Here is a 277578-nt window from a genome sequence, read left to right as displayed (position 1 = left end):
GGGTACAATACACCTTCCAGAATGGGGAGGATGGGGATGGGGATTTTACCATAGAGCCCACCTCTGGGATTATCCGTACTGTCCGCAGGCTAGACCGAGAGAATGTCCCAGTCTATGAGCTGACTGCCTATGCTGTGGACAGGGGGGTCCCCGCGCAAAGAACCCCTGTCAACATTCAAGTCACTGTTCAAGATGTGAATGACAATGCCCCTGTTTTCCCAGCTGAAGAGTTTGAGGTTTTGGTGAAGGAGAACAGCATTGTGGGCTCTGTGGTGGCCCAGATCACAGCCATTGACCCAGATGAGGGACCTAATGCCCAGGTCATGTATCAGATTGTGGAAGGCAACATCCCGGAGATCTTCCAGATGGACATATTTTCTGGGGAGCTCACTGCCTTGATTGACCTGGATTATGAGACAAAGCCCGAGTATGTAATTGTGGTCCAGGCCACGTCTGCCCCCCTGGTCAGCAGAGCCACAGTCCACATCAAGCTCATTGACCAGAATGACAACAGCCCCGTCCTCAAGAACTTCCAGATCCTCTTCAACAACTACATTTCCAATAGGTCCAACACCTTCCCTTCCGGGGTCATAGGGAAGATCCCGGCTTATGACCCAGATGTGTCCGACAAGCTCTTCTACACTTTTGAACGGGGCAATGAGCTGCACTTGTTGATTGTAAATCAGTCAAGTGGTGAGCTGAGGCTGAGCCGTAAGCTGGACAACAATCGTCCCCTGGTGGCCTCCATGCTGGTGACAGTCACAGGTAAGATATTTAAACTCTTTGGATGACTGTGATAGTGTAACATTTCCTAGAGACGTTCAGGTGGTTCCAGGCTGGAGACTCCAACATGTATCTTGTGGTGCTGAGTTTTCAGCATTTGGGCCATTATTTTACTTAAAATCTGAAAAAATAAAATAAAATAAAATAAAATGGGTGCTTATGATAATATCCATACGACTGGAACGTCTTGTAAAGCGTTTGAAATGTAAGGATGACAACGTTGTATAACAGCAAAGTGTTGTTATTTAGCTAGAGGATCGGTTAGTCGTAGCTTTAAGCATGAGGTGCTCTCTCTAGTAAATGCAAGGATCTGGGCTACACTGCATAGGACACTGGCTTGGGAAGCACGCTGCTTTTCCTGGTGGCTGAACCTGCTCCTGCTGGTTCCTAGAGGCTGCTGACCCAGGGGCTGAATCTCTGCTTTGCTTGGAGCCCCTTCTAGCTCAGGAAGTGAGCCATTCCCATCCTTGGGGGCCTGCGCATGCTCTTGCCACTGTGCTCTCAGCCTTTGCTGATTCAGGGAGTGGGGGATCAAGCTTGGGGCTTGAACTCAGCCCCTTAAAAAATCTTATTCAAATGTTTGCTGTTACCATTCCCCTTTTCGTTCTCCCTGCCCTTCCAAAAATAGTTCATGTTTTAAAATTCTGGTTTTGGAATATTAATACTACAAATATTTAGGGCTCCATTTTCAAAAGCAGCTTTTTGGAGCCCAGGTTATTGCATGCACAGAAATTGGGTGTAAAAGATCACACACACAGTTTGAGAAGAGAGGTTTAAAATGTATCCCCCTAAACTGTCAGTGTAGGTCCTTGTGTGCCATGCATCCCCTGTATTAAAGTGTGTATCCATACTAACCTCCTCTGTGACATAGAGAGTTACTATTATCCCCACTTTACAGATGTGGATCAGAGGCACAGATGGATTAAGTGACTTGCTTGAGGTCACACAGGAAACATGGCAGAGCCAAATTTGAATGTAGATCTTGTGAGTCCCAGTCCCTTGCCTTTACCACAAGACCATCCTTCCTGCCTTGTATAGGGTGTTTCTTGAAATACCAAATAACCTATGTGTGACTTGTAGAAGGAGGTGGGGGAGGTGTCCATTTGGAGGGTATCCGTGACACAGGCTAAGTTATTTAGCTGTGTCTAGGGAGGCATACATTATTCATGACTTTCCACAGATCCTCAGCTTCCATCTAACCCTTCCTCCCCCTTCCCCCACCCTACCAACTCGTTTAGTGAGTGAGCTCGGAAAATAAGGCCCTTGTTTCTTTCAAAAGATGCAGTATGGGCTTTAAATGTTGATATGTTCAGTCCAGCCCAGTGTACTCAGCTACAGCACCTCACTAGATTGAGGTTCTTTAGGGGTTAATTGTAACTGCAGGGCAGGGTAATATCATATTCAGACACACACATGCACAGGCTGATTACTAGAGATGGGGGGAGCCGTGCTGACCTTTCTTGCTTCTGCCAGAGTATGTTTATGCAGGCTCTGCCTCCTAATACACTTAACCCTGCACAAAGACAGGAGGAAATCACATTTCAAGGCCTTGCACTAAACTACCTTAGAACAACAAGGCTCTTGAAATTGCCATGTCATCATTTTCCAGTGGAAGTGAGGCTAGAAAAAGCTAAGCTCACCGTGGCGAGAAGGATAAGAAAGGAAGCCCAGTCTTGCAGGAGGGGAGCAGAATGGAAAACGTGCCTTTTGTTGGCTTCAGTGGGGTGTTTAGGTTTAGACCCTGCTTTGTAAGAATGTCACCTTCCTGTAGCCCTGGCATTTTTTATTATTCTATTATTTACTGAGCACCATCCATGCACTTTATAAACATATAGTGATGGAAGGCCCAAAGCTCACAGTCAGAATCAACACAAAATTACAGTGACATCTAAAGAAAGGGCTAGGGGCATTTTGCAGATTAAAATGAACTGAAATTAAAATTTGATTACACTGTTCATTTATATACAGTGCAGTCCTAAAGCCACTGCACCAAAATGAACTTCCTTCTGTAATACGAGTACATTCATTTCCGAAGATTCACAGCAATAAAAGCACGTTGGTAAGATACCCAGAGCTATTATCATATAACAGACCAAGAACATTCCCAGTGTGGGAAAAGCTTTCATTGCTCTATGTGGGTTTTTGGTCTCTTTGGTAAAATGCTAGAGGGCTACAGACTGGAAGGAAGGTTAGAATATAGCACTACATTGAAGAATAGATTACCACTAAACTGAATATATTAATATACAAAACAGAATATACCACTAAATTGAAGGCTAAGTGCCTATTCAGTCTCCATCTCTGTTTGGCTGCCAGCTGTATTTTTTATCTACTAGGACCCTGTCATTGGTAGGGTTAATATGGTGTGAGGGGGAAAGGAAGACTTTGATAGTACTAAAACAATATTATTGCACAGGGTCTGAAATAACAAAACCACTGATAGGCAGCAAAAACAATAGAATTCTTTGGCTCAGAGGAATAAAGTGTTTGAGTTGGAGTGGCAGGTCTCAAAGGAAAATGTACAGGAGTTTTCTGAAGGTGGGTGGTTCCACCTGGATCCTAGGGTGACCAGATGTCCCGATTTTATAGGGACAGTCCCGATTTTGGGGTCTTTTTCTTATATAGGCTCCTATTACCCCCCACCCCATGTCCCGATTTTTCACACTTGCTATCTGGTCACCCTACTGGATCCCCCTATAATCCCTCTGAAAGACCCCATGTCAGACCTACACTCTGTCCAAAGAAGGCTGGATGCAGCTCCCTATGGAGCCAATCATCATTAGCGTCCTCTATGCATAAAACCCACCCTGGGGTTATTGCATCGTCATTTTAAGCATCTGCTGCTGTTGAGCCAGGATACTAGATTAGATGAGCCATTGGTCTGACCTGGTATGGCAAGTCCTGTGGCAGGCATCATGCACGAGCCTTTTCCTAGGAAGTGACAAGTTCAAAGCCACCATGCACAATAGCTAACTATTCCATGGCAGCTAGCATTTTGCATGAGACTTTGTCTCATCAGTGCTTGAAATCTTTTACAGTGGGTATCAATGCACAAAACCTTCCACATCCTGGCAGGTGGTGAGAGTGGATGCCCAACTCGAATCAAAATGGGTTGTACTTCGGAGTCCTACTGCAACAGTTGCTGCCCCTCCCGGACAGCTCTGGTGACTAGTCTTTACCAAGTAGCCAGGAGCCTGAGAACTTGCAGTTGTCATCCGTGCCTTTGTTACTCCAGGCTGCACAACTGGAATATGTTCTATTCAGGGCTACCTCTGAAGTCCACCCTGAAACACCAGCTGATTCAGTATGCAGAGTCTGGGTAGCTTACAATGAGCACATAACATTGTTAATTCAGATCTCCGAATTAGACCCCTGTTTGCGTCTCAGTGCAATTCAAAGTGTTGGTGATGATCATTAAAGCTCAGAAAGGTCTGGGAACCAGTTATCTAAGGTGCCTCTTACCTTATACTTTACCATAGCATTTAAGATCAAGTGGGGTGCACTTGTTGTCAGGTCTTTAGTTTAAACACTCTGAGTCAAATCACTCTATTGAGGTCAATGAAGTTACGACAGGGCTGAATTTGCCCTCCATGTCTGTTGCCGAGTTTTTCTCTGGAGAGGCCCTGCTTTTGGAATTTGCTCCCCTTGCAGGTCCATTAGAGCCCAAGACTAGTAACTTTAGAGCATGGCGCAATATACACTTATTTAGGCTAGGTGTTAAGTAACAGTTTGGCGTTGTCCTTGGATGTTATGTTTTAATCTCCATATTTAAAGCTACCAAGGCAAGAGGCCCTGTAACTAATTTTGTGATAATAAACTATGTAAGTTAAATTTGACCAGATTCACAAGGTCTCACAAATCCCCCCAATTACATATACCAGAAACTTGAAAGAGCTGCTGATGCCTCCTGGAAAATAGAGAGGAACATTTACCTCAGAAACAGTTCTCTCTTAGTTTCTCTTTCCTTTCATGCCTTTCTCCTAAAGACATTTTTGTAAAAAATACCAAGATCTTTCCAACATAGACATCTCTCTTGCTCCTTATTCCCACATGTGAACATTGTGAATCTTTTTTTGTGATGGCATCATCATCTCTTAGACAACTGATTGTGATGCTACAAACAGGATTATGACATGAGACGGGGACAGGAACATCAGAGGCTGCTGAGCTCCTAAAAGACAGAGGTCCCAGAGGACATACAGAAAAGCTGGTGTTGAGGGAGAATTGTTTCTGAATAAAATGTTTTCTATGAGGCATTGATTTCTCTGTAGCTTTGGCTTATGGGGCCTGGTGATTGAAGTGTTAGGAAAAACAACAGTAAGAGTGTGTATTCTGCATCCCTCGCTGTTTCTGATTGGCTTGGCATTGGGCACCAGAAAAAGAGCTATCATTAGGGGGAAAGGGACTACTGAGATATTCAGGCTTGAGTATTAACCATAAACTGGGATATCCTGAATTGAATTTGTTCCCTGTACTTTGGAGATGGGCTCCAAGTGTGCAGAACTAGTCTCTGAGGGCTGCTTCCTCAGGCAGCATTTGTCATGAGCAGATGTAATTGTGTCATAATGTAGCATCTAGTAACGTTCACTCTGGGGTCAGAGGTTTGAACGTGATTGGTGGTTGGCTTTCTGCTAGGTCCATTGGCTTTCACTTACCCAGTATCTTTAGCAGTATAGTGCCTAGATATAGTGAGCTAGATTCTTGGCTGTTGTAAATTGACATAACTTCACTGAATTCAATGGAGCTGCATGAATGTATACCAGCTGAGAATCTGGCCCAGCATGACTGGCACCCTGTAAATACCTTAGCTGGAACAGCAGAGCATCCTTACCTGCATTCCCAACCCAAGTTCACTTTCCTGACGGTCTTTTACCCTAAGCCAGTGGCTCCCAAACTTGTTCTGCCACTTGTGCAGGGAAAGCCCCTGGTGGGCTGGGCCGGTTTGTTTACCTGCCGTGTCCACAGGTTCGGCCAATCGCGGCTCCCAATGGCCATGGTTCACTGCTCCAGGCCAATGGGAGCTGCTGGAAGCGGCGGCCAGTACGTCCCTCGGCCCACGTCGCTTCCCGCGACTCCCATTGGCCTGGGACGGCAAACCGCGGCCACTGGGAGCCGCGATCGGCCGAACCTGCAGACGTGACAGGTAAACAAATCGGCCTGGCCCGCCAGGGGCTTTCCTTGCACAAGCGGCGGAACAAGTTTGGGAACCACTGCCCTAAACCCATGTGTCTAATACGAATCAACAGCCAGGGTGTCCATAACAGCCTGGTGAATAAATAAGTGATTAGTTGCTGCATGTTTGGGGAGAAGAACTCAACCTGTAAAGGATAGTAGGAAAGAACCAGCAAAATAACATATTCTGCTATTCAGATGCATGTGTGACTCCCATTACTGATGATGGGAATTATGCAGGTTTATTGACAAGAGTTTAGACCCCAGCCTTGAGGTGGGGGATCCTGGGATTTGGATTAAACAATAAAGAACCCTGGAAAAACTGTATGTGACTGCAAAGGATACAGGGGGTCTGTGCTAAGAATGGCCATACTGTACCTTATACTCCCACCCCTCCTACTGCAGCTGTGGTGCCACTAACCTCAGCCCTGCTTCTGACATCTTGTACTGTGTCTTGGGACTGTAACTTTGATCTCTACAACCAGCTGAGCAGACTGGTTTTTGTCCTCTCTAAGTACTGGTTCAGTTGGTCAGCAAAGGTGTCGTAAAGGACAGGCAGGGAAATTAAAGAACCACTTTCCAAGCGGTTCCAAGCGCCATGTTAAGTAAATGCAGGAGCAAACTTCTCCCCCTATTCCCTGTGCCATGTCACAATGGAGTATTTTCCTGGGTGCACTGTTCAAACTGACTTGTCTAGTGTTCCATTGCTCATTGATTGGGTTTTTAATAAATGTGTAATTCCCCTCCACCCATCCTAAATCCTCACACTCCCTATGTTCCCATCACCATTAGCAATAATCATTTCCATTGGCTGGCAGTCTCAGCAAGGAGTCCAGCAAGGCAGTCCTGGGCATGTCAGTGGAGAGTAATTAGAAGCTCATGCTGCTACCAGCAATGCACAGGAGATAAAATGAGCTTGACTGCTGGCTGTGGCCAGGGATTGAAGGTTGTGTCCTCCTTGCTCTCAGAGAGCCTGGGGCCGGGGTGTAAAGACCATACTCGAAGGCCATTTATTTACCAAAATACAGGCACGCTTTTGTCCATGGCTTCCACCATGGATGGACCCAAACCTACTGTTATGGAGGTGTTCTCTGGCAGAGAGGGACACAAAGCCTCTGCAAAAGCTCTCACACACTAATGTTCTCTGCTCCAGGGCACTGAATAACAAAGCAAAGTGTCAGAGTAACAGCCACTGTGACGGGTTGGATCACAGAAACCCCCTTGGGAGCTGCCACCAGATGTGCAAAGACTACCCCTGCTCCTGTTTTCCCTGCCAGCTCAGGACTCCAGCACCCTGTCTTGCTGAGCCAGACACTCCCGTCTGGCTCCAGACACAGACCCAGGGTCTGAATCACTTGTCCCAAAGCTGCAAGTTTACCTGAAAACAGCTCGCAGTAGTGCGCTTGTCTTTAGCACTCAGATGCCCAACTCCCAATGGGGTCTAAACCCAGATAAATCCGTTTTACCCTGCATAAAGCTTATGCAGGGCAAACTCATAAATTGTTCGCCCTCTATAACACTGATAGAGAGATATGCACAGTTGTTTGCTCCCCCAGGTATTAATACATACTCTGAGTAAATTACTAAACAAAAAGTGATTTTATTAAATACAGACAGTAGGATTTAAGTGGTTCAAAGTAGTAACAGACAGAACAAAGTAAGTCACCAAGCAAAATAAAATAAAATGCGCAAATCTATGCCTAATCAAACTAAATACAGATAATCTCACCCTCAGAGATGTTTCAGTAAGTTTTTCTCAGACTGGACACCTTCCAGGCCTGGGCACAATTCTTTCCCCTGGTACAGCTCTTGTTGCAGCTCAGGTGGTAGCTAGGGGATTCTTCATGATGGCTTCTTATATGTTCCATTCTATATGCATCCGAAGAAGTGGGCTGTAGTCCACGAAAGCTTATGCTCTAATAAATTTGTTAGTCTCTAAGGTGCCACAAGTACTCCTGTTCTTCTTAAAGCAAAGTGTGTATGTGTGTGGGGGAGAAACAGAGGGAGCCTCAAGCCAGACAGCCCCATGGCTGTGAGAAATTAAGAGGCCCCCGTGTGACTGAAGAGGAGATAAAGATGTTAGGCTGCTTTAGCAAGTCTGGCCATGCTGCTCTGCTCCTTTCTTCCCTTTCCTCTTCAGAGGGTGTTTTACAGAATGTGGCTGCAATTTTACCTTCAGTTCTCAGGCCATTAACTCAAGAGCAGCCTCTGAGACCTCACAGCCTCTCTTCACTTGCAAAGTTAGCCTGGGATGGTCCATCATAATGCAGCATTGAGTACCTCATGGACTAGGTTGGTAAATGAATGGAAAAGAACCCTCCCTGAACCCCCTCCAATGAGATCTAATCATCTCAACCTGTCTGAAAGGAGAAAGAGAGGTGTACGTGTGTGACAGGGACAGGAGGTGGTGCAGCTTGGAAGAAGGATGGGAAGTGAGGAGCTGACAACTGATTCCTCTCAGGCCATCTAGATGGGTATCTCCTCCGGGAATAGATGGATGGAGTGGGTGGCTGAGCAGTTTTCCAGCTGTATAGCTGGATCTCCCTTGGGGAAGTGAGAGAGACAAGGTGGGTGAGGTAATATCTTTTATTGGACCAACTTCTGTTGGTGAGAGAGACAAGTGTTCCAGCTACACAGAGCTCCTCTTGGAAAGCTTGTCACTTTCACCGACAGAAGTTGGTCCAATTAAAAATATTACCTCTCCCTGCCTTGTCTCTCTTATCCTGGGACCAACCCGTCTACAACAACAGTGCAAACACCTGGGGCATTGAGGCACGCAGGCCTATCCAGGGCCCCTGTTCTATCAGGATAGGTGGGCTTATGCTGAGGGGGTGGAGCACTTGGAGCTGCTCCCTCAGTCTCTATAGCTATATACCTCTCCAGCTTTGTACGTGGTTATTGTAAACCTCAATTCATTGTAAAAGTAGCAAGCCCTCCTCCCTGCTGCTGAACCTGGGTGTGCCCTGAGGCTGGAAGCTCTCTTTCCCCCTCTCCTCGCTACCTTCCCTGTAGGCAAGTTTCCAGGACACCCCTCTTTGTAGGACATGAATATTCACCAATATCTGGCTCTCCAGCCATTCACCAGGGCCTGGATTTAATCAGAATGGCTGAGGAGTCTGTGATTAAATGGTTCCCCGGGGTGTTAGTGCCTCCAGTCGGCTTTGGGCTTTCTTTGTTTTTTTTGGAGGGTCATTCCCTGAACCATCTGCTTCCCCTTAATGTGGCAGGGACAGGGAGGCCAGGCAAAGGCCTGAGCTCCGCAAGGGCAGTGCTGTCAGTGGGATGCATTGTGTTGTGCAGACAGTGAATACTGAACAGCCCACATGGGGTCACTTGGACTCGCAGCCCCCTTGTGTAAAGCAGGGGCTGGGTGGTACGTTACAATGAACAGATCTTCATGCTGGTGCAAACGGGGGATGCATTGTCAAGGCCTGGTGGAGTCTCTATCGCAGCTTTGTGCTTCAGAAGCACCATCCATGGTCTGGATTCTGGTATCGCTTGTCGTCAGAGGTGAGATGAGTTTGCCAGTCTCAGCGTCATCCCTAGTCTGCAGCACTAATATGGCATAAGTCCATTTTGTGAGGACAGGGGGAAATAGAGGATCCTCCAGAAATTTGGTCTCAGGCACATTCCATTTGTGGGGAAGTGCCCCTCGGAATGACCCTCCCAGCACTTGGGTGAGAAGGGCTGATTCTACACAGTCAGCCCGGAGGGGGTGGGGGGGAGAGTGCACAGGGTTGGGATCCACACTGTCACATTATCGAGATCCCCTTCATCGGGTCTGAGTTCCCCTCAGGAGACATCAGGGCTGCTTCTTCATCTCCCAGGTCTCCAGAGACGAGGGACGTTCTGAGATGAGTCCAACACTGGCTGCCCCACTAGCTCAGTTATCGTATCTGTAGCACTGGAAACACGCAGGGCACTTCACACTGGGTCAGATATGCTAAGCCGAAAAGTAGGAGCAGCTGCTGGGCAGCCGCTGCAGCACGTGGGAAATTCCCTGTTTCATCACAGCTTCTGGGACCCACTGGGTCGATCAATCTGAGGTATTGATGAGCCGTTGACAGTCCTGCTGTCTAATGCTGGATAGACGCTTCATCCCTCCCCCCGGCACATCAGCCACAGGGAGAGAGCTCACCGCTCCCTGAGGACATGGGCATTATTTAAGAGGCAATGAAGGCTTGAGGGGGGTGCAGAGATGTGTGGGTATCAAGTGTAGAGGGACGGAAGGCAGCATACTTGGGGCTTGGGCAGAAGCTCCTTGTTTTTCCCTCCTTGTTCTCTTTCTGCCTGGCAGTGTTGATGCGGCTACAGTGACTTTTGTTGCCTCTCCCTTCCCATGTCTCTCTGCCTCCTACTCACCATAGCCTGAAGGCAGCAGTTCAGGGCTCAAATACAAGGCAGTGGGGATGAGGGGCATATCCCAAGTCTAGCCAGCAGCATCTGAATGGGGATGGAAAGCTTGTTTCCTTCATCCACAGGCTTCTCTAGACAGGTGCTAATTGTGCTTTCCAGTCTCAGGGCAGATGAGGCCAAAGCCAAGTACACACCCAGCCCCCTGCCTCCAGTCCAGCATGTCACCTTCTCACTGCTGCCAGGCATTCTCCTGTCCAACCCAGAACTCAGACCCATGTCAACTAAGCTCTAACAGCTATAAATCAGGCACGTGCCCCCTGCCTATTGATTGGCACTGAACACCCTGTGAGCATAGTGAAGGGAGCTCCTCTGTCTATGGGTGGGAGCCATCTGGGATGGAACCAACCAAACACACAGATTGTACTTGCAATTACTGGAAAAGAAAATGGGCAAGGAAAGAGGAGGCAGTGGGCTTGCAGTGCAGAGTCTCAAATCCCTTCCCTTCCTCCAGACGGGGCTGCAATGCAAGGTCTTAACAACCCCCTCACCTCCCGTGGACAAAGAGGCTGCCATGCTGGGATCCCAGCCCCTCCTGATTCTGACAAGGGTACTATAGGGGATTTCAAAATCAGTGCCAGAGCAACAACCTCCCTGAAAAGCTGATTGACGAAGCGGAGCAAAAAGGGCCGAAGGGCTGCTGTTTATTTGGAGACCTTCATACCTAGGACTTGTAAAAAATCCCATTTAACATTTCCCCTCTGCCTGGCACCATGCAGCCCCACGTGCCTGCGACAAAGTGCTAGGAACCTAGAACCCAGGGTACAGCTCCACTGCAAAATAACCCTGCAGCAGCAAGCCCTGGAGCCCAGGTCAACTGACTTAGGCTCGTGCTACAGGGCTAAAAACAGCAGCATAGACATTCCCAGTTGGGCGGGGACCCAGGCTCTGAGACCCTCCCCCTTGCCAGATTCCAGAGCCCAGGCTTTAGCATAAGCAGGAATGCCTACGTGAGCCTTAGAAGCCTGAGTTAGTTGCCCTGGGCTCTGAGACTCACGGCTGCAGGGTGTTTTTTGCAGTGTAGATGTCCCCTAAGGTACAGTACTAGCTACTTCCCTCAGGGAATGGATTTAATTGGGGGGGCTGGGTGCTCAATGACTTAATTAGGCAGCAGGCTGATGAGCTAATGAGAGCAATCAGCCTGTCAGCTGAGAACAGTTAAAGCACAGGCAGGAAGGGTAAGGGAATGCAGCAGGGTGTGATCTTTCCCTCGCTCTCTCCCCAGGGTGGACTGAGAGGAAGTGTACTTCCAATTGTATGTTGTTGCACAGGGCTGTAGTGGTGGAGGGGACCCAGGGAATAGCACTGGTATCTATAAACTCAAAAGCATGCAGCCTGTTTGTGGTGGTCCAAAGGATGGAGAAGGCAGCCTGTTAGAGTGCCTCACCACCCCATAAATGGCACCACCACCTCTGGGGTGGGGAGAAGCAGTCAACATCCAGCACCTGCAGGGAAGAGATATGGGGCAAATTTCAGTTCTTATGAAAGTTCCCAGGGATCTGTCTTGTCCACATAGGATGAATGGGAGCTCAGCTTTTAGGGTCTGGTATGAAAAGATTCACTCACTGTAGAGTGGGTGGTGCTCAGTTTGCCCCAAATGAGAGGAAGAGCTGGCATTTGGGTGTTTCATAGCCCTTGGCCATCCCTCTAACTTCTGAGGTCTGGATTTCCAAGCTAGACTGATGGTCCTGAGGACTGAAGGCCTCTCCCCTACAGACCAAAGCAGCAGTTGGGGAAGCTTCCCACCCACCACCTGCTGCCAACAGAGAGACTGAAGCAATCAAAACGGTGTTTATGCTCCATGGCCTAGCCAGTCCTTGATTTCTCTGATAGACGTGGGCTTTGTGACACAGGCTCCAAATTCATCTCACGCGGGGGCCACCAAACAGTTCTCCAATTCTGACAACTTCTTGTCACCGCATTCTTGTCTGGGATTCTAAGTACACCCAACAATCAGGAGGAGAGCACACATTCAAGACACCCAAATGGATGGCTCTTGGTTAGATCATGTTGCTTCTCTCCCTGAGACCTAAGCAGGTAAAAAGCATCCTATTGGTACTGGTTGGAGCCAGAGTTGTTTTCTGGCCTACGCCAGCCTGTGTTAACCTCTATTCATACTGTGTAGATGGCAATGGTTCCCTCCATTATCCCCACCGCCACCTCCTCTGCCTCTGAGTCGGACAGAGTCAGCAGTGGGGGCTTCACAAGGAGAACTCGGGTGAGATTTTCTGCCTCCCTTCCACATGAAACGTAAGGAGTTGGATTTAAAATGAAAAGCAAGCCCCCAAGCCATCCACCAGGAGATTAGCTCCTGGGTGATTGCTATGGTGCCTCTCCTTCCTGCCCCCCCTCTTTCTCAGCCCTGTTTGAATCTTATCTCCAGAGCTCCAGTGCCGGTGTTTGTGAGGGAGGCTTCCACCGGAATTTTCAGGGTTGCAGAAAAGCAGTCACCTTTTAGAGAGAGAAAAGGGAGAAATTTCAATCTTTTAAATCCTCCCAAGCGCTGAACTTCAAACGGGGCTGAGGAAATCAAAGGGCTGGCATCTCGGCACAGCAGCCCTGGAGAGAGTGAAACAATACAGCCAAGTTGCACAGGCAGCTCAGAGGCAGAGTGGTCCTGGTGGGGGCTGGAGGAGTGTTGCAGTGAAATGGGGAGCTTAGCACTTAAATACGTTGGCCCTTCATCTCCTGAGGCCAAGCTTCCAGTTAGAGCTCAGGAGGGTTTGCAGCTCCCAGTGCTGCCAACAAACCTACAACCTCAACCTCCGACGTGGCCATTTGTGACAGATTGTGCTGGGCTCTGTGATTTGGAGCCTTTAACAGGGATTAGACTGAGTCCCCCAAACTCATTTCACTTGTGAGCACAGTAAGATCTGAATGCAGCTGTCTGTTGGAGTGTCATCCCTCTTGCGCATCCCAGCAACAATGCCCACTGCTTGTATGTAATGCATTGAAGCCCAGGTTATGTCAGCGCCGCCGGAGATAGTGAATGCAATTATCTCCCATTCGGCAGGGCTGGCAGCACAGACATGGAGCAAGGGGCTGATAATATCCTTCTGCTGTGCTGTCCCTAGGATACAGGCTCTCCCTTTCACAACGCCATGACATGAACAATGTGGGGGAGACCAGAAGGACTTTTGGGTCCCCCCAGACCTTCCACTGAGAACACAATGATGCTTCTCTGCGCAGCAGCATGTGAAGGGTGGGACAGAGATTATTAATATGAGTTAAAAAGCTCTGTGCACTTACACTAGTAATTAAGGCAGCTCCCCCCCTTGGAAATGGTAGGAGCCATTCTGACTGTTGCGTGAGGGCCGCATCTCGCCTTTGGTGTGGTGTCCTGCTAATGGAGCGGTCACACTGGCTGAGGATCCGGAGGTGCTTTGTTATAGCAGAGAGGAGCAGGCAGCATGGGTTATAGATAGGCAGAGTAGCTGAGAACTCATCTTTCAGTTTTCAGCTGCAGGAAACAATATGAAAGGTGTATAAATAAAAGCACAAAGAGAGCGGAGATGTATGGGCCAGAGCGTAATGACTTGACTTCTTATTCTCCGGAAGCTCTTTTGCTGGAGAGAGCCATTCCATCACAATCACGTTGTCCTGGGGCTGCTGCTGTCACAGGCACTACTATTGTGGGCTAGGAAGGAGCCTGCAGGGAAAAGGTAGAGCCCCCTCACCTCCAGGCCCTGCCACCGCTCTAGGGGCAGTGACACAGCAGGAAGCTATGTGCAGAGAAACTGAGTCCTGTGTCTCTAGCAGGTTGGTTGTGCAGGAGAAAGTCTCGGCATCACAGCTGTGTGATTGTGTGTGGTGAGGGGAACTGAGGTTGTTGTACTGGCCCACAATCCTTCGGGGGGCACAAACTAATGATGCTGCAAACAGCAGCATCCCCTGGGAATCGGGCGTATCCTGGAAAAAGCAGGGCGGGTGGTGGCACCAGTCTGGGAAACAGGATGCTGTGAGTTCAGCTTGAATGCATCGGTGCACTGTAGAAGATAGGGCCGGGTGGCGCAGTGAGGCCTGGCAGCATTGGGTTGATGGGCAGGTCTAGGAGGCTGCTGTTTGTGTGAGCTCAGGCAGATCATCATGCCAGCAACACTGAAACCTCCAAGGAGAGGTCAGTCACTGATGCATAGGCTATGCCTTCTCAGCACAGCTGGGGGATTGATAAGGATGTCATTTCTTGGGGAGAGGGCATTCCAGCAGGACCACTCAAATACCTCCCATAGCCCTGAGTCCGTTTGCATCAGTTCTGGAATGGTTCTGTGTCCCCCTTTATCTGGGCTCTAGCATTTGCTAGGCACTGATATGCAAACACCCTCCACAAATGGTAACTCTGGGAAGAGGGACCTTCAGAGGAATGTCCTGAGAGACCTTCAGCTTCTCGAGTTCAGGGTCTTGGCCTGTGGGTGCCCATTGCTGATTTAACTCCTCTGAAGGGTCGAAAGGCACTATCAGAACATTTCCCCCCCCCCCCGTTGCTGTAGGGGCTCTCCAGGGCATGGAGGGGAGGTTAAGAAAAGGGACTGACAGTGCGTTGGCCTCCCCAGTGCTGCAGGGGCTCCCTGGTGGGACACCAAGGGGTGAGTGGGAGGAGGGGAGGCAGTTGCAGAAGGTGGGGTTCCAACCCAGACCATGTAAGTTATCCTAGTCACAGTGGCACAGCCCCATAAATCCACTCACATCTCTTTGCTTTTCCTGCCAAGATGAATGTTTCCTTTGAACCCTAAGCTATGTCATAAATCAGAGCGCCCCTCCCTTGTGTGTGCTGAGTCCCAAGCCGCAAGATATTCCTTGAACTTGGCACAAAAATGTTAACAATAGCGTGGATTAAAGACGCCCTGTGTTCCTGTGAAAGGGAATGTGCGAGGCCATTTCTGGGGGATCCATTTTCCTGTCAGACGCCAGGCCCAATCTTTCTGCAGCAGACAAGGGAAGAGTAATGCCCCTTCCAGGAAACCGATCAAGGCTCTTTCAAGTGGTGCTTTGCAGAGATGATCGCACTGGCTCAGGAAGGAGAGAGGGAGGAAATCGGAGGGAAGGACACTGGTTCTGTAGCCTGCAGGCCTTTTGTGTCTCTACAGAGGACCAGCTCCATCCATTTACCAGCACCGTTCCTGTGTTAGCACTTTTAAGGGGTATTGGGGTCCGAGTCAAGGTGGCCGAGCTTGGTCTCAGGTGCAAGTCACCTCCCCTGGCCCAGCAAGTTGCTGCTTTGGTATGAGTTGCTGCAGCCGTCCTAAACACTGAGGCTGGTGTGAATATTGGCTCACAATACTGGTGCCTGCCAGTCTTGTGGCTGAAGAAGGTTTGTTTTTAAATCTGGAGTTTCCCAGAATCTGTGTTGTGTGCGGTGCTGAAGCTGATACCTGCATGCAACTTGTCGCCGCCCATAGGAGAAGTTCACACAACAGCCACCCAGGGAGTAGACAAGTGAGGAATAGCACCTTGTACGTGTGAAGGATAAGTGCCAAATGACACCAGGGCAGCTGTCTAGTAAGTCTGAAGACGGATTGTTCCATTAGATGGTGAATTGAAAGTTTTCTTATGATTATTATAAAACATTCCTATAGCATTGTAAATTTCCTCACGCCCTCGCAGAGCATCAGCAGAGCACGTGCCCTGCCCTGAAGAGCATCCTGGCTAACGACGAGAAAAATGCACAAGGGGCAGGAAGGTGTGGGGATTTCTCATGAAGAGAAGAAGGGTCAGATTCATCCCCGGTGTAACTCAGCTGACGTCACTAATGAGTGGGGCCTGAAGGAAGCAGGGGTTGCAGGAAGAAGCGTCTTCCAGGAAAAGATTTGAAGGAGGAAAGGGAGGGGCCCCTTGGTGGCTGAGGGGTGTGAGTGAGCTGGCCTTGTGATCAAATGGGGCATTGGAATATTTCCTGACAAAGCCACTAATTTGCTGTCAGTATTAAAAAAATTAAATCACTGCGTAGCCATGTCTACACTAGGGAGCTTACAGGACACAGCTGTACCGATGCAGCGATGTCGCTGTAAGATCACTCATGTAGCTGCTCTGTGCCGACAGGAGAGAGCTGTCTCATCGACATCATTAAATCACCCCCCAACAAGCGGCGGTAGCTATGTCGGAGGGGAGAGCATTTCTGTCGGTGTCACTTATGTCACTCAGAGGGGTGTTTTTTTACACCCCTGAGCAATAGAAATTATACTGACAAAAGTGCTAGTGTAGACATAACAGAAACCTACTTTTCCCCTAGTTAGATCAGGGAAGGTTAAGAACAGGCCTACTAGGGACCAGCAGGCTTCATACAGGGTAGGGTAGTTAGCAGGATGGAAAACTATGGCCCAGCGCACTCCTGACGAATAAAGAACCCATGGCATTTTTGCAAGATTCAGGGTGTTAGTCTCATTGTCTTGGCAAAACCCCAACTGGGTAATTATAGTCTTCCATTCTATGGCTAAACCCTAACTTGGCTCTATCTACCTACCTTCCTACTCATCACTGCAGTATCTAAGTTCTAAGCACTTCCTGTGCTAAACTCTTGCGTAATGTTGCTGGGAAGTGCTGCTGCACTCCACCCAAAGCGAGATGCGTTTTAGTGGGAGGGAAAGTGGAGTGATGCGGAGTCTAAAGTCGGGGGAAGCTCTGTGTCGGCTGCCAGCAGCACCCTGGCCACCAGGGGGAAGGGGCCGCCAGCTCGGAATGCCCAGGGTGTGGAAAGTGATCCCTACACGAATTGAATTCTGTGAAATATTTGACGCTTTGAAATGCCCTGTAGAAACCAGTTAATAACAATGGTGTAGTAACAGTATTAGACCCAGGAGTCTGCCTTGTGGCCTTATGTTTTCCTATCTACACTGCCATGCGGGCAGGCCTCGGGGGCAGTCTCTCACTGCCAGGGAGACTCGACGCCATCCCTGCTGGCCTTTGAAGGGAGTCCCACACAGGACCGGCTCCAGAGTTTTTGCCGTCCAAAGCGGCGGGAAAAAAAAAAAGCCGCAATCGCAATTGCGATCGGCGGCACTCCAGCGGCAGCTCCACCGCGCCGCTTTCTTCTTCGGCGGGAATTCGGGGCAGGTGCTTCCCTCCGAGAGGAACCCGAATTGCCACAGAACAACCCGACGTGCCGCCCCTTCCCCTTGGCCGCCCCAAGCACCTGCTTGCTGGGCTGTTGCCTGGAGCCAGCCCTGGTCCCACACAGCCTATTGCCTTGATTGCACGTCGCTCCCTGAGATCTGTGCCTGGAGGAAGGGTCGCTCTCCACTCTCATTCCAGAGGGGGCAGGCTTGCTCCCTGAGCATTTGGTGAGCTGAGGACTCTGAATCTGAAGTCGTGGGGATGCTGAGTGTTAGCTGCTAGTAGCCTGGGCTCCAGAGGGAAGGGGCAGTCACCTCAGCATGCTCCAGGAATGTTCACGGAACAGGATCCCAGGGGCTGGAGTTTGTTTGCAAGGAAGATAAAGATAAAAGAGAATAAAACAATTCAAGTTGGGGGAGGAAGGAAGAGCAGAATGAGATGGGGAGCAGATGGGGAGGAGGAAGGAAGCAGTGAGACAGGCATAGAGCCTTTGAGACCCAGGAGAAGAGGGGAAGGGGATGGAGAGGAAAGGGGAGAAGACAGAGGGAAGGGGGGAGGGAAAAGCAGAAAGAATTAATTGACAGAATATACTAGTAGCCAAAACACATTGAAACCCTGTTATCTGCTCTTAGCTCCCGCCACCCCAGTGCTCACTTACTCCTCAGCCCCTCCCTCCCCCAGCTGGGCCCATGGCTAGCCAGCACTATTGCTTGCTCATTTTCATGAGCACCCAATTTGCTCCCAAGTGTGCAAAGACCCAAATCAAACAGAGTTTAGTGGCAGACTCTGCCCAGGTCCAGTGTGTGCTGAGCACAGCAGGCATGTGCTCTGGTGCACACCCTGTCATGCTGGTTATATATACAGGACTCATGTAGTGTGTGATTCCATGTATTAAGTGGTGGCACAGACTCATGCGCCAGAATCTCAGCTATCATTTTAAAAAAAATCTAGCCCTCATGGTAGCAAGGGAAGCCTTCCAAAAGTGACCTGAATGTAATCAATGCAGGAATGTCTGCCTGAGTCTGCAGAGTGCCTGAAACAATAACTCTGTAGTGGAACTGCCCTCTGACGCTCAGTGGAGAATTAAATCTCAAACATAATGATGACAGTTTAAATGGCACCATTGCTGACTATTTCACTGTCAATCATTTCAAAAGTAACATCCTTAGGCCACAACCCAAGCTGCCCTTTTCAACTGCCAGAGACACTCAGCTTCCCTCTGACAACTTCTGTGGTGGTTGTGGTGTGTTGTTAATACACCGGTCGGTGGCATGCTGAGAACTGTACATGCAGAGGTAGTGTAATGAACGGGATTCAATATCCAGTGAAATACCAGTGTGGGAAGGGCTGTACTAAATGGGTTATTCACACTGATACACTGAATAGTGGAGGGTATCAAAAATTGTTGCAGAGTCTTCTCTCTGGGTGCTGAAGTAGCCACAGAAATTAGGCCTGGCCATGGGGTTTAGGCCAAGCTTGAAGTGGGATCTGTGGAGCTCTGGTTACTCATGGATAGGGCCCTACCAAATTGATGGTCCATTTTGGTCCATGTCTTGATCATGGGGTTTTAAAAATCATAAATTTCATGATTTCAGCTATTTAAATCTGAAATTTCACGGTGTTGGAATTGTAGGGGTCCTGACCCAAAAAGGAGTTGAGGGTGGGGGGTTGCAGTACTGCTACCAGCAGCGGCGCTGCCTTGAGAGCTGGGCAGCTGGAGAATGTCAGCTGCTGGCCGGGACCCCAGCTCTGAAGGCAGAGCCACGACCAGCAGCAGCACAGAAATAAGGATGGCATGGTGTGGTATTGCCACCCTTACGTCTGCACTGCTGCCTTCAGAGCTCTGCCCTCAGTCAGCAGCCACCACTCTCCAACTGCCCAGCTCTGAAGGTAGCAGCGCAGACGTAAGGGTGGCAATACCACGACCCCCCTAAAATAACTTTGTGATCCCCCTGCGACTTCCTTTTGGGTCAGGACCCCCAATTTGAGAAATGCTGGTCTCCCCCCTTGAAATCTATATAGTATAGGGTAAAAGCACACAAAAGACCAGATTTCATGGGGAAGACCAGATTTCACGGTCCATGACACATTTTTCATGACCGTGAATTTGGTAGGGACCCTACTCAGAGTTCTATCCCACTCATGCCCTCATCTTCCAGTCAAACAGCTGCCGTGCTTTAATGTTTTCCTCATTTCTTTTGCAGACGGGATCCACAGCGTGACAGCCCAGTGCGTCCTGCGTGTCATCGTCATCACAGAGGACATGCTGGCCAACAGCATCACTGTGCGGCTGGAGAACATGTGGCAGGAACGCTTCCTCTCGCCGCTGCTCACCAGCTTCCTGGAGGGCGTGGCCACTGTGTTGGCCACACCCAAGGAGGATGTCTTCATCTTCAACATCCAGAACGACACGGATGTGGGGGGTTCGGTGCTGAACGTCAGCTTCTCAGCGCTGGCTCCCCGCGGCGGCCACTTCTTCAGCTCAGAGGAGCTTCAGGAGCAGCTGTACATGAAGCGCATGACTCTGACCTCCGTCTCCATGCTGGAGGTGCTGCCCTTCGATGACAACGTCTGCCTGCGGGAGCCATGCCAGAACTATATGAAGTGCATCTCTGTGCTCAAGTTCGACAGCTCGGCCCCCTTCATCGCCTCCCCGTCCACCCTCTTCCGGCCCATCCACCCCATCACAGGCCTGCGCTGCCGCTGCCCCCAGGGCTTCACCGGGGACTACTGTGAAACCGAGATCAACCTGTGCTACTCCAACCCCTGCCATAACGGGGGCATCTGCACCCGCAGGGAGGGTGGCTACACCTGCATCTGCCACCAGCACTTCACAGGTAAGGGCCTGATCCCTGCTGAGGGGGAGGGGCACATTGTGTTGTGAGCATGGCTCTGCCAGGCCTGGCCATCAGTGGGGAAGAGGGTCTCTGCTATCCCAGGATAAAGAAGAACAGGAGTACTTGTGGCACCTTAGAGACTAACAAATTTATTAGAGCATAAGCTTTCGTGGACTACAGCCCACTTCTTCGGATGCATCCGAAGAAGTGGGCTGTAGTCCACGAAAGCTTATGCTCTAATAAATTTGTTAGTCTCTAAGGTGCCACAAGTACTCCTGTTCTTCTTTTTGCGGATACAGACTAACACGGCTGCCAGGATAAAGAGACCTGCTTTCTGACGTGTCTTTGCCACACACCTTTCCAGCAGTAATAATCCTGGGTCTTCGCTCTGTAAAGGCGTCAGAACAGGGCGGGTTGGTTACGGCTTTTGTATCCGAAACGACCCATTGCAGCAGCGTGTCAGAGTCTCGTTGGGAACGGCTCACTAGAACCACAGGGGCAAACGCTGACTTGGTCTGCTTAACCCTTCATCCTTCCAGAATGGGGACCCTGTAGGTCTGTCAGACCCTGTCTGCCTGGATGGACAATAGAGTCTAGAGTATGGGAGACCTCCTCCCATACTGGGCAATGCGTGGCACTGGGCTGAGCAACTCTGTCTGCCAGGCTGCTACTCTCTCACCCCACAGAAGTCCCTGTGTTTCAATGGTGCTGTATGAAACAGGGTAAAGGAGAGTGGTATTAACATGGCCCTGAGCAGTCTCCTGGTTTCCTCCCATCCCCCTCGCTCCTGAGGAATCAGCTGCTAATGCTGCAGACTTAGTGGATTCTGCTGCTTTGAGTTTGTAAAAATGTCACCTGGCTTGTGTTTGCTGGTTTAACCAGGACGGGAGGCACTAGGTACAAAATGCCATGGCCCTATGCCTGGCACCAGGTCTGACAAGGGAATCAATGCCATGGGAGCTCCTGGCTCTATGGAGCAGTTTGTAACAAGGCTGAAACCCTTTGACTAAAGCAAAATGCCTAGTCCTAGCCCGGTATGTCGGGAAGTGGGGATTTTGGGGTTACCCCATGGAGAGGGGACTCTCTCCTTTTCACTCAATCGCTTTCTCAGAACAACAGTTTCCCAGGGGCTGGGGAATGTGCATGGGGTGGGGAAGAAAGAGGCAGTTGTTTCTGCTCATCCTCCCATTTGCTCATGGCTGCAATGCCACAGATGTTCCAGGCTGGCAGACATGACGCTCAGGTGCCTCCCACACATGGAATCCACCCTCAGCTCGGCAGTGGCTGGAGCTTTCCATCCTCCGCGGCCTCTTGTCCCTGACAAGTCAGAAAGTTTCATTTCACTCGGGGAAATCAGACTGCTCCTCTGAGCCATTGCTGCAGAGTGCACTGAGGGAGCAGTAGGGAGACTTGTGATGGAGGCTCCAGCCTCTGACGGTCACACAGATCTATCGCTCAGCTTCCGACGCGTCTCCCCAGCCAGTCAGTTTATCAGCATCTGGCAGAGCCACTCCGTGCATTTACGTCTCCTCCCCCAGCAGGTGGGAGGACAGGGAGGGAGCCACTCTTAGGAGGGGGAGTAAGGCTGGCTGGTGCATGGCATATTCAACCGGGGGAAATGCGGAGACCGAGCATCACTCCAGAACTGCCAGCACCCCCGCTGGTTGGGAAGGAATGGAGAGGTTGGGTCATGCCGTCCATCAGGGAAGGAGATTCTAATAAGGGTGTAGAGGCTGCTAGGCTGAACCGTGAATCTGTACCCCAGTCCCAGCCCCCGGGAGCATGAGGAACAGCTCGCACTGCAGAAGTGTGACCAGGACTGGGGAGCATTGGCAGAGCTGTGTGGGGCTGGGCTAGGCCTGGAAGAGTCGAGGTGCTGCAGGTCAGGAGTGAGGGGCATTGCAGAGCTGCATGGGGATACTAGGACTGCAATAGATGGGGGTGCTCTTGGTCAGGACTGAGGGACATGGGGAGAGATGCAAGGACTGGACTGGCAGAGGCATTGGCCTCCTAAACTAACCCTGTGCTTGCTGCATGGAGAAGTGGTAAGGAAGTGAGGATCTCATTTGCTGGCTCCCAGGTCTGTGGCTCCCCTCAGCTGGGAAGAATTGCTGTGGGGGATGGGGGGTAGCAGATGGCAGGGTTGTGAGCAGCTCCTGTGTTGGTGGTTACTGGTGAGATAAGCAAAGTCAATAGTAATTAACCCCCAGCATTTAAAGTGTGAACAGACATTAGCAGAGAGGTTAATGAGCTCATTTCCCTGTCACTTCCCACCATCTCCCCATCCCCCACAAGCAGCGGGGCAGGTAACAGGACCTAGTGCTGGGTAGTTCCCTGCTGGGCTCTGGAAGCCACAAGGAGACAAAATGGGAAGAGGCACCTTCCCACCCCAGGTTCTCTCTGTCTGTCTAAGTGCTTCAATAGCCCTCATCACCTCGTTTCCCAATCCCTATCTCCCTCTCTGTCGCCTGAGCCCAGCGCTGAGCATCATCCCCTGGGCTGATCAAAGCCTTGTCAGGGCTGACCGACATGGGCAAGCATAACTCAGCCAGCGTGTGGGGAGAGAGAGTGTCAGCCTGCTGGGAGGGCCTGGCAGGTAGCCTGGGCCAGCCAGCACCTGTGTGCACACAGGGTGCATTGCCCTGCCAATTCTAGACCAGATTGGGCCTTTGGATGTGAGCAGGGCCCTGTCAGTGCCCAGGACTCTCACCCTCCTACTCCTAGCTCTGTTCCTTCTCCCTCATGCACAGGGTTCTCATGGGCTGTCCATGGCCCATTCCTCTCTCCCTTTCCTCGCCAGGAGTGTGTCTCCAGCCTGGTTACACACTTTAATGGCCCCAATCACTTAGCAACAGCAGCCTCCAATGTGTCGTGGGGTAACAGCACAGAGGCCAGGCCTTACCTAGAGCAGGGCTGTGGAGATACTGGGGCCTGGCAGGCAGAGGGCTCCCAGCATGCTGATCCCCTTGGAGTACTGAGTTGGGGACTGTCCTGGATCGCTGTGCTGAGGGATGCTGAGGTGGCCCTGGGTTTCTGTGCTCACTAGAATCAGGCTGCTTGCCCCACAGCATGTCACCAATGTGATGTAGCCCCATCCCATTCGAGGGCTGTTTGATTTGGCCGATATCTGTCACCAGGGGAGGCCTGTGCGACGGGCCCAGGCTAATTCTAGGCTGAACATCAGCGCCCAGAAACAGATTCTGGGGACAGCCCTGGTTGTGCTCCTTCAACACAAAGAGGGTGGGCTGGTGTTGGGAGGGAAGTGAATAGCTGTTCCCTGAACATGAGACAGGTATGGGGCGATACTCCAAAAGCAGTTCTGGGTGGGTGTGGGGGACACTTGCTGTTGGGTGGGGGAAGGGCCAGTGTAGTAGATACCACAGGAGAGACAGACCAAGAGGGGAGAGCAGAGAGTCCAGGACTGCAAGCCCTGGGCTCTGAGGAGCTCTGGAGCCTGCGACCACTTGAGGAAGAGGGGAGGAGGGTGAGGAGTTCCCAGCCCTCCAGTTGGGATGAATAAAACATGGCTGCTGCTTCCTTCCTTCCTTCCAGCCCCCCTTCATCCCCCCCACAGTGCCGGCTCAGAGGAATACATTACTGATCCCATCAAAGGGAGGGAGGGTGCTTTCATTTCAGAGACAATGAAAAATGTCTCTGGTTCCCTTGGGTGCATGGCTGCCTGTTCCCAGATTTAAAGTGACAGGAACTCCCCCTTTGATAGCTGCAGGGATCAGCCTTGATCTGTGGTAGAAGGGAGACACAGGGCCGGGAAAGAGAGAACAGGAGGCTGATGCTGCAAACCTACAGCAGGCAGGGCAGGTGTGTGTGGGAATCCCCCGTCCTCGCAGCCACCGACAAGGGCTCCGGTTTGCAGATGGCAACTGTGGGGGCTTAGACCGCAGAGCCCAGGATGTGGGAATTCCCAAGGGTCATGTGGTATCCGGCTCCACCCCTCTGGAAAGGCTGGGAGATTCGTCCTGAGCCGAGGCACAGTGCAGGGACAGACGTTTCCAGATACCGTGTGGGGTCATTACAATCATAACCCAGCTGAAAGAGGTGGTGGCTAGCTTGGGGGCAGGCAACTAGAGACCTCCAGTGCTCCCCTTCCAAGGGGTGGGCGGACTCAGGTCATTGGGCCTGGCTATTCCAGGGGCTGGAGGAAAGAGAGACAGAGCCCTTCACCGGCTGGCCAGCTGTAGCTGTAATTGTGGCCATGGCCTATGTGAAATGGGTGTGGGGTGCCAGTCTGGTTCCTGCAGGATCACACGGGCTGGTGCTAGTCACCTCCTGTGGGAAAGCTCAGACCAGAGAGGCCCTGGAGAGTAAACTCCTCACCTCCTGGGGACAGAGTCCCTCCAGGGCAAGGCTGAGGCACATGGGCAGAGCGGCATGGGAGGGAAGCCTGCCCTACCACTCCCTGGCCTATGCCCACTCGGTGGGTAGATAAAGCTGGTGCTCTCCAACTTGGCACCCTGCACCAATAGAGTCACAGGCCCAGCTCCTTCCAGGGGGTTAGGGTCCCAACTCCCACTGATGTCAGTGAAGCCTAAATATCTTTGGGGGTCTGGGCCAACGACTTCAGAGACCTTCCCTGGAGCTGTCCTGGGGCAACACTCTGGGGATTACAGGGTGTTTTCCCTATGGAGAAAGGGAGCCTGTCAACCTTGGCCATCCCAGGGTCACTGAGAAAGAAGTTTCCTGTTGAAGAAAGGAGACCCAGCTTCCTCCATTAGCTATATTGTATAGCGTGCCGGTGAGATGCTCCGCCAGCAATGCTGCAGGGCACGGCCATGAGGGTTTCTTCTTAGTGGAACTGATTAAATGAGTGCATGTGAAACCGAGGGACTGGAGTGCTGAGTACTCAGGAAAGGGTGGGCAGGAGCGGCTGAAGCATCCCAGTACTGCTCGGCTGATACACTTCATCCCCTGCTAGTCCAGCCCTCGGCTCTCCCCACACAGCTCTGCTGATGCCCCATAGTACTGACCACAGATCCTGCCCCCTCGTGCAGCAGCCCCCTTCCAGCCTCCCTGGGGCAGAGACTTCCAGTTCCGCAGGAATTGGGAGCTGATTTTCGTATGCAGCGAGACTGAGAGAGTGGGACTCGTTGCATTGGTGACCTAAGCAAGCTTGCGAACTTCGTTCTGCAGGGCTATATGTGTAGTAAGAGCCTCAATAATTACGAGTTTGAAGGTGTTCTCGGCCATGCCATAAAGCCCTGTATGCGCTGGTAGCTAATGAGAGAGTATTGAAATAGACAGGGCTGCCCAGAGGATTCAGGGGGCCTGGGGCAAAACAATTTCGGGGGCCCCTTCCATAAAAAAAAGTTGCAATACTATAGAATACTATATTATCGTGGGGGCCCTGGTGGGGCCCGGGGCCTGGGGTAAATTGCCCCACTTGTCCCTCCCTCTCCCCCACGCTCTCCCCCCCAGGCAGCCCTGGAAATAGAGAGGGATTCGTCCCGTCTAACCCTGGAATTTTATGGTTCTCCATTCCCTCTCCGGAGCCACAGGCAGCAGAGAGAAACCCCAGTGGAACTGACATTTCCTGCCTCAGTGACCATGGCAAAGAGTTCAGCTTGTCTGAATGATGGCGCAAGTTTGAACTTAGGGCCCTGCTGAAGTTCCAGCCATGGTCTTGAGTGGCAGGCAGCGCCACCCAGTGGCCACGCAGGCAAATGACAACAGTGCATTCGCTGTTGTAGCTGTGTCCATCCCAGGATATTAGAGATAAGGTAGGTGAGGTAATTTCTTTTATTGGATTGACTTCTGTTGGTGAGAGAGACAAGTGTTTGAGCTTTGTGTAAGTGCAAAAGCTTGTCTCTTTCAGCAACAGAAGTTGGTCCAATAAAAGATATTACCACACCCACCTTGTTTTTCTAACAGCGTATGCACAACAGACCTCTACGTAACAGCACAGGAAGCAGAGATGGAAAAGACCCATTAGGTCTTGCAGCCGTTCTCCCCAAAGCCAACGTGGATTGCTGCCCCAAGCCAGTGGTCCAAGCCAAAGGAGATTCCCTCTAAAGACAGAGAGGAGTTCACTCTCCAGAGTTTATGCAATCTCTGGCCTTTCTACTGGGCCTGCTGTCAAAAAGTTCATCGGATGGCACTTACACTGGTGGTTTATAATGAATAGCCCAGTCCATTAGGCTACTGGACTAAAGCCAGGCCCTGTGTCCTGTTACCTGGTTTCCTGGCGGTGGATTGGGTTCCCTGTGGATAACCCAGGTTCTGTTACTCTGGGGCACTAACCCCATTCCATCTCCTTGCTAGTCCCTTCATGGGAGCAGTAATGTGTGCCCTTTACTCCTCACACCGCTGCCAAGGCAACAGATTGAAATAAGGAAATGGGATGGCTTCAGTTAGTGCCAGCAAAATCTGACTGTGTCGACTTGCGCCCCTGCTATTCCTGTCTTCCCTTGCAACTCCTCAGCCCTGGCCTGTGCTACCCCCTTCTGCTCCAGTTGTGGGCCCACACGCTGTGCAGCCAATGCAGCTCGGTCCACACCTGCAGCATCCCTGATACTCTAATTCTGGTCTCAGTAAAGCTCTACTCATGTACCGCAGCCCAGACCTGCAGCCTCCCCCTCATTACATCCTTGGGACTCCACCTAGCTCTGCCGATGTCCCTCACTTCTGACCTGCAACCTCCCTTTTATCCAGGCCCACTCCCCTCCGAGCAGAGACCCCTGGAAGTTTCTGGGTTGTGGACAAACCTCCTTTAAGGACTAGGCTGAGGACAGCAAACTCATTTCACTTATAGCTGTGAGCCCTGGAGGAGACAGCCACCATCAATGCTGCAACAGAGTGAAAAGCCAGAGAGGGCCGTTGTAGTGTCTTACTGGCCTTTACAAAGCATTTCCTTCTGCTTGGACCTCTTTGCTATGCAATATACTAACCTGTTAGTGCTTAGTGCCAGGATGTAGGACCCTGTTAGTTGGCAGCAGGGGCTTTGATGTGGGAATAGCTTTGGGAATCTCCATGCCGTAAGTGCCCATCTCACCCGGATCTCTAGTGGCTTCCAACTTGGGGGTAAGGTCAGAGCTGCTGGGTCCAACCATCAGCGAAGCCTGGCCAGGTGCCTGCAGGGATCAGGTCACATCCCTGCACTCGTGCTCCAAAGGGAAGTGCTTGCACTGAATGAACTCTGTGAAGTGAGGCACATGTGGGGCCCAGCTCGCTGTGTCACTATCCCTGAGACTCTCTGCGTTAGGGGGTTGCCTCTGGCTGCCCTCCCCACACCTGCAACTGGATCACTCTGCTGTGCTGCGTCGTGATGACTTGGGTCTGGGCTCGTCATAGGAGGAACCCTCTGACCTGTCTCAGCCAGGCCCCAAGTCTGTCCCATAAGAGGAAGACGGGAGGGTTTATGAGAGGCCCTCTGCAGTTGGGGATGAGGGGGTCAGATGCAAGCAGGCGCTGGGAGGCCCTGTCTGGAGATTCATCTCTCAGAGCTGCTGGGAGGTGGGTCGTTGGTGAGCAGTACACGTCCCACTCCAGGCTGTTCCCCTCTCCCAGCCTATGGGGTTACAACTGGCACTGGCAGCAGTATTAGCAGCCCAGAAGGCAGATGCATTTCAGCTCAGGGGCAGAAGGACTGAAACCTCAAAGCGACCCTCCTCCCCGCAACCTCTGTGATCCCATTGGGCTGGAGAGCCAGTGCTCCAAATTCCAGAGCTCGGGGAGGGTAGAGGCTCACCCCGTGGCGATTAGGAAGGGTGAGGGACAGCCTTGTGCAGCTGGGGAACAGCTGCCTGCAGGCTCTGCTGCCCACACCGTACTGACCTCGCTGTGGCACTGTTCTCTGGACTGTGCTGGATTCGGGGACTGGAGGCAGCAGGCAAGGCTGGGAAACATTTCTTCCTTAGGGATGAGGCTTCGGCTGACAGCTGAGCTCTGCGGCCAGGGTGACGAGCAAAGACCTGCCTTGTGCCTATGCTGGGATCTGAAGGGAGCTCTCTTAGCTCAGCGGGAATCCTCCTGCAGAGCTCAGCCTGTGCACCTTGCACCCACAGCTGTGCCCAGCTGCCTCGGGCCTAGCAATGGGAGACACTTAGCCTCAGGGTGATGGGGCTGGGCTCCACTGACATGGTGCCTCCTGGGACACGTGGGGACCTTTAGGTTTCACCCTGGTATGTGAATTATGCCCCTCCACTAAGGAGCGAGAACAGACAGAGCTGCAGGTCCGTCATACTCCCGCAGGGGGCAGTGTTACAGCCTATGGCGCAGGTAAATCCTGCCACCCAGAGTGCACTGGCCGTCCTTGGGCCATGTGTGTCCCGGAGCCACAGGCAGCGTCTCTCACACACACGGTCTCTCAGTGCAGCAGGGCAGGACTGGCTAGCACCAGGGACACTGGGGAGCAGGGAACTGGCACCAAGGCTGATGGGTCCGGTGCTCAGTGACTCACAGTCAGGGAGGATATTTGGCCAGCTCTCAGTCTCTTGCTAGGGGCACTCTTTACAGGGCCTGGGAAGGGCAAGGTGCCCCGGCCCACGCCCACCCTGGTGCTTGGGGAATGGAACTGGGGTGGCCGTGGGCTGCTGTCAGATGCTCATGCACCTATGGGGAAGGGAGACCCGTTCAGCTGGCCTCCAGCCTGGCTGGTTCCTGTCCAGGCAACTTGGGGGCAGTGACCTCTGTCCCTTACTGCTGGGAGCCCCCCAGTTCTGCTCCAGGTTGTGTCCTGAGCCCCTTGTTCCGTTCTCGTCCCCAACAGGTGACAACTGCGAGGTGGACAGCCGCTCGGGGCGCTGCCTCCCCGGCGTGTGCCGGAACGGCGGCACCTGCACCAACTCTGCGGATGGCGGCTTCCAATGCCAGTGCCCCTCCGGGGGCTTTGAGAAGCCCTACTGCGAAGTCTCCACACGCTCCTTCCCCCCCAAGTCCTTCGTCATGTTCCGGGGGCTGCGCCAGAGGTTCCACCTCACCCTCTCCCTCTCGTAAGTCCTGCTCTTCTTTCTACGTGGCGTACTTCCCCCAGGGGGGTGGCGTGGGTGCCCAGGGCCCTGCCAAAGCATCTGGAACCCACCCAACCAAGGACTCTCCCAGCCCAGGGCCCTGCTGAAGCACCACGGGGAGGGGAAGGGGAGTTCGTCAATTTATCCCGAGGCTCCAGTGAAGTGCCTAGGGCCCACCAACTATGGGCACACTCCTGGGCCCACCTGTCCAGTGAATTGCTGAAGTGTCCAGAGCCCTCCCCACTGGAATGCCTTGGTCCTGGCCAGCCCAGGGGCCTATGAAACATTCCCATTGCACTCTGTAAAGCCTCACTCCCGGGATTTGCAGGGAAAAGCTCTCTACAGATATTGCATTCAGCCCCTCTCCTTCCCCCCGCCTCTCAGCTCCTCTTTGGAGCCCTGCTGGTAGAGCTGCATGGGGTAAATACACCCTGGAAAGTATTGTCCCTGGGGATTCCTAGCTGGTTCCCGCTGAAAGGGGGTGAAACGGCTGGATCGGTTACTCCCTTGTGACTCTCTAAGGGGCACTGCTCCCTCTGCTCTCCCGTGAGCCATACCCAGGATCTGTGCTCTGCTCTCCATGTCAGGTTCGCCACCCTGGAGCGCAGCGGCCTCTTGCTCTACAATGGGCGCCTGAATGAGAAGCATGACTTCCTGGCCGTGGAAATCATTGATGGGCAGGTCCAGCTGAAATACTCCACAGGTGCGTGTGCCCGGATCCTGTGGGTATAGCAGCAACTTGCATACGGGCACGAGAGCTTCTCAGCGTGTGTGTGAGGGTGGAAGAGAGGGTGTGTGTGCACAGGGGTATGGCTATGAGAGAGGGAGTGCACACCTGTGTGTGTGTGTGTGGCATCCATCTGAGGTGGCAGGAGGTGTGAGCACAGAGATGTGTGTGTTTGCATAGGATTGTGTGTGTGTAGGAGTGTATGTTGGAGATGTGAGTGTGTATGCATGCAAAGGAGTGCATGTGTGTGTGTGCGTGTGTTATCGCCATCGAAGGCAGTGTGTGCGTGTGTGTGTGTGTTATCGCCATTGAAGGCAGTGTTTGTGTGTGTGTACGTGCGTGTGTTATCGCCATCGAAGGCAGTGTGCGTGTGTGTGCGTGTGTTATCGCCATCGAAGGCAGTGTGTGTGTGTGCGTGTGTTATCGCCATTGAAGGCAGTGTGTGTGTGTGTTATCGCCATCAAAGGCAGTGTGTGTGTGTGTGTGTGTGTGTGCGTGTGCACACATAGGTGTTTAGGGGGCTAAAGGTCGCTTACATTCCAATCAGATGAAATCTGAAAGGCCCATGAAAGCCCAGTTTTGCTGCTGTGCTCTCTAGATAAAGGGCTCGGCTCCATGAGGAGGAAATCGTGCTCTACTTTAAAATTGATGCCTAACATAGACAAAATAATCTACGGCCCAGAAGCCCTTATTTCTGAGCAGTGGTTTAAAGCCAGCTCAACACCCTGCATGCCAGGATACCCAACCCCGTTCCCTTTCATGGCTTTCAGCAGGCGCAGTAAAACACTTCCCAAGCAATTCAAGTTCAGCAAAACCAATCAGCTGCAAATCAGCTAATGCACAATTACCAAAGGAAACGGCTCTCACCTGTGTGGCTGTAATAATCTCTGGACGGTGAACTCAGCTGCTGGCAGGCCGCTCGCTCTCCCAGTGGTAATGCAAGTGCAGCAGCTCTAGTGCCACTTAGGTCTTAGTGGTAGAAAAATGCCAGGGGAGCTTGATAGGGTCAGGCTTGTGGGTCGGGGTTAGATGTATGATGGGCTGCGAGGGTCTGTCGTGAGCAGACAGGGGTCTGTACGAACAGGGGATGGGAGATCAGCTGGGCTGCTAGGCTCCTCTTTTGCCTCTGTTCTGGGTGACTGTGCTTCAGGTCTATTCAGGCACATCTTTTCTACCTGCTCATTTCCTGCAGGGGTCAGGGCAGGCATGTTGTCTGCCCCTTCCTGGGGTGTCATTATGTATCCTCTCAGGCACAGCTCCCCGATGCTGTTCGTCTGCTCACTAAATGGCTGAGTCCTTAGCTCTCTGGCTTAGCTGCCTGAGAGTGCAGAGCAAGCTCGTCCCTTCCTCATTTCGGTATCCAGCCAGCCTCTCACTGTAGAGCACGTCGTTAGGTAGCAGGGGCTTCCTTCCTCTCCTAAAAATAACAGAGAGCTCATCAGTAATGTCACTGCCTCCAAGTGACCTGTCTGTGCGTCAGCTCTTTTCATGAGGGCCGCTTAGTGGGAAGAAGGCCAACAGTGAGAACGTTGGGAAGAAGATCAATGTGAAGGTTGGTTTCTTTGCTTGGGGTCCTGCCAGAGAAATACCAAAGCAAACACATTTGTCCTTCATGTGAATCAAAGAACAACACTCAACTCGGTGACCAGGGAGGCAGTGGCCCAGCCTGTAATGCACTGATACATGCAGGGTGACATTTGTGTCTCTGATCCATCTTCTAGGAGGGGATGTTGAAAACATTCAGCCAACAATTTGGGGTTAGTGAATGTAATCTCTTTTGATGAACAGTTGGCGAAGGTTCAGAGAAGAGCCATGAGAATGATTAAAGGGTTGAAAACATGCATTCTAGAGAAAGATTAATCTCCTCGAGTCTATTTCGCTAAACAAAGAGAAGGTTAAGGGGTGATTTGATGATAGTCTAGCAGTACCTACGTGGAGAACAGAAATGTGATAACAGAGGGCTCTTCAATCTAGCAGACAAGGTATAATAAGCTCCGGTGGCTGGAAGCTGAAGCTAGACAAGTTCAGACTAGAAACAAGGCACAGTTTTTAACAGTGAGGGGAATTAATCATTGGAACAACTTACTAAGGGTTGAGGTGGATTCCCCATCACAGGAAATGTTTAAATCAAGATGGGATGTTTTTCTGGAAGATCTTCTCTACTTCAAGCACAGCTATTGGACATGAAGCAGGAATTAATTCAGGGAAGTCCTGTGACCTATGGTATGCAGGAGATCAAATTAGATGGATCCCTTCTGGCCTTAAAATCAATGACTCTCTGTTGTTCCTACAGGTGTGGGTGGGTGTGTACACTGGTGTGTTAGTGTGTGTCTCCATCAGTGTGTGTGTGTGTGTGTGTGTGTGTGTGTGTGTGAATGACATGGTGTGCGAGGAGGGTGTTTGGGTGCATGGGGGACTGTTTGCAGGGAATGAGTGTGGCCCTGTGGATGCATAACTCACACCCTCGTCGCTGCACTGCTCCCTCCTGCCTGACCATGTCTGTCTGTCTGACCGTGTGTAACAGCGTCGTGCTTTGCAGGTGAGTCGAGCACCCTGGTGACCCCGTACCTGCCGGGGGGTGTGAGTGATGGGCAGTGGCATACAGTGCAGCTCCGCTACTACAACAAGGTACGTGCCACCTTTTGTTTTCTCTCCCTGGGATTATCCTGTTTGTCCCACTGGCTGCAAGTCTGGAATTGGTGAGCTGCAATCACTGAGCGGGCTTCCCCTGCAGGCACATTTTGGGGGAGCTGAGCAGTGCTGAGGGGCTGGGGATGTCCAGGCTGGATGTCCGGGACAGGAGACCCTCAGTTTGTTAGGGAGGTCCCTGCTGTCCTGCCTTCCAAGCCCTGATTCAGCTTTCCAGTTCTGATTCTCCTAGCCAGGAGACCTGTCTTCTCGCTGTCGGAGAAAAACTGAGTTCTCACTCTTTTGTTTAGGTACAGCAAGTCAGAAGCTTTATTAACTCTTACAATTGTGCACAATTGTGCTTCCACATCGCCTTCTTTGTCCCACTGATAGGCCTCGTCACCAATGGGAGTTGGGTGTCATTTTTCTATCGTTGTGAAAGTAGAAGGGATGCAAGGCTAGGAGGCCACCCAGAGAGACCTGCAGATCTGAGGCACATTTGTGCCGTGCACATGGTGTGTCTCCTTGTGCTGAAGGAGCCAGCGCTGAGGGAAACCCCCTACTAACTCCTTGTTATTTTGGTTTCAGCCCAAGATTGGCTCCCTGGGGGTGGTGCAGGGGCCTTCCAAAGACAAGGTGGCCATCCTGATGGTGGACGAATGCGATGCATCGGTGGCACTGCAGTTCGGCAGTGAGATTGGCAACTACTCCTGTGCAGCAGAGGGCATGCAGTCCAGCTCCAAGAAGTGAGTGTCCTGAGGGCCTGCTGCTCACTGCAGGGGGGTGAGGGATTTAGGAACAGGGATAACCAGACTAAAAGGGAGCTCTGAGCTCCCCAAGTCCTGGCAGGAAGGAGCCTACACTGCTCCCACTCAGCGTATACTCCACTTGACCTGGGAAAGCTGGGGTGCCATGGAGCCAGAAGTTCCCCACAGTCCTGGTTGTCTCTGGTCTGTCCCACATCCTGCATGCCTGGCTGGCAGGACAGTGTCAAAGGCCTGGCATTAATGCATGATGATATTGCCACAGAGCCTGAGCATGGAGCTTCTGCCTCTTTCCCCTGGCTATGGGACCCAGGATGGGGCCTCAGTTATTGTTCCCATCCCCAGCAGGTTGTAACAGCCTGCTGCTGCGCTGAGGGGAACGGACCAGTGTAGTGCTCTGTGGGGCCTGGATCTCTGCACAAATGCCTCTTACAGGCCTCTTCTCACAGGTCCCTCGACCTCACAGGGCCCCTGCTCCTCGGAGGGGTCCCCAATCTGCCTGAGAACTTCCCAGTGGCCCACAGGGACTTTGTGGGGTGCATGAGAGACCTGTACATCGACAGCAAACGGATCGACCTGGCTACCTACATTGCAAACAATGGGACCTCTGCAGGTAACAGGAGTGTGTGGCACCTCTGCTCTGTACCAAGGCCCGGGGGCTGCATGTCCTCCCTGCTCCCCACTGTCTCCCCAAAATGGAGCTACCAAAAGTTGCTGGGCTGACAGCCCAGGACCCAGAATCCTCTGTCCATAGACAGGGCTGCCCAGGCTCTAATAACAACAGCACAGGTAGCAGTTAGCACCAGCTTCCTCACAGGAGCTTGACTCTTTCCAGGAAAAAGAGAGAAACTCGGTCTCCAGAGCCCATTCAGTCTAGGAGCGCAGGGCCTGCCAGTTGTGCTGGTGTTCTTTGCGAAGTAGATGCCTCTGCTCTGCACAAGGACCTGAACAGACAGCAGCTTATTTCACATCTCATTGGATAGTCCAGACCTGGGCCAGATTCCAGCCAGGATCCTAGCAGTGAAAGACTCCTTATCCACGAATAGCCCCTGTTCTCATCCCCAAATAGCGCTTCGCCATGCTGCACCATCCAGGAGCTTTACATCTGGTAGCACATATGGGGAATGCAAAGCCAGCCTGTCCCTCGGGGGGTGATTCCCTGGCAAAAGTCACTCTAGCTCTATGCTGCCTTTTCACACAATAAGGGGCCCTTGTTCCTGGGCAGGAAGGCAGAGCATGGTGGCTGTGTACTGACCAGGGCATAGAGATCTTAGCCACGGCTTCCACCTTTGGTCGCTCTGAGGAGCTGCTGAGATTTCTCCCCCATCTCAATGTTCAAGGTGCTGGGAGGGGAAGGTCAGTGCTGAGCCATTGCAAGTAACAGTCCCCTCCTCTGTTTCTGCCTTGGCCACGTGTCTGCAATATCCCCAGGATGCCACGCCAAGCACACCTTCTGCGATTCCAACCCCTGCAAGAACGGTGGCACCTGCTCAGTGGGCTGGGGAACCTTCTCCTGTGAGTGCCTTGTGGGCTTCGGGGGCAAGGACTGTAGGCATGGTGAGTGAGCCCTGTGGAGAGGCAGGCTGGGGGCGCGCCAGGGACATGTTGGTCTGAAACTGTCCCTGAACATTCTAGTGAGAAGGACCCAGTGGGCAGGGCCGTCTCCAGGCACCAGCTTAAAAATCAGGTGCTTGGGGCGGCCAAGGGAGAGGGGCGGCATGAGCGGCAATTCGGGGGCGGTAGGTCCCTCACTCCCTCTAGGAGCGAAGGATCTGCCCCTGAACTGCCGCCGCCGATCGCGGCTTTTTTTGTTGTTTGTTTGTTTGTTTTTTCTTTTGCTTGGGGCGGCAGAAATGCTGGAGCCGGCCCTGCCAGTGGGGCTGAAGGCCCTGCATGGTCTTATCCATGCAACAGTGGGATTCGCTCCCACAGGGGTTCCCCACCGGGGCCCTGCGGTGTGTGGTGTCACCAGCATTCATGCGTTATTTCCCAGAAGGGAAGTGGCCAGTTGCCCTGGCAACGGGTGCAGTAGAGATTGGAGAAATAAATACATAACTCCGCTGAGAGGCTGGCGCCTTCCGGGGATGGCAGTACATGGAGCTCCCTGCCCCTCTTTGGCAAGAGGCACAGCTGGGCTCTGGTCTGCTCAGACCCTGCAAAGACTGAGCTATCTAGTCTCCCTTGCCAAATGAAGTGTGAGTGAAGGCCCTGGGTGGGAATCAATGCTCCCCACATTGCTCCAAACCTCCACAGGCCTCATGCTCCTGCTTTCCCTTCCAGCCATGCACCATGCTCACTATTTCCATGGCAACAGCATCCTTTCCTGGGACTTCAAGAATGAGGTGAAAATCTCCATGCCCTGGTACGTGGGGCTGGCGTTCCGGACACGCAAGCCAGACGGGGCGCTGCTTCAGGCTCATGCCGGCCAGTACACCACCATCCTCTGCCAGGTACTGCCACTGCAGCCACAAATGCAGCGTGGGCAGCAGGGCCTTCCATGCTCTCCTCCCAGCTTTGAGAGGAAAGCCTGCTCATTGAATACAGAGGGAACCTGCCACTCGGTAGCTCCATGCACGGGGCCAGGAGCAGCTACTGCAGCTTGGGTTTGTCAGAGCCAGGTCCCTGTGACTTACCCTCCAGTCTAATGCAGCAGCAGGGCTGACACGCTATGTGCCACAGCAGATTCCTGGCTGGTGCAGAGCTGGGAAGTCTCTAAGGCGGGCTCCTGGCTGAGCTGGGGACCCATCCCCATGTTCAAAGCACAGGTGAGGAGTAGTGGGGAGGAAGGGGAGTAACCTGAGCTGGCTTGGGCCTTACTCACCACTTCTGTCACTGGCTCCCCTTCTCCTCAGCTGGACTCCGGCATGCTCTCCTTCGTGGTGAGTAGAGGCTCTGGGCACACCACCAAGCTCCTCCTGGACCAGGTGCACCTGAGCGACGGGAAGTGGCACGACCTCCAGCTGGAGCTGCGAGATGTTCGCAGTGGGCGCGACGTGCGCTATATCATCACTGTCAACCTGGACTTTGGGCTCTACCAGGTCTGTAGCCTCACATCCCCAGCCATTGGGATCACTCGGGGGGGCTGGGGAGCAGAGTGTGAGGGCTGGGGTCCTGGCTGTGAGATCTGTAATCTCTGATTCCGTCTGTCTGTCTGTGCATTGCTAATATGCCTCTCACTGGCCTTGGGGGTAGCTGGGCATGTACATCTCCATGGACCTGACTAGATCTCTGCACAGTAGGGTTGTGTGGAGCAGGAAGGGAGTCTGGTGACCTGCAGACCCAGGTTTGGGGTCTAGGGATGACTGTGTGAAGCTCCTGTTTATTGGCCTCTTTTTGCAGGACACAGTGGTTGTTGGAAATGAGCTGCATGGGCTGAAGGTGAAGCATCTTCACATTGGGGGGATCCCAGGGTCTGGCGAGGTGCAGAGTGGTCTGAAGGGCTGCATACAGGTGAGTGCTCAGTTCCAGCAGCCTCTCACACTGGGCGGTGTTCAGAGGTGGGAAATTAGAGTCCCCAGACCTAGCTGCAGAGGCTGCTCCCAGAGCCCGTTCCAGATGCGCACAGGATCCAGTCCAGGGCTCTCCACTCCCAGGGGCTGCACCCAGAGCCTCTGTGGACATATGCTTCAGACATGAGCACTCGGCGTGGGGGGCCCTGGAAGAATGGAAGGTGACCACTGGGAGCAGCAGGATGTGAGCAGCAGAGAAGGGGAATTGATGGGAACAGCCTGGCAATGTTTGCTGGGTGACTCTCCAGAGCCCTTGGCAGCTCGGTTCTAGGGCAGCACCTCTCAAATCTGACCGGAGCCTCCTGTAGCCATAAGGGTGGAACCAGGGTCCCTGCCTTAGAGCCAAGCTGGGTCACCCTGGCCAGGCTCCTGTCACAGAAGCCCGGAGCCCCATTCCTGAATGTACCTGGCTTTACCATGTATTTCTGACTTGGTTTTCAGGGGGTGCGCCTAGGTGACACGCCCTCTGGGATGGCGTTGCCCAAGCCCAACAGAGCTTTGAACGTGGAGGCAGGATGCAGCGTGCCCAACTCCTGTGACTCCAGCCCTTGCCCTGCCAATGGTATCTGCAGGGATGAGTGGCAGAGCTACTCCTGCGTGTGCCAGCCAGGTAGGGCCCATCCAACAGAGCGGCAGGCAGCTCTGGTTTCCTTTCACTCCCTGTTCCCCTTTTCTGTTCTCTCTCCATTCGTTACTTCTCCCCTTTGCCTGGCTTGTCTCTCCTCTCTCCTTCTGCCACCACTCCTCAGGGCTATTTCCACACACAGCAATGTTCCCTTGAGCCATAGCACTACGAGCAATGGGTCACTTGGTAGCTTGCTCACCTTTGGGAGGCTAGAATCCAGTCGCAGCCAGAGACTGGAAATCCCTTTAGAAAGCAGCAGGCAGAAGTTTGGTTGGTCTGGCTCAGAGAACATAATGCCCTGTGATCCACCTGAATAAACGCCATCCCTCTCTTGCCTCTACCCCAGCATGGCTGGACTTTCACAGTGTTTCCTTAGGTTCACTCCCTGTTTTGAAGGTCTGTGTCTGTCCCCTCAGGATACTACGGTGGGGACTGCATGGACGTGTGCCACCTGAACCCCTGCAAGAATAAGTCGGTGTGTCGACGGAAACCAGGCTCTCCCCTTGGCTACGTGTGTGAGTGCGGAGGAAACCACTTTGGGCAGTACTGCGAGCACAGGTGAGCTCAAGGGCAGCTCTGCCTCGGTGGCACTTGGCTCGCTTCCCAGCAACAGTCTCCAGGACCCTCGCAGGGATCCTTGTGTGCAGAGGATGTTGGTGTTTAAGTCAGGGTTTGGGATCGGCCACTGCTTGTTACTGTTCCGCTGAGGTCAGGCTCCTCCCTTTGTAGCATTACCGATGGCTAGTGGGGAAGCAGCCGTGAAGGAGGGTGGTGACACCAGGTGGAGAATAAGCTGCAACAGCAGATGTGCTCTAGCACTAGGTGATTGGTCCTGTTCTGTGTGTTCCCTCCACTGGCTCCCCTGGGAGGCAGCGCTCCCCCTCTGGCTGGTCACTAGAGTGCACTCATTGGTGCAAGTGCACTGACAGGTGGGCTGACTTCAATGGAGGGATGGGGGCTCCTCTGGGATCTCCCCTCCCTGTACCCCACTCTACTCCTCTTCAGAGACCCCATGTTGCTTTTTCTCTCCTTGTGGCTGAGGGAAAGTTGAATCCATCTCTCGTTGGCACCCATCAGTGGTGCTCTGAATATTGTCCAAGTGGGGCTGTTCAAATCCAATGCAAGTCCTTCCTTCCAACCCCAGCGGGGAAGCCTGCTGACTGCCAGGGGCAGGGGCTAAGCCTGGGAGCCAAATTCTGCTCCCAGTAGCTCATGAGCACTCACAAGGTGGCCGTGCTCCTGTGGGGGGGTGTCAGGACGTGGTGGGTGAGAGAAGGCTGTCAGGTGACTGTGGGTTTCTTTCCTCAGGGTGGATCAGCAATGTCCGAAGGGCTGGTGGGGGAACCCGACCTGTGGGCCCTGTAACTGCGACGTGAACAAGGGCTTCGACCCAGACTGTAATAAAACCAATGGGCAGTGCCACTGTAAGGTGAGGGGGCAGCTGTGCATGCATACCCCTCATCTCGCCCACCCTCGGGCACCCGAGCCATGGCCCTCATCCCATCTGCCTTTGTCAGTGGCCTCCTCCGGCCTGTAGTACTCTAGGCAACCACTATCTACCCTGTTCTTCGATGGCCCGCACCCCTCGCGCGCACCCAGCCTGCCAGCACCATTCGTAGTCCTGTGTCCCTGTCCCTGCAGGACTCCATTGCCGGCCAGCTGGGGCAGAGAGTGAATTCCCTGAGGGCCGTCCTTGCTCTCGTGTGGAAAGCTGCGCTTCAGTCCCCGTACCCTCCCCCCCGCTGCTGGGGAGCCTCACAGAGAGCAGAGGGGAGAGGGCAGCGGCAGGCCGGTGGGAAGTGGGGCGTACATGCGCACAGAACTGGGGAGACCTGTCTGTAAGCTGGGAGGAAGCTGGAAGAGTCACAGCATGTGCTGCTTTGCATAGGATGCTGCCACACCAACCTGGGGCTGGCCCTGATCCCCAAGCTGGGGATGTGCCCAGCCAGTGCAGTGTTAAGAAGCTGAAATTTAGGTGCCTGTCTTCCTAGCTGCTCTTGCTGTCTGGCTGGTCCCCCTCCCCTCCCCACTGTGTCCTTCCCCGTCTTACCAGGCCCCTCACTCTTCCCTGTGGCCCTTCCTTTGGCCACCCTGCTGCTCCCCCTCTCATGATTCATCTGTCTAACCGCCTGCCCTGCCCCTCTCTGGCAGGAGTTCCATTACCGCCCCAAAGGGAGTGACACCTGTCTGCCCTGTGACTGCTACCCCATTGGCTCCTCCTCGCGCTCATGTGACCAGGAAATGGGCCAGTGCCACTGCAGGCCCGGAGTGATAGGTCGACAGTGCAACAGTTGTGACAGCCCTTTTGCAGAGGTGACGCCAAGTGGCTGTGAGGGTGAGTTTGGAGACCGGTGTATGTTCTGCATGGGACAGCAACCTGCAGCCAGAGCAGCATGGCCTGACTCTGAGCTCAGGCACTAGAATCTTAGGGACGGTGTCGGCCAAAACTCCCCAGACATTCTCCTGGGGCACTGCCCTTGATCCCCTCCTGCGGGACACTCTCCTGGGACAAAACCCCTCCCCTCTGCTCCCACTTAACTCCAGCTCCTTCATTTCCATTTGCAGTGCTCTATGATGGCTGCCCTAAAACCCTGAGAGCTGGCGTCTGGTGGCCTCAGACCAAGTTTGGGCTCCCAGCTGAAGTGCCTTGTCCCAAAGGCTCCTTGGGTAAGTGATCCTCACGGGAAGGCTGCAGAAAGGGACATGTGGCTGGAGCCCTGGAGGGAACATCCTGCCATGTCCCTCAGCCTCTGAAAGATGGAACCCCCCCCCCCAGCCCACAACAAGGTTCTAACCCCCGTGATGGCCAGCTCCTGCTGCTAGCACTGCCCCGGGCAGTTAGGAGGAGCTGCTGTGATTGTCAGGTTTGGAGCTGTGGAGGCCTGTGTCTCTGAGCTTTGAAGTGCGGAGAATTGTTGTCTGAGGGGAAATGGACTGGAAAAGAGAGAGCAGGAGGAGCTGTGAGAGCAGAGGAGATCTGCACAGACCCTGTTCTAGTCAGAGAGGTGGGGCTGCAACCTCACAATGAGATCCAAGCTACCTGACTGGAGCTTTTCTGGGGGTCTTCTCAACACAGCCCGGAGTGCAGAGCACTTCTGTAAGCAGCCTAGACGTAGGCCCAGGAACATCACTCATACAAAAAACAGGAGGGGCCAAAAGTCCTGGGAACACCCCTTCCCTCTGGCCCCACCTATCAGTGCATCCACTGCTGACCGAGCAGATGCTGTGGGCACTGCACCCTGAGACACAGAGGAAGGTTCTGCACCCACAATGCACTGCTGCTCCCTCTTCCTCCTCGAGTTCAACCCTAGCTGCAGAGAGCCAGAGAGTCCCAGTCAGTTGTAACTGCCACCGTGGGGCGGAGGAAGAGAGCAGCAGCCCAGGCCATGGAGATGACATTCAGCACCTTGAAGCAAAGATGAATCAGTGCAGAGTGGGGATCTGATGTGGCCCTGTCAGCCATGCTCTGCCCCAGCTCCCGAGCGGGCTTCAAAGGTAGCCCCAGCTAGAGTGTGTTGTAGCGATCCAGCCGTGGCTGACTTTGGAGAGTGCCACATCAGAAAGGAAGGAGAGCAACCTCCAGGCCAGTGGGAGATGGGGATCACTGGCTTCTGGGAATCCAGGGCGGTTCTGAGCCTGGGAGCCACTGAGCCAAAAAGGGACAGTCCCAGCCCCTCCCCTCCTCCAGACATTTCCCCAGGGACGTGCGTTCTTCTCCCACTCCGGGTTTCAGCTCCTAACCATGTCGCTTCTCTTCCCCGTTTTTGCTCCCTCCTGATCAGGTTTGCGGGGTGCAGGTAAGGACCGGTGTTGTCCCGTTTCCCTCACTGTGTGTTGCAAGGTCTGCGCTGCGTGGCTTTCCATTTCCCTCTCCCTGCCTGAGACACCCGCAGACCCCATGCTTCCAGGGCTGCTGACCGTGTTACTAACGCTGCACCGCGCATTGGCTTCCTTATATCCATATCCGCCCTCGATTGCCTTTCCTATCCCCAAGCAAACTAACCTGCAGAGATTCAACTGCAGCCGGACTCCCTCCCACCCCTTTATGTCTTGCTGCCTTTACGCTGTATCGTTTGCTCTGGGTAGCCCAATAGGCTGTGGTGCTGGGATCTCTCAGTGCTCCTGTCCCTGGGAGATGTGTGCCAGTTTCCAGTCAGCCTTGGCCATGGGCTACTGAGGAGCTCACTTGTTTAGGCTTTGAGGGGGAAGGGCTAGTAACTAGAGGAAGAGGAGAGGAAGTGCTGTCTGCTCTGCTAGCACCTGCTGCTGGTTGGTTCGCAGGTGCTATGGGTGTCAAAGGCTAGTGGGCACTTCCCTTCAGACCAGAGGACAGGAGCTGCCATCTATCGGGGAAAGCAGATGAAGGGCCTTTAGAGAGTCCATGGAAAGAAGTGACAGTAGGAGGACCCCATTTGGACTGATCAAGGTGGGGGCCATGTGTGGCCAAGCAGAGGATCTTTTGGGAGGAGCTCTCTGTGCCTGGCAGGCCAGCTTATGGCCCTTGGGCCAGAGCAATGGGGAATCACTGCAACCCATGACCTAGCTTCATCATGTCCCATGTCCTAGAAGTAGAGTGGCCCCAACCCTACCTTTAAGGTTGCCAGGTGTTCAGTTTTGTGCCATTAGAAAGTTGGCAACCCTACCTATCTCACATGCCATGTTGTCCATTCACCCTTCTGGGTGGGAAGGGCCATTCTCTAGTTAGCACATCATGAAGGGAGCCTTGATAAAGGAGCCCAATGATTAAGAATGTTCTGCAGGATCCTATCCAAAATATGGCAACTCAGCGAGGCCACAGGGATTGTGACAGGGATTGAGGCTCATTCTTCTGATGAAGGAAGGGCAAGAAGCAGAGAATGGGGAGAGTGGGTCCCCCTTTGCTGGTTGCTTCCACCACTGAGCCCCTTCTGTCTCTGGCCTGGATAGCTGGGTTGATGCTACTGTTGGCAATATGGAGGAGGAGGAGGAGAAGCCTGTAGGGAAAGATAGCGATGATGATGATGAAGGGGCTGGAAGGCTGAATGTGGGAGCTTCTTTGGACCAGGAACTCCTGACCTCTCATCCTGGCTTCCCCACCAACCCGTCTGACCTTGGGCAAGTTGCTTCCCCGCTCTGAGCCTCAGTTTCCTCATCAGTAAAACTGAGATAATGCCATTGACCCAGCTGAGGGTGGGAGGTGCGTTAGTCAGAGTGTGTAGCCCCCTAAGTGCTGAGTTGTTATTTTGCTGGCGCTGCTTCCGTTCTGGACATTGACATGGGCAGTGCTGGTGCCACTCATGGCAACAGTGCATTGTGTGCTTCATATGACAGCTAACTCTATGGGGTGTGATACTGACTGGCATTAATGATGCACTTGCTGATGATGATGATCATTGTGCTGCTTTTGGGATGGATAACGTGGACCCTGCTGGGGGGCTGTTAATGGGGATACTGGTTGTGTGGGTGGTTTTTAAACAGAACTGGTTGATAGTACATATATTATTATTTATATTCCAGGAGCTCCGAGGCTTCAACCAGGATCAGGGCCCTACTGTGCTAGGCTCTGTACATACAGAGTGAGAAATGGTTGCTGCCCAAAGAGCTTATCATTTAAGGACTTGTCTACACAGAGAAAGCTACGAGGATAACTACACTGGCATAACTGTACTGCTGTAGCTATACAGGTGTAACTCCCTGTGTGGACACTCATTCCAGAATGTGTGTGACCACCCGGGGAGATATATGGGTCTAACTAAAACTGTATAATTACACCAGTGTAGTTATACCATACTGACTTCCTCGTGTCAAAAAGTTCTAAGTAGACAAAGGCTGTGAGAGAGAGATGCAGTGTCCCAGCAGGTATTTCAGTGAATGCAAGCACCAGGCCAGGTGGACTGTGATTTGTCAGTCATGTCTTTAATCAGCTGTGGGGGTCAGGTGAGCACTGGGGGAGGTACATACTTGTCTGTCAATATGCAAAGGTGCATAGAACTGAGCCCCAATAACCCCATGAATTACACTGCTTGTTATTTGCTATTCATTATTCCCCTCTCTAAAAGTCTCATCCAGTCAGCTACACCGTGTTACCAATCACATGCTACAAATAGGAAAAACAACCCACAGTCTGATCATGATTTTTCCCAGTTATTGGGTGAATTGTTACGGAAACTGGAACTGTTCACAGATGGACTTGCTAGTGACAACTCCCGGATGAATGTGAGTTGGGTAGTTCAGCTGGCCCCCTCAGCAATCCAGGGCTTTGGTGTTACTTCCCAGTGCTGTTCTGAGTGATACTGACAGCATGGTGGGTTAGCTTTGGGAACGGCACTGTCCTAACCAGCTGGGAAACTGTGTCCCGCATCTCTGAGTTTTGAATCTGCAACGCTCCCTTCTTTCAGGTGCAGCAATTCGCCACTGTGATGAAGAGAAAGGTTGGCTGGAGCCCGATCTCTTCAACTGCACATCGCCTGCCTTCAAGGAGCTCTCAACACTGGTAACTGTCCCCTTTACTCCTCTGCCAGGCTGCAGCTCACTGCGAGGGGGTAGCCCTTGGAAGCTACATTTTCAAAAGAGCTCGGTTCCCATTTAGGCCCCTAAATAAGGACTGGACTTACCACAGTGCTCAGCAGCTACCCTTGTGAGACTCATGGCTGGGCTTTCCACAATGCTCAGCACGCACTGTGCACCCAACATCGGAGCTCTTTCGAAAATCCGGTCCCAATTATGGGGGCTGAGCTCTCGAAAATCCGGCCCTAGAGGGGACCAGAACATGACCCTGCTTCCATCAGGAGCCCCTCTCAATACGTGGATCCTCCAGACCTGCCCTTCCTTGAAATAGGGATTCATTTTAGTTTCATTTGTCAGACTATCACAAGCACAAACTGCCCCGGATGGATAAGTGCATTTATCTACCCAGTATTCGAAGAGAAAGCAGCAATAATCCCAGAGGATCAAATGATTCAGCATCCTCCATTCCATTTCAACAGCAATAAACATTCATGCAGCCGCTCTCTCACCATCCCCAGCGTGTTCATTTTTAGGCCATGTCTACGTGACCACGTATGTCCCTCGGGGTGTGAAAAAACCACCCTCGAGTGACATAAATTACACTCAAGTATCAGAGGGGTAGCCGTGTTAGTCTGAATCTGTAAAAAGCAACAGAGGGTCCTGTGGCACCTTTGAGACTAACAGAAGTATTGGGAGCATAAGCTTTCGTGGGTAAGAACCTCACTTCTTCAGATGCAGTATATAAATTACACTGACAGAAGTGCCGATGTGGACAGCACTATGTCGGTGGGAGAGCTTCCCCTGCCAGCAGAGCTACTGTCGCTCATTGGAGGTGAATTAATTATGTCAACGGGAGTGCTCTCCCATCGGGCGACTACAAGGGACAGCTTCCAGCAGCAAAGCTGCAGCAATACAGCTGCGCCGCTGTAAGCTGTCTAGCGTAGACACAGCCTTAGTTATTGGCTGATCAGTAAGATGAAATGATGAATCTTTAGGTTCCTCTAACAATTTCGTTTCCAGGCATTGGGACAAGTCATTACTGCTGGACTGTTAATTTCAACGCTGAGCCTGTCTTTGAAATTCCTTTGCCCTGCTGGGGAGCTTCCGCTGAAGTTACTTTTTTGTTCACTGTTTTGTCACACAAATGGATAACAACAACAAATCAACCGCTGCTGTTTGCCTGGGGTTCAGCAATGCCGAGCGCCGAGCTCCGCTGCTGCAGAGCTAAGCAGCCTGTAGGTGTAGCAGGGGAGAGTTAAAGGGATGCTCTCAACTGTCAAAATCAAAATTCTCTCTGACTATTGTTTAGTCCACCTCAGTCATGACTAACACTGAAGATTCTTGTAATTAAATGAGATGGGAGAGAAAACATTGTATTAGCTGCTCTTTCCCCCCAGTTTGTTTACTTTGTGCATAGCCCTTTCCCTAGTATAGTCAGTTTCACCTGGTTGTTTGTGTGGATTGTCACACCACAGCAGAGAAGAAAGGAGTGTCTGTTTTAAAACAGGAAAATGCGATGGTAACACCACAGCAAATGCTGTCTGGGCCCCTGGGCAGACGTGGCACCTGAAACCACTTTGATTTGAAACTTCTTTTGGAAGTTGACTAGATTTCAGGCTGAAGGGGTGTCTCTATAACCCTCAGACCCGCTTGCATGGAGTTAAATGACACACACCTGTCATCAGGGGTTTCTTCTCTCCCACGGGAGCAGATTCCTGAGGCACAGTTTGCTGCTCACTCAAGCGACTGTTTGGTCCCAGCGTCTGCCGTTGGCCTTGTGACTGTCCCTAGAGATAATCCTTCCATTGACAGGCTTGCAGAGATGGCCAGCACAGTCCAAGGCAATCTGATCCCCAACCCAGCAGCTGGGTCTGTAGCGCATCGGCATTTCTCCTTGTTACTCCTGGTTTAAAGCTGGGGAGGGAGGGACCAGATTTTAGCTCCACATCGCACTGCTTCATCCCGTCTCCATTCTCTCTGTTGGCAGCTGGAGGGCCTGGAGCGGAACGAGACGGAGCTGAACACCATTGAGGCAAAGAAGCTGGCGCACCGGCTGCGCGCGGTGACGGACCAGATGGAGCGCTACTTCGGCAACGACGTTCACATCACCTACCGCCTGCTGTCCCACCTGATGGAGTTTGAGAGCAAGCAGCACGGCTTTGGCCTGACCGCCACCCAGGACGCCCACTTCAACGAGGTGAGCGCAGTTCCTGTTGGGAGGAGCCCTCCTCCTTACACTTCCCTGCTGAGCAAGGCAGAGCTCATCGGCGCTGCCCCTTGGTCAGCCACAGCACAGCTTCTCTGGGACGAAGGATGCTGCCTTCTCAGCCTCACCAGCCCCACCAGCCTGGGATTGTAGCTCTGAGCCGTGTGGAGCAGAGGTCCTTACCTTCAGGTAGGATGGCTGCAACCTTTGTCATGGCTTGTGAGCCATCAGGGGTGATGCCTGCCCCATCTCATTGCTACTGTGAGTAGCTAAAGGTTGTGAAGCCCACGGCAGGCAGGGGAGAGCCAAGGGGGTGCGACAGAGCAAGGGCCAGTGTGGATTAAGTGAGGGAACCCTTCCCACTACAGCGAAGGGTGAGAGCGTAGGATCGTCTCCCAGTGGTGCGACGCTCAGCTCCGAGAACACCCCGTCCCCCTTCTTTCCTGACTTCCTGCAGCAGGCAGGGAGGTCATGGAGAGAGGAGGCTTAGAAGATTTCAAAGAATGGCCTTTTACCTTCAAGCCCGCTGAAGACTCTCTCTCTGTCTGCAGAACCTGCTGAGGGCAGGCAGCTCGGTGCTGGCCCTAGAGAACCAGGAGCACTGGGACATGCTGCTGCAGAGCGAACACGGCAGCATGGGGCTGATGGAGCAGCTGAGAGAGTACACGGGCACACTCGCCAGCAACATGAAACTCACCTACCTAAATCCCGTTGGCGTGGTAACCCCCAACATCAGTGAGTAGGCAGCAGGCTGGAAGCATTGCCAGGAGGGCGATGGCGCAAGGCATGCAGCTCTGACACCACACCTCAGAGAGTTACAACGGGCACAAATGCTAATCTGAGGCCATGCTCCAGCTGTGATTGTCAGCTGAGGAGGGTGCAGCGGGTCAGCTGTTGGATGGGAGGTCCCCAGAAAAGGCTGGAGTGCTGCAGAAAGTGGTGGTCTTTCCTCTGAGTCAGCTGAGACTTGGGGTGCTGTGCTTCTGGAGGGGATCTAAAGCTGAACTCCCAGCCCCCATCCCTTCGGGTCATGAAAGCTCCCATTGCTCTTTGTGAGAGTCACGGTGTTACCCACTCTGTCCTGGCCAAATCGCAGTGGTAGCAATTCCATTCCAGTTTATTTCCCCAGCAGTGTCAGCTAAAGAAGTTATTCCTCGCTGCCCTGAACACTCCCCGAAGGGAGCCGCAAGCCAGTAGGTGGCTTTGGGATGGTGATTCTACCACAGTAAAGCTGCTGCCTCTCTGTTATTCCCAGTCTTCCATAAATCCTTTAGGAAAGGATCCACTGACCACAACCTTCTACAACTCCTCCTAAGTGCTAACCCTGCAGAAGGGGCCAGCATACCCTTGGCTACCTGCTGTTAACTCACTGAGGGTTTGCCATGGGGTTCTGATGACTAGAAGGCTGACTGGTTCCACTCTCCCCAAACTCCCATGTGGATTTGGGATGTGCATCCATAGGTGGTTCTCTCACATGGAGCTGGGTCTCTCACATGGTCCCATTAGGGAGCATATGTACAGGAGGGCACATGTGCCTTTTATAGTCCCCACATCAAGGCCCAGCAAACTCAGTGAGTGTATTGCTCCTGAAAGTGGGCACAGATAGAGCTAGCGAGTACAGACGGGAGCTGGACATCCTTCTCACTCCCCACAGCATTGCTCCCTCCCTCCGCTTTGCAACTACAGATGTGACTGGGCATTTACAAGTGACTGGGCTGAGCCCATCACACTACACTCCTGACCTCAGGCACATTTGAATGGGTTACTCCAAAGATAGAAGCAAACATGTTAACCCTGGCACGCTGAGCCCATCCCGTTGCAACACTGTCCAACCAGAGTAACGACCCTGCGGCCTGAGCTGTCCCAGGCCCCTGATTCCTCTGTCTCCTCCCCACACAGTGCTCAGCATTGACCGCATGGAGAACAACACCCATGTCCGGCGGCGCTACCCCCGCTACCACAGCAGCCTTTTCCAGGGGCAGGCCATGTGGGACCCACACACCCACGTGGTGCTCCCGCTCTCGGTGCTTACACCCCCTAAAGTGGAAGGTAAGTGACTGGCTTCCCTGAGCTCAAGAGAATGACCATGGTGTACTGGCTGCCTCCCCAGCAGGCTCTGTTGGGCCTCTCTTCATGCCCTGCACCGTATTCAGTACCATCTGCCCAAGGGACAAGCACTGCATGCAGGGTAGCGGGTGGGGGGACATGCAACTGCCAGAACCCCAGCCTGGGCAGTCTCCTGGGTCAGTCAGAGATTCCTCTGCCCCAGGACCTCAGAGACCAACTGTATGTCTTACCCAAAAGGCTCCTGGCATCTTTTTCGGGCCGAGAGGAGAGAGCCCCTCACTTCCTGGGCTGGGAGGGAGCATCCCATTGGTGCTGTGACCTCCGGGCCCGCAGGAGCTGGGAGCCTGCTGTGCCCTTGCAGGGAGTGTCTGGAATTGCTTCCTGGCGATCTCTGGGAATAGCACCGAGTGCTGGCCTCGGGAGGCCCTCTCTGGCCTTGGTGGGGAGGCTGCCATGATGCAGGGACCCTGCAGGCGGTATCCATGTCTTAGATGCCTCCCATAATGGCCATGGACCTCTCTGGGCTCCTCACTGCAGCCCCAGCAAAGATGAATGGGACTTTGCACAACTTCCTTCCCAAGAGACACTGCTGTGTCCCTTATGTAGTGCCCAGCACTGGTATGTGACTCATGAGCCATGGCCACGGAGATGGTCAGTGGCACCAGGCATTTCCTTCCCCCTGGCTCTATGCTCTGCCTCAGAACAAGACAAGACACCGTTGTTACAGGCCCCTTTTCTGACCCAAGCTCTGCCCACAGCAGCCCCCACGCCCATAAGCAGGGAAGGGAACAACACAGTGGAGAGCTCCTCCCCAAAGCTGACCCTCCCGGAGCCCGAGCCTGTCGTCACCATCCTCATCCTCATCATCTACCGCACCTTGGGGGGGCTGCTGCCAGCTCGCTACCAGGTGGATCGCCGCAGTCTCAGGTACTGGCCGCTACATGTTTGTCACCCTGCTGGGACATGCGCTCTCTACAGAGAAGGCGGCAAGCAACTGGGTACTGCCAGCCATGCAGGGTCTGGGGTGCAGGGCTTTTCAGCATTCCAGCCTGGCTCATCTGACTGCTGCCTGGTGGCCTGTGTGGAGGCTGGGGGCTCTGTTCAAAGCTGGTATCTGCAACACTGAAACCACTCTCACAACTGGTCCTGCTTGGCCCTGTGTTGGCAGCCTTCTAAAAGGCCAAGGCCTAGATGGACCACAGAGGATGAACTGCTCTCTCCCCATGGCCTAAGGCAGGGCTGAGGCTGGGTGGGCAGCGTGCAGCCTGTCTTGTGGAGGCGGATGTGTTTCAGGCTGTCAGTCCAGCCCTTGTCAGCCCCCTGGCATTCTCTGACAAGGGTCTGACCGGTTGGGCGGCTGATGGGCTCAGTGACGAGACCCTTGTCAACTCTTGCAGACTGCCCAAGAACCCCGTCATGAACTCCCCCATAGTGAGCGTGTCCGTGTTCAGCAACCACACCTTCGTCCAGGGCACTCTGGACACGCCCCTGGTGCTGGAGTTCCGCCTGCTGGAGACGGCCAACCGGAGCAAGCCCCTCTGTGTCCAGTGGAATCATTCCAGCCAGTAAGTGCCCAGCCTGTCTGCGCCACGCTCCAGGCCAAGATTCTCACTAGCCCCGGGGCCATTCCCTGCTACTGCTTTCAAGAGGTTTAGTAAAAGAAACTGGAGACATTAACTAGTTCCCTGACTCTCCTGAACTGACCTTGCTGCTGTGTGCTGGGGCGGAACTCTGTCACATAGCCCCCTTGCTAGGGAGAGGTGGGAGATCACCAGGGAGGGTGGAACTGGCCCACCAAGGTGCTGCCTTCTGGCACATTGCACTGTCCCTACTGCAGAGGGCAGAGGTCACCAACTTCAGGCAGCATTGAGTAGATGCTTCAACATCTGAACATGGAAACATCCTGTTACGTCCTGCCACCTTAGGAGGAGTAGAGAACTCTCCAGGCAGCCAAAGGACCTCTGATCAGGTTGATGCTCCTCACCTATGCACCCCCGGACCCCCAGGGCCTGACAGAAGATGTGATTTTTGAAGGCCTATTCCTTTGAGATTGCTCTGTGTTCTCTTGCGGCTGCAGGACTGACCCTTCCGGCTTCTGGACAGCAAGGGACTGTGATCTTGTGTTCAGAAACACCACGCATGTGCGCTGCCAGTGTTCCCAGTTTGGCACCTTTGGGGTGCTGATGGATAGCTCCCACCGAGAGGTAACCTTACCTCTGCAGAGGCGGGAGGAAGGGGAGGAAGGAGCGGGAAGGCTGGGGGGAGGGGAGGCCGGAAGCACCAGTGGTGAAAACCGGAACAAGAGGATGTATTTCCATGAGGTTATTCTGGGCACACCGTGGACAAGTAGCAGAACGGAGCAGCCCCTGATGTGGTGGGGACCATGATCTAAACGCACCAGAACGTTCAGGGTAGAACTCTGGGTTACACAGGTGCAGACAGTGCCCACTGCAGAAATGTAGCAGAAAATCCAAGGCTGCTTCTCCCATCTAATTCCCAGCCAGAGGGAGAGACCTTTGAAGCCGACACATGCTCATGCTTTCTTGCCTGATTCTGCCTTTTGTCTTTGGTTTCCATTTGCAGCAGCTGGAGGGTGACCTGGAGACCCTGGCCATTGTCACCTATTCCTTGGTTTCTCTTTCTCTCGTGGCCTTGCTGCTGACCTTCTCCTTCCTGACCTGTCTGAAAGGCCTCAAGTCCAACACCCGGGGCATCCACTCCAACATATCTGTCACCCTCTTCTTCTCCGAGCTGCTCTTCCTCTTGGGAATCAACCGCACTGAAAATCAGGTAAGGGGAGGAGGAAACAGTCCTGAGTGCAGCTGGGTGGGATGGCGTCATAGAATCATAGAATATCAGAGTTGAAAGGACCTCAGGAGGTCATCTAGTCCAACCCCCTACTCAAAGCAGGACCAATCCCCAACTAAATCATCCCAGCCAGGGCTTTGTCAAGCCTGACCTTAAAAACTTCTAAGGAAGGAGATTCCACCACCTCCCTAGGTAACCCATTCCAGTGCTTCACCACCCTCCTCGTGAAAAAGTTTTTCCTAATATCCAACCTAAACCTCCCCCACTGCAACTTGAGACCGTTACTCCTTGTTCTATCATCTGGTACCACTGAGAACAGTCTAGACCCATCCTCTTTGGAACCCCCTTTCAGGTAATTGAAAGCAGCTATCAAATCCCCCCTCATTCTTCTCTTCTGCAGCCTAAACAATCCCAGTTCCCTCAGCCTCTCCTCATAAGTCATGTGCTCCAGACCCCTAATCATTTTTGTTGCCCTCCGCTGGACTCTTTCCAATTTTTCCACATCCTTCTTGTAGTGTGGGGCCCAAAACTGGACACAGTATTCCAGACTGGACACAGTACTCCAGTCATCAGACTGGGAGAGACCTAGAGGGTAGGAAGGAGGCCCAGGAGAACAGAACTGTTGGGTGAATGCAGCAGGAGTGTAAATGCTTTGCTAGTTTAGTCTCCAGTGTTTCATATTTGACCTAGTTTGAATGGTGGCCCTATAAGTATTGTATAAAGCAACCTGAGCGCTGGAATCATCCTGCAGGATGCAACCTCCCAGGTTCATTGGGATGCATAGGGGAAGAGTGAGAGATTCCCCCAGGGAGGAATCTTCCCCCTAAATTCTCTTTTCGATGTAATCCAATCTTTTCTTTCTAGGTTTCATACCATGCTCCTCACCATGGAATCCCCGCCCCTTTTAGGGCCCTGGCACCAGCCATAGCGTTGGGTCGTGGTGCCAACTCTCAGACACAGGGCAGTTGGTTGCGACTTAGGACAGGCTGTTGCTAATCAGGAGAGGCCCATGTCTGATGGGATGATGAGCTCTCAGTCCTGGAGGCTGTAGTGTATCCAGCTCAGAAGTGAGGTGACTACTGGAGAGTCTCCTGTAGCACCAAGGGAACAGCTTCTGCATCTGAGCTAGGTCTTTGGTTCAAGGCCCAGAAGTGACAGAGTGTTCCCCACATCCCTGAAGAACAGAAGGCATCACTCAAACCACCTACCCAATGGATATCGACATGTGTGTCGGAGAGGGACATGAGCAGGGTTATGAGGCTGCTTGGTTCGGATGTGGGCTCTTTGGGGTGGGTCATTCCAGGGTTTATTACTGACTGTGGACCCAGACTTCTAGCCCCTTTCTAGGAGGTTGGGAATCAGCAGCTTAGGTCAGGGGCATGCAACAGAGGTACAGGACTCCCACAAGCCAGCTCCCTGCCGTGTGTCGAGCAGAATGGGGATGTCAGAAATGCTCTGGGAGTGACTCTGCTGCAGCAAGGGAGATTGCCAGGCAAGGGAGGGCCTTTCCCCTTCCCCAGCTGCAGGGGCTGTCCACTCTTTGAGTGGTGATTTGCTCCTTTCAGTTCCTCTGCACTGTGATTGCCATCCTGCTGCACTACTTCTTCCTCTCCACCTTCGCCTGGCTCTTCGTGCAGGGCCTCCACATCTATCGCATGCAGACCGAAGCCCGCAACATCAACTTCGGAGCCATGAGGTTCTATTATGCCATTGGCTGGGGGGTGTCTGCCATCATCACCGGTAGGTACCGCACGCTGGGCAAAGGTGCTTGGGAAGACAGGTCCCCGCTCTGAGGGAGGGAGGAAATGGATAAAGCTTGCTACAACATGGAAACTGCTTGGCCTTGGGTGATGCCAAAGGCATTGGCCTCAGAAACCCCCTTTGGTCAATGCCAGCTGCTGAAGGAACAGTGCATGGGCCTCAGAGCTTGTCTCCTTTCTGATTCCATGAGCATTGTCCAGCCTGAGTGTCTGGTGGGGGAACGGGTGTGGAGGGGATGTATGTGCATATCTGTGGGCATCCATATTTGCCACTGTGTGTGTGTTTGTGCTGTATGGGTCTAGCTAGGAGCAACACCGCCGACAGATTCTAGACCATGGAGATATAGTCAGTGAGCTACAATATGGTGCAGGAGTTATCTAGACACAAGGCAGTGATGAAGACACTATGCATTTATACCACTCCTAGTGTTTGACATGGTAGATACCACAGCAGAGGGTGCACTGTAGTTTTCTGCTGTGAAATGTCCGTGGGGCCTAGAGGCCAGGGTCTGACTCTTTCAGAAGAACCTACAAGGCTTCTCACCCTTTTTGGCCTGATGGCCATGAAGCTCCTGCCCTTCTAGGAGTCATAGCATGAGATGCAAATGTTCTTTGGCAATTCATCTCGATCCATTTCCCAAGGTTCATCACCACTGGGGGCATGTGTTCCTGGCAGCAAATGCCCTGCTGTGAGGCTCTGCTGAGGTGGACATCTCGAGGCATAGGACACAGACCTCACAAAGCAGGAGAGACAGCTTAGCCATTGCTAGATATTTCCATTGCTATGGCAACTTGGCCAGAGGCACTGGCAGGAACCGAGGGGAAGGAGGAGCACTGGACGGGGAGTAAGTAGACATGGGTTCTGTCCCTGGTTCTGCCCCAGCTCTCTGTTACGGCCTGGGGCAAGTCATTTCTCCTCTGTACCGCAGTCTTCCCCATCTGTAAATGAGGACAATGATACTGCTCTCCAAGGAGCGTTTTGAGGCTGCATTGACCAATGTTTGGTCTCTGCTTTGAGATCCTCTGGTGGAAGAGGCCATAGTGGAAGTGCAAAGTGACCCCACTGTCTCCTAGGTGGCTGTGTCATGGAATTGACCTTTCCCTTTTCTCCCCCCAGGACTGGCCGTTGGCTTGGACCCAGAGGGCTATGGGAACCCAGATTTCTGCTGGATTTCTATCCACGATAAGCTGGTCTGGAGCTTTGCAGGCCCCATTACTGTCGTCATTGTGGTAAACTCCTCTCGTGTTTATATTGTGTCCCGGCCCACCCCCCATGTCCTCTCCTTCTTTGTACTCCATGTGTCTGCTGCCCTTGCCTTCTGCTTACCTTCCCCTGGTTTATGATGCCTCTTCCTCTTCTCATTGCTTTCCCTCCTCCATTTATATTTCCTCTATCCCTTGAGCTTTGCTCCTTTCTCCTGTGCTCTCTTCCTCCCCCGGGGCTTCCTTTCTTGTCACACATCCCCAAGCCCAGGCAGCAGTATGTAGCCCAGAGAAGTGGGCCTTGTGTAGAGCAGACACAGGAGGAGGTGGATGAGCCCGGGTCTGCACAGAGTTCAGCTTCCCAGGTACAGGAGCTTGTGGAGGCACATGATCGAGACGGCAGGACTGGAGAGAGAGAGAGCCTCAGTGTAGAAGCAGCAGAGCAGCTTCTAACCACTCTCTGTGCTTTCAGATGAACGGGGTGATGTTCCTGCTGGTGGCCAAGATGTCATGTTCCCCAGGCCAGAAGGAGACCAAGAAGAAATCAGTTCTGTGAGTATTGATTGGCCAGGATCCCAGTGGAGAGTCTGCTGCTCTGATCCCTGGCACAAGTATCTGAACTTCTCTCCCTTCCCCACAAGCCATCCCCTTCTCCATCACTGTCAAAATCTGCCTGGCCTCCCTGTTGCCCGGATTCAGCCTTGAAGTTGCCTTCCACTTCTGCTTCTGTTGCCAATATCAGTCGCTTCTGTAACATCCGTCCTTTCCTCTTATCCCCACTCCCACAGGCTCTTCCTGTCAGGCCCCCACATCTCACCTTATTCCTCTCCAGTCTGTCCATCTGCCCTCTGCTGAAAGGTGCTTCCTCTCCCATTGCTTTGCCCATGTAAGTCCCCTGCTCAAACCCTATCACTGGCTCCCCTGCAGCTGCCATTTCCATTCCTGCTTCCTGTCCTTGTATCCAGGGCTCTGTTCCCGCCTCCATCTCAGTGCTTGTTTCTCTTTCTCCCACTCTTCCCAGCCCTTCTAAATGCCCCTTTTGCATCTTCTCCGCTCGTGCCTTCACTGCTTTCTTCCAAGCCGTCCTTTAAGGCTCCCCTGAGCCCAACTGGTCACCCTGGGGATACTGTGTCTGACTGTCTTGTCTGTCTCATCCAGAAGAGAAGTTCCTTGGGGCTGGGGCTGTGTCTTCCTACGTGCTTTGTCAGTACTCAGCTCGTAGTGATCTGTCCAGACTGGGTGTGGGCCCACGAGCTGGAGACGTGCTGCAGGGAGTGTATTGTCCCACTACGGTGCTGGCGCGTGGTGTGGGGAGTTGATGGCTCAGGACAGGAGTGTACTTCCCCTCTGTCTCTGTCTCTGAGTGATAGGCTGTAGATTAACAAGAGATTCTAACCTCTGCGTCCCTGTCTTTGTGTGTGTATCTGTCTGTCTCGCTCTCTCTCTCTCTCCAGCATGACGCTGCGAAGCTCCTTTGTTCTGCTTCTAGTTATTAGCACTACCTGGCTCTTTGGCCTCTTGGCTGTCAACAACAGTGTCCTGGCTTTCCACTACCTCCACACTGTCCTCTGCAGTCTCCAGGTAACTCTCCATCCAGCCTGCCTGTCAGGAGGCCAAGCAGGAGCTCTGCCCTTCCCCTCAGGGGAGCATCTCTCACTGGTGCCTTTGGACAAGGAACAGTGATGGGAAAATTTAAACAATGGAAAGGCAGGTTAAAGGGAAACCAGACAGAAAAGACAGACAAGAGGAGGGCAGGAAAGATGGGAAACAGTGAGCTGGGGTCTGGTGGCACCCACTCTGCAGCATTCCCCTGTGCTTCCTCCAGCTCCTCCATGCTACCCTCTCCAGCCCCCCTGTGCTCAGCTCCATGGCCCAGCCCGGTTCTGGAGCCTTCCTGGAGCTCCCTGCTCTCCAGCTCCCCCGTGCTCAGCTCTATGGCCCAGCCCGGCCCTGGAGCCTTCCTGGAGCTCCCTGCTCTCCAGCTCCCCTGTGCTCAGCTCTATGGCCCAGCCCGGCCCTGGAGCCTTCCTGGAGCTCCCTGCTCTCCAGCTCCCCTGTGCTCAGCTCTATGGCCCAGCCCGGCCCTGGAGCCTTCCTGGAGCTCCCTGCTCTCCAGCTCCCCTGTGCTCACCTCTATGGCCCAGCCCGGCCCTGGAGCTCCCCTGCTCTCCAGCTCCCACGTGCATTCCTCCCCAGCTCAGACCTGCCTTGCAGTACTACAGCAGCTCCCATGTTTTATTCTTTCCACTTCAAGCACTGCTGTACACTGAGCTTTTACTCAGCAAGCAGGTTTATCTTAGGAAAGCAACACAAAACAGATTCTTCCAAACATCTCAAATCCCCACCTGCTGATGGGCTCTGCCACTCACACACATCTGCATGCGCACACTCTGACTACACCTGCTGATGGGCTCTGCCACTCACACGCATGTGCATGCACACACACACACTGACACACCTTCTGATGGGCTCTGCCACTCACACGCATGTGCATGTGCACACACTGACTACACCTGCTGATGGGCTCTGCCACTCACCTGCATGTGCATGCACACACACACACACACTGATACACCTTCTGATGGGCTCTGCCACTCACACGCATGTGCATGCACACACACACTGACACACCTTCTGATGGGCTTGCTCTCTCTCGTGTGCACACACACACACTAGCTGTTCATTCCTCTCTGGTATGCATGGCACAGAGACAAGCTGAGGTTGGTGCACACTTCAAACACATGGCAGACACTAACCCCTCAGCGCCTCGAGCTTCCCCCTGGCCAGTCACCCTGTGGGTTTGGCTCTCAAGAGCTGTCCCACCGAGCCTCCCTTCGTTAAGAGCATTGCACAGACAGAGGTGTTCCCTTAGAGCAGCTGCCCTCCAGCAGTGACTGTGCCCTTCCGTTCGGTCACTCTCCTTCTCTGTTCATTGATCCGCCGGACATTCTGGCTTCCTTTAGCTAAAGCCCTGTGCTGGCCCTGGAGCTCCTGATTTCAGGCACCCTCCTGCTGCTCCGCTCACTCATGAGCTCACTGCTCCCTCTAGTGGTCATTGTCCATGTTTGCCTTCTAATTCTGTAGCCTAGCTCAGTGGTTTTCAACCTTATTTTATTTGTGGACCCCTAAAAAATGTCGAATGGAGGTGAGGACCCCTTTGGAAATCTCAGACCGTCTGTGAACCCCCAGGGGTCTGCAGACCACAGGTTGAAAACCACTGTTCTATGGTAATGACCACCTTTCATGGACCCCTTAGACATAGGCTAAAACCACTGCTGTAGAGGAACAGAGACCTGCTGCACCAAGAAGAGACTTCAGTTGTAAGCCCAAATGAGTTGGTTATGATGATTTAATGATGTCCATTCTGAGGCAGCCCTGCTCTGGGACAATAATGACCATCTTCAGAGGAGTTTTCTGCTGTCATAAAATGGAGCAGCAAAGAGTTGGGCCTGTGTTTGAAGTGGATGCACAAGGGCTGCTGGGAACTGCATGCAGGCGAAATCTAACAGTCACCAGCGCCCACTGTTGGAGCTACCCCTTCCCCCATCCTAAGCTTTCTCTGTATAGCCAGTTATCCCCCATCACCTCCAAAGCCAAGGCCTGCTAAGCTCCTCGCTGTCACTGTGACACTGGCACCGCTGTCAGGGCCTTCAGACTGCTCCCTAGTCACTGCACAGCACAGAATCAGAGCTGCCCAGACAACCCCAGGTTCAGTTTTCCTCTTCCACTTACCCCATCACCCTTGGGCAGCCACTCTCCTCTCTCCCCACCCATGCCACTGGGCCCAGGAGCTTGCAGCAAGCAGGCCCTCCTTGTAAGTCTCTGGTGGCCCAGAGAGCAGCTAGTCCAATCTTGTGAGACCAAGCTCCTAGCACTGAGTCATTGTGCTGGCTGGAGCCTATTCATGTTAGTAACTGTCTGTAGCCCAAAGCTCTGTCAGTCTCCAGCAATTCTACCCCAGAGCAGACACGCTGGTTCCTGGGGGAAGAAACTGGTTCAACCACTGCTGGGCCTCATGCATCAGGTGGGATAGCATGGCAGGCACTTGTTCCCCTCCCCTTCCCCCAGAGACCCACAATGAATTTGGCCAGCAGGAAGCACTCTCCAAGGGGCAGCCGCTTGTCCCTTCCTCTTCTAGAGGCTAATGGAGTCATGAGTCTGGTGAGCACAGAAATGCCTCCACTCTGTGGCCCTGCTGCCCTATCAGGGGTCTAGATGCAGCACTCTGCACTATGCTGGAGGCCCAGGTGCAGTGCCAGGCAGTGCAATTGAGGAGAGCTGTCTGACTCCATTAGCACACTCCCGAATGGTCACTGAAACACAAGTAGCTGGATGCAGTGCCAGGCAATGCGATCGAGGAGAGCTGACTGACTCTGTTAGCACACTCCCAAATGGCCGAAGCCAGCCTTCAGCATTGCCCCATTGCCAGGAAGAGTGGAAGTGTGGGCTCCCGGCTATGCTGCCCTCCCGACTCAGGATCACAGCCTTTCTTCCCCTCCCTCACAGGGCCTGGCCGTGTTGGTTCTGTTCTGCATCCTGAATGAAGAGGTGCAGGAGGCCTGGAAACTGGCCTGTCTTGGCAAGAAGAGTCAGGGCGAGGAGGCAGCTAGATCTGCGCAGGTGGGTGTAGAAGGGCACTGCCCCAGTGAGTGAGCCCAAAGACAAGAGCCTTCTCCGTCCCTGAGCCTGCACTCTGCCTGGGAGGGAATCCCTCCCTGGGCCCACCCCAGTGGCATAGCCAGGATCTAAGAGCAGGGGGAGCAAACATAAAAAAGGCGCCGCCCCCTTGGCTCCTCCTCTGGCCATGCCCCCCTTGGCTCCTCCTCCAGCTGCTCCGTGCCCCCCTCCTCCCCCAAGCTGACTCCTCCGGCTGTGTCACCCCCCGCCCCCACTGGCTGCCGGCCGCCATGCTGCGCCCCCCCTTGCTCCTTCGGCCACGGCTTCCAGCCGCCTTGCTGCGACCCCCACTCGCTCGGCCTCCTCCAGCCGCGCCTGCCACCCCGGCCCATTGGCTGCGGGCTGCGCTGCGGGCTGCCCTGCTGCGCCCCCCCCCCCCCTCGCTCCTCCGGCTGCGGCTGCTGGCCGCACTGCGGGCCGCCCTGTTACGCCCCCCCTCGCTCCTCTGGCCGCGCCACCCCCTTCCCATGGCTCCTCTGGCCGTGCTGCCCACCCTTGCTTGCAGGAGGTCAGTGCCAGTTCGGCAGGCGCGCCGCTTTTTGAAAACGTGCTGAGGGGAAACAGCTGCAACCTATGCTACTGGCCCACCGTCCCCACCGAGCATGCAGGTTAACTGGTCCTTGCTATCCTGCTCCAGGAGGTCAGTGGGAAAGACCACAGCCAGACAGCCACTCTGTGGCCAGGTCCTAGCCCCACAGCTCATGTCTGAATTCATGTACTGTCATGTCCCTGGGAGCCCTGTGCCCCAAGGGGAGGCTGGTGGAACCCTCGCCAGTGAATGAAGAGAACCCCTTCGCGGTGCTTGAGACTGGAAACTCCTGAACGGACACAGGCCACCCCCGCCCTTTACAGTGTTGGGCTGGGGCAGGGAGAGAATCTCGAGACCCAGCTGCTGCAGTCTTTCTAACAGATTCTCCATGTGTCTCTTCCTCGCCAGGGCCCCAACGCCTATAATAACACAGCCCTGTTTGAGGAGAGCGGCCTCATTCGCATCACCCTGGGGGCCTCCACCATCTCCTCAGTCAGCAGCGTGCGCTCAGCCCGCACCCATTCCAGCCAGAGGGGCTACCTCAGGTAGGAAGCAGCCAGAGTGGGAGGCATCTGGCTGGCCGCTGGCCCACACGGCCACAGCTGAGAAACTACAGACGTGGAGCGGGATGGGAGTGGGGCCCACCATGGAATGGGGAGGCCATTGCCTTCTTCTGGAGAATGCAGGTGTCACCTCCTGGCCCTTCTGGACAATTGCTACCTATGCCGCCTCTGCTATGACCTTCAATCCTGAGACTCCACGCACAGCTCTGCTCTCTTACATCACTCCTGACCCACTACAGCCCCCTGCTACTCCAGTCCTGAGCTCTCCACACCTCTGCCGGTGCCCCCACTCCTGCCCTGCAGCATTCCTTGCTGTTCCAGTCCCTTCCCCGCCCCGCCCCAGGGCTCTGCCCATGTGTTGACCTCTCTGCCAGGCACAGATATGATATGGGAGGTGAGAGGCGAGCACTCCGTTACTCCAGGACAGGGACAGATGCTGCCAGGTGAGGAATTGGGGTCTGAGCGTTTTTGCCGTGTGTGTTTCAGAGAGAACGTGATGGCGCGTCAGGGCTCAGCCCTGGATCACAGCCTGCTCGGTCACACCGGCCCCACGGACCTCGATGTGGCCATGTTTCACCGTGATGCAGGGGGAGGTAAGGCTGAGACCCAGCCCGCTAGCCCCTGGGACCTGCCTGTGGACGTGAGAAGGCTCAGTGCTGCCCTAGCAAGTGGCATTTCCCACATTAGTGAGCAGCCTTTGAGGTGATAGTTTCTTGCAGCACCTTTGCACACTGAGCACCTCCCACTCCCAGTAGCCTCACTCCGACTCCTGAGTACGCTCAGCCTGAGGGGAGGAGGGAGTGCCCAGGGTCACTGAACAGTGCCCCCCTTGGGCCAATTAGTTTCCCAGGGTGAAAACAACAGCACAGGCCCCTCAGGGGGCTGAGGCCCTGGCCTGGGCTGGGCAATGTCCAAACACAGGGTCTGTGTTTTGTGCCAGAGGAGTGCTAGACTGGGGGATATAACCCTGGGACGCTAGCAGGCAAAACCCAGAAACCAAGATTCCTTCCCTCCCTGCCCTGCTCAAAAGCCATCCGATTGCCCCCATCCCCACCACTTCCGCCCTGCATGTGCCCTGACAGACCAAGACTCTGACTCAGACAGTGACCTCTCCCTGGATGAGGAGCGCAGCCTTTCCATCCCGTCATCGGAAAGCGAGGAGAACGTACGCCTCCGGAGCCGGTTCCAGCGTCAGTTCAAACGGGCAGCGCACAGCGAGCGGCTCCTCACCAACCCCACCAGCACCACTCCCAAAGGCAAGTACCATGCGAGAGCCCTGTCACAGGCTGGGGGCCCGCCTGGGAGCCACCATGGCTGCCTGGGTCTAAGCAGTTTGGGAGGGAGGGAGCTTACGGGGACCAAGCTGAAGGTCTCCTCCCACAGGGTGTGTTTCTGATGTAGCTGCTGTCTGATGGGATGCAAGGCCTCCCAAAGGCAAAGCGCTGCTTGGGGGGTCCTGGGAGCAGTCCCTGTTGGCAGGGAGGGGTTAGTACCACCTGGAGATGTGGTGACTCCAGCAGAGGCAGGGAAATCGCCTCATCCCTCCCATCTGCTGGTTCTGCTCCTGAAAGCCCCACAGCACGTTACTGGTGGTCAAGCAGCCCTTGGGACTTTATCCCAGTGAGTGTCATGGCAGGCCCTGCTCTGTTCACAGCTGGGAACAACTCTGATTCCTCTCCCCTCACCCCACCCCCCCGATATGTTGCACTGTTCTTCTCCAGATGTGGATGGCAATGACCTGATGTCCTATTGGCCAGCGCTGGGCGAATGTGAGGTTCACCCCTGCTCTCTGCAGAAATGGGGGTCTGAGCGGAAGCTGGGCTTTGACATCAACAAGGATGCTGCCAACAACAACCAGCCAGATCTGGCCCTGACCAGCGGGGATGAGAACTCCCTCACCCAGACCCAGCGCCAGAGGAAAGGTAACTAGACTCAGAGGAGCCAGCCTAGTTCTCCCTGGGTGGGCACATATCCAGCTGCCAGCCGGCACAGTGTCCCACTGGCTGCACCCCCAGAGTCTCCCCATTCCCCTGCCTGGCATGCCCAGCATCTCCCTGACAGTGCTAGGCTGGCCATCCACCCATAGTCAGAAAGTGGGGCGAGAGCCTGACAGGCTCAGAGAGAGAGAACGTGTAAGGAATGGAGACAAGGGGGAAATTTCCCTTGGCTCAACTAGAGCTATAACTTCCCCTACGTGTTGCCGAGGGACAGAATGGGAAGTAGTCTTGGTAATGTCCCCTCTGCTGTTTTAAGCCAAGAGTGGCGCACTCTTACAGGCAAGCCATTCACAGGAGTGGCTTCTCCTCATGTCTAGTAAACTGGGACATGCATCCATTGTGGAGGTGAGGTAGTGCTGGGCCACGGGGTGTTGTGATTTTGAAAGCTTTGCAACATGCAAACAGAGGTGGCGGTTTCCTCCATCCTGGGGTGATCTTGGGGAGGGGCAGGGCTGCCCAAGCTGCCAAGCCAAGTTCTTTGTCCTTGCTTTCTTGCAGATAGTGAGGAGAGTTGTTTGCACTGTCACAGAAATTCTCTTCACTTTCTACTTTGTTTCTGTCTGCACAGGGATTTTGAAGAATCGCCTCCAGTACCCTCCAGCTCTGCAAGGCTTACCATCCGTTGGCAGAATGACCAACGAGCTTTCCTGGTACAAAACATCCACCCTGGGTCACAGGGCTGTTCCTGCTGCCTCTTATGGCAGAATCTACTCTGGTGCAGGTAGCCTCTCTCAGCCAGCGAGCCGGTATTCTTCCCGGGAGCAACTCGACATGCTGATGAGAAGGCAGATGTCCAGAGAACAGCTGAGCAGGAACGACGCGGGGGAATACTTGGAAGCTGTACGCAGCAGGCATGGGTCCAGGGAGGAACTGGACACCATTCTCAACAGGCCTGGATCAAGGGAGCAATTGGACACTATCCCTAGTAGGCATGGGTCTAGAGAAGACTTAGATACATTAGCTTCCAAGCCTGATAAGAAAGATCATGGGAATACACTACCGAGGAAGCAGGGTTCTAGAGACCATCTAGATACTTTACCCAGTCGATTTGGGTCAAGAGAACTACTAGACTGTGGGCCAGTCAGAGAGGTCTCTAGAGAGTGGCTCAATACTTTGCCTAACAGGCAAGTATCTAGAGATCGAATGGACACTTTACTAAGTCGAGACATTTCTCGAGAACAATTGGACCTGCTTTCAGGACGACAGCCTTCAAGGGACCAGCTAGCGTTAGCTAGACAAACTTCAAGAGAGCAGTTGGACTTTTTATCCAGAAGATCTAATTCCAGAGAGCATCTGGATACAGTGCCTAGTAGGCAGCCATCACGGGAAAATCTGGAGTTTCTTTCTAGAAGACAGCCATCCAGAGAAAATCTAGAACCACTTTCTAGAAGGCTTCCTTCTAGAGAAAATCTAGAACCTCTGTCTAGGAGACAGCCTTCTAGGGAAAATCTGGAAGCAATCCCTAGCCGACATCCTTCCACTGAGCAATTAGATATCCTTTCTTCTATCCTTGCTTCTTTTAATTCTTCTGTCCTGTCCTCTGTGCAATCCTCCAGTACTCCCTCTGGCCCACAGACCACAGCAACTCCTTCTGCTGTGCAGACTTCCTCAACGCCCTCTGTGCTGTGCCCGTCGCCACCTCTCTCTGCTACATCCCACAGTATCTCTGAGCTATCGCCAGATTCAGAGTAAGTATTTCTCCTTCTCCAGGGCAGCTTTCAGGTCAGTCCAGTCCATGCTGTGAGATAGCCAGAGGATAGTTTGTATCTTCTAGCCACTTAGTTTCCAAACAAACGAAAGAGCAACCGAGTATTACCACCTGGAGTATGGGATCTGAAAGCACAAAGCCTCCTGGTGAAACGGGATCAACCCCCATAGGATGAAACTAGGCCCTAAAAGTACTTACTGGTTGTGACGCTCTGTAGGACCCCGTCACACTGGTGCAATGGCTGGAAGTGCTAACATCGCTAAAGGGGCAGCTGTTCCACGGGGCACCCATGCTCCTCTGGGGCTCAGCATCCGTCCCGGCACACCTGCCGGGTACTGACGGAGGGGAAGTGGCTCTGAGCTATGCTTTTTAGAATGCATGGCAGGGTACAGGTCTGTCTGTTGCCTTCAGCTGTACATGGCACAAGCACTTGGGTGAATGGGTATGGACAAGGGAAAAGATCTGTATTCTGTTTCTTATATGTGCCTGGCCTGGTCATTGTTCTGGGAGCCACAGCCAGACCCTGCCCTCATCGTTAGCATTATTTATTGCACCAGGAGGTGAGCATGATGCTTTCCCAAGCCCCTGGCCAAGCAAGGAGAGCCCAGGGAGCGTCACTTGGGCCTGGGGAGTAAGGCCCAGAGGCTACATTTGTTAATTTTGTTTCCTTTTCCCCGAGAAGAATAACGAGAAGTGAAGGTCATTCCTGAGGGGCCCGAGCTGCGGCGAGAGCGAAGGAAGAAGCAGGGACGATCACCTGGCCAGACACTTTCAGCAGAGGTTTGGAGTCCCTGGGTGCCAGGCGCCTACAAGGAAAGAACTGATGATGGTGGTCAGAGGCCCAAATCCACCCCGCCCTCCCCACCCATTGGTTCTGGAGAACTTGTGGGGGGGAGAGGTAGGCAAACCATCTCTGGGAGGAAAGGGTCTCAGGTACCTCTGCACCAGAATGGAGCTGCACTGACCAATCGCCTGCTCAACAGGGCACCCCCAGAGGAGGGGAGAAGTACTACACCGTGAGCAAACCCAGGCTGGTGCCGCTGGTTACATATCAAAAGCAAACAGACCGAAATCTTCCTTTCTGAACCATTTCTACACTGTGTGTGTGTGTGTGTGTGTGTGTGTGAGAGAGAGAGAGAGAGAGAGAGAGGGTGGGGTGGGGGTGGCCGCAGGAGATGGGGCAGGGGAGGGTTTTATACATTTTGTATCTTTGTAATCAGAGAGAAGAGAATTTCTATGGTTATTTTTACGGAATGTTCTGTTCCCGTTGCTGTGATGCTGACAGTGTTTGTCTTGACAGCGACTCCCAGCTGTGACTAGAGGAGCTGCTGCTGGCCTTTCCACAGTGGGGCTGTGCCTGTGGAAGCCCAGATCCCAGTGAGCGGCTTTCTCCAGGCTTTCCTTTGTGTTGTGTCCTGACCTGCAGTAGTCCCTGCTCTTCCGGCCCCGGTGCCTCCACAGCCCTGCCAACACCCCTGTCATGCTGCTCCCAGGGCCAGTCCCACTCTCTCCCAGCATCCTTGATTTTCAAGTCCTGCATATACTGTAGCTCATCAATGCATTTCAGTTCTCAGGAGAAGTCTTCTATTGTCTGAGTGCTGAGCAGAGGCTGCCAGTTGTGCCCAGCTGGACCGAGGTTTTGTGCCGGGTAGAAGCCCATGTTTGTGTTAGAGCTGTGTTGTGCCATTGCTCGAAACAGGGGCAGAGTGGGAAACCTGCTGAGTTCATAGGGTTAGAACACAGGAAGGCAAAGCTGATCTGTGAGATCTCCTGCCGAGTGAAACAAGCCTCTGAGAAGCCTTCCAAAGCAGCCTACACTCTGGGCCTCTCCCCGAGTGTCCATCTCCAAAGGCCCGAGTCCCCAGCAGGCCCCTCTCAGCAGGGAGGACGGAGGAGAACACTGATTTTTTTAGCCACCATCACATGTGCAGTGTCCTCTTTTTTCCCTCGTATTAACTGGCGCAAACCCCCTCCCTCCTCACGTCCCCAGGAGCCTCAGAGTTAGAGGCTGGCTCAGGGAGAGAGGATAGACACCACTCTCCATAGGAGCTAGACCTGGGTGCTCTGCAGGGTAGTGGGGAGATTTCTCCTGTGCTGTCTCCAAGAGTGGGCAATTCCCCAAGCCCCAGGTTAGCACCAAGTGGCCCAAGGGGAGGAGCTCTGAGATGGTCCCAGCCAGCCAGGGAGCATGGCTGGAGGGCACTGGCCAGGGCACCATTGTTGCAATAGAGGAGCAGCCTCTTATCTCCATTTTACACGCCAGTCCCTAGCACATAGGAGCCAGCATCTCCCTTGGCCTGTGCTGCAGGCTGCGCTTCTGTCAGGCGCAGATTCCAGTAATTGGGTCGTAGTGAGCCTATACCCAGGCCGCTCCATGTGCATGTCCACACATGTGCACCCCTCTCCGCCGACCCAACGCTCCCCTGGCAGCAGTGACAGCTGCCCTGTCTGCTGCAAAGGCCCACAGCTCAGAATGGCCTGAATGTCGAGAGGGAGAGAGCAGCTGTTTTCAACACACTGTAGTTTGACATTTAAGCCACCCTGATGGCTAATCCTTCCTCCCCACATCAAAGGGGCTGGGGACTTTGATTATCCCAAGGAGTCCCTCATGAGCCCTGTCATTTTATATGCTGGATTTGTGCTTATTGAACCCGACATGAAAATGGAAGTAAAAGAAAGTTTGCCGACCCCCCCTCCCCCAGCCCTCTTTAACTGGTGTACTGCTGCTGTTTTCCCCAGAGGCACAGGCATTACCTCCCCCTGCCATGGGCGACAGCCTGTGCCTGGCTATACCCTCTCAACCACCAATGCAGTCCATTTTGATTGTCAAAAGCAACGTGTTTGCTAAAGTGAGTGTGGGGTGTTATCTGTGTCTCTCTCCAGGCTGCAGCCCTCAGTGGCCTCGTGTGTCTTGCTCTGGTTATCACCCACTTACAGAGTAATGACACCCTATTTACTGCCTTATTACCATAAAACACTAGCGTAATGTTGACTCAAATTATGTAATGTTTACACAAGGAAAGTTTTTCCAGTGATTGTGCAAACAGGATGGAAGGTGGTTTGCATCCTCTGAGATCTGGCCGCCCTGGCGCTGCCCATGCCACCACCAGCAGGAGCCTTGGAAATGTTAATGGTGATTAAAAACTGTATTCTCAAATACGCTCCACGGTTGGCAGCTAGTGCAAAGGGCCTCGTGACCTTCCAGCCTGCGGCGTGAGCAAAGTGTGCGCAGGTGGAGGAGAACCTCTGCCTTGGAAGCGATTGATCAAATCTGCCTCGCGGCCCGGGTCTGACGTGAGCAAGGCCCTTTAGGAGTGGAGGAAACTCCCCGCACCCGCCCAGGTTGTATTGCCCACCGCAGCATTGCAGCTCACGCATTCACTCTCCTCGACTGGCCGTGGAGACTAGGGCAGTGTGCTGCAGCCCCCCCAGAGATGGGCGGGTGGGCAAGAGGGTTACACATACCTACTTGTTTACAGAAATGAAGCTCTAACGTGCAGTGGAGCAGAAAGCACAGGCCACAATATTGGCCTTCTGTCTTGAAAGAGCAGGTTCTGACAACGCTGGGGAATGCAGACTCCCCATCTGTGCTGGTCACCCTGTGGCACCTTCTCAGCGCCATGTTCCTTTCAGGAAAGATCTTGTTTACACTGTTTTTTCAGGCTGTATATAACCAGGACCTAGAGCTCTGTTTGTTACACTGATTTCTACAACTGCATCTTTCTTCAAATGCTGTTTGTACCTTCCATCCTGTTGTGAGTCCATGGGGATCTGTGCTACTTCTTATCACCAAAAAGCTGGTTGGGTTGGCTTGTAATTAGGTTGTGAATGGAACGCGATTTTCGGTGGAATTGTTTTTCTGGAGGGGTTGGTTGGATGAATGGTTTGTTTACACTCAAGGAGCATTAGTTCAATGAGGGATGGCTGTGGGAGATCACAACTCTGTGTTCAGGAGAGGCAGGTGCCAATATAGCTCTGGGCTGGCGCTAGCTGATATGGGCGGGGCCGTTTGATTCTGAGACCACAGCCATTAACCCTTAGAACGCTGCTGCTTTCCAGCCTGCCACCCAAGTGAACGCTGGTGGAGAGCTATATCGGCACCCTCCGAAAGCTCCCCGGGAAACATCCATGCAGAGCTTTCCACGCTGGCTGCACTGCTGAGTGAACACAGCCCCCGTCTTCAGCCCTGTCCAACACTAGCCAGCTTGCGACTTTGGGGAGAAGGGCAAGATCCTGCTCAGGCCCGCAGGTGCCTCCCTCTGACTCTTTGTAGATGACAGGAATTCACACAACTGCCAAATGGAGAGCTAGTGACATGTGCCAAAAAAAAAAAAAGAGAGAGAGAGAGAGCAGCAACGATATTAGCCTTGTGCCAGGCCTTGCTGGCCTTTCCTGTGCCACTACAACCTGCTGCCTTGCAGCTCAGAATGTTCTGGGGTGGGGAGACCCCCTCCATCTTTGGAAGCTGTGCTTAGCTCGTGACTCTGCGGATTGTACTGCTGTGGCCTCGGCTGTGGAGCGCATCCTCTGGGGGGTTGGTTGTCTCCTCTCCTTTGCCCAGTTTGTTGGCAGGGAGTGGAGAGGCCCACGGGCTCCGTCCCTGGCCGTGTAAAATTGTACCATGAAAGCCCCAGATTTGAAAATAAAATTCTATAAAACAGTCCTAGGCTCCCTCCTGCGTCTCTCTCTGCTCCGGAGTTCAGTTCGTTCCGTCGCTATAGCCACCTACAGCACAGGAGCTCAGCGCGCTGCAGACTGTCCACAAACAGCACCGTTGTGACCAGCCTTATCCTGCGTGGAGGGCAGCAGCATACTGAACACTGGAGGGGGGAAGGGGAAAATTTAAGCAAGGATGCGGGTGGGAGAGCCCAGCTCTGGAGAAATGCCCCAGGCTCTTTAATAACAGTGCAGAGGAGATGGGCACATAGGGTTGAAGGTCTGACCCAAAAGACCCATGTACCATACAGTGCATGGACCTCAGCTAATCTCCCTGGGGAGCAGGGAGGGCTGAGCTGCCACTCTGACCAGCTGGCATAGAGTCTCAGCCCCACTTAAAAGGGCACCATGCAAAAGAAGGGCGGGTGGGAGCGAGAGAGCTTCTGAGTCTGCCTGTGAGTGGGAGGGGATGAGACAGATGGGGATGTACAGGCACTGGTGTGTGAAAAGGGGAAAACAGGGGGCACTGGGAGTAGGAGATGTTTGGAGTAATAGCTAAGAGCCCAGCAGTTAATTAGAAAGCTGACACTGCAGACTCCTACAGTGCTAGGGCCATATAAATACCTACAGTCCAGCGGGGCTCATCCAGACCCCACAGCCAAACACCCCAGCACGTAGCAGAGACAGACTCCAAGCCCAAGCTAAAGTTGGTAGGCAGAGGCAGCCCAGCCCCCTTGCGAGATGAATTCAACTGCAGGAGCAGGGCAGGCACTCCCCAAAACTCCCCCACCCAGCTCCCTAGTGCCAAGGCACACAGCCCATGAATCATTTTCTGGGAGCCTTAAGTCAGCAGAACTGTCCTTGGCTGAGCAGGGATCCTGCAGGCAGGACGTGTTCCCAGCAAGCTGGGGGACAATTCCCCCTTTCCACGGGGCACTCAAGCTGGGTGGGTGCATGAGATGTGGGACGATATGCTTTTATCCCTACAGCAAGCGCAAGCTCCTTGTAACGACCAGCCCCACACAGCCACGTGGGAGCTATGTGATTCCAGCATCGCCAGCCTGTAGCTGGAGAATAGCTTCTCCCTGCACAAGGACAGGTGGCCACAGAGACCCGGGGGAGTCTCCCATCAGTTTTCTCTTTTCTAGGTCTCCTCATTTGTTGTTCTAGTGCATGTGAAAGTGAGGGCCGAGAGCACTGGCCAGGCCAGGACAGCCTAGGCAGGCTCTGCACTGCACCTCAGCCCTGCTGTGCTTCCCCCAACCCCCATCCAGCTCAACCACTGCCCCAGGCTCCTCACCTGCAGCCCTCTGCTACTCCACTCCTAGGCCCTCCACGCAGCCCTGCCCAGGCCCCTTTAGCCTGACCTGCAGCACAGAGCCTCCGGCACTGCGAGGGTCTGCTCTGGGGTGAGGGGCCCATACCAGTAAGGGAGGCTTAGTGTGTGATTGTGGGCCAATTCCTGCACCTGGCTCTTTGTGCCACCACGTTCCCCCGGAACCAAGGGGTGTAAAATGCTCCTCTGAGCGGGCAGCATTTCGCACTCACAAGGCCCTGCTGTGAGCGACTCCAGCAGCCACTAGCCAGAGGAAGCCTCAAGAGTTGAACACATTTGTAGTGACGCGTGGGTACAAATAATATCAGATGGTTCAAAGCGGCGGCTTCTCAAAAACCAAGGGGTCAGCTCTGTGCCAGGCGAGCAGCACCGTTGCTAAGCCACAGTCCACTGATAGCAGGAGATCGATACGTGCTTACAAGCTTGAGATCATGCCTGAGCCCTGTCCGACAGCCCCTCCCTCTCCTGCCGGCACTCCTACACCAGAGCCTGTTCTCCAAGGGATAGGAGAAAGAGCGGGGCCAGGAGAAAGCCACGAAATTGAGCGCAAAGGTTACGGTAGACCGCCACTAGATTAGACACCTGCCTCTCCTTTATTACTGAAAAAAGGGCCTTTCCCGGAGCACCCTTTGCCGGGTTTGGCTAGCTGGGGTTTGAGTCTTCACTCCACACTGCGTTGCAGCGTCAGGAGTAACCCCAGTGAAGCCAGCAGTTACCCCAGGTACAATCTGTGTAGTAGGGAGGAGAATTAGGCCCACTGGGTCAATGTAAACAATTTCTAAGAGCTGTGATCTCTAAATTCCTTACTAAGTTATCTGGGTTCTGAGCTCCCCTCCCCCAAGGCCTCCTCATGTATTTCAGTCCAGCCCTGCAGCCCTCTGGTTAGGCCCTGGGAAGGGTGGCTGTCCCCTTTAAAAGAAGCAGGTCTAGTTCCCCTGTGCCAGAGCCGGTACTCCCAATTGGGCCAATAAAGATGGCAGGGTAGCACCTGGGCCTATCAAGGAGGCTCAGCAGGTGAGGTAGTTCCTGGGGGAAGGTTGAAGGCAGGTGATGAGTACAAGGGTTGGCTGTGATCTCCCGAAGCTGGGGAGCTAGGGTTAGAGAGGGTTGAAGGCAGTACAGGGTCTGCTGAGCCAGCACTGAAGAGGGGAGTAACAGAGCGGGAGGAAGGGGTTGCCGTGGTGAGCTAGCAGCCTGCTATGGGCCAGGGGGTGGGGCAGAGCTAGGCCAGGCCTACTTTCTGGCCTGCCTGGGGTGGGAGGTTAATGGAACAGGGGCAGTGCTGGATGCGCCCCGGTGAGGATGAACTCCCAGCTGAAAGAGCTAGGGTGGCTGTACTGGCAGGGCAGGAGGGGACAGAAGAGCAGCCCAGATGTGGAAGCTGCCTGAGTGTTGTCCATGCTTTGCTTGCTGACTTGATGACGGGGCCTCTTAAGGACTGCATGCCCTGGAAGTGAGACGTGGACTACGTTATGGAACTCCTGGATAGGGTGACCAGGTGTCTGGGTTTTTACCAGAACCCCCGGTCGAAAAGGGATCCCGGCATCTCCGGTCAGCGCTGCTGACTGAGCCGTTGACTGTCTGGTTGGCAGTGCTATGCAGTGGGGCTGGCAGGCTCCCTGCTAGCCTCCGCGCTGCATGGCTCCTGGGAAGCAGCCGGTATGTTTGTCCCCCATCCGGCTCCTACACCTAGGTCAAGGGTGAGGCACCTACAGCCCGTGGACCAGATCTGGCCCATGGTTTAATTTTATCTGGCCTGTGGGGCTGGAGCCGTGAGAGCCCCCGTTGCGGGGAGCAGAAGCCCTGACTCTTCCGCTCCCCCACTCCTCCCCAGTGGAGGCTGGAGCCACAAGTGCCAACTCACCCTGTTTTTTTTTTTCTGTGGGTCAATGGCCCGTGACAGGAAAAAGGTTTCCTCCCAGAGCCCGCACCCCCAGCCAGAGCTGTCACTTCCCCCCCATGCACCCCTGCCCCAGCCCAGAGCCCCCTCCCACACTCCAAACCCCTTGGACCCAGCCTGTTGCCCCCTCCTGCACCCCAAATCCCTCATCCCTGGCCCCACATCAGGGCCCTCACCCCCCCTACACATCCCAAATGCCTGCTCCAGCCTGGAGCCCCCTCCTGCACCCTGACTCGCTCATTTATGGCCCCACCCTGGAACCTGCACCCCCAGCCCAGAGCCTGTACCTCTTCCCTGGCCCCACCCCAGAGCCCTCACTCCTTCTCGCATCCCAACCCACTGCCTCAGCCTGGCGCTCCCTCCCACACTCTGAACTCTTCATTTCTGGCCCCACCCCAGAGCCTGCACCCCCAGTGGAAAATAAGCAAGTAAGTGAGGGGGGAGAGAGCGAGCGACAGAGGGAGGGGAGATGGTGTGAGTAGGGGTGGGGCCTCAGGGCAGGGGCGGGGCAAGAGTGTTCCATTTTGTGTGAGTGAAAAGTTAGCCACCCTACTCCTGGATGGATGATTTGCACTAGGGTTAGTAATACACTGGCCCGGAGGAGGGGGATTTGTGAGGCAAGGGAGCCTGGCATGGAGTCCTTAGGGACCCAAAAGAGGTGGGGTCGTAACAGCAGCATGAGGGCGCTCAGCTGGAAGGGGGCCCAGAAGGGCCAGGAGGGAATTGTTCACAGGCCCCTACATGCAGCTTTACTCGTGTCCCTGCCATGTGAGCTGCAGCCCCTGCTGCTTCAGTCCTGGGCCCCTACACAAAGCTCTGCCATTGCCCCTCAATCCTGGCCTGCGGCCCCCTACTAAGCCAGGCCTAAACTCCCCCCCAAGCTCTGCTGATGTGCCTCCATCTTGGCCTGCAGCCCTGCCCTACTGCAGTCCTTTGCTCCCCTTCTCTTGAAAACCTGGTCTGTGAAGAACCAGGGACCTTCTCCCTCTGAGCAGCTTCCTCCCACTGGGAGCCTCGTGCTGCCTCCAGCACTGTCACCCACTGGGATGCATCAACAGGTGACTTTTCTACTGCAGGTCAATCTTAGGCTGTGAGTGTGGGGTCCAGGTCGCTTGCTCCTGGATGCTGAGTGTGGCTAAAGGGATGCAGAGGACAAAGACTGATGCAGTATGAGGAGCATGTTCTTCCTCCTCTGGAGCCAGGATAGAGGCGTGAGAAACCAAGTGACCATCCTGGGAGCTGGCAGACGAAGACCACAGTGTCCATGTGGCAGAGGGGGCAGGGAGGAAGAGCTCTCTGGGAGAGGGTGAGGAAGGACCGCAGGGAGGAAGAGTTGGGGGTAAAGGCAAGGAGGAAGAATTGGGGGCACAGTGCTGAGGGAAACTCCTCTTACCAGTGGCTCCAGGCCATGTGTAACCTTAAGCCATTTGTGGGGAGGAAGGTGGGAGCCCAGTTGGCTGGAAGTTCAGTGATAGGAGACAGCGGGGAGATGGGGATAGTGATCAGGGAGGGGGTAGCAGTGGGGATACGAGACAGAATGAGGAAAGTGACACAGGGAGGGGCAATAAAAAGGCTGTAAAGGGCCCTGAGCTGCTACCTGTGGCAGGGCTTTTATAGCTTTATGGGGCTGGAATAGCTCTGGTACACACAGTCCCCGATAAGGGAAGGAATGAGCAGTGCTGCTCAGGGGGAGGAGCTGCAGCAACAGGGCATAGGGGCCATCCCAGCATGTCCAGACAGCCAGGTGGGACCCTCCTGGGGAAGGTGCTGCCAGAGACCAGCTGCCCTAGGGACACACCCACCTGGCATAGAGGCTGGTGGAGGGCAAATCTATAGCAGTGAGCACCTGGTTGGTTGGGACAGTCTGCACCAGCTGATGGGGCCTCTGGAAGACCAGGGGTTTTATGGCCTTTGGGTCATGCGTGTTTGAGAGAGGCCCATGGGCCCCGGACAGAGAGGGGTGGACTCTGCAGAGCGCAGGATGCTGGAACACACTGCCCCATCAGCCACACCCCGTGGACCAGCCGCTGATGGACCTGGGCTTTACACCTTGCTCGCCAGCATAATTCCTACTGGGTGTCATGTGCAAATGCTTCAGCTCCATCTTCCTGGCAAAGCATTGCTGGCCTGTCGCTGTGACTGCCCTGGGATGCCCATGGGATTGGGTACTTCGTGCATGGGGAGCACTCACAAACATGCTGGTATGAGTTAGCAGTAAATATTGTTATGATTGCGCTGCACAAAGCCCATGCGGAGAATGGGTCTGTAGAAGTCTCGGCCGAGGATCGGCCCTCAGCGGGGCTGTGGGATATCCCACCGCCTCGCTTTGGTCCGCCATCAGTCCTGGTCCGGCGGTAGTGTGAGACAGCAAACACACGGTTAGGGGCTCAGGCCCTTAAGCAGGGGCTGAGCCAATGAGTTTGTAGCAGCCCAGGCCCTAGGTCAGGGCAGCAATCAAATAGTCAGGAACCCAGGCCCTTAAGTAGGGGCTGAGTCAATGGGTTAGGGGTCCCAGCCTCTCTAGGCCAGGGAAAGGGGGAGTCTGCCACCCAAGGAGTGGGTGGCAGGGGGGACACAGTCCCTCCCACTCCACTGCTTCCCAGCCCGGGGCCCTAGGAGTGTTGGAAACTCGCTGCTGTCAGTGGGGATCCTGGCCTCAACACACTGACATAGGCTCTGGCAGTGTTGCAGCCAGACTGGGGTCGAGTGCCCCCAGGCTACTTCCACACTCCCCCTCGTAGGGTACCTGGGTCGTGCTAGTGTCCTCGGTGGTCTCCACCAGCATCGGTTCCTCCAGGTAGGTAGCAAAGGGTAGGTTTGGCTCCTCCTCGGGGTAGCTGGAAAGGGGCAGGCTTGGCCCCTCCTCGGGGTAGCTGGAAAGGGGCAGGCTTGGCCAGTCCTCCTCGGGGTACTGGGCAAGGGGTAGGCTCGGCTGGCCTGGTGAATCCTCAGGCCGGTCGTGGCCCGCTGCTGTCTCCCAAGCGGGAGCTCGGCCACAGACGTCTGTTCTCTCCGGCGGCTTGTTCTCCACTGAGTTCTGCAGGCGGGCTTTTATACTTCCGGGTCGGCGCTGTGACCTCTGAGGGGCGGGTGCCGGACCCAGTGGCTCTGCCCATGTTGGTGTTAGGGGAGGTTCGGCCCTCAGCAGAGCTGTGGGGTATCCCACCGCCTCGCTACACACACATCCCCTCAAGGCTGGCTCCCGTCCATCGGGGCGAGACCCGTCCAACTCTCCCAGGCGGGACAAGAAGTCCGTGTCCGTGTGGTCCTTACTGGCCCTATGGCGGATGGTATAAGCATAGGGCTGTAGTGCCAGGTACCACAGCGTTAGCCTCATATTATTGTTCTTCATTCGGGCCAACCACCGAAGCGTGGTGTGGTCGGTGACCAGTATGAAGGGGGCCCCTAGGATGTAATAATGCAGGGCGTCACCGGACCATTTTACTGCCAGGACCTCCTTCTCTATTACAGCATAGTGTCTTTCTCACGGGAATAATTTCCGGCTGAGATATATAACTGGGTGTTCCTCCCCATCCACCTCCTGAGAAAGGATCGCCCCAGTCCTACCTCCGAGGCGTCTGTCTGGAGGATGAACCCCCGGGTAAAATCAGGGCTGTACAGGACGGGTTCGCAGCAGAGACAGTCTTTGAGGGCCCGGAAGGCGTCGTCACACTCTGGGGTCCATTCCACCCATCTGGGACTGGTTTTGGTCAGAAGCTCCGTTAAAGGGGCTGCAATGGCGGCGAAATTGGGGATGAACCTCCAGTAATAGCCCGCAAGTCTGAGGAATTGGCGTACGTGGCGCTTCGTAGTGGGTGGTGGGCATGCTGCTAGAGCTTGAACCTTTCCCACAAGCAGTTTCACTTGTCCCCTTCCAATAGCGTAGCCAAGGTAGGTGGTCTCCTGCCACCCGATACGGCATTTCTTTGGGTTGGCAGTTAACCAGGACTACTGGGCTGCGCCACTCGCTTTATGACGGTTCAATGACACCCAGCTCTAGCATCGCTCGGACTTCCTCCTCGACAACCTACCACATACGATAGGGTAGGGGTCTAGTTGACTCTCGGATCACCACCCCCGGCTCCGTCTGAATGGTATGGTACACGAGGGTCATGTAGCCCGGCTGGGCGGTGAACGTCCCACGGAACGCCTGCAGGAGGCACCCGGTCTGTTTTTATTGTTCCACGGTTAAGAACTCTCCGAGCTGAGGTGTTGTGGCGTCTTCGGTCGGGGTAACCCGGCGCCCTAATTTGGGCTCTGGTGGACAGGGATTAATTAAGAGGCCTTCCCGTTCCCGCCAGGGTTTCAGGAGGTTGATGAGGTACCGCTGGACTTTTCTCTGGCGGTCTGGCTGGTTAATCTCATAGGTGACCGGCCCAATCTTCCGGATCACCTCATATGGCCCCTGCCACCGGGCCAGTAGTTTTGATTCACTGGAGGGTAAGAGAAGTAGAACCCGGTCACTGGGCTGGAACTCACGGACTCGGGCCTCTTGGTTATATGTTTGGGCCTGAGCTTCCTGCGTGGCCTTCAAATTCTCTCGAGCTAGAGTTCCGGCTTGTGCTAGACGTCCCTGAAGCTGGAGGACATACTGGAGAAGGCCCTGAGTGGGTGATGGGGCTTGCTCCCAGGTCTCTCTCATGAGATCCAGCAGTCCCCTCGGACGACGGCCATACAACAGCTCGAAGGGAGAGAATTTTGTGGAGGCCTGGGGTACTTCTTGGACAGCCAGGAACAACGGTGGTATCAACTGGTCCCATCGGCGCAGGTCCTCGGGGGAGAACTTGCGCAGCATGTCTTTCAGGATGCGGTTCAACCGCTCGACCAGGCCGTCGGTTTGCGGGTGGTACACAGAGGTGCGTAGCTGCTTAATCCCAAGGAGTCTGCAGACCTGCCGCAGCAACTGGGAGGTAAAGTTGGTACCCTGGTCGGTGAGGATCTCCTGGGGCAAGCCCACGCGGGAAAGACCTTGACGAGCTCGTCAGCAATGGTCCTGGCGGTGATAAATAAAAAATAAAATAAAATAAATAATGGAGATATCCCATCTCCTAGAACTGGAAGGGACCTTGAAAGGTCATCGAGTCCAGCCCCCTGCCTTCACTAGCAGGACCAAGTACTGATTTTGCCCCAGATCCCCCAAGTGGCCCCCTCAAGGATTGAACTCACAACCCTGGGTTTAGCAGGCCAATGCTCAAACCACTGAGCTATCCCTCCCCCCCATGCTCCGGAGCGGGATGGCTTCGGGGAAGTGAGTAGCGTAGTCCACCATGACCAGGATGTATAGAAACCCGGCCCAGCTCCTTGGGAGGGGTCCCACCAAATCCATGGCCACCCCCTCGAATGGGGTCTCCATAATGGGCATGGGGATTAGTGGGGCCAGGGCCGTCCGTGAGGGAGCGGCTAGCTGGCACTCCGGACAGGAGCTACAATAATTTCGCACCTCCTGGTGCACCCCAGGCCAGAAAAACCGGGACAGAATCCGGGCAAGGGTCTTTTCCTGACCCAAGTGCCCGGCCGCGGGGACGTCGTGGGCGAGCTTCATCACGGCTCGTCGGTGGCACCGAGGCACCATCAGTTGTCTCTGGACCTCCCCGTTGCGGGAATCTCGGTCCACCCGATAGAGGCGGTCGCGTTGTGCTCGAAATGGGGCCAGACCTTGGCCCGGGAGGGAACAATCAGAGCGTCGTCTACCGCCGCCAGCTGTTCATACGCCCGACTCAGGGTGGGATCCTCCCTCTGGTCTCGGCAGAAGTCCGTGCCGATCTTAGGGTCATCCGCCGACGTTAGTGGGGGGTCTTTAGGCACGCCTTCCTGGCTCCGTTGTCCCGCCTCTTCAGCCTCCTCTGCGGGGTCCTCACAGCAGTCCCCCTCCAATGCTGGGGTGATATCGGGGCTCTCCTGCGCATGGGAACCCAGGATGCATGGGAACTCTGGCCAGTCACGCCCCAAGATCATGGGGTAGGCGAGTCGCAGGGCCAGGCCAACCACCATGGTCCGCATGACTCCGTTGACTGTCAGTGGGACTCGGGCACTGGCGTAAGGTCGAACGTTGCCATGGATGCACTGCAATAGGATGTTCCCCAGCTGGGGGTCTTCAAGGAAGCCCAGGCTTTGGCGGACTAGGGTCTGTCCGCAGCCAGAGTCAACCAGGGCCTGCGTCTGGCAGTCTTTGACAACTACGGGCACGGTGACCTCGGCAGCCTGCGGCGGTCAGGCATGGTTTTCTCTGGTGCAAACGTGCCCAAAGCTACAGTCCATCTCAGTGCAGTCCCATTGGAGATGCCCATGCTTCCCACAGGAGAAACAGGGCCCGATTTCAGGTCGCCCGGGTCAGGCTGAGCCTCCCCCCGGCTCCTAGGGGACTCCGCGGGCCGCGGCCAGTTCCGGTCTCGGGCCCCGTGGGGGCGGGCCGAGGGGGACCCTCGGGAGGTCTATACCGGGGCTTCTGACTCCACGGGGGATTCCGTGGTTCGACTCGGGTGCTCGTCCGTCTTTTGGGGTTGGGGTGATCGAGCCCTGGAGGGTGGCCCAGCATAACTGGCCCGACCGGGGCTTCCGCCACAAGGAAGTACTCCATAAGTAGGATGGCAGCCGCTACCATTGGAGGCTGGTGTCGGAGGACCCAAGCCCTCCCCCATGACGGGAGGATGTGGATGAACTGTTCCAGTAGGATTTGCTCAGTGAGCTCTTCGGGGTTCCGCCTGTCGGGTTGTAGCCATCCCCGACACAGGTCTCTCAGCTCCTGGGCCACCAACCGGGGTCGGGTGCCCGGGGTGTAGGACAGACTCCAGAACCGCTGCCAGAAGGTTTCCGGGCTGATGTCTAAGGTGTCTAAAATCACCGCCTTTCCCCGGGTATAGTCTCTTGCATCCTCCTTGGATAACCCCCGGTACACCGTTTGCGCCGTTCCCGTCAAGTATGGTGCCAGGAGGGTGGCCTACTGGTCTGGCACCCAGCCGGCAACATGTGTGACCCTTTCGAAGGTCACCAGAAAGGCTTCAGGGTCATCCTGTGGTCCCATCTTGGTCAGTTGTACAGGCGGGGTGGGCTGGGGCCCCGTGGGCCGGGGCAGGGCTGTCGCCAGCTGCTGTAAACACTGTTGCTGGAACTCCAAATTTTGGACAGTCAGGTCCTGTATCAGCTGCTGCTGCTAGGCTCCCAGCTGCTGGACAAACTGCTGTTGCTGCTGGAGCTGGGCCGCCTGCTGAAACTCCTGGCTCTCCGTCAGGAGCGTGAAGAGCTGGTCAAATCCAAGTCTCCTGTGGGGGACCGCTCCCCCCCAGACCCTTTCTCACAGGGGTCAAGGGCTCGTGCCCACATCCTGGGCAAAGTTCCCACTTCTGGTACCATGTGTGCAGGTCTCGGCCAAGGTTCGGCCCTCAGCAGGGCTGTGGGGTATCCCAGCGCCTCGCTCTGGTCCACCGTCAGTCCTGGTCCGGCAGTAGTGTGGGACAGTAAACACACGGTTAGGGGCTCAGGCCCTTAAGCAGGGGCTGAGCCAGTAGTTCAGGAACCCAGGCCCTTAAGCAGGGGCTGAGTCAATGGGTTAGGGGTCCCAGCCTCTCTAGGCCAGGGAAAGGGGAAGTCTGCCACCCAGGGAGTGGGTGGCAGGGGGGACGCAGGCCCTCCCTCTCCATTGCGTCCCAGCCCGGGGCCCTAGCAGCGGCGGAAACTCGCTGCTGTCAGTGGGGATGCTGGCCGCAATACACTGACATAGGCTCTGGCAGTGCTGCAGCCAGACTGGGGTCGGTAGGGTGACCAGACGTCCCGATTTTATCGGGACTGCCCCGATATTTGCTTCTTTGTCCCGTGTCCCGACCAATGTTTGGTCAGGACACTGGACAAAAAAGAAATTTTGCCCTCCGCTCTGGCGCTTGCGCCCCCCTTCCCCCGCCCCGGCTCCGCCCCCTCCTTCCGCCATTGGCTCCCTCCCCAAATCCCCGCCCTGGCCCTGCCTCTTCCCCAACCACACAGCATTCCTCCTCCCTCCCAGGCTTGCAGCATGGTGGCGCAAGCCTGGAGGGAGGGGATGGCGGCGGTGCCTGGATCCTGGAGCTGGTGAGTCAGCTCCGGCACCCGGGCACCAGGCGGGCAAAGGGGGGCTGGCAAAGGAGGGAGACTGCGCCAGAGGGCTCCTGCCTGGCCCCCAGGCCGCTGCGCCAGAGGGCTCCTGCCTGGCCCCCAGGCTGCTGCACACGGGGGCCAGGGCCAGGAGAGCAGCCTGGAGGCTGCTCCAGGCCTGCAGCCCGCGGGGCAGTGCGGTGGGTCCGGGCGGGGACAATGCGGAGCGGGCAGGAGCCAGGTGGGTGGCGCAGGGTGCATGTGGCCGGGGCGGCAGGAAGCGCGTCCCGCCGGGAAGGAGCTGCAGCCGCGAGCGGGAGGGAGAGGCGCGGGGCTCCACGGCAGCAGTGGGGATTCGGCCCACGCCGCCCACGCAGCCCCTGCCCACTCCGCGCAGCCCCCGCCCGGACCCACCGCACGCCGCATATGCCCATGGTGGGCCGGGGGGCGGGAGGCTCCACGGGGAGGGCAGCGTGTGCGGCCGGGGCCTGCTAATGCCCCCGGCCCCTTTTAAATTCCCTTTTTTTTTTCTCCGCCCACCCCTGCTGTTTTTTTTTTTTTGCTTCCCCCCATCCCGATATTTTATACTGCTGATCTGGTCACCCTAAGGTTCGGCTGCCCCCGGGCTACTTCCACACTCCCCCTCGTAGGGTACCTGGGTCGTACTAGTGTCCTTGGTGATCTCCACCAGCATCAGTTCCGGGTAGGTAGCGAAGGGTAGGTTTGGCTCCTCCTCGGGATAGCTGGAAAGGGGCAGGCTCGGCCCCTCCTCGGGATAGACGGAAAGGGGCAGGCTTGGCCAGTCCTCTTCAGGATACCAGGTGAGGGGTAGGCTTGGCTGGCCTGGTGAGTCCTCAGGCCGGTCGCGGCCTGCTGCTGTCTCCCAAGCGGGAGCTCGGCCACAGACATCTGCTCTCTCCGGCGGCTTGTTCTCCACTGAGCTCTGCAGGCGAGCTTTTATACTTCCGGGTCGGCGCCGTGACCTCTGAGGGACGGGCGTCGGTCCCAGTGGCTCCGCCCACGTCGGTGTTAGGGGAGGTTCGGCCCTCAGTGGGGCTGTGGGGTATCCCACCGCCTCGCTACAGGGTCCCATTGTGCTGGGTACTGTACAAAGGTCTGTCTGTCTCCTAGCCCCCATTGCCAAGCAAGCATTAAAACTCCCTAGAGAAAATACACCCTACGTGTGCCTGACGCTTTCTCTGTGCACATACCCAGGAAGTGCACAAGCATCTGTGGCACTTTCACCTCCTGTGAACGTCCTTGCAAATCAACTCTTTACTGGTGCGAGTGTTCCCCTGAGAGTGACTGAAAGGGCCTTGCTGGCTTGATTTGACCAAATGCTCTTGGCCAGCTGTTAGAAACATTCAGCCGGCTCTACCCAAACACCACGCTGATGGGCACAGTGCAGTCAGAGATGCTGTGGGCGCTAGCATTGCTAGGCGGGTGGTATTCCTAAGCTCCTGGTGCTAAGGGACGCACTAGCTGATCACCAACAGCCAGTTTAGGAAATGCACCAACCTGATCCTGTGGCTGATACTTAAAAGACAAGTATCCCAAATGCTGCTCTAAGAGGGAGTGGGGCTGGAGAAAAAGCTGTAGGTTGCCCTGGGTGTCAGACAATAGACATTCTGGTAGGAGAGGTTTGGGCAAGCTGGAGAAAACAGTCCGTGGAGACTGAATGAGGAGGTGCCTGTCCTTTAGAGAAATGGCACTAAGACGAAAGCTAAAGCCTTGTTGCCATTCAGTACCTACGTGTAGAGGCCAAACAGAGGCAGAGCTACCATGTGCAGTGTGGTATTTCTGATAGTGCCTGGAGAGAGAGTGCGTGTTGTGACCATGAGCATCTCTCTTGGCAGAAGGAGATGGTCTCCAGCAGGTGCTCTGCCACCAGTGAAGGCAGGAGGAGTGCGGGAGAGGCTTCCTGGCCAGGACCAGTCTCTTGAAATGGCACACGCTCTGGATTGGAGGGGTTTTTTGGCCCTAGATGCTGCAGGATCTAGAACCCACCCTAGCTTGGGTGGCTACGTGGTAATGCTGCCCTCTAACAGAAATGGTGAGAGGAAGAAAGCAGGATAACCATGCAAGTGTCTGCACCCTGGGAACTGGTTACACTGGGTTTTCTAACCACAGGTTGTTTCACCTGAGGATGGTTCCTGCCGAGACTAGGCAACTCTAAGCCCCATCCATGAGCACTGGGGTCATTTCATTCAGTGCCCCATGTCCATTCACTTGCTGTGTCCTATCACGTGTAGGCTGCATGCCCTTGGGGGCAGGGACAGTTTGGGGACCTGTGTCTGTGAGTGGCCCAGCGCCTAATGGGAGCACAAAAAGCACTCGACTAATGCTGGGTGAGTCATGCAGATGGAGGGCCAGCTATGACTCAGCAATGCTAGACTGAAACCTTACCCACCCCAGGGAGCTGGAAGATGTGAAAGGTTGAGTTGAACTCAGGGAGCCTCACAGGGAACTTTGGAACAAGATAAGGGAACTCCTTGCTCTGAGCTCATGTGCTCAGTGAGTGCACATAAAATAGGCCACTGGGTACAGCTGTCCCTGTAGAACACTTTGGTAAGCACCCACCTTTGCCAGTGGGCATTGCCCTAGGAACTCAGTGGCCTATGGGAGCACCAAGGCTGTAGGCAAGGGCGTTATAGGACCATCCAAGGTTACTCCTGCTCAGCCAGAGATGTCTGTGGCATTGAGGATCTGGCACTCGGGACAAGACATGAGGGAGTGCTGGGAGATCGAGGGGTCTGGCAGTGAAAAAGCCTGAGAGATGCTTCTTGGTGGTGTGTTCGGGGGCAGTGCCCAGGAAAAGGCTGGATTGGGGCATTGGTAATGGGACAGGGCTGCCTGGGAGGAGTGCGTCTGGGGCAGGGTTTGAAGGAGCAGAGGGAAGGGCATGGCTGCAGGTTCGGGAAGGATCTACACCTGGGGGTAGCACAGGAAAAGGTGCAGAGCTGCTTGGGGATGTGACAGGGAGTGGAGCTGGCAGAGCGGGGGACGTGAGAGGAGGGAAGTCAGGGACATGCAGGATGAACTGGCTGGCAGCAGGGCCAAGGTCTGCAAGGTCGGGGAGCTGTTTGAAGCCGAACTGTTGCTGGTGCAGAGCGGAGCAGCATCCCCTCCAGTTAGGGGTGTTGGCTGTGACTTACAAAGCCCTGTCTGGTTTGAGATCTGGCTGGCTGAGAGATGGGAAGGGCTGGTGCCAGGGGACTCTTTGTGAGAGACCCTAGATTCCAACACACGCCCCAGCATGGTCTGCCAATGCCCAAGGCTCCTGCTGCCCCAGGCTCCCACCCACTGAGAGCAAGGTTCCCATGGCTCTGACTGGGGAACAGCCCTAGACTGAGGCTACTTGCCCCTGGGTAGGAAACATACATGTTGCCCCTGAGGGTGCCCTCTGCAGGCAGCTCCTGGCGCTGCTACTAGCCTCTGGTCCTCGCAATGTGGATGAAGAGTGCCCGCTCCACACCCCGGAGGAACAGTTCTCAGCCAGGGTCTCTGGAAGGGGCAATGGGCCATCCCCAGTGTCAGCGACTGGCAAGGACTGAAGGGATGGACAGGCCAGCGGGAACATTTCACCCTGAGGCCTCGTCCAGCCAGCCGGGAGTAAGGTGACCAGATAGCAAATGTGAAAATATCAAAACGCTTTTTTTCGGGAGGAGGGGGTACAGTTGAGTGGATAAGACAAAGCCCCTATCCAGACATCTGGTTACCCTATCATGGAAGCACAGGGCTGTGCTCAGCAGGGCCACCCTGTGGCTGATTGAGGTGCCACATTGGTAGGCTTCAAGGATCTCCACCCAGCTCTCCTGAGGCGGCTGTGCTGTGGGGCCATGACAGAGACGTGGGAGGGTGTGCAGTGCGGGAAGGGATTTCAGGGAGACTTCCCCCTGTAGATGACCCACAGGCCTCTGCCCTAGCCTCCTCGGGGCCTGATTGCCCACCCAGGGCAGCTGCCAGCCTGGCAACTTCATTTTCAGGGTTTGCACCTTTAAACCTATTGACACATGAGGCTGTGGCGCCCTCTTGGCAGGTGAAGGAGGGTGGGAGGGGGGAGTGGTGTCTCAAAGATCACAGTCAAGTATTAATAGTGGGAAGGAGCGTTTACACTTCACTGGAGGGCTGTCGGGCACGCCAGGTAAGCACCAGCGATTGCGGAAGAGTGTCTCCTCCTGCTGAGGGGGAGAGCTGCAGCTAGCCAGGGGGCAGAGGGGGCACCTCACCCAGCAGGGGAATTGCTCCAGCCATCTCAGCATAGCACCAGGAGCAGCTCAGCTTGGCATCAACTTCACTGGATCTGAGCTGAGTGTGCACAGAGCACCTCCATTACCCGTCCCTAGGGCTATGCCCCAAATCATGGGGGCGGGACACCCCATTGCACTCATGGGGGCTATGCCCCAAATCGAAGGGGGGCAGGATACCCTGTTAGCACTAATAGGGGTAGGACACCCCGTTAGCACTAATGGGGGTTATGCCCCCATCTCCATGAGGTACGAGAGCCCTAGGTGCAGACAGTAGATTTGTGTGTGGAGGGGTTGTCAGCATGCGGCTGTTGTGATGTGTCCCACTTTGGCCCCTGGCTTCTACAGTGTACTGGAGGGCAGTAGGAATGTACACTTGAGAAAAAATACACAATGTGCTGAGGGAAATGGTGTTTCCCTAAAACCTCCCGTAAAATAAACCCTTGTCCCTCATGTGGTTTCCCTTTGTTTCTATCCTGCCCCCCACAAAGGGGCTCACCCTACGCAAACCCCCGAGTCCCAGTCCAGAGACCTGGCCTCTGAGACTCGCTGCCGGGGGTGGCGGTGCAGTGTAGACGTGCCGTCAGACCCTGAGCACAGAGCTGGCTGAGCACAGAGCTGGCTCTGCCCAGCCCCACAGGACGGCTGGGTTAGGCTCTCCCTGAGCTAGGCTGGCTGGGAGGGAAATAGCCCACTTCCTTGATCAGCCCTGTCGCTGCGAGGAGCCGGGGCACCGCAGGGAAGTATCCCCACCGTGCCCTGCTGTGACTGTCTTCACCAGGATGCTGGTGTGAAAGCAAGGGGCCTGACTGCTGTACGAAGGGGGTCCCAGCTCTCCTCCAGGCTGCCAGCGGAGGGCATGCTGGGGGGCTGTCTGCGGGCAGCACGGTACATCATGCCCAGCTATTTGGGGCTGCACTGTGCCCCACAGGCAGCCGTCCCCCCACCTGCGCTGTGCTTGCTGTGCAGGGATGCCCCTTAAATAAAGGCTGGGTGGTCACGCTGGGCTCGCACGATTGTGCTAAAAATAGCGAGCTGTTCCCGCTCAGGCTCCGAGAGCCTTCCCATCCCCCCAGCTGGGTTTCAGAGCCCAGGCACCAGCCCGAGCAGGAATGGCTACACTGCTATTGTAGCCCTGTGAGGCCCCCAGGGAGCTGTGCAGGCCAAGCTCTCCTTGGTGGCTGTAGCTCTAAACCCTGAGCACTGGCAAGGATCACGCCTGGGGCGAAGGGCTGAGCTCGTTTGCTGCTATGTGTGGGGTCTCATGAGGGGCCCAGAGCAAGGAGAGGAGATTGGCCAGCCCTTGCCACTCCCACAGCCAAATGGGCTCTGCTTCATTCCTCTGGGGGCTGGCACTGTGCCCTATGTACCTGAGCCCTGCCCTCTGACTGGGTGGCTCCCACCTAGCCGAGGTCTGGCCCGTGTGAGATGGAGCAGCGGGCTGAGCCCAGGGCCAAGAGACAAACAGTCGCTCTTGGGAGCAGAGCCTGCTGCCCGAACGATAGCACCTCCCACCACCCCGCAGCCAGGGCTTAGCAGTGGCAACAGATGCCAATGGCCCGATGTGCCTCTCCCTCCCATGACCTCTCCAGGGAAGCCAGGCTCTGCCTGCAGAAATGGAGGCTCCAGGGTTGCCGCTCTGGCCCCTGTGACCAGCACTGAACACATTCAGATCTGGCAATTAAAATCCTTGCTAAGTCTGACTGGAGAGCGGTGTGTGCATGCATATGTGCGTGCACTGGTATATCTGAACATGCGCGGAGGGAGGCAGGTGTGGAGGGTATCGGTACACAGCTGTACATGTGAGCATCTGGGGGGGGCGGATATAAGTGCACAGCTGTACATGTGATTGTCGGGGGGTGGGTATCGGTACACAGCTGTACATGTGAGCGTCTGGGGGGTGGAGGGTATAGGTACACAGCTGTATGTATGTGTTGAGGGTGGGGGCAGTGGGTATAAGTATGCAGCTGTGCCTGTGTGAGGCTTAGGGCCAAGGGTGGAGGGTATAGGATCACAGCTGTATCTGTATGTATCTGAGGGAAGGGGAGCAGTGGATATTGGTACACAGCTATACATGTATGTGTCTGAGGGGCGGGTGTAGAGGTATAACATCTGTATGGCTGGCAGGGCAGAGGGTGTAGGTGCACAGCTGTACATGAGTGTGTCAGGGGGTGGGAGTGGGGGGGGTATAGGTACGCAGCTGTACGTGTGTGTATCTGGGGGGTGGGGATGGAGTGTATGGGTAACCCCACCAATGGCTGCCCGTTTAGCCTAGAAAGTCAGTTACTCTTGCTGAGAACAAAAACCCCTCATGTGAAAAGTGCAAAGTCTGCAGGTGCAGGCTCAGCACGGAGCTGCCCCGTGGAGCTGGGCTGGCTGCAGGGAGCCTGTTCCTGGCCACTCAGCAGTCACTGTTTGTCCGTGGCATAGGCTAGGCACTTGCCTGGGCTGTTTGCACTTGCACTCGGGACGCAGTGATCCCCAACGGACCATCCCCTAGTCCAGAACAGCTGGAATACATAACACACTGACCATGCACCCGCCAGCCCTTGGCCTGCCCCTATGCCAGGGACTGCAAAGAGGGCAGTGAGTGTAGGGCCCACACTGCAGCCAGGATGCAGCCCAGAATCACTCTGGGTTTACCCAAGGACTGCCCCCTCGCACTCCTCTCTGCCCAGCTGCTGCTCCTTCACAGCCACCAGGACCTGGGACAGCAGAATCATTTCCAAAGCATACAGCTGTGAGGTAATGAGCATGGAGCTGCAACTTCCTTGCAGGATCGGACTGGGGGAGCAGGCTGGGCTCGGACAAGCACTGACTCCAGCCTGGAGCCATGCAGTGACGCGGAGCTGCGCGGCCAAGGGCCTGGGCTGCAGTGTTCCTAGGGGTGAGATTTGGGCCCAGATTCTGGTGCAGGGACAGGAGTGAGAGAGAGGCAGGGAGTTCTCCTCCCCCAAATCCTGATGCCTTGTGCCCCCTAATCATAAGGTGCAGGGGAGTCACCAGCAGCCCGAAGAGGCAGGGCCCCGGATCTATCCATCTCCTAGTGGCCTAGGTCTGCTCCAAGGGAATAGTTCTGCCCCATTGCCCCCAAAGTGAGTCCGCCTGCGGGTGTCCTCCACAGACAGCAGGCTCCATGCTGTGCTGCCCCGCGGCACTGCTGAGCTCCCTGCACCCTCACTGAGCCCTGGCTCTCTCCTGCCCCCATGGCTTCTGGGAGCTCCCAAAGGCTGGGCCTGTCCTTGGCTCCTGGGGTCAGAGTCTAACTGTGAGTGTGTGCCAGGTCACACCAACCCACTGAATCGCTCAGCAGATTTAGACTCTGGCCTGAGCTGGCGATGGAGTGGTGGAGACTGGCACAGCTCCTCAGCTTGCAGGAGAAACAGCTCCCCAAGGGGCACCTGTGGCCTGGGACTCCCCAGCACACACGGCTGAACTGGCCTCCAAGCAATGGCGGCAGGGTGTGGGCAGGGACAGGCATCCCCCGGGGGGCAGTAGCACTGCCAGCACTCAGCCCGTCTCCCCTTCTCATCTCAGCCTGAAGGCCGCACAGGAGTGCGGGTGGGGTTGGTGCCGTGGCGATGGAGCAGAGCGAGCTGCGGCGCCGCCCCTGGGCATCCCAGGCGGACAGTGAGGTTCTGAGCGAGGCTGAGCTAGAGGAGATCGCACCGAGAACCCGGGCTCCGCGGCCCTCTCTCTGCAGCAAGGTCCGGGGTGTAAGGTAGGGGGCGCTTCACACACCTCCCCAGTCACCAGAGAGGGAGAAGTGGCACAAGGGGGCGGTGTTACCGCCCTGTGGGTTGCTGATAGGGATTTTACAACCCTGGCAGGGTGTTTTTTCTTTGCCTGACCGGACTCCCACTGTCGCCTGCCCTGTCCATATGCAGGAGCCCAGAGCTAAAATGGCTCTTGTCCCCAGGAAAGAGCACTGGGTTTGGGACTGCCCAGCATCGGGCCCCACTGCTGGAGCCAGAGCAGGGGGAAGGGGTGTAAAGGCACCGGCCCCTGAGGCTAGGATGCACCCATGCCATGCTCGCCCTTTGGCCCATGCCCTCTGGTGCTGCTGGAGCTGTTATTCCTTGACTTCACACACAGGCGAGTGCCAGACAGGTGGAGAGTGCTGTGCACCAGGCATCCCCCCAGGGCATGCTGGGCCCCTGGCCAGCCCAGGGCCGAAGTGGCAGGAAGGCCAGTGATGCCCTGGGCCAGTATCCTGCACGGGCCTTTGCCATCACTGCACACAGACTTGGCCTGGTGCTTCTAAAGCTGCAGTTTGGTGCTCTGGTCCCTACTGAAGGGGCTCCTCAGAGGGAGGCATTGGGGGGGAGTCCAGGGGTCCTGCAGGGGGGCGTTTGGTTTGGACTTTAGCTGGTATCATAGTGCTCTCAGTGCATTGACCCCTGCCCGGACAGGGGAGGACTCTGCCAAGGCCCGGATCCCCTTGCTCCAGCCCTCCTGACTCTGTAGGGTAGTGCAGCCCAGAGCTTTCTCCTCACTCATGGCTCCCCCACCCCTCCAGGTGCTCATGTGCTGCTGCCAAGTCCCTTCTGTTCCGGTTCCTGCCGGTCCTGAGCTGGCTGCCCCGGTACCCAGTCAAGGACTGGCTCCTCGGTGATATTGTCTCGGGGTTCAGTGTGGGCATCATGCACCTCCCCCAGGGTAAGTACCACAGCCCCCACCTCTGCCAGGGGAGTGCCTGCAAACACATTCCTCTGGGGGTGATCACTCTGGGGCGCAGCCAGGCATCTCCCATCCCAGTCACCTGTGGGCCAAAGGCTGTAGCCCTGCTGTACATGCTGTAGGTGGGGGGAGGGATATACATTATGGGGGGGGGTGAATGGGCAGGCAGAGCGGTGTGTGTGCGCGCGCCTGTGTGTAAGGGTGGGTGTAGAGTGGGGTGGGTCTGGTATTAGTGTGTGTGGAGAAGGGCAAAGAGCTGGGGTGGGGTATGTATGGGATGGGGGAAGGGTGGGATGGCATGGAGGAAGGCAGCATATGTAAGGGGTGGGGCAGGATGGGGAGGGCAGGGAGCTGGAGTTGGGGGCATAGGGGATGGGGGAGGGCGGGGGGATTGGTGGGGGGTGTATGGGATGGGGGAGGGCGGGGAGCTGGTGCATGGGATGGGGGGAGCCTCTAGTAACTCTCCTGCCTTCATTGCTGTGTTTAGGTTTAGCTTATGCGCTTCTGGCAGGGGTGCCTCCCGTCACTGGCCTCTATTCATCCTTCTATCCTGTCTTCCTGTACTTCCTGTTTGGAACATCTAGGCACATCTCAGTGGGTGAGCCGGGAGTGCCCAGGATGGAGGTCTGTGGGTGAGGGGGGGCAAGGGGCTGTGCATGAACAGAAAGCTGGGGGCCTGTGGGTGAGCCGGGGGTGCCCAGGATGGGGGGGCCTGTGGGTGAGCCGGGGGTGCCCAGGATGGGGGGGCCTGTGGGTGAGCCAGGGGTGCCCAGGATGGGGAGGGGGCTGTGGGTGAGCCAGGGGATGCCCAGGATGGGGGGGGGGCTGTGGGTGAGCCGGGGGGTGCCCAGGATGGGGGGGGCTGTGGGTGAGCCGGGGGTGCCCAGGGCAGGGGGCTTGTGGGGACCTTGCACTCCTGCATCGCCAAGGAAAGAGAAGTGGCCAGAGTCAGGAGCATAGAGCATGAAAAGCAGGAACCTCCCCCTGTCCTATGCACACAGCTCAGACTTGGGCCCACACACTCACGACTGCCAGGGAACTGGCCAGATTCGCTCCACGCACAGGGCTGGAGGAGTGTGCGCACAGCCCTCTCTGCCCACACAAAAAGCGCTCAGCAGTTGCTGTGCCAGCAGCCACGTGACCCCTGTGAGCAATTCTTGCACATCCCTAGCCGAGCGCTCAAAGTGACCCTGTGAGCCAGATACAGATGAGTGAGCAGCCGGGTAGCTGTGCTGGCTACAGGAGGGAGCCCCTCCACTGGTGATAAGCAGAGGCACCCTGGGTGTGACCCCGCTCCCAAGAGGATACAGGGTGGGCAGGTCTCGGCTACGCATCGTCTGCCAGGGCACAGGTTTGAGTTGGCGACTCCCATGACCTCACCCTGTGTCCCTCCACGCAGGCCCCTTCGCCCTCATCTCCGTCATGATCGGCAGCGTGACAGGCTCGCTGATGCCCAACAGCAACTTCATGGATCCGGTCAATGGCACGAATGAGACAGTCCTCAATGAGGCAAGGAGAGACAGCGCCAGGGTGGAACTGGTGGCTACACTCACTATCCTGGTGGGCGTCTTTCAGGTGCGCAGGGTGCTCCGGGCGGGGCAGGAGACTGGGCCAGGATCCTGGGTGGGTTGTTTCCAAAGGCTGGTGGGTGGGCAGATCCAGTGTCCAAGGGGTGGAGGTGGTCAGCACACCCTGGGACCCTGACAGATCCAAGGCTGAGAGGGCCATGCCGTCCAACTCCCAGTCCAGGCCTGACCTCCCTGAAACACCCGTTGAATCTGGGGGCTGTGGCAGCTTTCCCATGTGCTGCTGGGCTCATGATCCCTGCTCTGTGTTCCTCCTTTGGGCCTCAGTTGCTCCCATTGCCCCCCCCCCAGGGCAGGTGAACAGCGTGGGCAGGGAGCATTCCTCCTCCAAACCCCAGCACCAAGACCAGCCCTGCTGCTCACATCACGTTTCTCAATGGCTGGGCCCTGCTGGAAGGGCACAAGCTGCACTTACCCTTGGAGACCTCGAGCTGGTCCTGGGGGAGATACCACGCAGCTGATTCCTGAAGGGTCCATCCTGGCACCAGTCCAGAGGCCGGGCTCACTGCAGACCCTTGGTGATGTTTGTGAGCCCCTCCCAGAGCAGGACTGGGGACACTGTCCCTCCCTGAGGCTGACCCCTGCTTCGCTTGTGGCTAGGCCAATCAGCATGGTGTGTGAAGTGAGATCCCCGCTCTCAGGCCCACCAGCCTGGGAACCAGGGGTCCCAGGTTCTGCCCAGCACACCAGACTTCTGTGTTGTCCCCCATCCTTTCCAAAGGGTGCTCCCCCAAACAGCCACCGGGTCAAGTGCTAGCGATGTCACTGGGCCTCCCTCCCCTCCCTGTGTACTCTGCTGCATAGACTGACCTGAGCACAAACCACAGTCATGCAGCTTGGGTGCCCCCTGGGCTGGCCCTCCCAGCACAAACCCTACCAGGTTCTGTCCCACTGAGCTTGCAGGGAAAGCAGAGGAGGTGCTGGGCATCCCAGCCCAGGGCTGTTAGGGGCAAAAATACAAGAGTTCTATTTGTTCCTCAGGAAAACTGATAGAGGTGGCAGCCGCGTAGCTGTAGTTCTGTCCCCCAAGCCTTGTAGCTCTGCCCAAGGCGACCCTTACGTTTAGCTACGCCCTGCCATCCCCAGATGAGGCTGGCGTCAGGGTGAGAACCCTGCGAGAGGAAGTTGGTTGCTGACTATCGCTGGGTCTCTTTCCAGATGGCCCTGGGGATGCTGCAGTTCGGATTTGTGGTCACCTACCTGTCCGAGCCCTTGGTGCAGGGCTACACCACAGCTGCTGCCGTCCAGGTGCTGGTCTCCCAGCTGAAGTACGTCTTTGGGGTGGAGGTGGCTGAGCAGTCAGGGCCATTATCCATGTTTGCTGTAAGTAGAGCCCAGCTAGGGCAGGTGGTGGGCGGGCGGGGATGGGGGGATTTAACCCTTCCAGCGCTGATCCTACATCTCCTGTTACAGAACACTTCCAGACAAGAGGTATGTGCACAAACACATTCTCTGGTGCTGCATACAGTTTGGGGAACCCCTGGGGAGCCCCAGTAACAAAATAGACTGATGACCGCAGACATTCTTAAGGGTCAAACCTTGGGCCCCTCCTTCCCTCAGTTTTACTCGTGTTGACTTTCATGGGAATTTGCCTGAATCAGGAGCTCAGGATATGGTCAACTTGTTCCATCCATTAGGGTTACCACACGTCCGGCTTTTCCTGGACATGTCCGGCTTTTCGGCAATCAAACCCCCGTCCGGGGGGAATTGCCAAAAAGCCGAACATGTCCGGGAAAAATACCGGCCGGGCACTTCCTCTCCCGCAGCTGCCCTGCTCCTCCCCTGACTCAGACTTCGGCTCTGTTTAAGAGCCAAGCTGCCCGAGCCAGCGCTACCGGCTTTGGGCAGCCCCCGTTCCTCCGGACCCCAAGCCACCGGCTGGGCACTTCCCTTCCCGGGCTCCAGCTGCTCTGCTCCGGCGGCTGGGGTCCGGAGGCAGGGGGCTGCCGAAGCCGGAGCGCTCGGGCAGCTTGGCTCTTAAACAGAGCCGAAGAGAGTCAGGGGAGGAGCAGAGCAGCTAGAGCCGGGGAGGGGAAGTGCCCGGCCGGCCGCTGGGGTCCGGAGGCAAGGGGGCTGCCGAAGCCCGAGCGCTACCGGCTTCATGGTTTGCCGGGCAGCCTCCAGACCCTGCGCCACCGGCTGGGCACTTCCCCTCCCGGTCTCCAGCTGTGCTGGGGAAGCGCCGGCCGGGGGCGCAGGGTCTGGGGGCTGCCCGGCAAACCGTGAAGCTGGTAGCGCTTGGGCAGCCCTTTTCGCATGGCTGGGAGGGAGGAGGGGGAGTTAGGGCGGGGACTTTGGGGAATGGGCGAGGAATGGGTGGAGTTAGGGTGGGGAAGGGGTGGAATTGGGGCGGGGCCGGGGTGGGAAAGGGGCGGGGCCAGGGCCCCGTGGAGTGTCCTCTTTTTTTATTTTTGAAATATGGTAACCCTACATCCATAAAATGAAGGAACATCTGATAGGGACAAAATTCTGTATTTACTCTCAACTGGTCAGCTGTGAACCAACCCAGGCTGCTGGCAGCTGATTGGTAAATAGGTGTCATGTGACAGATCTTAGTCACATGGAAAGGGCCCAAGCTCCTCATTTTATATAACCAGCTCCTCAGGTGATTTCAATGGTCATAGCTGCTTGGGCTTCAGTGGAGCTATGACTACATACACCAGCAGGAGATCTGCCCTCACAGGGTTTTAGATGCTGCCACTAATGTTTTCTGATAAATACTCTTAACCACGGAAGAATCCAGCCTGCCACTTTCCCAGAGGAGCAACATTTGCTAATGGGGTCTGCTGTGGTCCGACGGGGCTGGGATTTCCCAGGGGGACAGTGTGTGCTAATGGGGACCTGTGCTGGGGCCAGACCAGGGCTGATGGGGTCTGCACTGGGGCTATACGGGAGGGGAGGTCTCTCCAGCAGCTGGGATTCCCCTAGAACTGTCAGGCGAGTGGTGCTCCCTGGCTGTTCACTGGGGTTGGACAGTGAGAGGGCTTCCTCCTTGGGCTGTGGCACCCTACGGGTATGCAGTCTGCATCAGTATTACTTGCTGTATTGCACTGGTGCTTGGCGACCCCAGCCTCACAGGCCCACTCTGTGCAAGTTGCCAAATGTACACAGGGGATGACAGGACCCCTGCCCCAGGGATAGCACAGCCAGTGCCGAGACGTGAACGTGGGCACGTGCTGACACTCTGTGGTTCCACGGGGCGTATCCAGTGGGTGGCCCCTCCGCGCCGGGGCTCTGTCTCCTGAACGGATTCAGTGTCATGGTCTCCTCTCGCCATAGGCCTTCATTGAGATCTGCACCAAGCTGCCACAGACCAACGTGGGCGCCCTGGTCACTAGCCTGATCGCCATGGCTGCCATCCTCGCTGTCAAGCTGCTCAGTGCCAAGTTTGCCTCCAAGCTCCCCATGCCCATCCCCATAGAACTCATCACGGTAAGGAGGGGGGTGTCACGAACTGCATGGTATCTAGAGCACCCAGCCCCATGGGGCTTCGCACAGGGCAGGCTGTCGCCCCCACAGAGCGGCGGCTCGGCTCTCTGCCGGGTGCCTGTACTGGTGGTTGTTTAGTGGCTGCCCCTCATGCTAGTGTTTCGTCTCCTCTGCTGTGGCCAGGAGGTTTTGGCACTTGGGTAGGTTAGGCAGCGTGGCCCGAAGATGGCCAGGTTTTGGCTTAGTATCACCACAGGTATTCCAGAGGCAAGCCCCAGTTTCCTAGAATGTGTCCCCCAGTGGGTGTGTGCTGGGGCTGGCCAGGGAGGGGGCTCTGTCTGGCTGAGATTTCCCTGGGGTTGTCCAAGGCCTGGGCTCTCAAACTGGAGGTTGTAACCCCTTGGGGCTGCAAGGTGGTGACATGGGGGTTGCGAGCTGTCAGCTCTGTGGGGCTCACAGCCCTGAGCTTCCCTTAAATTAAATGACCCCCCCCCCTCCGTTTTCAATGTATAAGGGGGGGGGGTCACACTCAGGGCCTTGCTGTGTGAAAGGGGTCGCAATACAAAAAGTTTGAAAACCACTGGTCCAAGAAGAGCAGTTTTCGCTAGCAGGGGCTGTGCTGATGGGCTCCTCTTACATCAGCTGCCAGGAGAGGCGCAGCTGGGAGCACCCAGAGCCAGGTCTCTCAGCCAGCAAATCCACTGGCCCAGGGGTGACAATTGCATTCAGAGCCCAGAAGGACAGCCCTATTGCCTTCCATCTGCACGTCCCCGGGTTAAATCTGGCCCAGGCTAGCGGTGCGTAATGTTGGACAGCCATTGGACAGCCATCCCCTCCCCAGCACATACCCACAACCAGACCTGAATGGCCCCTGCTTGTCTCTGGGTGAAATGGGTCATGGAGACTCAGCTGCCCTTGGCTACTCCGTGGACAGTGGGCGCTAGCTGGGATTCCCTGTTCACTGTCTCCATCCTGTCCCCTCCTTAAACCCTTCACCTGGTCTGATTCGTTTCAAAGTGCTCCTGATCCGGTTTATTTCTTTTTTTGTCTGTTGATTCTTGGCCCTGGGGCTCTTCCCTTGGTTGTGGGGAGGCTTAGTGGCTGGTGGGCTCTACCTGGCAGTCTGGGTTTTCAGCTAGGCTGGCCCCTTTCATTGACCCCCTCCGAGGAGGGCGCTGAGCAGAGGCCTGCACATGTCTGCTGTTCTCTAGCAGGCTCGTGGGGGTTGCTCTTTGCCTCACGCTGTCCCTTCTTTTCAGATCATCGTCTCCACGGGGATCTCCTATGGAGCCGGCCTGAAGGCCAAGTTTGGGATTTCTGTTGTGGGCGACATCCCCAGTGGGTGAGTGAGGGTGCAGCCCGGGCGCTGTAGTAGGCACTTCATTATGGGCAGAGAATGGAACGCGTTTCTGCTGCAGCCTCTGCGACACTGGGGGCGGCGTGGTGAGGCTGTGCCAGGGGGAGCAGGCTGTCATCCCTGAGGGAAAGCCCCTTTCCAGCTGGCTTTCCTTCTCTTGGCTGCAGGATGAAACCACCAGTGGCTCCCAACGTCAGTTACTTTGGGCAGGTGGTGGGCAATGCCTTTGCCATCGCCGTGGTGGGCTATGCCATCTGTATCTCCTTGGGCAAGATCTTTGCCCTGAAGCACGGCTACAAGGTGAACAGTAACCAGGTGAGGATCCCACTACGCTCTGGGCTTTCCACTCCAGCCTGTCTTCCCCTTTTTTATTCTTCGTTTTTGTCATTGGCACCTGCACTCCCCAGGAATCTGAGTCTGGGCAGTGCCCGCCTCTCTCTTTGGGGTCTCCCATGACACCAAGTGGGGGCCTGCACTGCTCTGCCCACCAAGGGCAGGAGCCTCCATGCAGTTCCTGACCCTTCGCACTGCTTTGCCCCTTGCAGGAGCTGATAGCCTTGGGGATTTGTAATTTCGTGGGTGGCTTTTTCCAGTGCTTCAGCATCAGCTGCTCCATGTCCCGGACCCTGGTGCAGGAGACCACCGGAGGGAACAGTCAGGTGAGTCCCATGTGGCTGGTACTTCCATCAATTTCAGCCCTGAGGAATCCTGGAGGATTCCAGCATGAGGCAACGAAGCTTCCCCTATCATCTCTGGCCTGACTGGGAAAACCCCAGGAAGGTGCTGTGGAAAGCCAGGTAGGGTGTTAACCTCTGGTGACAGTGGGCAATGGATGGGCAGTAATTACCCATCATTCATGGGCCGGATCATCTGCCAGACCAAATAACTAGTTAAAGGGTTAATTGTTATTGATGCTCCACTGGGAGCAGAGCTGGGGGCAGTGGGGCAATTCTCATAAATAACTCCCACCCGCCTGGCAAGGGCTGCCTGTCACTTGCTCTGGCACTCGCAGAGCTGATGGGAACATGAGAGAGGGCCTAAGGGGGACATGCTGGATCACCGGCCAGACAGCCTTCCTACGTGAGCTCACCTGCATCCCCTTCTCGCCCAGCATGCTCTCTCGGGGCCAGCGTGACGCCCATTATATCAGACACAACATACAGGTGGTGTCTCTGCATGGGAGGTGGAAATGTCCATGCACGCCTGTCCCATCTCTCACTGATCTCTCTGCTCTCTTCTCCAGGTGGCCGGGGTTATCGCCTCACTTGTCATCTTAGTGACCATTTTGAAGATTGGGCAGCTCTTCCAAGACCTGCCCAAAGTATGTATTGTCCTAGCCCTGCCTGCCTCCCTGCCTCTTCACCAGTCTGTACAGTTACCCTGAGTCTCCAGGCCCATTACAGCTACCGGCACCACTTATAGATCAGCCCATGAAGGACAAAAATGGATCACAAGTCCTATAAAAATGTAGGGACAAGTGAGTTCCCATAGTTGGTCCATCCTCTCTAGTAGCCTCCTCTGCCGCACTGGATCAGATCATTGGTGCATCTCTTACAGTGTTCCCTCCTCCGGCGTTTGAGGCATCACAGGCTGACAGATAAGCACCCATAACCCTTCTATCCAGTTGTGTGATACAGTGGCCCAGAGGGAAATGCTCCCATCCTGATTCCTGCAGGAGTCCAGCTAGCACCCTGCTGCATGAGGCTAGAGTCCCCTTCGCATTACCACAGCTCCCTTCATTACAGGGGGGGTTGTTAATGACCATCGCTTCATTCCTGCCTTTCAAAGTGCAGCTGTGTTATTTGACTCAATGGTCTCTGCAAAAGGGAGTGCCCTAGGTCTCACCTTCCACTGGCAGGTCAGTGTTTCCTTGGCAGCATTTCCCTCCCTCCCTTTGGCCGAATCACTGAACTGGGGGTCAAAGCCTGAGCTTCCTCACTCAGTGTTTGCTCCACCCCCTTCAGGTCAGGTCTCATGTGGGAGGACAGAGTAGTAGTGGGGAAGGGCTACCCTGTTCTGTCCAGGTAGGTGCTTGTGGGAAACACAGGCCCCTGGAGTCATCAGGCTGTTGGGTCCTGGGATGGCCCCGCAGTGCCCGCTGAGTCCTTACAGCTTTGGGGATCTCTCTTCCAGGCCATCTTAGCTGCCATCATCATTGTGAACCTGAAGGGCATGTTCAAGCAGTTCACAGACATTCGCACACTGTGGCGGTCCAATCGCATAGATCTGGTAAGAAACACAAGCGGCCTCCATGGGCCTTGGACCATGGGGCCTGATTCCCCTGACACAAGCCCCAAAGGGCTCTGCCTTTGGGGAGCACAAAAAGGGCAGTCCTCAGTGCTGCCCTGGTCTGGCTCCTGGCAGCCCCTCACTAAGGGAGGTGGCATTTCCCCCAGGACACTTCTTACCAGGCTTGAACCAACTGAGAATAGAATTTGGGCCATAGACATTTGTCAGAATCAGGACTCTGAACCCCAAACCACAGGGACCAGATTCTGAACCTCACAGTGCAGGCCTATTTCGGCAATGGGCCTGAACTGGAATCCAGGCTATCTGGATCCAGATCTAGCCTCCATGGCTCAAGCCCATCTCGGCTTTTGTCTTGCTGTGTCCCTGGGGACTTCAGAGCAGGGAACTGAATCGCAACAGCACAGAGACTCTGCAGGCAAATGTAATAGCCAATCTGTACTCAGCATGTGCTTATCCCTCTTTGTACATCAGAGAGAGCACATATTAACAAGACGGGGATGTCAGCCAGGACACTGGTGTTCCCCACCATAACCCTTTTCATAGGGCGTCCTGAGATCTCTAACTTCCACCCGGGATTCCCACTAGAGACGGGCAGGCAGGGCCTTGTTTTAACATCTCCCCTGAAGGAAGGTCCCTCCCACAGTACAGCTCTTCCTGGGACAGCATGGCAGCATTAGCATTGGCAGCGATGGCCAGTGCACTAGCGAACGTCACACCGAACTAGCCAGTGTCTACCGCAAACCTGCTCCCCTTCCCTAGCACTTACCCTGCCTTTGTCTGCTACAGCTCATCTGGCTCGTGACCTTCGTGGCCACCCTTCTGCTGAACCTAGACATGGGGCTGGGGGTCTCTGTGGCGTTTGCCCTGCTCACAGTCATCTTCCGGACCCAGATGTGAGTAGCACTGTCCCAATATACCCTCTGAGCTCCAGTAAGTGCTACTGAGCGACTAGTAGTACCCTGCCCTGTCTGGATACTCGTGTGCACACCACGGCGGGGGGCTGCTAATGGGCACATATGAGCCACTGATGACATCAGCACAGTCTGAGAAGCCCATTTGCTGAAAAGCTGCTATTAATTCTGTACCCCTGCCCACCTTCACCACCCATGGATGAAGCAAAGCCATAGCCCATGGCAGCTCATGGGCACACACAAGGCTTTAGCCTGGTTTAGCACTACTATGCCCTCTCACAGCATGGCTGTCAATGTTCTATCACCACCAGGTCACTGGGGCAATACTCTGAATGTAAGGCACAACATCACTCCCCGCGGGATAGACAGTACCTTTGCTAACCCCGCTCTCTTTCTCTGTCTCTCCTCAGGCCCCGCTACTCCATCCTGGGGCAGGTTTCCAACACAGACATCTACAGAGACGTGGTGGAATATAACAAGGTACAAGCCGGTGGTGAGATAGTTGAGGGAGTGGCCAGAGGGGACCCATGAAGGAAGACAGACCAGCTCCTTTGCTGCTGCTGAATGTATTAGGCAAACCAGGACACTGGGGCCAAAGCTGCCATGAGCAGCCAGGGGAGCTGAGATAGGGCACATCCAGGAGTAAAAGGGTTAAAGTCCTTGTCAGGCATTGTCCTTCCCAGAAGGAGCTTCCCTGTCCTATCAGTGCCTGTGAGTACTGGCCTTCAGGGACTGGATGCCACTTTCCCTTCCCACTGGGGAGGAAGGGCTCCTCCTTTCCAGAGCACTGTGAGTGTGCCTGGCGCTTTACAAACCCCTAGAAAGCCAGGTCTCCCTCCAGTTCAGCTGTGTAAGCTGCAGGCCTTGCTAGTGGTGGGACCCTGTAGGGGCTTTGGGGGCTGTACGGCAGTGGTTCTCAACCTTTCCAGATGACTGTACCCCTTTCAGGAATCTGATTTATCTTGTGTACCCCAAGCTTCACCTCACTTAAAAAAACTACTTGCTTACAAAATCAGACATAAAAACACAAAAGTGTCACAGCCACACTATTACTGAAAAATGGCTTCCTTTCTCATTGTTATCATATAATTACAAAATACATTGATTGGAATATAAATATTGTACTTACATTTTCAGTCTATAATATATAGAGCAGTATAAATAAGTCATTGTATGAAATTTTAGTTTGGACTGACTTTTACTGGTGCTTTTTATGTATTGTAGTCCGTTGTAAAACTAGGCAAATATCTAGATGAGTTGAGCACCCCCTGGAAGACCTCTGTGTACCCACAGTGCTATGCGTACCCCTGGTTGAGAACCACTGCTCTAAGGGATGCTGTGAGGCCGTTCCAAGTACCTGAGGTGGAGCAGCAGGAGAACGGGGGTGGGGGGGGAGAGCTGAGGAGTAGGGGAGCCCAGAGATGCTGGGGGGCATGGCTTTGCTTTTCTGTGATGTCTCTAGCTCTCCCTGTTACTGATTTCTCCCCCCCCCCCCCCCCCCGTGACCCAGAACAGCCCCCACCCCTTTGAGGCAGTGTCCCTCTCACAACTTCTTCATGTCTTTGTTTCCAGACTGAGGAAATTCCAGGCGTGAAGATTTTCCGCTCTTCTGCCACAGTCTATTTTGCCAACGCTGAGCTGTATGCAGAGGCCCTGAAGGAGAAGGTGAGGCAGGGGCAGAGATGGGCTCACGTAGCACACTCTGGGGCGAGGCCTGACTCTTCTCTACAGACTGGTCTCCAGTACCTTGGCCAGGAGGTCACTTCAGGCCTGGGGTGCTATTCTCCAGTCTAGCTGGGAAAATAGCACAACTCCACAGTCCTGATTCTCTCAGCTCTCATGCTGCAGTGCACAGGTTCTCCCTTCCCCAGTATGTAGTGGATCTAGCGAAAGGCTAATATGGCCTCTATCCTCATAGTATTGGAGCATCTCACACACCAGTGATGTTCTCCTCACAGCACCCCTCTGAGGTAGGTGGGGAACTGAGACACAGGCTCAAGGTCACCCAGGGAGCCTGTGGCAGAGCCAGAAATAGAACCCCACTCTGCTGAGTCCCAGTCCATTGCATTAACTGCAAGCCAACCTTTCCTATCCTGCTCCTGGGCTCTGCTCCTGCTGTTAACTAGTGCTCTAAGCTCTCCTGTTCCCAGAAGCCAAGAAAAGGATGTGGAAGGAGAGAGCGCCATTCTGTGCAGGAACAGCTGCGGGGATTCCCTGCACCATGCGGTGGAAAGTGGGTTGGGAGAGAGCAGGTCAGTGGCTTCCATATCCCAGGGAGCTGTATCTTTTGCAGAGTGGCATTAATGTCGATTACCTCATTGGGAGGAAGAAGAAAGCCCTCAAGAAACAGAAGAAACAGCAGGAGAAGGACAAGAAGGAAGAGGCAAAGAAGAAAAAGGTTCATCCCTGCCAAATGTTTCCTTCTGGGGTTCCCTCCAGTCTGTCTCTTTCTCCTTCCCTTCATCCATATCCTCATCCTCCTCTCTCCTTACATCTCTCTCTTGGTCTCCTCCTTCCTCTCTCTCTCTTCTCACTCCCTTCCGAGCTCTCCATTCCTCCCTGCCCCCACTTCTCCCTCTCTTTCCCTAATCCCTCTCTCTAGATTGGCTCTCCCTAGTCTTCAGAATCAAAGATGGACCCACACTGGAAATGGCTCATCTTTCCCTAGGGGGTGGGAAACCCAAGGGTAGGCCTTGGCCCCTGGGGAATGTTCCTGAGCCTGACAAGCATCTGTACTGATTGGAGCCACCAGGCATGGAAAAGAAATCCCAGGGAACCACCTGACACTGGAGTTGTGTCCAAGGTTGGGGAGGAGGCTGCTGGTGTTAATAATTAAGGAGACAGTGATTCACTAGCATTTGGTGAGTGGTCGGATATTAGAAACAAGTGCAAGGTGTGATCTTGGGAATTCCAAACTAATGAACCTAACTTCAGTGCCAGACAAATAATTAAAGAGGGATTTATACGCCCCCACATGGACATGATATGATGGGAACAGACCAGCATACCATCTGCAGAGAAATCATGCCTCTCTAACTTACTAGATTCCTTTGAGCATGTCAAGTAAAGAGCAAATACAGGAGACTCAGTTGGCAAAAGTTATTTGGACTTTCAAAAGGGACCCTAAGCTGTCTTAGGGTGAGTTAAAGTTCTATCATTGATCAAAACTGGCTGAAGAGAAAGGGAATAAAGAGAAGGAATACCTAGCTCTTATATAGCACTTTTCACTAGCAGATCTCAAAGCACTGCACAGAAGAGGTCAGATCATTACTCCCATTTTATGCAGGGGGAAACTGAGGCATGTTGCTGTGACGTGCCTCCGGTCACCCAGTAGGCCAGTGGCAGAACCAGGAATAGAACCCTGGTCAAATCCTCTGTCCACCACTTCTGAATAAATGGTCAGTTTTCCATGTTGCAAATGTTCGCAGTGGGGTGCCCCAGAAGCTTGGTGTAGAATATATTTACTAATGGTAATATTTGTATGGGGAGAGAATGGTGGGTGAGTGTAGGCAGCTAGCTGCCATTGCAGACAGCTCAGTGAAAACCCCCTCTCATTGCATGAGGGCAGTCCTAAGAGCAAACGAAATTTTAGGATGAATAAAGCCAACCACTATGTACTGGGCTAGGGAAGATACCTCCCTCATGGGCAAGTTATTCCGGAATTGTCCACTCTGGCAGCTTTGCACCTTCCGTTGACCTGGCCATGGTCAGAGACTGGATACTGGACTAGGTGGCTCACGGGACTGAACCAGGCTCTGCTTTTATGTTGTGACCTATATTGTCCCAAATCTCCTTGCTGGGGTTGACAAGCCTCCTGCGGGGTGATGTGGACTGTGTGGCTACACTAACCCTGCTTTAACGTTCTCTGTCCCCATCTGGCTTTGGTAACAGAAAACTAACTCCAAGCTCTCAGAGGCCTCTGACCCCAGCAGCAATGACCTTGGCTTTGTAGATATTGACATGGAGACCAATACGCAGGTATTTATCTATGTTGATCTTTAAAAATCCAAGTCCCACAGGGCTTGACATAGTTGAATGTCATGGTAAAATCTCAACCACAATGGTCTTCCTACCATTAACACAAACCCTCCATTAGCAAGCAAGAAAACCCTCCCAGCCCTCATCCCTTCCTCCTCCCCAGACACCTGGGGAATAAGATATGTCATTAATCTAGGGCAAGAGCCATCTCCCACTCTGCTCTGATGTGTGCTAGGGTGATTGATGTCAGTAGGGGTCAGGGCCTCTGTTTAACGTCTCATTTAAAGCCTTGTTTTTCACCAGTGGAAATAGATACTTTCCAAACCTCTGTCTCACTGCCGCCTGTGCTGATACAGTGCAGTCAGTCAGTGTGACGCTCGTCTGCTATTGGCTGAGGTGCTCCCTGAGGAATGCCATCATCTCATTTGATGCGGGGGGGGGGGGGGAACTGTTTTCTTCCCCACAGGAGCTGGGGAGTGACTGCAATGGATCTGGCCCTGCAGTGGTTGACTCCAATGGAAGCACGATCGAGTTGGAGCCCCAAGCCAGCAGCACCCCAAAAGCCTTCAATGAACCCACCCTGGAGTCTTTAGGTCTCAAAAAGCCTGACCTCCACTCCCTCATACTGGATTTCACCCCCGTCAACTTTGTGGATACTGTCTGCATAAAGATCCTAAAGAACGTAAGGGGAAAGGCAGGGAAAATGTCCCAGGCACAGCTGCCCTGGGGACTCTCCTACCGAGCTTTGCAAAGTGGGAGAATTCAGACACCCAGTGCTGGGAACTTGAGTGCCTCAGATCTGCTCTTCTGCTACCAGCTAAGGTGAAATCTCACCAGACACTGGCTCCAACCTGTCCCCATCCCCTCCCTGATCCTGTCACCCACCACCCTTCCCTCTGAGCCATTGCTGTCTGTGACAGAGGAGCTGTTCTCTCCAACATACACACCCACTCCCTCATGCTGGCATTTTAACATCTTCTGCATCACCTTGTGTGCCCAGGCCTGTCAGCTGTAAATTGGGCATCAAGATGTAGAGTATGTTTCACATCCCTAACTTGTCTTCCAGGCAGCCCACAGGAGATTGGCAGCAGGGGCCAAGGGGACATCTGGGGCTGCTTTGGGGCAGTCGGCTAGTAATCGCGTACCCCATCCCATTCTGCGTGTGGTGCTGCTGCTGGGCATGGGGCATGGCCCCCAGGGACGGGAGTCTGTGGAGGGGCTCGACTCATCTCTTTGTGCTTGTGTCCATGGCAGATATTCAGAGATTTCCAGGAGATAGAAGTGGATGTGTTTCTTGTTGGCTGCCATGGTAAGGAGGCCTCAAAGCTCAGGCGCAGCAAAGCTGTGGACCCTCCATTTGATAGCAAGTCCTCCCTTCAGGAGGATGTATCTTGTCGCACTGAAATCCCCATCTGCCCTCCCTTGGAGCAGAGTCAGGTTCTTGCTTCTGGTTTCACCTTCCTTTATCTCCTCTTCTCCTCTCCACACCATACCAGCCTCAGATGTTAACCAGAGGGAAAGTGCTCACCGAACTGGTTTCAAACCCAGTGTGACTAGTAGTTCAGATCCCACGTCAGGAACCAAATTCAGCCCTGGTGTAAATCCCTCTGAGGTCAACACAAGTCATATCAGCTTCTGCCATAGCTGAATTTGAGCCAGGGTATGTGCGTGGGGAATCTTTCCCAAGCCCTATTCAGGAGATCAGCCAAAGCCCCTGCAAGTAGGCATAATTCCCAAGGTGAATGCCAGAGTCTGTTTATACTCCAGAACAGAGACCACATCCAGGGGAGCATTTCTGTTTCCCTGAATTCCAGCTCGGATGATTTTGCCAGCACTTCCCAAAGCAAAGAATCCCAAAGGCAAAGAGTAAAGAGCAAAGAAAAAGAGAGGTGGTTCTGTGTGTGGAGGGTGGGTGGGGGTCAAGGCTGGGCATGTCGGCCAGTCTTCATGCTTTCACTCTAGGGTGTCCTGGTGTTATCAGGGCCGGCTCCAGGCATCAGCCAACCAAGCACGTGCTTGGGGCAGCACCTTGGAAGGAGAGGCCAATCTTGGGGTGGTGGTGGGCGCTCGGGGTTTTTTGTTTTTTTTGGTTTAGTGGGGCAGCACTCGAGGTTTTTTGTTTTGTTTCAGCGGCGTGGCACTGGGGGGGCAGGGGCTGGCGCGGCGCTCAGGGGGACGGGGGCTTCAGCGGTGCGGCGCTGGGGGGGGCGAGGGTTGGTGCGGCGCTCGGGGGGGGAGCGGGGGTTTGGCAGCCCGGCGTGGCGCTCGAGGGCGGGGGGGTTGGGCAGCGTGGCGCGGCGCTCGGGGGGGGCGGGGGTTTCGGCGGCCCGGCATGTTGCTGGGGGGAGGCGGGGGTTTCGGCGGCACAGCGCTGGGGACGGGGGTGTTATGGCGGGGTGGCGCTCTTTTTTTCTTTTTGCCTGGGGCGGCAAAAAAGTTAGAGCCGGCCCTGGGTGTTATTGTGCCACCTTCTTTTCCCCTCAGCTTCTGTCATTGACCAGCTGGAAAAAGGCAACTTCTTCAGCCAAACCATCACCAAGCACCACCTCTTCGCGTCAGTGCATGATGCCATCACCTATGTCACCAGGGAGCAGGGACAAAGCATGCCACAGCCGGTCACAGTAAGCAGTCTTTCTGCTTCACTTAGAAAAACAGTCTCCCTGGCAGTCCACCAGGTTTACAGATGTGAAAGCAGCTCTTGTTACGAGTTGCTGGCCAGCATGCTTCCCTCCACCAGCCATGCCAGTGTGTGTACCTCCCCTACCCACCCTTGCCTAGCCAATGTGCTCTCTCTCCACCACCACCACCACTACATCTGCTGTCCTTCCCCGCCTCACTTTTCCTCAGTTGCTTCTCAGTTAGGCAGACCTCTGAGCAGACTCTGTCATTAACACTATCCCATTCAGGTGGCCTTCTGGGCTACTGCACATGCAGCCATGCAAGGAAGCCAAGTGCATGCCCCGAAACCCTTGTGTCAGCAGGGGCCGGGAGACCTGCAGAGGGAAAAAACCCAGCTCCTGCGGGAGAGAGACCCCCATTCTCCAGGCCAGTCAGAGCTAGAAGCACATCATATTGCTCTTGGTTCCCTCCTACTGGCTGATGAACAGAACAATGTTAATGGGCTGCACCCCACTCTCATCACAATGCAGAGCCTTCGGGTGGTGGTGGGGGGAAGCCACGGGAATGTGGAGTTATTCCAGGGAGTTGGGGAAACCAAACCAATCTCTTTATTACTATTTGACTTTTTAGACTTATTCCAGCACTAAACTGTAGCCACCAGAAACAGCATCTACTGTCCCCAGGAGCTGAACAGGTGAGAGGGAGCCACCAAGGCATGTTTCCAGAGGACTCTTTTTGCTGGCTGATGTTTACAAGGGCAGGTGACATGGGATTCCCTGCCACTGGGAATCTAGCAGACACAAGATCTCCTACTGCTGAGCATCTGCTTTGGGCACTGGAGACCTGAGATCATCTGCCCTTGGGACCCCACTTTAGCTACTGGACAAACTGGGAATCTATCTCAAACCTGAAATCTCCTTCTGCTGGGAATCTTCTCCAGACACAGGAGATCTGGGATCTCATGGGCTTATGAATCCACTTCACACACAAGATCTTCTGCCCCTGGGAATCCCCTCAGACCCAGGAACCATCTCGGATTGTATCTGTGTGTGTGTGTGTGCGTGAGACCCTTTAACTTGAGTGATGGTGTCCCTAGTCTCTGTTTGCCAGAAGCTGGGAATGAGTGACGGGGGATGGATCACTTGATTACCTGTTCTGTTTATTTCCTCTGGGGCACCTGGCATTGGCCAGTGTCAGAAGACAGAATGCTGGGCTAGATGGACCTTTGGTCTGACCCAGTATGGCCGTTCTTATGAAATATCACTGGAGAGAAGCTGCACTTGAGAGTTTTCCACTTGACTGTTTAATTAGATGATGCTCTTAAATTGAACCAGACAAACAGTTCTATTGACTGTGCAAAACTCCCTGCAAAGAGCAATACTGAACCAGCCCACAGGCTGGAGGCTGCCTAAGATTTTGTCCCCTCCCTGCATCCCATTTCCAACTTTGTGGGTAAAATAACCAAGAGCAAACTCCGACCTTGCCACATGGGCCAAGCTGTGAATATGCACAGATTTTATTATAGAGAGAGAACACTAAGCTTAGAGTATTACTTTCTGAAATTTGTTAGTCTCTAAGGTGCCACAAGTACTCCTGTTTTACTTTCTGGGGTGCACTCCAGACCAGTAAGGGGCTGTCACCACCTGCCCTGCAACCTTGGGTGCCTCACAATGCTTTGCTGTAACTCCCAACCTGGGCCCCTCACAAACAGCATGCAGGTTACAGCCTGAGGCCTGGTCCCCACTAAGCCCCCACTTCGGACTAAGGTACGCAAATTCGTAGCTGAATTCGAAGTACCTTAGTCCGAACTTACCGCGGGTCCAGACGCGGCAGGGAGGCTCCCCCGTCGATGCCGCGTACTCCTCTCGCCGAGCTGGAGTACCGGCGTCGACGGCGAGCACTTCCGGGATCGATCCGGGATCGATTTATCGCGTCTAAACCAGACACGATAAATCGATCCCAGAACATCGATTGCCTGCCGCCGGACCCTCCGGTAAGTGTAGACGTACCCTGAGTGTCTGTGTATAGCTGCAGTCTGCCAGCACACTCCGGGCTTCCACCAGAATTGGTTACCACTTGCAGGGTGATTTCAACAACCACTTCTTGTCCCAGATTTTCCCCAAAGAATCTGTGTTTGGCACCATACAGCCCTTTCCTGGACAGTCCAGATATTAGTCTGTTGTCATTGTACAACAGTTGCTACTTTAACTGGAGTTACCAAACAGTTCAGTTTAAACACAATACTGGATTAGATTTGAATAAAGAATAAAACAAGTTTATTTAACTACAAAGAGGGAGATTTTAAGTGAGTACCAATTAAAGGTATTAAAGTCAGAAATGGTTACAATAGAAATAAAGATAAATCACTTTCTAGTAACTAACCTTAAACAAACTATACTTGGTTTAAGGTAAATGTCTTACCAAATGTTCCCAGCACCAGGGCTGACTAAATTTTCAAGTAGAGCCTCTCTGAGTCCAAAGGCTGGTTCCTTTGTTTTCTCAGCTGAAAAAGTGAGAGAGAGAGAGAGTGTATGTGCGGTGTCCCCTCCCCCTTCTAGGCTGGTTGCCCTTTGAAATGCATTTTCCTGAGGGTTACCCCTAGATGAAATTCCTTCCAGCTCTGAGGATGGAGCCGTGAAAGAGGTTCCATGATGTTGGTTAAAATGTAAATCGGTCTGTTACTACCCCCCACTTCACTGCCAAAGAATGGCAACTTGACCAGTGATTGCCAATCAACTTTAATGACCCCTGGCTAGAGGTGTCAGTTTGTCCTTTGTCTTCGAGAAACTGGTTTATCCGCTCCCCAGACTTGTCTGGTAAACACATTTCAGTCATAACTTCAGTTTATATTCATAGGTTTCAGAGTAGCAGCCGTGTTAGTCTGTATCCGCAAAAAGAAGAACAGGAGTACTTGTGGCACCTTAGAGACTAACAAATTTATTAGAGCATAAGCTTTCGTGGACTACAGCCCACTTCTTCGGATCCGAAGAAGTGGGCTGTAGTCCACGAAAGCTTATGCTCTAATAAATTTGTTAGTCTCTAAGGTGCCACAAGTACTCCTGTTCTTCTTTTTATATTCATAACTTTCCATATAATGTTGCTACATGTACTTCACCATGACATTATTGATCAATGAGTTATTCGTTTTCAAATGATATCTCACAAGGCATATTTTGTACAAAGATTATTACAGTTGTTTAAGGTGTGAATACAGGGGTGCATTCAGTGACAGAGAGATATTGCTTACTATTTATTATCCATACTGTACATGTTGTGGTTCTTGAGAAAATCATAGATGCCAGAAAAGGAAAAGACCCATTAGATTATCCAGTCCAGTAGCTGCCCAGGACAGGATTGTTCCTACAGAATATTTTCAAGTTTCCAAGCCCCACCACTTCCTTTGAAGAACTCTACAGCTTAATGCATCTAGTAAATACAAGACCTGAAAAATGTGTTTAGTCAGTGAACAGACTGTTAGACCTGTAAAGGAGTTAACAGAAGGGAGGAATTAGTTCTGATAATTAACTGGTATCTAGCCTGATTCATGTTGCACTTCTAAGACTTAATTTGAAAATATGATCTGACTTAAAACCCAATCACCTATGAATATTTCTCAATAAACTGTGTTGTTGCACAAAGAGCTATTTTTGCCATTTATTAATGTGACATTTGTCCGGGCTAGCCTCAAATCCATGTCAATGCTGACCATTTCATCAGATTACATTGTCATAGCCACTCTTAAATACTATATCCTTTTGGCCTACCTTATTTCTAATCGTGGCCTTATTCTGCCAGTCCCTCTGAATACTTTTTGCAATTGTTTGACTTTGTTTTAAGAAGGCTAATGCTAGGTGGTGCCACGGCCACTCCACTTTGGAACAGCCACTAAGAAGCACAGAGAGCAACAGAGGATGAATGACCGGATTAAATACAAAATTAACGTGCCCAAAAAACAGCTCAACCCGTCCCAAACTGCTGGGGCTGGACTCACACCCTGCTTGGCTCCAGCGCTGTTTGGAAAACTTGCCTCAATCTATTGCAGCTTTATACTCTGACTATTGTGTCAGCTATTTTTGTCGGCAGGAGATGGAGGTGATGCCTTGGGGCCCGACTTAGTGCTGACAGGTGGGAGGTGAGGGAGAGGGAGCAGCTGAACTCTGAGCAGAACCGGGTTTACAATGGGGCCAAGCCCACACTGAGAAAGGGCCTATTATGGACCTGTCTAATCTATCCACATGGCTGGGTCTGGCCCCTCGCCTAGAGAAGTCCAACAGGGGAGTAGATCTCAGGAGGTCTGGGGGAGCTGGGCAATGGGGGAGGTTTGTGTGTGTTGAGGTGCTGGGCAGTGGGGGGGTCTCTATGGGGTGCTGTGCAGTTGGGAGTCTGGGGGAGTTTTGAGGGGTGCTGGGCATAAAGTGTTGGGGGGCACTGGGTGGGGGAAGGGTGTGTGGTGCAGAACAAGGCCAGGCAGGCCAGTGTGTGTCTGGCGGCTGCCGGTTTGTAAACATTGCCCTTGCACTGAGCTGGGCGGAGCACCCCCATCCCAGGGTGGGCCCCATTGTTCCTGGCCACCCCCTCGCTCTGGGACGGATGCCCCTGCCCCTCCCACCAGAGGGGCCCACAAATATGTTTGGCACCCGGCCCACAAAAGGTTAATCCGACCCTGGGTCCGGGTTGATGAGTTTCCTGCCTGCAGACTGGGCCATGCAGAGCAAGACCAGCAAGAAGCAGCAGGCGCTTCCCTCCTGGCCTGTCAGTGACAGGGGCCAGCTGGAAGCCTGACCTGGGGGCCCAAGGCTTAGCGGGAGACTAGCCTTGCCCTTGCCCCGTTCCTATGGGGGTTCGTGAGCAGGGGCCAGGGCTTATCTGCCCCAGGCTGCAGGTATCCATTCCCATTGGGAGAGTGGGGCTCTTCCAACCCGGGCAGGGGCTCAGGGGCTGCAGCGTGCTGGGGCCCCAAGGGGGCTGAGCCGCCTGCCCAGTGCGATCCCCCCGGCGCCTCCACTTTGCCTGAGTAAGGAAGGACCCGCAGCCCCCGCGGGGCACAGGCTCCTCGACCTCCAACCAACAGAGGGCGCAATACGGTCCCAGCCTTGCTAGACCCATTGCCGCGCATGCTTTAAAAAGCTGTCCCAGTCTCCGCCCATGCGACCGTCTCTCCCTGCGCATGCGTATCCCCGTCAATTTGCCTACTGGCGCGTGCGCTCCTCCGCTTTTATGGCTTGTCTTCCCGCGCATGCGTCTTTTTCGCTCCGATCGGGGTCAGTCGGGCCTCGGTAGCGGTAAGGGGTCAAGATGGCGGCCTCCTCTGTATGTCGGGCCGGCTGTGCCGCGGGCCGAGCCCTTCTGCGGGGTCCCCGCTCCTCGGTGAGTGACCGCGCGCCTCTGCCCCGCCGGGCCTGGGCGAGGAGAGCGGATGGGGCCGGGGCAGGCCCAGCCGCCTTGGCCGCCGGGAAGGTCACAGGGGCGGCGAGGCCCTGGGGACCGGCAGTGGCCCAGGCCTGGCTCTGTCTGTCCCGCCGCGGATGGGCTAAGAGATGGGGAATGCGGTGCGGGGCCGTTCGCACTGCGCGGGGCTGGCCGGAGGCCCTTCCTTCGGGCGCTGCTCCTGCCTGCGCCCACTCAGTCCGGTCGGATCCCGCCCCCCCAGTGCCGGGAGCCCCGGCACACCCGCGGCGGGACCAGCTGGCTGCGCGCTTCGCTTCGGAGGTGGCTAAGGAGCGCGGTTGTTCCTGTTGCTTCTTGCTGTAGATCAGCCTTACCCAGAGCCTCAACGCTGCACCTGCGGGCGGCTAAATCCTACACGTCTCCTGTTGCCCCCCCCCCCCCCATCCCACCCGGTAGGGATCCAGCCAGGGGCGCTGGATCAATGTGTACAGTGGGGGTGTTGAGAGCCGTTGAACCCAACTGTGAACCCTACATAGGATGGAAACCACTTCAGGCCGGAGGGTGCGGCAGCTCCCCTACTTCCAGCACCTGTGGAACCAGCTAGCATCGAAGAAGTTTAAAAGCATCGTATAGCTGCTTGTTGATGCGCACCCAGTTTCCATGTTAGTGCTGGGATGTTGTGTACTTTAGGGAGGCTTTGCTCCTTTGTGGTAGGAGGTCTGTGGCTGAGACATTAGTCTTAACGCGATATCTAGTTGGCCTCTATAAATAGACATCTATTTCCCGACTAAAGTCATTCAGTGTATGTCAAAACTGGGTGCAGTTTCTGATGCCGTGGGGGAGCAGAGTACTGCACCTTCTGTTTGACGTTTGAAATCCTGCTATCCAATTTGGGGTTCTATTGAATACAACAATTTCAAGTTTTAAAACTATTAAGACAAGTCCCTAAAAGCTTATCAAATTGTAGTTGAGGGAGGAAAATGGGTAAAAGGGGGGAGTAGTAATACAGATGTAGCTGGGATACTTTTAAAAAAGCAACAGCTCTTTATTCTGAAGATGTTATGATTATTTTAAAAAAGGGGAAATTCAGTAGGGAGCAAATTCCATGCCCTAGATCCCACCGCAGCAAAGGCCTGATCATTCAACAATGACAATGTCGGCATAATGTTAATCAGTTTTTAAAAAATGAGTTAAAAGTAGCTTCTGGTGCTACACCTGCCCTGAGTCCCCCTGCCGAACTTTATAGTTTTGCAGTTGTTTTCCTATTTTGAAAATTTTCCCCTTTTGCTGAGTGCAGAATCCACATGGGCAAGAGCTAGTTATCTAGGGCAGTGGTTTTCAAACTTTTTTTCTGGCGACCCAGTTGAAGAAAATGGTTGAGGCCCGTGACCCAACGGAGCTGGGGATGAGGGGTTTGGGATGTGGGAGGGACTCGGGGCTGGGGCAAGGGGTTGGGGTGCTGGATGGGTTCAGGGCTCTGGGCTGGGGCCAGGGATAAGGGGTTTGGGGTGCAGGAGTGGGCTCTGGGTTTGGGGGAGCTCAGGCTGGGGATTATGGCGCAGGCTTACCTTGGGTGGTTCCCAGTCAGTGGCGCAGCAGGGGTACTAAGGCAGGCTTCCTGCCTGTCCTGGCACAGTGGACCGTGCTGCACCTCAGAAGCGGCCAGCAGCAGGTCTGGCTCCTAGGCGGAGGCGCACAAGCAGCTCTGCGTGGCTCTCGCTCGCAGGCACCCTCTTTCCACCCCCCCTCCACCCCCTCCCATTGGCCGGTTCCCAGCTAATGGGAGTGCAGACCTGGTGCTTGGGGCGGGGGCCCCCCAGCCTAGGAGCCAGACCTGCTGCTGGCCGCTTCCGGGGCGCAGTGTGGTGTCAGAACAGATAAGGACTAGCCTGCCTTAGCTAGGCAGCACCGCTGACAGGACTTCTAAAGGCCTGGCTGGCAGTGCTGACCAGAGCCGCCGCGACCCAGTGCCTTATATTCCATGACCCAATACTGGGTCGTAACCCACAGTTTCAAAACCGCTGATATAGGGGAAACAGTGTAGCACACAATGCAAAGTACTGTCAAAATGCACAGAACAAACTGTCACAGATCCACGGGATCGCTGCTATGCCCCCAGCTTTGGAGCAGTCTCTTGGAGGAACCTGTTCTGTGTGCCGGACCTTTTACAGGCCTCGCTCTTCCTTCAGAGCAGGCTATGCCACCTCACTGCCTCTTTAGACTGAACCTCTGTGGCTTCAGCACTCCTGCTTCATTCACACTGTGAGCTCTGTTCAGCGAGTCCAACTGAGCGAAATCTCTGGTAGAGACTCGTATGCTTTTCAGGAATTAATGTACCTCACTGGGTATTTACTGTGACACTCAAACAGCACTGTCAAAACACTCGGGTTTATTGCTGAACTGGAGTTAGCATAGAGAACTGAAGATTAAAGCATAGTTCAAATCTGTTCTGGTTAGTCCAGAGCCCAGCCAAGCTGTAGTGAACCCTCATGTTCAGGCTCTGTGTCTTTCTCCATCCGACCTCCTTGGTCATTTTCAGATGAGAGCCCTTACTCCTTCCAGCAGCCACCTCTCTTATCCCACCCACCTCATACCTTCCCAGTCCTTTGTTCTCGACTTGTGGGATTTTGCTCTGCTTTCCAGCTGTGAAGTGGGGAAGGCCATCTCCCTGTGGGTCAGTGGTTGCTGGGTGTCAGTATCCTGGTGATTAGATTTGCCATAGATATGGGGTTGGCCGTGGACAGTCTTTTTAATGACCCGTTCAAGCTCAGACAGCTAGGCAACATTCACTTATGTCTCTGACGGCACAGCTTTCTGCTGTAGTACTTCAGTGAAGACGCTACCTATGCTGACAAGGAGGGCTTCTCCAGTCAGATTAGTTAATCCACCTCCCGGAGAGGCAGTAGCTTTGTAAATGTGAGAATTCTGTTGAATTAGTGCTGTCTGCGCTGGGGGGCTAGGTTGATTTAACTGCGTCACTTAGGGATATGGATTTTTCATACCCCTGAGCAATGTAGTTATATTAATGTAAGTTCTTAGTGTAGACCTGGCCCTAGCCTGCCCTGAGACCAAATAGTCGTCCATCCTCCCACACCCCATAGCCATGCAAAATATAGGGGAAACTGAGGTACACAGGATTCACAAAACTATTATAGAAAATGTCCACTTTGTCTCACAAATTAACCGTAAAAAAAAAAAAAATAGAGAAAATAATTCTCATCCTTTGAATCTTTCTCCTCCCCCATATCAAGTTCAAACTTCTTGTCTTTATTTTCAAATCTCTGCATAATTCTTCACCCTTTCGTTCTTATTGGCCCATATTTTGTGTTGCCCATCTATCCCCTCTTCTGGTGATACCACCCTCAACTCCCTCTTTGTCTGATTCTCCTATGAGTATCCGCATGCTCATCTCCAAAAATGAGCTGGTCTGCAAGGCCTTTTCCCTTTCTACATTCAAAAGCCTCCTGAAGACCCATTTCTACCATGATACCATGATCATTTTATGGCAAGGTTGTTGGTGCTTGTGGATAGTCTTTCTTAATTTGTTTATCTTACTGATACATGGGCAGTTAGAAGGGGGGGAGGGAGGAGAAGGACCCTGAGCTCCAAGCTGTGCTGGGAGAACACCCTCCCCCCCCAGCGGTGCTCAGGATCTCCTCTCCTCTCACAGTGTCGTCCCCCCGTCCCCCCCCGTCCCCCCCCGGCCATCAGCCTCATTTTGTCAGTTATTTTTAGTAAAAGTCAGAGACAGGTCATGGGCTTCTGTGAATTTTTGTTTATTGTCCGTGATTTGTCTTTGACTTTTACTAAAAATAACTGTGACAAAATCTTAATAATAAATGGTATTGCTCTATGCTGAAGGAACAGGTCTCACATACAGATAGGACTTGCACTACTAAGAGCTTTGAATATGAAGTGACATAGTTGATTTGTAATCTGCTACATATATTGTAAATATATACATTATAAGCAGCCACTGTAAAGAAACATGATCTATGTATCACTTTCATTGTGTTATCCCTATAATGGAGAGGATGTGTGTACACTGTACATTTAGTACAGATCTACCAAGATATACACTTTGTGGGATGAGTGTTTGGTAAATGGGGATATACAAACCTGAAGGATAACATAAACTCACACTGTCCCAAATCTTAGCATAGGAAATAAGAGTAGAGAGGTACAGATATCGGCCTCTGGAGACCCATTGTGTAGATTACGATTTTGGGATGAGGTTAAAGCCCTGAAAAGATCTCAGTTTACGTTAAGAACGCCTAACAATGGGACCACTTCCAAACTCCTGCTTCTGGGGCTTGCCTTGAGCCCACTTGATTCCTCTCATCCTTTTCCATTCAACCTGTGAAGACCCCCCCAGCTCTTGTATCCAGAGATCTCAGAATCTGGCACATCTTATAATTTAAAATATGTACATTAGTGTTTAGGGATCTACTGTGGGAAAGCTTTAGCGAGTGAATCTGTGTTCTGCTGGGCTAGCTTATTAGGTCTGCACCGTCATGTGACTCTTGGCAATCTATATGTTGGTAGCTCTGTATTATAGTGTGAGTTGCTGTTTGATGGTGGCTTTCTCTTTAGCCAGCCTTGATGAGTTTGATGAGAAATCGAGGAGCAGCTACCTACGCCCAGGCACTCCATAACATTCCAGAGACACAAGTTACCTCTCTGGACAACGGCCTCCCTGTGGCTTCTGAGGAATCCGACCAGCCTACGTGCACAGTAAGTTGAAGATGGGTTTGGAATCCTCCCATGATCACTGTTAACTCAGTTCAGGTAATGTATTAGTCTTTCAAAGAAGACCAGCCCTTGTTGGAACCAAAGTTAGCAGCAGAGATTCAGCCATTTGTATTTACCTGATTGTGGCTCTGGGCAAACTGGAGCTTAAATAAAAGGCACAACTTGCTTTGGAATGAGTCGACAAGTGTCTCAAAAGTCCATTGATGCTCTCTTGCTCTGCCCAGATCTCCCACCTGCATTTGTATGGAAGTAGCTTTCAGACTTACTTATACTTAACTATGACAGCCATTCATTGCTTAATACATCTTTGAGAAATTTCAGAAAAGTATTCTCTTATGTGGCAAGGTAAATGGAATAAATAGACTAGATTCTTAAAAAAAAAAAAAAAAAGAAAAGAAAGAAAGAAAACAATACTAGCCTTCAATGCTGGTGGTAGTGTATGTCCTAGTACTAGCAGTGGGGTTGTCTTAAACTCCAGGTGTTACACTTAGTGACAGGAAACTTGCATATGTTGCTAGCTGTATTTCCTAATTGTATTTATTCAGCTCATCTCTCTTCTGTTAGGTGGGTGTGTGGATTGGGGTAGGTAGCCGTTATGAAAGTGAGAAGAACAATGGAGCAGGATACTTTGTGGAACATCTGGCATTCAAGGTGAGATGATGTGCTAGGTCTGGTACTTTTCATAGGAATTGACCCTATGCAGCTACTTATGATCAAACCATCCCTCTGGACTCTCTGGGATGTTCTAACTGACTTTAATTCATATGTGGTTCTGGTTCCCAGGGGTCAAAACCATGTTAGAAAATTGGCATGTGTGGGCACCAAAGCATGCAAGTTAGAAGGAAAATTACCTTAAGCTCTTCAGGGCAGGAAATGTCCTCATATATCGGTTCGCAGAATGGGATCCCAATCCTGATCCAGACCTCTGGATTCCACTGTAATACAAATGATAAGGGGCTGTTTTAGGCACCTACGAGGGCAAAATAAAGGTTCAAGTTGTACTCTCTGTTAAAAAGGCATTTTATCTGTGAATGTGCACTGAATCTTTGTACTGACTCCCATAGTCGGTGTTCTGGGGACTCTACTCTTGCCACTGCCCAGGGGATTTACATGCCTAACTCTCTGTAGTGTTTCCCATGCTAGTCATGGGATGGTATTAACTGGCTCTAAATAGCGAATTGACCAGTCAGTGGCATGAAAATCAGTGGCTGTGCTGCATGCAAGAAGGGTGTGCAGAGGTCCTTGTGACTAACTCCTGAACTTCCAGAACAATTTTTCTAAGCAGTTAAGCATTTTAAACAATGCAAATTTAGCCCACTTTAAAAAAAAAAAAAAAAAAAAAAAAAGACCCACAGCTTTCGTAACAAAACCCTAATTTATTTAATCCTAACATCAGTAATTTTATTTTTATTTATATAGAAGTGTGTGTGTATGTGTATAAAATTATGAAAAGTACTAAAAACGAAGCACTCTTGCTTTGCTACTTGTGTAGTTTGTGGCAAAGAAAGTATTGCTCACAATTTTAATTTATAACAAGTTGGAGACTCACTGCTGATATAGGGGTAACTCATTTACTGGACAAACCTGTGTAGAAAGTTTGCATTTGTATTTAGCCCACATTAAATGAACAATGCTGTAAATAACAGAACTTTCCTTATGGCTGAGAGTCTCTCACTTTTCAATAATACAGCCACCTGCTGAGCAGCACTATTGTAGTGCAAGCAAGCCTTCCTGCCAAATAGGCTTGTGGGGAGGGATAGCTCAGTGCTTTGAGCATTGGCCTGCTAAACCCAGGGTTGGGAGTTCAATCCTTGAGGGGGCCACTTAGGGATCTGGGGCAAAATCAGTACTTGGTCCTGCTAGTGAAGGCAGAGGGCTGGACTTGATGACCTTTCAAGGTCCCTTCCAGTTCTAGGAGATAGGATATCTCCATTAATTTATTTTATTTTTATTTATAATAATAGCCATACTATGGTAGCTTTCACTGGGAGATCAGCCTCACTTCATGGTGACAAGCATTTTAGGGCATTCTGAAAATTGCATTAGTAAGTACCTATTGTCATCTGATGGGATTGAAACAAATTACTCATAGCTACTTCTAAAGTGGCTCCCTGAGTTGTGTGAAGATCTATGTCATTAATTTGGTTCTTTAGTTGTCAGGGAAAAACCTAACCAGTTTCTAGCTACGTTTGTTTCTTTTAGGGCACAAAGAAACGTCCTTGTGCCACTTTTGAAAAGGAAGTGGAGAGTATGGGTGCTCACCTCAACAGTTACACCTCCCGGGAGCAGACTGCCTACTTCATGAAAATCCTGTCCAAAGACCTGCCCAGAGGTAGTGTGACCATTGGACTATTAAGTCTCTGATCAAGAGCTTGAGGGCAGAGAAATACTTTTATATGTATATATATGTGTATGTATATATGTATATATAATTTATTTATTTTAAATGTCTCTTGTTATCAGGTGCCTGTGGAACAAAGCAGAGACTCTAAGGCCATGATTCACTTAGTACCCAGGCAGTCTGAGCATTTGCAGGTCCTGAATGGTTAACTGATGAGCATATAGCCTTCAGCTTCATATTCTTCTAAAATAAGCCTTTGCAGCCTACTGTACTACTGTTCTGTAGATAGCCTTCCAGTTTTGGGCACTCACACTGCATTGCCAGTGTATGGAACCCCTGAACTGCTATATAATTCCTGTACCAGTTTTATTATGCCTCTGAAAAGCAAAATGTTATGCTAAGCTGAGAACTGATTTTTAATGTTGAGATTTCCACATATTGAAAACATTCCATTGTATCTGTTTTGTGATCCGATGGAGACTTGAACTTAGGTGAACAGCTAGTATGTTAGCCCATTTTGCCCCACATCCCTGTCCCATTGTGGTCTCCTACATTCCCCCTTTTTCCTGAGTCCTGGTACAGTGTTTATTCCAGTCCATACCCATTCCTCCTCCAGATTATGACTTGTTTTCAGTTTCCTGCTGCATTCTGTAGTGGCCGGGTAAAGGAATTGCTGAAATTGTGTGTGTTGTAGCTGTCGAGATTCTGGCTGACATTGTGCAGAACTGCAGCCTCGAGGATTCTCAGATCGAGAAGGAACGCAGCACCATCCTTCAGGAGCTGCAGGAAATTGACAGCAACTTGACAGATGTCGTCTTTGACTATCTTCATGCTACTGCTTTCCAAGGCACTGCCCTGAGTCGCACTGTTGAGGGAACCACTGAGAACATCAAGTGAGCAGCAAATCCACTCTTTTCGGTCTGGAGTATGATATACACCAAAGGACAGTTCCCCTTCCGCTAACGCACAATTCTTGGGAGCAAACATTTCGTGTTATGGATCTTGATAAAAGGGGAGCTGCATAACCTCAACTACATGCTAGTAAAGCACATTAGCAACAAAAGTATTTGTACAAGGAAGCCAACCCATTTGCACACAGCAGGTGGTGCCTTACACGTGGCTGACCATAGGCTTACAATTTTTGTCTTGATTCTGTGCTTCCCACTGCTGGTGACGATGCTGTATTATTAGTTTTGGAGTTTGAAGTCCTGTTGCCCTAGGATAGGCCTCGTATGAGCAGTGCTACACGAGCTTCTCTCACGTATTCCCCACCATTGTTCCTCAGCCCTCACTAGGGGGATTGACTGTTTAGGCCAAGAGCTCAGCCCTCTCCTATACCTAGTCTGTGGTGCCTCTGAAATCACCAGCCAGGAGTGCCATTATGGTGATGGCCTTGACCATGGGCACTTACCCATTAGCAAGTAGGTAGGCTACTAAACAGCCATCTGAGAGTAATGACTTCTGGTCACAACTGATGTAGGCTGGATTTGAACTGGAGACCTACAAGTGAAAGGTTCAGTATCCTAGTCCCAATTCCCTAAGTGTTGCGGTCTCCAGGGTACAGCACAGTGGAGGGCTAGATGACTTAGATTCCCAGGAGATGTTATTACTATAACCAAGGGTGTATTGAATACATTGTCACTTCAGTTGTATTGAGTACCGCCTTCCCTGACCACCGAGCCCTCACAGCTCAACCTATCTCCTCCAGACCTGGATTGTTGGGATATTAAAATGTTGTGTATGCTCTTTAGGAGTCTGACTCGTGCGGATCTCGCTACGTACATTGACACTCATTACAAGGCCCCTCGCATGGTCCTGGCAGCTGCTGGAGGTAAGTGCTAGTTTCCTGGGACTCTAGGAGAGGGGTTCTCTCAACAAAATTTTTGGTGGCCTCAGAGTGCAGCCACCAATTCTTGCTGGTGGCTGCTCTGACAATTTTTCCTAAAATACTTAATTAACTTTAGGAAAAACAAATAAATATGCACATATGCTTGTCCAATGCATTGTACTTTAGGGGTTTTTTGCAAACTCCATAATAAAAGTAATGTACAGTTGTCTCTATTCTTTACTAGACCTAAATAGAATAGAAACAAAAATAAGGTGCTTTGCATGTTCTTATCTTTTTGTTGTTGTTTCATTTGCTTTTTTGGTTTTTAAGATTTGTTAGCTGGGTGGCAGGCAGTGAAAAGTGATATTAACTAACATACAAATATCACTTTTCACGGCGGATTTACTCAGCCCGGGTAAGCTGGGGTACAAATTAAGCCCTCACTAAGGAGGTAGGCAAGGAGGCAGCGGGGGCCGGCACCTGGGAGCCAGGCTGGGGCCGGGGGCCAGAGACTGCTGCTGTGCGGCTGAAGTCCGTGGCTGGAGGATGCAACGGGGGCCAGGGATGATAGGGACGTGAGCCTGCTGCTGGAACCTGTGGATGAAGGAGGCAGCGGGGCCCAGGGGCGATGGGCAGGGGATGGCGAGCCGGGGGCTGGCAGCCACTGCCCAGCTGGAATCGGATCCCGGAGCCATTCGGCCAGAGCCTGGGGGATGGAGCCCGCTGCCACGCAGCCGAAGCCCAAGGCTGGAGGAGGCAGCGGAGGCCGGGGCAATGGGGGGAGTGGTGAGCCTGGGAATGGAGCCCACGGCCAGAGCCTGCCACCCCAGGGCTGAAGCTGGAAGCCTGAGCCCCATCACCCCAAAGAATATGGGACACTCTCACCAGCTGCCTGTTCCTCTGGCATTTCTGGCTTCACAATGGGGCAGGGCCCAATCGCTGCTGGCAGCCCCAGGGGAGGGGCTGCTGCTTCACCTCGCCTGCCCCCCATCACCACCAAGGAGGCTGTGCCTCCAAGAAAAGGCAGCCATGGTGGCCGCATTTGAGAAACAATGCTCTAGGAAGTCTTGATATTTTAAACCTGCTGTTTAGACTCCAAAGCGCGCACTCTCTCTCTCATCTACGGCTCGTGTCTGTCAGATAGTACATAATATTCATTTATTTTTCCTCCTTGCGTTTCAGAGGCTCAAGCAGCTGTACTGATCTCTTGTTCCTTCTGTTCCCCTTCCCAGGTGTTTCCCACAAAGAACTGGTAGACCTTGCCAGGCAGCACATGAGTGGAATTCCCTTTAAATACAAGGAGGATGCGGTGCCCATCCCCCCACCCTGCCGTTTCACTGGGAGTGAGGTAAATTCTTCTTGGCAACAGCTGATTGCTTTGAATACAAAGCATACCTTTGTGACATTAGCCCCTGGTCACTTCGGGGATGAAATCTCTGTGTAAACTTGTATGTTAGTTTCTTTGTATGAGTAGATGGCACCTCAGTCCTGACCTACTGCAGACCCCGCTGTTCTAGTCTTGAGACCCTACACAGCGCTGCCAGTCTTGCGAAAATGTTTTGGTTGTAGATGTGACCAAAATCCACTAGGAACTTATTGAGGCTAGTACGTGCATCTGTTACCTAATGGAGTCTAGAAACCAGATGCATCTGGTGACGTGATGGGCACATTGCATATAAGAACTTAAAGGTGACAGGCTAGCTGATTTTACCCACGACAATAAATCCCCTAATTTATCAACCCATGCTGTGCACGAGACCCTGGAGAGAAGGCCACAGTGCTCACTCTACTCTTGCCATGCCCCTTGATGTTTTTCAGATCCGTGTCAGAGATGACGCCTTACCCTTGGCTCATGTCGCTATTGCAGTGGAGGGGCCAGGATGGTCCAGTCCAGACAACATTCCCCTCCTTGTAGCGAACTCGATCATAGGGCGCTATGACCGCACCTTTGGAGGTGGTAAGGTAAGAGACCTGGGAGCATGGCATTGTGAGTCAGCCGTAGTGACTTAACATTAGGATCTCCTTGAGCGGGAAGCTGTTGTTTATAATATTAAACTCTGAAATGTTCCCATGAAATGGAGCTTGTCTGTGAATCCAGAAGGCAGGATAGAAATGCCAACCAGGGCTGATCTGGGACACCTCTTGGGCTGGATGGGGTGTGGTAAGGAGGTCCTGCTAGTCCCCTCTGGCGAGAGCTATATGCAGCTTTCTCAGAGAGGATCGCTGCACAGCAGATCCTCAGCAGGTATGGAGTAGGACTCAGTAGGGCGATTCCCAGCAAGGTGCTCGTACTCCTGTGTATCCCTTCCCTGAACTTGTCCTGTGATGCAAAGACAAAATGTTCATTTAATGGTGATAGTATTTAAGCAGGGCAGGGTAATATGTATCCCTATGACACAGGCATATCTTACAACTGCAGTGTGGTGAGGACTGGTTTAAAACCCAGTGTACACCTCTCCTGTCTCTGTATAGAGATTCCCTCTGGCAGGGCATGCCTGTAGTGTAGTCCACTCTAATTCCAGGCCACCTACTCCCTGTATCCCCCACCTTCCTTGTGGTACCCTTCTGGAATGGTACCAAGTACCACCTCCACAGTGCAGTGCTAGGAAAGGAGAAAAGTTTAGTGAGATGTAAAAGCCTTCAGCAGGCTGTACACTCTACTTTCTACCATGAAAGCTTGTGGGGTAGAGCCTGGAGTGTGCCCCGAGTTGAGCTCTCACATGGCATCCTGTTGTGCTCTCTACCTTGTTTGCTCTTCTGACCCTATAACCACTCAGGGGGAGGCATTTGAACTGTCAAAGAAAAGGTGAGCATTTGAATCACTGAGGGTGTTTACTTATGTGCAGAATCAATCCAGCAGGCTGGCTACAATTGCAACAGAGAATAAACTCTGTCACAGTTTCCAGACCTTCAACACTTGCTACTCTGACACAGGCCTCTTTGGACTCCATTTTGTTTCTGATGCTCTGAACATAGAAGATTCACTGCACTTTGCTCAGGGAGAGTGGTGAGTGTGATTTGCTGCGTGTGGTCAGTCCCTATTATGGAGCCTAGATCTAGTAGAGAACTTATTATATCCTACAGAGTTTAAGCCCATGTACTATCAAGAAGAGTCCTGTGCTGTCTAGAGTTTTATCTCATGTTAATCCTTTCCTGTGGAGCTTCCATAACTTCCCTTGGGAAGAAACTCCACAGGCTACAAGAGCAATGACTCCTGATGTCCCTCCTGAATCTGCCTTTGCCTTAATCTCACCCCATTGTTCTAGTTTTATCCCCCTGACCTCCCTGAATGATGGATGTGGTCCCTGTTTATTCTGGTGCATTAGCGATTGTTCTAGTGCAGGGGTAAGCAACCTATGGCACGGGTGACAAAGGCAGCACGCGAGCTGATTTTCAGTGGCACTCACACTGCCCGGGTCCTGACCACTGGTCCAGGGGGCTCTGCATTTTAATTTAATTTTAAATGAAGCTTCTTAGACATTTTAAAAACCTTATTTACTTTACATACAACAATAGTTTAGTTATATATTATAGACTTCTAGAGAGAGACCTCCTAAAAACGTTAAAATGTATTACTGGCACGCGAAACCTTACATTAGAGTGAATAAATGAAGACTCGACACACCACTTCTGAAAGGTTGCCGGCCCCTGTTCTAGTGTTAGAGCCTCTTATTCCCAGACAAGGTTGCCTTTCCCAGAGCATGTGAAAGGCACGGCCTGTCCATCATCTTGTTACAATTAAGAAAGATGACCTGGTGATACATAATGCACAGTCTCAGCCCTTTTGACTCACTGGCAAATGCCTTGGTGCTGGGGACCATTCAGTGCCGAGATTAGAGGGACTTCACATTGTTTAATCTTTCGCAGAGTTTATGATATGTGTTCCAGCAGTGCCTAGAGGCTACAACCTAAATTGGGGCCCCCTGTGCTAGGAACTGTACGCAAAGAGCAGGAAACAATCCTTGCCCCCGGGAGCTTGCTATCCGAATAGACAAGAGACACTGGATGGGAGAAAGGGATGTAAAACTTGTAGGGAACCTACTAAACTGCACAGAACCCTTAGGAATTGGAATCCTTGGCAGTGGTCAGTGACTGACTCCCATTTTGCAACTCTTAACAATCCTAGCAGCAGAGATTGGGAGTGATTGAAGGTTATAACAGCAGGACTATCAGCTAGCAGCATGCCCTGGTCCCTTGGCTTCCTTACTTGTGGCTGCCAAGTTGGAGTGACACACCTGCCATTGAGGTGCTCCCAATTGTGACTGCCCGGGTAAGGTATTGTCATTCCCCCCATGTATGCGCTGACTGCACTAGCACTGAGCTTGCTCCGGCCAGCTGTCAGCTTTCTGTGCTACTCACTACTGAGTTCGTTGCCACTCTGAACAATACATGAGGAAGGTTAGTTCTTGGTGCATTAGTTAGTAGCAAGAGGGTTGAAGACCTAGCATTCAGTTTGTATAAGAGGTTGAAAATTGAGGGGTAGTGTTCAAAATAAATGTGGGTGGAGGTAATCGCTTCTCATCCTGTACTAGTGGAAGGTCTTTGAGAGCCCCTTATTCCCTCTGATTCCTGTTCAGGATGCGTCTGTGCATCAGTGTGACAGACGGGGAGGTGAAGAGAGCCAAGAACATCCTACGGAATGCCCTGGTGGCTCAGCTGGATGGTATGTTCTAATCTAAGGAACAGCTGCTTTGCATTTATTTAACACTCTAAGTTGTGGCCCTCCTGGAAAGGAGGGGCTCTGGCTAGAAGCAAGGTGCTACTGGCAGGCAGTATGCAAGGTTGTTCCTCAGCCCTGAACTGGCATATCCTCAGTTTCTGGCCTAGTTTACCACCCCAGTTTTGTTAATTCTGAATCCTAGTCTATAACACTCCATGCTATCCCTGAATCCATGGGCCTCTCCTGAGCAAAGGTGGCAGTGCCAAAACAAATTAGGCACCACCCTTGTGATGCCTGCTAAGGGCAATGTTGAGACCATCAAGCTGGTTTCAGTTATGACCCAAGTTAGATGTGAACCAGGGTCTCCAGAGATGGAAGTCATAATACATTTTTCTAGTCCCCACTGGAGCTGCCTAGGATGGCCTACAAAAGGAGCGTGTGGGTGCTGGGTTATTGGAAGCTAACTAATGGTATGGGCTGCTTGCATACTTTTTTCCAAACTGGTGGACATGCTATGACTAAGGCTAGGATTTTGTCATGGTTATTTTTAGTAAAAGTCACGGACACGTCACGGGCAAAAAACAAAAATTCACAGAAACCGTGACCTGTCTGTGACTTTTGCTGCTGTGGCTCCATGGTTTCCCCTGCCATCCTGGTGGCTCTCCGCTGTGGGGTTCCCCCTCTGCCCGCAGCAGCTGGAATCTGCAGGGTGACCATATTTCCCAAATAGAAAATGGGGACCCCCCCCCAGTTGCTCACCCAAGGCATCCCCCGCACGAGGCTGTTGCCTGTCGTTGGAACTCTGAGGAGGGCCCCCTCAGGAGTCTGTCGCTGGAATCTTGCAGGGGGCCCCATTGCTGCTGTTACCTGTCGCTGGAACCCTGGCCAGGGCCCTGCTGGCTGCCAGCTCCAGAGTCCCACAGCCGCTGGGGCTGAAGCAGAAAATGTCTCAGAGGTCTCTGGAAGTCATGGATTCTGTGACTTCCATGACCTCCGGGACCTAAACATAGCCTTAGCTCTGACGTGCTGGAAGGCCTTTGACTATCTTGCTCAAAACGTGAGGTCTTTCCTAATGAATCTCTACATCTTTCCCAGGTACCACACCTGTATGTGAAAGTATTGGGAGTCATCTCTTGAACTATGGACGCCGTATATCTTTAGCTGAATGGGATGCCAGAATTGCTGTATGTATCAGTTCTTATGGGAGCACTCTTAACCTTACTCCAGGTGTTTGTTATTGGGCATAAAACCTGCTGCTGAGAAACTGGGCATCTAAGGCACTTACCTGTTTAATTAGACTGTTTATCCTGGCGAGTCAAAGGCAGGGTCAGTGTTAAACAACTGAAATATATATAGTGGAATTGCCAAACATAAGGCTATACTTGTGTTCTGTGTTATCGCACCACCTTCCTGCACCCTAGGTCTAGATGCTGGTTCATCCCTTGTAGGTTAGTGGTACAACATATAACCCTGTTAAGTGACTTGAGTGTCTATAGTATTAGTGATGTGGGCTCATTTGTGTGACTCCACCTCTGATGAGATGGCCAGGATATAGCTTCAGCCAGAAAGGTCTCAGTGAGTATATGCCAGTTAGACCTACTCTAACCAGAAGCCTGAACTAGAAATGGCTTGAGAGATTCCACCCAGAATATTTTACTGACGAGCAGAAAGCTGGTCACAAAGTTCTCTTTTGCTTACCCATTTGGCTTTAAGATTGCGGCATTAGAGTAATATTGAGAGAGGAGTGTTCTTTAACCAGTATTTCCAGGGATCTTCCCCAAGGGCCCCCCTTGTGCTGACTCTTCCTTCTGGTCAAGAATGGCTGGCTCACGTTGAACTCTTAATCTTCACCTCTAAGTCGATTTGTTACTCCCTCACTTTTAATACTTATCTCCAAACTCCCTCTGTCCGATACATAGTGGGTGCAGTCTCGCAAGAGCCATATAACAAGGGGCTTCATTGCCTGGCCCTGTGTGTACAATCTCTGGCACTGTGTAGCACTACATATAATACATAAGTTGAGAGACTTGACTTCTATAGACTGGCACAGGTTGTCCATATCCTCCAAGAGGAATTTCTCATGGATACTGTAACTGTCCTGGCAGACAAGTAGCCAAATAACTTCAAAGCAGCGTCATATTGAGCAGATAAACAGATAAGGTCAAATCTCTTGGTCTTTGGCAGTCTGATTGTGTGGTAGTTGAGCGGCTTTTAGTTTGTGTAAATGTGTGTCTATCAGAAACATGACTCGTTGCCTGTTCTTGTCATTTCCTGTTAGGCTGTGGATGCTAGGATGGTACGGGAGGTCTGCAGCAAATACATCTATGACAAATGCCCAGCAGTTGCAGGAGTAGGTAAGTGACCTGGTTATAGGCACAGGTTGAAAAGCAGCCAACGTGGTTGAGTCTTTGTTTATAATGGAGAGCAAGATGTCTGCTTGGTGGATCTCTGGCAGTTTTCTGTATCAAGTAATTTGTCGTTTGTTCTGGCTTCTTTCTCCCTCTAATTTACCCTCCTGGCAACTTCATTACTGTCTCCCCTGCCTTTGTGCATCAGATATGCTGAAGCATGTTCACCAGAGAGTATGTTCTGAAAATCTAGTTAGGCACAGATGCTAAGACAATGGCTTTGGGCTGCTGGCCAGCCTCCCGCTCCGATACAGGCTACAGAGATGTGATTAACAATGGAGCTTCAATCTGTGGGTGGGGACCGCAGTAGCGCCTGCCAAATGTCCTCTCCTTACTCTGTGGTGACATCAGTTAATGTAAGAATCAGTGGGCTTGACTCCTTGCAGTGCTACTCTGGCATGCCTGTCTGTCAGCCAAGGAGATGTTCCCCTTGGAAAACTTGCCCAAGCAGCTTCCCTCCCTTAAGTGCCTGGTGGATTCCCCTCCTCCGCACAGTGATCTCCAAGATTAAGTTTGAATCCTCAGAGGGGAGCTATAAGAAAAAGGAATTTCAAGACAAATGGGAAGTAGTGTTAAAAACCACTGTCCAGTTAAACTGTCTTTATAGCCTTATTTCTTCCTACTGTTGAACCGAGGTTTTAATGTAAGGATTTGAGTCTGGGTGTGGTGGCGTCATTGGATCAGAGAGCAGTAGAATTGAGAAGCTGATGGTGGGTCTCTTCACTTTATTCTAAGTGACTTTCTCCTCTGCTCCCTCAGGTCCCATCGAACAGCTCCCAGACTACAACCGGATCCGCAGTGCCATGTACTGGCTCCGTTTCTAGGCTGTGCCCCCTGCAGAATGGAAGTGGAGACGTCTTGGGCTGGGCTGGGGCTCCCAAAGGATGGATCTGTGTCTGAATCTCTTCTGTGTGGCAGTGGCAAGATGGGCCTTGCTGTAAGCTCTGTACAAACATTTGTCTTCTGAACTGTTAAAATGAACCAAGACAAATAAATATAATTTAAATGCAGTTGGCTCTCCTGGGTGTTTATGGCAAAGTGCCACTGTTGGCTAGGTGTGGGGTGGAAGTTATTTCATGAACCTCTCCAAATTGGTGACACACTGGAGCAGCATTAGCACTGGCAAAGATGTGGCTATAGCTGGGCTGTGATAGGGTATGCTGAGTTAAGTGATGCCTGGAGTCATTGCTCTTCCCTTTCATCTTTGCAGACCAGTATAACTAACACGCAGGTGGCCGAAGACTAACAGGGACGCTGTTGGTGTGGATTGGCGTGCATTGAGGAGGGCCATGCAGAAGGAATCTTGCAAAGCCTTCTGGTATTTGGGCCTCTTGTCAGTTTCTATAAATGCTCCAAGGTTCCTTCTTCCCTTTAAGGAAAATGGGAAAAAAGGTTTTGCTTCCCTTCGCCATGGGATTGCACTCTGTGTGTGCTGTTCACTCACTGCCATAGCCTGCAGAGACCTTGACACTGGTCTCTTGCTCTGTGGCACCAGTCTAGGGCAGAAGGAGAAATGTCTCTAATCTTCACTCTTCCATCAATACAGCTCTTTCTCACGCCTCGTCACAGTGGCTATAAACAGAACTGTTACGCACGGACACCTTTTTGATGGGCACAGATTAGCTGGCTTCACCCAAGAAGTTGCTTGGTATTTTCTTTCTCGGTGCTCTGAGTAAAGGGGCAACCTTGGACTAAAAATTTGCTTTCAGAAAGCAGTTCATCTGCTCTGCTGCTACCCAGCAAGCATCAGCGTTTAAACTGTCACAAAGATCAGGAGGGAAAGTGATGGAGCTGCCATCCAGTTGGGCAGTACATGTAAGGAGAGTGGTAGCCTTGTGCTGTGTGATGAAACTTAACTGTATTGATTCAAGTTTCTTTTGCTCTTTCCTGTGTGTCAGACCAGGGGCGGCTCTATGTATTTTGCTGCCCCAAGCACGGCAGTCAGGCGGCTTTCGGCAGCACGCCTGTGGGAGGTCCGCTGGTAACGCAGATTTGGCGGCATGCCTGCGGGAGGTCCACTGGTCCTGCGCCTTCGGTGTACCCACCGCCAAAACCGCGGGACTGGCGGACCTACCGCAGGCATGCTGCTGAAGGCAGCCTGACTGCCACCCTCACGGCGACTGGCAGGCCGCTCCCCACGGCTTGCCACCCCAGGTACGCGCTTGGTGCGCTGGTGCCTAGAGCCACCCCTGTGTCAGACACACTAAGCTTCACTACACGTGAGTCCTAAGCTATGAACAGCATCACTTGAGCAGACAGCTTGGCCTAGGCGAGAGGTTGAAATTGTGGCTTGTTTCTCTAGAATGAATGATTTGGATCTATGTTCTTAGCTCACTTCCCACATCCTTTTTTCCAAGAGTGCACCAGCATTCCTGTCCATACAGATGCTTTTTGGAGAGAGCCTCCCTGAGCTGGGGTAACCTGCCAATGTGTGCGCACACACCACCTCCACTTCAGCTCAGCACACTCATTTCTAGTCCAGGTACAAGTACTTCTTTCATCTGGAGGAAGGCAGTCAGGATGCCAATGGGCACGTGATGTGCACACTGCTGTGGTTCAACAGTAGCATGGTACAACTCTTTGGGGCACTACCGTTTTACTGTTTGTGCACAGTGTTTGGCACCAGGGGCACTGATCTGATGGGGGGGCCTCTGTGCACTACTCCTACTAGTAACGGAGGGAAAAATGGGTGTCTAATGGCACAGAGGCTTGGGAATGGGGTTCAGAACTCTTCATCTTGAGGCTGATGGTTAAATGCGGGTAAGTCAGTATTGATCACAACTTGTTACTGGTTGATGTCCTTGTTCTGTGTGAAATGATTAGGACCTAGACCAAAACCAAATAGACAAGTGTCCCCATCAGACAAACCACCAATAATCAGTCCAATCTTTAACAGCGTTTGAGAGGCCAAGAACTGACTGGGCCATGGAGTCTGAACTATCTTATCCCTGGAGTCTGTTGGGTTGAGGTGGGCAGTCAGGGCAGAGTGGAGGAAACGTATCCTGCTCTTTGCTATACCTGGTTGGTCTCCTCTAGCCACACAACTCCTGTGTTGTCAATCCAGCATCTTTCACAGGCATGAAATTCACAGGATATCTGTGGAAAGCTGACTGTATGGTCAGACCCAAAATGTACAATATGGAGGTGCAAATTAGAACTGTTCCAAGAACTGTTTGTTTTAATTTGCTGGGAGTTCCAAAAATAAAACTAGTTTCCGATTGAATAGAAACTGAAACTCTTCAGAATATTTGGTGAATTGAAAAACATCAGCATCAACACCAGGGTGAAATGTTTGTTGACCCAAATACGCACGTTTTGCTGAAAAGCTTTGCACAGTGGTAATGCAGATACTTCCCACAAGGTGGCACTAGCTCACCAGTTCTCTGTTCTTAAATTGCAACATGTTTTTTGATTTAAAGTTTTGTTCTGTGGATATAAATATTCATTGGATTTTCACTTAATTTCTAGACATTGCCCTGACAAGTGGATTTTAAAATGTAAAATCTTCCAAGAGTTAGTCATCAAATTTAAGACTAATCCAGTGGGCTAAGCCACTTGTGCCAAATCCGGATTCTTAATGAGAATCGGTGTTTCCGAACTCATTGCATGTATTAGGCATGTTTGAAACTGTTAAATATTCTTGATGCAATTTGCACTGAAACTGCCATTGCAAGTTCTAGCTTGTTAGACACACATCTAAAGCCCAGAAAGCTTAATAACATGCTGCTCGCTTTTGCCTGAAACTTGTGGGACCAATAAACAATTCCACCTCTGTTTATGGCTGCAATTAGACCCTAATCCTCTTTGTTGCCTTTCCTTACTGCATCTGCCCTGTAGCTAGGCTAGGTGAGTTGGTTGAGTCTAACACTGTCAGCAAGCTTTGTAGTTGGTGGGAGGTAGAAGGGGACAGCTGTCAGGTGGGCAAATGGGAATTCATTGATGTAACCCTTCACATGACCGTTCCTGAGCAGATCTTTGCCTTTTCTTTTTTCTGCTCCAGCATAAGGGAAGAAAGTGTCCCCGTTACTCAGAGGACCATGTTTTAGAGAGTTCTGGGTTAGGACTGACCCTATGCCAGAGTCAAGCTGATGAGAGGCTACAGCTGTGTAAATCTGCCTGGTTAATGTGGCATTATAGTGTTTGTTTTTTCTGAAGCTTGCAGCCTCATCAGATCTTTCAAATAAGGAACTGCCCCAGTGCCTAACCCCCACATGTAGATTGCTGCCCAGTGTCCCACAGCACAAGCAGCTGTCCGTGCCCTCCCGGTGCAGAGGTGTCTGAATTGTGGGATGCTTTAGTGTTTGTAGAAATCTTCTTGCTGCTGGTTTGGCTGAGGATTGTTTAAACTGTATTTGTCTATAGGTTCCCCAGTGTGTCTGCATGCTTTGGAGATCAGGGCTTTTAGAAATGCTGATGGTGTCTTGAGCAGCCCACCAGCTGTAAAGAAAATAAAGGAATGAACTCACTGCACAACTAACTTTATCCCTTTACGTGCAGCCTTTAGACAGAAGCAGCCTGGTAGCGACCATAGGGATGGTTGCTATTGGGAGCCTATAGTGATGGGAATTCAATCCTTCGCTTACTGGCTTGCAATGGATTTTTTTGCTCAGACTCTTACAAGAGGCTTGAGAATGAGTTGCTGAGTAATCAGGTCCCAATATACTTGACATCTGGATTCTTCTGTGCCAGGGGAGATGAAATTCTGAACTAGCTGGCAGGGTCTCTGTTACTAATACTGCTCTGTGCTGCCCCATTAGGGCAGCCTTGATCTGAGAAAATCCACGTTTGGAAACGTCTTGCATAACCAATGCATCTTAAAAGCGTGAGAGAGGCTCATCTTTCTCCTTCCCCCACCTCCCAAGTTCCAGGGGCTTGTGTGGGACAGTTGTAGCGAGTAGAGGAAGGAGCAGGAACTCTGTGTAACAGGGCAATTTCAGAGAAATTAGAGAGGGCCTGGATGACATCATAAATCTGTCTTCTATCCCCCTGACAATGCAGGATTGTTCTGCAGGGCTTTGACTAGTCTAGTTTTCAATGAGTGAAATGATTTTTAGCTACTTGCCTTGGAAGATTACTCTGCAGTCTATTAGACCATGCTGCTAAGGGCTTGTCTACACTGGCAATTAACAGCGCTGCAACTTTCTCGCAGGGGTGTGAAAAAACACCCCCCTGAGTGCAGCAAATTGCAGCGCTGGGAGCTATGCCCCTTGGTGAGGTGGGTTTTTTTGTTTGTTTTTAGAGCGCTCTCCCAGCGCTGTGCCACGACCACACAAGGCACATTAAAGCGCTGCCGCAACAGCGCTTTAGCATTGCCAGTGTAGACCACCCCTAATGTTGTTCTGATTCTCTGTCTAAACTTTTCCCTGCTCCATTTTCACCCATTGCTCCTAGTTACAGCCCCTTCCTCCACTCTAAACAAGGCTCCCTTTTGATGCTTACGCCCTTCGCATAGTTGTGCACAGTTGCCTTCTCTCCCCTATGCCCCGTGATGATTGAGCTGAACAATACCTCTAAATCAGCCATTCTCAAACTATGGGATGGGCCTCCCGGGGAGGCATGGGAATGTGTCAAGGGAGCTGCTGCCCTCTTTTAAAAAACTCTGTCTGTCAGCCCCGGGTGGCTGGGGCTTGTGCAGAAGGGCCATGCACACCCAGGAAGCAGGGAATAAAGGGGACAGCTGAAGCCCTGCCACTCAGGCTGCCCTCCCGCAGTCCCTCACCTGGGGGTTGTCAGCCCTGGAGTGGCAACAGCAGCACAGAAGGATGGCAGTGGGGCACTAAGTTTGCTGTGGAAAGTGATACTGACAAATATCACTTTTCACATTGCCTCCAGAGCTGGGCACCCGGCCAGCAGCCACTGCTCTCTGTTCTGCCTTCAGAGCTGGGTGGTGGTATATGTACTTGGGGCGGGTGGGCATAAATGACTAGAGACACAAAGAACGGGGGCTTGATCAAATAAGTCTGAGAACCAAAGCTCTAAATAAATTCCTTCATTGATGTGCTTTGCTAGGAAATGAGAGAATTCAGAGGTGTTCAAGATCGCGTGCAGTATTCTCTGCCCATGCGTCCCACCCAGGGGTGTATAGAACAGCATGTGAACACTGGAGACCAGGGAACCAGATCCTCAGATGTGCAGGGTGGATCTGCCTTTGGAACAAGCAGCTCCTTTGATATGTGAGAGCTGGCTTTTTGGAATATCCATCTCTTGCCAAGGGATGGTCCATAGCAGCCAATTGTCTGTAACTGCCTTACCTGAACTCAATTATCCCCCCTTGGAAATTGCTGTTGACACGAATCATAGATGCACAGCTGTGCTTGTCCTTAGGGAACCCTGGAGCTGCAGAGAGCTGCTCCCGTTCAAATGATAGAAGCTTTTTGTCCTTGCTTCCCTTGTATTGTGGAGAGCTTTTGGAAGAGGAGCCTTAATCCGTAGAGCCTGGTTCTCTGTTTTCTCCCAACTTCCCCCTGCTGCTGCTACTGGAGAGCCACTCCTGCTGCCTGCGGTGGGTGAGGAGAATCAGGCCCACAGGGGGCCAGTGTTTAGCACAGTTACAATCTGTTTGGATAAGAACAGGGTTTAAAATGGGAGCACAGTTCCTCTACGCTTTGCAAGCTCAAACACGTTCAGACTCCACTAGGAAGGGTCTTTAGAGCAATTCTGACTAATGGTGTCATGCTTATGCTCGGTGAACAACTGTTCCCAGCGTGGTAGCATGGACAGTACTGTAACTGCATTAGCAGCCTTAACCGCAATATGGACAGGGCTTAAGGAACAGCTTCTCCTGTGTGCTTTCCCTCCCTCCCTCTGTCCCACAGGCTGCTGGAGTCTTGTGTGGCTAGTCTAAGGTGCCATGGCATAGAGCCAGCAGCATTTGATTGGATGAGGGCCAGGTCACAGCCAGTAATGGAGCGAAGAGGAAAGCTAATCAGTGGGAGAGATCTCTCATGAAACAATATGGCTGGGAAGCCCATGTTGCTACCACTCAAATGTACCTGGCTTGTTAGTTGATTAACCTTTATTGCAGCTACTCCTTTAATATGGCTGAGCTCAAAAAGGCACCTGCGAAGTGTCAGCCCCTTTCCAGTCACATGATGCTGTCCCGGAGAGGGGCTGCAGGTCCAGCTATTCGGCGGACGGTCCCTCACTCCCGCTTGGAGCGAAGGACCTCCCGCCGAATTGCCGCCGCAGATTGTGACAGTGATTGCGGCTTTTTTTTTTTGGGGGGGGGGGGGGGGTGCGCGCCGCTTGGGGCGATAAAAACGAAAGCTTATGCTCTAATAAATTTGTTAGTCTCTAAGGTGCCACAAGTACTCCTGTTCTTCTTTTTGCAAAAACCCTGGAGCCGGCCCTGCTCGGGTGTGCCACAAAGTTTGGCTGGATTACTACTGGGCTCCTTTGGGTAGTCCAGGAGCAAACAGCCATGCTGTGTGAGCTGCACTGCTGGGAAGGCTTTCTTCCCATCCTGCAGGTAGAGTGACACAGCCAGCCACTCGCTGTCTGAGGCACTGCCGGGAGTAGGGTTTTAGGTTGGAGATGGCAGTCCAGAACAGAGGACAAGCCATTGCTATGGATCCTGGCCTGAGCAGGACAGGCTTAAGGGGGAATATTTCAAAGTGAGAGTCTTCACCTGGGCAGCTGGCAGATCCCCCAAAGGCTCTGTTCAGACAGTGCAGGGTGGGGTGCTGCCCAATGGGAAGAGTGGCTACTGCTCCGCTTGGCTTGGCTAGCATTTAACACACTTCACTCCTTAACCTCAGCAGTTGCAGCCTGGTAGCTCAACTGGTACAACGAGCAGCATCCTTTCTGTCTGTCAAGGATGTAATAGGACAATAAGCAGCTCTAGTCACAGCGTGAGCATGAGGTTGCTTATTATGGAAGATTTTGCTTCAACTCCCTGAAGGATTTTTATCTGGTTCCTTGCCAGGCACCCATAATCAAGATTATTTTTCAGCAGAGGTTAAAGGTCAGAAGGGGGGGCGGTCAGAAGGCCCGGTCCACTCACAAAGCACTGATTTGGGATACTATTGATGCATAGATAAGTGAAGTAGTGGATTGTCGAATGAATCCTGGCAAAGGGGAAGCTCCTGCAGCAGTTAAAGGGGGAAGGGAGCAGGGTTATAGGAAATAAAACCCAGCCTTCCTTAGGTGCATGGAAGCTGGGTCAGTTAGTGTTTGCAGGGATGCCTCTAACTTGCCTGCCTTCAACTGGGAGTAGAAATGACATACGGTCCACAGGAGCAGCTTGTCCCCAGAGATGTTCAGCCTCGACAAATCCAAGAAGGGTCAGCGATCTCCAGTGTGCTGGTTCTGGAGAGACTGCTCAGACCAAAGTATCTGCCTCTTTTTATGCATAACCCAACTTGGGATTCATGTGGCGTTAGTATTAATGCACTTAACCCTGAGGCACTGGGGACTGCAGAGCAGAAGACACTCTTGGGGATGCTGTGACTCCCAGACCTGCTTTTCCTGCCTTTGTGTACTGAGACTCCAGATGTGCGGAACTTGGCAGGGCTGTTGTGACACTGTAATATAAACATCTCCCAGTGCAGTCTGGTGCATGCAGCTGCTTAAAGGGCCGGGAGCGTGAGCGATGGATTTCTCTACTAGAGACCTGACGTCTGAAGCTGGCACCTGGGTTTCTGGGGTTCGTGTTGTCGACAGGAGAGTGCTCCTGCTGACAACGAGCCCTTTACGCTGCCATTTGCTGTGGCAAAACTTGAGTCGTTTGCAGATGCTTAACTCCATCTCCCCCCCCCATCCCCCTCAAAAGACAAAAGTTGTGTCGTGGCAAGTAGCAGTGTAAATGGCTTGTCGGCAAGAGCGCTCTCCTGTCAACAACACAAATCCCGCTCGTATGGGGTGGAAGTATTTTTGTTGGCAAAAGTGCCGACAAACAGCATTTACACTGCTCGACTTTTAGCGACACAGCTGTGTCGGTCGGTAAAAACTGTAGTGTAGACAAAACCTCAGCAAAGCCACTCTAGCTCAGGCCGGGAGGAGTCTCCTGCGAGTTAGTGAGTGGCCCTTGTTTTCTGAAGGCAGGGGTTTGTCTGCTGCTTTGGGAAATGATGGAGATCTTGGATCCTGCATCAAGAGGTTCAGATATGCAGGAGAAGCTGTTCCTCTCCTACGTTAGCTATGACATTGAAAGAGGCCCAAGTTCATGCACCAGCACAGAAATCCTGTCTGGGTGTGAATTTGTGTTGCAAGCCATGTAACCACTATTCAGCATTACCTTCTGGCCGAGGAAGGCGGTGTTGGGCTGGTCTGACTGTATGGTCCTAGGATGTGGTCTAGGCCCCGCACTGTTCCAGCTGGCTTATGGCTGTTAGAGTGAAGGACTCACTCAAGTTCCTTCACTGAGCGGAAGTAAACAGGAACGAAAAATTGTGCCAGCCAAAGTGAATGCCATGGTGCTGCATTTGCCAGCCACTTCCCAAAGGCAGAAAAACAATTCTCCAAAGCCCCACATCCCAGCTAGCCAATCAAATATGCTGCTGGCAAAACAGCTGAGCGGGGTGATACAGTCTGTCTGTTTTGTGGCGGTATGAGGTCATCTTGGATGGGGCTGTATATGGGAGGGGTTCCTATGGTGATAGACAGAGATTCACCCTGCTGGGGCAAGGCGGGTGTTTATTTTGTCCTTTCTTCTTGCATGGGCACCCCTCCAAAAAGCTGAAGGATCAACAGAAGAACCAACCTCCAAAGGCAGAACACTTGGGACATGCCTTATCCTGCCAACTTCATAAATCCCCTTAAACACCACCTGGATCCCATCACTACAGTACTACGGGTGGCTATGCTTGCTGCTACATACTCCTGTCTCATTTGGTGGGAGCAAGAGACACAGACTTTCCTGGGAAGCTTGAGGGGTTGGTTCTCTCTCTGCCACCTTAGCCCAGTACTTCCCCTGCTTTGACTGCATAATGACCATAAAAACTTTATCTTGGGTTCTAGTGAGGGGTTATATAAGCTGCTGATGTGTGAAATGCCTACTGCTGTAAGGAAAACCAGCTGGATTCATGGGTGGGGATCCTGCTATTTCCCAATATCATGTGTTAATGGGCAAGTTAGTGGTGTGAAAATGCAGAACTCTATTTCTGGATGGAAAAGAAGCATGCACCATTGATGTGCCTTCTCTGCCCCATCTATGAAATGGCTGCAGCAAATCTCTGGCAGAGACCTCATTTGTTCTACCATCAGAGCATCCTTCTCCTGGGTTTGATCTCTGAACAGTTTGCTAGTCATCCTCTCCCGGGGACTTTTAAAAATACCCTCTTCCCTGAAGGTTCCTACTGGATATGCTGCATTATCGGGGTGTATGCTAACATTGGTCAAGTGCCCTATGGTTACAATGTTGCACTATCCTGTTCATATCCATGTGAGTCCATGTTCCTCATGCTCACCATTAAACTACTTTCTAAAGTGCCTGTCACCATAGTCTCTGGTTAATGTACATAAATTATGACTTGCAATGACATTGATACCTGTGGGGCTCTCAGTTCTCTGTACTAACAGGTGCCTAATGTTGAAGAACACATTCTAAGCTTTTGGGGTCAAGCTAGGATCTACCTTTGTTAAAAATGGGGCTTTCCCCATAAACTGCAGTGGGTCCTGAGGTGATTTTACTGGATTTCTGGATCCACAATGTGTATCATGAAATATGTTTGCAGGAGAAGCAGGTACATCATTGAGCAGTTACAATGTGATAACACTGAACTGTTCAAAGATTTATTTTATTACTGTGTAAATCAGTAATAAAAGGGGGGAGTGATAGTGGTCCAAAGCCAGAACCATCTCATGGCGGTTTTGCTAGCCTGTGAGATAAGTTGGTGGTTCGGAGGCTTCCTCATCACAAAGCCAACATGCTGGTAGTAACTGGCCATCACCTTGGCAGACTGTGTGGAAGTGCCTGACTTGGATGGGTTGTGGAGAGTGATTGCTCTTCCCAGTCCCAGGAGGTCAGGATTGAGGCAATTAGAGAGTGGGGGCTAATAGTGGAGGTGGTGTCTGTGGATGTTGAAGTGTGTGAATTTTTCACGTCACACAGATCTGTCAACTCCTCTGGAAAGCTGTTGCTGGCTGGGAGTTTGTAGACTAGCAGGAGGCACCAGTGCGTCTGGTCTCTGGATTTAGAGAGTCTGGATTACCCAGAATTCCCTCAGAGGCTAAACAAAGAAGGCAGCTCTCCCCTCTAACACAGGGCCTGCCATCAGCATGCGTGACGAAATCCTAGGTGCTGCCTGCTAGTTCCCAGCGAGGGCATGACCCGTCCCACCTTGGGGCACCTAGCCAGAGAATGTCTGTAGGGGAGCAGGCCTGCCTCCATGTACCCCTCCCCCCTCTCTTCCTGTTTGTGTGGGAGTACAGGGCCGCTCTGGCGGCTGGGCTCCAGGCTCTGTACCAGAAAGGTTGGAAGGGTTTGTTTGTAAATTATGACGATCTTTGTTATTTCAATCCCTCATCAAATGCTGTGAACGTCTCCAAAGGGCAGGTGCTATAGAAATGAGGTCATGGGACTGCTCTCCTTCCCACCCCCGGCATTCTGCTGACAGAGGAGGCTGGCAGTGGGCAGCTAGTGCCACCACCTCTGTAACTTGGCACGTATGGAATGCGTGTAGGAGCAGCAGAGGCATTTATCGCTTTTTATGGCTCCTGAAAGCTATAAATACGAATCGTAGTAACTAGCCTCCCTTTCCAACATGGGAATGCACCAGCCCTGTGTTCTGGCATCTGGAAAGCTGCCCGGTGCCATGGTCCTGGGGGAAAATACCCAGCTCCTGAATAAGATAATCATCAATCTCAGTCAAAATCATTCCTGTAAAGCACAGCCACTAACAGCGCACAGGACATGGTTCCGGATCCCAGACTCGGCCCTCTGCTCTCCTTTCCTTCTCGGTGCAGAATGAATGGCTGCTGAGCACCAGCTTAAACCTAGGAGGGCAGCTTCCCCCTTCGTTCAATTCCATCCATTCATTAGTGCCCTCGCTTCCTTTCCTTTCCCCCTCGCCTTCACTGGTGCTGTGTTACTCTTCCCCCAAGACCCAGGGGGTGGAGCTGGAGTCCTGGAGCACTTTCCCCACCCCCCATGCCTGCCAGCAGGGCTTAGGGAGAGCTCTGCTTGTTGCACGTCTATTCAAAGCACACCACCGCTCACCACCCCGTGGTCCATGGCAGCTCCTAGCTCCTAGAACTCTCCCTCCCCAGACTGGGCTGGAGAGTGAATTGGGAAGCAGAACGGGGAACAGCTCCTTCTGGCCCTGTTCAGCGGGGCACGGTGAGAGCTGCCTAGTGAGGAGCCCCTTTGCTTTCCCACAGGTGCCAGCTGCTTCTAAAGGCCACTTTGGTTTTTACCCAGCAGCTCGGGTATTGGCAAAGGGCACAATGTGACGCCTAGGGGCCCTGCTTCAGAACTGCCCTAACAGGAGTTTCTCCACCCCCCTAAGTCATGCCCAAGCCCCCATGCTCTGGAGCTATGGTGATTCCTTGGACCTGTGAGCAGTGGGGGTGGGGGGTGGTGCTGCAGGGCTGTGTGGGCAGGCAGGAATCTTAAACCTAGCCAGAGCAGCCTTCAAGGCAGGGACGTGCAAGTCTGCAATCTCACTCAGAGGATAACCAGATGGGCCAGGGCCCTGTGTTGCATACTGGAGGTAGTGGGAGGCGGACGTTGCTCTTTAGACTTGGCTTAGGCCATGAAAACCAAGCAAGGAGCTGACCTGCCGCTTACAGCTTTCAAAGGCAGGGAAATCCAGATCTGGCACTGGAGTTAACCCCGATGCAGAGTCCTCTCCTCCCCCGTGCACACATGTTCAAAGGGATCCTCACAGCTCCACTGCCAAGCACTTTTAGGCCATCAATCTCCAGGGCCAGATCCTCAGCATCAAGGGGAAGAGCGCCTCCTCCCCAGCTCCCATGGGCTGCCTGCTTTCTCAATCAACTATATTTACTTGCTTTGTATTTCAGACCCCTCTCCCTGCAACTGGTGGGTGTAAGACCTGCCTATAGCGCCCTGGGGCTGGGCTGAGCTCAGCTGCTGAGCTCAGCTACCAGCTCAGCTGGGGGCAGACTTTCTTTTGGCTGGCTTGCTAGAGCTGTTGCCTGTGGACCTCACCGAAAGCCTGGGGCGAGGTGGAACTGCAGCGATGCGCACACAGTGAGTCATCTGAAGGGGTGTCTCACCACATCTTGGTGCACACGCAAAGGGAAGGACTTGAGTGCCTCAGGGCCATCCCATCCTGCACACTACCTCCATCGGCAACCTGGCAACCCGACCTCCCCACGCAGTGCTGAGGCCGGACCTAGACACTCCTGTGGAACTGCTCTACCAGGTGACAGCAGCTCCGGCCACCTCCCTCCTCTGGGCTGCTCCGGAGCATGAGAGGTTGATGCCTCCCTGCGGCTCTGGGGATGGGCTAGGACCCGATGCACCAACCCAGGCCTCACTGCAAAATTCCATTATGGACTCTCAAGGGCTTTCCTTACCCCGCCCCTCCCCCCGTGGCCATCATTCTGGGATAAGCGCAGTCAACACGAGAGGAAGGGCAAGCTGGCATCACCCCTCTGTACTCCCAGGCTCCCGAGGGGGCCATAACCCACTGCCCTCAGGCCTGAGCCCCACCTGAGCCTGTGTGACAGAAATGGATTTCTGGGACACTGATCTGGGCTCTCGGGTCCTGGCAGTGTGTATCTCCCTTGTGTGTGTGTGTGTGGTGATGGGAGCAACCTGGAACGGCTCTGGGATCCTTTGTGACATAAGCCACTAGTGGAAGGTAAAGTGGTGGTTGTCACTTCCCTGAGGGGTCCTGCCTGGGAGAGCCAGGAGGGAGCAGGCCTTCTTCTGGCTATTGGCCTAAACAGCTGCCTTATTCCTGCCTACAGCTGAGATGAGGCCTGGGGAGGGGACAGTGTGTCTCACTCACCCCCACCATGCTCATTGCTCAGGGGCCTGCAGGGGTGCACTAGGTGGCCGTGTCCTGAGGTTTGCTACCAGTGGGCTGGGCTGGGCTGGGTTGTACAGCGTGAGTGGTGGTCAGGCTACACAGGGCTAGAAGGAATGCAGCTCTTGGGACGGCATTGTCAGCTCCGGCTCCCTGGCCCAGCTGCTGAATCGGACGCCGGCCCCTGCCTCAGCCAGGAGGCGTGTTGAGTCACGCTCTGCAGACACTAGGCTGCAGCCTACACAAGTCTGAATGAATGAGCACTTTGGTGCTTGTCTGCGGTTGCATCTGGATTCATTCATGTTTTCCTGGCTGCAGGGGCCACAGAGAACTCCTCTCCCTTTTGCTCCTCCAGCCTGTTTCCTTGCAGCCCCTCTGTGCTGCCCTTGGTGGGAGAGCTCTTGCGTGAGAGCCACACACGTTTAGTCTTTGAACGTGATGACACACCAGATATGCAGTGCTGTTGCTGAGAGGCTAGTGGGTTAATTCTGAGCACAGCTGCCGCCAGCTGAGATGGGTGCTTACAAGGCATGTCCCATATGTAAAAGGCTGCACCCACAAAGGCCAGAAACCTCAGTTCCAGTCTGCATTTGGCCCTGTGTGCAATGAGTTTGGGGGGGGGGGCGGCTCAGCCTAACCCTTGGGGCTGTTCACATCCATAAAGCACGGCCCCATTGCAGAGTGTTGCAGGTCTCTGCACAAGGGGAGCTCTGGGAGTGGAACAGCAGCAGGACCAAGGGGCATCAGCCAAGGTATGGGGGACCCAGAATACTTGTGGTGCATCAGCCCAGGAGCAAGGGGCACCAGCAGAGCTGTGTGCTATGCCTGACTCCAGCTAGCACTGTGTCGCCCTCATTTTTATAAGCACTAACATTCGCCCGAGAACGTAACCCCCTTGCTGCCCCCTAAGTTCCTGAACAAACCCCACAGCAGCTCAGCTGACTTAATGGCCATACTGGCCAAGACGCCTGTCCCATCCTGCTCACCCCACTCACAGTCAGTTCCCAATCTCTTGGTTTCCTGCAGCTCATTTCCCTGCATGGCAGCAAGTGAGATACAAGGACTAGCACAGAGCCGTTCATCCTGCACTAGACATGCCGGTGCCATGGGACAGGAGCCAGAGACTTGGCACCCTATGCTGCCTATAAAACAGGGCCGCAGAGCATGCTTGCCTCGAGAGACAGGGTTTGTCTGTTTAGCTTTAATTCAAGCAGTGCCAAAGTGCCCTCAAGGCTGCTAATTAAGCTGCCTTTTAGAGGCAAGAGTTTCCCTTTTATGGTCTGATAAGTACGGTTAGTCATATTTATCTGGGCCAGCCGAGCCCGCTGCACCTTCCCTGCAGAGCCGCCGTGGGTCTGACCCACCTGGTGAGCCGCCCCTGTCTGGTACAGAACGTATCCCTCTCGCAGCACATCGGTAATTAGAGGTGGAGCTGTGCAGTTTCTAACCTGTGTGTCTCTGGACAGGGCCTGAGTGTGCAGATCCAGCAGTGACAAAGGCTAGTTAGGTACCTAGGGTACGTGTTGCTAAGCAAAGGGGATCAGTCGCTCTTCTGCCCAAGGGCTTGTGAGGCAGGATTGTCAGTGGATGCTCGATAGCTGGGGCAGATGTTCAAACAGCCTCTGTCGATGTACCCTTATCCCCTGCACTTGCAGATGGGGGCGTTAGCATTGCTGGTGCAGGCCTGGACGCCCCCTTCCAGTCCCAGGGCATGGATCCCTCTCAGTGCACAGTAACCTCCCGCCACTCCACTCTTCTCTAGTCTGTCTTGGGTATCAGTGGGAGGTGCTGTCTGACCTCCCTATGGCCACTTTGCCTGGGTGCCTTGTTGAGGGAGCTGAATGGCTCAGAGGAATCCCCTCATGTTTCTGTTCCCTGTCTGCAGTGCCCTGCCACTGAGGCTGTCTGGCAGCTCGTGTGAAAGGAGTGGCTGGATCAGTCCAGAATGGGCATTGGGCAGGTGTCCATATCCCAGTGCTGGCACCAATGGGCCCCCTTGTAGGCAGTCTCAGCTGAGCGACAAAGGATTGAAAGAGGCGTGGAGATGACTGCTGCTTCCCCTGGGGGGCCTCTCCAGGACAGGGCTGAGCCCATCTTGGCATGGCACAGCATGGAGTGGCGCCTGCCTTGCTGCCACCCATGCTGTATCTGTTCCGAGGCTACGCCGGCTGCAGTGCTATCAGCCCCGCCTCTTTCACAGAACTGCTGCCCCCCAGCCCCACCCAGGGAGTGCTGTGCTTTGGGGTCCTTAGCCTGATGGAAAGCAGACAAAGACTGTGCTTGTTACGCTGTGAGTGTCAGAGGGTTCTGCCCCCACCCTGCTCTCCCTTCTCCTGCCACCAGCCTTTCTCTAGCTGCTTTGTTGATCCAGACGCTTTCCACGGGAACAGCTGCTGGAAACAAAACAGCGTGTGCACCGTGGTGCTCGTCCTGCCGAGGTGGCGCAGGGGCAGGGGAGCGGGCCGGGGGAGGAGAGTTTTCCTGAACGCTTTGTTGATACGGCAGATTCCTCTGGGATGAGCCTCGCGGTGCTCAGCTGTGTGGGTGGTCCCTCCTGTCTAGTTGGAAGACGGACTGAGGGGAGGCCTGGCACGACTGCAGCATGGCCCACTGTCCCCAGGGGAGTTACAGCCTGCACCGGCACTACCCATGTCCCTGGCTCTTGGGCTGCCTTTCCTCGCTGCCTGCTGCAGGATCCCACCGAACCCGCCTTCCCTCGCTGCCTGCATTCTCACGTTGTGCGGCACTGCAAGCCGGTCCCTCCTCTCAGGCCTGGGGGGCAAGGGAGCTGGTTGCCCAGGGAGTCTCTCCTCAGGAGCTGGTGTGTCGGGCAGTTCCTGGCAGGGAGCCCAGAGTATGAACCCAAACTGGTTACAGCAGCGCCAGTGACCTCTGCTTGTCCTGGCTCCTTGAGTGAAAGCCCTGGCCTCTCCAGCTGGCTTCTGAGACGCCTGCCCCTCGCTCCTCTGCCCTGAATCTGGGCCGTTAGGTTACCAGAGCAGGGTCTGTGCTGTGCTTGAGCTCAGCAGAGGGTAGAAAGGCAGAGCTCTCCTGGGGGGGGCTACATCGAATCCGCCCTGAGCAGAAAACAGGCCCCTCCCAGCAGCCCCCTACACCAACCAGCCTCGTGCGCATAGTCACACACGGGCACACACACACACACACTGTTCAGTGCATGTGCACTGGGCACAGCCCCACGTACTAACCCCCCCCACGGGGGGGGGGGATTGCGCACGGACCCATGCTCACATCCACAAACAAACAAGCATAAGAACCAAAGACAAGTGCATTTGCATAGAAGAGCACGGCCGCCCCACGTGTGCGCTCCAACCCATCTGTGCTCTAAATCTGGGCTGAGGAGGGGCCAGTCTCCAGACCCCGCTGTTGCAGTGGAAGGGCGCAGCTTGCTTGGCAGAAACAGAGTGGTGCCAGGCCTGGATGTTTCCAGTGAAGATGGCTTGTTACCTAGGAGACCCAAACATCTGCCTGAGAACAGCCCCCACGTCCCTATGCTGTGCTGGCTGCAGTCAGGCCAGGACGGAGGAAGGAGCATTTCCAGGCTCAAGGGAAGGAGAAGGGAGGCTCCCGACAAGGGAGAGGGAGGCCTGGCAGCACCCAGCACAGGTATGTGAGTCCACCCTCCGTTCCCTCCCCCCGCGTGCTCTGAGGGGCTGGCAAGCTCTGGCCACAGGACTGGGGTGAGGTTCACAGCCGGGGCAGGAAAGGGTACTGGCTGCTGGAGCCTGCTAAATGGGAGGTGCCCAGAGCCAGGCCGTTAGTGGGGTTGTCACTTGGATTCTGTGGAATGGAGTTTTGGGAAACGCCTGCCCAAACAATCCCGGTTTCTATTCTTGCTCTGCCAGGCCTTTGCCAAGTGCTGGCTCCTCTCCCCCTTGCTGGCTGGCACAGCTTCTGAGGGATCTGAAAAACTGCAGTGAGCAGCCCAGCTGTTCTGAGCTGGGACCCCAGCCTCAAGCACTTGCCAGGTCCTCAATACAGACTCCCAACTGACTCACTCAAGAGCTGTCACCTGGCACGGGGAGGATGTGTGCTCTGCTTGGGGGGGGGGGGGGGAGACCCTCATTTGCACTCCCCCTCTCTGTCGCCCATGATTCAGCAGCAGCGGTCAGTGATGGATTGTGTCTGCCCACCCAGCTGGCAAAGGGTCAGTATTTCCCAGGAACACGCTGGCAGCAGCTTGCAGCACCCCTGCGGTGCTGTCGCCTGAGTTCATTCCCTGCATGCTGATTCCTGGCAGTGGATAGGGCTCGGAAGACTCCTGCAGCAGCATTTCTCTTCTTATTGTTCCTTTCAGGTGCCCGCCACAGTGTAAGCGCTTGCAGCGGGAATCTAGTAGTTAATGCTTAAGTGGGCCTGTGCTCCTGGCAGTCCCAGGTTTGCTGACCTCAAACAGCAGTTGATGTACCCTGGGAAATGTCGGCTTCCAAAGAGCTGGGTTTTCACTGTGCTTCTCCACCTGACCTGAAACTACCCACCCTCACTAGTAGTGCAGCCCAGAGGGTTGTAGGCCTGCTTAGCCCTGCCTGGCACCCGGTTTAGGCAGGGTGGGTGTAAAACATGCCCAGATCAGCACGGCAGCATCCAGCCCTCACTCTGCACAGGTGGGAATGACTCCAGCAGCTGCACAGCAGTGGAACCAGGCCCACGATTCCTGGTCCTGGCTCCCATTTCCATCATGACAGGCAGTGACAGATCGAGGCCTGAAGCACCCTCCAACGCACAGAAGCAGCCCCCTAACTATTGCCATCAGTACTGACCCTCCTGCTGCTCTTTCCTCCCCAGAGAGGGGGGGGGGGGGAGGGGAGCTGTGTCTTTGGCCAACCCAGACCCACATTGAACTGGAGCTGGCTTGTCTGGCTGAGGTTGGGCTAGGTTCCTCAGCCTTGTTTTATAGCTCTCAGTGCTGAGCTCAGCAAACATCTTCCGGGGGAGAGGAGGGCCTGGGCAGTGAGGCCTGGAGGAGGTTCTTTAGGTGGCCAGGGAGAAGCCGATCTGGAGCCACAGGCCAATGTTTTGCCTGTCTGGGATGTCAGTTTGGCTGCCTTTGGAACTCCAGACTCAACAGTTTATGAGAGGAAACGCTGCTTTGCAGCAGCTTCCAGCCCCCTGGGAAGTGTGGGCTGGTGAGGGAATGTCCAAGGGCCCCTGGGGGACTGGGCCTGCCAGGAAATGCCCCAGTGGGCTTAAAACTCCCCCAGCCCTGAATGGGGCACTGAGCCCTCTTACCCAGCACGGGCCCCAGGCACAGAAATGCATCAGCAGAGCGCTGGCCTTGATTCTCAGAGGGAGAGAGCTCCTAGCTTGTTGCATTGACCTGGTTAGTAGCTGAAATAGACCAGACAGGCTTCTTGGGAGAAGGTGAGTGGGAAAATGCCAGTTCAGGCCCCCAGATGCTTGGCGACAGGCTGTTGACACTTCCAATGGGCGGTGTGCCATGTGCTAGAATGCACCCTCTATGGCTGCTTCCTGGCAGTAGTGTCTATTGCATTATGGGATGTCTCTTTCCCTGGCTTAGATCATGATGCACTCGTGGCCGGAGAGGAGATTGCCTGTGCTCCAGCTGGGCTGAGGCACACTGCTGGGGAACGACACACAGCAGCCATGCAGTCTCCCCTCCATGCTTCAGGGATAGGAGAGTGTTCTGCCTGCGGGGCACTTGGTTCAGCTGGCAATTCTTAGCGTGGGAGCTTTAACAGTGGAGCAGGGAAGAGCTATGACCCTGAGGCTGGTTGCAGGCCCTTTGCTTTGTCCTACAGCCCAGTGCAAGGAGCAACCCTTAGGGATGTCTAGGGGATTCTTCCCTTCCCACTGGGCGCAGCTCCGAGCCCTTGGGCTCACAGCCTGTGCCCTCACTGCTAGGCCCTGGGCACATGACTCGCATTCTCTCGCTGTCCACCAGCGTACTGCAGGCTGCCTTGGGGAGCACCCGGTTTGTGAATCCAGAGTCTTTTCTGGAGTGGCTCCCCCCCATTCTAAGCTGGCTCCAGCTGGAGTGACTCCTTCATTCTGGGAGTGTGTGACTCTCCTGTGGGACCTGCTCTGAGCAGAGCAAGCGAGTGAGGTAGCCCTGCTGGGGGAGCTCCAGGGGCTGGGAAGCGCTCTGGAGACATTCCTGGAGCATGTCCCAACGAGCCCCTGAGGCAAAGCAGAGATTCCACAGCTCCCTTCTCGGTCATCTCTGTCCCGTCTCAGAGGCTCTCTTCACTTCCTCCGCTCACTGAACTTTGACGAGGTCACTTTGTTTCCCCTCTGATAGACTCTGCTGCCAAGTGGCATCTAAGCCCAGCCAGGAAGATGTGAGGTGCCGTGTCAGAGCAGGTCACTGGCCCATCAGCCCGGTCTCCTGTCGGAGCCAATACCATCTGCTTCAGAGCATCAGAGAGAGCAGGGAATAGCCTCCCTATTGGATTTGCCCACCTGCCCCAGGGTCTCTAATGCCCCTGCTGGAGCACTTCCCCTTTCATCCACAGCCTCTCCATTATGGTCACCATCCTTTTGGAACAGGCAGATGAGACAAGGTTCAGGGGCTGCCCACCCCCTGTTCTGGAGAAGCTGCAGTGCTGGGAAGTTCCAGGCAATGCTGGAGCTGCCCCACCCAGGAGCTCAAGGAGTCCAGGACCCTCCTGTGCTAGGGCTGGGGTTCCTGGATCGCTGGCTCTGCCCCACTGCCCCCACACCTGCAAACCTGGCATGCAGGGTAGCTCCAGGCCCCTTTGTCTCAGGTGTGCAGCCTCACAGTGTGCTGGGGACTGCCTGAAGGGCGGGCAGGCAGGGAGAGCACTGTGGGGGCTCCCTGCTTTGTTCTGTCCCATAGCATTACTGCCATCAGGGGCACCCTAGTGATGGGATGGGAAAGGAGGCACTTTCCCCTGCACTCCCACTCCCCACAGCTCTGACAGCTGGTCTCTATCTTCACTGCAGCTGGCCAGCTGGGGGAAGGGATCTCAAGGGAATAGAGCATGTGGCACTAGGGGCTGAGTAAGGGCTCTCTGGGTATCATAACAGAGCTGCAGCATGGGGCTGGGCACTGGCTCAGAGCATCCAGGGGCTTGTTTCCCATTCAGCCTGTGCCAGTCAGGCCATAGTTTCCCAGGTGCTATGGAGCCCAGAGCTAGTTCTGTGGCTGCTTTTGGTTCCTCCCACATGCAGTGTCAGCCATTGGCAAGGCTTGGAGCCCTGCTGGGGGTTAACGAGGCTGTTCCCAGCCTGGGGCTCAGCAGCTGCGTCTGCGTTTGCCCGACAGTGGGAATCCCAAGCCGAGGGCTGCCCTGGTGCAGTGTCCGAACATGATCCCCACTGCCTGGCGTGAGTCATTGTCTGGGCCTCCCTCGTACCAGCCTTGGTGAGTCTCTTGGAATCAGTGCAAGCTCCAAGGGGGGGCGGCTGCCTGGCAAGGGGCTAGCTGCCTTCCTCGCCTGCCGCAGGTGGCGTGCAGCTGCTGGCTGTGCCAAGCTGCAGCTGGGGGGGCTGGGCTAAGGGCAGCAGGGGGCTGGGCCTGGGGAGAGCTCCATGGTGGTGAGGCAAAGAGGAGCCCGGGGGGCTGGACAGTAAGTGTGTTTGTAGTGCTAATGCCCAGGCCAGGGAAAGGGAAATGAAGAGCACAGGGGAACTCTGGGCTGCAGGTGAGAGCCCGAAGTGTTAACACCACCCACCAGCTCAGCGCGCACCAAGCCAGTGTCTGGGGTTGTACCTGTTGCTGAGGTGACCCTGCCGCCCCTCCTCTGAGCCAGCAGTAGGAAGGCAAGGACCCAGGATGCCGTTACATTCACTGGCAAGGATTCATCTCAACCAGCCTGGCCCTGGCCCCAACTGCCCCAGCTTGGCCTGGGCCACCATTGTTCTGGGTGCTGTACACACAGGGCACCTCGCCTGGACAGCCCCCTGGTCGTGCAGTAGGGTGACCAGACAGCAAATGTGAAAAATTGGGACAGGGTGGGGGGTAATAGGAGCCTATATAAGAAAAAGACCCCAAAATCGGGACATCTGGTCACCCTATCATGGAGGTGGAAGGTGACCACTCTACCCACTGAGCTCCCCCACCTGGAGACAGATGTTCTCACTGTGAAGATCACAGCTCAGCTCAGGCATGGCTGGGGCGAGCAGGAGCATTGCTGCTGTCCCTTCCCTCTCGCTGCACAGATGCCATTATTGCCACTTGTTGCTGTAGGGCCAGCATCTTTGCATCCTGCCAGTCTGGACCCCCCGAGTCCCATAGGGTTACCATACGTCCAGATTTTCCCGGACATGTCCGGCTTTTGGGGGCTCAAATCCCCGTCCGGGGGAAAATCCCCAAAAGCCGGGCATGTCCGGGAAAATCGGGAGGGAGGGCTCGGCCGGGGCTCTTTGGCCGGGGCCGGTGCGGGGCCGGGCCGGGGTCGCGGGGCCGGGGGCATGGTGCCGGGCCGGGGTCGCAGTGCCGGGCCAGGAGCCGGGGGCGCGGTGCCGGGCCGGGGTCCGGGCCGGTCCCGGGTCGCGGGGCCGGGCCGGGAGCCGGGAGCCGGTCCGGGCCCACGGGGCGGGAGCCGAGCTGGACCCGCGGGGCCAGGAGCCAGGGGGCCGTGCCGGGCTGGGAGGCGGTCCGGGGTCGCGGGGCCGGGAGCCGGTCCGGGGTCGCGGGGCCGGGGGGTGCGCTGGGCCGCGGGGCCAGGAACCGGGGGGCCGGGCCGGGAGCCGGGCCGGGGTCGCGGGGCCGGGCCGCCGGGGGGTGCGCCGGGCTGCCAGGGGCCGGGGGTGGTCGGCCGGGGGCCGGGGCTGGCACCCCAGGGCCTGAGCCGACCCAGGCTGGAGCTGCCGGGGGGCCAGCCTGGGCCGCGCCTCCTCCCCCCACACTCCCCCTTACCTGCTTCAGGCTTCCCGCAAATCAAATGTTCGCGGGAAGCAGGGGAGGGGGCGGAGACTTTGGGGCGGGGGCGGGGCCGGGGCCCCGTGGAGTGTCCTCCATTTGGAGGCACAAAATATGGTAACCCTAGAGTCCCACCAGCCAGCCCCAAGAGGCTCCCCCGCTCCCCCACAGAGAGCTGGGCCTAAGGTGCAGACACGTGTGACAGGCTCTCTCCCTCTCTCTCTCGCTGGTGCTCTGGGTGCAGAGGGAAAACTCCGATTGGTTTCAGTGAGGGCAGAGATCAGCCAGCGCTGTGCACTTTAGAAAGTCCCCCCTCCTCGCAAGGGAGCCCTCTGGTACAGGCCATAAGGACTCTCCTTCATGGGGGCTGTTAGCCCTCCTGAGAGAGGCAGGGCACTGTGTGACCTGTAGTGGGAATGTGGTCAGCTCTGTGCTTTGGGGCTGAGGGGATCTGAGCTGACTGTTATCTGCCTGACTGAAATAGGGGCAAAGTTTTGCTGCAGGCTGGATATGAGGAAGGAGCAAAGGACCCAGTATCTGAGGCCAGACCAAACCCGTGTCCTGCTATTGTCCCGACTCTAGCTCTGAGCAAGCTCCCACTTCCCCGCTGGGAACCATTCCGCTGTAGGTCGCTAGCCACCTTCCCTGTAGAAAATTGGGCCTCTTGCCTGATTTTGCTCAACTCTGGGTGGGAGGGGGGTCTTTTCTCTGGGGGTGAGTGGGTGGGAAGGTTGGCTGCTGCTGCAGGAAGAATGTGCTGGAAAGCTTGGGCATGACTGCACACGACCTCTGGTGCGTTTGTAAAGGCCAGTGTTAGGGAAATTGCATGGAGTTAACCCCATAGGCTTTGTTCTGTAAGCACCCTAAGGGCAGTGTGGGGAGGGGTTTGTCCTGGAATTATCCTCCCTGGCATTTCAACCAGGAGCCCTCTACCCTTATAGCGAGGTGGGGGAAAGAGGAACTTTTCCCTCTGTCCTCTTCTGTCCTGTCCTCTCCAGTGTTCCCAGGGCAGGGAGCAGTCCCCTGACCTCCAAGAGCACTGGTGGCGAGACTCAGGAAGTGGGCCCGATTTGTCTTATCAGGGTGCATGTGCCTGATGGGCACATGTGGCTGAGGTCATTGCACACACAATCTCAGAAATTGCAACTAGTTATGTCTCAATGGCCATTTGTAGATGCAATTACTAGGGTTGTAGGCCCGATTTCCAAAACCAGGTGTGCAATAATGTGCCCAAATCAGGTAGCTGTGTGTACAAATGGCCCTAATTAACCAGCTGTAAGTGCAAGAGCATGATTTGCATGTGCAGTTACAGTAATTGCTCATGCACATGGGGCGCAGACATTTGATGATCTGGCCTGTTACCACCAGTTCTTCGGAGCAGATATACTGACCCTCACTGAGATTTTAATGGCTGTGTCACAGACAGGTTGGAAGGCAGCAGACCTGCCCGGCAGAAAGTAACTGGTAGGTAGTTATTGTTTTAGTACCTGTCTGGTTGCTGCTGGATTTTCCTACCTAGCTTTGGCTCCAGCCCCGCCAGGGAGGCTGGTAGCAGGGAAGGGGACTCGCCCAGCCTGTTCACAGCTGTGGGTAAAGCTGGTAATGTGTCTAACTCACAACAGGGTTGGCAGGACCCCCAGCCTTACTGGGCCTGCGGAGCCACCACTGCCTACCCTCTTCTCCTCTGCAGGACGGAGAGATCCCAGCAGCAACCTGAATATGGTAGGGGTCCCTGCCTGCTGCGCTGCAAACTGGGGCAGGTTTGGACCAGATGAGCTGGGGGTGGTGGAGGGTGAGGCCTGTGGATTCTAAGCAGAGGTGCAATTAGGTGAGCAGCCCCTGCAGAAAGGGAGGTAGCATCTCTGCTGCGCCCTTTAATTTTCTCACCTTGCTCCTCGCTCTGCAGTAATTGGTGCCAGAAATCTTCTGCAGTGGTAGTGTGAGCTGAGCTGTGGGCCCCTTTCCACCTTGCACATTCTGTGCACCCCCCTCCTCCTGTGTCCCACTCTGGCAGTGCAGCGCCTTCCTGTCATTGCTTGTGTGAGAGAATTAGTGTCCCTCCTGCCCTGCCCGGAGCTGCTCCTGTGTAGTTCCCAGAGCAACTGCAGCCTGCACAGCCTTGCTTGGAGGGTGCAACGTGGCTCAGCTGAGCCCACCCCCAGCCAGGAGGCCTTAACCCTGGCCTAGAAGGGGCTGTCTGAAACCTCCCTTCCCCAAGGCTCTGGGCCCACAGGCACAGCATGGAAACCAGTCCAGTCCACTCAGTGAGCGTGGCCAGCCCAGGATCCCCACCCAGCCCTCACCTCACCTCACCTCACGCCCATTACTGCGGTACCCAAGGGTCTGAGAGTACGGCCTTAGGCCGAGCCCCACATTTGCAGTGCCCAGGGCATGCCAGGTGCTACCCCTCGAATTAGAGAAGTGACACAGTGGGGGGAGGGATAAGATCCAGCAGCTCATGCCCCCTAGGCCTGGCGTAGGCACCTGCATGGCTCGATTCTGTCTGCTAGCCCACTGGTGGTTGGGGACTCGAGGGACTGCAGTGGGGAGGAGCTAACTGTAGGCATGGCGGGAAGGACAGCAGCTGCAGCCCCGCTGCCATGCGGGACTGCCTGGCCCAGCCATCGGTGGTGGCCCCGTGGGCACAGTCCTGGGTTTGCTCCGTTCCCCTGGGCAGGGGAATGGACAGAAGAATTGCGAGGGGGAACCGCCGGGTGAACAGAAGGAAACAAGGTGTTGAAGGGAAGCTGCAGGGCCAGGCTGGGGTTGGTGAAGTGAGCAGGCGGACGCAGACTGACGGAGAAGGGCCCTTTTCTGACTAAACTGAGCATGAGAGTAACGCCCCGATCTCAGCCAGCCGCATGGAACGCCTTAGCCCCCCTGCTCCCTGTGTGAGGGTCCTGCAGCCAAGGCTTACCCCGGCTCTTCATGAGGGCTATGGGTAGCCGCTGGGCCAGACAGGAGCCCCTGCTTTGTTACGGGGGGTCTCTGGATAATAGATGGTGCAGTGGGTGAGCTAGCTATGCATCTCTGGGAGCTCTGCATGGCTGCTCTCTGGGGGGGCTGCTGCCCTGCCTGCCCCGAGGCCTTTCCCAGCTCAGATGTGGGGAACGTAGACTGGAGCCCGGGGGAAGTTGTTGCCTTGAGGCCTGAGCAGGGGGCACATTAGGGGCTTTTCCTTCCACTTGATAATAGCAGGGAAAGGCTAATCCTGTGCAGCGGGCAGGACCGCTGGGCTAGTGGGAGGTAGCCTGGGTGAGTTCCTTCCACAGACGGTACAGGCCAAAGGCCTCAGGTCCCCCACAGCTGAGAGCTTCCATCTCCGCCACTGCCCAGCTGGCTCATCCCCTGCCCTGCTCTGCTCAGTGACACGCCAAGGGGGATGCGGGGGGAGCACATGCCATGCTCAGCTCCTTGGGACACAGCAGCTGGAGTCCAGCTCACCCTCCGGCCCCCATCCAGCCAGCATTCCCTGAGCATGCGCCAGTCCCCGTCCAGCCCCATGTGCATGGGATAGGAGGGTCAGAACCGACAGAGCTGCATGGCAAGATTGGGGCTGGGATAGCCAGGGACATGCTGTGGGTGTGGACAGAGAGGCACTGGCAGACCTGAGTGGGGTTCCAGGGCTAGAATAACTGGGGGTGGGGGGCTGGCAGAGCTGTGTGAGGTCCCAGGGCTAGAATAGCTGGGGGTGTGAATGGAGGGGCACTGGCAGAACTGTGTGAGGTCCCAGGGCTAGAATAGCGGGGGGAGGAGGGTTGGGGGGGGGTCAATGGAGGGGCACTGGGCATTGGCAGAACTGTGTGAGGTCCCAGGGCTAGAATAGCGGGTGGGGGTTGGGGGTGTGAATGGAGGGGCACTGGCAGAGCTGTGTGGGGTCCCAGGGCTAGAATAGCTGGGGAGGGTTGGGGGTGTGAATGGAGGGGCACTGGGCACTGGCAGAGCTGTGTGGGGTCCCAGGGCTAGAATAGCTGGGGGGTGGTGGTGATGGAGGGGCACTATGCACTGGCAGAGCTGTGTGAGGTCCCAGGGCTAGAATAGCTGGGGGGGGCTGGTGATGGAGGGACACTAGGCACTGGCAGAGCTGTGTGAGGTCCCAGGGCTAGAATAGTGGGGCGGGTGGAGGCTGACCTAACCCAAAGGAGCTCCAAGCACTGATGAAGGGAGGGTCTCATGCCAGCGCCACCTACCCAGTAGTCGCCCTGCTCGGCCGGGCCCATTGCTGAGTGCCTGTGGAGCAGGGAGGAGTGCAAGCTGCCTGCAGGCAGATTCCTCGAGTTCCTCTCCCGGTGAGGTATCCGGGCCCCAGAGCAACTGCGCCTCAACTGACACTCCTGGCAGGAGGGGAGGATGTGGGGGGGCAAAGGGGAGGGACGGGGCAAGTTGATGATGACACATACCCTTCCCTTCATGGCTTTGGCAGTTGGAGGAACGCTAGGCATGGGCGGGGGGCAGGGAAAGGATGGGCCTGGTGAGTCATTCACACCTGGTGCTCTCCCTCTGCAGAAGGGAGCCATTGGGCCTGGAGGCCACATGCAGGATTCCTTTCCTGGCACTGCGGGGGGCATGATGCATCTGAGCTGGTGACTAGGAAAGCAGCACAGGCTGCCTGCTACAGCCCCCCATCTCCTGTGGCCCTGAAGGGGCTGCACAGGGTGGGGGCACTCAGGTCTCTGGGGTTTGCCCTGTGATCCTCACAGCTCAGAGCCCTGCTATTCCCCTTCTGACTCTGTCGTCAGCCCCTGCTGCTAGCAGAGAGGGCTCCCCAGTCTGTCCTAGCACTGCAGGACACTGGCCAGAGGGGCTGCTCCCACACTGAAACTGGGATGCCACTGGCACAGAGCGGCTGCTGGGGCGATGTGTCCTGGGCTGGGGGCCTCTGTCCACTCTGCATGGGCTCTGAGTCAGTCATGATGCAACACCTGTGCAGGCCCATGCCCCTTCTCTTTCAGGCTGTGTGGCTTGTGCTGCGCTCTGCAGTGATGCCATCCAGATGCTGCAAGGCCTCTTCCCTCTCTATAAAGCCCCTGCTGTTCGTGGGCGCCTGGCCATGCCTTGCCATGACAGCTGGTTTCTTGGAGCCCGTTGCGGCTGGCAGAGCCCAGGGTGACTCTGAGAGCTGCCAGGAGCAGCGCTTTCATAGCAGCAGGCCCTCAGCCAGGGCTCCCTCCACTGGGAGCTGGGATGCCCTTAGCTCTGGGCAGCTTCTGAGAAGAGCATGAGGCCCATCGCTTGGCACACACCTTCCCCCAGCCGCGCCGCCACATTTCCCAGCAGTGCTTCTCCTGAGCCTGCAGGATCTGTGACTCCAAGCGGGCCCGCGAGGACACTGGTACACGCCATGCTGTGGAGATGCGCACTGCTGCCAGGTGCTGAACCCTTTACTGCGGCTGCCCCATGGACGTTGACGATGGGGGGGGAAGGGGGGGTCAAATTCGGAGCTGTTTCAGCCATCGCATCCAGGCAATCCTCCTCTCAAAGAATCTGCCGCTCCTGCTCTGGGCCTGGGGCCAGCTACAGAGCTCTTGGCACTGGCAGCCGCCTCTGCTCCTTGTTTAATGAAGCCCCTCTTCTAATTGGGGCAGGCTGCCCTGCCTTCATTGGACAGGCTGCTGAGCAGGAGGCAGATGGGAGGAGGGCACAGGGGTCACCCCGATTACAGAGCATGGTGCAGTGTAGGTGTATGTGCAGTTAGCCACCTCAACACCCAGAGCCAGGCCCGCCAAGAGCTTCGTCAACAAGGGAAGCTAAAGGCCACCAGCCCTGGAGCTACTGACTGTCTAGGGGAGGGGACTGAACCCAGGTCTATTTGCAAAGAAATGCTAATGAGGTGGCATGGGATGCTCTTGATGCTGTGTCTTTAAGAGGGAGCTGGGAGATGGCAGCCGCTCCCCTGCCTTTGAAACTGTGTGTCTGGAAAAGTGCTTCAGGAGCCCAGGGCAGCCTGCATCTCTGCAAGGGATCTACGTGGGCAGAAGGCCCCAAGTGGGTGGCACCGATCCATGGACACAGCTTTGAAGGTGCATTGGAGGTGGGGTTGTGTGGTGCTGCTCAGGGCAAGGGGCCTCCACTCCCTGCTGGAAGATGCACCTGGACCTGCTTATCGCTCTTGAAAGAGTGGAAAGGGGAGCTCCTGAGCCTGCAGGATCTGTCTCTCCAAGTGAGGAGGCAAGGACACAGATATACCAATACCTGAGGAGGAGGAGGGAGGTGGCTCGGTACTTTCTGGGATTGGGAAGGTGTGGCACCAATGCAGCTGTTTCTGAGATGCAGCCTACCCTGAGCTGCCATAGTGTGGAGAGAAGCCACTGGGTTCTTGCCATGCTGGGGTGGGACCCACGACAGAGGAGATGAGCAGCTAAGACAGAGAGAAGCCATGGGGAGGGGGAGGTAACAGGACTGGGAACATGATGTGGCATTTGGGGGTGCCCTGAAACCCACTGTGAGGGGAGGGAGATTGACTAGAGGGATACCCTTTGGGGTGGGGAGGATCCCCAAAAGGAACTGACATTTATCAGGCGATGAGAATGTTCCCAGTTATGCTAGAGAAGAGATGCAAGCCCTCCTGCCCCGGGGCACAGCCCAGCCACTAACTGCCTGGTGCTGGGAAGAGACTTCCCTGTGGGCAGGGTGTCCCAGAGCTGCCTGCTGCAGGGTTCTTGCACCTATTTCTGGAGCAGACAGGGCTGGCACTGTAGGAGGCAGGATACGTGCTCGCTGGATCACTAGTCTAGCCTAGTAGGGAATTCCATAACCATCTCCTCTCAGTATGGCTCCCTATGAGACTAACACAAGCCAACAGCCAGGAAAACTGAGCATGCCCTCTGGGGTCCCAAGGTCAGTGATGTTCCCCATAACAGCTCCACAATGCCCCTTGTCATGGGCTAATCTTGATCATTGGTCTCCCTCCACACCAGCTAAGATTCCTGGACTCGCATGTCTATGGCTGGTTGCAGAGTAACCCAGCACCATTCTCCATAGGAGTCACCATGTGGGAACCATCTAGTCTAGCTTTCTGCACCCTGCCATACAGAACCATGGGTAGCCTCTCTCTGATAGTGTTTAATCCTGTTTTGAAATGTACTCTGTGGTGTTCTGTAATATCCTGCAGCAGTGAGTTCCATAGGTTAACTGCAAGTTACATAAGAAGCTGTTCCTAAGATCAGGTGTGTGACTCTTTGTCCCAGTGTTGAGGGATGCGGGGAAGAGAGGGCTCTGGCTTCCCACACTGGTGGGAACTGAGCAGCTTGGGAGCCCCAGCACCTCCTGTTTGTTTTCTTTCCGGTGGTCATTCTGGATAATCTAATTAAATGCTGGAGCCGATCCACTGGCTGTTTGTTTGTTGAAGACATTTCTCTGGTGACTCTAGTGGCTGAACCGATCCGAGCATGGGAGTGGGGCTGCAGCCGAGGCTCCCGGAACTCCCCAGACTCCCTTGACGGGATGGGAACAGCAAAGCCACTTGGGCCAATGCCACTCAGCCCAGCATGGCTGTTGTCTCTAGCTCCTGGAGCCGAGTGCTGATCTCCAGCTGGTAGGGGCTGGGGGGTCTGCTAATTCTCCATGTTAGGTGGTGGCTGGTGGGTGGGGAGGCAGAGCGCCGACTGGGGGCCAAGAGGCAGGTGACTGGTAATTCTGTGCTTGTGAGGAGAGCAGGATGATACCTGGTCACCTCATGTTGCAGTGAGGTGTCACACACCGGTGTCTGTGTGAGCCCCGTCGCTCTCTGCTGGTTAGCCTGCCTCAAACCTGCCTTTTTGTGGGTCAGTTCCCTCTCCCACAGCTGAGCTTCCCTCTAGTTCACCAGGCAGAAGCTGGGAGTGCTGGAGTCAAAGGGCAACGTGCATGGAGTGTGCCTGCTGCCCTAGAGAGCCATGGGTGGGGGAGCTAGCGTTGGGATGTCTCAGGTTGAATCATGCCTTACAGCAATAGTTTTGAAAAGTGCCTTATTCCTTATAGGACTGGTCATGTGGAACTGTGATGGACAGACAAACCAATGCAAAATCACCAGGGGCGCAAAGTGAACTGGCTTTAAAAGCAGATAATGCACATTCCCCAGACAGCTCCGAGTCCCCTGCCTGGCTCAGAGCATTAGCTGACCACACTCTCCGGTCTCCCTGTAGGAAAGGATAGTACATATAGTGGCATTGTATGGATTCTTGCACCTTCCTCTGAAGCATCTGGTACTGGCTTTTGCTGGAGACAGAAAGCTGGCCTAGGTGGGCTAATCAGTCTGATCTAACATGACCAGGGGTATAGAATACTTGATGCTCCTAGTTGTGAGTACCTGAAGCCCTTAAGTACTGCAGGAGTGGGAGCACCATGGAAGTACCTAGTGAAGTAGATGCTGGTCTGGACAGACTGTTGTTCTGACTGGGTATGGGAGGGAGGGAGAGACAGGATTGTTCTGGTGGAGTAACTTTGATTACATTTTATTTTAGCATTAGCCCAAGAGGCCCCAGGCTGGGTTAGCTCCTGAGAGCCAGGGATTTACACCAGGAGCAGAACGGATCCAGTCTCTCTTGTTGGGATCTGTCTTAGGAAAGTTGCTGGTTGTGTCTCACTGAGTGACTTCCCTGTGCCTGGATTGAAAATGCAGCTGGATAATGTTATCGTCATACACAAGATTTGTAACTAAAATGAGAGAAGAATCAATCTTCATGCTCTAAGACCTAAACTGCTGATAGCAGGAGTCAGGAAGACCTCCTCCCCCCCCCCCCCCCCCCCCCCCCCCCCCGTACAGCTTTACACAATTAGCCAGCTGCATAATGGGCAGGTCACACATTCCTCAGGAACATCAGCTACTGGCTTCTTCCAGGCAGGGCACAGAGCTGATGGAGCCAGTGGCCTCTGGTTTCTCAGTCTGTTGTTTCAAATGTGGCCAGTGTCGATTCTGTCGGTTAACTCCATTTGTGTGGCCAAATGGGCTGGTTCCTCTGGACAGACAGAACTATCCCGTTATCCTTAGTGAGGTTATATGGTGGGGGTGGGCCCATGCCACACCACACAGCCCTCCTGCCCAACACTGGAACACTCCCCCCCCAATTTCCTATGGCCAGAGCCTCCCCAGACCTGCTGTGCCCAGGACCCCCCGCAGGACTGTGCCACAAATGCACAGCGCCCTGCTCTCCACCACACCTGCCCAGCCCCCCCCCACTCCCTAGTGCCCCAACACACAGAGATCTCCCCCCCCCTCACAGCCCAAAACACACACACACACCGGCCCTCCAGAGACCCACTCCCCCAAGCCCTGCCTCCTGGCTGCACTCACCAGCCCTGCTGGGAGGTGACTGTGTCTGCCGGGCTGAGCCGGCAGTGCAGCCGGGGCTGGGGCCGGGGTGGGGAATCGCTCCAGCCCCTCAGGACCCACTTGCCTGGAGGGGCTCAGCCAAGCCCCCCACACTGTCCCCCCACCCCAACTGGCTGAGACTGGCCAGGCTTCTGCACCAGTCCCAGGCGGTTCAGCTCCAGGGAGACAGGTGGGGCCCCACAGGTGGTGGGAAGCAGAGACTGCCCGGAGCCGGAGGTGCACTGGGGTCCGGCCAGGAGGCAGAGAGAAGCTGGCGAAAGGGGTTGGAGAGGAGCCCTCCTGAGAGGAGCAAGAGTGTGTGTGTGTGGGGGGGGGAGGGAGCCAGCAGGCTGGTGGGGTCTGAGGGCACAGTGCAAGCAGAGCAGGCCTGGGCCCCTTCTGAGCATGGGCCCGGCTCCATGGTACCACTGGTGCCATTGTAAACCCGGCACTGTGGTGGGGTGAAGTGGGATTTGAATGTCTGGAGAACTCTCCCAACTGACTATCCTAGGTCTTTGCTCTGGGATAGGGAGGAGGGGCCAGTACTGCTTAAGCACTGGAATAAATTGCCCAGGGAGGGCGTGGAATCTCCATCATTGGAGATGTTTAAGGGCAGGTTGGACAAACACCTGGCAGGGATGGTCTAGATAATACTTGGTCCTGCCATGAGTGCAGAGGACTGGACTAGATGATCTCTGGAGTACTATGATTCTATGAATCTCACCCTATCCAGATTAAGGGGGGAGGGAGGATGGACAGTGCACCTCTGCCCTGACCTGGGGGACCCTCTAGATAAAGCTGGCCCCAAATGCCAATTTTTGGTGGGAAATTTGAACAAAAAAATCCACACTTTTTTTTTCAGAATTTCTAGTGAATTTTTCCAGTTTTTCAACAAAAACTGAACCCAAACTCCTACATTTTTCAATTGTCAAAAACCTTTCTGGGAAGAGATGCTCAGCTGTGAAAAATCCAACCCCCCAAGTGTTACCAGAACCTGGATAGTTTGATTAAAAAAGTTGGATGCTGATTTTTCATTGAGAAATCGAAACATTTCGAGCCAAGGGAAAGTTCTCTGGAAAATGTTCATTTTGTCAACCAGCCTTTTGGGGTTGGGTGGGAGGGCTGAGTCTATGTGGACCAGCCCTGCCTGTTGGGGGCCCGAGGTGGGTTCAGTCTCCGCAGCCCCCCGACGCACAAGGAGCCCAGCTGTGGGCTGGCTTTCCTGGTCTGACCAAAAAAGGATCTGAGCTGAGACCCATCCGCGCTTCCCACGGGGCTCGCCCCACGGAGGTGACCTTCGGTGTCTGCCAACGTGGGCCAGGACCCGGCCTCCAGTGGCCACCATCTGCCCCATTCACCGCCCTGCCTCAGTTGCTCTGCTAGATCGAAGGCCACCGCTGTCCCTCAAAGGCACCTCCCCGGGGATGTCTCGTTTTCCTCGGCAGGGCAGGCCCGGTGTCCCGGTTGGAGCTGGAGGCTCCCGTCCCGGGTGTGGCCGGCTGAGCTCCACTCCCAGCGCCCTGACACGCGAGCAGGGGAGCAGCCCCTTGCACCTGGGAGGGCCGGGTGGCCATTGGCTGCCGCGGGAGCAGGGGCTGGGCCGGGGGTGCAGCCTGCAGCGCTTTGCCCAAAAGCTGGGGCCCCGGCTTAGCGGTGGAGGGGCTCTGGGGGCACGGAGGAGAGAGGCAGGAGCCGGAAGGAGGCAGGGACCAGCCCCCACCCCCCGCAGCAGCTTCTCCGGGACTCTCTCCAGCCTCCCTCTCCGCTGCTCGGGGAGCCTCGGGAGGTTCCTCCCCAATGCGCGGCGGGGAAGGAGCGCGGCGATCTCGCTGAGGGGCCGGAGCCGAGCGCTCGCCGGGTCCCAGCCCGACTTCCAGGGGCGCGAGAGGCGGGATTTGCGGAGTATGCTGGCGGGCAGCAGGTAACCCCGCGCCGCGCCGCTCCCTGGGGGAGCCCGGCCGGGCCCCGCGCGCACCGGGGGCCGGGCAGGGGCAGCAGCTGCAGGGCTGCGATGGGAACCAGGTGGCTGGGGGGCCCCGGGGAATGCCAAGGCCTCTCTGTGCAGCCGGGCTGGTCTCTCGTGCGCCTCTGGAACAGCCCCAGCAGGAGCCTGCCCAGCCCCGGAGCGCTGGACACACGGGTCCCTCCTCACCGGCGCTGGGAACTTTCCAGGGGAAACCCCTGGTCTGGTCAGTTTCATCCGCTGCGGCTGCCCCTTAGCTCCAACTCCAGCTCCCCACCCACGCGCTGCTCCTGCTGCCCATTCCCCCGCCCCCCGCGCTCGGTGAGCTCTTTGGATGCACCCAGCAGAAGGGTGGTCTTGGGTGCGAACAGAGTCCCCCCGACAAGGCCTCCCGGGCAGGAGACCAGTTCCGAGGGGAGATCGGGGGAGGTGCCCTGAGTGGGGGGCTTAGCCAGTGGGCATCTGTGCTGAGGTCCCGTCCTGTGGAGCTCCCTGTATAAAGCTTGTCCCGGGGTATGTCAGGGGAACTGCTTACCTGGGACTGCTGAGGGACAGGAAGGGGCAATGCATCCTGGAACTGCTGAGCTGACTCTCCACTCTGGAGCTGGCAGGGCTTTGGGGAAAGAGGACAGGTTACAGAGCTCTTTGGAGCATCTCTCTCTGGGTTTGCTTTGACTTTCATTGGGGCCCCAGTACATGCGAGGCAAGAGGGATGTCAGCCAGGCAACCGTTAACAAACAGCTACAGGGAGCAAAGGGGAGAAGTAAGATCGGAAGGGATCCCAGCCAAGTATTCCCACTCCTAGCGGTGCACACTACTGCACGCTCACACTGCTGTGCGTGCTTGCACAATCACACACTTGCATTGCAACCACAACCATCCACTCATCTGCTGAGGGTCAGAACAGCACACGCACACACTGTCGCATGCTCACGGCTGCACATGTATGCAGCCTGATTGGAGACAGCTGGGAATTGCTGCTGGGAAGCAGGAAGGCCTGAGGTTGGCAGGCCAGAGCGGGGCTGTTAGCTCGCTGCCTTGGTGTGAGTGTGTGCAGTGACACCTCTGCCAGGGGAACCTGCCCATTCCCCTCTCCCCGGCACTGGGGCATCCGTGTCCTGCTGAAATTTGGCTTCTCTCCTTCCCAGGGGGACAGAGTTGTGCCATGCTGGAGAGGTGGCCCCTCCTCATTGGGTCTGGAATCAGGGATGCTGGCTTTGCTGATTAAAAGCTCCAACAGGGGAACTGTGCCTCTACCCCTGCCACCTGTCCTTTGCCTCTCACTTTCTCTGCCCTCTTCTCCTGCATTCCTTGCCCCCCTTCCCCCCCAGCTCCTGTTGGTGTCAATGGGAATACTGGGGAGACAGATCCCAGGGCTGTAAGTGAGCCTGGACTCTCTCCTGTTTGGAATCATTGGGATTGTCTCAGCTCAGTGAGGAGGGGGCATCTGATCTCCTGCCCTGGCTGTGCTGGGCAGGGTTAGTAGGTGCCCCAGAAGCTCCGACTTCCAGGTGTCTCTAGTTTGATCTGCTCTACTAGTCACTAGACCCTGCTTGGATCTGCTTGTTCTGTGGTGGCAAAGTCATGGGGGGAAGCATTTGCTTGGTGTCGCCCTAGGAGCAGAAGGGGCGTGAGGCTCCTGTGCAGCTGAAGTGAGTGAGAGGTGGAAGGTGATGGCTAGCATGTGTGGGCCCTCAGCCCGGGCAGTGCCTCTGTCCCCATTGGAAAGCTGGACTCTGCACTGCTGAGGGTGCAGTGAGCCTCCTTAGCTGTCTCAGGGCTGCACTGCTCCAGCTACATGTTAGCAAGAGACCCACTCGCATTTCTTGAGAGCTCTTGAGTCCTCGAGCTTCTGCCAGTGCAGATTTGTGGAGAAGTTCCCATTACTCCTGGCCTGCAGCACTGACAGCCCTTCTGCCCCAGCCGTGGACCGTGGGGTAGGATCTGGTGTTCATCAGCTGTGGGGGCGAGAGGAGCGGTGCCCCCCCTGGTTAATGCATGTGAGCCTGTGCCAGCTGCAGAGTTTTGATGGGCCTGGATTCCAGGCACATGTTCAGCCCGTGTTGGAAGGGAGCCCCTAGCAGATCTGCCTGAGAGGAGTTTCCCCTCCTCTTTGGCTGGCTCTGCCAATACCTGTCCTCCCTGTTCTGGATGGCACCATGTGTGCAGCACTCCAGGCTACTCCCCAAACCACTGCAACGTGCAATACGCAGCCCAGGTACGTTTGACTCATTCCCTGGGCCCTGCCAAGGCGTCTCCAGAACAGCCCAAGCTGCTCCAGAGGGAAGGATCCCAGAGCCCAGGGCTGGGATGCAGAGAACAACCTCCCCTCGAGCAGATCCCTGCATGACATGGCTGAGGCTCGGGGGGGGGGGGGAGGGAGAAGTGTTGGGTAAAGCTTGCACCGCTGCTGGCCGCTCTGCGGAGAGGCAGCACAGTCCCATGGGTAGAACACCAGGCAGTGGGAGACCTGGGTTCCATTCCCAGCACTGCCATTGACTCGCTGTGTGTCGTTCCCCTCTGTACAATGGAGCTAACAACACCCCTGACCCTCCCCTTGAGAGCTAGCAGTGGAAAAGTGCAGTGTGAGGCCCAAGTATCAGCCAGGCTGCCAGTCAGGCCGTTCGCCAGCTCTGAACTCAAGACGAATGAGAGAAACTACGTGCAGGGGTTTCCTCCCCAGATGGGCTGGGCTCTTGCTGCCTTCTGCGGGCCCGTCCTCAGGCTGAACTCCCACCCGTTTCACCAACCGTGGGCAGGGCCGGCCCCAGGTACCAGCTTGCCAAGCAGGTGCTTGTGGCGGCCACTCCAGAGAGGGGTGGCATGTCCAGCAATTCGGCGGACGGTCCCTCACTCCCACTCCGAGCGAAGGACCTCCCACCGAATTATCGCCGCAGATCGTGATCGCGGCTTTTTTTTTTTGCGCTGCTTGGGGTGGCAAAAACACTGGAGCCGGCCCTGACCGTGGGACAATTTATACTGGGGAAGCTTTGGATGTGGCTTTCAATCTGTCTGAGTTAAATCTGGCTCACATCAGTTAATAATGGGCTAAGCCAATGGGAGTGTGTCCACATGGGGCTGCACCGGTTTATCTAAATCAGTGCAACATCCCACATTAGTCAAACCAGTGCAACACTGTGTGCAGAGCAAGCCTCAGTATCCCCTTTATGGACATTAGTGGATGCCTGAAGCCCAAGGTGGGGGTAGGGGAGAGGATTGGTACATGCTGGGGGGGGGCGGTTTAACTTGCAGCTACTCTCTGCCTTTAATGACGGTTACTGCAGCCTCTCTCTATTCTCTATCTTGGGGTGAAGTGCTGGGGGAAATGGGAGCTCTTACAAACTGCCACCAAGGTTCCAGGTGTCATCCTCTCTCACCCCTCTGTAAGTTTCCCCCAGTCCGGGTGCTGCTGCCAATCCCTCTGCTCTGTTGCGGAGTCGGTTGGGTACGGGCTGTGACGCGGAAGAGCTCAAACAGAGAGAAATAAGTGAAAGGGCCATAAAAACAAGCCAGTTCTGGGGTAGTCGAGCTCTTTCCTATGTTTCCATAGGGGTATGGGGAATGTTATACCAGACTGGGCCCAACAGCCTGTTGTGTCTGGTGTCTGACTGCAGGAGGGATGGAGGGTCCAGACCATTACCTGCTCTTCTCTAGAGGCCAATGGGGGATGGTGCTTTTGTAAGAAAAGAAATTGTCCCTCCCACACCCAGGCCCATGCATAAGTGCACAGCATTATCCTGGGATATAGATTTCTTCACTCGCCTACTCCAGCTGGTGATCACTCTATTTCCTGAAGCATCAGGATCAGTGGCCCTTGGGGTAGTCTTTGTCCCAGCTGCTGTCACTGCAGATGCTATTCTTATTCAGATAAATGTCTAACCCTTGGTGGAATCTTCCTAAGCTACTTTCCTCTGTAATATCCTGCATTAGCAAGTTCCACAGATTAACAGTGTATTTATTAGCAGTTAAATTTGTTGCCCTTCAGCTTGAGTGAATTAATGCACACTGGAGGGAATTATTTGGATGAATCACACCTGTTGCTGGATTCTAAATGAACTGTGATAGCTCAGGGAAAAACCAAGTACGTCACTGTAGAGAGCCCTGAGACCTCTATCAGAAAAAGCAAACCGAATGGTAAGGTGCATAAGGAGTGGGCTAGGAGACAATAGTGAATAATAATAATGCTGCAAGGACTAGGATGCCTCCATGTAAATGAGTACTAATGCGTCAGCTGGAATGGGTTTTCAGTTCTGGTAACCTCAGAAAGGATCCAGCAATGGGGAGAGGCTGCCCACTGAGAGGTGACATGACGGGGACACTGTAGTTCAGAGAACAGGGACGCTCTCCCCTGGTGTTTCGCAGCCTTCTGAGCCGGTGACCCCATACCTGAAGCAAAAACTGTTGGTGATCCCCTTCCATCACTTATACTGGCTACAGAAGGAAGAGTATCAAAGGTAGCAACGCTGAGCTGCCTCGGTGTGTGCGTGTGGTCAGAGGCTGCCAGAGAAAACTTGACCATGAAGGGTCAGGATGTTCCAGGCATGGGGGAGCTTCAGACTGTAATTAAATTGGCAGCGCTGTGTGACACCCCTGCCCCCCAGGGGGTCATGACCCATGGGTTGAAAAACACGGCTCTAGACGTATGCAAAATAGTGACTGGTTTAGAGATGGCAGATGGAGTATACCTGCCTCCTGGCACAAGAACATGGGGCCGGCCAATGGAAACTGAACGCCAGCTCGTTTAGAACTGACCAAAGGAAACACTTTTCAACCCACTGAACCTGGAGAACTTGCTGCCATGAGGGGTCGTTGAGGCCCAGAACTCAGCACAATTCAAACCCAGAATAGATCTTTATATAGACAATAAGAGCATCCACGGTTACTCAGAGAGCATAAAAATACCTGCTTCAGGCCCTGAACCAACCACCTGGGGTTAGGTAGGTATGTCCCTTGGGGGAGGTGTTCCATAAGTGTCCACTAGGGGGTTTCTTGCATCTGGCCACTGATCAGAGACAGGCCACTGGTCTAATGTGACACCCCCTGCTGTGGGGTGAGGTGCCTGGGAGGGTCCGGTGGGCTTTATACATGAAACTCAGCTGTGTCTTTGCCCCCTCCCCCCACCCCATTGGTTTTCCTGTTCCCTGGCTGGCATCAGCTCCTCTCTCTTGTTATGTCTTGCAGGCTCCCATGATGAGAGGGTGGATCCTGCTTCTCGCTGTGCTCCTAGCTCCAGCACCAGTTACGGCACAAAAAAGAAACCAAGGTTGGTGCTGCCTGAGCTCTCCAAGGGGCAGTATGTGAGACAAGGGCTGCGGGAGGGACCCACTCATGGCACCATCGCTGGGTTTGCTGGAAACACCGTGTGGTCCCAGAAAAGCTGGGGGAGGGAAGATGAGGGCGTTTGGCCCACATAGCTGGGTGGGTGAATTCAGGCTGGTCCCGGCTTCTTCCCTCAAACCAGCCTGTGCCCTGTAGTCGGATACCTGGTGTCTCCTCCCAGCACAGACTCGCTGGCAGTTCTGAGCTGTGACCATGCTGAATTGTACAGGGACTGGAGGGTGGGGTGTATGTGGGGGAGGGGATGGGTCACAGACTTTGTTGAATGTTTCATGGTTCCCCAAGTCCCCACATGCCTGAAACGAGGACTGCTAGGATTGCCAATCCTCGATCTCTCAGAGGCTATTGAAGCCAATCTGGGAGATTTTAGACCACTAAAAAACTGGCGGCACAGCGGGGCTAAGGCAGGCTCCCTGCCTGCCATGGCTCTGTGCGGCTCTTGGAGTGAACGGCATGTCCAGCTCATAGGCACAGGGGCATCTAGGGGCTCTCTGCACGCTGCCCCCAACCCAAACGCTGACTCTGCAGCTCCCATTAGCCGGGAAACACGGCCAATGGGAGCTGCAGAGCCGGCGCTTGGGGTGGAACAGCGCAGGGAGTCGCCTGGCTGCCCCTGAGCCTAGGAGCTGGACATGCTGTCCGCTTCCTGGGAGCCGCCCAAGGTAAGCACCACCCAGACAGAGCCTGCACCCCGCACCCCCTCCTGCATGCATCCCAACCCCCTGCCCCAGCCCTGAACCCTCTCCCGCACCCAAACTCCCTCCCAGAGCCCACACCCCCTCCTGCACTCCAACCCTCTGCCCCAGGCTCAGCCCAGAGCCCCCTCCCACACACCGAATCCCTCAGACCAACCCCCAGCCCAGAGCCTGCACCCCCTCCTGCACTCCAACCCCCTACCCCAGCCTAGTGAGGGTGGGGGAGAGTGAGCAACAGGGGGTGGGGGAGTGAGTGGGGGCAGGGCCTCAGAGAAGGGGCGGGTCAGTGGTGGGGCCTTGGGGAAGCGGCGGGGCAGGGGCAGGACAAGGGTGTTTGGGTTTGTGTGATTATTAGACTGTTGTCGACCCTCAGGACTGTGAGTGGGGGAGTGCGGCATCTCCCCTGCTGACTTGCTGCTGCCCCTGTGCTCCTGGGATGGACCAGAGGGCTCCCTGCAAGCTTGTTCTGCTCCAGGGTGTAGACTGCGCTTCCCTGAGGCTCAGCCTGGGAGTTGCTGTCTCTCCCTTCCCCCACAGGCTTGATGATTGCCCCCTCCCCTGGGCTGGGGCATGAAGGAGCCCAGGGATTTTATCCTGAGGGAGGCTGGGAGTTGCCCTGTGCTGACACTCAGAGGAGGCTTGTGGCCAGGGACGCTGGAACAATGTGTACAGTGGAGGTGCTGAGAGCCATTGAACCAAACTGTAAACCCTGCATAGGATGGAAACCACTTCAAGCCAGGGGGTGCAGCAGCTCCCCTACTTCCAACACCTATGCTTGTGGCATGAGGGGAGGAGGAGGAAGGATCCATGTGTAAGCGGGGGAATGGTCCCGCTATTGTGGGGAACTTTCCTGGCTTCTGCACTACCCCGGTGAAGAGGGCTAGCGAAAGGATCCGAGTCCTCGCTCCCACTTCCTTTACCCAGAGGCCTCCCTGCCCTTGAGGACTCCCCTTCCACTCTCCTGTCTGGCAGAGTCCTCATAAACCCCGACAAGGCTGGGCCCAGGATTCCTGGGGGGCTCGACCCCCAACCCTGCGGTGGTCACCCAGGACAGGGGCTAGGGTGTCCCCACTCCGGGGTACTCTCTCTGCACTGGGCACCTCCCTGACCCACTGATCATTTCATACAATTTAAAGCAAATACAAGTTGTTTAATTAACAATTAATTTTAAAAAAAGAATAAGGAAAAATGGGAAAGGTTAGAGGAAAACACATCACCCTGTTCTGTGGCAGGGAACATTACAACCAGTGTCTCTGGAACGTCAGGGCAGTTTAGTCTGTTCCTTGTAGGTCCCAGGCCTGCTTCTCAGGCCCTGTCTGTGCTGCAGAGACGCTGCGGGTTGGACACTTGCTCCGGTGGTGGCCACACGCTCTCAGGCTCTAGGTGGCAGGACCCTTTTTCCCAGCGTCGCCCCCGCCCGGTCGGGGTTATGGTCCCCCTGCAAGTCTGGCCTGCAAGGCCTCTTGGCTGAGGCGTCTCCCTGTGCTGGGCCCACTGCCCAGGGTCCCCCTCACTCTCCCCAGCTGCTCACCGCACTCGGACTGCACACGGCTTCCGGACTGCCCCAGCCCCAGCTCTGGACTGCTCCAGCCTCAGCTCCAGCTCCGGACTGCTCCAGCCCCAGCTCCAGCTCCACTCTGCCTCAGCACGGCTGCTGCTGCTGCTCTGCCTTCAGCTCCCTGGGCTGCTTCTCTGGCCTCTCTGGCTCTGGTTGCTGCAGCTCTGCCCCCAGCACAGGTCTGCTCTGCAGGCTGCTTCTGTGACTCTGCTCCCAGCTCTGACCTGCTCCCTGGCTGCTTGTCTGGCCCCTCTGCCTCTGATTGCTACAGCTCTGTTCCCAGGGCAGCGCTGCTCTCTCTGGGCTGTGCTCTGGCTTTGGGGCTGCAGCTCTGCTTCCAGCAGTTTAGCTCGGGCCCCTGCTCTCTCCTTAGCTCGGCCCCACTCTGTCTGACTCAGGCCATTCCAGTTCACACGGAGGACGGGACCCACCCTGGCCTCCTGACTCTCTAATTAGCCTGCCCACCCTGTCAATCAGGCTGATCTGGAGCATTGGCCTCTCCCCATTGCCCCTGGGGACTGTCAGTCTCAGGCTCCTGATTTGCCATCGACCCTTCCCCTTTTAGTGCTGGGAGCTAGCAACCAAACACCCCCACTGAATGTTAGTAAGGGGGCAACAGTCCCCTTACACATGGGCCAGGGTGATGGAGCTGCCTCTCTCAGCCTATGTAGGACCTGCAGCCCCAGCCGCCTCCTGGCAGGGACTTATCCCTGCAGGGATGTGGGATGTCGGGGGGCTGGAGTGATTCCCAGGGGAGGGGCAGCTGCTGCCTCGCTGGTGAGTCCCTGGCCCCTTTGCAAGGCCTGTGGTTGGCAGGGAGGAACGTGGTACTAGTCTGAGAAAATCCATCGTGTTCTCTGCTACGGGGGCTCCTGGTCAGTGGGCCCTGGGGGAGCTGTCAGCCCACAAGCCCTGGCTGCTGGCAGTGCTCATCCCCTGCGTATTCATGGGATATTCCCGCCCCTGCCTGGGTGGCCCTATCTGCTCCACATCCGCTCAGCCCTGGAACTCCTTGTATTAGAGGAACAGGCTGTCGTGGCCTCTGGCACTGAACCTATCTCCTTGCTGGAGAATGTGGCCCTGAGGTCTGGGCTTCCTTGCCCTGACTCATGGACTCTGGCTGTCTTGGATCTCTCTGTGGGAGGAGTGTGGGCTCCTGAGGTAAGAGGCTGGAAGGGCTAAGCCAGCGGAGGGAGCCTCCATGGCAGGGCTAGGACAGTTCCCTCTGGCCCTTGCATGCTGGAGAAAAGGGAGTTAGCCCTGAGCTGCTGATGGTTGCTTTGCAGGGACGTGCATCAATGTCTATGCGGCAGACATCGTGTTCCTGGTGGATGGCTCCTCCAGTATCGGGAGGACCAACTTCCGCATGATCCGAGCCTTCATGGAGGACCTGGTCAGGCCCTTTGTCCATGTGGTCGGTGAGAGCGCGGTGCGATTCGGGGCAGTGCAGTACAGCGACGACCCCAAGTGAGTCCTGATGGTCCTGTCTCCCCATGCCAGGCACACAGGGTGCGGGAGGCTCCTGCAGCCCTGTCCCCGGTGCAGCCACCTCTCTGTGCTCCTGGGGGTGGCTCTCAGGGTTCCAGTCGCCAAGGGAGCTTGGGGTGCTCGGCGTGGCCCCAGAGCTATCTGCTGGGGAGGGAGTGCTGCGGGTGCCTGACACCTGCTACTGACCGAGGAGGCCCAGCCTCTGCTCACGGCCGCTGTTCTCAGCGCCCCGTGGTAGCCAGTGAATCTCCTTAATTGTCCCAGGCTGGGCAGGAGTAGGGTGAGAATAAAATATCTAATTACCCCTATAGCCCCTGCAGCCCCTAGCGCACTTTCTATGGAGCCCCATTACAGAGAACCCCCTGACCACCTCTGTAGTGTCATTGCCTTGCTTTCGTGGAGCTGCACCTTAGGGATCCATGGGAAATGACCCACCCCCTATAGAAACCCTGTGGGTGCCCTAAGGAAGCATGTGGGCCATGTGGTTACTGTGTAGGGATCTTGCTCAGGCTGGAAGCTGGCTATGTGGTGGTTTCCCCCCATCCCTCTGGGATTGCATTTGTCCCCAGGCTCGAGTTCACGTTCTCCCAGCATCCCAACGGGACGGAGGTGAAGAGGGCCATCCAGCAGCTGAGCTACAAAGGCGGGAACACACGCACGGGCGCCGGTCTCCGGTACATCGCTGACAACTTCTTTGGGCCCACTCAGGTCCGGGCCGGGGTCCCAAAGGTACCTCTAGAGAGACCCTGCTTATGCCACGGCCAGGGAATGTGAGAGCAAAACGCTGGCCTGTCAGCTCTCCTCCAATGGGGCCAGAGCGTGCTGATGGCTAGGACGGTCACTCGGCTCCCTCCATACTGGAGGGGGAGCAGAGCTGGGCGCTTGGCAGGAGCGGGTGGGTCGCTACATCCCCTTTCCTTCGAACCCCTGGGTAACATCTGTCCAGTTCCAACTCTTTCTCTGTAACAGGGGAGACCGTGGGGAGGCAACACACCCCAGCCCAGTGGGACTGTCTGACTTCTGCTCCTCTTCTTCCCACCATGGGCCCCTTCAAACTCAGCATCTGGGGGTCCCTGTCTCACATCTGCTATGCTTTGGCTGAGCCAGCTGGGGGCACTAGCCTTGGGGCCCCTCCCACCTGAGGTGGGCCCCACGGCTAGTGTTGAGTCTGGTGGCCAGCCCCCTCCTGACACGCCATTGCCCCTTCCTGGCAGGTCTGCATCCTCATCACAGATGGCAAGTCTCAAGATGACACCGAGCAGCCCTCTGTGAAGCTGAAGGCTCAGGGCACTAAGGTCTTTTCTGTGGGTAAGTGACTCCAGTGCCTGACAAGAGCCCAGGGGTCTCTTCGCCTTCACCAGGCTGCTCAGGACTCCCACCCACTGCTGGCCATGGTGTCCCTTTGGTCCAGGGGAGCTCTAGGAGGAAGCCAGAGCCGGGCATCCATCCTCTGATCTTGGCCAGTGCAGTTGCTGGATGAGAGTGGAAGCACCTGGCCGGGCTTGGAATGAGCCTGATCCTCTAGCATGAGTGGGGAAAAATGGATGGTACAGGGGTGTGAGGCTAGGGAGCTCTGACTTGCAGTGCCCTGTAACATCTTGCAATGGCCAGCAAGGGGAGGTGGGAGAGGCCGAGGGGACGGGCCAAGGGCCCTGGGAACCCAGCACACCTATAATGTGCTGCAGCTAGCCATGAACGTCTGAGGCTGTAGCAGCCGGCTAGGGTGAGTAAGAATGGGGGGTGCCACTGTGCCAACCGGTGGGCGGAGGGGGACATGGCTCAGGTAGGGTTACCATACGTCCGGTTTTTCCCGGACATGTCCGGTTTTTCAGCAATCAAACCCCCGTCTGGGGGGAATTGCCAAAAAGCCGAACATGTCCGGGAAAAATACGGACGGGCACTTCCTCTCCTGCGGCTGCTCTGATCCTCCCCTGACTCTTCAGCTCAATTTAAGAGCCAAGCTGCCCGAGCCAGTGCTACCGCTTGGCTCTTAAACAGAGCCGAAGAGTCGGGAGGAGCACAGCAGCTGGAGCTGGGGAGGAGAAGTGCCCGGCCGGGGGCGCAGGGTCCGGAGGCATAGGGGCTGCCCGAAGCCCGAGCGCTACCGGCTTCATGGTTTGCCGGGCAGCCACCAGACCCTGCGCCCCTGGCCGGGCACTTCCCCTCCCGGGCTCCAGCTGCTCTGATCCTCCCCTGACTCTTTGGCTCTGTTTAAGAGCCAAGCTGCCCGAGCCAGCGCTACCGGCTTCGGGCAGCCCCTATGCCTCCGGACCCTGTGCCCCCGGCTGGGCGCTTCCCCTCCTGGGCTCCAGCTGTGCTGGGGAAGCGCCGGCCGAGGGCGCAGGATCTGGAGGCTGCCCGGCAAACCGTGAAGCTGGTAGCGCTTGGGCAGCACTTTTCACGTGGCTGGGAGGGAGGAGGGGGAGTTAGGGTGGGGACTTTGGGGAATGGGCGGAGTTGGGCAGGGAAGGGGCGGGGGAGGGGAAGGGGCGGGGCTAGGGCCCTGTGGAGTGTCCTCTTTTTTTTTTTTTTTTTTTTTTTTAAATATGGTAACCCTAGCGCAGGGCATAGCTGGGGATTATTCCTAGGAGAGAGACCCCGGTGCCCACTCACCAGCTCTCCACCCCCTACAGGGATCAGGAGTGCAGACCGCGCGGAGCTCATGCGTGTGGCCTCCACTCCCACAGAGGACTACTTCTTCTACGTCAATGACTTTAAGATCCTGGGCACCCTGCTGCCGTTGGTGTCTCAGAGGGTGTGTGCCAGCACCGGAGGGGTCCTGCAGACGGGTAAGGGGCGTGTTGCAGCTAGCGCTCTCGGCCTCCCGCTGCGATGGCTCAGCCCTGGACGTGCTTTGGAATGCTGTGTTTGATCTCCTGTTTGCAGTACCCGTCTAACCCATGAGACAATTACAGCCGAGGGATTTTAGCAATCTCCCCACTGGGACAATTTGGGCCCTGTCTGCACCTGGCTCTGCCTGGCAAGATACTTCTCTTTCTGAGTCTCAGGCACTGGCTGTCGCAGCTGTTTCTGGTGCTGCAGTGGAAGGTTTAAATTCCACCTTCCCCTGTGTTCCTGGAGACGAGCCCCATCCTGGAAGAGCCTCTCGCTGTCTAGGGCTCAGAGCCAGTGTCATGCTGCAGCACTGTTTTGTGGTGATGGGACACTGACTGGGGCCCTGTGTCGGTTCACTTTGGCCCCACAGGTGCTGCCCTGCCCAGTTGATTCCCCTCTACCCAGGAAGTTTGAGTGAGAACGTTTTAATGATTCTCTTCTGATAACATTCTTTGGTGTGGCAGAGGCCATCCGTCCCCGAGCAGGCTCCCTGCCTTGGGCAGCTGGGAGTTAGAGTATGCGCCGCGGCTCTGTGCGTGTCAACCCTGGGGAAGGTGTGGTGCCAGCAGGGTGCTTGACTGCTGCTTCCCTTCCCCTAAGGTCCACGGGTGTACAGTGGCCCATCCAACCTGGTCTTCGTGGAGCAGGCGGTCGACATGCTGAGGATCCGCTGGACTGCAGCGGGCGGCCCGGTCACAGGCTACAAAGTCCAGTACGTGCCGCTCACGGGCTTGGGGCAGCAAGTGACAGCAGAGATGCAAGAGGTGAGCGCTTCCCTTTCCAGCTATAGTCTGGAGATCCGCCTGCTGGCAGGCTCAGCAGAGAGGCCAGTGGGATGGAGCTGTCCTCCTTGCTGGGAAAGGGGGGCTTCTCTGGCTGAGGCACACTGGGAAGGGTGTGAGTGCAGCCTGCAGCCTGCCCTGTGGGTGAATGGAGCCTGTTGGCTTCTTGTGGTGGCAGTTCTGATCCCTGCTCCAGCACCAAACCCCTTAGGGAAGTGAATGTTGCAAAAGCCCATCTGGCGCCCACCCGCTCCATGGGGCCTGGCTCAGTGGGCCATGCCATCTGGACAGCAGGAGGAGGCTGGCAAGCAGGCAGGATGTTCTATCTCTCTGGCTGAAGAGGGGAATGCCTTTGAACAGGTCAGCCTGAGTCCCGGGGAGACGAGCGCCGGGCTGAGCCAGCTGAGAGGAGGAACGGATTATCTGGTCACCGTCATCGCCCAGTATGCCAACAGCATCGGCGAGTCGGTCTCTGGCAAAGGACGCACTGGTGAGTAACCCGCCCAGCTCCCCATCCATGCAGCGTGTTTTCCCCTGCCCCCATGCCCTGTCCGCCTGCCCAGATACAGGAGCCAGCTTGCACTCCCAGGCTCCCCGGTGCCCTCCGAGCCAGGGGGATTCCTGATGGAAGAGCCTGGTGAGCTTGAAGTCCAGCCTGGGGCTAGAAAGGTTAGCTACCATGTCCACGCACCATTGTCTGAGGATGGGCCCCATTACAGGGGTAGGGCCTGGTTTCTCAGGGCAGTGGCTAGAGAATGGGCTGGCTGCGAGCCCACCCAAGGATGGGACAGGGCTGCTGGACCCGCTTCCGGCTCAGTTTGGGGTGAGTGGGACTCCTCATGCCTGTGACCGTGGCAGACTTCCCATGGGAATGGGTGACTCCCTGTGGCCCCACCATGTGCTCACTCCATCATTGCCGCCATCTTGGATTCTGTGGCTGGGATCGCTAGGGTGTGAGTGTCGCTGCCAAGCCAGGCACCGGGCTCTCGTGCTGATGGTTTTTGGTGGGTCCCACAATAATGTTAGCTCTGGGCGTTGGTGGGCTTGGCGGGGGAGAGAGGAACAGTATATGGGGAGTCTTTGAGTCAATGTTTAGAATCCCCAGGATGCTGCCCAGTGGAGTGTAACAGTCTTAGGGCTGCTCCGTCACATGCTGGGTGTTGGCCCCAGATTGGCTAATGACTGCCCCTGCCCCCTCCTGCATTGCCCCAGGGCAGCTTGCTTTCCTCCTGGCACCAAGGCACCTCTTGACCCTGCCCAAAGGGCTGGGTGCTCTCTGGGGCAGGAGTGTGTGAGGGTGATGGCCTTGCCCCCATTCTCTTTCAGGGGCCCTATCTGGAGTGTCAAATTTCCGAGTGGTGGAGGCTGGGCCGTCCTTCCTCAGACTGGCCTGGGGAGCTGCTTTGGAGAACTTGCAGGGCTACCGGCTCACCTACGTGGCCCGAGGTGAGGGCGGAGTGCGGGCGATTGGGCCGGGGAGGCGCCGCCTCTCCTGTGGCTCTGCAATGTGGGAACGTCTCCCTGGGCTGTGTTCTCTTCCACAGGAGATCTGCCAGCCAGCCTGGCTCCAGACCCTCGTCCCTCATGTGTAGGGTGTGGAGCCTGGATCCATTCCAGGAGGGCAGGGGAATCCAAGCCTGGGCAGGCCTTTCTCCACTGCCCTAGGACTCAGCTGGGTGGGAGGGTTGGAGGAGAAGCAGCTAGCATGGATCTCTGCTCTCTTCGCTCTTTGGCTGCATGACCTCCTTTCCCCCCACCCTCGGTCTGTCCAGCAACTTTATTCGCTACAAACCCCAAGAAGCAGACAGACGTGTGGACTCCCTCCGAGGCAGGCAGACACAGAGCCTGTTGAATGGCCTCTTGCTCCCTTGGGAGGCTGTGCTGTGCTGGGGTCAGTGCAGGGCAGCCGCTGTGCCCGAAGGGGGCGGGCGGTGCCACCAGGATCTCTGTGATACAGTGTGTGGCATTCATGTGCCAGAGTGATGTCCAGGCACCCCGTAGGTGAGAGCGGGTTCCTGCCCCAGCTCCCCTCTTGCTGCAGCTGTATGTGTTGTGGGGGGAATGTGTGGGCCCAGCGTGTACGTGTGTGGGGCAGTTTGGAAGGGGGTTGGGTGTGTGGGTGCTGGGGTGTGGGTGTACAGGACTGGTTTGTGTGTACGGGAGGAGATCAGTGCATGTGCTGAGGGTGTACATGTGGAGGTATGTACATAGCGGTGCAGTGTGTGCTCAGAAGAGGTTCTCTGTGTGTGTGTATGTACAGGGGCTCTCTGTCCATGCTGGGGTTCGGGCAGGGGTGAAGCTGATTTCAACTGCCCCCCCCTCCGCCCCCCCGTGCTGTTTTCTGTAGGAAGCTGCACCTGGAGCTGCCCCACCCCAGCCTGCAGCCATCCCAGTGCATGTGGCCCTGGCAGCACTCCCAGCGTGCCTCGCCCTGCATGCTGCCACGCCCAGCTACCACGGCCGTGCATCTCCCCAGCAGAGAATGCTGGCCCTGTAGGCACAAAAACACCACTGAGCTCATCAGAACCACCCGTGTGCCCTGCCCAGACCAAGTGCCTGGCTGAGGGGGCCAGCTTAGAACTGAGTGTGGAGCTTTCCTTCCCATCTTCCCCTCCTTTCATGGCATCTGCAAGCCCGGGGTGCCAGGACTTGCCTACAGCTCCCTGCCAGGGAATGCAAGCAGGGCCCTTGCTCCCTTTGCCCAGCCCTGCCTGGTTGGCTTGAGCCCCTGATCTTTGTTTAGCTTCTTGCACTGGCTGAGCCCTGCTACTGGGAATGGGGGCACCGAGCTGGGCTGAGCGCACATAGCGTGTCTGCTCATGCTGCTAGCCATGTGCTTGCACATGTGGGAGGGCAAGTGTGTTCTGTGCTGCATGTACCTGGGGCTCCCCCTCGCCACCCCACCTGGGCACCAGAGTGTTCCAGTCCTGTCTGAAGCCCCACACAGCTTGTGTTCTGCAGCCTGCCCAAGGCCAGTGCCAGAGCCCCCTGCCTTCCAATGGATAGTCCCCCCACCAGGTGCTGGGCCCCACTCATGCGTTGCTGTCTGTGCCCATCCCAGGTGAAGCTCAAGCGGAGGAGATGAGCCTGGGAGCCAACGCCGTGTCCGTCACGCTCAGCAACCTGCGCCCCAACACTGACTACGTGGTCACGCTTCAGCCTATCTCCCCGCGGCAGACGGCAGCACCGGCCCAGCTAACCGGCCGAACCCGTAAGTACCATCTGCTCAGACAGCCAGAGCCTGGGGCTGCACAGAAGGCATCTGACTGGGTTTTCTTCCTGCCCAAAATGACTCTTTGTTTTCTTTTTAAAAAGGTGTGCTTTTCTGAAGAGTTTTGTGGTGTATTTATATTTTGAGATTACTAGTGAAGGAATTGTGCTTATTTAGGGGCAGAGTTAAGGTTATTGTTCTTGTGTCTCTTATGTGAGCTGGCAGTGCAGTAGGGGGGCTGGGCTGGGCTGGGCTGGACTCTGCAGTATCCTTTGGCTGCCTTGCGGGTTGCGTGAAGGCCGATCTCTCTGGGTCTCACATTTGTGCCATGGTTGTGTTTTGTTTTGATTCCCTCTCCCTCCAGTGCGTTTGGAAGGGGTGCAGCAGCTGTCAGTTCAGAACATCTCCCAGCAGAGCATGCTGGTGACCTGGCGGAGTGTGAGTGGAGCTACTGGATACCGGGTGTCCTGGGGGCTCCCCTCAGGTAGGTCTGCCTGACTCACTACAACTCTCTCCCCTTCCCAAAAACCAGTGGCAGGGTGCTGTAGACTGAACGATGGACGCGGTTCCCCAGACCTCCTGGCTGGATGGTGGGGGCCCCAGCGTGCTGAGCTGTGGTGCAGGCTCTAAGGAATGGGTGGGTGGGGGTGGGGGACTGGCATGCCTTCCAGCAGAGCAGATACACCCCTCCCATGGGACAGGACTCTTCTGTAGTCAGGTGCATTATGGGGCAGAGGGTCCCAAACCGTGTTCTCTGGAGCACTTGCTGCTGAAGTGTGGAGAGACTGGAGCTTCCACAGTGGCTGGAGGACAGGCGAGTGAGGCAGCATGCTGAGGGGAGAAGGGGACCAAGGGGCTGGGCAAGAAGCCCAAGACAGAAGGGAACCAAGTGGCAGACAAGCACGTACAGGGGCAGAAGAGGAGGGCAGGTGGCCGAGCTGCTTGAGCAGTTGGGGGTGAGAGGAAGAAAGTTGTGGGGGGAGGGGTGGAATGAGCAAAGGGGGCCAGGGCGATAAACTTGTATCAAGAGGATCTTTATGACACTGAAGGCAATTCAGATCCATACCTGCTCTCCTGCTGGGCCTTGTGCCAGTCCCAGGTGCTGCGAGGCCCTGTTCTGCTGGTACTGGGGATCTCTCCTTCTGCCCCTGAGACACATGGAGAATCGGGCCCAGTCACACCAGACTGAAAGGTGTCCGTGTGTTCCTGGAAATGACCTCTCCAAGCGCTTTGGGGTTTGTGCGGCTTCTCGGCCGTGTCAGCCGTGTCATCTGTACAGAGCCCATAGGTGCTGACTCCGTGGGTGCTCTGGGGCTGGAGCACCCACAGGGAAAAATTGGTGGGTACTGAGCACCCACCAGCAGCTCCCCGTGTCCCCACCCCCTGCTCCAGCTCGCCTCCGCCTCCTCCGTGAGTGCGCCGCCGCATCCTGCTTTTCCCCCCTCCCTCCCAGCGCTTGTGCCGCCAAACAGCTGATTCACGCAAGCCTGGGAGGGAGCGGGGAGGAGGAGGAATGCGGCGTGCTGGGGGAAGGGGTGGGGATCCAATGGGGCAGGGAGGGGCGGAGTCAGGGTGGGGCTGGGGGCGGGGATTTGGGGAGGGAGCCAATGGGGCAGGGAGGGGGCGGAGTTGGGGGGGCGCAAGCACCCACTGGCGCCAACCTAAAAGTTGGCGCCTGTGACAGAGCCCATTGCTGAATCCCTCCAGGAAGGCCCACACATCTGGGTCACAGGTGCAGGGCCCAACCCTGCAAACCTCTGGGCATAGAACTGTGGGAGTCCTGCTTGTGGAGGATGGGTAGGATCAGGCCCTGTATGTTAGTCACCTGTGTCTGAGGTGGGGTGGGGGGAGCTCTCTTGTTCAATCATCCCCCAGCTTCTCTATTAACATGAACAGTTTTTACTGACAAAGCCACATGTGGCTGGGTGTGGGAGTGGTGTCAGGATATTTGCTGGCCTTTGGCAGCCCAGAATCCAAATCCTGATGAGATGGGCCTGGAGTGTGGCCTGGTGTATGGGGGGAGGCTGGATGCCAGACTAGACTTGATCTACTGTGTCGTGGAGGCAAGGATACTGGATTAGCAGCGCAGCTCTGGCCCTGTGCAATCAGGAGATGGGATAGCAGACTGGAATGGTGGTTGGTCTGGTCTGATGTGGAGACCCTGGTGTTGCATGGGGTTCTTATTTGAACAGACGGCCTGGAATTGTGCCTTAAGCCTTTTTGCTCTGGATTATCTCAGGCCAGGACATTCGGAAATTTGATGTGGATGCCAGCAAGAATTCCTACCTGCTGACAGGGCTGCAGCCAGACACGGATTACCTGCTGACGGTCACTTCACTCTACGGGCAAGTGGAGGGGCCCCCAGCCTCCATTAGGAGAAGAACAGGTGTGTGCATGGCCATGGGAGAGGCTTCCCACTGCTGAGGGGTGGGGGGCAGGGTCTGTGCCAAGAAGCTGGTCTCTCTTTGGGATAGGTGTAGTATTTGTACTATGGTAGCACCCAGAGGCCCCAGACAGGGCTCCATTGTGCCAAGCCCTGTATAGATTGTGACACTCCCCAGGAGCGAGGCACCTCACCACCATCTGTCCTTAGCATGAGGAGGTCACGTCTGTGTGTGCTGTGGATCAGCTCCCGGCAGCCACTGGCAGCCCAAGCACTGCCGTCCAGATCCCCCCAGGCCTTGCTCTCTGAATAGGTAGCAATCGGTGCACGCCAATCCCTGAGTCCTCAGAGCATGCAGTGCAACGTCCAGCCCCTGATCCACCGGCCACTCCTAGAATTACCAGGCCTGCTGTTCCCAAAGGAACTGCAGGCACCAGCTTGTCAGGAGCAGCACTTGGCTTAACACACAGCACTGAGATATATTGATAGTGAAAACTAGATTAGGTTTATCATCAAAGAACAGAGATTCCTGTGATAGTGAGTAAGGGTATCGGAAAGAAATGGTTACATACAAAACAAAATCATCACCAGCTTTCTAGATAACTTCATTAACAAGGATAACTTCTCCTCCTGTCTGAGGAAGCAGATCTCACCCAACGTGCTTACCAAGTGTTTTCAGCCAAGCCTGATGGAGACCCCTCTTTCATGAAGTAATCTCACAGTCCGTTTGCTTCCTAGGTGAAGGATGCCAGGGTGTCTTCTTTGCCCCCAAATATATTAGAGCAAATCTTTGATGTGCACTTCAAGTATTGTTCTCCCTGCCCACTGTTTGCTTCTTCCTATTACTTTTTCCTCTCTGAAGCCTTTGCAAAACTTTGTTAGCATTCAATTCAGCCTGCTGAGAGGAGACCCATTGTGAAGCAGACAATATTTCATTTCCATATAAGCAGCCAGATAGAGAAACATTTCTTGACTGGCAGAAAACCTGTTTTTCACCTTTGCTGGTGACCAGTCCCCTAGACTTTACCTAGAAAACATAATTTTCAGTGTATGTACATAACTCCTTATGAAACCTCTGTACATGCGTTTCCCGATACTGATGATGAGTCTTTTGTTTGTGACCTTGCACGGCACTCTTTGGTGAACTAGAACATATGTACCAGGTCCAGGAGAGCCCAATAAGCCCTGTGCACTCCCTCTGTGCTCCTCGCCAGTTGGCAAGAAGAGATTCTTGTGTCACAGATGAACACCCATGCACATGTAATGAAGAGAGAGGTCAAGCCCCCAAGAGCTTACGCTCTGAGTATGTCCAGAGGGCCGATAGGACAAACAGCTGGGGCAGCACAAAGTACTAGCAATGCACGTGGCCCCAGGCTTGGCTGGTGTCCCTCTCATGGGAGAGTGATGCACAGGGGGACACAGCAGCTCTGCATCCTGGTCTGGTTGGGGGGGGTGGGTATTGATATGGTACTGAAGGGATCCTGGCTGAGAGAGCGCTTTATAATGTCCAGAAGGCGGGATGAGGTGGCACCTACAGTTGAGTGGGGAGGAGGCTGGGGCGGCTCCTGCAGAAACAGTCCTGACAGTCCCCTGCTGGTTGCCCCCAGCAGTACCATCCCTGGTGCCCTTGGCTGGGTCTCCAGGGGTTTAATGCCATTCTCCAGGCCAGGGCACAGGAGCCTTTCCTTTCCCACAGATCCCTGGGGAGGGAGGCCCCTATTGTAAAGGGGGCTCAGCCCTGGGGGTGTCCCCATGGCACAGACATTTCTGGAGACGTTCAAAAGCAGAGGGAGATGGGGAGTTAATGTTGCCATGTCTTTTTCTGGATGGGAGCGTCAGTTGTTCCAGGCCTGGCCCGGGGCTGCTCTGTCTGGTGCCCCACCATGGTGTAGGCAGGAGGAAGAAGGAGCCCTCTGTTGGGGGCTCACGGGAGCCCTGCCGGGGCTCCTGGGCCTTTCCGGGCCTTTCCGGGCCATTGGGCTCGTGAGCCAAGAATGGTACTACTGATATTGGATACAGGCCGTTTTTGTTTGATTCAAGCTCATGAAAGGCCCAGAGAGGCGGAGAACCCCAGGGGCAGAGATGCTAGGAGTGGGGAGATCACAGCACGAGGGGAGGGGGGGGAGCAGAAGGTGGCTAGCCCAGGGGAAAGGGTCACCACTACCCACCCAGACAGGACACCAGCATGCATGTGCCGATGTCAGCCCCAGTGCGGCCTGTGGGAGGGAGTGGAGTGGCCGTCTCCCCAGCCCTGCTGTTCCTCCCTTCTCATCCCCTCTCTTGGCATAGTGGCTCTCTCGCCAGTGCAGCCCCCGGCTTGCCAGCCCTGCAGACTGAATCCCTACCCAGAGCAGGCCCCGCCGAGGCAGTGCCAGAGCTGGCTTCCCCCACGAGCTGCCAGGGAAGGACCCTCCATTGGGAGAGGGTATGCAGCCCAGCTAGGGGGTAACTAGCGACAGCTGTGGTGGTGGGCACTGGACTGAGGCCCACCACCTCACTTCCCAGAGAGCTTCTCTGGCGGGAGCCCAGCTATTGGCTCAGCTTGGGAGATGGATTTGGAAGCCTAAGTGTTTCCCTTTGGTGGGCTCCAGGCTCTGTCGAGAGCCTTCATGCTGCTCAGCTCAACCTGACCGTCTGTCTGTCCTTCCTCTAGAAACAGGCATAGTCCAGTCCCTGAGGACCGTCATTCTGGGCCCAACATCCATCCAGGTGGCCTGGAACATCATCCGCGATGCCCGTGGCTACAGGCTGGAATGGAGAAGAGCAACAGGTAGGCTGGCCAGGTCCCCAGGGCAGGGGGCGGGGAAGGCTACTGGAGAGGCTGAAATGCCGTGTCTGGTCGGGGTAGGGTGATAGATCCTCACCCTTGATCTCCTCAGGCTCACCTGGGCTCCAGGTCTGGCTCACAGACCGGCCAAGCAGTTCAGGGGGATCCAGCTGCTGGTGCCGGGGTCTCTGGGAGGACTAAGGGGAGGGGAGGTGCTGAGAAGGAGCCCCCTGTAGGGGGCTCAGGGGAGTGACTGCCTCATCCCTTCCCACCCCATTCTGGTTCTCAGGTGCTGAGCCCCCACAGACTGTGTCCCTGCCCACCAACATCAACAGCTACCAGCTCACCGGCCTGCAGCCAGCCACGGAATATCGCATCACCCTCTACACACTGTATGACGGGAGGGAGGTGGCCACACCTGTAACCATCTCCCAGACAGGTGAGTGAAAGCCTCTGGGGCCCGCGTGGGTGAAGTAGGCAGAGGAGAGGGATCCCAGAGCCTGGAGGTGCCCAGTGCACAATGCAAGTGGCTCTATGACATCCTACCAGCCTTTTTTTGGGGTGGGTGGCCCTCCAAGTGAGTGACGTCCCCAGCACAGGGCCCCTGCTCTGCTCCCGACTCACCCCGCTAGGCTCTGGCCTGGCAGCATGGGTGGGGTCATTGCTGTATGCTGGGCCCCCTGCCAGGCCCAGACTGCGTGGGGCTGATCAACCTGCCCCCTTCCCTGGAGCTCCTTGACTGTAGGTTTTCAAAGGTAGCAACTTGAGTACTGGGCAAACCGTGATCAAACGGATCCCTGCCCTGCCCTTTCCCCTGCACTGGAGCCTCCGTCCAGGCAGCAGCGGGGGTGCCAGGAACCCCATGGACTGGGCGAGGGCAGGATCTCCTGGCCCTGCCAGGCCTGTTCTGACTGTGCCATAGGTCTGTGGTTCCCTGCCCTCTCCTTCCAGTGTTGCATGGTGTCCCAAGCTCTGCCTGCCCAGCTCCGAGCCATGGGCCTAGCGCTGTCTTGTCTTGCAGGAGTGGAGCCCCCAGTGGGCCGCATTTCTGACCTGCGGGTCATTGATACCGTGGGGAAGAGGATCCGGCTGGCCTGGACTGGGGTCCCGGGTGCCACCGCGTACAAGATTGTGCTGCACAACTCCCAGGGTGAGTCTCCAGCGGGGAGCCAGCGCTTGGGGGCCTCAGGGGAGTTGTGGCTGCGGACTGGAGCTCCAGACCCATCCAGAGCTGACTCTCTGGAGTGCCACCTGCCTCCTGACTGGCATCTGAGGCCCAGTGGTGGGGGAACTGGGACAGGCCAAAGCCCTGGAGAACTCACCGTGGTGTCTAGACCCCCAATGGAGGCTAACTGCAGTCATGGGAATGACCCCCGCACACACAGTTAGAGGTCCACCCCACATCAGTGCTTCTGCAAAGCAGCCCTTCAGTTCTCCATCTCCTGATCCTGCTGAGAGGACGGGTGGGGGCTTGTTCACTGTTTAGTTGGCTGGCACTAGCCCTGTGCTGAGTGCTTGGGGGCAACTGGCTGAGATTCTGAGGTAGATGCTAAATCTGAGACCGCAGGTTTTGATGGCATTAAGTCTGTGAGTGACTAAAGCCCACAGTGCCGTGCCCCCTGGCTGCCCCACTTTCTCCTCTGTGCTGTGATTTGGATATTCACTGCAGTGCATTCTGCGCTGTCCCTCTTTGTGTGCTGCACAGCCTTGTGTTGAAGCTGTGATGGGGAAGCTGGGTATTGGGGAATTGCAAGAGGCAGCTTGGATTAGTGGCATAAACCCGTTAGCTGGATACTTTTGCCAAAATGGGCAGCACTGAAATAGTTAAGATTTAGCATTTACGCTGTAATCATTAGGTTCCAGAGTCAACATTCCATGCTCATGTGAATAGAGCAGTTCCCACCTCTGAGATATTGTTTCAGGCTGCTGGCAGACTCAGGCAGGCACTGCTGTGTCTTGTACACTGGGGTCACATTTTGAAGGTTTGCCTTGCACTTGTCAGGCCATAGCTGAATTGTGTGACACAGAACTGATGCCACGAACTGGGGAGCACGTGTTCACAAACTCATGCTCAGTAGTGGGGGGGGGGGGTTCCCAGTTCCCAGTCCAGCAGCTCCAGCTGCTCTAGCCACCCCAGGCTTGGCATTCCTCCAGAGCACAGTGGCCACCCTCTGCTGGGTGATCTGAAATAGCATGTGTGCTTCCAGGTCCCCCCGGCCATGCAAGAGAGCTCTGAGGGAAGTGCGCTCACCCTGCCCATCGGACCAGACATGCGCCTGTGGTGGGGAAGGAGTGGTACCTGCTCCCCCTCCGCTCTCCAGCCTTGTCAGCTCCCCAGGCAAGAGATCTGTGCCCAAAGGCCGAGGAGGCAGCTGGGGTCAGCGTGGCTTGGCCTGTGGGTGGGGGTGCAGTGCTTTGTACCTGGGTCTGAGGGTAGCAGGGATGTCACATCAGCTATGTCAGAGTCCCTTGTGACATCAGAGCTGGAGGGAGCCCTGAGCCTCTTCATTCCTGTCACCCCTGCAGATGGCAGTGACAAGACCAGGCAGATCCCAGGCACCCAGACCACGCTGGAGCTCGAGGACCTGAGAGAGGAGGTCACCTATGTAGTGCGTGTGTCAGCCCTGATTGGCAGGCGCGAGGGCAGTGTTGTCCCCATCAGTGTCCGCATTGGTGAGTGCCAGCTAGCCCCGGTGGGTGGGTGGGAGCTGAGATTGGCCTGCGTCAGCCCCACGGAGGATAGGCTGGACTCAGTGTTTGTCCTCTCGTGGAGATGGTCCCAGGCACAGTCAGATGGGATTTCTTCCCAGCAACGCCGGGAGCTCTGACTGGGGCATGGGTGGGAGATGGGTTCTTGTCACTTCACACACAGGGGTCAGTCCCTCTTTTCCTAGCTCCTTTCCCATGTTCCCTCCCCCAGCAGCAGGCTCCGCTGGCATTCAGCACAGCTGGCAGTGTCTCTCTAGAACAGACACCCAGGGGTGCCCATGAGCCCTGAACACTGCACCCAGACCCACTCTACGAGCCGTGCATGCTATGTCTAGTATTACCCCCACTCCGGGGGCCTGGTCGCTGCACCTTTCCCCTGGGGTAGTCATGTCTGCTCCCCCAGCAGGCTTTGGGCCAGGCCCCTTGGGCTCGCTCTGTCTGACTGGGGGGTTCCCTCGTGTCTCTATGGCAGAGCCATCAGTGAGCAGCGTGTCCAACCTGCAAGTGGTGCCTGTGGGCGTGGGCCGTGTGCGGCTTCTGTGGAGTGCCATACCCAGGGCCACTGAGTACAAGCTGGTGATCACCAACAGGCAGGGTAAGCGCTGGCCTGCAGAGCGTGGGCATGGGCGTTGGATAGGCTGTGGTAAGGGGGCCATGCCTGCTGGTACCCACTTCTCTGCCTGGCAGAACTCTGCCGTGCAGTGGTGTCTGCTGAGGCACATGGAGGGATGTCAGTGGAACGTGGATAAAAGGTGGGCAGAATGGGGGGCTGTGATGGGGCAGGGCAGAGGGCCTGGGTCCTGTGGGGGGAACAGGGTGGAGGGCTCAGATCTTGTGGTGGGGAGGGGGGGCTGGGTCCCATGGGGGGCAGTGAGATGGAGGGGCTGGGTCCTGTGGGGTGCTGCAGGGTGGGGCTCATGTGCAGCTGTGACTGAGCAGGGCGGAGGGGCAAGGGCCTGTGGGAGGCAAGGCAGAGCCTGTAGGCAGCTGTGACTGGGCAGGCGGAGGGGTTGGGAGTTATGAGGGGAGCGTGACAGGGGCTTTTGTGCTGGGCGAGCCTGGCATGCACCAGTACATTAGGGCCTTCTCCCCTGGGAGCGTCGGAGTGTCTGAGAGCCCTTCCCCCCAGCCGCCCTGTGTCACAGTAGCCATGCTGTGGGAGCCTCGCTCCCCGCTGGGGCACAGAGGCCGACTCCCCTGTACTCTCCCTTGCTGCAGATGGCTCAGAGGAGACCAGGCGCGTCCCCGGCAACCGGAATTTCTTTGAGCTGCAAGATTTGAAGGAGGGAGTCACATACCTGGTGCAGGTGACAACCCTGATGGGCAGCCAGGAAAGTGATCCTGCCACTATCACTGTCCAGCTGGGTACGTCTGCGTGGGGACCCGTGCAGGGGCACGGCTAGCACTTGGGGGGCAGCAAGCTGGCTCAGCACTTGGGCTGAACGGTCCAGTTCTCCCAGCAAGCCTGCGGGGCTGGGTGTTACCACTGCAGGGCGTCCGGCTCTCCCAGTGAAGGCTCTGGGTATGCAGCCCTTGGTTAGCACCAGCGTCTGTTCCTGCCCTCTGGCTGGGCTGATTGCGGGGACCGGGCATGACAGACGAGTCTCTGGGGTCTGGACTGACGCTCTCTCCGGCCCTGCAGATCCCCTGTCTGTGGGCAGCGTCACCAACCTGCGGGTGGCTGAGATGAGACCCAACCAGCTGAGGGTCGCATGGAGTGGGCTTCCTGGGGCGACTGGCTACAAGTTGACGTGGCAGGCGAGTGATGGTAGGTGTACTGAATGTGTGTGCGCTCAGGTGGGCCATTGAGGTGAGACTATCCAGACTGGCTCCTTGCCTTGGGGGATGCCCCCATTACCCATCTGCCTCTGCTAGGAGGCACCCAACTGCAGCATGGTCTAGTGGTTAGAGCAGGGGACTGGTATCTGTGCCTGGCTTCTTGCTTAGAGCCGGTGACAGGACCCCCTTTGCTCACTGGCAGCCCACAGCTTGCAGTGTCTTTGGCCTGGGGTACGTTGCTGCCCCAACCTATTCTAGGCCCAGCTGGGCTGGCTGTGCCGTAGCTGGGAATAAGTTGCAGCCTCACAGAGCAGATCCTGCTGCCGAAGGTTTGGCCATTCCATGCTCAATGGCCTGTGCTTGGCTAACCCATCATTCATTGTTTGAGGAGACCCCGTCCCGCTGCTCCCTGGGGAGAGCACAGACTGGAATCCTGGCCCCTGCTGTTCCCAGATTGGTGGGTCACATCCAAATGGCAGCTGCTGTTGCCATTCCCTCCCCGCTGGATGGGGTGCGGCCATGACATGCTGGCCGTGGTCCTCCCTGGTTGTCACAGCATCTTGGCCTGGGGTGTCCCTCCCACAGCAGCTTAGCCTGCCCCCGCCCTCCCAGACCTGCCCTGCCTATGAAATCCAACCCCTGCAGCTTGTGCTTCTCTTCCCCAGGCCAGGCGATCTCCCGGGTCCTGCCAGCCGACAGGACCTCCTTCAGCATTGAGGAGCTGCAGGCCGGGGCCATCTATGTTATTGGGGTCTCGGCCCTGGTTGGCAGCAGGGAAGGCAGCCCCATCACCATCACGGCTAGAACAGGTGAGGCCTCGCCTGGCCCCAGAGTGCAGCTCCTCCCTGCCCCTTGTGGCGCTGTGCGATACTGATCTCTTAGTAACCCAGGCGTCCTGTCTGCCCTCTGTCACAGCTCCGGAGCAGGTGGGGACAGTCTCCAGCCTCAAGGTCCTCTCGTCCAGGAGCAACGTTGTCCGGGTCACCTGGGTTGGAGTGCCTGGGGCGACAGCCTACAAGGTGGTGTGGAGCCGGCGAGACGGTAATGTACCCAGCCAGGCCAACACACTGCCTATGGTGCCCACGTCCCCAAATCTCTGCCCATCTCTGTTCTGGCTTTGCCCATGGTTGCCCTGGCCTGCAGATCCCATCACTCCACTCCTCTTGCGCTTGAAGGACAGAGGGCCTTTGCCTCCAGCCCTGGAGTCTCCTCTCTACCATTATCTGACTGGCACAAACCTTGGAACTGGGCATTATGAGATGAATCTCTCCGTCCCCTGATGAGACGGGATCACTCACCATCACCAGCTAGTGGAGGGCCTGGCTCTGCCTCCCTCCTCCTCCCCCGCTCCGGGCACCAGGAACGAGGCTGGCATCTCTGCCAGCTCTGCCCCTTCCGGGCACCATGTTAACCCTCTGTTCCTTTGCAGGGGGCTCTGAGTCGAGCAAGATGGTTTCTGGTGACACCAGCTCCTTTGACATTCTCAACCTGGAGGGTGGAGTCAGCTACACCGTGAAGGTCACAGCACTGATTGGCAACCGCGAGGGTGACCCTGTCTCCATCGTTGTCACCACACGTAGGTGCTGATGCCTGGCCATGGGAGGCCTGCATCCCTGCTGACTGGGCTGTGGGTGGAGTTGGTGACTGCCATTGTCCAGGGTGCCCTGGGCCTGGGTAGTGCCCTCCCAGTGGGGTGTGTGCAGGGAACTGGAACTCCCATCTGCTCCTTGCTCTAAGATCTGTGGCCTGAGCTGGTGGGCAGTGCCAGTAGGAGCTGGAGGTGGCGATGCCTGTGCCAGGGAATTAGTAGCAAGTCTGCCCCAGCAACAGTCACCCACGCAGCCCAGAGAGCTCTTCCCAGGCCTCGTGGCACAGCTCCGGCCCCGCCAGGACCTCTCCGAACCCTGACAGGAAGCTGAGGAACCCAGCACAGTGCTCCCCAGCCTGCCCATGTGGGCCAGGACTCCCAGTGGGGAGCCTCTCTGCGCACCCAGCCTGGCAGCTACAGCAAGGACTCTACTCCCCTGACCCCATCCCTCTGTGTTGCTGATCCCCAGCAGCAGAGGTGGCCCCCCAGCCTGTGGGGAACCTGCGGGTGATTGACTCCTCGGACCAGCGCATTCGCCTCACCTGGAGCCCGGCGCCGGGCAGCACCGGATACCGCCTGCGCTGGAGGCCAGCAGATGGTGAGCTCCTTCCCCTCCTCCCTCACATCTCTCCTGGCACGCCCTGCCCCATTTAACCCGTCTCTCCCCTGGGACAGGGGGGCCGGAGAGGAGCCAGCTGCTCGCCCCCAACGTCAACTCCTACGACATCGAAGGCCTGGAGGTGGGAAAGCGCTACGAGATCTGGATCACCAGCCTGGTGGGCAGCCAGGAGAGCGAGACAGTGGGCATCGCTGCCAACACTGGTACGGGTGACCCTCTTGCAGGCCGGCTCTGTCCTTCCCAGCCCAGGGTCTGAGGACCTGGAAGGAAACCTCCGACCATGGCTGTTCGCTGGCATGTCATCAGGGAGCGGGATGGGACAGGTTTTGCCCTCTCTGGAGTCTGAGCCAACCTAGCAGGCTTAGAAGCCGGCTCTCTTAAGGGGAACCCAATTCTGCTCCCTAGAGACCCTGTCTGGCTGAGCCGTGTCTGGAGCCAGGGGGCCACCCTGTGGCGAAATGCAGAACTGTGCTTCCCCGACCCCTTCTCCCTTGCCTGGTGGGCGGAGTTTGCTCCCCGTGCCCCCACCATCTGTTGGTGAGGGTTGGGGTGGCACCAGGCCCTTGGGCTGGAGTGGGAGGCGCACTCTACACCCTATTCTTTCCTGCCCTTCCAGCACCGCTGGGCCGAGTCACCAATTTCCGGGTGACGGAGACCCGAGACAATTCTGTGACCTTGGCCTGGACTCCGGCTCCCAGAGCCACCGGCTACCTCCTCACCTGGAAGCTGCCCAGAGGTAATGAATAGCTTTCCAGCACGGCTGCCTCTGGAGCTTTTGTGCTACAGCAGGGACCCCTAGAGCCTGCATGGAGCTGTGCCCCATGGCTGCCTGAAGAGATAGGAACCTCGCTTCCATGCTGGGCCACAGCTAGCTCCCAGCTCTGGGACCCCCTCGCTTGCCCAGAACCGGCTCTGCAGAAGTCCTGGCTAAGGCTGTGCAAAGTCCTAGAGGAAACCCAGGCTCGGGGCTAGCTCACTGAAGTGAGATTGGGGCTCAGCCCCCCCTTAATGGGCAGGAGCCCAACTCCCCCAGCTGGCAGCCTGCTCCAGACAGGCCAGGTCACTGCTGGGAATGGGGACCTGCCGGGGGGTCGTTCTGGGGCAGGGTGGATGGGGTGGAGCTGAGCTCAGTCTGGGGATCTGGAAAGAGGGTCTCTGTTTCCGTTGCTGTGGGATTCTTGACCATCCCCTGTTCAAATACCCCTTCAAAGGGAGAAAGCACTGGGCAGAGAGGTAGGGAGAAGAGGGGAGGGGTAGCAGGGCCCACCTCCCTCGGACCCTGTCTATGCTGAGGTCTCTTGTCCCTGTTCGGGTTAGAGGGAGGCGAGACACAGAGTACACTGCCTGGGTCAGCAACTTCCCACCAGGTGTCGGGGCTGCGGCTGGGGCACAGATACCTCTTCACCATCCGGCCGCTGTTTGGGAGCGCCAGGGGCGCGGAGTCCACCGTCACCGACCGCACAGGTAAGGGACAGCCTGGATGGCTTCCAGGGCCAGTCCGGCTCCTTTTTGGATGTGGGAGGGGTGGGGACTGGGCTGTGGGGCCTTGCCCCATTGGGGCACTTAGACGTTTGGGGCTCAGCCTAGTTGCTGCTGGGACAGGGGCTCTCGCTAGTCAGCTGGCAGCTCACCTGGAGCCTGACCTCTCTGCTACCGCTTGGTAGGGGCACAGTGTGGGGAAGTTCGTCTGCCACTGCCCTGGCTGGGTCTGTTTGATGGCAGTGGAGGCTTCTCCAGCACTAGCTGCCCCTGATCCTGAGCTGCGGGGCAGCGGGTGGGAGCCTGGCCTGCACACAGGGGAGTGGCCCTCCAGAGCAGAGGTGCTGGGAGCAGCTCCTTTGTCAGGCCCACCCCCAGGAGCTAAATTGGGCGGGGCTTTTCTTCCTGTCCCACCACCCCTCAGGGGCTCCCTCATCATCTTCTCCTGTGCAGTTTGCAGGGACGCTCGCGGTGACATCATCTTCCTAGTTCATGGCACGCGGGACAGTGCCTACAGCGCCGAGACCGTCCGTGCCCTGCTCTCCAACACCGTCTCAGCGCTGGGCCAGCTGGGCCCCGATGCCTCCCAGGTACTGGGGGGCAGGGCTGGCCTGGGGGCTGGGCTGGCCTGGGGGCTGGGCTCTGGTTCTCCCCACTGATGCGGGGGGTGAGGGGGAGGAACGTGCACCCTGCACACGTACCCCTTGTTCCTCTACCTGCCCTGGGGGCTGCCTCGGGCCATTTTGTGTCTCCCCTTCCCCTGCCCTTGGGCTGGTCCCACCCCGTCCTGGGACCGCATCATGGCTGTGAGCTCAGTAGCCTGGCTGACCTCTTGCCTTCTTCCCCAGGTGGGCCTAGTGATCTACAGCTACCGCAGCATCCCATGGGTCCTGCTGAATCACTCCAGTGACCTGGGCGCTGTCCTGGAGCGGATCCGCACCATGCGCTACGAGGAGCCCAGCGGCAATGCCCTGGGTAAGGGGCACTGTGCCTGCAGCCTGGGCTCCCCCAGGGTGCCCCACAGTGCCTGCTATGAGGTGGGAGTGATGCCAGCTTTGGATGCTGTGCTTCTTAGATGCCATGGTGCCAGGGGATAAGGACAGAACACAGAATGGGGGAGGGGCAGGAAGGGAGGTGGTCCTGTACTCTGAGAGTCCTGTGCAGTGGCGGGTTGGACTCTGCACCCCCAGGCCATGGGAACACCTTCCCAGTTGGCTAAGGTCCCGCTCTAGAGTTAACCTTGAGTGGGGTGAGTGGTGATGGGGGAGGGGACAGAGGTGGCGGGGCCCTATGGGGGGTGAGATGGGGGTGGCATCAAACCTGCTTTGTGGTGATACCCTTTCTCTTGGCAGGAGCTGCCATCAACTTTGCCAGGACCTACATGCTGAGCCCCAGTGCAGGGCGCCGGCCTGGTGTGCCAGGGGTGCTGGTGGTGCTGGCAGACAGCCCCTCTGGTGACGATGCCATTGGGCCGGCCAGGGAGATCAAGGCAGCAGGTGAGAGCTGGATCCCTGGAGCTGGGATCTGGCGTTTGAGCCAGGTGGAGAGGGTGGGATGGGTGTCGCAGACCCACATGATCGGTGCTACACCCCCAGCTTTGGAACCCCTTCAGCATGCCAGTCCCCCTCCGGGTCTCGTGCTTTCTCCAGGGTAAACCACTCGGCTTCACCACCTCCTTTGACTGGTCCTCAGTACCTGCAGCTTTCCTGTTTCACACTGTTCAGCAAGTCCAGCTGAGACAGACCCCGAGGGAGACTTGCCCGCTCTTGGGGGGGGGGGGGGGATCAATGCACCTCGCCGAGCGTTTGCAGTGACACTTCCACAGTCAGGTTAATTCGCTAACTGGAGCAGGGCATAGGAAGGCCTTAGGGTAGTCTAGAGAACTGAAGGTTAAAGCACAGACCATTCTGGTTAGTAGAGCCCAGCCAAGCTGTTGTGACCCCTTGGTTCAAGCTGTGTCTGTCTCCCTCCGTCTGATCTTCTCCATCAGACTCCAGGTGAGAGCCCAGACTCCTTCCAGTAGCTAGCTCTGATCCCCCCACCTCACCCTTTTCCAGTCCTTTTGTTCTCGCCCTGGGGAAACGCTGTTCGGCCTCCCTCTGGGTCATTGAGTGCTAAGTGCCAATGTCTGAGCAATTGGATTTGCCATTGTCTTCTCCGATGCTCCATTGATATAGGGCATAAGTCCCAGACAGCTAGGCCTGTCCCGAGCCTGCCCCGAGAGCAAACAGTCCTTTTCCACCCACTAGGTAACAATTCATCATATGGGGGAAACCGAGGCACCAACCAGACTCATACAAGTATTACAAAATGTTCCCACTTTGTCACATCAGGCAATAGTTGGGGGGCTGAGGAAGGAGGAAGAGGGCAGGAGGGTAGGGAAGGCGTGGACAATGGTGGGAAAGGAGGGGTGTGTGGGGGAGGGGTGGGAAGTAGCAGGAAGGAAGGGGATTGTGGGGGCACCTTCTCCCTCTCCCCTTTACTGCTGGGTTGGTCAAAACCCCTGCTCAGGGCAGTAGTGCCAGAGCCTCTAACCCCTTTCCCTTCACTCCCCTGAGCAGTGGGTCCAGGGGGGTTAGTGCCAGGCTGGCCCCCCTGAGGCTCCTGTCTGCTGCTCTGTGCAGGGATCCAGGTGCTGGCGGTGGGCATGGACGGGGCAGATCGTGAGCAGCTGCGCCGCATTGTCACCAATGAAGACCCACGCCATGTTTTCTATGCCAAGGATTCGAGGGCCGGTCTGTCAGAGCTGGAGGACAGGCTCGCCAGCACCCTCTGCAGGATGACTGTCACGGACAGGGTAAGAGGGGGGAGTGGCCTGCCAGGGGGAAGCTGCCTTCTGCCCCGGTAGGATTGCCAACCCTCCTGGTTTTGCCAGGAGTCTCCCAGAATTGGTCTCTAGCTCCTGGAGGCTACTGAAGCCAAACTGGGAGATTTTAGGCCGCTAAAAGTCTGGTGGCACAGCAGGACGAAGGCAGGACCTCCACGTGCTGCCCCTGCCCCAAGCATTGACTCCGCAGCAGCTGAGAACTGCGGCCAATGGGAGCTGCAGGGGTGGTGGCTGCAGACAATGGCAGCATGCGGAGCCCCCTGCCCACCCACCCAGGGGCCGCAGGAACACGCCAGCAGGGCAGGCAGAGAGCCTGCCTGAGCCTCACTGTGCCACCAATTGGGAGCTGCCTGAGGTAAGTGCCACCCAGCCATAGCCTGCACCCCAACCCCCAGCCCTGAGCCCTCTCCTGCACCCAAACTCCCTCCTAGAGCCTGCACCCCTCACCCCCCACACACTCCAACCCCCTGTGCCAGCCCTGAGCCCCCTCCTGCATCCAAACTCCCTCCCAGAGCCTGCAGCTTGAGCCCCCTCCCACACTCCAAACCTGTGCCCCATCTCTGAGTCCACTCCGGAGCCCACAGCCCGTACCAACTCCCGCACCGCAGCCCAGCCCCAGCCCGGTGAAAGTGAGTGTGGGAGAGCAAGCGATGGAGGGAGGGGGAATGGAATGAGCGGGATATGGCCTCAGAGAAGGGGCGGGGCCTTAGGGAAGGGGCAGGGCAAGGGTGTTTGGGTTTGTGTGATTAGACAGTTGGCAACCCTGGCCCCGGGGCTGACCCCAACTGCAGGCCTGGGAGCTATCCCAGAGCCAGGTTGGAGCTGCTGTTGGGTGGGGGGATAGGAAGCTGCAGGTGACTGAAGCCATGGGGCTGGGGGCAGCTCTCCCTTCCCCCTGCTCATGCAGCATCTCTGTGGCCCACGTGTATAATGTCCCCCTGCAGGTGGGGGGTGCTGCTCCCTGCCCCAGGGGCTTGGCACGGGGTCAAGCTGACTTGGCTGCCCAGGGCACTCTTTTTAATACAGAACTTTTCCCCCCTCAGCTGGAGCCCTGCACAGTTCAGTGTCCCAAGGTGAGTCCCACGCCAGTCAGCACCTCTGCAGCTTCCTCCCACGAGGAAGCCGGCCCTAGACGGGGCTGCAGGAGAGCGACTGCAGATAGCCGGACCCCTCCTGGAGCTGGGGGGGATGGGCCAGCATGGAGTTATTGTGGGGGATCAGTGCAGTGGGAGGGGAGGCAGCGTGGAAGGGCTGGGCTGTGTGAAAGGCCTGGTTGGGTTGGGGCAGCGTACTGGAGAGGGGGTGGGCGAGAGGACTCCAGGCTCTGGTAAAGTGGGGAGTCAGGAGATATTGAGGTGCCCTTGGGAGGTGAGGGCGCTCCAACCCCAGGTGTATCTGCCACGGTGGTGGGTGTGAGAGCACGGGGCCCCGGCCAGGAAGGTGGGGAGAGGCGGGTTGGGTGATGGCTTTTCCCTGCCAGCTCTGCACTGACTCCTGGTGCAGCCTGGCCCGCCCCATTGCTGTCTGAGCTGCCCTGGGGAATGGCTGGGCCTAGGTGCAGGAGGTGGAGATGCCCACGGGTGGCTCTTCCGCCTGTTGCTGCGCTGCCCCCTAACTGGCCTCTTTGCTGTTTTGCTGCAGGGTGAGAAGGGGGAGCCCGGCCAGACTGTGAGTATTACAGGATTTGCTGGAGGGGTGCCGGGGTGCAGGGCGGGGGAGGGTCTGCTCCCCTCCCAGGGCCTGCGAAGCTGCTTTGGTTTAGTGGCTTAGCTGATGGACTTAGAAGTTCTGACTGCTGATCAGCCTGCGTCCTGGGGGCAGGAACGGCCATTCATTCCTGTCTTTGTCTCTCTGTGCAGGGGCAGAAAGGACGCATGGGGCAGCCTGGCCCCCCTGGAGACCCGGTAACACCCCCCTCTGTGTGTGGGCCCCTGGGTTGTGGGGTTGTGGTGCCGAGCTCTCCCTGCACTCAGTGTGGGTCGGGTGCAGACCCCGTGTTAGTGTCAGGGCCTCGCCAAGGCACAAGGCATGCCTGGAAATGGGCTGGGACTGGGGAGCTCTGCTGAGGGGTGATGCCGCTGACGGCCCCAGAGCCTCTGCGCAGTGAGGGCTCGTGTGAGGAGGAGCGCGGGGGCTTTTAGGGGGCCTTATTACAAATCCCCAGTAAGCAGGCAGGGGGAGATCAAGGGACCCCTCCCTGGGCCTCCTGCTGCGCTGAGCTCCTCGGGGGCCCTCACTGGCCTGGCCTGGGAAAGCTTCTTGTGACAGCTAATCGTCCTGCCTCTTCTTTGGAGAGGCGCAGAGAGCAGGAGAAGGAGGTGCTGCAGGGTGGTGGGCACAGAGGGGCCTCTGTGATGTTATTAATATAATCTGGGACCATATAGATCATTGTTGCAACCAAGGTCCTGTAGTGGCACCAAATCTGGTATAAAGGAGGTCAAATAAGGTGTCTAAGACAAGGTTTGGTTTGCATAGAAACCCTAGCCTTGGCCTGTAACTGCCCTGCTTTAAGCAGTTTGTCCTAAATTAATACTCTCAGTTGGGTCCCACCAGAACCAGCATCATTACAGCCTCCCAAGGCCCCGAACCTGCCCTTACCACTGGGGGCGCATCCCCACGGAATAACCCCGTGTCATTTCTCCATGGCTGTTTTCTCTCCTCTCCTTTCTAGGGGCTCAATGGGCTTCCGGGCCCCCCAGGACCAATGGGGCCACGGGGTGCCCCAGGCGAGATCATCGAGCGGCCAGGCCAGAAGGGGGAAAGAGTGAGTGAGTGCCCTTCACACCCTGTGCCGTGCGGGAGGGGCCAGGGCTGGATGGCTGCATTGTAGGGGCAGAACATCCACTTTGTTCAACTCTGATCTCCTTCCGAGCCGGTGCCCTGGGGTCCCTCTGGGTGCATCCCCCAGGCCCATGTCCACTATGGAGCCTCTTGGTGTCCCTATTGGTGGCACGCATGCCCTTGAAGCCCATTGGCAGTGCTGGGCACGAGGGGCATGGACAGCACCGAGTACAAGGCACTAGGCCCACTGGCAGTGCTGGGTACCAGGGCACAGACAACACTGGGTAAGAGGTACCGGGGCCATTGGCGGTGCTGAGTACCAGGGGCACGGACAGGCTGGGTCAGAGGTACTGGGGCCATTGGTGATACTGGGTGCCAGGGGCATGGACAGGCTGGATCAGAGGTACCGGGGCCATTGGCGGTGCTGGGTGCCAGGGGCATGGACAGGCTGGGTAAGAGGTATGGGGGCCATTGGTGATACTGGGTGCCAGGGGCATGGACAGGCTGTGGGTCAGAGGTACCAGGGCCATTGGCGGTGCTGGGGATGCAACTAACTTTCACAACCCCCTTTCTTCTGGGGTTTCTCTGGCACTGGGACCCAGGAGAGATTCTATCCCCATGGAATCGCTTGGGGAGCTAAAAGCAAGTCCAAATGGGGTTCTGCAGTAAGAGCTTTGGCCAAATCCCAGCTGATGGGACCCTCTAAGCAGAGATGCCCTGTCCCAAATGTAGCCCCCGTGGCTGCCCCAGCATGGCTCAACACTCTGGGATGACTTTGAATGTAAATGGCTTTTCACTCTGGGGTGTGAACCTGCCTGGGAATGGTGGGGGCAGTGGCCAGAGCAGAGCCAGGACCTGCTGGTTTATTCCCTTCTCTGTTTCCAGGGATTCCCAGGAGCGGATGGGATCCCAGGAAGCCCTGGTCGCCCTGGAAACTCTGGCTCTCCTGGCCAGCCGGTAAGTAGTTCCTCCTCTTGGGCCATATTTACCATTGTTCTTTGCCCCCCTGGTGATTTGCATCCTCCTTCCCGTGATGCTTTGCAGCACTGGCTATTACTTGACTTCATCCCATGTAACGAGGGCTGTAGAAGTCCAGATTAAATGGGTCTCTGAGACCCGCATTGCCCCGTCATCTCCTGTGTCGATCCCCTTCCAGGCCCTACCTCCTGCCTGTGGTGACTGTAACTTCAGTGCCATGGACTGTAGTGATTACCCTGCTCTATTGCTTCTGTGTCTGCGTCCTGCTCCATGCCTGGCCACGTGCATACCTGATCTCGCGGCTTCAGTCTCCTGCTCCCTTGGCCGGAGGACACTCCTCATCTTGGTGTTTGATTTTTTTTTTTTTTTTTTTTTTCAGGGTAGACAAGGCATTCCCGGCCTCCGAGGTCTCCTGGTAGGTAGAGCTCCCGCTTCCCCTTTAGCCTTGCTCCCTGCTCTGGAGCACCCCTGCTCACTGTTGCCTTTGCCTTCCAGGGGGAGCAGGGCCCAGTGGGGCCTCCCGGGCAGCGGGGAGAGAAAGGCGAGCCGGTAGGTAGAAGTGCATCCCGTCCAGTGCCACCTAACGTGGCTACCATCTTGGATTCCCCACCAAGCAGGGCAATCCCAAAAGCTCCGCTCGGAAAGAGCGAGCGAGTTCTGTCTGCAGCAGCCTCTGCCGGCACCCAGCCGTTGGGGGGGGTCCACAGGCCCCTCCCACCTTATGTAACCCCTGATCCCTCCAAGCTCTGTGTCCCGCAGCCCTAGCAGGTTCTGGCGTTGGCAAGAGGGAGGCCCTCCACCTTAGATCCAGTAAGACACCTCCCTGTAAATTACACACACTTCATACTGGGGTCACAGCAGCACTCCCAAGCTGAGCAGGGTGGAACCAGCTCAATGCTTGGAGTGGAGACTCCATTGGCTCTGGAGTGCTGTGAACAACTCAGTAGGGATTGCTCTCCTTTGATCTCGGTGCCGTCTCCTGGTGCCAGGGATGCTGTGCTGCTGGATAAGTCATAAAACTGAGTTCCTGGCCACTTGTGATCACTAACGGTCCCCTGGCCCATTGCCCAAGAGTCACCTCCAGGTTCACCCCCCGTCCTGGCCAGAGTCCAACTCTGGTAACTCTGTGCAGCCTTCCCCGATTCCTTCTTCGCTGCCCGTCCTGAACGGTGGTGCAATGTTGCTGGTACAGCTGCCATGTCTTCTCCCAGAGAAGCTGAGGCACTTGTGTATGGGGCTAGCTGGTGTGCTGAGGTTTGGCCTTCTGTTTTGTGTAGGGAGATCCAGGAGTGATTGTGAACGGAGGAGGGAGGCTGCCTGGCCGGAAAGGGGAGCCTGGGAGTCCGGTACGTAGTAGAAAGCAGGTTTGGACTGTGCGGTCATTGGGGTACAGGAATGAAAGGAGAGGTCCTGTAGCCCAGGGCCCTGGCACCCCCAGTGAGACTACGGGGGGGCGGCAGCTTTGTATCTCTCCACCCCATGGTGTGAACCTCTGGCATCCATTCAGTGGCACCGAGAGCGTTCCGATGAATCTCCGATTGCACGAGGATTGGTGTCCCCAGGGCACTTCTGCTCTGAATAGATCTGTGCTCAGCTCTTATTCTATGGACCCTGCCCTCTCAGGCCTCCTCAACACGGGCGTAGTTTGGGAGGGTGGTGGGGCATTGCCCCCCCCCCCCCCCCCCCCCCGAAGTGCAAGCCTCATGCAGGCACGGAATTTGCCCCCGCACATGCAGCCCCGTTAGCCTGACTGGAGCTGCCCCTCAGATATAGAAGTTATACTACGCCTGTGCTTCTCAGTGCTGTCCCTGCCCTGTGGCTGGAGGCTTGAGGGACTCGCAGGCTTGCCCAGTGCCAGATGAGCAGGGATCCAGCCCTCCCAGCAGCCCTGCCTCGGTCTGTCACCCTCTAGGCCTCGCACTGAGGTTCTTAGACTCCTTGCTGCTGGGCCACCAACTCTGGGGCTGCCAGCACATGGAGTGAGGAGGCCTTCTGCCATAACCCTGTTCCACAGAGACTGAGGGCCCTGCCTCTAGGGCGAAGCTGTGCCAGGCTACAGCAGACCCTGCACACAGACATGCTGGGCAGTATGGGCAGCATATGAGCACTGGCTGGACAACACTTGGGTTTGATGGCTGCGCTGCAGACCTGCATGGCTGGCTGCAGGGGCTCATCCCAAAATCCAGGGTCCTCAGTCCGTGGTGCACTTGCTCCCCAGCACAGAGCACTGATGGAGCCTCTCTGATTCTCTAGGGAAATCCTGGCATCCCTGGGAACCCTGGGCCTAGAGGAGCGGTCGGTGATCCAGGACCTCCTGGGCCCATTGGACCTCCAGGGCCATCAGGACCTGCCGGAGAGTTTGTCAAGGTGCGTTCCCCCTCCCGCTTGGGAGGAGCTGTTCAGAGGCCCTGCCCCGGGCAGCTAGATGAAGAGACACATCGAGCCCCCTCCCCTGTGCATGCAAGCAAACAGCCTCCTCCACAACACCGTGCACCCGCCCGGGAGTCCCCGCGCAACCCCTCCACAGCTCCTTCCATGCACGCAGGCCCTGCCATGCCTTGCCTCCCCGGGCATGCAGCTCCCCCCTACTCTGTGCATACAGCAGCCTGCCCCAGCACCTTCCACACAGCCAGGCCCTGCCTGTGGGAAGCTCGCCTGGCCTGGGGGGGCTGAGGTTTCGGGTTGGGGTGTGCACGCAGGAGCCTGGGCTGCAGAGGAAGCTCAGGCAGTGCCTGGAGCTCGGGCAGCAGCGGGGCTGGGGAAAGGTGGTGGGGCAGGCCCTCAGCTGGGCGTCGGAGGCACACCGCAGGCTGAGGAAGCGGTATGGTTAGGGCAGCTGCGCTGGCACCGAATCCCTGCTCCCCTGCCCCGGGCGCCCAGAGCAGCCACCCGCCTGGCTCCTTCCTCCCCTTCCTGGCTGCTGCTCTTATGCAACTGCTAGGGGGTCCTGTCCTGGAAGGGAAACAGCCCTTCTCTGTCCCCTAAACGATGTGGCTCTGCCCAGCTCGGCTCCAGCCCCCACCTCCAGGCTTTCCCTCTCCCCAGGCTGCTCCATCTCGCACCTTCCCTGGCTACAGGGGTGGAAACAGATCAACCCCCACAATAGAAATTAGCCCCCATTGCCCCCCTGATTCTGCTGCCTCCTGCTGTATGTGCATCATCCCCCCCATGTGTGCGCACTGTGTGTTCCCGTGGATCTCTCACCCGTGCACACGTGGCCCCTGGCCAGGTGTGCGCACACGAGTCAGTTACTTCTGGTGGGTGGGCATCATGCTGAGCTGTATCTTTGCTTGTGGTTTCCCCGCCAGGTGCCTTGGACTGTGAGTGCATCAAACCCACTGAGCATTGCGTGCCCAGGGGGCGCTAGGATGCCAGGTGCAGGGAGCCCTCCCTTTAACCCTGTGTATTTCCTCTTGCAGGGGGCGAAAGGCGAGCGAGGGGAGCGGGTAAGTGACCTGCCTCTTCCCCTGCGTGCTGCGCTCTGGCCTGGGAGAGGCTGACAGGCTGTGACGCTCAGCTGCACTTGCCCCTTCATGCCAACGGGTGGGGTCCCGCAATGCTGTGACAGGACAGGAGTGGGCTGCATTGTGGAGCTGGCCTGTGGGAGCTGCAGCCCATTAGCCACAGGGCTGAGCCAAGACACGCTCCCCTGGGTGGGTGGGCTGTGTTTGGGTACAGAGCGAGCTCGTGGGGCCGTCAGGGCATAGCCGGGCGAGAGGGGTAGGAGGAGTGTGACGTGATATCTGAGCTCCCTGTGATTGTCTCCCTAGGGCCCCCCCGGGCTGATTGATGGGGTATCTCCCGGAGGAGAGCCAGGCATCCCGGTGAGTACCTCCTCCTGCCATACCAGGGCCAGGAGTGGAGATGCATGGCAGGTGGGGGTGGGGGGAAGGTGACTCTGTTGGGAAGGTGTGTGGGGGGGAAGTTGGGTGAGGAGGACTGGGATGGGGGGGGTATGAGTTAGGGAAGGGGCAGAATAAGGCTCCATAGAAAGGAAAATTCCCCTTGCTAGATGTGGGCAGTGTTAACCTTGGGCTGAGGCTGGCTTCCCATCAACGCTGTGGCTGGGCTGAGGAGGCCACTGCCCCCATGTCATTCAGGGCTGGTCTCTGTGCTGCTCAGGTTGGTCTCAGCTCTTTCTTTCTCTTGTTCCTCAGGGCTTGCCTGGCGATCCTGGTTCCCCTGGGCCCCGGGGACCTGCTGGGCCCCCAGGACAGAAAGGAGACAAGGTAAGAGGAGGGGCTGTGGTGAGAGGCAGGGGCCGCAGGAAAGCCCAAGTTGTGGTAGTGCAGGATCTGCTGCCGTCCCTCGCCTCCCCCAATCCACCGTGGGATTGTGCTCTGGTCTCCCTTCTGCACAAAGGCACTTGATGCCATGACCGGGGCAATGCACACATGGTAGGAGGCTTTGCTGTGGCTTGTAGTGGCCTCCTTTCCCTGGATCCCACCCTGCTAACCTGGAGGAGCAGGGGCTCAAAGAGCCATCCTCGCTGGCTCCTGTCCCCTCGAGTTCCCTGAGATATGTTGCCTTTGTCTTTTCGGGGCACTTCCTTTGCTCTTTGTCCCCAGGGTGATGGGGAAGAAGGTTTTCCAGGGCCGCCAGGTCGCCAAGGGGACCCAGGAGATCGGGTGAGTCCCATAAGAGGAGGTAAGCCATGCCCTGGTGGAATGAACCCAGCTGGCATGGAGCACCCTGCAGGCCTTGAACAGTAGGCCCCCTGAGTGGGGAACAGCGAACCGCTCTAGGGCTCTGTGGTCAGAGCTGGGAAAGGCCAATTAGACCCGTGAGTCCATGCCCCAAGCAGGGCAGGAGAGAGCCTCTGGGACAGAGGCTGCATGAGACCCACTGGGCCAGCGCTCTGCTGGCGGTCTCCCTAGAGCCAGCCCTGCCTCTCCCCAGCTGGATGGCAGCTTGGCAAGCCCTGCCCCAGGGGTGGAGGAGCTCATGTACTTGGCTGGCTGCTCTTGGGGCAGCTGGATGGCAGTCCTAAAAGCCACCTCAGCCAGGAGCCTCCCCACTCTCCGCTCTGGTAAAGCAGCCTTCCAACTGGGGTCTGCACAGAGCAGGTGCAGTGCTGGGGGGCTGCTCACGCCCTGGCTCAGACCACGGGCAATGAGGCCTGCGCAGGGGCAAGAAATAGCCCTGTGTTCACAGGTATCCTGAGGAAGTCGGAGGCTGAGCCTGCAGGAGTGGGTCCTGGATTCCAACCTCCTCAGCCACTGACCCACCGGGCTGCCCCCTGGACAACCCAGCTCACGCCTCGCTCTGATCAAGTGTGGAGATAGGTCCAGGCTTCCCTGAAAACACATCTCAGCAGGCTTTGCCAGGGACTCCCTGGTGGAGAGATGTAACGTTCTTGCTTTGCTTTCTTAGGGCCCAAGAGGACCTCCAGGTGAACAAGGAAGCAAGGTGGGTCTTGGGAGACCTCCCTGCTGGCAGGCTGTTCCAGGTGGAGACAGGGAGTTGGGATTCGTGGGTGGTGTACCCAGTTCTGCCAGTCCTGTGCTCTGTGACCTTGGGACGGCCCCTTCTCCTCCCTTCTGCATCTGTTTCCTCATCTGTAAATGGGGGGAGGCTGTCTGTGTCCCTGGAGCCGTGGGGATAACGTGCCTTGAGATCCCCAGAAGGAGGTGCTGAGTGTGAATTGTTATTATGCAGGTGGCCTGCCCGCTGTACTGGGTCACTGCCCTGTAACAAGGACGCCTGTCTGAGCCTTTCCCCACTGGACTCTCTCTGGGGAAGCTGGGTGTGATGGGGCACCGCCCCCACGCCCTGCTCTTTGGTGCGTGGGCTCCTGGCCAGAAACTTTCTGCCTGTGATGGCCAAGGAACGGTCTGAGACAGCAGCCTCAAGTGGGGAAAGTCAGCGGGAGCCACGAGCCTGTTCTGTGTTCCTGTGCCGGGGTGCGAAGGCAGGGCCACGCGGATGGGGAGTTGCTACAGTCCACTCTGCTCATGGGATCCCCCCTGGAGGCATCTGCTGGCCACTCGCCCAGTGGTGCCTGCCTCTTGGAAACTCTGCAGGATGAAATGGGCCGAAGGCCTCCGCTGTTGCCTCAGGGGCTCCTCCCAGCTAGGTCCTATCCCTGGGCGTGGTCCCTGTGCCCTCCAGCACTGATGCACTTGTCTCTTTTGTGACAGGGAGACCGCGGGCAGCCGGGAGAACTCGGAGAAGCAGGGGAGAAGGTGAGAGTTTGCTGGAGCACAGGGTTACGCTGTGGGGACCGGGAGTATCGGGCACTGGCTCACCTCTGCCCTTGGGACAGTGCTGTTGAGTCACGACATCCCATCCAACCAAGAGGAGAGTTTGGGACCAAGCAGGTGACCTGTCACTATTGGAGCAGGCACCACACTCAGGGCTGCTGATCTGAGGCTGAGTGCTGTTGGCTGCTGCTCCCACCTCCCGAGGGTACGCCCTTTGCACAGGGAACAGGGGTCTGCAGTTTACACCCCTGGGACTTTCCACCCCCTGCCTGTTACTGCTGCCCCAAAGCAAAGCTCTGCCCCAGAAGTGATGGAGAAAACGGGAGCCTTGAACAGGGGAGAGGCTGGGATTTCCCTGTGACCATCCCTGTCTGCCGGCAGTCTCCCCAGTGACAGACTGGCTCACAGTCTGCAGGTGTGTTAGAGACATGGACAAACTGGATGTGGATTTCTGGGCCCCCGGATGGGCATGACCATGCTCCGTGCTATGGCTGTGTAGCTTGGAACCCCTGCAGGAGACTCTGTATAGAAGATGGATGCTCTGCCCGAGTCTGTTTCGACTGGCTCTCCAAAGAGGCTGCCTGTTGGCTGCTAGGGAGAGCGGCTGCAGGGGGCAGGGTTATCTGAGGGGCCCTGGCGAATATGAGCCCGGTTGAAATTCCCTTTCTCTTTCCATTTCCTCTGCAGGGCGATCGCGGACCCCCTGGGCCGGAAGGGAAGAAGGTAGGTTCACTCTGGGTTAACCTTTCCCAGCCAAGGGCCTGCGATTGCTGGGGGTGGGTAGTAGGCAGGACAGCTCTTGCCAGGGAAGCTGGGTCAGTCCCGTCCCTGGCCGTGGCTCATTCTGTTCAGCCTTGTGGCCCCCTCTGTGGCCCTGATCAGCACATGAGGGACAGCAGCTGGTTGCGGAGAGTGGCTCTTCCATTGTGCCAATGCAGCGGGTCAGTGCGCCTGCTCTCTGTGCTTCCCTCATGACGCCGGGAGCTTCTGCACAACCGAAAGGGTCCCCTTCCCACAAACCCACCCTCGTCCTGCAGCTCAGGAGAGCAGGAGCGCTGGCCAGAGGCTTAGATCAAGCAGTGCTGTGTGATCCCAGCCAGGGAATGGTTGGGGGAGGAGCAGAGAACTGGGTGAGGTGGGGAGGCTGAGCAAAGGGTGTGCTCTGGGTGGAGGTTGGCTCCTGCTGGGCTGTGGGGGTGTGATGGTCCTTCCTCACTTCTAAATGCCAAGTGTGCACAGATCCTGTCCTGCTTCCGCTCACGCCTTCTCTCCTGTTTCAGGGGGAGCTGGGAGCTCCAGGCCGCCTGGGCCCAGCAGGCAGAGAGGTGAGTGTGGGAGTGTGCCTAGCCCAGGTGGAACGTGGCAGTGCCAGCCCCACACTGTTGCACAGCCTGGGCAGGAATGCTCTTGTGCTGAGATGTGCCTGCTGCGGCACCCCCTGCTGATCTGGCACCGTGTTTTTTCTCCCCTACCCCTCTGCTGAGCTTGACAGGCCCAGGGGATGCATGGAAGGGACATGACTATTGGAACCTCCTGTAAGTGCCCTGCCTAGGCCTTGGCTTAGTACACTGAGTCAGTGGGAGAGTTCGGCAGGCGGGGATCCTCCCTCCAGCTTCTAAGCAATGGGCCCCAGCACAAATTGGGCTGGAGTCTCCATCCATGGTTCTTGGGCAGTCTGGCTCTAGCTTGGGGTGTGAGTCTCTGGGGCAGCTGGTATTCCCTGCATGGATAAACGAATGTACCGCCAGTTCTCTCATGGGCTTCTCTTGTCTCTCTAATCTCTGGAACAGGGATTGCCAGGACCGTCCGGCCCCCGAGGGGAAAAGGTAGGGACCCTTCGGTATGGCCTGTGTCCGTCCTGTTTGCTGGGCCCCTCAGCCAGCTCTTGGGCTGAGCAGAGCATTTGTGGGGCATCCATGAAGTGAGAGATGACAGTGCCGCCCCTGAGCTGCACTGATTGTCCCCAACATTGCTCCTAACATGGAGAGTTCTCTTCCTCCGCGTGTCTTCTCTGGGCCGGCGCACCCCCAGTGTTGCCTTCGTCAATGTCCCTCCCACAGGTCTGGGCCTCAGGGGCCAGGAACCCTGGGCCTAAGTGCAGAAAATACTCAGACTGTCCTTAATGCAACAGACAAGGGGTCAGCTGACACACTGCTGCCCCTTTGCATTCATCACTGACATTTGGTGAGGAGTGGAGGAGGAGTCCAGGTAAGAAGGGCAGGGCTCTAGGTCTCTGGGGAGAGAAGTGCTGGGAATCCCCCTTGATAGGTGAGACTTGTGGGCAGGGCTGTTGGATCTTGGAGAAGCTCTTAGAAGAAATAAAATTCCCCAGGTGGCTCTTTCTAGAGAGGAGGTGTCTCCCCTGTGCTGGGATTGCCCTGCAGAGGGAGGTGGCACCGTGTGCAGTCCGCTTGGCTTATCACATCAATGCCAGCCTGTCATCTCCAGCCGGGGGGGCTGGTAGGGCAGAAAGCAGGTGTCCTCCCTTTGTGATTTGTGCCATCTGTGTTCACTGGGTACAGAGAATGGGACCACTGATGCTCTGTCACTCAGCTGGGGCAGTAGCATTCTGCTGGCCGAGTCACTGTCTGGGTCTCTGGCACTATTCCCAGTGCCCCTGGGCTTGGGTTCCGAGCGCTGCAGGGGAAGGGGAATCCTTGCGCTCTTTGGATCTGTGTGTTTAAAGTCTGTGGTGTGGGGGAATAGCGAGATCAATAACGCAATCTTCCGGTCTGGCACCAAGCCCCTCAGGAATCTCCTTGTCGATAAGTAACGCCCAAGGAATGGCAGCTGGGTCCCTTGCTGTCCGATGGGGACCTTGGCCTGCAGCGCTCAGCCAGGTGCAGAGGGCTGGCGTGCTCACCACCAGCGGGAGTGAGCCACACTGGCAGATAAGCTGAAGGGCCGTGGCTCTCAAAGGAAATCGAACCAGTCCTGAGACCCTCGGCACGTGGGACTCTCTGGTGCTTCCTCACGCTCCCAGGGCAGGGTGGGCTGCTGCCCCTCGGGAAGGCTCTGACCCCTGGCCTTTGTCATTCTCTCCCTTAGGGGGATCAAGGTGCTCCTGGGGAACCTGGAAAGCCGGTAAGTGGCCACCTCTCTGCCAGGCAGGAGCTGCATTCTCGAGGGCCGGGAAGGGTGTTACTGGGCTCTCAGCACCCAGGGTGGGAACTGACCCTCAAAGGGGCAGGAGAGGCACCATGGGACCATGTTCTGCTGGGACAGTGGCCCCTAGCGTTGGTGCTGGGGGGAAGGTCGGTGCAGAGATAACTCACTGCAGGAGTGGGGCGTTGCCTATGGGGTCTTACTGCACCCCCAGCAGTTGGGGTTCTTCCTCTGTACCCCATCACTCTTCTCCTGAGTGCTGACCTCAGTCAGGGATGGGAAGAAGGCTGCTACTGTGGATACCCGGCCAAGGAGAAGTGCTCTCCCTGGTGGCTGTGAGAGGTAGCAATTCCCATGAAGGTCATGCAGAGCTCTCTCCAGGTGGCCTTGCCAGCAGGGAGCAGTGCACAGATTTCAGCAGTTTCTCTCCTTGTGTTTCTCCTCCAGGCTTCCAGCGTCTCCGGAATCAAAGGAGAGAAGGTAACTGAAAATGATCCTGTCCCCAGAAGTGGGGCGCTGGCATGGGAGGGGCCTCTCTTAATTCTTTTGCAAATGTACAGTTTGTAAGTTGCACTCCCAGCTGGCACTGTGTGTTGGGGCAGGGCAGAGTGCAGCCATGGGGCTTGGGCCTGCGGCATAGTGATGGCTGATGTGACCCAGGAAGGGGGCAGTTACCCAGCAGGGCTGGTGAACTCAACTACATGTTGATTCTGCTCCGTGGGCCAGGGTTTCTGGTTAGGATGGCACACTCCCACAGCGCCCAGGAGATGCCCCCAGAGATTGAGGGGAGAGGCCAGTCTCTGTGTAGTAGCTTAGGGTTGGTCTGTTATCTGCTCAGTGCCTTATTGCTCTGGTCCGCCTTGTGTGAGAGAACATGCCTCCTTTAGGCTGCCATATTCCTGCCCTGTGTTCCCCTCCTTCAGCCACTCTGTTCTGTGTCTCTCTTCTTCCCACTGCCTTGCCTTTCCTGCAGCAACTCTCAGGACCCGAGGGTGTCACTTCTACTCCCGTCCCCTTCTGTCTGTTCAGATCAGCAGCAGTGAAAGAGTTAGAGTTAACGCTCACGTGAGGTCATTGGGCTTGAGAGTTGCTGCTCCAGTCGGATTGGCAGGGGCGCTCACCCCACTGGGTCATTGCATCAGGCTCTCTGCAGACGCAGGCAGCCATCGCTGCAGTGGCTATGCTCAGCTCCTAACTGGAAGGCTCTCTGCTGGAAACATATTTCTTGTAATGAAAGCTGAGGCCAAGCAGGCTGGAGTCCCCATGCTTGGGAACAGGGGGGCTTTGGCTTCGCTGGGGGCAGCGTGGAAACGTCACCTGCACAGAGGCAGCTTTGGCGCTGCTCGCACCAGCATCCCATGCACATTCCTTCCACCCCCCCACCACTCCCGGCTCCATGTCACCTGTGGTCAGTCCAGCCAGCTCCTTTCAGTGTCATCCTATCCTGAGCCCAGCCTGCCCCCGTTGCCTTGGGAAGCAAGTGAGCGGCTTTGTCTCACCTGTGGGGGGAGGGACAGTGTTGGGGGCCAGAGGGGATCAGCTCAGTGTGGCTGATGGTGCTGTTTCCTCTGTTCCAGGGTGACAGAGGCCCTGCAGGAGCAGAGGGGGCCCCGGGTTCCAGGGGAGACGCAGGAGATAAAGGAGACCGCGTGAGTATCATTTGGGCCGTCAGAGGCATCGCTCCAGCGCCCAGCACAGCCAGGAGCTCTGGGAGAGGCAGGCAGCGCAGCGGGGGCCCAGGGGATAAAGCCATCTCTCCTGTCCCCTCTGAGACCCGGGCCCAGGGCCAGCTCGCTGAAGTGAGTTTGGGGCTCAGCTCCCCGCTTAGTGGGCAGGAGCCCAAGTCACAGCCAGCAGCCTGCTCAGGACGGGCAGGGATGTTGCTGGGAGTGGAGACCGGAGTAGCTCTTGGTGCTGGAGAGGGTGATCGCTCTAGGACAGGGGCGTACAGCTCTCGTAGCTGGGTAGGAAAGAGGGTCTCTGCCTCCGGTGCTGCATCCCACGAGGTGGCTCCTCAGTGCACTGTGGCTTAGGGGCGCTTCAGGAGTGAGTCTGAAATCTGGGCCTGTGCTTGGGGCTCCCCGAGACGCCTGTGTAGCTCCCTGCCCTGGGAGTTGGAATCCATCCCTCCCCGAGGGCAGGCCAGGCTCCACCATCTTCTCTGGGTGTAATGTCGCTAGGGGGAGGCAGTGAGGACCACAGCTTGGCCAGGTGAGGAACCTGGAAAGGGCTTGTCCTGCCCGCCTTGCTCTGACCTGCTTTTCTTTTTGTTGCAGGGCCCCCCTGGATTCAGTGTCACTGGCCCACCTGGCCCCAAAGGAGAACAGGGTGACAGGGTGAGGCTTGCCTGCCTGCCTTGTGGCTGGCATCCCCCAGCTGGCTGTGCCCTGCATCCCAGGCCAGGTGCCATCAGGGCCACGGGCCTGTGCTCCCACTCGTGTCTGTCCCTGGGATTATGTCTGACTCTGAGCTCTCTCTGAGGAGGGAGTTGCTCAGTCTCTGCGCTTTGGACCAGGGTGGCATCGATCAGCCTGGGGCTGTGCCCCTCTCTCCCTCCTAGTGGTGGGTAAAGGGCCAGAGAGCCAAAAGCGGCTGGTGTGAGCACAAGTGGGAGCCCATCTATGCACGCGTGGGGGGCCCTGGCTCACCTGCACTTGGGGTGGGGGAAGGATTTGGGGACTTGCACCCCCACCACCCATGTGCAAGAAAGGCTCTATCAGGCGTCTGGCTGGAGGGGCCCTGGGGCCACTCCTATTGCCCTGGCCTATGGGAAGGCCCAGGAGCAGTCCCCAAAGCCCCACGAGTGCTGCTCCATGTCCTGCAGCCTCCCCTGAGACCACGTCCAGTGGGGGTGGCACAGACTCTGCAGGAAGCCAGGTCACCAATAACAGCCTCTCTCTTTCAGGGGATTGTCGGCCTCACTGGCAAGAGTGGCCCAAAGGTAATGGCTCCGTGGGGTGAGGGGGGTGTGGGGAGGGCTCCTCTGCTTGGCTGTCCTGGAGGCTGGGTTGTGTGTGTGCACTGGGCTCCTCTCCGCAGGTGCTGTCCTGTGGGGGGAGGGCTTCCTTTCTTCTTGTGCCATTTGCATGGATGCTCTGTTTGGGGGAGGGGGGGCTCTCCCTACCCTGCACGTGTGGGTGCTGTGTTGTGTGAGGGGGAGGGAAGGTGCCGCTAGGTATTCACTGTTTATGTGTGGGGGAGGGGGGGCTCACCGGTTGCTGTGGGCTGTGTGGGGGGGCTCCTCTTGTTTTACACTGTTCACATGGGTCTGTGGATTGGGTCTCTCTTAGCTGGGCGCTGGGTTGTAACCAACTGGCTGTACATTGACCCAGCCTCTCCTCTCTCTGCTGTGATTTTTCTCTTGTCTAGGGTGACCCAGGGGAACCCGGTGAGAAGGGGGAGCTGGGGAGACCAGGAGCTCCAGGGCAGATGGGCCTGCGAGGGAAGGAGGTAATGTAGAGGTTCTCTGGATGAGGAGGGCATGACCTGGGTGTATGACAAGGTGCCCATGAGCAGGCAGATGTGGCTCTTGGGCCTACAGTTCTGACTGTTGCCTCAGACAGTTCCTGCTGGTGGAGAGCCTGTTTCTGGCCACAGTGATTATACAACATCCTGGAGTTTCCATGGAGACCCTGTGCCAGATTGTCATGACAACATCAACAGGCTATTTTTAACAGGGGATCCAAGAGGTATTTGAGGGGGCTGTGTGGAGTGGAAGGTTCGTTTGAGGGGCTGGTGGGGGTGGGGTTATGTGGAGGCATATGCCTGGTGAGGAAGCTGTGTGGAGTGGAGGAGTGTTCCTGGGGGTGTGTCGAGTGGAGGAGTGTTCAGGGTGATGGCAGGGGCTGTGTGGAGTGGAGGCGTGTTACTGGGGGTGTATCTAGGGGAGGCGTGTTCCTGGGAGTGTAGCGAGTAGAGGTGTGTTCAGGGTGATGGTGGGGGCTGCATGGAGTGGAGGCATGTTCCTGGGGGTGTATCGAGGGGAGTTGTGTTCCAGGTGATGATGGGGGCTGTGTGGAGTGGAGGTATGTTCCAGGGAGATGGGGGACTTGTGGATATGGAGGTATTTAGGGTGCTAAGTTTGCACACAGGGTGCAGTGAATGGGTGGCTCTATGTTTTGTTGGTCAGGAAAGATTACTGGTGACTCTTTTTTTTTCTCTTGTGTGTGCTATAGGGTGAACGTGGTGAGAAGGGTGACGAGGGGACCCCAGTAAGTGATCACTCTGTTGCTTTGTGGCAATGCCCCTTCCCCGCTTGACCACACTTGGCTTTTCCCACCATTCTCTTACTTCCCTCTCTTTCCCTCTCAGGGAGAGTCGGGCCAGCCTGGAAAACCTGGCGACCGGGGCCCCCGGGTAAGTGAGGGGTGTATGCCGTGGAGGTGAGCCTGGCTGGGGTGAGCTCCAGAAGGCGGAGCCTGGGAGAATGATGTTACAGTGTGGTTTGGAAAGGCGACTGTCCCTTTTCCCCAACCTGGCAGCTGGGTACCCTCCACTCTTGGGGAGCCTGGTGAATTCCAGCTTCTGTAGGGGCAGCAGCAGCACCATCGCTGCGTGTCCCATGGGCCTCTTGGAGGGGCTTCTGCCTGGCCCCTGCTCCATAACTGCTTGGACCTGAGTGCCCGTGCTCCTCCCCAGCCCTGTTCCTTGGGTCTGGGCTCCCCAGCCTCTCACTCCAGCTTGGGGGTCACCATGGTGCTGTGGACCCGCTGCCTCACCTGCTGTCTCTCCACCAGGGCCTACCAGGAAACCGTGGCCTCCCCGGGGACAAGGGTGACCAGGGAGACTCTGGCGAGGATGGCAGAAATGTAAGTTCCTGACTTGCAGCCCACCCCCTCCTTCCCCAGCAGCCAGCTCCCTGACTCTCCCCTCCCCTCACTGTGCCCCTTCTCTCCTTGCAGGGCAGTCCTGGAGTACCAGGGGCCAAGGGCGACCGCGGGGAACCGGTGAGTAGCTGCACCCCCTTCAGCCACGCTTGGAATGAAGCGTTTAGTGCCCAACCTGGGGGTGCTCCACCCCCATAGGGACCCTTCTCCTTGGGGCACTGCAGTAGAGTGAGGCTGGGGTCCCCAGTGTCACACCTAGAAAGCTGCAGACAGGGCACGGGGCACCACCATGACCCATGCACCATGGAAATCCTCTGAGAAGAGCCGTTGCAGGCTCAGGGTGTCCATTGCACGCTCTGTGCACACACCCCTGCTCCTGTTGCACACTCACCCCACAGAGACACAGGCTTACTTGTACACTTGCTGATTTGCCTTGGCCCATGTGGTGCTGCCCGGGCCTGCATGTGTCCTCCCTCATGCTCACCCAGGCCCTGCACAAATATCCCAAGCTCAGGCGACGGCAGCTGCGTTTGATGATCTTTCCCTTCCACGTCTCTGGTTTGGAGCCAGCCCACGCTAGCAGTGCTGGCAGCTAAGCCAATGTGCTAAGCCTGATGTCTTGCCCAGTCTCTAGTTGGCAATCTCAGCAGAGTACCCAAAGGCTAGCTGGTCCCCAGAGATGGGCCAGATCAGGGCAAGGGGGCAGCGTGGAGAAGCTTGCACCAGTGGCCAGCCCTGAGCAGCTGCCCTGGCCATGGAACCCCCCAGTGCAGCTTCTTGACTCAGGGCAAGGTGTGGAGCTCGGGCTCTGTGCCGGGTGGGGGCCCCTGAAGCTCTTGTTCAGTGGTATATCTAAGGTGGTTTGGAGCCCTGCAGAGCTTGTTTAGAGGGCTTCCCCCCCGCTCCCCGGGTGCTGCTGTGTCTTGGGCTGTGTCTTGGGCTGTGTCTGTGCAGATGTCCTGGAGGCCTCCACTAATGCTGGGCTCTCTCTCCTTCTCTGCAGGGGCCGCCTGGACCCCCAGGACAAATTGTAAGCTCAGCATTTCTTTGCCCCTGCCCTGGTTGTGTTGGGTTTGTGCTCTGGGCCCCATAGCATGTGACCCCTCTCTCTGCCCCACAGATCAATTTGGAACCTGGAGGAGGAATTGGAGAGAAAGGCGAGAAGGTAACGCTGCTACTACCTCCTGGGGGCTGTTGTGGGATGGGAGCTGTGGAGCTGCCCTCTCTCTGCAGGAGTGGGACAGCCCAGCTGAGGGCCCCAGGCCTGAGGCTGGGCTGTAGCCTAGAGCTCTGCGTGTTCTGGTACCACTCAGGACTCTGCAGTATGGACCACACCTGCCCTGCAAAGAGACTATCCTGGAGTGGAACCGCTCCCTCCCTGCCTGGCAGAGGCATGGCTCACCTGGGCTTGGCTCTGGGGGGGTGCACCTGGAGGAGGATACAGGACAATCTGGTTCCAGGGGAGCGACACAGCTGGTCCACCTGCCTGAAAACACTGAACATCTGTGGTCCCGTGTCTAATCTGTTCTGATTGGCTGTTTCCATTTCAGGGGGTGCCAGGGGACCCCGGAGAGGATGGGATGAAGGGTGCGAAGGGCGAAGCTGGGGTACCTGGCCTGCTTGGAGAGAGGGTAGGTGCCAGTGCCTGGGAGTATCTGTCTCAGGAGGTGCCACTTGGAACTGAAATGCCCTTGGATTGAAAGCCTCTGCAAGCTGAGCTCTAAGGGAGGGACGGGGGGCGTGGCAGAGGGAGCTGGGGGGCTGGGTGTAGCTCCTGGGAGCATAATAAGGGCGCTGTCTCGCAGGGAAGGGATGCCCATATTGCGGGGGGTGGAGGGTGCCTGCCAGGGGAGCAGTGAGTGTGGGGAGGCTGCATGGGGGGGGGGTGTATTGCAGGGGTTGGGGGAGTCTGTTGCACTGGGTTTGGGGCATAGGTGCACATAAGAATGGAGCATGCTGGGGGCTGGTACCTCTGGGGAACATGCACATGTGGGGAGAGCCTGCACAGGGAACTGGTTCATCTCTCAGGTATTCATGTGGTGAGGGGCAGGGTGATGAGTATATGGGGGGAAAGTGGGCCCCAGCCATTTCCTCCTGACACTCCTGGGGCAGAACCATCTCCTTCCTCTTGCAGGGGATTGAAGGTCCCAGAGGCCCCCCCGGAGCTCGGGTGAGTCCCTGTTCCCTTTCCTCTCTGCTGCTTTGGAGGAATGCAGCACTTACTGCTCCCCACCCAGGTGCTGGGGAGCTTTTGGCTGGCTCTGCCCCTCACCTTGTGACCAGCCGTTCTCTTCTGTTTCCTACCCTACAGGGTGACCCTGGAGACCGAGGCCAATCAGGAGACAAGGTAAGAGCCTCACTTTCGTGTAACATGCCAAGTCTGCCTGGGCCCAACATGGGGTGGGCAGGAGCGTGTAGCTGGGGTGTGTTTGAGGGGCCCCATTGGATCATACCATGTCTATAAGTGGAGCTCTCACCAGGACGTGCAGCCGGCAGGGCCTCTTTGCCTTGTTCGTGGGGGAGGAGGGATGCATCCCTGCTGCTTGGCCTGTGCTTGCAGTCCCAAGTGAGGGGTGCAGAGTGCAGCATGCCCGTCTGCATGGGGCAGGGTGGGGGCATTCAGTCTGAGTGCTGAAGGGCTGGCCTGCATCACTGCTGCAGGAAGGTCCTTACTTCCACTGCATCCTGTGCTGCACCATCTGTTCTCCCAGCTAATGTGGCTGCCTGCCCCACTGGTGGACTCTCAGGGGAGGTAGGAATCGGGGAGCCTTGGTGCAAAGCCATCACTGCTGATTCTCTTTCAGGGAGACCGAGGCCCTCCGGGGCTGGATGGCCGGAACGGCTTGGATGGCAAACCTGGGCAAATGGGCCCTGCGGGGCAAAGGGTAAGTGTGGCCTGGCTGGGGGAATCCCATCCCCCTTGCGTGAGGCTGCCCCTCGGAGGCTCTGCTTCTTGCAAGGAAAGCCACTAACTGGAGTATCGGTGTATCGCCAGGTCCTGCTAGCCATGTAACATACGCCCGGCAGCATGACCTGCCCCTGATAGCGCCGCCACCCGACAGCAGGGTGTGCAGGTGCCCGGGAGACCCCTTCCCCAGGCTCCAGGACCCCGCTGTAGCTGAAGGAGCTGCCTCGATATTGAGGGTTGCGGTAGGAAGGCAGGTGAAGGCGTTGCCTAGCAGGGCTGTGTGGGGCTCTCCACGTACAGGCCGACAGCTGCCTCAATCATGCCAGTGCACCCTGGAGTAACACCCCCAGGGTGGGAGGGAAGTACAGTCTCTAGGGTGACCCACCCAATCCTTGGCCTCTCTCTGCTGAGATGCCAACAAGGGCGCCAGATAGTGCCAGCTGTAATGGTGGCTCAGTAGTGCCGGCACCTGCCCTTGAGGATGGATGGAGACCATCAGCTTGTTCACTTCAGCCACAGAGCCCATGGAGCCTGAGCTGGGTTTGAGTCGATGCCTAGAGGGAGGCTCTGTGTCCCTGAGCTGTGCAGTGCCCTGTGCTCATTTGTGTCCATGCTCCCTGAGTGCCTGCTGCCGGGCTAGCTCAGGGGTGCTGCTGGCTTTCCCTGGGTGGCTGCTGCTCCCTTCCAGTGAGTCTAGGGGCCCTGTTAGCAGAGGTGCCTGTATGGTGGTGACCTCTCCTGCTTTCATGCCATGAGGTGAGCCAGGCCTCTCTGGAGCCCCCAGGGCAGCACCCTGACATGGGGTGGCCAGGCCCTAGAGTCAGGCCTGAGCCCATGCCCAATGATCACCGCCATATTCTCTTGTTTTTCTAGGGTGACCCAGGCAAGCAGGGTGACCCCGGCCGAGATGTAAGTACAGAGCTCCTGATTCTGAGGGGTGGCGGGTCACAAGATGCAGGGGGCTTTCCCACTCCCCCCTTTCCCTGGGGCACCCCGAAGTCTCATGCACGAGGCCAGTATCTGAATAACACCGCAGCAATGGGACCAGGCATCACCAGAGCAAAGCACTGGTTCAGCTTACTCTGCGCCCCACCTCCCTGTCACAGGGGTCCATCCATTCCAGTATCCTTCCTCTGATCAGCAACTGATGCTTTACCCTGAGGGCCCAAGGCCTGGAGCTGTGTGTTGAAATCCTGAGCATGGTGGAGCTGTCCTGGGGGCCATCTGACTCTGCAGAGTCCCTGGCCCGAGGGCACTGCTTACCTCTGCAGTCCCCACTCCTCCTCTCCCTTTGGTGCTGAGCTGCAGCCCCTCATGTCTGCCTGTGACCCAGCTGGGATCTGCCTCTCACCTGATCTTTTATTGTTGCAGGGGCTGCCAGGCCAGCGAGGGGAGCAAGGTCCCCCAGGAGCCATGGGCCCCCCGGGACCACCAGGCTTGGCTGTAAGTAGTTTGGTTGGCTGTTGTGGGCCATCCCTGCTGGCTGTTCCCTGCACCTCCTCTGGCATTGCCCTGCACTGGCAGGGCCTCAGATAACCCACCCCCTGACTTGCCTCCCTACCAGGGGTTTCCTTAGAATCATAGAATATCAGAGTTGGAAGGGACCTCAGGAGGTCATCTAGTCCAACCCCCTACTCAAAGCAGGACCAATCCCCAACTAAATCATCTCAGCCAGGGCTTTGTCAAGCCTGACCTTAAAAACCTCTAAATAAGGAGATTCCACCACCTCCCTAGGTAACCCATTCCAGTGCTTCACCACCCTCCTAGTGAAAAAGTTTTTTTTCCTAATATGCAACCTAAACCTTCCCCACTGCAACTTGAGACCATTACTCCTTGTTCTGTCATCTGGTACCACTGAGAACAGCCTAGATCCATCCTCTTTGGAACCCCCTTATGAGGTCACTCCTGCTCTCCGGCTGCCTCTCATCCATGGTCTCCACTCACCCTTATGTGCTTGCCCTGTGGGGTGTGACCCTGCCTCACACCATGTCCCACATGCTCTGGGAGGCCTGTTCCCAGGACTCATGCTGCCCCCTTGGGCCATCCTTTTGCCCTGAGCAGCCTAACCCAAGTCTGATGTGAGGCCTGCTTGGGCCTGGGGCTGCTGGCCCAGAACTTCCTGATCTGTCAGGCAGGTTTGGGGCAGCCCTTTGCTCCCAGCAGCTCCATTTGGCTGGTTGTTCTGTCGGCCTGGCCCATGCTGTTACCCTGGGTCTAGCTCTCTCCAGTCAGCTGCCTGCTCCTGTTGGCTGTCATGCCCTCACTAATCACTCTCTGGGCATGGCTCACAGCCTGGGCAGGTAGCCTGACCCAGCCTCCCCTAGGAGCTGCTGCCCTGTGGTATGACAGCATTGGACTCCAGCCACCCTGCCAGTTGGGGTGAGCCCAGAGGGGCCTGTGGAGGGGCCTGCTGCTGACTCAGGCATGTGGAAGGCCCTTCACTCTGCTAACAGCCTGCACTTCCTTCCAGGGCAAACCCGGCGACGACGGCAAACCCGGCCTGAATGGGAAGAACGTGAGTAAGGGAGCCAGCCTCTGCTGGAGGAGGGCAGCTCCTGGCTGTGGCAGGCAGGGTCTCTAGACCTGATGTGCAAGGACCTGCCCGGGCAAGAGGGAGCTGCCCTGGCAATGGGGTGGGGACAGAGGAAGAGACAGCTGACTATAAAGCTATAGGGTCCCTGAAACTGTACTGAATGCAGGCAGAGGGCTCCCTGAGCATGGGGCAGGGAAGGGGGGGTTTCCCTTACCAGACTCTGGTGCCCCTCCTGACAGGCCAAATATTGACAACCCCTGTAGCAGGTCCTCAGCTTGCTAGGATCTTCCACTGATGGGTTGTCAAAGGGGCATAGCAAAGGGCTCCCCAAGCCCAGAGTGTGGGCCCCCCATGTGGGGCACCCACTGTGCCATGGGTAACCACCAGTGCCTGCCATCTCCCTGCTGCCCACCATTCCTCAGCTCCACTAGTCCTGAGGGAGCCTGGCTCATCTAAGGGCTGTGTGGCAGATGTCAGGAGGCCTGGGGGACCCAAGGGGATGTATTGTGCTCCCCAGTGTGGAGGTGACAGTCTGATCTGGGACCTCTCCCCCCACCTGCCCAGGGCTCAGCCCCCTAGTGTGCAGGGCCTATGTGGAACAGGGCTTTGACTAGTGGTTTCTATCCTCCTAGGGAGAAGATGGGACTCCAGGAGAAGATGGGAGGAAGGTAATGAGCTAAAGGGCCCCTCTCCGCTGGACTAGCCACCCCGCTTTGATAGCCAGGCCTGTGAGCAGCCTAGCAGGTGGGGTTCCCCTGGGGGACAGACTCCCCTGCTGCTCCATTGTCTCTGCCAGGCACCTCTCACCATGTACTTCCTATGGGAGCAGGAGCTGCCTCCTGGTGCCAGCATGCAGCTCCGGGCTGCTCCAGCTTTGCTTACCCAGCAGGAGGGGTGGGTGAGGTTACTTCCTCCCCACCAAGTAGCAGTCCTAGACCTTGCTGGCTACAGGAGAGGGGCCACTGGGAAGACAGACCCAGGCTCTGGGTGAGGGTTCTTGCCCCAGTGGGGGTGAGGCAGGCAGCCGCTGGGTCCTGCCCGAGTCCCCTTGGCTGTCTCATTTGGAAATGGAATGAGGCTGTAAGGTAGCCATTTTCTCTTGGCTTTTCCTGATTAGGGGGACAAAGGAGAAGCTGGCGCCCCTGGCAGAGACGTAAGTACCTGTGATTCTCCCCTATTCCCCCCTTTCCTCCACCTGCCCTGGATTTACCCCAGTCACAAATTGCCCCCCAGCCTAGGCGCTTGGCGCAGGGTCTGTCTGTGTTTGGTGGCTCCACATGTGACTCTTCCATGTGCTGCCTACACAGTCACTACGGCCCCCTCTCTCTGCTCCAATAATCCATCACGCTGGGGGCTGCACCGGCTGGGTGGTGCCAGTGGCAGAGACCCCATCTAGCAAACCGGGGAGTGACTCTGGTGGGTTTCCCCGGCTTGCTACCCATAGGCAGGCAGGGGTGGTCGGTAGTGATCCTCGCTCTCCAGTGCATCGGGACCTTTCCCTCCGGCAGGGGAGGGGAGTGCAAGCGGCGTCCTGAGGCCTCCCCCCACCACACACTGTATGAGGGCAGCTGTGCCCTCTGGCTTCTGCTCCCCGGCTCATAGAGGCTTGGGTTTAGATGGCAGGCTCTGCTTAGCTGGAAAGGGCAGAGGAGGCCCCAGCTCTGGCTAATGAGATGCTGATGCGGGGGTGGGGGGAGTGGATCGGGGTGGGACTGGGGCCTCAGTGACTCCATTGCTTACAGGCCCTAGTTGTTTCTTAGGCTCCCTTTTTGGCACCTCCATTAAAGCATCACTAAAAGATGCTGGTCTGCTCCCAGTTGGTGCTCCCACCCACAGCAAGTGGTGATAGTGCCAGGGGGAGGTACATGCCTTCTGCTGGCACCCCAAGGTGCTAGCACTCTTTGACAGTGACAAGCCTTTCAGCAGTCATCTGCCTGTAGTACCTGTCTGTAGGCCCTCCCAGCTGGAAGGAGGTGAGGGTAAGAGGGTTTGGGGGGTGATGCCAAGGGGAAACAGCACCAGACGGTGATGCATCTGTTGTTCTTTGGCAGGGTCAAGAAGGCCCCAAGGGCGAGCGAGGAGACCGTGGGGCGCCAGGCCCCTTGGGACCTCCTGGTGTCCCCGGTGTACCTGGGCAGGTTGGACCCCCAGGCCAGGTGCGTAACCTCCAGAATAATACTTCTAATACCAGCTGCTTGGCACGGCTTGCTGTGCCCACAGTCATTTGGGAGTGGAGCCCCATAGCCTGCCCGAGAGCTGGGGGCGGGGAGAGCACTAGTGCTGTTTACAGCTGGGAGAGTGGAGAGAGAAGAGGAGACTGGCCCAAGATCACACTGAGCTCAGAGCCTAGGACTCTGGTCTCCCAGACCCTGCTCTAGACACTAGATGATATGCCCATGGCTGAGGTGGGAGTCCAGACCTGGTCAAGTCCAGAGCCACCAGGGTCTGAACAGCAGAGTAATGGCTCATTGTGCCATGGCATGGATACCCTGGGTCCCTCTCTGATTCCCTGGGGAAATCCTGTTCCTCTCCAGCTGCAGCTACAAGCTCCTTCCAGCCCTGCAGGACCACTTGGGATTGGACTGCTGACCATACAGCCTGCTTCCTGCCTCAGGGGGCAGACCCCGGGGCAGGGGAAGTACCCCAGCTTGAGTGGGCTCCTCCTCCCAGACTCAGTGCTCACAGACACCCCAAGCTGCATGGCTTCCTCTCCCCAGCCCTGGGAGTGCTTGCGGACCCCACCCATTGGCAGTGAAGCTGCTCTCTCCCCTTGCTCGCAATTCCAGGGTCTGCTCACATTCCTTCTATACCTTCCAGGGTGCTCCAGGCCTTGCTGGGGCTGCCGGACAAAAGGTGAGTGTTTTTCCCAGCCCCCATCAGGCCACTGGAAAATGAACAGAGCAGAACAGCCTCTCCTGTCAGACCACACTGGCTTGCTGTGCCAGAGCACAGACCTCTGGGCTCCCGAGGGTTAATCCTGTGAGTTCCCTGAGCCCTGCTCCCCACTGTGCCCAGCTGGTGGGTGTGGCTTAGTGTCCTCCTGTGAGCTGTCTTCTTTGGAGGAGCTGTGGGCTAGGAGGGACTAAAATGCTTCCTGGGGGGCCTGTGTGGAGAGCAGTGGGGCCCAGGTGTGAATGGCAAGGGAGCTCTGCCCACATTCTCTGGGGTGCCATAGGCTTTGCAATAGGCCAGTGGGGGTTCCAGCGGGTCTGGCCCAGACTTGATTCCAGGTAGACGTTCTCAGAGGCTGCAGAGCCCATGTACTGGGCTAACTGGGGGTGGAGCACTGGTTCATGTGTTCACCTGCCTGTCTGGGGAGGGAACTTGGGTATCTGCCCTTCCCTCAGCACCTTGGCACTGTTCCTCCCCAAGCTGTATCACTTCAGCCTAGGCATAAGCAGGGGCTCCTCCAGAGGAGGCGAGGCTGAACTCTTCCTCCAGGGCTCTACTCTCCAATCGCTGGGCTGGAGGGAATCCTGACTCCTCTTGCTCTGTTTCAGGGCGACCGAGGAGAGGCTGGATCCAAAGGAGAACAGGTGAGTACCCAGCACCACCTGGGGCAATCCGCCAGCGCTGAGTCCTCTCCTCCCCCCAGTGCAGTGCCCTTTGGGGTGGGGGGGGGGGGGGGGGGCGGGGGGGACCCAGAGCTTGGTCAGCCCCACTGTATTCCCTCTGAATGTAGCTCCTGGGGCACTGGAGCAGCTCCATCAGCGGAGATAAACAGACCCTTGCCAGTCACTGCCACTTGGGAGCAGGAAGACCACGGTGATTCTAGGCCTACTGAGTCCACCCCTGCAGCAGAACAGTGCCCTGCAATGTTCATTCTCATTGCCAAGGGAGCCTCCTCCTAGCCCTGGTGGCTGTGAAGAAATGCTTGGGAGTGTGACCCGAGCGTAGCCGATGCAGCAATGCCAGCCTGAAAGAACTCTGCCCCACTCATGTCAATCCTGTGTTAACTCTGGAACTTAATGAGGCCAATTTAATAGCAACATAGTAACTCTTTCCCTGCTGATCATTTTAGCAGCAAATCCGGTCTGAAGCACTTGCTATTTCACAATTCCAGACCACCTCCTATGGTGCTAACCGCCCCAGCTGTCCCAACCTCCAACTTCCCCGACGGCTTCGCTTAGGTGGTTCTGCATTAATACAAATGCCTGCAGCCCAGTGAAAATGGGGGCAGTGTAAAATGGACTTTGGTATCCAAATAGCTAACCCAATGTGCGGTGGGCTCCCATGTGTCCCTGGGATAGAAGTCACTACTGTGCCTTTCCTCTGGCTGATGGGCTAATCCAGTCCCCTGGGTAGTTCAGGCAAGCGCTCGCTTTCTGAGTGTAAGTGACGCTGCTGCAGAATTAGCAGACTCTGGCTGCAGCAGGTAGGTCCTGCTTGCTGCAAGATATGGAGAGTTAATGCAAGTGACTGGCTACATTACAAAGGCAGATGACCGGGGCCTGTGTGAGACCTGCAGTCCCAGGGAGAGCGCAGTAGTGACCTGTGAGTGGCGTCATCGCACTAACTGATGGGTGAGATCTCAGCCCCGTCCTCCTAGATGGGGAGGATTCTCTCTCCCCCATATTCACCAGGTCCATCCTCCCTCCCCCCAAGCTCCTGCTGCGTCCTTCCCAGGGGTTTCCATGTGACATGGCCAGGTGGGCAGTGAGCAGAACTGTTCTAATCTGGTGTCATTCTGCTTCTTCTCATGGTGACTAGGGCAGACCTGGGGATCCTGGACAACGTGGTGAGCCTGGGACCGTCTCGGTAAGTCACTGCGTGGGGCCAGTCGTATCCATCTCAGAGTGGGCGACCTACTTACACCTGCAAAATAGCCTGGGCATCTGCTGGTGCAACCAGTTCAGCCCTGGCAGATGCGGGGAGGGCTTAGGCCCTGGGGTCTCGCAGCTGGCAGTGATGGAGGTTGGGGTTATGCCTCGGCAACCCTGGCTGGGGGCTGCCCCTGTTTTTGTTCTCATTGTCTTTCCCTTGCTGTTCGTAGAATATTGAACGTGCCCTGGAAGCCTATGGGATTAAGGTAGGAAGCAAAGCAACAGCCAGCATCTGTAAAGAGGGAGGGGAAACATGGGACTTGGGGTGGGGATACTGTCCCTGGCCATTGGGAAACCAGCAGGAGGGAGGCCTGAGCCTGGTAAGGGTGGGTGAGGAGCAAGGGGAGAGTGAGATGTAGGGGGGATGACAGAGCCCTGACTAATTGGCTCTTGGATGGAGGAGACCGGGGCCCGGGGAGTGCACAACCGAGAGGGAAGCCAGCGCCATTGAGCATGTGATGTGGAGAAGGTTGGGATACTGGCTGGTGAACCTGGTAAGGGAGTGAAGGCCTGGGGGCCATGGGTAATGGTGGGGAAGGCCAGGAGCTCTAGCCAGCATCTGCCTGGTATCCCAGCAGCTGTGTTGCTGGCAGGCTTTTGGCAGTGGTAGGCCATGGCTGCAGGGTGTTACGATGGGATTGTTCCCATGTGTGCCAGGGGAAGAAGTCATCTGAGTGTGAAGGTCAGACCTACCATTTTCTGTCCCTGCCACTGACCTTCCCCCAGCAAATCCTGGGATCCCAGTATGTCTGCCTGCATTCATCAGGAGACCCTGTTCTTGTGCAGTGGTGGGATTGAGAAGCACTTGCTCAGGGATGTATGGACTCTCCGGGTTGTCCCTCTATCAGGGGACTCAGGGCCTGGATAGATTATCCCTCCCCCCAATCCAGTATCTGGGACTTCCCTCCTTTGCCCGCTGTTGTGATGACCGCGCTCTGTCTCTCTCAGATTGCCTCGCTCAGAGAGATCACTGGAGCCTATGACGGCAGCACTGATCCATTTCTGCCCTACCCTGACCGCCGGAGAGGCCCAAAGGGTGATAGGGGAGACTCAGGGGAGAGGGGACCTCCAGGCAAAGAGGTGAGGTGAAGCCACCAACAGAGGGTTGGGGCAGGTACAGAGGGGAGGGGCGAGTTCCTCTGGGGCCTCTCTGCTGCCCCTTGTGGGTGAGGGGTCCTTCAGCCAGCACCCAGGGAAATAAAACACTCCCCGTCCCTTAGGGGTTGCTCTGAACCTGGTCCCAATGGGCCCCACTTCAGGCCTGGGTTAAATCAAGCCTCTCTGAGTCCCTCGGTGCTCAGGGCCAAGCAAACAGCTCCCCAGGTTCGTCCTTTCCTCAGGAGAGGAGGCGTGTTGAGTCCTCAGCCCCTTCTCCTCAGGACTCTCACACACATGGCTTTGGAATCCCCTGTCTCCAGGGGAAGATGAAGGGGGGGAAATCCCAATGGCTCCCTGGTTCTCTCTGCCTCACAGCTCAGAGATGCAATGAATCTCAGCAGCATCTCCTCTAGGGAGCTGCCTCCCTCACTAGGGCTGTCCAGTTCCTGCCAATTCATAGATCTGCTCCATGCTGCTTTCCTGGGAAGGCAGTGGACTCCAGCTGCTTCTGGGCCCTGCTGGTTAACCCTTGTCTCCCCATGCACAGTCCTGCCATCACACTCCATTAGCAAATGCAGCTCTACCCTGCCCAAGGCCGAGCGAGACTTACCTGCTTCCTGTGCCCAGTGCTCCACAGGCAGCCAGCCCTGACTTGGTCTGTCGCTGGCTAGAGACTGAACTCCCCACTGGCCCCAAAGAGCTCCCTCCAAGCCAGGGCTGAAACCCGTTGATAGGGGCAACACATGAAGGAAGCCTGCCCATCCACTAGCAGCACTCTGTCTCCAGTGCTGTCCATCCAGCCCCCTCACCTGCTGGCGCCAGCCCTGGGACTAGCTGAGTTGTGGTGTGTTTCTTGCAGGGTGTGATGGGCTTTCCTGGAGAGAAAGGGCCCAAGGGCGACAAAGGAGACCAAGGCCCTGCTGGCCCCCAAGGCCCCATGGGACGTGCTATCGGAGAGCGAGGTCCAGAGGGGCTGCCTGGCCAGGCAGGGGAACCTGGCAAGCCTGGAATCCCAGGGGTGCCAGGGCGGGCCGGGGAGCTCGGAGAGGCTGGCAGGCCTGGCGAGAAGGTGAGTGAGACCTGGGGAAGAGGGAACAAGGATTGGAAGGTCAGTGGTGGCCAGTTGTGCAGCTGGCCTAGTGTGTGAAGCTGCTAGGGGATGGGACAGGAATGGAGGGGGCTTCCCTCTTCCCCCCCCCCCCGACTCTAGGATGTGGTGACACCTGCCTGCCATGACTGTTCTCTCAGGCGCAACGGGTGCCTGTGTGGGTGGGAGCAGCCCATGGATTTAGGGGCCTTTTTGAGGGGGTTGTGCAGGGGGAAACGATCCTTTTGGGAGGACTCTGTGCTACATGGTGACCAGACTCTTGGTTCCCAGGCAAGGACCTCAGCTGCTTGAGGGCCCCAAGTCCTGTCTCAGGCTCCCGGTGAGACTGCTCCGAAATCTGTCAGCTGGGGCCCTCCTGGCATTTACTGACCCTTGCTTGGGAGGGGAGGAGGGAGCAGAACCAAACCCCTGAGACAGCTCTGCTGACCTGGCCCCCCCCCTTTGCTTTGCAGGGCGATCGGGGCGAGAAGGGCGATCGGGGAGAGCCGGTGAGTGAGGCCTGGACCCACCAGGCATGCAGCCTGCTGCACCTTTCCATATCATGCACTCTCCATAACTGGCAAACATGCCATGATCTGTATCTCCGTGGGATAAGAGGCAGCTATTACTGCCCGTGTCTGCACATTCATCGAGATTGCCAATAGGGGAAACTGACCCTCTGATTTAGGGGGCTCAGGATTATTCCCTGGGGGTGCAGGGGCCATCGGTTGCATGTAGCCTGTGGCCATGGGGCTAGATTCCAAATACCAGGGACAGGGGTGCTGTCTTCTGTGCCCCCCAGGCATGTCACTGATGATTCAAAGTCCAGTGGCTCCTCATGTAGCCCTACCCTAAATCCAGCAGGAATCCACAGGGCACACGGAGAAGCCCCCAGCTGGCTGACACATGCACCATCAGGGGAAGGATTTTGACAGTGCTGCAGTACCATCGTCCACCTGTGTTGTGCTCTGAGCTTGCAGGTGGAGCCTCAGAGGGCTGGGATCAGAGACGGTGCCCGCAGCCCTGAAGGGAGCACTGACTATGGGGCACAGAATGGAAGGTCCCTGGGATCTGGGGCCCAAACTAGGGTGGGGAGAATGGGCCAAGAAGTGCATAAAGGACAGTCCTTCACCTTCTCCCCAGTCCTTCGCTCTGTCCCCTTGGGGTGTTGCTGCAGGGTCAGTGTACAGGGGCTGCCTTCTCCTGGGGTGTGGGGCTGTTTTCCCCCCGGGGATGGCTTCTGCTCTGCCCTCTGAGGGATCATCTGGGTCTTTGATCCATGTCCTGTTTGTCTTGTCTCAGGGCAGAGACGGCGTGCAGGGTCCTCCAGGGCCCCCGGGACCCAAGGTGAGTGAGTCCCCACCTGGCAATGTTGTCCAGGTCTGCCCACTGGGACCAGAGGGTGTTTGGCTCTGGGCCATCTGCAAAGGACCTGACTCCCCTGCTCCTTGGAATGACAGGGATGGGATAGTTGTGAAGGCCATGTGCTGAGCTGTTGGGGAAGGGAGTGCCCCGTGCTTCCCCATAGCCTCCCACTTCTGGGAGATGCTTGGGTCTAGACAGCCTTGTCCATCGCTCTTTGGCCAGGCCTAAGAAAGAGCCAGCAGGACACAGGGCAGATCCTATACAACCCCCACCCTCCCCAGGCCTCGGGCCTTTGAGTCCCTATTGTCCAGTGTTATCATGGGGTCCTGCTCTTCAGGCAGCTCAGACACAGGTGTTGGGAAGCCACTGCAGGCAGCAGCCAGGTGACTAACATCACTCTGTTTAGCAGGGGCCTCACCATTGTGCAGCCCCAGTTGAACTAGGAGACAGCAGCTGGGGCAAGTTGCCACAGGACCCGTCCTTTTAACTAGCAGGCGCCATGGGAAGACCCCTGAGGCCTGGCAGGGTTAGTCCCCCTCAGCCTGTCTAACAGGATCAGCACAGCTCTGCAGGGTCCTAGGGGAGGCCACCAATGACACTCAGCTCTGAACTCTGGGTGTGGCCCCAAAAGGGACGTTCCAGACCCAGTGGGCCCAAGGGACACCCAGGTTCATTCGATCTAGTACAGAACATAGAGGAGATACGAGCCCTGCTGCTTCACAGCGTCAGCCAGCCACTCCATGCCCAGGGCTGGAAGAGGCTGGGTAGGTTCTTCCAGAGATGCCCATTATGGCGTTTCTTGTGCCTTCCTCTGAAGCAGCTGGGTCTGGCCATTGGCCCCTGGGCAAGAGGGACCCATTAGTCAGATCTGGTCTGGCAGTTCCTATCGCTCCAGGGGACAAACAGGAATCTAACCCAGGGCATGTGGGGAGAGGGGTCGGCGGGTGCCCTGTAGGAGACCAGATTCCCATGGAGGGTTCCCAGTGCTGTTGGCGGCAGAGTTGCTGGCCCTGGGCTGCTGCCTCTCACTGTGCTCTTGTGTCTCCAGGCAGATGTGGTGGAAGGGAGCCTCTCGGGTCTTCCGGGGGAGCGTGGACCCACAGGACCCAAGGGAGCCAAGGTTAGTGCCGAGGAGGAGAGGAGCCCTGTCTGTACCCCATGTCTCAGTCAGAGTTTAAGGCCAAAGGGACCATGAGAGCATAGTCTGACCTCCTGTCTGTCACCACCACCAACTCCACCCAGCACTGCACATTAAGCCCATCTCACCAGATCTCCCAGGGTGCTGCAGGAAATAGAGCTGGTAACTCTTTCCTCTCCCTGAATTTGGCCCAATGCCCCAGCGTGGTGCTAAGAGGTGCTGTGCTGCTGCGTTTCAGATGGGATGTTCGAGGTCCTTTGTGCTCATCAGAGAGCTAATGGCGCTTACCATACAAGCGTGGGTTTTAATCGTTGTGTCCTGGCCAGATTCCTGTGTGGAGCAGGACGTCCCTAGATTCCTCCTGTACTTCCAGTTGGCTAAGAGATTCTCCTTCATAAACTCTTGTTAGTGTGCTGTGTGATACTCAGCAGCCCCCCAGCCCAGAGGTGGCTGCATTTCAGTGGTGGGTAAAATGATTCCTGCCTGTAATGTTATAGGAATCACCCTGTAAGTTCCTTATTTCCTAAACCAGGGTCTTCCTTCAGCTCAGTCTAGAAACTGACACTGTGGTACTGTGAGCTCAGCCCACTCTGGTGACATCATTGTTGCCACAACAATCAGTGTACTTTCAAGGGGACAAAGCAGCAGGAGACTGAATGAAACACTAAGGGTACGTCTATACTTACCTCCGGGTTCAGCAGTAAGCAATCGATCTTCTGGGATCGATTTATCGTGTCTTGTCTAGACGCAATAAATCGATCCTGGAAGTGCTCGCCATCGACACCGGTATTCCTGCTCCGCGAGAGGAGTAGGCGGAGTCGATGGGGGAGCCTGCCTGCCGTGTGTGGACCCGTGGTAAGTACCTTGTAGTTCGAACTAAGATACTTCGACTTCAGCTACGTTATTCACATAGCTGAAGTTGCATATCTTAGTTCGAACTGGGGGGTTAGTGTGGACCAGCCCTAAGTGGGAACAATGGTGGGGCTTAGAGCAGAGGCAGCAATGCTGTCTACTGGATTGGGGAAGGTGGTGGTGGCAACTGCCACTCAGGAGAGATGTAAGGAGAGAGTGGTCTGGAGGTTATAGCCAGGACTCCTGGGTTCTGTTCCTTGCTCTATGAGGGCGTGTCCCCGATGGTTAGAGCAGAGTGACTATCTGGCTATGGTTTGAGCCAGGGCGTTCTGACACTAACTTCCATTTTCTTCTCCCTCCTGTGCAGGGAGAGCCCGCTGTGGATGGCGAGAGAGGACCCAAAGGAGATAAGGTCTGAGTATAGTAAGTCTTCTGGCACCTGCACTTCACCAGCTTCCTCTCTGACTCTGTTTCGCTCACATCCGGAGATCTCCTCTGCCTGGGGCACTTGACTCTGTCTTTGATCCCTCAGCCTCTCTCTCGCTATCCTTCTGTCTGGCTGCACTGCTGCTCAGCAGGCCCAGGTCTCTGGGGCTGGCCCTCCTGTGTTGGAATCCAGGCGCCGGTGCCCTGCCAAGGCACTACTGGTGGCTCATCACCCCATTGGAATGGTTCTTTCCTGGCAATGGCAGCACCTCAGGCTAAGTCTGAGTGGTCCATGGAGAGAAAACTTGCATCCCCCAAGGGGGGCCCTCCAGGGCAAGTGTGAAGCATGTCAGCAGGTGTTGGTGTGTGGGGGAAGCTGGCCTGGCCACTGCCTGTTCGGCTTATAAACAGGAGACCTCAGCCCCAGGGCTGTCAAGCCAGCAGCTTCCACACACAATCACTCTGAATTTATTCTTTAAAAAAGAAGGAAAAGTCCACATTATACCGTAGGCCCTACATATAAACAAAGCAGCACGAGCGCACCCGCTCCCTGCGCTTTACTATGGCACGAGCCCTGCTTCCTGTGCAGCCATGGGAGTCCGTTCCCCTGCCGATTTCCAATAAATGCCCAAGGCTGTGCTGTGCTGAGACCTTATGTCCCCATGTGATGTCTCCCTCCCCAAAGAGCTGGGCAGCACTAGGGAGATGAGAGGACTCTGGCCTCCCCTCAGGGAGCAAACAGATCAATATCCCAGCGGGTGAGCCTCCCCCTGCCCTGGACAGGAGAGGGTCTCAGGTTTGGATGGGTCACGGTGATTTCCTGCTGGTCTTTGTGACGTGCTGTGTGTCCCGATTGCAGGGTGAACCTGGGCAGAAGGGGGAGAGAGGAGAAGTTGGCGAGAAAGGCAGGGATGGCAGCCCGGTGAGTACTGCTATTGGGACCAGAACTACTGGAACAGCAGCAGGGTGTGGGTTGGGACTGAGGTTCACTGGCAGAGCTGGGAGACAAGGCTGCACTGACTGGGGCTGGGGTGCATTGGTAGAGCTGGGGGGTGAGGCTGGACAGACAGGGGACTGGGGTGTGTTGGCAGAGCTGGGGGGGCGAGGCTGGATGGACGGGAGGCTGAGGTGCATTGGCAGAGCTGGGGTGGGCGAGGCTGGACGGACGGGAGGATGAGGTGCGTTGGCAGAGCTGGGGGGGGGCGAGGCTGGACGGATGGGGGCTGGGGTGTGTTGGCAGAGCTGGGGGGGGCGAGGCTGGACGGATGGGGGCTGGGGTGTGTTGGCAGAGCTGGGGGGGCGAGGCTGGACGGACGGGGGCTGGGGTGTGTTGGCAGAGCTGGGGGGGGCGAGGCTGGACGGATGGGGGCTGGGGTGTGTTGGCAGAGCTGGGGGGGCGAGGCTGGACGGACGGGGGCTGGGGTGTGTTGGCAGAGCTGAGGGGCGAGGCTGGACGGACGGGGGGCTGGGGTACATTGGCAGAGCTGGGGGGATGAGGCTGGACGGATGGGGGCTGGGGTGCGTTGGCAGAGCTGGGGGGGTGAGGCTGGAAGACGGGGGACTGAGGTGCATTGGCAGAGCTGGGGGGGGCGAGGCTGGACGGACGGGGGACTGAGGTGCATTGGCAGAGCTGGGGGGGGCGAGGCTGGACGGACGGGGGGCTGGGGTGCATTGGCAGAGCTGGGGGGGTGAGGCTGGACGGATGGGGGCTGGGGTGCGTTGGCAGAGCTGGGGGGGTGAGGCTGGATGGATGGGGGCTGGGGTGCATTGGCAGAGCTGGGGGCGGCGAGGCTGGACGGACGGGGGGCTGAGGTGCATTGGCAGAGCTGGGGGCGGCGAGGCTGGACGGACGGGGGGCTGAGGTGCATTGGCAGAGCTGGGGGCGGCGAGGCTGGACGGACGGGGGGCTGGGGTGCATTGGCAGAGCTGGGGGGGTGAGGCTGGACGGATGGGGGCTGGGGTGCGTTGGCAGAGCTGGGGGGGTGAGGCTGGACGGATGGGGGCTGGGGTGCGTTGGCAGAGCTGGGGGGGTGAGGCTGGAAGACGGGGGACTGAGGTGCATTGGCAGAGCTGGGGGGGGCGAGGCTGGACGGACGGGGGACTGAGGTGCATTGGCAGAGCTGGGGGGGGCGAGGCTGGACGGACGGGGGGCTGGGGTGCATTGGCAGAGCTGGGGGGGTGAGGCTGGACGGATGGGGGCTGGGGTGCGTTGGCAGAGCTGGGGGGGTGAGGCTGGATGGATGGGGGCTGGGGTGCATTGGCAGAGCTGGGGGCGGCGAGGCTGGACGGACGGGGGGCTGAGGTGCATTGGCAGAGCTGGGGGCGGCGAGGCTGGACGGACGGGGGGCTGAGGTGCATTGGCAGAGCTGGGGGCGGCGAGGCTGGACGGACGGGGGGCTGGGGTGCATTGGCAGAGCTGGGGGGGTGAGGCTGGACGGATGGGGGCTGGGGTGCGTTGGCAGAGCTGGGGGGGTGAGGCTGGACGGATGGGGGCTGGGGTGCGTTGGCAGAGCTGGGGGGGTGAGGCTGGAAGACGGGGGACTGAGGTGCATTGGCAGAGCTGCGGGGGGCAAGGCTGGACGGACGGGGGACTGAGGTGCATTGGCAGAGCTGGGGGGGGGCGAGGCTGGACGGACGGGGGGCTGGGGTGCATTGGCAGAGCTGGGGGGGTGAGGCTGGACGGATGGGGGCTGGGGTGCATTGGCAGAGCTGGGGGGGTGAGGCTGGATGGATGGGGGCTGGGGTGCGTTGGCAGAGCTGGGGGGGTGAGGCTGGAAGACGGGGGACTGAGGTGCATTGGCAGAGCTGGGGGCGGCGAGGCTGGACGGACGGGGGGCTGGGGTGCATTGGCAGAGCTGGGGGGGTGAGGCTGGACGGATGGGGGCTGGGGTGCGTTGGCAGAGCTGGGGGGGTGAGGCTGGAAGACGGGGGACTGAGATGCATTGGCAGAGCTGGGGGGTGAGGCTGGACAGACGGGGGGCTGGGGTTCGTTGGCAGAGCTGGGGGGGGTGAGGCTGGATGGACGGGGGGCTGGGGTTCGTTGGCAGAGCTGGGGGGGGTGAGGCTGGATGGACGGGGGGCTGGGGTGTGTTGGCAGAGCTGGTGGGGGTGAGGCTGCACTGACATGAGGGCTGAGGTGGGGGAGCGAGGATGCACTGATGGGGGATGGGGTGGGTTGGCAGAGCTGGGCGGGGGGCGAGGCTGGGCTAACACTGGGGCGGGCGGTTAATATGTATTGGCAGGGCTGGGGGTGGGGTGGGGTCAAGGCTGGACCAGCAAGGGCTAGAGTGAGGTGCTTCAGCAGAGCTGGGGGTTCGGTGCTTCAAAGAGTTGTTAACCCCTTGGTGTCTGTTTTTTACTGTCTGTCCCTTGCCTTATTTGCTTTAGGGCCTCCCAGGAGAAAGAGGCCTTGCTGGGCCGGAAGGAAAACCGGTGAGTAAAGGCGGGAAGCATCAGCCTGGGAGTGCGGGGTGCAGGAGGGGGCGCATGGAAATGGGGTGGCCGGAGGAGTGTGTGACAGGCTGGCTTGGAGGCTGCTCGGAGAGGAGTGAGCTGGTCACTTGGGGTTTTCTCAGGAGCCAGAGTCTCTGTGTCGGGGTTTAGCTGAGGTTGTCATTCCCAGCTGCAGAGACAGGGCAGCTCCCGCGAGACATGCCAGCACCCCAGTACACTGCCTGTTCCCCAATCCCACCTCTGGGCTCTTTGGAATGTTTGCGGGACAATTCCCTGGGCCAGCAGGGATTCAGGACACTGAGTGGGCATGGCTGAGACCATCGCTGGCCCACATGCAGGCGGGTGAGGTGCCCCCAGCACAGGGGGACAGGGTGTGATTCAGGCAGGGAGGAGAGACTAGGGCTCAGCATATGGCTAAGAGCCCCCAAACCAGCTGCCTTTGTTCTGTTTGTTGTGCTGTATCTGTGCTCTCGGTGCCGCGAAGGTTTGGAACAGGTACCCAGTGCTGACTGTGATTGACCTGGTGGGGGATCCCCAGACAGCCCCCAGTTTGTTCTTGGGAACATGTCCGTCTGCATTAACCAGTGGGAGACACTAGCTGTGCAGGAAACCCTCCCGCACAAGGTGCCAGCATTGCTGTTCCAGCCCCTTCACACCCCAGTGAGCAGCATTCCCCACTGCGACATTGTGCTGCCAGCTCACGTGTTGTCGTTTTGTGTCCTTCCCTTCCATCCAGGGCCCGCAGGGCTTTAGAGGGCCTCCCGGCCCAGCTGTAAGTAACCCTTCGTGGTAGGCCTTGGTTCTGGGCCCTGGCTGAGGTTGGCTTCCCCAGCTCTCTATCTATGCTGTGCAGCAGCTCTGTCTTGGCATCATATTGTATAGGAGGCCAGGCCTGAACTGGGGCTGCTTCAGGGGCTGCTGTGGTTTCGCTAATTCTCCGGCTTTGAATTGCCTCTTTGCAGGGTATGCCAGGCTTTCCCGGAGTTCTAGGCCGACCGGTAGGTGATTGCCTTCCCCTCCTGTCTTGCGCCCTTTCTGCATGTAGCAAGTACATCCTTCTCCTGCAGAGTCTGGGGCGTTTCTGCTTTCAGGAGCAACCTGCATTGTAAACTTTTCACAGGGAGGCAGAGATCATGCATCTGGAGGTTAGAGCAGGGACCGGGATTCCAGAGATATGTGTTCTAGTCCTGGTTCTGACTCACAACTTTGGACAAGTCACTTACTCTCTCCTGGCCCTCAGTTTCCCCATCTGTAAAATGGGGCTAGTGACTCTGAAGCTCCTCACAGGTGTAAAGAGCTCAGAGATCCTTGGATAATAGTGCTAGAGCAAGGCCCACAATGACTGACTGTAGCACACAGCTGGTTAAGAAGTGCTGACAGCACATAAAGTGAGAGGATTAAAATCCTGTCTGTCTGTGCCTGGCCCCTGTTGTAAATCCCATAAAGCAGGCTGGGTTTGCTCTGCTGCCCCTATTGTCCCAGACACAGTGTGACATGCACAACAGCGTGTGGAGAGTATGGGTGCAACCCTGTCGCCCATTGAGTGCGACTTCCCTCCCTCTGCAGGGCCATGAGCGGGGGCTATGGTATGGTGGCAGGGACACTTCACATGAGGAGAACTCAAGAGTCCAGAGCTCAGCCCTTTTTCAAGAATATTGATCCAACCAAAACTCAGTTAAACCCAAAAGCCAGTCAGCCCATCTGACCTCTGCGGTGGCAAGAGGTGATCAGTCTCCCAGAGTCCCCATCCAGCACTGACAACCTCTCTCCTGTCCTGCAGGGCAACCAGGGAGATCCAGGGCCACCAGGCTCAGCTGTAAGTAACACCAGCCTCCTGTACCTTCTGTTGTCGCTCTGATACACGCACAGCCATGGACATCTCCGGTGGCATGGGGGAATCTGCTACTCCCTGAACCCCAACATTCACAGTAGTGTCCAGATGGTTCCTGGAGGCTGAAACCTGCTGGCATGAGATGTCAGCCCAGCACAGAGCTTATGCTGGGAAAGGGGAACAGAAAATGACATCCATTGGAGCTGCCAGAGGCACACAAAGCATTTCCGTTCAGCTTTCACCACCCTGCCAGCCCTCCCCATGGGGCCTGCAAGAGATGATGTCCTGCAGAGCTGGAGGCACATCCCCCTGTGTTATTAGCAGGGCCAGGGCGATGCGGATCCCTGAGCCCAGGATGTTAAATGGGGCTTTTGTGGGTGCGGCAGATTCCAAGGCAGCGAACCAAACAGGAAGCACGTCAGCACTGTCCATGCTGTGCTCCAGAACCGGCTCAGTTGCACTGCTGGGCTCTAGCTGTACCCGGGGATAACCATCTCCTCTTTCCTTGCAGGGGCTTGTTGGACCGCCAGGCGCTCAGGGCCCACCTGGAATAAAGGTGCGTCCCAGACAGCAGCTTCTTCCAACCTGCTGGAGGCTGGAACCTCTGGCCAGAGGAAGCTGGAGTCCTACTGCCTTTGCTGGGCTTAGGGACTCCAGGAGGCTGCGTTAGCTGGAGGAAGCACTGCAGATCAATGAATCGATATGGAACCCACAGGCATGGCTCATGCATCCACTGTGGGAGGCCTCCAGCTCCCGGGAGCACCAGGCACCAGGCAGAGCCGCATGTGGGCTGAGAGAGGGCCATGCATGAGGCTTGGATGATGGGCACATCCCTGAGCAAGCCAGAGGGTGTGGAGCTGCAGAGCATGCAGAACCCTGTGCTAGCTGGAGGGCTTTGCTGCCCTGCTTAGACCCGGGATTCCAAGGGTCTGATTCCAGGTCAAGTACTGCACACCTATGGGTTACACTGTTCCCTGGCCACTGTGGTCCCAGTGTGCGTGAGATGCAGGCTGTGTCCTTAAAAGATGCCACCTGTTTGGAAGGCCCACATGGCGTTGTCCCATACTATGGAAAGAGGGGGAGGGGGAGGCTTGCTAGGAGACTGGCTGGAGCCTTTGGGCACCCCATAGCACAGGGGACACGGGGAAGGGGTGACAGCAGGGGAGGCTCCACTTCTCCAGCCAAGTAGGTGAGGGGAGCGTGAGTCACAGTAATGGACCAAATTCACCCCGGGACACGTCCCTGGAGTTAGCGCAGTGAGCCCAGGGCTGAGTGTAGGAAAGGAATGGCGAGGACAAAGTCCATGGAGGGGAAAGAGCAGCAACCCAGGGCTGGGAGACACTGAGTGTATCTTTGCAGAGAGCACCCTGGAGGGTACCTGTTCCCGTCCGTGGGTGGACGTCTACCCTGCTCTCCTCACTTAACCACACGCCAGTGCACACGCAGGACCCAGGCTGGTCCTCATCTGCCAAGCATCCTCAGGCTGCGTTAGCTGTAGGAGGCCTGACGAGCTCCTACCATTGTGGTCTCTGCTTTGGTTAGTTTCCTGGAAATGTTCCAGTGAGCGAGCTGCTGAGTGGAATGGGTCGGGGAGCACTCACTGTAGTAACAGACCCTGTGTGGAGCTGGCGGTGTCAGAGCCCCGAGTGTGAAGCTCTGGCATCTCCTGGGAACTTGGGTCAGCTCAGTTCCCAGTTGCAGCTGGAATCCCCCTTGTGTGGCTGCTGGATCCCTCCTGCAGGTCTGAACAGCTGGAGCTCCCAGGGCTGAAACAGGAATTGGAGAGAGAATAGCACAAATACCACGTTGAACTCTCTCGTACACAGCTACCAAATCCACCCCTCCTTCCTCCGTAGCCAGGCAGCCAGAACTTTAGGTGAGAACACCGAGCTGCAAAGGGTTAACGGAACAGGCCTGAGCCAGATCTGGTTGGCATTCCTTGGTCTGTCACCAGACCTGTGCCCTGGCACCTGTCTGGCAGGAACAATCCCCGGCACACAATCTCCAGAGGCCCATGAGTATTTGCTGTGGTCAGTTGCTGTAGAAGCTGGTATTGGAGGTCCTGTCTCTGCTGAAGTCTTGTGTAGGCTCCTGAGCTGCCAAGGGCTGGCGTGGCCATCTGAGCAGGGGGTCTGTTTCCTGATAATGTCTGGAGAGGCTGGCTTGAGGCCTCGTGGACCTGGGATCTGGGATTGTTGTACCTGGATCTGGGATTGTTGTACCTGCCATGTGGGGGTTGTAACAGACTCTCTTATTGCAGGGAGATTCCGGTGAGCCTGGCTCCAGCATTCGGGTGAGTAGCTCTGCCATGCCCTGCCATCTGTGCCCCATCCCTACTCAGGCTGGCTCTGGCCTGAACTTAGGCACTTGCAGGACCTTACCCAGTGGGTACACACCTGCCCTAAAGGGGGTGCTGGGCCCTTTCCTTCGGGGACAGTTGGTGTGTCCTGATTCCCTGACAGGCCAAGGCCTGGGAGCCTGCAGAGTGACTCTGCCTGGGGGGAGATGCTGTCAGGGACCCACTATCCTAGGGAGAGGCTTCCCCTGCTCTCTAACACATGCCTCTTTATTCCATTGCAGGGCTTGCCCGGGCCCCAGGGGAGCGTCGGCCTCCCAGGTCCCTCAGGCCCCCCCGGCCTTGTGGTAAGTAGTTGGTGTGATTTTTCTCTCATTTGGGTGCCATCAGGGAGTGGAGTTTGAATGGTCTTTGTGCTGCTGCCCAGGGTGGAAGATTAGCGGTTCCTCCTTCATTGCCTTTGATTCCTGACTGTGTTTGTTTTCCATCAGGGACCGCAGGGCGCCCCAGGATTGCCAGGACCAGTGGTGAGCATTGCTTGTGCACAGTGACCGATAGCCCCCTTGCTGCTATGGGGGGTATGAATTGCCAAATTCCCAACTGGCCTGGCTTTGCTGATGGCCCTTCCAATGTCCTGCCACTGGCATTTCTTCTCTTGGCAACCTTTGCCTTTGTGTACGCGTCCATTTGGCAAAGCTGGGCCTTCCTTGGCTGAGAGAGCAGGATCCAGGTGGCCCATTGCGCAGCTGATGCTCTTGTGTCCCTTCTCCGAGGCCTGGAAGTGGCAGGAGGCGTCCGATGGAGATGCTAGCTGTGGAGTGGATTGTCAGCAGTGCTGTCTACTTCTCCCTCCCCCTGATAATTCCAGCTGTTCCATTCCCGTTTTCTAGGGTGAGACTGGAAAGCCTGGAGTGCCGGGGAGAGATGGAGTGCCAGGGAAGGAGGGAGAACCAGGGCTGCCTGGGAAAATGGTATGTCCCACACAGGTGCTGGCAGGGCATGTGCCTCTGCTACAGTGAGCTCCAGCGGGAAGGGGAATGGCAGCATTCTCCAGATACTCGGGTGATGGAGGAGTTAGAAATGCCACAGTCCTGCTGCACTGAGCCTCTCTGGCCTTCCCTCCCATTGTGTGTCTGGCACTGGAGACCATGTGGATCAGGAGTTGTTCTACGTCTGTCTGTGCAGCTGGCTGCCCCTGTGACTCTAGCCCAGTTGGGATGACACGGGAGGTCTCATCAAACCACAAATTCCAGGGGATGTGGCACCTCTAATCGGCACTGAAAGCTTGGCTTTGAATTCAGCGTGGTTTAGATTTTCCATGGCAGCGTGGTGTGTGGAAGAGTTCATTGAATTCAACCACTGGGAATGTGGTATGCAAGAGAGCTAAGTCAGCAGCCATGTATGATTGGCCAAGTTACCTCCGTGGTGGCCCCACCTCCTGAGAGGGAGCTGGTAGTGGCAGAGCAGCCAAGGGTGCCTGGATGGGAGCATGGAGTTGGGGCACAGCAGCACCCATCATGCCCATCTCAGGCCAAGGCTAACAGTTGTGTTGATTGCATGACAGGGTGTGCCAGGACCCACAGGCCCTGCCGGACCTAAAGGAGCGCCAGGGGACGCCGGGCTCCCAGGACAGGTGTGTATGACGTTTTCCTATCTCGCTTGGCTCATTTTCTGAGCCAACTGTGGTAGGTTCCTAGCTCCCTTCAGTGGATTTTCCTTCTGAAGATGGGAGTAACTCATCCAAAGCCCAGCCCTGCTGGGTGGGGTGGGCTGAGCTGGCCCCTCTCCTGGGCTGTGGAGTGAGTGTCTCCCTCATGGCCCCTGCCTCTGGGTAATAACTCTCTCTCCCTGCCACCTGGGCCCAGCTCTGATGGAGGCGGGACCCTTCAGCCTGCACTGTAAGGTTGCTCTCCTCCCATCTCAGGGTGTGTGGGGTGACCTATGATTGACCTGTCTGGGTTGGAGGGGGGTCATTATATCCCCTCCCCACCACCAGCCCAACATTCCCTGCTGCAGGAATTCTGAATGCGGGTTCCATACGGGGATGGTGTCGGGGCCTTTAATCACTTTATAGCTCGCCCAGTGAGGAAATGGTGACAGTAGCCGGGGTTCAGCTGGGCTGGACAGCCCTTCCACATGGGGGTAGGGAGTTAGTATCCCCCTGCCTAAGCCATGGACCAAGCAACGGTGCTTAGCATTGTGCTCTCTTGCTGTCCTCCTTTGTGTGATTCACTCACTTCCTACCCCGGCCCTTGAAGTGAGAAACCTTCCCCCGTCCCTTGTGTCACTCATCTGTTAAGTGTCCATATTTCCCCCTGCCTGTCTCTAGACGATTGTCGGTCCTCCTGGGATGAAAGGCGAGAAGGTAAGAGGCTTGGGGGTTAGCTCAGAAATCTGCACAGAAAGCTTCAGAGGGGGAGTGTGGGGACAGGGAGCCAGGACTCCTGGATTCTTTTTCCAACTCTGGCCCAGAAATTGTATTAATAATAATGTTGTTAGAGCCCAGTAAAAAACAGAGAGGGAGAGGGTGGTGCTGGAACAGCCTGGAGTGAGTGACCAGCCCTTTGGTGCGGGGCTTTCTCAGTGCCACGCTGCCCATGTTCCTGTGTCCGTTCTGATGTCATGAGCTGCATCTGCTCTGGCTTGCCCACTGCCAGCTTCCCCGGTGTCTCTTCAGCCACTCCAGTGTCTGAGCAGGAGCCCAGGGGTCCCAGGCTGCACCAGGAGTGATGGTTTGTGGTGACCAGGATCAGTGGAAGAAGGTAGCCCAGATGTCAGCTCAGGGTGCGGAGGGGGTGGGGAGGCCTTGTGCTCGCTTTGTGGGGATGCAGGGGGCACAGGAGGGATGCCTGACGTGCTGAGCCTTTGTGTGTTGCTGTCTAGGGCGAATCCGGAGGGACTGAAGGGAACCTGCTGGGTGAACCGGTAAATTGGCCTTTCATGTCCCTTCCCACTGTTGTATCTCAGACTCTGTGCCCAAAGCCAAGCACTAACTCTGCTCTCTACCTGCAGGGTGCCAAGGGCGAGCGAGGCTTACCGGGCCCCAGGGGAGAGAAGGTGAGGAACTTCCCCACACCCCATTGCAGGGAGGGGCTTCCACTCTCTGCTCTTAGTCACCTCCCTGTGATGGCTCATGGTGCCTTTGTGACCTGACCCATTTCACTCCCCATTGGTGAGTCTCACACTCTTTCTTCCTGCCAGGGGGATCCTGGAAGACAGGGGGAACCTGGAGACCCTGGGGAAGATGTAAGTACCACATAGATGGGGTGCTGGGAATGGCTGGGATCCCCACAGTAGGAATGCTGAGTCCAGACCCAGTGTTAGAGGCTGTGGGAGGCTCTCCCCTGCCCACCTGCTCAACCCCCACATTCAGGTTCTTGTCCTGGGCCCAGCACTGGAGTATGTGAGTGGTTTTGATTTGTTTCATTGCCCCCCTGAATGGGAAGCCCTGGCCTTTGCCATAGTAAACATCTGAGCACGGGCAGCTCCAGCATGTCTGAGATCTGGCTCCAGGGGGAAGGCTACCTTGGTGCGTTGTAATCTAGTTCTGAAAAATGGTATACAGCATGTGTGCATGCCCTCAAATGTGTATGTGTGCAGTGAGTGTGCATAGCATGGTTTATCCTCATTGTTTCCTGTGCTTGTATTTTAACAGGGAGCCAAAGGATCCCCTGGAGTCAAAGGGGAAAAGGTACGTAGCAGCCCCGGTACTTGGGCTCCAGTGTACTGAGCCTAGAACCTCACTGGCACGGCCTGTCAGTCACAGAACAGAATGCATTTAGCAGCACTTGGTGGCTCAAATACCCACCTGTCACTTGTTACCTTCCATATTGCACTCGGGCTCATGTCCCTGAGGTATCTCGCTTGCAGTTTGATTGTCATGTGCTGATGGCTGAGGAGCGGGGAGAATTGTGGCAGCAGTGAGAAGGGAAAGTCTCTGAGTCAGCATGAGACAGAGAGAGCCCTTGAGAGCCGGGGCAGCCTCCAGCTGTGTGGTCAGGGTTACTGGGACGAGCTGACCTGCTCTGATTGGTGTTTGGCTGGATGAAAGGCTGATGTGAATGGGCTAATCAGGGCTCTTCTTGCATTGTTTAACAGTCACTGGGGTGTTCATGGCTGTGGAAATGGCTGTCACAGTGTCTGTGCCTCATTCCTGCCCTGGCGGGACCCCCCTGGGGCTAAGAGGGGAGTTTATTCTCTAGGGACCACAAGCAGGGCCAGCTGATTGCACCCCGTTCTGTGACTGACAGGGCATGCTGGTGAGGTTCTTGTGATGTGGCCGCTTTCCCACTAGAGACTGGCTGAGGCCTGCTAGTGAACAGCCATAGATTGCAACCATGCTCAGTCACCAGCTGGGGCATAGCTTACTGGAGGACAGGTCTGTCCCATTCCCATCCACTCCTAACCCCTGTATATCCCTATGTATCCAGGCCTCTGCCCCTCCATGTGGCGTGACTTACCATTTCTATTCCATCTGCACCATTCAGGGTTCGGTTGGCATTGGCCTGCAGGGACCCCCTGGACAAGATGGGCCTCAAGGTTTGAAGGTAACGTCTCCTAAGACTTTGTTAGCACAGAGAACCTCTCCTTAGTCATACGGGGAGTCTGGGAATCAGAACTCCTGGGTTCTCTTCCCACCTCTGCCTCTGGCTTGCTGAGTGACTTGGGCCAAGCCTCTTCCCTGGCTCTGTGCTTGTCTCCCTGTTTGTATAATGGGGTTAATGACACTTGGCCTTTGTTGTTAAACACCTGCTTGGAAGGTGTATATTATTATTGTTATCAACTTAAAACATGGAGTGAAACGCCACGTGCTGGCCCTGTTCAGCGTTGCTGTCTCCAGGTGAATGGTGCCTGCCCAGCCTGCAGACTTACTGCCAAGCCAGGAAATACTGTGAATTTTTACAGCACGAGCAAGATGCCCATAATCTCCCCCTTCATGGGAAATTGGTTATTTGGTAGATTCTCGAGGCCCTTTGAGTGAGTCACAGGACAGCTGTAGATGGGGAGGTGGCAGGAGCCACTCTAGAAGCAGGACATAAAGGGCTGGATGCCCTCCCCCTTCACACCCTGCCTACCTTGCCCCTCACAGCTTCCAGGCTGAGAGAGACTGGTGCTTACAGAGCTCATGTGGCATCAGCACCACTGGTGCTGGACAGCTCCTGCTGGAGGCCCTGAAGAGCTGGGACATTCTACTCCTGGTTCCAAACCAATCCCCCAGCAGAGATCTTCAGCGCCCAGTTACCAATGAAAATTACCCCCCTCTCCCTCCACCATGCACACCCAGGGAAAGCTACCTACTCCAGTGTTACCGCAGAGCGGGCAAGTGCTGGGATCAGGATATCTCCACTCCAATGCCAGCCATCCTCCATATACAGGCCTGACCCCCTCTCTTCTGTGCTGCCTACTTCTACAGGCCTGAGATCCTTTGCCCTGCTTCTGCCCACCCTCAGCGTGTGGGTGTTTGGCTGAGCTCACCTCCATTTCACTCCTCCCCCTGGGGCTGAGTGCTCTGCCCTGCTGGAGTACAGCATTTCCCTCCAGACTGACATTGAAGTCCCCTGAGGAGTGTGCAGCGCCACCCCACTGCTCCTCTCTCAGCAGTCTGGCATCAGGGGAGTCCTTCCCCAGCAGCAGGCTCACCAGCACTGGCTCCTTCTGTCTCCCCTCCAGGGTGACACTGGCTTACCTGGCCCACCAGGATCCCCGGGCTTGCCAGGCATCGCAGGGACCCCCGGCCAGCCAGGTCTGAGGGCAGAAAATGGACAGCCAGGCCCACCAGGGCCTCCAGGAGAGAGGGTAAGAGGGGCAGTTACCATCTGGCCCTGAGCTCTGGCCCATCTCACCCCTGCTAAAGCACAGCCACTTGGACCACACGCCCCAACCGCACATACTGCTCAGCACCAAGGGCCAGTTCAGCAGCACGACTGCCCAGCTCCCCCAGCTTCTGCCCTGGGCCTGGCCCTGGAGGTGCATGCAGGGGAGCCACATTACAAAGGGAGGCCACTGGGTGAGTCCATGAGACATTCCAGAGCCCTGAGTCTGCCTGTCCATGGACTCCTTGGTGCCGGCAGGCAGGGCCTCCTGCTGTGGGAGTGCAAGGGGTCGATGAAAGAAGGGAAAAGACCATGAAGGACCTTCCGGCCGCCCCCAGACCAGACTTTTCCCTGCAGCGCTTTCTCCAACCCAATGTGAAGTGTGCGCCAGCAAAGCAGCTTCCATCAGCTCCCTCCTGCGACGTGCAGAGAGTCTACAGCGCCCCCTCAAAGGGTTAAATGTCCTTTCTCCACTCACTCCTCCCTGGTCACGTGTGGAAGTGCCTGCCCGCACTGAACAGGGCTCTCCTTCCTGGCAGGACCCAGGAGTTCACCCCGAGCTGCACAGTCCCCCTCCCACGAGAACACTTGCACTTGCCTCCGCCTGGTGCCCTGAGTGTGAGCTCTGCCATGGGGGAGCTCGGTGAAGAGAGATGCCCCAGGGCCATGGGGCTTGGCCTCTGCCCTGGAGAGGCCTTAACTGTGCTCCCTTTACAGCGAAGGCCACTCTTGGGCCTTCACTAGCTGTGAAGTGGGGCCTCACCGTGGCCAACGCCTCTCTTGATTGATGTATTTTTCCTGCTAGGGTTTGATTGGCTTCCCTGGAAGAGACGGCACCTCTGGCTCACCAGGGCCACCGGGGCCCCCAGGGCCAGTGGTGAGTGTTTGGGCATCTGGGGCCAAGAGTGCTGGGTGTGTAGCCAGGAGGAGGAAGATGGTTTCAAGGGGGTGCAGCTATTGCTCCCCCTAACTCAGCGTCTCCCTGTGTCTCTCAGTAGGTGCCCTGCACAGCCTCTGGGAGGGAGAACTGGGCAGGGTGCTGGAAAGAGCCTGCTGCCCTGACAAGAGAAGTCAAACTGCCAGGTTCTCTGGGGAGCAAACGAACAGTGCAGGGGGTGACAGGCAGCTGCCCTGGGCCAGGAAAGAGGCCATTAAAACCCAAGACAACGCCACTTTGCATAGCTCCAAAGGGAGGGATTTCAAAGGTCAAGTGCCCAAAAGCAGGCCGGCTGGGTGTCTAACGCACTTGGGCCATTGCCACAGCAGGGGCACGTTGTCTGCTTGCACACACAGCTGTGTCTCTTGCTCATCACTTGCACACACAGTCCCAAGGATTGTTTGAGATCTTCCAGCCCACACTCCCAAGCATGGGTTCACCTTTGGGTGACAGAAAAATCTCTTGCTTATGCCAGTGCAGGCACCCTTAGGGGTTTCCCTCTGGACTGGAGCCAGAGCAGCTTTGCATCCAGATTCAGAGCTGGGTGAGAGGCTTACATGAGTATCATTGAATTATTCCCTTGAGTGGGTTGGGGTCGGGGAGGGATGGCTGGACAGATGAATATCTGCATTTCTTCAACTAAAACTTCCTCTGCCTCCTTGTTCGCTCGTGTTACCCCCCCTGTTGCCACTAGTGCTGCCCAGGGCCAGAGAAATGAAAGGGAAGCGAGGTGAGTAGTATGAGTGACATGGCCGAGGTCTGACCCCTCTCCCTGGTGTAATTGTGGTTGGCACCTGGACCAGGGCAGCACTGATCTCTGTATCCTGTGATATAGTAAACCCCCGGGGATCGCTTCAGAGGTCCCCAGGCTGGGCCTGGTACACTGATCTGTCTCTCTGGTTTCAGGGGGCACAAGGCGTCCCAGGACTGAAGGGTGACAAGGTAGGATCTTATTGCACCAGCCTCCTGCAGCTCCTGGAGTGGGGGAGAAGAGCATGCATTCTCCAAGGGCCCCAACTAGAGTGGGTTTTTTTTTTTCTTGCTTGGTGGATGTTCCGTGTTGCCTTCGAATAACACCTGTCTCCTTTGGGGGATGGATCACTGGAGGAACCCAGACTTTTCTTTCCCAGTGCGGCTTCGGGGCTAGTGATGTTGATAGACAGAGGTACAGGGACATCTCAGAGCTACCTACAGGTGGAGCCCTTGGGGTCAAGTGCATCTCTGACCCATTTGCAAAGGCCGCTCTTTTCCCTTCCTCTTGCCTCTGGTGCAGTCACTTGTCTCTGAAGAAGCCTGTTGTGGGGAGTGACCGTGGAGCCAGGCCCCATAGGTTGATTCTGGGGCTGGCAATGCTGTTACAGTACAGGTACCGAGGAGCAAGTGTGCTCCTGCCCTGTTCGAGGGCATGTGCAAGCAGAGCCAGGCAGCCAACAGACAGCAGCACCCCTGGGGTACAGGTGACATGAGGATCCTGCCCCCTACATGGAAACCTCTGAGCACCAAGGGAGCAGCGAGGAGAGGCCATGGCTTTCTGGTTTTGCCACATGTCTGGTTGTCAAGCCATGCAATCTCATGTATGTGCAGGGTAGGGCTGCCAGTTTTGGTTGGATGTATTCCTGGAGGTTTTCACATAACTTAATCTTTCATTAAAGATTAATCTTTATTTCCTGGAGACTCCCGGCCAATCCTGGAGGGTTGGCAACCCTAGTGCAGGGCAGTGTCCCATGGAGCATGATGCTAGAGATTCCCAGAGCTGGGACAAAGTGAGCAGCAGAGGGCGTGGAAAGGGGCATCCAGTGGCTGGATCCAGCAGGGCCCGGGTAGTGCCCTACTCAGGCAGCTTGGGCAAAATATGCAGGATTGCCGTTTACCTCGGCCCATTCAGAGAATGCTGCCATTAGCTACAGGGTCACTAACACTCTGTCTCTCTGCCCTGTAGGGGAACGTGGGGGTTGGACAGCCAGGCCCTAGAGGCGAGCGAGGAGACCCAGGGCCACGGGTACGTATCTCCCCTATTGTCTCCCCCAGCTGTGAGTGCAGACCCTGCTAACCCACCCCTCTCCCCAGCACAGCACATCGATCCCGCAGGGCCAGAAAGGCTTTCCAGCCTGTAGTACAGTGTTGGGGAGCATGGCATGTGCCCCCCTGCAGCACTGGGGACTCTACCAGGCCTTGTGGCTTTGGGATACTGGCACGGCCCTGCATGGGCAGGGGGTATGTGGAGCAGTCTTGGAGATTAGAGATGGAGAAGACACATTCGGACCTTTTGAGCCCATCTCCCTGAGGAGAGCCCCTCCTTGGCACACACCCTGGCTGGGGCTGAGAAAAGCCCACACGTGGGTACCCTGGAGGCATCCCGTGCCCAGGACCCTCCCCAAGGCCGACGTCACTGCCCTGGGGCTTTGCCTCTCACCCCCCTCACCATGGATCAGGATGGCAGGATATGGAATTGACCCACGGTGCCCACAGGGCCCAGCTCTCCTGTCCCTGGGCCTGTGCTCTGTCTCACTGTCCTTTTCCTCTTTGGCAGGGTGAAGACGGGCGCCCAGGGCTGGAGGGAGATCGTGGGCCTGCGGTAAATACCTTCCCCCTCCCCTTGCCTTGCCCTTTAACCAGGGGTTGGGATTGGCTCCCACTCGCCAGTGACTCCCCTTCTCTTTTCCCTTTAGGGGCCTCCCGGAAACCGAGGGGAGCGTGGTGACAAAGTAAGCAACCTACTGGTGGGGGGGGGGGAGTGGGGCAGGGGAGGGGAGTCTTCTCCCACCTCCCCCTCCATCAGGCCGCTATTGACGTACAAGTACCTGCCCATGGGGTACAATCCCACTCTGATGGGGTGGGGTCAGGGTATTGCCCAGAGCTGCCCCTGAATTTCACCCCACAGCCTGCTTGGACTGCTGCCTGACCAGGGCTGTCTCCTCTCCAGGGGAGCTCATGGCTTGTTCTCCCTCTTGCTCTCATTTCTCCCAATTCTAATAAAGTCAGGTGTGAACCTGTTTCCCTCTGATCCTGCGCCCCCCACTCATGCCTCTCAGGACCCCATGAACTTCCCTAGGTTTGGGGTCCCCTAGGCTCTTGGGGCTCCTTCCAACCACTCTCCTCCCCTCTGAGTGTCATGATTCTGGCTGGTCTCTTTGCTGCTCTGAGGGAGGCCCTCGGGTTTGGTAGTGGCCTGATGGGCTGTAGTGGGAATGGGGCCTGACAGTCGTGAGACCCACGTGTCCCTGTGCGAGGCATGTTTCCCACCCATGCTCTCTTCCCTTCTAGGGAGACGTTGGAGTTATGGGGCCCAAAGGAGACAAGGTGAGTTCCTTATTTACCCGCTGCTAGGGGCTCATTGGCTGACCCCTAGCCCCAACTGCCACACCAGAAAGGCCAATTTGCCTTCAGACCTGGGAGTGTCTGGGCCACAGTCCCCAAAGGAAGGTGGGAGAGTAATTCTGCACTGGCACAGAGCGTTTCCATCTGCCACCTGCACACAAGGAGGGGCTTGTGCCCAATTGCAACCTCACCAAATGCTGCCACAGCACGTCCACCCCACGTGAACCTTTCCAGTGCTAGTGGCCAGCTTTGGCTATGCCCCGACCGGACACTCCTTAGCCCTGGGGGCTGCTCCAGTAACCTCTGCCTGTGTCCCTGGGTGGCAGCCCGCAGGGTTCTTGCCACTGGGCTGTATAATCCTTGGACCTGCCCTTGCTGCGGTGAGACCCCTGGCAGGGTGGGAAGCTGGACTCTTGACTGGCTTGATGGCCAGCAGATGGTCCTTGGGCACATGACCCTGTTTAAACCCATAGGATTGCAAACTGCAGCATGGGTCAGTGGTTTATTTTGAGCTCTCATTGGCTGTTGTGTGGTTTTTTTTCCCCCCCTGTGTGCAGGGTGATACCGTCATTGTGGAGGGGCCGGCTGGAGTCCGGGGGAGCAAGGGGGAGCCGGTAAGAGCCCTACCCCATAGAGCAGAGGTTTTCAAAGTGTTGGGTGCACTCCCTAGGGGGGGGGTGGAGGAACGTTTGGGAGGGTGAGCATCGACACCAGGCCAGCCCTGCACGGTGGGGCTCAAGCCAGCCCCACACCATCTCCACCCCCTGACTCACCTCAGCGGGTCACCCAGCCTGCAGGTCAGTGTCAACATCCACCATGGCTGCGCTGATTTCCACTCCAAGCAGCCTCTGCGCCCAGTGCTGGCTCGGCCCCCATCATACGCGCCTTCCCCCACCCTGAAAACCCTAGTGGGGAGGGGCATGTATTGTCTATTTTTGTCTGGGTATTATAACTCAAAATGGTGGGGGGGCTCGGCTCAGAAAGTTTGAAAACCGCTGCAAGGGCCCGTTGCCCAGGGGCCAGAGTGGGCTGCTCCCAGGATGCTTTGAGATTTATCAGCCTGGAGGTGTTTCCTGCTATTGAGCCTGTAGCTGCTAGGTCTGCCCCGCCCACGACCCCCTCTTGCCTTGAGGTTCACACCCCAGATCTCATCAGACACTTCTCCTGTGTATCCCCTCACCCCAGTCCCCACGTCCCTTTAGCCAGACAGACCAGACTCCACCGCAGGAATTTCCCCTCCAGTCCCAATTCGTGCCTTGCTCTTCTCTGAATCCCAGCCCATGGGTCATCCTCCTTGTGCTGTCAGGGGACTGACACCCTGCACCCTCCGCTCTTTCCCCTGCCCAGGGAGACCGCGGTCTGAAGGGGATGGAAGGGGAAAAAGGCGACAAGGGTGACCCGGGCCTCCCAGGAGAGAAGGTACGTGAGTGAGCAGCTGGAGGACAGGCAGGTGGGTATGGGAGCATGCCTGTCTGAAAGTTGTCCCAGAGGCTTGGGAGAAGCCACAGAGCACTGGAGGCTTGGCATGACCGAGAGCAGGTGCTGTGATGACTGAGCACTGTGGAGCACAGCCAGCCCAAGGAGCTAGGAGCTCGATGCTTTGTGCCCTTTGCTTGCTGTGAGCGCAGCCATTGAGAGAGGAGGGGCTTTAGGCTGGCGTCAGTGGGAGCTGCAGGGCCCGGTTATGGAACAGAGACTGGTGAGGAGGAGGATGAGAGAGGGGCGAGTCACTGGACACTGCAGGGGAACAGGCCGAGATGTGATGGACCAGGCTCCGTCCCAGCATGCGTTATGCTCTGCTGATGGCTCAGGGGCACCCAGTCCTGGCCAGCGCCAGCCCCCCTATGCCACTGGCAGTGGTGGGGGTGCTCAGCAGAGAGTGGTCCCTGGACACCTCCTTTCCCGGAGGTGCATCAGTCTGACGTGGAGGGGAGTTGGCTAGTGAGTCACTGCCGTGGGGGAAGCAAATCAGGGACATTTTGTTTCTCTCATTTGGGGAACTTTTGTTAGAACCTAATATAATTTCAGAGGCTGGTTCTGTCCCTCCAGCTGCCTGCTGGGAGCAGGGGGCGCTTTCCTCAGGCTGTGCACTGATGTGTGCTTTCACCCGCAGGGAGGAAGGGGCGAGCAAGGGGAGAAGGGCTCCACAGGCTTCCCAGGAGCACGCGGCCCCGGAGGGCAGAAGGTAAGAATAGCCACAGGTGCGCCAGCCCTGCAAGTGCCACTTGTGCTCAGATGTAGGTGTGCCCGCAGGTGCGTGTGCACACAGGCCTGCTAGACCATCTGCTGTCCCGATCTTGGCATGTACCTGCGGGCGTCACTCCGGCACCCAGCCCCTCCGGCCCTGACCCAGTGTCTTTTCCTTTCCAGGGTGAAGTTGGCGTATCGGGAGACCCCGGAGAGTCGGTGAGGAACTTTCTTTTGCTGCTGTTTCTCGCCCATTGCCTGGGAGCAAAGCCCGAAAGTCACTCTGTATTTCCTCTTTCTCCAGGGCCTGCCAGGAAAGGATGGAATCCCAGGATCCAGAGGGGAGAAAGGGGACATCGGGCCACTGGGAATGCGAGGCCCTAAGGTGGGCATTTCCTTAGTCTGTCTGTCCTCCTGTGACCTGAGAGAGCCTGCCTGTCTGGGCCAGACGTAGCCTTAGGGCAGACCAGAGGGAAGCTGAGCCCACTCACGGCAGTGTCTTGGGGCCAAGCACCTTGGGGAGAGAGGAACCCCCCTCCCCCCGTGTGCATTCAGGATCAGTGTCAGGGAACCCCCAAGCCACCAATTAGCCCCTGGGAATGGGCTTGGATTCAGTGTAGCCTCCCAGGAATGGGTTCGGTGGCATCAGCTGCAAGACATTGGTGGCCTTGATAGCCTGAATTTCTCCCCCTTGATAACTGATACCCAGCATAGACCCTGCCTGCAAAACCAGCCCCCTGCCCCAGGGAATAGAGCTGTGTTGTGACTTCTCTCTTCACTGCAGGGGGATCGGGGAACAAAAGGTGCCTGTGGCCAGGATGGAGATAAGGGGGAGAAGGTGAGTGTTCATGGGTGTGCACAGTTGACCCCCTGTCTCCAGCCAGTCAGCAGAGGTGGGGACACTTGGATCCAGAGGCGGCAGAGCCACCACGCTAACGGAAGGTGGGACTGCAGTGCGTTGGGATGTGCCAGTGGAGCCTCCCAAGAGCCCTGTGCTCCCCACAGAGCTGAACGGATCCCTGAGGAAATGCCTGATGCTTAAGGGCTTCTAAGGGAATAAAGGCTGCCCTGGGGGGCCAAGAGGCTTATGGGAAGTGGAGACAGTTCAGTCCCCATCTGGTAGAAGCCAGTGGGGCTAACTCTGGGCCCAGTCTCACCCCCAGGGCAGCCTGGTCACGTCACTTGGCTGGGGTGCTATGGAACTAAGCTCCGTTAGACCAGCACTGGCCCTCTGAGCCACCAGTGAGGTCTGTGTAGCGGATGAGGGAGGGGCCTTTGAGAAGCCCCAGGTATCAGCCCTGTGGCACTGGAGGGCCCAGGACTGCTGTGGAGGCTACTGAGGAGTTTGAGAAGGCGGGGGGACCCTCAACCCCACCCCTTTGGAGCCCTAGTGTTGTACGACGCAGCAACCCCCAACCGGAACTGAACCCCAGGAGGGTGAGTCCATGGGCGGGCGGAGCTGTGTGGCATCGCCCCGAGCACTGCTCAGTGGACTGGCTTCCCTTGGAGTGGAGGAGGATGCCACGGGCTAGGTATAACTCCATCAGTGAAGCAGTCTGTGCTGTAGGCACGAGCCCAGCATGGCGGGGCCAGGGCATTGTCCGGGCTGGTTCCCTGTTACCCTGCTGTCTCTCACTGACTCGTGTCTCCTTCTGCCTCCTCTAGGGGGAGCCGGGGATTCCAGGCCGAATGGGACTTCCAGGAAGGAAGGGCGAGCTGGTAAGTGCACCCAACTTGCTCCAAGGGCAATGTGACGTGAGCACACCTGGACTGGCCAGAATGAACATCTGGTTTGTTTTCCTAGGGAGAGCTGGGCATGCCTGGAACCCCAGGAATCCCGGGGAAAGAAGGTCTCATGGGACCCAAGGTAGGGATTAAGGAGCAATAATGTTTGGGGGGTGGAGCGAGGCTTGTGGATGAGGGGCTGCTGAGGGGCTTGCTGATCGCCCTCTTCAGATCCTGGCCTTCCTTGGCCGGAGCTGCCTCGCTGACTGTTAGTTGATAGTGTGCCACGGCACGTGCCCATGATATGTGCAGACAGTGGGATTTCTCCAGTGCTGCTAATAGAGGCACCAAAGCTGCCAGCAGCTCCTCATTAAGATGACGCTACAGACCTTTCCAGTGCACTCAGTCCTGAGCGTTGGGAAGTAATTAGATGCTGGGACATGATGTTTCCGATCTAACTGCTGTTACTCTCTATACAAACCTGAAATTTGGGGCCCAAGCTCACCTGACACTTCTACCCAGTCGCAGATTAGCTACTGGGCCAATGGGGCCTGTTCCCAGGGACCCTGGTCAATTGGGGGGGCCCATGAAAATGGGTGACCCCGTGCCCTGACCTGCTTCTCCCGCCCGGCGCTCCTGCGGAGTGGAGCAAGCCCCCGCACCTCAACAGCACTCCCCGGCTGGGGCACCAGGCCGGCGGAGTGGGGCAAGTCCCTGAGCCCTGAACCCACTCCCTGGCTGGAGAGTCGGGCTGGCGGAGTGGGACAAGCCCCTGCGCCCCAACCCTGCTCCCTGGCAGGAGCGCCAGGGCGGGGCAGGGTACTGCAGGCAGAAGGGGTGGCCTGCTCTGGCTCCACAAAACTGTAATCCGCCAGTGTCCCTACCACAAATCTCCCTAGAAAAAACACCTTGTTCTTTGCCTTCCCAGGGTGACAGGGGATTTGATGGTCAGCAGGGAGCCAAAGGAGACCAGGGAGAGAAAGGAGACCGGGTGAGTTCTGCTTCACTAAGAGCCAAACTCCAGGGCCCTTGAAGCTCGTGTTAGTGGGATCAGGGCTCATCCCTAAGTGTTAGGAGTTTGGTAACTTCCCCACAGGAGCCTTCTGCTGCTGCTATGGCAAACCCCAGCATGATGGCAGAGCTCTGGTGCCCTGACTTGCTAATTGCTGGACAGTTTTCAGACACTGACCATCGGTAGCTTGTTGCCTGTTAACCAGAACCGGACACTGATGTGTCCTGTAGGGTGTAAAGATATGCCCGGCCAACTGGAGAACCATGATTTTCTAACCAAGACAAGGGTCCCAGCACTGACTTGAAACTCCTCAGCATCCTCCCTTCCAGAGGATTCTGGCACGGCAGAACCGGTGCGTCAGGCTGTAGCAAAAGTGGGACTGGAGCAGGGTCAGTTCACTGTTAGAACTCCCAGCTGGTGAGAGCAGTCGCAGCCCTGCAGGCCTGGTGGAGAATATCTGCGATTCTCCCACTGACAACTGGTACCGTCTGACATCTCCCCACAGATCCACTGCTGTCCTGCACCTTGGGCAGGGGCGGGGTAGAGCATCTATGCCATATTGCCAATCCCAAGTGTTCACAAATCAGGAGTCAAGCCCTAAAAAAAATCTCAAGATTGGCTGAAAATTTGACTTTTTTTTTTTTTTTTTTAAACGACTACATGTTGGGTTCTTTACCTTCTGGTTTGGGGGCCTTAAGGATGCACTCGGGACACATTTTTCAGCTTCTGTCTGTGACCAGGAGGGCGAGACGCTCATTCTTTTAAAATGCAAGTTGAAATTCTCACGTAATCACAGAATTTCAGGAGCTGGGGTTCTAAGAAAACCCTCAGATATGCTACTGTGATGAAATTGTGAGAGTTGGCCACATGTCTGTCAATAGACGACGCCTATCTCAAATGGTACAGAGTGGGTCCGTGCTGCGGGAGATTGACTCGGTGTGGGCCAAGGTGCCAGTCTGTCACACTCTGTTTGTACTGCCCTGTGTGGGTTGTGCCCTTCCTAACCCCTGCCTCTTTTCTCAGGGTACTCCAGGCATTATTGGCTCCCCAGGCCCTAGGGGCAATGATGGAGCACCTGGCCCACCTGGCCCCCCAGGTAGTGTTGGCCCTAAGGGCCCTGAGGGGATTCAAGGGCAGAAGGTAAGAACCTCTTCCCTGTGCATGGCCATTTCCCTACAGCTTCTACCTACCCCTCCCGACCAGGGCAGTGTTGCCCTCTGAATGGCCAGTAGGTGGCGAGCTCCTGTCTCTTGCTGCCTCTGGAATTCCACAAGGAAACAAAAACTGGACCCCAAACCCCAGTGTACTCCCAGCCCTGACAACAAAGGGACCAGTGTCTGAGGGGGAGCAGCAGCCCCTTTTCTGTGCAGCACTCAGGAGCAAGAGACCACCTGAAGGGAGAGAGTGAGCTTGCAGGGGTCCCTTGGCAGGCGCAGCGTGGAGCAAGCAGTTCCCCTTCTCCTCCCATCTGTTTCAGTTCTGCCTGGTCATATCCCCATCCCAGGGCAGTGAGGAGGGCCCCGGACCTGGCTGCAGTTAGCAGGCAGCGAGGAGATGGTAGTTAGACTCTGTTTAAGCAGGATCGGCTCCATCCACCTTCTGAATCTATGAACGGTGCCGTGCGAGTGATGTGCAGAGGCTGTTGGAGTGACAGGCAGTGTTGCTCGCTGGTTAGAGCAGGGAGCTGGGCGTCAGACTCCTGAGGCCTATTCCCAGCTCTGTCACTGGCTCACGCTTTGACTTGGGTCAGTCTCGTAACCTCTGTCTGTATCTCTGGGATGATTTCCTCGCCCTAAAGGGGCGGTGGGCTTCATTAATGAATGCTGCAGCATGCCTCTGGCCCTGAGCTGGCAGGTACCCCGCAGGGGTGCAGTGTGTTCATTCTGGCTCTGTTCTGGAGCACTGCTATTTCATGACCTCCCATTCATGCACAAGATCAACTTCAGGGCTGCCCTGAACCCAGCCCGAGGGCACCGTGTGTGGTGTCTTCCCCCCAGTGCTGCATCTTTGCTCAGATCGGATTGCTCCAGTAGGGGACAGTTCTCACCTACCAGGGCACGAGGACCCACGTTTGAGAACTTCTCACTGGGGATAGGGAGATGAAAGCAGAAGGGTCTAATGTTTTGGAAGCGGCTGAGAGATCTCTCTCAAAATAAGTGAGACTGTCAGGTGTACCAGTTCGTTTAGAGCCGTGTCTAGGGAACAGCCCCATTCCCTGCAAGAGGGAGCTCTGGGGCATGGGGAGGATGGTAGATCTGGTTCTGAGATACTGCCCAATCCTAGAACTCCCCTTGCCGGCCAGTGTTTCAGTGTGTATGTTCCTGCTGCAGGGTGAAAGAGGCCCCCCAGGGGAGTCGACTGTAGGGACCCGAGGCGTCCCTGGGATTCCAGGAGAGAGAGGAGATCAGGTTTGTAAGCATGTTTCTGACGCATTGGATGTGCATTGTCTGGTCAAATGCTTGGCTCTGCCTGTACATATTCGCTGTACCTTGAACCCCACCCCCGTCAGGTGACGAGGAGAGCTTCCTAGGGGGCTGCCAGGGTTCTGCGGAGGGTGGGTGTCTCTTGGCTCAGGGGTTGCTGACCACATAGCATGCCTCTTGATTTCCTATTTGGCTTGTTTTCAGGGGAATCCGGGACTCGAAGGCTCAAGAGGAGAGAAGGGGGACCCTGGCATGACGGTGAGAAGAGAGCTCCCTGAGGTCTTGGAGCAAAGCCCTGACCCACAATGACAACACATCAGTGCTACTGCGCAGTCAGTCAGAGCAGTGGGATACTTCCCCCTCCCAAGGGCTGGGACTGGCCCCTGAGTCCTGCCTTCCTTCATGGCAGGCTCGAGGCCTTTTCCCCTTTACAGTTTCCCTCCAGGTCTGGTTCAAGTGTTGGATTGCTGGAGTGGGGGAGACTGCTCTTTTCCCAGTGATTCCCAGAGCAGCTGAGGCAGGTTCATGGTGGGCTGGGGGGGCCGGAAGACATCTCTTCCCTCTCTCTTCATTCCCTTGGTTTTCTCTGCAGGAACAAGAGATCCGCGCATTTGTCAGGCAGGAAATGAGTCAGCACTGCGGTAAGTGAGGCTTCACCTTCCACTTGGGGCTGACTGACTTCTCAGCAGCACCACAGCTCTGATCGCTTATTGCTACAGAATCGTCCCCTTCGCGGTCTCCTCCTGTGCCCTCTGTCCCTTTGCCCCTTCCTCTCCCCTTCTTTTGGTGACGTTGCATGTGCCATGACTCCCACATCTGGAGGTGTTCAGAGTACAATGGGCCAACCCCATGCGAGCGTTAGGGGCCTATCAGTCTAGTCTGGCTCTCTGTCCCTTTCCTGGTACCTGGTGGCGGGGCAGGTCTGTGCCAAGTGCCAGGATGCTGGAGAAGGCTTTCCCCATGGATTAACCTCCTCTTTTCTCTTTCTCTCCACACAGCTTGCGGAGGGCAGCTCTCCTCTTCTGAACCACGTAAGCACTGATTTCTTGTGCACCCTGTGCAGTGCCGAGCAGCAGCAGCCCTGTCATTTGACGAGCAGGTCCGTTCTCCCAGATATGTAGCAGGTTTCACGAAAGGGGCATGGCCCCTGCTGGAAGGTCGCATGCAGCTAGCTCAGCCCTGTAGGACTGGCCAGGTTGGCAGATTGCCAACAGAAGAGGCAGCCCTGTGGAGATGCTGGCTTGGCAATGAGCCCTTGGAGACTTGGCAAGAGTGGCTGGGTTGGTAGGGGAGCTGTCACTGAGGGTGACTGGCTAAGCCAGGAGCAGGAGATAATGGAAGCTGGAGTAGCAAGGGCAGTAGAGGTGACGAGTGACATGCTGCAGTTTGAAACGTTCCTCAGCAAGGTCTCAAGTCTGGCAGCACTCGGGGTGTCAGTGAGTGCAGTGGGGATTCCGAGGGGGTAGCACCAGGGAGAGAATCCCTGTAGGCAAGGAGCACTCAGTAGACGCCAAGCTTAGAACTGCCAATAGGGCAGTCTCAAAGCAGAGCTCCAGAGGCCGGACAGGAATGCATGGCCAGGCATCTGACAGCAAAAGGCGAGTGCTGCACTGGGCGTCCCCAACCTGAGACAGCATCGGACATGCTACACCAAGATTAGCAAAGAGAGTCACAGCAGCCATCCCTTCTCTGGACCCAGCATCCAATGCGGTTCTCCCCGACTCACTTTGGACAGACTGCCAGTGGGCACAGTAATGTATGGGTAGTCGTGCCTGGAGAAGCCAATACTTGTCATACCAAGGCACCAAATACATGGTAACAAGCTTGTAAAAGAACAGTTACTGTGCAAGCCAGGACTGAGAAATCACTGTAGCCAATACACTAGAGTAAGGAGAATAAGATGGCACAAGGACACTGACAGACTCATCCAGGGTGAGATCCGTTCCTGCACAAGCGCTAAGGCTGGTATGGATCAGTGGAGGAAGGAAAGAGAGGGCTGGTGAGGAAAGCAAAGGGGAAGAAGGAAGGAGGGTTTCATAGCAGGTTCCTAGAAATGGTCAAAGAACAGCTGAAGATTGTAGGGAAGAGGAGGCCAGCGGGGCAGCCAGCAGCATAAGCCTGGCAAGGAGGAGCTATGACGCAGAGGTAGGTAATGTTTGGGCAAACATGAAATGAATTATTTGCCTGATTGTTCTCAAAGGAGGATGGGGGACACATGCAAGGAACAGACATAAATCTTCCAGGAGAGGAAGAAGAAATACCAGAGGAAATCAGGATCACGGCAGAACAGGTGATCGAGAAAGCAGAGCATCTTTCTAAACCACCCATGCCAAACCCGCCCAGAGCAGAGCCAAGCAGACTCCATCCTTGAATGGCAAGAGAGAGTGAGAGAGATTATCTTCTAGTAGATAATTCCACACCGTTTCCAGCCAGACCCAGCAGGCTGTACCAAGCTGGGAAAAGGCTGAATTTAGTATCAGAGGCGTCATTCGTACAGGGCACAGTGTTCAGGGGCTTCTCAGCATTCCTGTAGTACCTTCCTATTTGTGTGTAGAATCTGTGACCACATGCCTCATCCAGAGCTGTGAGTGAGCCTGCCTCATATCTGGGAAGACCTGTGCTGTGCTCATCTGTGTCTTGTCTTGTCCTCCAGTGGTGTTTGACTAGCAGCTGCCTTGTTGTTTTTGTATATCGTTCAAACTCTAACCCACCAAGGACTATGTTCAAGAGCATGTCTGCCCCAGTTCTACTGAGGGGATGGGGTGGATTAGGATGAAGGGAATCCGAAGAGAGTATATCTCCCTTTGTGCAAGCACCCTGCCTTCAGATCTCTTTCTGCTGGTATTTCCAGCATCTATATTGCCATCCCCTTGCAGTGGAGTAGGTAGGGTGAATTTTTCTGTATAGCCCATGTCCCAGGAGGTCCTGTCCCATCAGAGGCAGGAGGATACAACTGTAATGATTATGCCACAAGCCAGGGCTGATGCAGACAAAGTGCTGTTGTGCAGTGTCCAATGGCGGGCTGCAAGAGGTGGTCCAGACCTGCCAGTCTATGGTGCTTCTCTTCATAATGGCTATTTCCTCCCATAGGTCTCCAACGCAATGCTAGTTTTGCACCATGTCTGACTGGCTGTTAGCAGCCCTAGAAGTGGACAGGGCTGATGCTGCTCTTGAGCATTGGCCTGTGGCTTGTCGGGGGGAGGGGAGCCATGTCAGTCATTTTCATGTCTTGTTTGATGTCTGTGCTGTGTCCTTGCCTCTCTTAGGTCTTCTCCCCAACTATCCATCCACCCAACCATTCCCATCTGTTAATGCTCATCTAGTCCCTGTGCTTAAGTTGTCACACGCTGAAGAAGAGGAGGGTGAGTCTTGTCTCTTTGTGCCCTGTCATAATACTCCTTCTCCGGTGCTGTCTTTGTGAGTCCTGCATGGAAGCTTTGCCATTACAGTGTCCTTCACTTGCAGGTACCAAGTGATTGCAATACCCGCCTTCTGTAACAGTAACTCAGAGAACCTAAGGCAGCTGCAGGCCATTTAAAAGTAGAGTTCTAGCTATTTGTTACTACCTTAATGCTAAGATGCACCTAGGTATGGGCCATTGTATTATGACTTAATGAAAGGCATCTGCGTTCTCGCAATGATGTCTTTGCTATGTCGTCAACCGCCAACCACCTTTGGATCAACTGATCAGAGGGACAGGCGAGTGAGAGTGATGTGCAGAATGAAAGGAGTGTTGTTTATCGAACAGCTGGAGTGCACGAGGTGCTCAGGATGAGTGGGTAGGTTCATGGAAAACTAAACAGTGACTGAGTAGAGGAGTAAGTGTATGGGTTGGATAGATACTGCAGGATGGTCGCATGGTTTATGGAAGGGTATGTGATGTAATGGATGTGTGAATGTCTGGGACGACCGGGGCATGGATGAGTGACTATGGATGGAGAGTAGATGAATGGATGGGTTCATAGGTTGAGGGGGTAAAAGGTATGGGAAGAGGGTATGTCTGAAGAATGATGGGAATGTGAAGGCAAATGTGTAGAATGACTGGAAGGATTCATTGGCCGGATGCTACAGCACAGCTGGTTGAAGTGAACTGTAAAGCAGCATAGGTTGGTGGGTAAACATCTAAACCTGAATTGCATCCAGTAGTAAGTGAAGGTGGCACAAATCTTCCCTCTAGCTCAGGGATGGCCAATCTGTGACTCTGGAGCCACATGCGGCTCTTCAGAAGTTAATATGAGGCTCCTTGTATAGGCACCGACTCCGGGGCTGGAGCTACAGGCGCCAACTTTCCAATGTGCCGGGGGTGCTCACTGCTCTGCCACAGGCCCTGCCCCCACTCCACCCCTTCCCCTGAGCCTGCCATGCCCTCGCTTCTCCCCCTCCGAGCCTCCTGCACGCCACGAAACAGCTGATTGGGAGCTGTGGGGAGGGAGGGGGAGCACTGATTGGCGGGGCTGCCGGTGGGCAGGAGGCACTGGGAGCGGGGCAGGAGAGCTGAGTGGGGGCTGCTGATGTATTACTGTGGCTCTTTGGCAATGTACACTGGTAAATTCTGGCTCCTTCTCAGGCTCAGGTTGGCCACCCCTGACCTAGCTCCTTTTCCAGCTTCTCTGTTGTCCCGTTGAGGTAGGGCACAGAGAGATTTGCAGAGATAAGGCTCCAGGGAGTGTGTTCATTCCCCATTGATTTAATTGTTAGCATTCTCGGTGACAACCTCTTTGTTCCTCCTGTGCCCTGCCCCCACACACCCCTTGTCTGCTCTAGAACATTTTGTATCCGTTTTCCAGCCATAGTGACCATTCCAGTAAAATGAGCACAACATTTTCTAGGGTAGCTTTAGCCACACAGTTCCCTGTGCTGTGACATTGCACCTTCAGGCAAGTGACCCCTGTGGTACAGTTAGTCACTGGGCAGGGCAGCCAACTCATCTCCCCCCGGCTACCTTTGTGCAAACAAGCCAATGCACCAGCCGGGCAATTCAGTGGCATGTTGACCAAGCCTGTTATTGAATCTGCCATTTTCATCAGCCGCTCCCAGAATCAAAGCTGAAGGCCAATTGTCGTCATCCTAGGAATGATGAGGGATGAATTCCCACATGACTCGCCCAACAAGCCCAGTGACCCCATCCACCTGCCCTTCCCACCCTGCACTTCCCTGTCCCGTGGCCCTTCTCATATGGCCGGTGTTATTTTCCAGGGGACGAGGTGCGTGTTGTGAACACAAATGACCCTGAGTATGAGCATGTCTACGCAATGGAGTACTACGAAGAGGGCCTGGAAGCTGATGGGACAGAGAGCACCATGCTGAGCGATGGTGAGTTTCCTTAACCTTCCGACAGCTCTGAGGAAAATGAGACCTGCCATGAGACTCTCGGGGGTGGAGGGGAGCAGAGAAAAAGCAGCAGCCTTGGTTTTATAGGGACAGTCCAGATTTTTGGGTCTTTTTCTTATATAGGCTCATATTACCCCCCCACCCCCATCCCGATTTTTCACACTGGCTGTCTGGTCCCCCTCCCCACAAGTATCAGGATTGAAAGGTGGAAGATGCTGGCTCCCCTGAACTGTAACGAAGCCTCTCCCTGGTCACACCATGCACAGGTCACCTGCCCTTTCAACTCGAGATCGGAAGTCACAAAAATGGGGTCCCAACTTGCATGGGGAGAAATGGCAACACGAAAGTAGCAGAGTTGCTTGAAAATCCTTCAGAACTTAACTATTGTACATCATTGCTATGCTATCTCCTCTCCTGGTGGCAACCTTGTGGTCCTCCTTTTTGCTGGAGCTTTCTGTTGGGATCTACTTTTTATGAGACAGGGAAGGCCAGCAAGGTCCTGGAACCCTTGTGAAATACCTCCAAGGACCACTGGTTCCAAATTTCCACACCCAAATAGCCTTATAGAAAATCAGCAGCTTCAGACTTTAGAGAGAAGACTTTTCTCTCCTGATTATCCAACACCATTCAGTGAGGTCTCCATAAATGGCAATTTCAAAGTCATCATCATGCTTCCCATTGGATGTGGCATCTACTGTCCGTGCCAACATTATGGCTAAGTCCTGGGCTCACCTACAAGAATCTAGCAACTAGCTCTTAAATCATATTTCTTACATGTCTCAAAGCAGGGCATAAAAGCTTCCTTTCTACCTCTTTAAGGTTTCAAGGACTTATTTTCTGCCCCATTGATACTGGAGGTGTCCACCTTGTTGCTGTATTACAAGAGTTGATTTTACTAAATAGCAATTACAATGCACGTGATTTTTGAATTTTAAATGCAGGCTACGTAAGCTGAGGTTTCACATAAAATACTATCACCAAGCATATTTAACAGGAGGATCCCGCCTTTTTTCCTGGAGAGGCCACTTTTGTTGTGCCCAAGAAGGAGTTCAGTCTCCATAGCCCAACGAGCCGTTGGCTTCTCGGTCACAAGTGAGATCAAGTAGGGAAATGTTTGCCAGCTGTGCTGTGATTCTGTTTTGTGGGTGCTTGTCCACTAAGAACTGGACAGAGACCCACCCACTTGTTTCACATAGGCCGCCAAACAGCCTTCAGATGGTAACAGCTTCCACTGGGCCAGGCTGGGCACAGTGAGTGAGAGGTGAAAGGCTCCGTATCCTGTTCCCACCTCACATGCCAGGCAGCCTCACTGCAGGAAGCAGTCACGCACATGACTTTACCAACTCCTAATGACAATGCTTCAGCCACCAATCCAGTACAAGGTTTGAAGCATATGGATGGATCACATAGGCTTTCAAGAGCTGATGGTTTATCCAGCAGATGCAAATCTTAGTATCAGGGTTCAGGACTGACAACGCTATCTAAAGTGCTGCCATAGTGCCAGCATAGAATCCAGGTACTGACCTTCAGGTTTGGGTGAGACGATATTGTGACATACAGGGATACAATTCAGACCAGTGGGGGCCTTTGTCACCCTTGTGTGCCTTACAATGCCTTGCTGAAGTAGCTCCCACCTGGGCTTTTCACAAACAGCCAAACAGCATGCAAGCCACACCTTGCCCGTTACATCCTGGCTCTCACCAGCTTTGGTTCTACTGCAGAGTGACCCCAACGTGCCCTCAGTCCTGGATTTCCCCCCATAAATGTATGTCCTGTACTGCCCAGCCCTCTCCTGGACTGTACAAATATTTTAAGTCCTTTATTCCTTTAAGGGAATAATATATCGGCTTATTATCTTAAATAGAGTTACCCAGACATTTCAATTTAAACACACTGGATTAGATAAAACAGTAAATCAAGATTATAAACTACAAAGGGATAGATTTTAAGTGAGTACAAGTAATGAGTCATAAAAGTCAGAAACGGTTACCAGAGAAATAAAGATAAAAGGCCTACTAGTGCCTAACTTAACAAACTATATTAAATTCAAGCAAAATTTCTCACCACATGCTTCCAGCAATGTTAACATGCCCCACCCCCAGAGTCCAACAGCTGTTTTTCTTTGTCATCTTAGGTGCAATGCTTGAGACAGACGGAGGGAGAGAGAAAGAGGGGAGGTGTCCTGGGGCGTTTTCCCCTTCTTTTTATAGTTTGTTCTTCTCTTGAAAAACATTTTCCAGCTGAGAAGTAGGAGACAGAGTCTGTGTGGCAGGATGTTCCCTGCTGTTTTTCCTACATGTTTGAGCTTTCTTTGTTTTCCCTTCCTGCTTGATGACTCTGTTTACTGCTTAAATGCAAATTAAGGCAAACATACACTTCTTTGTTCCAAACAGACCAGTTTGGTGCTACATGGGTCTTGAACATGCACTCTTAACGTGATACAGGGGAACCTTATTGTGATAGGTTCCCCCTGGAGTGCCACCTGGAACTGGGGTACCCCTGAGCCCTCTGACTGACCAGCCTGGGCTCCCTCTCACACTTGACAAGCTCTAGACCACTCCAGGTCTTACACTTCCACCAGCATTTACACTGGCAGGGATACGCCAAGCTGCAGTTACATGCAGGCTTTGACCAGCCATTGCATGAACCAACAATAGAAAGGCTATAGCCAAGATTACTCCCAGCCTAGAACCAAGGAGCTGTACCATCCTGCCCAGATCAAAATCCCGACCAGTATGAATTTATTACTCAGTTTGCCTCTCCCTCCGTATGGAGAGGAATATGCACACTTGTGGTAACTAAGCTGAGATTTTCCCCAGACTCTTAAAGGCACCCTGGTTTAGGTTCAAATTTAAAACAAGATCTACAAAAAGATAGATTTTAAGTGATAGCAAACAGATCAAAGCAGATGATCTAGTAAATTAACAAAAACACAAACTACGCTTAACATATTGGAAGGATAGGATTTGAATTAACAATTTCTCACCCTGGCTGATGATACAAGCAGGCTTGCAGATTCTCAAGGCACAGGCTGCACTTGCTTTGCAGCTTGGGATCCCCACCCCCGTTCCAAGTCCTTTTCTTTCAGAGCTTCTCTCAGGTGTTGAGTTGTGGGGGAGTGAAGAACAACAGATGATGTTGCTCCCTGCCTTATATAGCTTTTCCATATGGCAGGAACCCTTTGTGCCAAAAACAGTTCCCAGCCCAGTTTGTGGAAAAATACAGGAACCCAAAATGGAGTCCAGAGAAATGTGGTCTGGTCGCATGCCCTTGCAGAGTCATAGAAGCCTTTACTTACAGGCTGGCTGAAACATCCCCAGGAAGGCTTAGCTATGCCACAGCCCATTGTCTTTGCTGACAAGCCATTAACTGTCAGGTTTCTTCATTGTTGTACCTGAAAGGCTGGCTGTGGGTGTTTTCCAGAGTAAGCCCATTTGAAATACAGATCCATAATCAATATTCATCACTTCAGATACAAAAATGATACATGCATACAAATAGGATAATGGTATCCAGCAAATTATAACTTTTCCAATGACACCTTACATGACCCATCTTGTACAAAATGCATCATAATTATGCCATAATCATATCATGATAATATTACTATGACAAATATGGGGCGTAGTGTCACACTTACAACTTCACATACAGTATTGCCACACGTATTTTATCTGGACAGTACTGACCGGCAAATTGAGTTTTGAAATTATACTTCACAAGGCATACCTTATACAAAGATTATTACAATAGTGCATAGGGTGTAAATACAGGGGTGTATTCCATCAGACCTCCATCCTTACAAACCTGCAGTAGAGTTAGCCACTGGCTGACCTGGAGGCAGCAGGTCAGGGCCCTCTTTCCCGGACAGGGCATCTGCCACCATATTTTCTTCTCCCTTGGTATGTACAATCTCCACATCAAGTTCTTGTAGTATAAATCTCCAGTGCAGAAGCTTGGAATTTGAGCCATAATTTAGTTTAACTGGATCAATGGATAATGATTCCTTAAAACTCTGAACTTCCTGTTAAAAAGATAGGGCCTAAACTGCTTGACTGTCCACACAATTGCATAACATTCTTTCTTTATGACAGAATAATTTTGTTCAATGCGTGTCAATTTCTTGCTTAAGAAAGCAATGGGGGTGTTTCTTGTTGTTTTCCCCTGTCTGCATCAGGATAGCCCTTAACCCAGGGTCTGATGCATCTGTGCACAGTTCAAACATTTTATCAAAATCTGGACCAGCTAGAAGAGGCTTTTTCAGAGAAGACTTTCTGTAGCTTATCAAAACTCTCTTATCATGCCTTGTCCATACAACTTCATCAGACTGTCTTTTTACATAGACCTATGATTGCAGATACACAAACCTTCTGTAATAGTTTACCAGACCTATGAAAGATTGAACCTGTTTTTTGGTTTGGGGTATAGACCAATTTACTGTGCTTTCAACTTTCAAGGGTTATGGGGATATTTGACCTCTCCGTACCCAGTGTCCCAAAAAAGGAACTCTGGCTGCTCCAATTTGACACTTAAGAAACTTTTATGGGTAGGCCTCCCTTTTTGAGCTTTGACAGCACCATTTGTAAGTGGGTGTTGGGTTTTTTTTGTGATCAGCACAAATGTTGCCAAACATTGCAATGTCATTGACATAGGCCCTTGCAAACCTCTGTGAACCATTTAACGCTTGGCTGTCCAGCCTCTGAAAGGTGGCCCCTGCATTAATTAACCCAAATGGTAACTTTGTGAACTCAGAGAGCCAGGTCGGTGATAAAAGCGGCATCATTCTGTGTAGCCTCATCTAAGGGAATCTTACAATAACCTCTACCAAATCAAAAAAGCTGAGATATTTAGCTTTGCTTAAGATATCTAGCATATCCTCTATTTTAGACATAGGATAAGCATCTGGTACTGTGACCACATTGAGTTATCTGTAATCAACACAAAACCTTACAGTGATATCTTTCTTAGGGACCAAGACCACAGGTGATGCCCAAAAGCTGTCAGACTCTTTAATTACAAAGCATGTTAGACCTGGGAGTATTTCTGTACAAATTTGTTCCTGCACCTTGCCAGTAGCCCTGTAGATCTGCTGGGAGGTGGCTGTGGTCTTTCTTTAATGATTTTGAGTCAGCCAAGTGTGTCTGCCCTGGCTTGTTAGAAAATACGTTGTGGTTTTGCAGCACAGACAACACATCTTCCCTTTCAGCTGGTATGAATGCACTGCAGATATCAGTGCCTTCCAGAGTTGAATCAGTTTGGCATTCAGCCATTAAATCAATGAGGTGGTATGCCTCAGTTTCCCCTTCCACAGAGGTATGACCAATGCAAAATGTTTGTGTCTTCCATTCACATATAAACTGCCAACCCCATCTGGCTCCTTTCCATTTCTCTTTAGCTGTACCTTACTGGGGGTTTGCCTTGGGTTCTGAAGGGCAAGAGGCATCCTAATGTCTTCTGATGATGATGATTTCCTAGGTATGATGTCAGAGGAGATTTTTAAGCATTGATCTCTTTTCTCTCTCAGCCCCAGGGAACCTAACCAGCAAGTCTGTTCACTTTTTTTCCCTCCCAGCTGACCTATGCAGCTTGCCCCTGGACGAGGGAGACTGTAGCAGATTCACACTCAGGTGGTATTATAACCAAAAAGTGGCAGAGTGCCGGCCTTTCGTCTACAGTGGCTGCAGGGGGAACCTCAACCGTTTCTACACCAAGGAGGACTGTGATCTCCAATGCAGGCACCAGGCAGATTCAGGTAGGGGACCAGCAGTGCCGCTCCTCTCCATTGCCAATAGATCTAGGACAATAAATGTCCCTTTGTGCTGATTCATCCCAGAAAGTAGGTGAAAACGGGCAGGCTGTAACAGCAGTGTGTTTAGATGCTGGGGTGTAGAGGTCCTGATTCCTAGTTGTCTGCTTTTACCGCTCTTTCCTCTTTCTCTGCAGATGCCCAAATTGCTGCTGACAACACATCAGATACGAAGAGGAATGCGTAAACTGCCCTGTTTTAGTGGGGTTTCCCTGTCCAAGGGGGAACTGACCAAAGGGAGAGAAGACCCCACCTGCCCTCTGAGTGAAAGACTTACAGGCTCCTACAGGGGAACCTACCCTGGGCCTGCCCCAGGTCCCAGCCACACATGGTGCGTTTGGTCTGAGACTCTCCTTGTTGCCATCTCTGCTCCCTACAGCGCTGCCCCACATGCCAGCTTGCTGGAGCAGAGACTTGGTGCTATTTCGCAATGAGTGTTTGTGCTGCTCTTGGTTTTACTTTTCTTATTATTTTTAAATTAAGGTGAAATTTTTATCAAATGGAAAAAAATATCTGTAACCTCTTTAAAAAGCCAACAGTTCTGAATTAGAGCTTTTTAACTTATTTGATGCTGATTAAGAACACACAGAATGCGTTAGCCGGTCCAAACCTGTTCATATTGCCACTTGCTTTATTTCTGGTTCAAAGGCCTGTGGGCCCCTGGTTGTGAAATGGACTAGCCAGCTTGAATGTCTCCTAGCCAAACTGCTCCTGTGGAATTGGCGAACCACTCACTCAGTGAGCAGAGCTGTGAATGGCATCATTGCACAAAGCCCCTGGATTCAATGCCAAAGTTTGCATGATGTTAATTCTCCAAAGGGTAAAATCATCTTGGTTTTTGCGTGGAAGCTGCCCCCTTCCATCCCCCAGGCACTGGAAATGCTCCTTCGTGGCTTGTAACGCTGTGCTTTCTTTTCTCTTGCTGTTTGTCTTTTGGGGGGACTCGTTGGGCTGTTGGCAATTCCACCCTTGGGGCTGCCAAAGGAATAGAACATACAGGCTGCCTTCCTCTCCTGGCATATCCCAGGCATTTGGACTGTATCAGAGAGGAGGAAACACAACCCAGTTGGGCAGCCCTTGAATCTTAGAGATGCGATCTCACGGCTTGGAAGAGATTGGCCAGGTGTCAGTTCTCCTCAAGCCCCAGCAAGAGCCAGAGCCCAGGAACCTTCTCTATAGGCAATTCCACCATTCTCAGCCTAACTCTTCTCTTAGCTCCATGCTCAGAAGCCCTCGCAGACAAGCATGTTGCAAATAGCAAAATACGGTTTACTGCTTAGCAGCGGAGATCAGCCTCTCTCTCATGGTCTGTGCATTTCCCTCTGGATCCCCAAGAAACCTGTTCTGCTCCAGAACAGGATTTGCCAAAGGAAAGGACCTGGTTGGTGTCTCAAACCTCCATGCTCTGATAGGACCAGACTGTTTGCATGCTCCATTCGCCATCATCTCTGCCTTTTTTTCAAACAAACCATTTTATAGTAACTAAGGGTGGTGGGTAGGGCTTGTTAAAGGCACTTTCCTGTTGGCCTCCACCAAATCCTGGATGTTAGCTACATCTCCCGTGTGCTGCTCCCCTGCACTGTGTGCTGCTTGATGTCTGCAAACATTCAGTTGGGATAAAACAGCTGGGAAATTCAATTCACACCTGACTGGACCTCCGGTGCAATTTTGTGCCCAGGCAAAGGTGATTTTACAGAGGCCCCTGGGAATATCCAAGACCTCCGATTAAAGAAAAGAAATCAGGATGTTGTAAAAATTAATTTTGGATTCCAGATAAATTCTAGTCAGGACCATTTGCAAATTTCACACCATGTAGAGACTTGGGATTTGGAAAATCATGATTTTTATTTAATTACTAATTGAATTAACCTCTCAGGTTCCAGGCGGGGGCTTCACAGGGGTTAAGGCTGTAACATCTGTGCTTGTTATGCCACTGGGGGAGGCATAGACAGCTGTGAAAGAGCAACAAATCTGTCAAAGGAGACATTCCCCACCTCCTCCAAAATAAATTTCATTTGAAGAAGTTTCACCTTAATCCTGAACAGTAACCAACATTCTCAAGCAAGAGTGACAGTATTGGAAGAAACCCAAACAAAGGCCAGAGCGTGTTTGTGTACGCGTGTGTGCGCGCGTGTGGATTTGTCTGTATGATGCACATTGATCCACACCCATTTTAACAATGCTTTTCTTGAACCTAGTGGTGCTGAACCATGTTATGAGAATAATCAGGGAAACACTGAGGATGGTGCTATGCTATTGTAAGTTCCTGCCATCATACGGCATTTTAAAAAGCTTTGTAAAAACTGTTTGCAATCCCGGTTTTATACCATCACCCCTTTCCCCACCCAAAACGCTGTGCCCCCGGTTGGATGTGCTCGCACTCTCTTTCAGTTCTGTAAAGTGTCAATACAAACCTCCCATCTTTACACAGCTGTTCTGAAAAGGGAAACAAGGGTAACCGTCAGATCTGAAACCATTCCAATGGGTGGGTGTATATATGATCTCTATATATTGCTGCACTGTGTGTGTATATATGTATACAACATGTGTCTGTGTGTCTGAATGCAAGGGAGGTGTCATTTAAAGCTGCAGTAATTGGAATCTGATGCAGTTATTGTAATGATCGCTAACGAGGGAACACCCTGGGCTAAGACACAGGCATAGACAGATTTCACTGGCTGGTCAGAAGTTAGGGAGCCACAGTGTGACTTTAAAAAGATTTTCTGTAGTCATCGGGTCATGTTCCTATGGAGTGGCTTGAAACAGGTGTAGTTGAGGGAAATGTGACTGGTGTTTCGAGTCTAGGTACAAAGTGCCTGGCTTCGTGTGGTGGGGCAGTCTCTTGCTATTGAAAGATTGCCTGGCTGAACAGTACAGAGTAAGAACTATGCCTGGGAAGACATGCGTATGCAGCACTGTTGTGATCTCAGTGCATTTACTGTGGATCTCCATTTTGATTACAGTTCAGATCCTTACTAAAGACTACTACTACTACTACTGTGTTTTCTGGTAATGGCCCAATTCTGAGGTCTTGGCTCCTGACACAGTCCTAAGTAACCAGCAATATCTTAGCGGTGCTGATGTGTCATGTCACCTGCCCAGCTGGAATTGTGCTGTGATGCTTTCAGCAACCTCCTCTGAATTTGTCAGGCTTAGATCTTCAAAGAATGGGTGTGAGTGCGAAGCCCCCTGCTACAGTAATGGGCACTAAAACATCTGACTCGGTTGAGGACAGACCTTCTCCCTGCCTGCATGGATTGCCCACTCCCATGGGATGCCTGGTCAGTGCCAGTGCTTTCACAGGTATTCAGCACTGTGCAAGAATGACAATGGAAACAATCTTTCAGCTTTTTCCATAAAGGTCTCCTGGAAATTGAGAACCACCATCCTCCTTACATCTGGGCTCATGTGACCTTGCTGTAGATCATTACTAAAGATAAAGTGTATCAGCATGTTCCCTGCCTCTTTTGGGGGGAAGTGTTTGTTAGCATCCAGTGGTGAGTTTCACTTCAGTGTCACCTGGCAACAGCTGACAGAGGCAAAAATACCACCCTGCCTGGCAGTGACTTTAGAAGATTTGTCTGGATAGATTCAGAGAAGGGTGACTAGATGCAAGTCATGTTGGGTGGTGGTTGTTTTTTCTGTCAAGTGCCTTTCATGACATATGGTGCAAAAACTCAAAATCTGGCAAATAAAAGTTTGTGATACCTCATTTCTGTTGGGCTTACCAGTCTGTCTGTTAACGCTGTGTCTCTCCCTACCCACTACAGAACCTCTTGCTCATCGCTACCTCACAGTGTTTCTTCACTCTTCACTTGCTGGAATTTGGGGGCCTTTAGAAATGTGTGTCTGTCTCTCCATCACTGGTAGTTACAGCACCAGACTCAATTGCCAATTGTCCCTTTTGCTGGTGAGATCCCCATTTTAAGTTAACTAAATGGGAGACGATCTGCTTTCTTTCAAGGCCTTTCACCAAGGCTGAAATAATTATTTTTGAAAGGGTAACCATTGAAGTTTTGTTGGCCCAAAATACACCTAATTTTTGTTCTTAAGTCGGTTTACAAAGTCCATCTAATCTTTGTTGCTCTGTTTATATTTCTTTGAAAAACACATTTGTTTTTTTCCTTGTCATATAAAAAGCCATGACTCATGAGTGACCTGAGGATAGCAAACCAACATGAGTGCCTGGTGCTCACATGCAACTCTACTAAGATGATCCAACTCTTGGCAATTTGCCCTTCAATAACTAACCAGTACATGCAGTCTAGCATCTAGCAACCCTACAATAACAACCCCCTCTCGTTTTCTGGTGCCCAGGGTGCAGTCAGTATTGCACCAGAAAATGTCTTATCTTCTGAGCAAAAGCAAGGTCTTTCCCTGCCACTCCAAGAAGGCTGCATTTGGTAACCTTCTCCCCGGTGCCCACACTTTGGCCCCAAAGCTGTGAGGACATGACCCTTGTCATCTGGGGTTTATTGCTGAGGAATCCAGAGCGGGTGCCATGCCAACAGAAATTCACCCAGCAAACTGTCAAGTGGATGTGGTCATTTCTGCCCGTTTGGTGTCTTTACAGGTGCAGCCAGCTAATTACAGAAACTAGCCCACTAAGGTGAGTATTGCGCTCTGGCCCCACTCAGCAGTGCTGCACGCCTCACTCACATGACCAAGCGTGTGACTTCTTGGGTGATACTCTGTCCATGTCAGCAACTTAGTCATCAGCAAGGGCTAGGGCATGAGAGCTACAATGCTAATGTGTTCGGCACACGCTGTGTCACTGCGACTATGGCGCTGTATAACGTTTCCGATGCTTTATGTGAATCAGCGCCTTCAGTCTAATTTCAGCTGCTCTGCCGAGCTGGCAGGCAGATTTCACTCAATAAGGAAGGCCTCTGTTCCCTGCATTCTCCTTCTGTCCTCTTTATGGCTTCAGCTAGCAAAGCAGGACAGGCTGTTGGTACATAAATGAACCCAGCCCTCGCTAAAGGCCAACAATGGAAGTCCTCAGACCATGTAAGCAACAACACAAGATTCTCTATTACCTGCAGAGATGAGAGGCATCAAGTAGGCACATTTTTGTGTTGGGCTCAGCACTGAGAATGGGAGGAGAGCTGGAAGGCAGACTTTGCACTCAGCTCCTTCTGAGCAAAGGATGAAGGAGGGTCCCTAACAGTTCCTGGACACACCAAGGAAGAATCCACCCCTTGCCCTGTGCTTCCAGCAGAGTCTTTAACCCATATGGGAGCAGAGTGAGGTTCTGGTCTCTTACCCTACAGGTCCCCCAGTCCAGCCACTCCTTGGCCTCTGTACAGTGCTTACTCTGTACCCAAATGGTTGAGTCTATGGTAGATGTAATCTTCAGAGCACTTTACAGACATGAACAAATTGCCCCTAACACCCGACTGTGAGGCATCCACAGGTATCTGCTGTCCCTTGTTATAGAAGAGGCATAGAAAGGGAAAGTGGCTTGCCCAGAGCCACAGAAGGAGGCAGTATCAGAGCTGGCAGTACAGCACAGGAGTCTCTGTCCCCTGTCCTGTGCTCAGAGCACTTTGCACTTGTTCACCAGTAAAGGGAGACTCCACAGGACCTGCTGCTTTAGCACCCACTGTACCAAAGGACCTGGCTGTTCTATGCAGCCTCAACTCATTTGAGCAGCCGCCATCTCCCTACTCTGCTCCTGTGCCAGGCACAGCCCCCACTCAACAAAACACAAGCCAAACCCAAAATGTCTAAAAATAACCCAGCGTGGCCTAGTGCGTGACTCTGGCTGCTGGAAATCTGAGCTCGGCACACTTCCAGCCTGGCCTGAGCGAGAGCTGGCACAGCAAGGGGTATCCCAACACATGCGTCATTGCAACCACATCAACTCAACTCCAGTCAGCCTCTGAGTGGGGAGCCCCAGGGGCCGTTCAGTGGCCCGAAGCCTTCGAGGCCTAAGCCGCAGAACACGGTTATTAATAGCATCAGACAAAGACCCCCAGTGTGCATGTGGCAGGAGTAACTGGCCAGGCAAAGCAGATCTATTAATTCACAACTGGCTTTCTCCCATTGTGCGTGAGTGTGAGTGTGACTGCTGTCACCAGCCTCAGCCCATAATTAGGGCCCTGCCAAATTCACAGCCGTGAAAAATGCATCATGGACCGTGAAATCTGGTCTCCTCATGAAATCTGGTCTTTTGTGTGCTTTTAGCCTATACTATACAGATTTCATGGGGGAGACCAGCATTTCTCAAACTGGGGGCCCAACCCAAAAAAGGATTGGGGGGGTCACACGGTTATTGTGGGGGGTCGCGGTATTGCCACCCTTCCTTCCGCGCCGCCTTCAGAGCTGGGTGGCCGGAGAGCGGTGGCTGCTGGCCAGGCGCTCAGCTCTGAAGGCGGTGCCCCCCAGTAGCAGCGCAGCATTACCAGACCATGCCATCCTTCTGCGCGGCTGCCTTCAGAGTTGGGTCAGGACCCCCACAGTTACAACACTGTGAAATTTCAGATTTAAATATCTGAAATCATGAAATTTACGATTTTTAAAATCCTATGACCCTGAAACTGGCCAAAACGGACCGTGAATTTGGTAGGGCCCTACCCCTAATTGATGCCCTGGAGCTGGATTCACCCTCTGGTGGGCTCCTGATGTTCACTGGCTGACCTCAGAGGCGGCAGAGCTGCAGGCTGAAACAGGTTGGGGCCAGGGGAGGGGGGGAGGAGATGTGAATTTCTGCTGGTGGAGTGGATGGTGCTGGCTTGATGGCGAGACTCATTCCCATCTATCAAAAGAACAGCTTACGTCCTTTGGCAGCAGCGGGGCAAGCTTCCCCCATCTACCCCACCACTGTCTGTGCGTCTCAGCCTGAACCTCGACAGGGCCCCCTCTAGTGGTGAGAGGGGAGTTCAGTCACACTGGCTCTTTGGGGTCAGATGGTGGCTGAGCCTAACAGAGATGCCAGTTCATGCCAAGTTGATGGTGGTGGTTCTGCAACACCAGTCCACACTAGGCTGAAGACCCACCAACTCATTTCACATAAGAAGCCAGGGGCTGGCATCTAGCCACTTTGTATCATTGTCAGACTGTGGTGGTATTGTTTGCCCTCCTAAAGCTCATTCAGTGACTGGCAGGGAGGATCCAAGTTGTCCGTTTCTCCCCCGCCCCGAAGTTCAGCAGTGAAAGAGGCTGGTCTGAGCCTTCCTCCTCACTAAAGCTGACAACGAGCATTTCCTAGGAGGCTAAAGAACTTGCCTTGAACGTGGGCTGACCCAGAAGGCTGCCTAGGAAATACCAGGGCTTCAGCACGCAGCCTCCTCCCCCCTAGGCATAAGGGCTAGATGAGGGCACATCATGCCCAAGCTCTATGATGGCTTCCAAGTCAATTTTGTGTCGGCTCCTGACCCTTCTCTCTGAAGCCCTGATGGGCTGTACCTTGACTCAGAGACCACCTCTCCCTACATATCCAACTGTGACAGCATTGGTCTTTGGGGATGATATGTGGCTGACCACGTGCAAGTCTCACCTCATGGGAGCTTGGCATTTGTGGTACAGGCCCCTGTCTGTGAAACACTGCGTCACTAATAATCAAGCTAAGCATGAGTCTTGCAACCTTCACAGACTCATCTCTTTCAGAAGACCTCAGCCCGCCAAATAAGCTGTGGAAGGGCCCGAGCAACACTACTGCTGCAATTAACTATGCCAACTGAACGGCTCAGGAGCCAGTTGGTGCAATCTGTGGCGAGGGGACAGGAATTTGAATACCCTCCTTGAAGGCCTTGTTGTTGTTCTAAATGTACATACTGGGGCCTACATATTACAGAGATAGGTGTCTTAGAACTGTGCAAATAACCAGAAAAGAGCTAGAAAAGTCCTGTTGGGTTATCCAGTCCATCTCCTGCCCAGAGCTGTAATAATTTGACTTAATAATTATTAGACCAGGGAACTGGGGACTATGACTCCTGAGTCCTTATGCCCTACTCAGCAAGCCATGTCACCTCTCTGGGCCTCAGTTTCCCCATCAGCAAATGAAGATGATACCCATGTAATGGGGGTGGGGCATGTTGTGTGGTTAAATTGATTAATGTTTGTAAAGTGCTTTAGATGCTGTATGGAAGGGGCTATAGCCATGCGAAGTACTGTTACTTACAAGGGATAAGCACCCAGCGATGTGATATGTACCACTTGCCAGCATATCACAATAACATCACCCCAGCCAGGAGGATCCAGGCTGCTGGCTCCAAAGCAGCACATTTAAAAGTCAGAAAACCTTTTATAGCATGATATATCTGATGTCTGAGAATGTCACTCATCCAGAAGTGTCACTGATACTTCCCTGAGGCTTTGGCATGTGTTTTTCCCGCTCCTCAGATGATTAAACAAGGATGACAGGGGCAGGAGTGCTCAATTAAATGGAAAAATCATCTTGATAGTCAAACATGAAATAATTAATACTCCGCTGCATCACATTCCCAGAATACCCTGAAACACTCTCATTGTGCTGCTGGGGAGCCAGGGAAGGGGGCAAGCATTCCCCCCTCACCCCTCTGAGATGAGCTCATCTGTACTGAGGCAAAATTCTCATTAACACCCTCTTCACCCTGTGTCAGACCCAGCCTCAGGGCAGGAGGAGGAGGAGGAGACAGCGCTGGGGTGGCAATAAGAGCCCAGGAGTCTGGCGCTGAATGAAGAGTGCGTGCTGCCCTTACTCAAAGACAGCAGTTGCAAGAGGCTCCTAACTCAGCCATTCTCTCTGCTAATTTCAGTGGAGTGAGACTAGTTTGTTGAAGTTGTACAAAGGTGTATTTGAAGGGGACACGGCTGGCAGAAGGTTCTACTGGGAAAGGTGAGATTTCAAACTTTACCATAAATGAAGGATCTAATTTAAGTGATAATTATGATCCTCTGGGAGAGAACATATGCTTTTAATTTGTGTCTCTGGCTCCTGGCTCCTGCCAGGTATTTAAAATGCTTAAGATTGAATTGAGGGAGAGAGAGAGATTATAAGAAGTTGGTTTTACACAATCAGCAAATGTGATTTTTAGCTCCTTCCCCTGGATCTTGGGCAAATATACCCGTGCGACCATACAGAAAATGGAAATCTGAAATCTAACCACTTGTTCAAACCTGTCCTGGCGATCTAGGAATTCTTAACAGTCGAGCAAGTCATCTAGCTTCAGTAAAACAGTGCTGGGGCTTGAGTGTCTGACTGAGCAGGATACATTGAGGGAACTCACTCTGCACAACCAATAATGCAAAATGTGACAGAATCAAAGCTACAAAAATGCCTGTAGGATGACAATCTAGCACAAGGGAGATTTAATCCCACTGGCCCCTGGTGCTAAAATGAAAAATAAAGAACTAGACTTAAAAGAAGAACAAATACAACCTGGATATTAGGGAAAGGTCTTGATGGGAAGGCCAGTCTGATAGGAGATCTTTCCCCAATGAGGTGCTTATAAAGCAATCACCTTTTTTGGAATCTTTCCTGATCCCATCACTTATGCAATGATATGTGTGGTCATGGCTGCATCCATTGCACAAGGTCTCTTCAATTCTTTTTCAAACTTGAGGGACTGATGCATGAGTTTGGGGATGTGTGGCAACTGAAGTTCTGGGCCAATTATGGGAGAAGCTCAAGGTGAGGGTAGCTACGTTTGTGGAGGATCAATTTAAGCTCCTCCTTGTGAGACACAAGTGACTAACCTGTATGGAGTGGGGTCTGGTGTTTAGAGCAGAAGGGACTGGGCATCAAGACACAGGTTCTATACTTGGCTACATAAAACACTGTGATCTAGTGGTTACAGCAGGTGCCTAGAAGTCAGGACTTGAGTTCTATTCCTGCCACTGACTCGTATGATTTTACATAAATTACTTAATCTCTTGTTGCCTTAGTTTACCAATCTGTTAGCTTGTGCCCCAGAAAACATAGATTCAACTAAAGTAAAATGTTATTGCTTCATAGGGAAATTGGTATCAAGAATAGATTGCAGGAGGGAAAGGGAGCCTAAAAATATCTTTAGATTTACATTTTTAATTTCCAATTTAATGTTCAAAGGAAAGATCATAAGTTTTTAGTCATGGGATATATCTAATAGCTCATTCAGCTTGTTATTTTGCCAGCCTGAGATAAATTCCCTAAACTGACATGATCCAATCTGAAAAGGTTTTTCGAGCTTATTTCCTTGCATAATGGACTAGATAAAGGGCATGAAATGAAGAGGAAATTAACATTTTAATTGGGGGGGGGGAGGCAAAAGTACCAAGAAGGTCAGCTAACAACATCACAAAGAAAAGTGAAGGTAACTGGAATGTCCCAATCCATTGAAATGTTACCTTACTATCCATTACCTCCCAAACCCATTGATCCCAGAAGTCCTGCCTAGACTGACTACATTCCTCAGAATTTAGGGCCCAAAGGTAAAGTTGTGGCGCACACCTCATCAACGAACCTTCCAATTCTCCCCTCTCTAATGCCGCCAAAAAAAAAAAAAAAAAAATCAAGCTTCTAACCCCTTTTGGCAAGAAATACCCAGGAGGGTCTCTGTGAAGTTGGGTTGATGATGGCAGGAGGTCACAAAGGCCTGGAGGCAGACTGGGCTAAATAGCACCTTGTACGCTAATTACAAATTAAAATGTCAACTGTGGGGGAAGGGGAGAGGATGTTCCCTGGCTGGGGGCAAGGGGGGGGTACAGAGCATTTAGAATGAGGTGGCAGTTTGGAAGTGGGGAGGGAATTCTCTGCCTTTCCCCCTAGAAATAAATCATTGCAAATAACTTCGGGCAAATTCTATGAAGCTGCATAGAAAAAAGACTTTCCAAAGGGCTGTTTAGGGGAGGGGGGTATTCTCTGCTTTCTGGGTTTTCTCAGAAGAAGCAGCATCAATAAGGGGCAAAGGAACCTAACTACCTAAACAACATATGGAAAAACAATAAGGAACTGTCTCCTCCATTAACAAGTCAATAACCTTTAAAAAGATTGTGGTGAAAATAAAAGTTGTAAAATAAATGTTAAATGGGCAAAATGCTTGTCCTTTGGAACTGGGGAAGGTGATGGACTAGTCCCCCCATAAGATTTGTGTTTAAGATTATGTCACTTTTGGCCTAGGCGTTGAACAGATTAAATCCCAGATGTGAGTTTACCTGGTATGTTTGCCAGCACCGCAGAAGTCTTTTACTTGGATGTTTCTGGTACACTGGGCAGGACAGTGCGTGTGTCCTACCTAGGACACACCTATCATGTCTGGTAGCAAAGCACGGGCATTTTGCCTGGATGTACCTAGAACAGTAGTGAGCAACTCCCATGCAGACAGACCTAGGCGTTGCTAGCATTCCCACCTCGAAAGGAAGATCAGTGCATGCCCAGTGACACGCTAATTCCTGCCTCCTAGATGGCAGCAAACTGAAAGGGATTTGCCTCCATCCCATCAGTGTACCTCAAACTCCCTTGAAATGCTAAGCAAGCTTTCGGCAGAGATGGACTCAATCAAACATCTTGGCACAAAAGAGCAAATCTTTATTTTGAAGAAAGACTTGAAATAATATTTTTAAAACCCCAGCCACTTACCCAAAGGCGTCCCTCAAACTCTGAGGATTTGGCACCCATTGACGCAGGGTGCCCAGCACTCCTCACTGGCTCTAACGGCTCATTTGCAGCCCTAAACACGCTGGGCTTTGTCATTCCCAAAACATGATTTTCTGGCCCTCTATATGTCTAAGGTGCTTTTTGCCCCTTTCTCCATACTATACGAGAAGCAATGTAATTTGTAGATAATGGGCCAGATCCTTGGCTCCAGCTCCAGCTGCTTTGCACTGGTGAAGCAACACAAAATAGCCATAAAGCTGCCTTGAAGAGTCCCTTCCCCCAAGATTTTCCCCCATAACAGAGAGGAATCCCTACGTGTAGAGGTGGTGCAGGGGGCTTGTCTTGACCACATCCTTGGCTCTCTATCTCCTACTTACCTTCATGGTATTCTACATTGCTACAGTGCCTTTATTCCTGAGGTCCCAATGCACTTTACAAAGTGATATACAAAACACACACAAATCACTTCACTCACCATTAACAAGTAGGCATCTGTAAAAAGCAACAGAGGGTCCTGTGGCACCTTTAAGACTAACAGAAGTACTGGGAGCATAAACTTTCGTGGGTAAGAACCTCACTTCTTCAGATGCAACTGAAGAAGTGAGGTTCTTACCCACGAAAGCTTATGCTCCCAATACTTCTGTTAGTCTTAAAGGTGCCACAGGACCTCTGTTGCTTTTTACAGATTCAGACTAACACGGCTACCCCTCTGATAAGTAGGCATCTGTGAGGCACATACAGACAGTGTGCACCTGCCAGCTGCATGCAGGTAGAATGTGATTGCTCTGCTGCTAAACATCTTGGGTGTAGCTGGCAGCAACACAAGTTAATGTCAGTTAAAAGAAAATCCTCCTTTTGCAGAATGTTACATGGCTGATACAGGACAAGGATTTGCGGCTATAACGTGTAAAGACCCTTTCTTTCTGTACACAGCCTGTTGATTTTCCATGGAATGGCCCCTGCTCATTACTGAAAGTGCACTGCATGTTCATTTGCAGATTTCCTAGAAGATGCCCTGCCACAGAATCTTAGTGTTACTGAGCTTCCTGATTCTGTCCTGGGCTCCAGCAAGAGCCTCTAAGAAAATAGGGAGTGAGATGCTTCAGAATATCTATGATGCTGAAGCAAACTTTCACCAAACCGGCCCTGAGAAGAGAGACAACCCAGTGAGCAGAGAAACCATGGAAAACAGCAAGATCCTGAACCTCTCATCAGTAAATGGAAGTCGCTATAGTAGTGGTGACGAGGCTGGGTCTAGCCACAAGGAAACACGTTGGGCATTACTGGAGGAGTCAGCCAAGAGGATGCTTTCCTTGCTGCCTTCACTCAGCCACAAGAAAGACATGATCGTCAAAAAGAGCAGCCCTGGGACCAAGTTCTCCCTATCACTTGATGTCCCGACCCATATCCTGAAAATCCTGATAGACCTGGCCAAAGCTAAGCAGATGCGGGCCAAAGCAGCAGCCAATGCAGAGCTCATGGCACAAATTGGACGCAGAAAATAAATCTCATTCCAATTCAGAAAAGCTACAGCAGTCGGATTCAGCTGAATTCGGAAATCTCTGTAGCACCGATGTGGTCTAGTGCATGGATTCTCCAGTTGTGGTCTGTGGTCCACAGAAAGCTGGCTATCCGTATGGAGCCAGCTCCACCTCTTTATGTTCAGTCGCTTTTACAGATGTCCAGGCTCTTTGTTTCACAGCTTAGTTACCTCTACTAGCAGCCACTACTATATAAGAGGAGGAGGAAGATGCAAGGAAATGGGAGTCACTTTCAAGAACTGAAGCCACAAGCAGGACTATAAAAATACATAAATACTTTCCTAATTTTACTTGTCCATGCAAGCAATTGCCATTAACTCACTATGTGACATTGGTCAAGTCACGTCCCTTCTCTGCCTCAGTTCCACATCTGTAATATGGGGATAATGATGCTGACCCAGTTTTATAAAGTGCTCCGCTGATATATGGATGAAACCCAGTTTGTAATTGCGTATTATTAATGTGCAAAATACTGAGGCTTTTATTCAGTCCTTGTTCAGGAAAACCCAGTAAAACCTGTGTAAGGGTCTCAGAATTTGACTTATTTGTTATTAATTTAGTGATGGCGTTTTGTTGAGTTGAGCGAGCTGGCATCTAAGTTATCTGTATCCAGAGGAAGAATGGTCTTGTTATTGAGGCTCTGCACTAGGGTGACCAGATGTCCCAATTTTATAGGGACAGTCCCGATTTTTGGGTCTTTTTCTTATATAGGCTGCTATTACCCCCCACCCCCCTCCCGATTTTTCACATTTGCTGTCTGGTCACCCTACTCTGCACTGGAATTCAGGAGACCTCGCATCTATTCCCAGCTGTTCTACAGACTCCCTCCATAGCAACCTTGGAAAAGACCCTTAATCCATTTCTTTGTGTCTCAATTTCACTAATAATACTTCCCTACCTCATAGGGGTGTCGCGAGGATAACATTATTAATGTTTGATGTGTTCAGATGCTGCAATGATGGAGGCCTAAGAAAAAGCTAGAAATAAAAAAGTGAGGAACTGGGTCTCTGGAGTAGCTGCTGTTAGTGTTTTACAGAGCATTTTTCAAATCCAAGACCTCCTGCAGGTGTTTCTTCTGTGTGATTATCTTGGCTTCTGTCAGAACATGACACAGGTGGGATGCATAAGTGTTATTGGACAATGCAGAACAGGCAAAGAGGTAACATTAAATAAATAGCACCCCTCTGTCCCTTGTAGTCAACATAACAATAGTTTCATGTGTAGAAAGATCACTGGCAGGTAGTTTGGTCCCCCTACCAAAAAAATTATGAATTTCAGACAGAAATTTCCTGATCTCTTCATTTCAATGAGAACATTATATGTAAACATTCTCCCCTGTAGTTTTGGAAACACAAACTCAAGCCATCCAGGCTAGTGCAGGAGTTTGGAGAACCAGAAAGTGAAACTGCCCGGGTGAGTTTTACTGTGCCAATCTGAGTGAAAGGCTAAAAGTCAGTGAACAGAAACAATGGAGTTATTTGTTTTAATAATTTTTGGTGTTACTAGGACCATGGGGGGGGGGGGGGAGTGTTTGTTTTTAAATAGATGGGGCCTGATTTTTCTCGTGTTTTTATATCAGTGTCTCGCCATTAACTTCAGAGGAGTCACTCCTGATTTACATCAGTGTTATATCAGAAACAGGCCCATCAGTTTTTTCTCTTTACAGTGAACCCTTAAGCTGCAGGTGTAGAGTAGTTTCATGTGACTCAACTACATCTGGGCTTTTCTAGACAATACAGCAAACTGCTGATAAGTTTTAAAGATAACATCTTTAAGAAATTTGAAATGAAACTTCTTGAATGTATTTCCCTCTCTATTTGTGTCTCTGTTAAAGACAATTTTTTTAAATAAAGCTTGATTTAAAAAAAAATTGTCTTTAACAAAAGCTTTATTTACCACCCTTAACAATTCTGCAGAGAATGTACAGAAAGACATGTGACATGTAAAATAAAAAGTGGCATTTTCAAATCCAATCTCATTTCTTTACAACATTTTGGACTATCCTGTCCCTCTATATCTCACTACATCTTTAATATGCCGGAAGACCCTTACACCCCAGGGGGCCGTGCATTTTTATAGTCAGTACAAGCAAGTCAAATCCTACAAACACGGAACTCCTTACCACGTACAGGACCCTAAGAAAATGAAGTTGCCCCAAGCTCACCCCTGAAGTCAACCACCTGGAAAGGGAAATGGGCCTTGGTGTTTTACTGATGGACTAGGGGTGAGATGAGAGAGGAAGAGGGCTAGGAGT

General features: G+C 55.1%; 4 protein-coding genes across 6 annotated transcripts in view; all 4 read left to right on the top strand.

Annotated features, from left to right (window-relative positions):
• Window positions 1–64587, top strand: part of CELSR3 (cadherin EGF LAG seven-pass G-type receptor 3) — a 66535-nt gene extending 1948 nt beyond the window's left edge. Inside the window, exons 1-36 of the mRNA XM_054035539.1 lie at window positions 1–765; window positions 19620–20252; window positions 28975–29197; window positions 29803–29918; window positions 32482–32570; window positions 33159–33316; window positions 33784–33947; window positions 34766–34891; window positions 35615–35784; window positions 36187–36372; window positions 36674–36784; window positions 37285–37453; window positions 37885–38026; window positions 38777–38897; window positions 39620–39803; window positions 40034–40135; window positions 43846–43940; window positions 45942–46151; window positions 46712–46895; window positions 48060–48209; window positions 48986–49154; window positions 49625–49792; window positions 50305–50431; window positions 50811–51017; window positions 52601–52775; window positions 53913–54025; window positions 54471–54550; window positions 55453–55579; window positions 58505–58624; window positions 59613–59749; window positions 60254–60360; window positions 60856–61008; window positions 61489–61689; window positions 62333–63077; window positions 63156–63452; window positions 64155–64587. The exon at window positions 1–765 is cut by the window's left edge and continues 1948 nt beyond it. Of these exons, the coding sequence (XP_053891514.1) occupies window positions 1–765; window positions 19620–20252; window positions 28975–29197; window positions 29803–29918; window positions 32482–32570; window positions 33159–33316; window positions 33784–33947; window positions 34766–34891; window positions 35615–35784; window positions 36187–36372; window positions 36674–36784; window positions 37285–37453; window positions 37885–38026; window positions 38777–38897; window positions 39620–39803; window positions 40034–40135; window positions 43846–43940; window positions 45942–46151; window positions 46712–46895; window positions 48060–48209; window positions 48986–49154; window positions 49625–49792; window positions 50305–50431; window positions 50811–51017; window positions 52601–52775; window positions 53913–54025; window positions 54471–54550; window positions 55453–55579; window positions 58505–58624; window positions 59613–59749; window positions 60254–60360; window positions 60856–61008; window positions 61489–61689; window positions 62333–63077; window positions 63156–63452; window positions 64155–64182 (7052 nt within the window). The 3' untranslated portion in view covers window positions 64183–64587. The remainder of the gene's footprint in view (window positions 766–19619; window positions 20253–28974; window positions 29198–29802; window positions 29919–32481; window positions 32571–33158; window positions 33317–33783; window positions 33948–34765; window positions 34892–35614; window positions 35785–36186; window positions 36373–36673; window positions 36785–37284; window positions 37454–37884; window positions 38027–38776; window positions 38898–39619; window positions 39804–40033; window positions 40136–43845; window positions 43941–45941; window positions 46152–46711; window positions 46896–48059; window positions 48210–48985; window positions 49155–49624; window positions 49793–50304; window positions 50432–50810; window positions 51018–52600; window positions 52776–53912; window positions 54026–54470; window positions 54551–55452; window positions 55580–58504; window positions 58625–59612; window positions 59750–60253; window positions 60361–60855; window positions 61009–61488; window positions 61690–62332; window positions 63078–63155; window positions 63453–64154) is intronic.
• Window positions 64588–83547: 18960 nt separating this feature from the next.
• Window positions 83548–107415, top strand: SLC26A6 (solute carrier family 26 member 6). 3 transcript variants are annotated; one of them, XM_054035540.1, is made up of 21 exons: window positions 83548–83569; window positions 87210–87393; window positions 88192–88331; window positions 88840–88950; window positions 89752–89927; window positions 91097–91261; window positions 93218–93370; window positions 94627–94709; window positions 94892–95039; window positions 95270–95383; window positions 95968–96045; window positions 96858–96953; window positions 97761–97867; window positions 98296–98365; window positions 99458–99550; window positions 100179–100283; window positions 101777–101863; window positions 102330–102545; window positions 103118–103172; window positions 104348–104484; window positions 105113–107415. In XM_054035540.1, the coding sequence occupies exons 2-21, from the start codon at window positions 87254–87256 to the stop codon at window positions 105134–105136; spliced, it is 2298 nt and encodes a 765-aa protein (XP_053891515.1). In that variant the 5' UTR covers window positions 83548–83569; window positions 87210–87253; the 3' UTR covers window positions 105137–107415. The 3 variants fall into 3 exon arrangements, with proteins under 3 accessions (XP_053891515.1, XP_053891516.1, XP_053891518.1); XM_054035541.1 differs by lacking the exon at window positions 83548–83569 and adding an exon at window positions 86342–86417; XM_054035543.1 differs by lacking the exons at window positions 83548–83569; window positions 101777–101863 and having other exon boundaries at window positions 87096–87393.
• A 2306-nt stretch (window positions 107416–109721) lies between these two features.
• LOC128840646 (cytochrome b-c1 complex subunit 1, mitochondrial) lies at window positions 109722–126869 on the top strand. The gene is made up of 13 exons (XM_054034915.1): window positions 109722–109849; window positions 114464–114604; window positions 115187–115273; window positions 116825–116954; window positions 117658–117856; window positions 118715–118794; window positions 120024–120139; window positions 120610–120753; window positions 121638–121798; window positions 123369–123454; window positions 124547–124635; window positions 125730–125805; window positions 126619–126869. Exons 1-13 carry the CDS (start codon window positions 109778–109780, stop codon window positions 126681–126683), a joined length of 1446 nt encoding a protein of 481 aa, XP_053890890.1. The 5' UTR covers window positions 109722–109777; the 3' UTR covers window positions 126684–126869.
• Window positions 126870–159638: 32769 nt separating this feature from the next.
• COL7A1 (collagen type VII alpha 1 chain) lies at window positions 159639–265935 on the top strand. The gene is made up of 121 exons (XM_054034096.1): window positions 159639–159869; window positions 165093–165174; window positions 168788–168968; window positions 169559–169718; window positions 170204–170297; window positions 171623–171778; window positions 172425–172588; window positions 172967–173096; window positions 173933–174052; window positions 175668–175817; window positions 176182–176301; window positions 178057–178203; window positions 180854–180970; window positions 181257–181406; window positions 181989–182117; window positions 183494–183640; window positions 184149–184271; window positions 184895–185041; window positions 185319–185444; window positions 186121–186264; window positions 186371–186496; window positions 186885–187031; window positions 187513–187641; window positions 187719–187865; window positions 188279–188398; window positions 188980–189126; window positions 189595–189731; window positions 189990–190116; window positions 190494–190637; window positions 191766–191938; window positions 193012–193041; window positions 193610–193636; window positions 193828–193872; window positions 194640–194732; window positions 195635–195706; window positions 196107–196190; window positions 196223–196276; window positions 197005–197073; window positions 197981–198094; window positions 199147–199173; window positions 199498–199551; window positions 199885–199956; window positions 200296–200355; window positions 201101–201136; window positions 201868–201912; window positions 202618–202653; window positions 203211–203255; window positions 203721–203756; window positions 204979–205014; window positions 205483–205515; window positions 206613–206684; window positions 207312–207371; window positions 207941–207976; window positions 208405–208485; window positions 209211–209246; window positions 209347–209391; window positions 209772–209843; window positions 209937–209981; window positions 210865–210891; window positions 210982–211026; window positions 211412–211492; window positions 211996–212031; window positions 212173–212208; window positions 212666–212746; window positions 213643–213678; window positions 214141–214212; window positions 215240–215284; window positions 215935–215970; window positions 216420–216455; window positions 217354–217458; window positions 218120–218155; window positions 218803–218838; window positions 220013–220060; window positions 220296–220331; window positions 221074–221205; window positions 222083–222292; window positions 222784–222819; window positions 223613–223657; window positions 224724–224795; window positions 226033–226077; window positions 226951–227013; window positions 229479–229523; window positions 230281–230316; window positions 231325–231360; window positions 231887–231931; window positions 233636–233668; window positions 233956–234018; window positions 234163–234198; window positions 234562–234642; window positions 235236–235304; window positions 236001–236036; window positions 236555–236596; window positions 236684–236728; window positions 236873–236917; window positions 237327–237362; window positions 238159–238218; window positions 239342–239467; window positions 240290–240361; window positions 241328–241363; window positions 242361–242420; window positions 242952–242996; window positions 243091–243126; window positions 243686–243721; window positions 244297–244353; window positions 245087–245158; window positions 245853–245924; window positions 246110–246145; window positions 246231–246311; window positions 246711–246764; window positions 247592–247645; window positions 247731–247793; window positions 248580–248642; window positions 249687–249803; window positions 250994–251071; window positions 251291–251344; window positions 251679–251727; window positions 252085–252117; window positions 254353–254448; window positions 256283–256399; window positions 261990–262169; window positions 262361–265935. Exons 2-121 carry the CDS (start codon window positions 165099–165101, stop codon window positions 262408–262410), a joined length of 9333 nt encoding a protein of 3110 aa, XP_053890071.1. The 5' UTR covers window positions 159639–159869; window positions 165093–165098; the 3' UTR covers window positions 262411–265935.
• Window positions 265936–277578: the final 11643 nt, after the last annotated feature.

The sequence above is a fragment of the Malaclemys terrapin genome, chromosome 7, assembly GCF_027887155.1.
Source record: "Malaclemys terrapin pileata isolate rMalTer1 chromosome 7, rMalTer1.hap1, whole genome shotgun sequence".
Lineage (NCBI taxonomy): Eukaryota > Metazoa > Chordata > Testudines > Emydidae > Malaclemys > Malaclemys terrapin.
Note: the sequence above shows the minus strand (reverse complement) of the source record. Positions and strands in the feature narration are given on the sequence as shown.

What these genes read in the sequence shown, in the direction of transcription:
- LOC128840646 (XM_054034915.1), top strand. Translation starts at nt 109,778, where the DNA reads ATGGCGGCCTCCTCTGTATGTCGGGCCGGCTGTGCCGCGGGCCGAGCC. An exon ending in CCGACCAGCCTACGTGCACA is followed by an intron (nt 114,605 to 115,186) that starts GTAAGTTGAAGA and finishes CTCTTCTGTTAG; the next exon opens with GTGGGTGTGTGGATTGGGGT. An exon ending in AATGGGATGCCAGAATTGCT is followed by an intron (nt 124,636 to 125,729) that starts GTATGTATCAGT and finishes ATTTCCTGTTAG; the next exon opens with GCTGTGGATGCTAGGATGGT.
- SLC26A6 (XM_054035540.1), top strand. Translation starts at nt 87,254, where the DNA reads ATGGAGCAGAGCGAGCTGCGGCGCCGCCCCTGGGCATCCCAGGCGGAC. An exon ending in GTGGGCGACATCCCCAGTGG is followed by an intron (nt 94,710 to 94,891) that starts GTGAGTGAGGGT and finishes TCTTGGCTGCAG; the next exon opens with GATGAAACCACCAGTGGCTC. An exon ending in GCATGCCACAGCCGGTCACA is followed by an intron (nt 104,485 to 105,112) that starts GTAAGCAGTCTT and finishes TTGACTTTTTAG; the next exon opens with ACTTATTCCAGCACTAAACT.
- COL7A1 (XM_054034096.1), top strand. Translation starts at nt 165,099, where the DNA reads ATGATGAGAGGGTGGATCCTGCTTCTCGCTGTGCTCCTAGCTCCAGCA. An exon ending in TGGGCCCCGATGCCTCCCAG is followed by an intron (nt 189,732 to 189,989) that starts GTACTGGGGGGC and finishes CTTCTTCCCCAG; the next exon opens with GTGGGCCTAGTGATCTACAG. An exon ending in ATGGGCCTCAAGGTTTGAAG is followed by an intron (nt 238,219 to 239,341) that starts GTAACGTCTCCT and finishes TCTCCCCTCCAG; the next exon opens with GGTGACACTGGCTTACCTGG.